Source organism: Genypterus blacodes, unplaced genomic scaffold (genome assembly GCF_046128005.1).
Source record: "Genypterus blacodes isolate CSIRO-AG114 ecotype Tasmania unplaced genomic scaffold, CSIRO-AGI_Gbla_v1 ptg000076l_1, whole genome shotgun sequence".
Classification (NCBI taxonomy): Eukaryota; Metazoa; Chordata; class Actinopteri; order Ophidiiformes; family Ophidiidae; genus Genypterus; species Genypterus blacodes.
In genome coordinates, this window is record NW_027466885.1 from 2,189,721 (window position 1) to 2,478,078 (window position 288,358).

Sequence of the window (288,358 nt, forward strand, 5' to 3'; positions counted from 1 at the left end):
AAAGGCACAGCAAGAGGCCTGCCTGCCTGCCTGCCTCTCTCTCTCTCTCTCTCTATCTTTCTCTCTTTGTGTATGTGTCAGATAAGTTCAGTTGGTTTCCATTAACAATGCAAGTTACACAAAAATGAAACTTGATAATGAGTATGAATGAATGCTGCTTTTATTATGCAATGCAATGAAATTAAAATTAGAATAGATCAATCATATTAGTTTTCATCATAAAAGATCATCAGAAGAGATGATTAGGATGTTAATAATTAAACACAACACATGATTCTCCACAATTGTATCACTGCTGGCTGTCATTTCATTGATTTAAAATCAGATTCTTTGGTCGATCGCAGTCACAGTTACTGGAGTATTTTGTCCATGGAAACATACCTATACATTGCATTTCCTCTGGAACTAAAAGTCTGATTTGTTGTATGTTAAAAAGTGATGTCATATAAAATTAAACCCCCAAATCAGAAGTTATGAATGTTCCTGACGGCTATTTAAAGTGAAGAATGGTTTTTTAAAAGATTCAGGCACTTCACTTTAAATTTAGTTTTTAAAAACATTCCTTTAGCATTTGTTATACTGTCTTTGGCTAGTGTCAAAAAAAAATCACAAATTCAATAAATGTAATACTCTCAGGACATTGTGACCCTTGACCCCTGAAACTGTCTGTCCTTTCATATGATAGGCACAAGTTTAACTATGTGATTAAAAGTTCGATTGTAGATTAAGAAATGGAAAACAATAAAAGAAGATGCGATTTAGCACGTTTGGCCCCGCCCACTCAGTCTGAAGCTGTGGTGATTGGTGGAGGCATACCGAGGAAGAGTTAGGGCTGGATGACAATATCAGTGGTCCCGTCCACCTGAAAGGTCAGAGGGAAAGAATGAGATGTGACTTTAAACACACACTGGGGAGTAACGTGAGTGTAGGAGAGAGATGCTTGTCTCTAAACAGTACGGATGTGTTTATCTCAGAAGATATGCTTAGGTTTTCTTGTGTCATGCATAACTTCCATCTTTGTGCTGTTGAGGAAATAGCAACGTCGATCCATAAGGGTCCAAACAAAGGACTACAGATCTGATAAGTGAAACCCCAATAGCTCAGGATTGCTACACACACATTCCCAAAAAACTAGACTAGCATCAGTGACCTTGTTCCGGAATACATTATCGGAAAATCATGAAGTTTCATAAAGTCACCCGCAGATCTCTTTTAGGTCCTGACTTTGGCTACCATGGCCTGATGTGTGTGGACCTTACCTGTGGCAGGTTGTGGCAGACCATGGCGGCCATGAGACGTCGAGTGCCCTGCAGTCTGGGGATGAAGGTCTCGAGCCAGGTGATAGAGGCGAGTGCTTCAATGACACTGAAACACAAACACATCACTCACATGAAATATCTTACACTTAGATATTTGAGAAAGAGACAATTAATCATTATGTTTACGCGCAAGCAATATATATAATAAAGTTGTGTGTGTGGACCTGTAGCCGTGAGTCCTGAAGCTCATGAGTCCAGGACCCTCCATGGCCAGAAAGACATTGTACAAAGGGTAGTTGAAGGGGTTGGTGAACGAAACGGTCAAAACCATCTCCTGACTGACCTGAGGCTGACCGCTCACCTGTACACAGACACACAAACACACACACACGATCATTGCTGCAAACTGACAGAACAGAAACTTGCTACATCTTTGAACCTTGAAGATTTTCTCATAAATAAAGAAATGTCTCCTTTTATCTGCATTTGATTTCTAGTCAGAAACGTTTGTCCTTGCTAAAGTGCAACACACCTACATGTATATCAAACATCGTTCTTGTTGCATTGTGGGTCACGACTTACCAATCAATGCTTTGGGAATTAATTTGATTGGCCTAACAACATAAATCAGCTTTACATGGTTCCATTAAATAAAAGAGACTTGAACTCAGATCGCTACCCAAAGACCACAGTGCTTCACTAGAATATGACATGTGTCAGGCTCAGAATTTATCAGTCGACCCTGGTATGATGCTTCTGATATGGGTGGAGGAGTATGGGTGGTCTTACCGTGAGGGTGAGGGCCGGGGGCTGCAGGTTGATGGACTTCATGACGCTCACTGATTGGTCTGGAGTCTGACCCGTCACAGTAAAGTGCAGGCAGAGCTGTCTGCCCATGTGAGGCAGGTACTCTGCAGCCTTGGTCGTCAAGTAGACGTGCTCAGCTGTATGCATACACACACACACACACACACACAGCATGTTCTTAAACTATAACTGTGACAAAATCAAGAAACACAAACAATTTCTAAAATCCCTCACTCTGGAAGGGCTGCACGGTGACAGTGAAGTCCTCATTTTTGACATCGACGGAAGAAATTCCGGTGTAGAAGACCACTGAGGCGGTCAGGTGGGAATGCATGGTGATGGTTTGATCTCCCAGGTTCTGGCACACCAGCACCAGGTTAATGTCTTGCCCCAACAGGACCTGGAGAGAGAGAGAGATGGAGGGACGGATGGATTATGAATGAACAGGATAAAAAGGATAACATGGATAAAACGTTGCAGATGAATGGATAGATGGATGTATGGATGTCTTACCTTGTCAGTGTGGCTCATGATAGTAACATTGAGCTGTTTATCAGGAATCTCAGGGTTGTCCCCTCTACAGCCGTATTCCTCTGCCCGCTGCATTGTCCTGTCATTCTCAGCAGAACCTGGACAGAGAGAGAGAGAGAGAGAGAGAGAGAGAGAAAGAGAGAGAGGCAGGGAGAGAGACAATTTCGCAAAATGTCAAAGCATCCTAAAGAAGAAGAAACTAAAATGTATACATGCATTCCACTGTGCATGTGTGTGTGTGTGCGCACGCATCCTTTTTTTGTGCGTGTGTGTGTGTTACCTTCCTGGTGCTTGTACTCGTGTGTGATGTCAATGCGTTGGTTGCTGCCCACAGCCTTGGTGCAGAGGAGCTTTCCAACATGGAGCTTGTCTACTCTAAATGGAGTCATGGTGCCGTATCTGTCCCGCTTCAGGAAGATCACATTGCTGTTGACCTGGACGGACAGATGGATGAGTGGATGGACAGATGAGGGTCAACAGATAGATGGCCGATGGACATTTTTTGGCCAACAGCTTCAAGTTGGTGTACCTCGGCAAAACAGAATCCAGCATCAAATGGGTGGCAGAGCAGACCGTCCTTGATGGCAGCAACAGAGGCGGGGCCACAGCGGAAAGAGCCTGCAAAGAAAGACCTTCATCATCTGTCTGTCCACTCCTCTGCCTCCCTGTATACTGCATATACTGTATACTGTATACGCCATCCTACCATCGCTGGTCTCTTGGGGTGTGGCATCCACCACCTGCCACCCCCACAGATTGGTTGGCAGATCTGGACGAGTGATGAAGATTTCATTCCAGCAGTGGTAGTTCCTACAGAGGGAGGAAGAGAGAGAGAGAGAGAGAGAGGGTTATCAGAATTGTAAGGGCTCAGAATTGTAATTGAACTTGACTTGAGGTTTCTAGCCCAGGTCTAACAGGTCTAACAGGTCTAACAGGTCTAACCGTCTAGGAACAGACATGAGTGACAGGTGTTTGGACCAACCAGATGGAGTCCCTGGTGTTGCGTCTGTCGGGCGTGCCATCAGTTCTGAAGATGAGCTCTGTCTTCAGGTTGCCCGTGTTGTCATGGGCAGAATTAAAGTTGGTGATGACCCTGGCCGGGATGCCAAGGCAACGCAGGACTGCAGTTGAGATGAAGACAGATCAATAAATGAAGAATATTTGAACGGAAGGAAATGTCAGTGGCCAGGTTCAGACATAAATGAAAGAATCGTGACTTCTTGTATCACTTTAAGGAGAAAGTGTTCATACAGGTGTTGAAGACTCCTGCGAAGACCCAGCACTGGGCGTAGCAGATGGGGTTGCCGGTCTTGGCGTACTCCAGCAGGATCTTCACGCTGCCGGTCCAAAGTGTCGGTGGGGTGCCCAGGGAGAAATCGTCGCTCCAGTTCCCCACCAGCACACCGTTATCATCCTGAGAGTTCACCTAGAGAAGTGGTTTCAAAACCAGAGTTTATGCTTTATTATCCAGACAGAGAAGTGTTTGATGACGGATTCAACGTTTGATTAGTTCGGATTCTCACCAGGGCTGAGGCCATCCTGACTAGCTTGATGACATCACCCCGGTTGAAGATTGGCATGCGACATACATCCAGGATGTAAATACAGGCCTCCAAAACCCCTGCTTCAAACTAGAGCGCGAGAGAGAGGGGGAGAGAGAGAGAGAGAGAGAGAGAGAGGCACCAACAAAAGGCAAAAATGTTTGAATTGAATGTAAGTTATAGTAGTAAGATGTCTCCATGTGCACTTATTGTATATAACTATATGTTTTTGTGAAGCTATGTGATTGTGGAGAGATGATGCATGTGTGTGTGCGTGTGTATGTACCTGTCCAAACATCCAGGGGCGACGTGTTACGTATTCATGTGACCCCTGGTAGATTTCACCAGAATCATTGAGGATGTACTCACTCCTCTGCTGTTCATCAGGCAGAAACACAGAGTCCTCTGAAATGACACACACAGACACACACACACACACTGAATCACTGCAATGAAATACTCCAGTAATAAACATTCAAGTTTCATCAAACACTAAATACTGATATATTGAAATATAATTAGAAAGAAGTTATTTTAAATCTGCTTTTTTTCTTTTGAACTCAGAGCATTAAGTGAGGCTGCAGCTGATTGGCTGACCTGGGCACCAGGCGTTGAAGAGCATGTACAGGTCAGTGCTGGGGTCCCTCTTGGTGCGCTGCATCCCCCCTGTAGCCACCACGGCCACGTAGGTGCGGAACCTCCCCACGATGGCCTCAGCAGTGGGAGTGACGCCCAGGAGCAGAGACGCGCCCTCGCTCTTCACCAGCCGCCCGGCCCAGGCGCAGCCCTGCCGGGAGTTGAACGTCACCACAACCATGGATCCCTTATTGGCGGTCGGGTTTTGGCCTGGAGAAGGGGAGAGGAAGAGGAGGAAGAGGGGCCAGAGAAGGGAGGAGACATAAGAAGTAAAAGTGTTGGTGAAGCTCAGATCAGCAAGTCATATTTTTGGTGTTTCTCAAAAAAAAAAGTTGTTATTTGAATAGAAACGACATCAGGCAGGTTCAAGCAAAATGCAACCACTGATGACATCAACTAGACTGTTGGTGGTGAAGCTACCGTACATTTACTGTAACATCTACATATTTTCTCTGACTAATTATTAGAAGTGTTTACTGAGTCAAGGCCAATACTCTGTGAACATCTGTCTGTGCAGCTTCTCATGTAACCATCTGTGTGTGTGTGTGTGTGTGTGTGTGTGTGTCTGTGTGTGAGCATGTACTAATTAGGCGGGGAAATGAATGTGTGGTAGCCTAATGAACTGACAGTTGTCTAATTGTTCAGTGGGCGACTCTTAACGACATATCTTCATCAGCTAATTTGTTAATTACGACAGATTTAAGTGTCTCAAGAGGGCCAAACTGTGACTACTGAGCACACGCTTTGATAGAGGCTCCGCCCCCCCGTATACATTTTTCAAGAGGCAATCATCATCAAACCAATCACCTGAGGTAAAAGCAAAGAAAAATGGATTATGATGTTTTGCTGACATCAAGTTACTGACTGTGACTTCAAGTTACAAGCCAAGATCCAACTTAGAACAGTCTTGGAGGTCTGAGGTGTGAATTTAAACTGACCAATCATGAACTCCAGCTGGTAGTCGTCAGTTTGGGTCAGCTCGCGATTGAAAGTGACACGGATGAAGAACTCCAGGCCCCGACGGATCACCAGGTTCTGGATGTCGTAGTCAGACGTGTAATGATTCAGTTTGTTTGTCTGCTGGAGCATGTCGACGCTCACAACATACAACTCCGCTGAGAGGGAGAGGGAGAGGCAGAGAGAGAGAGAGAGAGAGAGGGAGAGAGAGAGGGAGAGAGAAGGAAAAGAGATTATCAAGGTGATGTCTCTCTCAAAAATGTCTCCTTGTTGTCACTCTTGCTTAATGGAGATAAGTGTAAATCCAAACAAACACACATATTCATACACCTACACACAAACACAAGCATACACACACACTTACCATAGCCACTTGCAGGTCCTCTGGGTTGTATCTCAGAGCCCTCTGCATCTTCAAAAGGCTCGAACTCTGGAACATCGTCATCCTCAACCAGGTTAGTGGTGGGAATCTGAGGGAAAAAAGCAAGAAAAAAAGAAACAAGGGAAAACGTTTGACCTGAAGAACCAAAGAGATGACGTCATCATGTTTGTGAGGCTTTACAGTGTCAGTACCGGCTGAGGGTAGCGGCCCGTGCTGATCGGCCCCTGGGAGGGTTTGTATGGAAGAGACATGCTGGCCAAAGGTCAGAGTTCACACTGGTAGCTGCGGAAAGAAATATGTATGCATTTGTTCAAAAACTCTCTTGAATGTTGGAAAAATGCTTTAAATGTGAAATAAACATACAGGAAATAAAGCTCCAGTTCATACATTCCTCACCTTAACATGTTGGTATAATTACACACAGAATCACAACACGTTCACATATTTGCTTGATATGCAAAAAGAAAAATAAATAATAAAATGAACTTTGTTAAATATGTGCTCATGTATTTTAGTCTTTCCTCATTAATAACATAGCAAGTAAATAAACACATAATGTGTGAGTCTCACCTCAGATAGACGTGAAGGTCGTCTGTCACTGCAGGCGATGATCAGCTCCACTTCAGCATCACTTTATATACACACACAGCTTCCTCTTTTACCCACACACACACATGTAACACACACACACACACACACACACACACTGAGAGGGCTTAAGTAGGGGTGGGGCATCATCTCAGTAATGACGCACATCTTCACTTATAAAATAAAATAAAATAAAATTGTAAATTTGATGGGATTCATTTTGTTCGATGAAAACATCAGTTGTCAGATTTGTTTATTAAAAGAAAACAGGTATTCAGATATTTTGCTGCTGATGCTGAATTCAGTCAGTTACATCAATTAAACAATGAGTTGATGCAGGCAGCCTGACAGTTTTAGGCAAACCGTAAAAAAGAGGAATAAAAGACGATAAACTGTGTGTGCGTGTGTGTGACAGAGTGAAGGTGACCTTGACCCAAACACTTTCCTGTTAGTTTGCTGATTTGATCACGGTGACCTCTGACCTAATCCAAACATCTCCTTAAATGCAGGATATTGTTTTGGTCAGTACACACAGCAATTGACCAGGGTTGATTGATAAGTTGTCAGCCTAACATAGCTTGGCATCATTTTTATCTTGTCTCATCTCAGCGTGTCACTTTTGTCCACCAAGGTGTTGAAATCAGATATAATGTTTGGCCTCTCATCAATCAGCTATTCATTCTTAGAGGTTCATTGCTTGCTTTACAACACTTTATATTTGTATAACTCTTTATAAGGAGCCTGGAATCGAACTAACTACATTTTAAGTCCTAGGCCCCTCCACCATCCTGAGCCATGGCGCTCTCTCATGTATCCATCTTGTCTCACCTTATCTTATCCCATCTTTTGTTGCATCACATTGTCTCCTCTCGTCTCGTCACATTATCTCATGTTGTCTAACATCAAATCAAATCTTGTGGTATTGCACAGTGTCTCATCTCTTCTATCCAACAGCGTCTCATTATTGTGAGGAGGTTTCATTTGCAGCACTTTTATTCACCAAGGTGTTGAAATCTGATTTAATGTTTGTCATGGAAAGCTGTTTCCCTTATAGGAAGTTCTGCTGACCTTGACCCTCTGTCTGTGAGGTCGTCCTGACATACTGCTGCTGATCGGTCAGATTACGGCTGTCTGACTTCCTGTTTACTCACCGCTTCCTCTGGTCTGTTCTGATTTCAGCAACAGAGGCAGAATAGAATAGAATAGAAAAGGCATGAGAGGAAAAAGATTAAGAACTGAGAAGATATAGGACAAGATGGCAGCGTGAATAAGGTTAAGGGAGGACTGAGAGGATGAACTATGAAAACAAGACGGAAGACAAAAGGACGACACTGGATGTAATGGGGCAAGACATAAACAAAGGGCAGAGAAGTAGAGGAGAGAGGAGGAATATGGACCATGAGCATTCAGTTATGTGACATTTTGGCTGTTTGACTGTTTTGGGAAGAGAGGGGAAAAGAAAAAGAAAAGAAAAACAAACAAAACAATGAGAACATGAATATGTTACACATGTTAAAAGGGTGAGAATCAACAAACAAAGCTCAGCCAGTTATGATGACATGACATGACAATTTAACCCTGGAGTCAGGTGACCTCAACGCTGCTCTTCTTCTTGTTCTCTACTTCTCCTTCTCTACTTTATTTACAACATGAGCTCAAACCTTCATGTTCTCAATCCCAACACAGGATGCTATTATACATTTCTTTAAAGCAGTGGTTCTCAACTGGTCAGGCTTCGGGAGCCACCATCAGCCCTCAATGACAAGCCGTGACCCAAAACGAGGAAAATTGTCAAAACTTCTCAAATTTATTGAATGAAAAAACAGTGCAGTTTGAACCTGAGATAGTAGAATAGAACATTACAGGATGCCAACACAAAAAACGTTTCATGATGAACCCTAACCCTGCATTTGAATTAAAATCAAAACTCTTCACTTCGGTAACTTTTTTGACTCAACAGTGCTTTCATTTATGCACACAAATCCAATAAAGTCCAACTTACTAAGTAGTTTCAAAGACTATATAGCTTTAGATGAGTACCCACTTGATTGAATTTATAACTAACAATGTCCTATCAAAACTATTCACTTATTCAAGCATTAGTCATAATGCAGACATAACAATCAGAACATTTCAGTATCTGCCATTTTTAACAGACTCAGTTGGTGTTTTCATGTAAAACACGTGAAATAAAAAATTCCAGCTACTGAGAAGTATTTAAAAAAAATGGAACAATGGAAATAAATGTAATCAAAATCAATGAAACAAAAAGTGCAATAAAAAAGGATTCAAGTATACAAAATTAACTTTTCTCTTGATTACCATATCAGTAGGTAAATACTATTTTTTGGGGAGTTTGGTGGGATTAATGGGAGAACTGGGCATGTTTTTTGCTCCTGACAAGAGTCTCAAAGTCTGGAGTTATAGTAGACAAAGGAACTCTGAGGTCATGCTCAATGTCCAGTCTGTTTCTGTGATTTGTCTTCTGCTGAACTAGAGCGGAGACGACACACTCGCAGAGATAGGTAGTGTTGAATGGGCAGGATACTCTCTCATTACAGTGCTGCACCTGAACTGGGAGAGGCTTACCTCCGGCCATTTGTTTTTCAGCGTGCGGCCACAGGACAACTCCTCCTCCTTTATCCTCAATGAAAGTAAATCCATATCTCAAATAGTCTGCGTCGTACATGCTAATTAGCATATGTAATCAAACTTTGCGGATCTTCTTCTATGGTGTTAAATGGCGGGTGTCAACTCGCATTACAGGGCACTATCGCCCCCTAAGGAGTATGGATAGACGACACTCCGTTTATTTATTTTTTCTTAACTTTTTTCAGGCCCGCGACCCACTTGCGACCCACTTTTTGAGTTACATTTACACAACTGAAACTAACTAACTACATTTACTGCACTACTGTATTGACTCAACAATATTCTACTTACTACTTTTTATACTACTTTTTACTACTTCTTTCTTTCTTTCTTTCTTTCTTTCTTTCTTTCTTTCTTTCTTTCTTTCTTTCTTTCTTTCTTTCTTTCTTTCTTTCTTTCTCAAAGACAACACAATTATATACATTAATCACGGTATGTTTTTCTTTTTTGCCACTAGATGGCGACTCTGATTTTAAGAAACAAACTTGAATTACTGCTCCAGTTGATGCTGCAGTCTGCAGACACGCACGCGCACACACATGATTCTCAAACCTCACAGTCTGATTGTGTAAAATCTCGTGAGAATAATGTGGTTTTGCAGTGAGGTTATTATTAACACGTTTCTAATACAAACCAACAGGAATGTTCTTTAATCCAGCGGGATTTGGCAGCGATGTGCCTTCATCCTCACACCGACTCCACACAGCACACGGCCATCTCTAAAAATCAGTATAATCATATTCAAACCAAACATTTGGGTCAAACTCAAATGAATATTTCACAATCTTGTACTTGGAAGGAAGGAAGTATAAAAAAATCTGGGGAAATTACAGTTTTAAAAGTGCTTCTAAATGGAAATGACAGAATTACATGTCAGTAATGATCAATATTGATAGTATAAGTTTAAAAAAGTTCAAGAAAATAAAGTAATCCTGTTATTATGGATTTATATTGATTTTACAATATAAAAAACAATGCAATCAAAGTTTTCGTCATGTTGTGTTTGTGACATGTATACGTCACCGCTGCCGGAGAGGAGTTCCGACGTCCCGCCGGTTACTGCACTTCCTGCTGCTCACCACTAGAGATCAGCAATGGATCAAAGCCGCGTGGAGAGGATCCGTAATTGGGGCACGAGGTGAGAAAATGTGAATGTGGATTCCTCTCTGATTGGATGAGAGCAGGGGAGAGACAGAGGGAAGGTCAAACACAGAGAGAAACACACGCGCGCGCACGCGCACGCGCGCACACACACATACACTTGGTTTTTGAATTTCTTTGTCAAGATGTCTTAAAACTATTGGGGCACCCAGTTGCATTGCGTGTATTCGTGCGTGTGTGAGTGTGTGTGCATGTGTGTGTGTGTGCACGCGTGCATGTGTGTGTGCGTGAGTGTGGATTCTCCTACTGCAGCACTGCATCGCCTCAGGGAAACATCTGAGAGAGTGAGAGAGAGAGAAGAGAGAGAGAGGGGGGGGAGAGGGGTTGGTTTGTTTCAGATTTTGCTGACGTCAGCAGGGAAGAGAAGACGAGATCTCCCCATTCAGCAACACACACACACACACACACACACGCACACACACACACACACACACACACGTGTTCTGGGGTTTTGCAGTGTGTGTTTCTGATAACCGTCAGAGATGATGTTTCCTTGTACATTGTCCCCAGACTGGTCCATCACTGCTCGTGTTGGGTGTGTATCTGTCTACAGTCACAGAAATATGGTTCCTAAAGGATAGTGGGTTTAGTGAGTGTCTAATCTGATCGAGTGGCCTCATTGTATTTGATCTCCTTTGTATGCTGCTAATATTCCTATAATATTCCTATAGTTTCCTAAATGACGTACACTTTCAATTGGTCTCACTCCCTACACGTTCATTTGATCTTATTCCTCTTCGAATTATTTATGATCAGATTTTTATATACAAAAGATGTGTACAATTATTCTGATGTCAGTTTGATAAATTGTTTAGCCATGAAAAATAATAAGTAACTAACAAATTAAATAACATGTATATTTCCTATAAATACGTTTCTTTTAGTTTAGGACAGAGATAAAACGTAACGGATAATAAAAAAAATCCAAATTTACAGTTACAATAACAATCAATCAATCACAATCAATAAGCATGATATCTTACAATTATTATTAATTTTTACAAATTCCTTTTTTTATTTTTCTCCTCATTTCTCTCCTTTTAATTCTTTTTTGCATCTTTATTTCTTTTCTTCCTTCCTTTCCTTGTTAATTTTTCCTTTTCTCATTATTTCTTTATACGTCTTCATCATTATTCAAGGATAGAAAATACATGAATTATATAATAAAGTCATAAATCTACTCAATAAATGTGTAGAAACGGTGCGGACACATTGATAAAGACATTATGAATTACAAGGGAGAGAGAGAGAGAGAGAGAGAGAGAGAGAGGAAGCCCCTCCTCTCTTTTTTCTCTTTTTCTTTCTCTTTCTCTCTTTTTTCCGGCCCAGACGTAAAAGACGCAGGAGCGAGAGAGTAAGAGAGAGAGAGTGAGCGAGAGAGAGAGGAGCAGAGGAGGACACACACACTCTCACACACACTCTCTCACACACTCACAGACAGACAGGCGGAGCGGAGCAAACACACAGCCTCAGACGGAGAGGAGCGCGGCTGAGCGGCGGATGTAGCGGCGTGTTTCTCTGCATGTGTCCCTGGTGTGAGGAGGAGCGGAGGATGGGAGTGACCTGGTCCTCCAAATGCGTCTCACTCTTTCTGGCTTTACACATAGGTGAGCTATGATCACACCGCCGCGCGCTCTCCCACCACCACCACACGCTCACCAGCTAGTATACGCTCGCGCCTTTTGCTTTGATTTAAATAGTACACATCTCTATATTAAGTTTTTAAGAATGTCTTCAATTTGAATTTATGTGTTGGAAGAAATTGTAGGCCTCCTAATTGTTATCGTGATTCTTGATTTATATTGAGGAATGAATCCTTATAAAGTACGTTTCCGTTAAATATGTATTTTATTTAGGTACTTCTAAAAGTTTAAGAACCTTATTTGTACGTGTTGACCGCGCGTGCCGCCACGTGAACGTGTGCGGGCTGGTTTACACTCAGCGACACTTCACCTCCTGGACCGTGTGTGTGTGTGTGTCGTGTGTGTGGCGCGTGTGTGTACATGCGTGTGAGTGTGTGCGCGTTAACAAGGGGAATGCCCCCACCCCCACCCACACCCACTTGAACCTCCGTTCGTCCCAATTTGGGGGAGACGTTTGCTGCATTTTTTGGGGGGGGGATTTTCCAACAAATATTTAATGTTACAGTTTATACAAATAACATAAGATTAATTGATTGAAATTTTGACGTTGGAGATTTTGCTGTGATATTTTCCTTCTGGGCTGAGGAGGAACAAAAATCCCGTGTGTGCTGGGATGCGGATTCCCTATAAAAGTAAAAAGTAAAACGGAAAAAACAAAACAAAAGTCAGATCCGTTTTCTCTTCTTCGGACGTTTTGCAGATCCCCCCTAACCCACCGTCACCGCCGCGTGCACCGCCGCAGGAAAACACACGCACACACACACACACCGACACACCCCGAAATATAACCAAAAACTTATACACACGCGGATTAACAAGAAAGCGCAACGTGACACGTTGGTTCATCCTCTGGGGAACACTGACGATGCACAGACGCATAGGAACAAACATGTCACAAATGAGAGAGAGCGTGCAGGTGTGTGTGTGTGCTGTTGCGTTCATTGCATAACGACACTGTGAAAGGGGGGGATGTGTTCGTGTGTGTGGTGTGTGTGTCTCTGTGTGTGTGCGTGTATGCATTGGCTGGTAGCAGAGAGATGCTGAATTATTCACGACGCAGGATCCTCCGTGCTGCTATTGTTGGAGAGAGAGAGAGGGGGGGGGGGGGGGGGTCGAGACAGAAAAGACATAAATGATGAAATGTATGAAAAGTATGGAGGGAAAATTGCTCTTTTGTGTTCGTGATGCTTATTTGCAATTTTCGAGCAGCAACACCACGAAAAACAATTTTAAATAAATACAATATAATCCATAGCGAAGACATTATGTCACAGAGAAGAATGATTATGATCGAGCAAATCGAATTAAAATCGATGAATTGTTCTTTAATTCTCCTAAATTCTGCCGCTTGAGATCTATACGCTGGGTTTGATTTCAAAGGTTAAGACGCACTTACGCTCATTTCTTCGTACGGTGCGGTTGAATATTTTACTCTCCGTTGCTCTGCGTGGTCATTTCGTTAAGCTGCGGTTTGTCGTGACAGCTGAAGCCTCATTAAAAACACAAGGACACATCGAAATGGTGTGAAAATGAATTTACTGCATTTGAACGATTCGTTTTAATGTATTTTGCTGTATTATTCATCGGATTTCTGCTGTATTGAATAATAATATTGTAAAAGATGAAAATAGTTAATGTGTTTGTTTATTGTATCGTCGTGGATTGGTTGTATTTTTTTCTTTATGTACATGCGCGCGCTCGTGTGTGGTGGTGGGTGTGTCTCTGTGTGTCTGTGTGTGAGTGTAATCTCCAACACGCTGCTTTTGGCGCCTGATGCGGTGCAGGCAACAGTGTGCGCGCGCGCCACATGTGTGCGTGGAGCTGAGGTGAATGAGGGCGCGCGGGGAAGTGAAAGACACATTTAACGCAACGAACAAACTGCGAGAATTAAATAGTAACAAAAAGAGGGGAAAACGACATGTAATTTCATAAAAAACAAAAAAAATAAGAAGCGCGAGTAAATAGATAAAAAAACAAATCGCGGGTCTGTAGCTTAGAAAAGGTGACGTCATGTATTACAACTACAACTACAGTCCAGACAAGAGATTCAGATACACTGACATGTACCAGGAGGGTCTTTGCGTCAAAAAGAGACGATACATCAGAATCCATTAACAATTACATTCACAAAAAGCTTCAAACTGTAAGATTGATTTATATTCACGATATTATCTCCATTAAATTACTGATCGATTTATTTATGTTAAATTTCTGCTGCTGTGGTGTTACTCATCGACAATTACATTAACAAGATAAAACCTAATAATTTATCGTAGTAATCGATGTCGTGGATAATTAAAGCGGCTCAAAGTGAAAATTGGAAAATACAAAAAAACTATTTTTGGGATGTTAATAACTGAATGAACTGACTTCCTGAGGATGTGAGGCAAAAGGGAAACAGAATGCGGCTGCGCTCATTGACTATTCATTCATACATGAGAGAGAGAGGAAGGGAGGGAGAGAGAGAGAGAAGATGCAGGGATGGCACCTGTTATGAGAGATGATGTAATGCCTTCATACTAAGAGAGAGAGAGAGAGACAGAGAGAGAGAGATGATCATTGATTTGAACCGTAGATTAAAATGAAAGGATACCAGCACCATATAAACACAGTATACATATAAAAACATGACTGTAGCATTATAGGAATATATGGAATCAAAACAAGCAGGCAAAAGGAGCAGGAGCAGGATTACGCAACATGTAGGTGTGATACACAAACGCAACATAACATAGATTTGACTATAAAGACAATATTCAATTCAATTCAACTATGGCATCAAATCACAATAAAGCTATCTCAACGCACTTGGTGTTCAAATGAATAAAGATATACAATATAGGACTATAATAAGGTTTAATGTATTGCTATCATATCCATGAGTATGATATAATGTTTTGTATTTTATAATACAGTATTTTGTCTTTTAATATTATCAATATGTAGTCAGTAAATACATAATCATTATAAATGAGCTGGAAGTACCCAAGACAGTATACACCCCCCAGGGAATATTACAGGATTTTTACCTGGGGGCTAAAACACATTTAGGTCATTTGGAATACTATGGAAATAATCAGAATTATATAGGACAATTAATTATTAATTCTAAATCTTTGCATAATGTTATTATATTACATCATAAAAACATCATAAAATATAATGTATATATATATTTATGTATTAGACTGTACATATATATTTGATGGCTATATGAATATTATATGAACAGTAGGGAATCATATATATGTGATAAAACATGATTAAGATCCTCCATAAGATCACCTACTTATTTAACCTACTGAGCTCCACCACACACACACACAAACACACACACACACACACACACACACACACGCACGCACACACACACACACACACACACACACACACACAAAGAATCACCACTTAAACACAACAGAAAAATGAATTGAATATTTGATACTACTGTTTATAAATCCTGAGGAATATTCCTCAAAATAGAAATACTACGATGATGTAATGGTAATCTCTCTCTCCGTCTCTCGCTCTCTCTTGTTCTCTTAACACGCGTGTCTTGTCTTACACGTCATGCTGGATTAGTTCATGGTTTGATTGAGCGGAACCGGACGACCAGCGTGTTATTATCCAAACTAATCAATCAGCCTGATTCCCTGCTTAACCAACCATGGGCACACACACACAGACACACACTCACACACACACAGACACACTACAGAGGCTCCAAATTGAGTTCACAGAGGTCATGTAAAGAGGCGTGTGTGACTGGGTGATGGGCGGTGGAGGCGTGTCAGACTTGGCAATTTGAGAGTTTAGTTTTATGTATTTAAATGCATTGAGGAGGTGATTGACACACACACACACACACACACACACACACACACACACTCACACAAGATATCCTGAGCAATAATATCTTGCTTGTACAATGTGACATCTTGTGTGTAAAGTGAGATATCAGTGTCCAGATTACAGATTATACCAAATCACAGTTCCTGATTCACAGGAGGTTAAAGCAGCGTTCAGGCTCATGGGTCATGTCGGGATGTAATCTCATGAATGTGTCCCAGGTGTAGGGATTATATTTACACAGACAAGACAACATATCCAGGTACAGATCAGAGTGTTGGTGTTGCCGTTAATTCGGCCATAATGTTCTAGGCAGGAGAGAAATGTTTTAGTCCAAAGTCTGAGAAAAGGAAGTGATGAGTCAGAAGATGAAATGTGATGCTACTCACCAAGAAATCCTTTTCTGCGTTGTATTAGTCCCATAATGGCCTGGGAATGATCGGACAGCATTTCCCCTCAGCCGTGCTGCTGAGAGGCCCGTTCACGGGATCACTGCAGCACTACATGGACAGAGGGCGCTGTTCTTCCAGGAGAACTGCACCTGACAAAAGTAACAGTACAGTTACTCTGCTGCATCACATGGGAGAATCTGCTCTGGATGCTTGTGCTTAGGGAGCTTTGCCACACAGCTCACATCCTGAGTAAACAGGATGAGAGCCTGTGCTGTAGTGACAGCTCAGGTCTATCCCTATACAAGAGGGTCAAGGTAAAAGGCCTGGCTCCCCGCCCCTGCCTTGAGAGCCCGTGGGACATTTGAGTGGGTAGAGTCAAACAGGAGGGATGCTTATCTCCTCAGGCAGCTTCCTATGTTTGTGTAACCCCCTACAGTGATGTGGTGTTTTCACGTCTGTCAGCAATACGTCTCCAAAAGTAACTGGCACACTCCACTGAATGTGAGTGGAGCCATGAGGTTTAGGTCAAACTGATCGGATGTCCAAACATGTTTGACTCTTTGACATTGTAAAATAGGGAATATGTTCAAATGTTCATCGTGTTAATGTGAATTTTCCACCCTTGGTTTTCTCTCTGATACTCACTTGCCCTGTCATTCTCCATCCTTCCATTCCTGCTTCCTATCTCTCCTATCTTTCATCCTTCATTCCTTCTATCCTTCCTACCCTCTCATTCTTCGTCCCATTTCATTCCTTAACTGTCCCAAACTTGACCATCTGCGTCTTTCATTCTTTCTTTCCTCTCATCCTTCCCTCCCTCCTTCCTGTCCCCAGTCTCTCTCTTACAGACGGTGCTTGTCAGTGCAGGTCAATGTGACGCCGTGTTCAAAGGTTTCTCAGACTGTCTGCTTCAGTTGGGGGAGAACATGGCCAACTACCCCCAGGACCTGGATGACAGGGAGAACCTGCACAAGATCTGCTCGTAAGTCTACAACACAGAAACACACACACACACACTCACACACACACACACAGAGTGGAGTTTTCTATTGGAACGATAATATCCTTTCCTAAAGCTTTCCTGAGGGTTTCCCCATCTTAACAGATCTACGTCACTCGAACTCTGTCATAGGCTCAGAACTTATCAATCAGACCTCATATTTATTGTGATCCTGTGGTTTCAAGTCCTTTTCACGATTACATTTTATATTAATTTGATTATTTATTGTATAACATTTATTGTATATTGTTTCATAGATTGTATTATTTATTTTATAATTTTTTTATTTATTTATGTATGATTGTATTTTATTATCTTATTTATTTATTAATCTATTCCGTTTTCTCTATGTACAAACAGAATGTCATGACTTCATTGCACATCAACTGAGGCTCTGTGACTGTAGAGAACTTGCAGCAAATAATAATATGTGTGATTGAGCAATAAACTCCTGCAGGGATGAGAAATGATGTGTAAAGTGGGGGGATGCTCTCCAGCTGCCCCACCCTTTAACTCCCCCCACACTCACCCGTCTTCCCACCACCCAGACCGGGTGGGCACCAGATGGCACACTGCAGCAAGACACCCCTCCACACACACACACACACACACACACACACACACACACACACACACACACACACACACACACACACACAAAGACTTTTTAATTCAGCGACAGCTCCATCACAGCAGTGTTAAGGCGTGGCAGGGGGGGCGCGTTAATATGCCTCTCCGTGCACGCGCACGCGCACACACACACACACACACACACACACACACACACACACACACACACAAATGAACACGTAAATTGCTCAGAGATATACCATCTACACGAATGGGTTCAGGAGGTCAACATCAATAAGAGCAGATTGGAAGATTGGATTAGATGTGTGTATGTGTGTGTGTATGTGTGTGTATGTGTGTGTCCTTTACATTAAGTGAGAGCAAAGAGGGAAAAGAGCAAAGGAGGAATGGAAAAAGAGGACAAAAAGGAAGAACAAATACAGTCCGAAAAAATGAATAGATAATGAGAAGAATGAGGACGATGGAGGAGAAAAAATATGAAAAAAGAGATTAAAAGTGAGAAAGGATGTCAATGGAGTCCTGCATGAATAAAATATGAATGCAGCACAGTCATGAGGGAGGAAAGACAGAGGGGAAAGAGGGGGAGGAAGAATAATAAAGATGACTGGAGGTGAAGAATAGAGGGAAAGAGAAAAGAGAGGAAAAGAGAAGAGGGGAGAGAAGGAAGGGAACAGGGATAAGGGGAGGAAGGGTCAGGAAAGGTGGGATACAGAGGACAAGAAGAGGGTAGACAGGCGAGAGGACTAATGTTGGTGAAATTGGTGGTGGTGTGTGTGTGTGTGTGTTGGGTGGTAGCTGTACTATAGTATGGGATTGACCTCCACTCATGTAATTTTCTAAGTCTAGGCGTTCCTCTCATGAAGGATTTCCCCAAAGAGTTTCGTAATTAAAAGTGAAAGATGACTCCTGGACTGGATTCCATATTTCCATTTTCATTTGAAGCCAAAGTTTTGTTCATTTCTCCAAGCAGCTGAACGGGGTTAGTGATTGCTTTTGTAAACGGCCTCATTTTCCCAGGCTGTGTGTTGGTAAGCTGCTCACTTGTGTTTCCTCCTCTGCCAGACTGGGATGGTTTCCACTCTTGGCTTGGCCTCCTGAATAGATGATGTGCTGCTTTCAGGCTCTTGCTGCAGTTCTAATGCCCGCTGTCTTTTCTCCTGCCAGTTACTGGGATAACTTCCACTCCTGTGCCACCACCGCGCTGGCCGACTGCCAGGAGGGGGCAACGGACCTCTGGGAGAAACTGAAAAAGGAGTCACGCAACTTGGATTTCCGTGGGAGTTTGTTTGAACTGTGTGGCGGCAGCAACGAGGCCCCCAGATTGGCTGATGCCAGGAGCCTCACCGTGTTCCTCAGCACACTGCCCACCATACTGACTTGGCTGGCATTTTAACAAAAACAAGGAAATGGGCAAAAATTAAAGCACCAAGCCAAAAGAAGAAAAAAAGGAAAAGCCCATGAATAAAAATAAAAATAGAAAAAGAAAGATAGCTATTCTTCGATGCTGAAAATACGACTTCAAAACAAACAACTGAGTCTGAAATCATCACCACAAAATGACAAAACTACACCCAAAATGGATTTTTCTACATGACTCTACGTCCACCTTGTTTGCCATCATGGGATATGGGCAGGCTGTCCTCCGGCAGGCCGTCCTCCAGCAGGCCCGTCCTCCGAGAGGCCATTCTCCGAGAGGCCGCCCTCTGGCGCCGCAGCACTCATCCAATCACACGCTGGCCTGACCTGCAGGTCGATAACATGAAATATTCAACATGCTGTTGAGCTGAAATGATGGACATGATGAAAATTTGATGGATCCTCACCCGCTTACAATCGTGGAATTACACAGTATTAAAGTCAACCATGAATTATTGATGTTTAGTAGGCTAGGCCTAGACAGCACCATGTGACTGCTGGATGCTGACACAGTATCAGGCTATATATTAGGGTTCCCATAAAGCCTAAGGTATATATACGTATGTAACACCAGGCAGAGTCCAACTCCACGCAATCAATAAGCCAGGCACAGGCCTCGACTCCGGCCTGGGACAGAAATCCTTTTTTACTGCGCCAAGTTGACTCTGTTGAGCCTGGTAGGTTTGATAGATTGAATGCTTTGTGGTGATGTAATATTTGTATTCTAACTGGCTGTTTGTTGTGCTTAGGCCACGGTCACACCAGCTTTTATCAGAGCAGCATGTCACACCAAATTCACTTTCTTTCATTTGAATAGTCACCATTTGTGGATTTGTCAACGGGTGGAGTCCAAAACTTGGTGAACTTTGACAGGCTAAGACAGAGACATCCCTCAGTGTCATGTAGTGGAGGATGTCAGGCATCAAGATAGCCTGCTAGCATGCTAGTTTGCCTATTAGCAAAGGTACATTAGTACATTTAAGATTCACACAGTTCCACTATCTACTAGACCAAACAACCAAACAACATGACGGACTAGAAATCACCACATGCCCACATATGACAGTTTGCTGTAAAATTCTTGTGTCAAAGTTCACCAAACTTGTCCCGAATGATAGCTTCAAATATACTTTACATTTGTTTTCTAACTCTAGAGACAGCAGCAGTTGTGGTTTTTGAATGAACGAGCTGGCAAACTTACAGCCAACCTAGCTAGCATAGACCGCTAGGTGAAGAGATGTGCTAGTTTCTGGTGTGACCGCAGCCTTTTGTTCCCACTGAGGGGCAGGGATGTAGCAGAGTGTTCACACTACTTTACATGGAAAGAACAGTTTAGACTGATTTTAGACATTATTAATCTGCACGCCATCAGTTCAAACAGGCAATGAGCACAAAATCTGTTGTTGACTAATTACATCATGCGGGCAGGAACATTGTAAACTTTACACCCTTTTTGGCCGTATGATGTAATAATTTGACTGAAGTGAAATGGTTCAAGCTTGACAAGTTAGCTAAACGCTAAGCTAAGTAAGCAATATGTGCAATTTAGTACTCAGTAAAGATGATATAAAGCTTAAAGCAGTTGTTTTGGGTTAGCTAATGGTTCATTGTAACAACTGTATTTCATTCGGGTTGGTGAACATGCTAGCAAAATTTTATTAACACTCATACACTCAATTGTTGAAGAAAATAAACCTGTTAGGTTCAGGTTAGCATCTTCAGATATCGTGCTCATTGCCTGAAAACCCATGAGAACTTAAAAACAGTCTTCAGAGTCTTCAGTCAGTTTATATCACATCAGAAACTTGTTAGTATTTCAGATCGGTGGCTGATTTTTTTTCCTGACCTGCTCAGCAGAATTTTGTTTTAAAAATCCAGCTGTGTGAATCTGTGAATGTGGATGAAACTACTGAACGAAAAAAAAACAACATATTTTGAAACGACGACAGCAATATGAAGATGTGACTTTGCGGCCAGTGTAGCTAAAAAAAACAATCAATCCGTGGCTGAAGAGTGATATGACTGTTGCATTAAGCACATTCCCCAGCACCGAACAGACTCTAGAGGGCGCCTTTTCTGATGTGCTGTTGTGGACCAAACTTTCATTCGTACTCCTTAAACGTTTTGTGAAGCAAGAGCCAACGTCAAAGTTACAAAAGCAGATCGGTTTAGTGAGCTGAGTGCTAATGCTAAACACAGCACACTTGTGACCCGCAGAGAACAGATGCTCTCCAAATCCCCAGTTTAGCTAAATGTGAGGCGCAGAGGGGCCTGACTGTGCTGACTATGGATTTGGATGTTCCTCATCCTGAGAGATTTGATTCTACAGCTATTTTGCCCTTTCACATTAGCTCTGAGCTCACTAAACCACTGTGGCAAAACTTTGGCCTGGCTGTCTTTGGGGCGCTAGACTGGCACATCAGAAACAGCGCCATGCAGAGTCCGCCAACTCCCTCCCCCTGTTTCCATGAAGCTGTAATTCATACTTAGACAACCCTCAAGTCATATTTTAGGTCTGTATGTTAGATTAAAACGCTCAGTCCCAACAGAACAGTAGCATCGTAAACTACATGAATACAGTCAATGGACCAGAGGAGATGATGTTTAGTTCCTGAGGCACAGGCCACATTTCCACTGCCTTCTGATGAAACGTGTACTTCTGTTTGTTTGTTTGTTTGTGTTTGGTCTCTTTGTTTATGGGGGTGTTGCATAATGAAGAGTTTTAAAAAATGAAATTATTCTAAATAGTCTAAAGAAGAGAATATGTATATGAAAGGGTCTTCAGAGAAATAATAAATAAAAGCTCTATTATAGATACTCTATCCCAAAAAGTTTTAACACCAGACTGATACTTTACAGATTATAGGCAAATGAGATATTTAAAAAAACAGATTGCAAAAATGATAAAGAATAATAAATAAAATGGCTAATGTTTGAAATGAAGTGTGTGCTTTTATTTTGAAATGGACTTGTGCTCGCTCTCCCTCTCTCTCTCCCCCTCTCTGTCTCACACACACAAACGCACGCACACACACGCACACACAGGGATTTGGAGGTTATTTATTATTAATGAGGGAGAGTCCCTGAGCTGCCACATGTCTGCACTCAGTTTGTATTGATCGAGAGGAGAAGGATGAGGAGAAAGGCCAGGAGGGGGGAGGAAGGGGGGAGAAGGAGGAAGAGGGTGAAAAAGAGGAAGAGATGGAGGAGATACAGTGGATACAGTGGAGAAGCTCAGACAGGAATAAAGTGGAGGAAATAAAACCACATGAAAGGCCAGAGGTGTTTATTTTGGTGATGTGAAGTAAGAACATCCCCATCATGTACCGGTCACACGTCTGCAGCCTGTGAGCTCAACACAGAGTTCATATTGATGTCATTATATTATAAATTCAGGTTTGTATCATATTTGGTCATCTTCATTGATCTACAGTATTGATGAAGTACTAATCTGGACTGGTAATGTATCCTTACAATAAATCAATTCATAATCAGGTGGAAAAATGTGTAAAACAACATTTTTACAAAACATGAAACACGATCAACACTCAATCTACAAGTTTGGAGAACCCTCATTTGTATATATATATATATGTTCTGTTGTATCCCTGTAATGTTAACTCATATTTACATTGATTGTCATGTTTTCTCTGATAGTTTACTTTCATTTACATTCATCAGGGGGACGCTGGTGTCATTTCCCATCTTGTCCTTTCTTGCATGAACACCCTGGCTGTGTTTCTTCAGGAGGGCGTCGGTGTCATTTTGTTTTACGTTTCCGTATGTATCTTATGGTGTCAGCCATTACACATCTCCAGGCTTAATGAAGCTGATGCAGATCTTCATCAGAGCCAGGGTGTGCGTGCTGCAGCCTCTCAGGGGAAATCTGAGCTTTCTGCATGAATATGGATGTGATGAGAGAAGAGAAGAGAACACAGCTGACAACCTAAAAACGATATAAATCACAAACAATATATGTCGAAACATCATGTACAAATAAATATTTAAATGTAGATCCACAACATATATAATTTCATCTTTAAATAATAGTTATTATTCATAGTTACTTCATTCTCAACAACAACAATAATCATTTTACTATTTATTTGCCACGTTTAATAGAAATTCATAAAAAAAGAAGGATAAGTTGCATACCATTACTATATTATTCTAATTGGAATTTTTTGTAATGTCTCACATACACCACAAAACCAAGCAAAGGGAATCCAGGGCAGCTTGTTCTTTCATCAGTGTTTCCATTGAAGCCACACCTGAGCAGACAGAATAATTCCTGCAGTAATAAGACCATGTTGAGATGGCGTTGTGGTGTGTGTGTGTGAGGAAAGAGGGCTGAGGCCAGCCGCTCATTAAACATGGATGGTGGAGTTCCAGCGGGACCTGCAGAGTCTTTAAAGCTCCTTGATTCATTCAGCTCTCTGTCAGGATGGATCACTATGAACCCGCACACCAGCTGAGCACGTATTGGACTCCACAGGGTCACGCCACATATTACATTCAAATGTGCATCATACCTGGATCATTAACATTATATATAGTACATTTCATTGCCCGCCGTCGTTCAATCCGTGGCTCAACGACCATCACAACATCAAAACACAGGACACAAGAGGCACCAAGTGTTTGTTTGCCTTGTGATGTGTGTGTGTGGACGGGATTAATAGGATTCTGTCCTTCCTGCATTGCATAATCAGAATGTTACAGTCCACCATGTGTGGAAATTAAGGCAGAAGTGTGTGTGTGTGTGTTGATTTATGTTGATTTCAGACGGATGTTGATGAAAGTATAATGAGAGTGTTGACGTGTGTTTAAACATACAGACTGACCTGGTGCCACCAGTGCTGTGCTGTTTGCATGGGGTTCCAGTGTGTAAATAGGCTCTGCATCACTGTCTAGTAATGCATGCAGGCGCCTTCTTGTGTATTCTGCAATATAAGAGCACAGAGAAGACAACAACCTGTTGTATGGTGGGATGCAAAGCGCAAACAATGCTAAAAAACGGTTTCCTTTTCTTCCTGCTTGACGACTCATTGCTCAGATCCTCTTTTCTTGTTTTGCAGGTCAGGATTTCATGAAAAGTTCTGTGTTACTTGCCCTGTTTAGTGTGAATCCCACAACAACCCTCTGCATTCATCAGCTCTTAGCTAATCGACAGAAATTTGAACTTTTTTAAACTCAACAAACTGGAACAATAAAAAGAAGATAAAAAGGCAATAAAACACATTCAGCCCCAATTTCATATTAAGGAAATAATGAATGCATTTTTAACGATACAGTCTTTGCAGTGGCCAATTACAAGATCTTGAAGATTTTTTTTTATTTTTCTGCTTTTTTGTTTTTGATTAAAAAAGTTAAAGTTCTGCCATATTGTTTAAACTCATTCAACTCAACAGTGCAAAATTCAGCTTATCTTTCATCCTCCTTCTCTTCTCAATCTGAACTTTTTAGAAGTAATAAAAGAAGATCATGTTGCACAATTTGTATATCAATCCCCGACATTCTGGCAGGAAAGTTGGAGGCGTCAGTCAGATGGAAATGACAAGCAGACATCATTACGCAATACAAGCCAGTGTATGGATAGACAAGTAAAGGAATGGATGAAATAAGAAAGAAATTATCCCATTTGTTTTCTTCAATTGTCTGCCAACCAGGATCTGGATCCGATGCAAAGTGAGTAAGACAAACAGACTGAACCCAGAGGATGAAAAGATGCAGATCTGTACATCACATTACTAAACTAAAGCAAAGAAATACCAAACAACACAAAATCAAAGGTCATAGTCGTTTTAGTTCCATTCCTTTTTTCTATTTCCTAATTCCTTCTTACTCCTATTATAGTCCTATTACTTTCCAGACTTCAGTCAAATATAAACACAGTATTTCCCTGTGTATGTACAGTGTATTTCCCTGCGACATTCCATTTTTGAATATTAAAGCAGGCCGACAGCAGCTCATCGTGTGCAGAGGAAACCCTAAAATAACTCTGCCTTCTGTGGGATTTGAGCTCCTGGTGTAAATGGGGCGGATGTGAGCGAGTGCTGCCCCCAGAGGAACAGCAGAGGAACATCGGACTCCAGAACCGTTTAAATATGAAGCAGCTGGAATCGAGGTTGTGAGCTGTGACTGCCACGGTGCAAAGGTCAGCTGTGGTTGCTGATGAGTAAATAGGCCACGAGTTCTACAGTCAGCAGAAGGACATTCAGCTTCGTTTGCTTCGGAGAGTATAGCTTCCAGTAAAGTAACTAGTTATGCATGAAGATCCACGTGCAAGGAGGAAATGTAAACCACCAAATAAATTCACTTCCTGTCATCAGAAATCCACATGACCACGCTGGACAGTGACATAGCCGCCCCAGCACCGTCCTCACATGAACTCTTAGTCAGGTTGTATCAAACTTGGGTCAGTTTCCCCGCCTGGTACGGTTTGTTTGAGCAGGTCGGCCAACAGGAAACTCCCTTGGGTGAAGACCAGGTCTGAAGCAAGTAGGCCTATAAAGTTAACTACTGATCTCCACGTTGAGCTGGAACAAGTCAGGATCAGGTTCATATGAATATGTCTGAGCTCAGATGCTAATGCTAAGGCTAAGGCTATCAGCTTATTTGTCAGTGTCAGGATCTGGCAACCAGACAGAAAAAAGATGTTTCAGGAACATTGTTTCTGCTCTTGAACGTCACGTCAGCGATTTCTGACTCTGAATCCCTCCACTGAGGCGTCACGAGGTGTTTTTGTTTACAGGTTGATCCAGATTTGAGCGCTCATTAGCTGTCACGTCCGTTTAAAAGGATCGTTCCACTGCAGCTTTTTAAGTGGGCCATAAAAGCCACATTTAATGAGGAGTAAAACTGCAAAAAATGACTTTAGCCTGCAGAGCGTTCCGAGTTTTCCCAGCTGTTAAGAGTTTGAGAACTGAAATGAAAATCTGCCAAAGCGTCTGGCAGCATCAACTAACCTGCCCGCCCCGAGCAGAAACTTTGGCTTGTGTCTGCCTTCATTTCTCACCCGGGCTGCTGCTGTCAGCGGTGGGACGGCGTTCAGCAGTGAGGGACTGTTATTGATGACTTTGTAAGTGTGGAAATACGCTGTTAAATCAGCAGCAAGCAGGACTTTTATGTAAAAACACAGCCGTTTAATCAGCCTAAATCACAAAGCGGAGCTGTTAAAGACAACAGCTCCACATCGCTGCTAATCCACACGCAGTAAATCCACTCTGTCCAATCAAATGACGCCCTGAGCTGGTCTGGACACGCTCACGCAGACACAAAGGGACAAACCCAAATACAACACCTCTAAATTCAATTTAAATACATGGACTCATACTGGGAACATGCTGCGCCGGCTCATTCCCGCTCTTGATTTGTGAAAATAAGAGCCAGTAAAGAGAAAAAGGACCAGGGCTGATTGAGAAGTAGTGAGCTTCTCATTGATAGTTTTATCTTACAACATAAATGCCGTCCACCAACAAAAATGGCTTCCAGTTTAGCCTATTTTATATCTGGTTGTCTCCATTGATTTGTCTGGTGTGTCAGTCAGTCAGGCCATGAGTCTGTGTGTTGGATTTGATCACAGCTTGGTTACACTTGGCCGACACCGTCCTCAGTTTGACAGAGCGCAAACGGTATTTTAACGCTTGAGCAATGACAGGTGGAAGAAGAGAGGGAATACCTCTTCAAGCAGGAAGTCGTCCACACAGGCAATTGCTCTGCCCTCAAACCTGTCCAGTGTGTTTTGCTGTCTTGACCGCTGTATTGGAGGTCATGGAGTATATTGGAGGTAAACAGAGGCTTTTCAGTAGCACTGGATTCACACTGAGTGAGACAAAGACGTCACTGAAGCCTTCACTACATCCACAGTAATACAAACACACACATAGTTATTAAAACTCAAATCTATGGGATGTGGATGGTGGATAGTTTTGATAGTAAAACGAGATTAGATTTCCCTATTAAACCAGGACTCACTCTGTACTCTGCTCCTGTTATGTTCAAGTTCTTCCAAGTTTGGAAACCCCCCAGCAGAAACCAGAGGTAAACCCATCCAGCTCTGCCTGTAAGTGGGTCAGTACTAAATATATGAGTCCTGCTTCCTTTTGTCCCCACAGAGAGCACAAGTCAGAGTCAGAGGAAGTTGCAGCACTGTGGTAAACATGATTTAGGCTGTTTGAGCGTCTCAGTCCGGCATCCTCACATGAACGACACATGTGACGGCCGTGTGACGTGTTCTGTTGACGGCACCGTGGAGGAAATGTGTTCTGTGCTGGCAACGCAACTGACACAACGTCCACGTCCAAAAACGGTCAGCAGGGTGAAGAGGAAGAGAGACAGCCAGCTGGCAGGAAGCAGAAGAAACATTTTCCCTGAGAGGTAACAAATCCCCAGCTGAGGCGAGCAGCACAAACATAAACACGTCTCTATTGTTGATTTGAATGTGATGGGATTTCTGATTTATTACACACTGCAGGAAGAGCAGGAGCCCCGACGCAAAAATTACAATATTCTGACACACCAGTTTGATTCCAGTGCAGCTGCTTTCAATGAGCTCTTGTTGCTGCTGAGGCTGGATGCTGGTGAGGAATGTGGTTTTGTGGAGTCCCATGGTTTGGAATGCAGAGACAACAAGCTGCTTACTGTCTACGACATACAGTATATATGTGGACAAAACAGTGTTGAGCCAGTCTGACTGACAGGAAATTCGGAACTGTGTTTAAATGACAAAGGAGGAAGAATCGAGCTTTCAAAAGAAGGTTGCGCAATATTTTCTGCAGGGTGTTTGACATCATGTATGCATGCATGTGTAAAGTCGAGTATTTAATGTGTTGCTGTGTTTATTGTTAGTACACTCAGCCATGACAAGTTTAGCTAACGGGCCAATAAAGTAATCTTGTGTAAGTAAAAAAATAATAAAATAAAATAAAATGAAATAAAGTAAAATAAAGCAAAAATAAAATAAATAGAAAATAATAAATTAATTAATTAATTAAAAAAAAAAAATTAAGATATACGTTTGGATCTAAGTATTTTGGTTTGATTGTTTCCTCACTCCTTTAACCTTGCTTAAGTAGTTATTTTAACATACAAACCCCTGAGACACATTTCTTATAGTCACATACTTAAACCAATATACAAATGAATAACTTCAGATTCTGATGTGTGACATGTGAGAAAGATCAGCACCAGCTCACATGTACCTCATGGTGTAAACGTGGATTTAAAGTGGCTCTCATGTGGCTCTCACTCTTCTCCCCCTCTTCACTCCCCTATGAATGTCTCCCAGTCAGGTTGGTGTTTCTGTGCTTGCAGCAAACAGCCGCTGCGTCAGACTGTGATTCACATGCCGGCCTGGGTTTCATGTAAATATGGGATGTAGCCTTCAGCCTGGGATGGAGGACTGAAATGGGATGAGATCAATGTGGAGCAGCACACTGTGAGCGGGAGGGCACAGAGCCATAATGAGGAACACTGCTGAGGAAATTGATCCGCAGGGCTTTCAGGCCTTATTTGGGAAATTACAGCGGTCAATCACAGCTTTTCACACAGTATACATTGTAATTTGGTTCCTTATGTCTCCTCCTGTGCTGCACATCTATGGTTATAATTTATCAGTGGGGTCAGAGGTCAAAGTAGCCATGAATAAAGTAACAAAATGCTTGACTCAAGTAAAAGAGGAACCACAGTGGAAAATAACCCTACCTTCAAATACTTGTCCTATCCAATCCATCCATCCATCCAGCAAGGTTGTGCTTGATACCAATAATTCATAGATATAGACAACTTTAAAATTCTAAAACTACACAAACAAACGCGATAAGACAAGAAGAGTCAAGTCCAGATGTGTCAAAAGGACCGGACTATTTGATGAGTCGATATAGATGTCAAGATAAGTCTACAACCAAGAGTAGACAAATCAAGACAAGATGAGTCCAAATAAGTCAATGATATGAGTCAAGATCACAAGTCAAAGTACACAAAGTTTATTAAATTAGATCACTAAAGATGAAGCAAGCAGGTCAAACTATGCTGAGATCAATCAAGATGATTTAGGATTATTACAGGTAAATCAGGCTAAATTGAGCTAATGTGCCGTATTTATGTATTTATTAACGTATGTGCCATATGTGTGTGTGTGTGTATGTATATAAGTAAAATGATGAAATAATAATATTAATTTATTAAAGTAATTTGTTTGGCTCATTAATCTCTTGTGTCATCCTGCAATTATATTGATTGTAATGGATAGATCATTTGTTCAAATGTTATTAATGCTTTTTATTGATCAATTAAATATCAATTGCTTTTTAATTTTCTATTTACTCATCTATGAACTGTTTTCTGGCCAATGAAACATTTATTAATGATTACATGTATCGATTGATTCAAGTCATTAATTTTCTCATCTTACAATCCAGTTAAACAGCAGTTACAGATGTGCTTTATGACACGTTGCACTTATTCTCTATTAATTCTAATTGTATTCTTTTCTGATTGTAATTCATTGTTTTTTGTCTCCCAACTGGTTTTTGGTTTTGAGTTCTCAGATTTTGAACATTATATAATTTGTCAATCGAAACTAAAATCATCAACCCATTGAGGGCTGGATTCAAAATCAAAGCACAGAATTGAAATAACAGGCTGATCTAACTCATAATGTGACTCAGTGGTGTGCATGGCCCCGCCCCCTGGATCAGGGCATGGATGCGCCCCTGGACAGTCTGTGTCGGTACTTGGTGGCATCACATGCGCAGATACATCATGTCCCATAGGTGCTCAATTGGATTTAGGTCAGAGGAAGATGAGGGCGAGTCAATGACATCAATGCCTTCATCATCCAGGAACTGCCTACAGGTCCTGCACCAGGAGGAACCAAGGACCAGGAGATTTCATCCCGGTACCTAACAGCAGGCAGGGTACCGTTGTCTATGACATGGATATACAGTATATATATAGATATCTTTTTTTTTACAAGCGATCTGTGGCTGTCCCTGGTAGCAACACACACACACATACATTACCGAGGGAGTGCACTAATGAGTTTATTACATTCAGCCCTCAGACAATAAATGAAACAATCAATCAGTGGAACATCTGTGGAGGAAAGGCTTAATCACATAGCAGCTTCATCAGCACTTTAACAGGAGGATGAGGAGGAGGAGGAAAATGGGAAAGTGTAACAGGAGGAGGAAGATAAGAGGGAACAGGACCAAGGCCTTGAAGGAGGAGATGTAGAAGTTAGCTGAAGAGGACAGTAAGACACAAATGAGAAACCTCCAGGAACCCTCATCCTCATATACAGGACTTATTGGAACGCTTGGCCAGTCAGTCTATTTCTTCTAAAGTGGTTCAGTCCGGTGCTCCCACAGGGTGCATGAGCCTCAGGATGTCCCCAAGACTGACGTTATAAAGCCATTCGGGCTTTTTAAGTTCTTGCTGATGGAATTTGGCCTTAAAAATGCAGCCCAGACTTTCTTGCGGCTGAAGGACACTCTGTTGCGTGACATTTTGTTTTTGTTTATCTGGACGACATCCTGGTGACTAGCAGATCCAAGGCAGAGTGCCGGTCACACCTTCACCTCCTCTTCAGTCACCTCAGACAGCTTGGTTTAATCATCGATCCAGCTAAATGCCACTTTGGCCTGTCTGCCATGGACTTCCTAGGCCACCACATCACTAAGGCCAGGCAGATCCCACAGCGTCAAAGGTCCCTAAACACTCCATTTCCTCGTCTACTGACATGTCTGAGGCTATCACAGGCACTAAGACAGCCTTTGCCAGTGCAACGATGCTAGCTCACCCATTGCCTGCGCCAGCACCTCAGACTTTGCCATGACGGATGTGTTTAGAGCAGTTGGTTAACGGGATTGGGCAACCACTCGCTTTTCTTTCATTCGCAGCCTCGCCCTTTGCCAATGCGTTCGACTGTGAATTTCTGGCCAGGTGGAAACAACCATCAAGAACGTTTTGTTGCGGCCAAATCCGTCTGGCACGTCATGAAAAAAAGATGTTTGAGACCGAGCCAGAGCCTGTGTGTCAACATGCAAAGGTCCATCGTCATGTCAAGGCTCAGTGGAGCGTTTCACGGTCCCTCGACAACGCTTCGCCATGTCAATATGGACCTGGTGGGCTCCCTTCTTCCCCTCTGATCGTGGGCCTTACTATCAGCTCGACTTCAAACCGGTATGATCGCACCATTGTATATGCTCAAGGTTTCTCCTTTGTGTGTGTGAGAGGTGCGTTTAAAGCTGTGTGTGTGTGTGTAACATTGATTTAGTCCTAAACTAAGCTTCATAGCCTCCTGTGTCTTGTGGAACGCCTGCTGAGAGTTTGAAGTACTTCTCATGCATATATAAGACGAGTGGTTAAACTTTCACATGAATCATTAATACACACAATTCTGCACATGTAGTGAGGAAGACTGCAGAGTGGACCGAGACTTCTGAATGTGTCTGAGTGGACAGATGAGTCACAGAGAGGTTGAGGCTTTTCTTTGATTGAGTTATTGAGTTAAAACGCTGAAACAATCTCTGTCAGATTTCTCATGATTACAAATTCCCTTCAAAAGCTCCTAAAGCCCAAAGTGACTCACGATTCTTTCCCTGACACATTTGGTCTGAAGATACATTCCAACACACACACATGAATGGATCCAGCTTACAAAGACATGAATCTGTCACAGGAAGAAGAAGCAAATGTTTCAGATTGATAGTTTAAATGACGATTGATAATTTAAAGAGTTAATTATCTGTCAGCTGACTCGTTGATTTCTTCACAGTTTCATGATTGTGTCCCTAAATGATTAAATATGCCAAAGCTTAGTGTTATCTGGCAGATCTTAAGGAGGAGGAATGGTGGGGAGGAGGATGAAGAGGAGAAGGAGATGAAGAGGAGGAGCCAGAGCAGCAGCTTCATCAACAATTGATGAGGGGAGATTATAGAGGATGTGATAGAGTAGTGTCCCTCTACTCATTAGCTCTTTAACTCATCAGGAGGAGGAGGAGGAGGAGGAGGAGGAAGAGGAAGGTGACAACATCTGTGGCAAACCTCCTCAATCCTCCTGCAGCTTATTAGAAAAGACGACACAACATAAAACACACACACACACAAATGCACACACACACCTGATGTCAGCAGTCAGTTTGTCTCATGGTCTCCACTCTCAGACATACATGATATTTCCCTGAACACACACTTGCACACACACACACACGCACAGATATGCACACTCCTCGTCTTCATCAGGTGTTATTAGATCACAGCAGAGATAACTGATTTAGGGAGTGTCTATAAGCCTGAAGTCCCTCAGGCTGTGGTAAACTCTGTTAGGGAGCGTCTTGCTTTTTACAGCAGTGTTAACTCATTTATGGCTGCCTGCACTGACGCACGTTTAAATGGAACAAAAAAAACACTTAACACTTTTCTGTCATGCTTTCATGTTTTGCATAATCTTAATTGAGTTCAGGAGGAGAGTCCACTCCTATATGGTGCGTTCATGAAGAGGGAAGTGATTTAGGGAGCGTCCATAACATAATAATGAGGTCAGTCAAGTTTTTTGGGAGGGCAGGAAGAGAAGAAGGAGGCCGACAGAGTGACGGGGTTGAAAGGAAGGGAAAGTGTCCAGAGTGTCTGGATTTAAAGGTCCAGCAGGAGTTGTATAGTCCACAATCAAACTGAATGAATACTTATTTTTGACTATTATGCATATTTTTATACGTTTGTGCTTCCTATAACCTCTGCAGGGGCGGATGAGTCATCTCCTGTGTTGTCAGCCAGACTGGTAACAAGAGTGTGATGGGAGTCAATGAGTCAATGAGTCAATGAGTGAATGGGAAGAGGAACCCAACATCACAAACAGGAATGTATTTGTGGTCAGTAAGTGCATATATTTGCACACTACTACTTACGATACAACACCAATTAGGTAACTGCACAGAGCTGTACAGCATTAGCGTGTAGTATGATGCAGAAAAGAAAAAACACGAAAGATAAAGAGAACGAAAACAATGAAGAGAACAAGGAGACGTGATGTAAATGTGAATAAAGGTGCAGATATTACAAACGGACCAGCAGCTGTAAGACACAAGACACAAGACAGAAACTTGGTACTACTTGGTAGCAGACTGGGTTGATGAAGGGACTTGTAAACCTCCTGTGTAGCAGATGTTTGTCCTTTTGTAGGTATCAGGGAGATGATATTGAACTTTTAATTAGCAAAAAAGATGGTGTGACATTTGAAAGCATGTTGGATTTTGACTCAGACATGATTTTATTACGGTGTTACCATGGAGCAGCAGCAGCATTTAGACCTGAGCTCACAGCCTCCAGCTCCCACACTCTCACACACACATGCTGCCCAGAGCACAATGCAGCTGAGCTCAATATGACACGCAGCAAACAGACCAGGGGTCAAAGGTCACAGAGGTACACTGGCCTGAGCGGAGAGATGCTCGTTAGTGAGCTCAGAGTGATGGAACATGACTGTCGGTCTGTAAAATGTGGATGTTTCTGACAAACCTCTAGAAAATTTACAGCAAAAACTCCTGAAATGAGTCTCAATCCTAAATAAAGGTTAAAAAAATCTGCAGAATTAATCAAAAAAATAAATCCAGTATAGAAAAAAACATTAATTACAAAAGATAAAATAACAAAAACATCAAATAAAAAATGAAATTACTTCTTATTTACTTGATTCCTCCACACTTGATTGTCCTGGGATGATGTCATCTCTGTAAACAAGATTCATAGGAAAGAAAAATTAAATCTTGAATAAATAAAATAAAATAAAACCCTTCTGAAAAAATTTAAGGAAAAAAAGTGCAAAAGTCAGGAAAGCTAAAATAAAACTACAAACTGTAAGAATTCTTTGAAATAAAAAGTACAAACTGATTTGAATTGATTGACAGCAACACGATCAAGTTCTTCACACTCAAACACACACTTCACACACTTTAAACTACAACAAGTCAGACAGAGAAAAAGCCTAATCTGAATTTAAAGTCTATTTTTCACTGCAGGTAGTTAAGATGCAAATTAAAGCTCAGATCAATGAATACTAAATGTATGAATGCAGGCTCAAAGCAGGACGACTCGGAGGTTTAGTTTTATATTTCAGGTTTGTTGTGGTTGGCGGGTTGGCTGGTTACTGGCAGAGACAGAAACAGAGAGGTGAGTGTGTTAAAGTGCCGCGGCTGTGGGAGTGAAGGGAGCCAGAGGAGGTCAGGGCAGCACAAACCTCTGGACAGACGTGATTTATGTTACTGCTGCAACCTACCAGGGATGTTCAGCCTGCAGAGAAATAAAAACAGCATCCCATGTTTCCATGACAACCGACTGCTGGTGTGATAGTAGAAAGCTGATATTGCTTTGTTAGATTTTTTTCTCCAGTTTTTTATTTCCTACTTTCTGTTATTCTGCCAAATTTGTTCCAATTAGATTTCGCTTTCAAACTCCACAGTCACAGATCTCCATTTACACACAGATTTGATTTCCATTCAGATGTGTCGCTGACCTGGGAGAGCACTTGTGGAATATTCATCCAATTACAAAAAGTGCCGCTTCCTGTCACACACACTCACATTCAAGAGTTTTGTAGTATCGACTTTTGGATGTGAAAACAACAAGTCAGTCAATTTCTTCACTAAACATTGATAGATACAGTGAGAGCCCTTAGGACAGCTGCAGCACGTCTAAGGCAAGAGAGAGAGCGGCACTAATTATTGGAGCTCTGAAGTCTCAACGTGAAGATCTGACAGACACACACACACACACACATACACACACGTGTTATCAATGTACTTGTCTTGCTAACGTGAAATGGATCTTGGGAGCACTACTGCTGTCCCTCCCTCCCTCCCTCCCTCCCTCCCTCCCTCTCTTCATTTCCATGGTGATGGATCAGGGATTCCAGAGGTGTGCTGTTTCACTTCTACGGATGAAATGTCTTCATCACAGCCTGACAGTGCGTGTGTGTGTGTGTGTGAGAGTGTGAGAGTGTGTGTGGCTGGCTGAAGAAGCCGCACTGACACCAGCCTCATACTCCCATTTCTAAAAATACCTGCCCTGAATTCACACACACACACACACACACACACACACACGTACACACACGTACACACACACACACGTACACACACACATACGTACACAAACACACACACACACACACACACAATGGGGGATGCATATCGCTTGATTTAGCTTCTGAGACATTGGCTTGGCATTTCCAATATGCTGCTTAACTGAAAGCCATTACACCCTCTGTGTTTGTGTGTGTGTGTGTGTGTGTGTGTGTGCGTGTGTGTTTTGTGTTCTAGGCACTGAAATATGAACAGGTAGGCAGTATGCAGATCAGTCTGATAGTAAAACACCCTGATGAACAGAGGAAAGGGGGGAGAGAGAGAGAGAGAGTAAGAACATAACCCCTTTTCAATTTCCATGGCAACCACTTTTTTTTTATCCTCCCTCCTCCAGTGATGTGTGGGGCTGCCCCTTCCCAGAATTCCCCGCTGCTCATTTCCTGGGACAGAGGGGAGTGAGAGGAGTGAGACTAACATCCATGTTGTGTCCTGACGTGCCCAAAGTGTGTGTGCCAAGATAATTCAGCCACATTAAGACAGGATGTCTCAAGCTACTCCACACTAACTAACACCATTAACTTATGCCAAACATCCTGTAAAGGTTGATGTCTTCAGGCCTATAGGTGGCGCTACAGCAGCATGATCAATGTAAATGTCCACAGTCTGATTTTCTTTAATTTCTTCTCCTGGTGTTCACACAAAGGAGTTAGGAGATTTTGGTCCTTATTCTTGTTGCTAATTTAGAGGTGTGTGTGTGTGTGTGTGTGTGTGTGTGACTGTCGTTGGTGCAGGGAGGAAACAGATGTTGAACTTTGAATGAAAATCATTTGCAGTTACTGAAAAGGTGTTAGTAGTTTTTTAGCTGTTCTTCTTCTTCTTATCTCACATGGAGGCGACGAAGGAGACAGTGGGAGGCTGACAGATGTGTTGTTAGCTCGCCCCTTAGCCCCCCCTCAACACACACACACACACACACGCGGGAGACATCGTGTGGGTGTGTGCACGCATGCATTTCGTGGATTTGCAAGGATCAAGTCAAAACCGCGCAAACGCACGCACACACATGCATACACATAAGGGGGCATCGGGTTTGCTTCACAGGCGTCGTGACTCAAACTGGCTACAATTCATTCCATAGAGAGAAAGGGGGGGAGAGAGGGACAGAGAGAGGGACAGAGAGAGGGAGGGGGACACAGCGAGGGAGGGAGAGCAAGAGAGAGGGAGAGAGTAGGAGAGAGTGAAAGAGAGCGAGAAAGGGAGAGAGACAGGGACAGAGACAGGGAGGGAGAGAGTAAGAGAGAGCGAGAGAGGGACAGAGAGAGAGTGAGAGAGAGCGAGAGAGAGGGACAGAGACAGGGAGGGAGAGAGCAGGACAGAGAGGGAGAGAGAGGGAGAGAGAGCGAGAGAGGCATAGAGAGTCACAGTGAGTGAGAGAGAGAGTAGGAGAGAGAGGAAGAGAGAGAGAGAGAACAAGGGAGATAGGCAGGGAGAGGGGGACAGAAATAGAGAAGGAGAGGGAGAAAGAGGATGAGAGCGGGAGAGAGGGAGAGAGAGAGAGACAGAGAGAGAGGCAGGCATTTTTACAGGAAGAGACGCATTCATTTGATTTAAGGCAGAAACCTTCATCATTTCACACTCCTCTCACACTCTGTGTTTCTATTGTAATTACAGCCCAGAATAAAAAACGTTGCTACTGAAAACTTCACCAAACAGACAAAGGAGCCTCTCTAGAAACACAAACAACGCCTGAGTGTCTGAGCAGAGCGGCCATTTCCTCTCAACGTCGGGATTTAAAATGTAAATAAAAGCGTTGACAGCAATCAGACCATGTTAAACTCTCAAGTGGAGATCTACAACCTGCTTAGTTAACAGGGGTTTGACCTGCAGCCACACCCACACACTCCACACACTCCACACTGTGTCAGTCCGAAGAAGCCACTGAATTAATACTCAACCTCTATCCACAGAGCCTTGGACTCCGTCATACACACCCAGGTACTTGATCCCACCCGTCCTCCACATGAGACCACCAGATAGATTGATCCCACTCAGGCCCCTCCCACACACACCATCAGAGCCAAATCACTTTAGCAGAGCAGATCTCCCCAAAATCACCTTTAGAAACAACATCCCTCTAATTTGTGACAGCCACAATTATGTTATCAGCATTAGAAGATCATTTAAAAACAGGAGGACAGTTAAGGTGGTTGGTAGAGAGAGAGAGAGAGAGAGAGAGAGAAAGAGAGAGAGAGGGGAGAAGAGGTCAAAAACGCAGGAGATAAATGAGCAGGGTGTGTCTCAAATGTGTGTTGACAGTTTGCCCTTTGAGAACAGCAACAGGATGTTTGATGGATGGCATCTTCCTGTGTGTGTGTGTGTGTGTGTGTGTGTGTGTGTGTTGGGGTAGGTTACCCCTTGGCCAGTTCTGGTCCTGTGGCTCTTTGAAGCTGTCTGGACCCTATTGGATATGTGTGAGGGGGCTACAGAGAGCCCCAATTAGCACACACACACACACACACACACACACACACACAACCTTGATACAATTCTAAATGGCATCTGTTATTTTACAGAATTTGAGCGACTGTGACCTTATTTCAAAAACTTGTTTCTGATATTTTCATACACAAACACGTCTTATTCTACATTTCACACATTCTTTGCGCTGTGACACTGTGTCAGATTCTATATGATGGAATAAAAAAAGCACCAAGTCAACAACAAATCGTGTCAATGTGTCTCCATAGTAACGAAGAATCCGAGAAGCTGATTAGAGTGAAGGTATTAAAAGTTTGAAAGAACAAACAGAAGTTTCACGCTGCTAAAACGTTTCTACAGAAAAGACATCAGTTTGGTGATTAATCCTACTTTCATTTCGGTACTGCCACATGTGAGAGAAGACTAAGTGATTGCTTAGACAGATGCGCAATGGTAGTCTACCTGTGATGAGTCCACTGTAGCCCTTAACTAAAAATACCATCAAATGTCCTGAAAACCCTTTGAAATGGCACTGAAATGTCTTAAAATATCTTATAATTCAACTCTTACTGAAACATTCCTTTGAAATGTATTCAACTTCAAAGCCAGAGGCATCTGAGAAATGTCTTTGAAGTTTCAGACAATCTCTCTCCAAAACACATCTTTGAATCACTCATGAAAGTATTCTAATCTCCATCAAATGTCTCGGAAATAACCCGATACATTCTCAGATCTTCTTGTGATCACGTTGTCAGTTTGCAATGTGTGATTGTCTTCCTCATACTTCCTGTAAGTGACGAGACCGCGAGTGAGTGAGTGACTGAGTGAGTGATGAGAGAGTGAGTTAGTGAGTGATTGAGTCAGTGTATCAGATCTATTCCTAGCAGAGGTCACATTGTGTTTCTGTACAAGACCCAATCAATTCTGACCAGATACACTGAGGGATAAACCTCAGAGGACCTAAGAGAGAGAGAGAGAGAGAGAGAGAGAGAGAGAGAGAGAGAGAGAGAGAGAGAGAGAGAGCCAGCGGGAGCCAGCGGGAGAGGCAGAGGCATAGAGAGGGACGGACAGAGGGAGAGGGAGAGAGTGAGAGAGGCAGCAGAGAGAAAAATAAGAAAATATATGTGTGAAGGTGTGAATGTGTGTGTGTGTGAGTGTGTGTGTGTGTAGGTGTGAAGGTGTCTTTAACAGTAATGTGTCACTGTGCCTCTGGGTGAAGGACAGAGCTCCGTGTTCTCAGTGCAGTGGGACTTCATTGTGCTCTCAGTTGTGTTCCGTCATGTTTATGGTTCCATGTAGGAGGACGAAGTGTTGAACGTTCACTATGGGCGGAACTAAGAGGATTGCGTTGTTTGCTGTACACACACCAGACGCTGCTGCAGTAGTGGATTCTGGGAAATCCACCAGATGACGAAAAACGTGTGGCGGTGTCAGACTGTGATTATATAGCTTACATGCCCGCATTAATCAATTTACAATAACACAATCTAAGTCTGTTATCTGGAGTAAGTTAATGTTAATTTAAGATGATTTCAGACTAATTAAGGTCACTTTATTCAATAATAACAATCAAATATGAGAGGAGAGTAAAAGTGGATCTATGAAAATAAGATCATGGGCCTTTAATTTAATAAGAATAACTCTAATACATTTAATGCAATCTTGGTCCTAATATACCCTGACAAGCTTCAGGAATTTATTTATATATTTATGTTTATTATGAGATGAAACATTTTGAAATATTCTTGTGAATACAATGAATTTGATGGTGCAGATAAGTGTTCCCTTTATATGGGGAATTTAAAGGGAACAGTGTTGGAATAGTGTGGACAAGTACAAACACAACATCAGATATTCAAATGTGTATATGCTGTGTGCGTGTATGTGTGTGTGAGAGAGAGAGAGAAAGAGAGAGAGAGAGAGAGAGAGAGAGAGAGAGAGAGAGAGAGAGAGAGAGAGAGAGAGAGTCCAAAACGTAGGCATGTCCTCAAACTGTCAGAGCAAAGATTTAACTAGACTGGAGTGACAGGCTGAGCCATGGAAGGCAGACAGCCTCCTGCTGGATGATTGGCAGTGTGACATTTGACTGTGAATATGTGTGTGTGTGTGCGCATGTTAGGTGAGTGTAACATGGTAAGTCCTTCCAGAGTGCCAGTGCATGATAGTAGCAGCCTAAGCCAGCGTATCCTCTCTGCGTTGGCACACAGTCACCAACAGATCTGTGTGAGTGTGTGTTTGACGTTGTGTGTGTGTGTGTGTGTGTGCGTGTGTGTGTGTGTGTGTGAGAGTGTGTGTGTGTGTGTGTGTGTGTGGAATTTCCTAATGAGCTACATTCAAATGAGTGTGTGGATGTGTGCATGGAAAAAACTGCAAGTGAGAGCTCCCAGAATTCATTGCGCAGCTGACTGGCATGTCAGTCGAAGCCATTTAATGCCTCAACGTTGGCACAGAATAACTGACAGAGTGGCATTTGGACGTGTGTGTGTGTGTGTGCGTCTGACATTTGCGTCTCCTGTGTGGGGTACAAATGGGGAGTTGAGGCCCTTTGAAAGCTTCAATTTGAGTTTGTGTGTGTCACATCTCAGTGTGTAATTAATGAAAACTTAAACTCATCCAGATCTTAAATCATTCATTTGCCCTCCTTCCTTCCTTCTCCACTCAAACATTGGACAGTAATGACCTTATTTCCTTCTTATTTTACCTTGCATCCTCCCAATCTTAACATTTCCTTTACACTCCCCTCTTCTCCTCACATCTATCTGTCCTTCTTTTATCCCTCTCCTATCTTACCTGTAGTGTTTCTGTCTGTCCTTTCACCACTCTCCAAAATTGGACATAGACGACCCGATGTCCATCCTCGGGTCCATTCAGTGAAGCTTGATGGTTTGAGTCAGTAACACAGGCAGAAGCATGTAGGCAAACTCAGCCAGTCAACCTATTAAACAAATTATTTTTTAATCTGAAAATACATAACAAGGTTTATCGCCAAATCACGCTTCATTATGTGTTTGTTGATGTGTTCAGGAGCTTTTTGTAGTTCCCTAACAGAGACGTCCTGATTCTGCTCTGCTTCTCTTTCTCAGCAGCTGCATTAAGAAATTAAGTATGACACATAATATCTTTAGATTTTTATGGTCAAACAGAAGAGCCACAGTGGGTGACCTGTGTGTGTGTGTGTGTGTATGTGTGTGTGAACCGTTAGCCGCAGCATGAGAAGCAGGAGTGTGATGCCTGTATTAAAGTCAGCATTAAAGTCAACACGTTTCCCCTGCGGCAGGATATCACAGCCGTGAGGATGTGATGTGACTTCTTAACAGCTCTGTGTGTGTGTATGAGTGTGTGTGAGTCAGTATCGGCCCTGCACGCTCAGCTCAGTCTCAGCGGCGTGTTCGATTTGCTGGTGGACGAGCCGAACCTCCTGCTGGGTCAGAGTTCGCTCCATGTGGCGGTAGGTGATGCGATAACACTGACTCCGCCTCCCAGTCCTGATGGAAAGAGAGGGAGGGCGGGGGTTAGTGCTGCTTTTCCACAATAACACAACATAAAATAACAATTCTATTATCATTATTACATATAATATGAATAATCTAATAATAACAGTACAGTACAGTTTGACTTAGTGGTTAATGAGTGGCTAACAAGTTAAACTAGCACTTGTAAAAAAACAGCACTTAAGTTAATGTTAGCATTAACGTCCAAATGATAGAATATGTTACACACCATTAGCATATTTTGATGCTAACTGTAGGTATGTAGCATGGCTTCTCAGCACAGAGCCTCTGCTTTTCTAAAACCAGAGAGTTGTTTTCAGAAACAGCTTGGCCCTCACAGGACAGACTTTATGTTCGGCCCCACTAGAGGTAAAGATTTGCTGCTTTCATCTTCTCCCTTTCCTCTCCTTTCACTCCCTCTCCTCCTTTTGTTCTCCTTACTGACAGAATGAAGTGCAGCACAATGAAATTGAGAGCTACAATAACTGAATACAACACCAGACTGGTTTCCCCTCTCTCTCACTCTCCCTCCACTCCTCCTCTATGTCGATCACTCGCTCTCTCAGCACCTTGTGAATTATTGAACATCAGTACATTGGGTGGAAATGTCACCGAGAACCTCATCGAAAATGAACAAACTGACACAAACACAATTACACTTCATATATGTATACAAACAACACAAGCGCCCACACAGACACACACAGACACACACACACACACAGAATGGTATTTCATGTGATGGACTGTGTCGTTGTTGAATAATTGATGTCTCCATTATCCACACTGCTGTGGCGGTGGGGGGGAGGGGGTCGATACAGTGACACCTATAAACTCTGCACACATGGGCACACACACGCGCACACACACACAAAGCAAACAGGCAGGATATGCGCCATAAATATGCAAACAAATTATGGATGAAAAATGTGTGTAATTCTGTGTACAGTGGATGCAAAAACACACAATACGTGTAATGGAGTAAATACAAGCTCAGGCGTGATGAAGGGAGCATTAAGGAGGTAATAGGGATCATGAACAAGATGAAGGTGAAACAAATCATTTAGTACAAACTTTAACATGCTCTGAAGAGTCAAAGTTTGATTTAAGAACTGTTTTAAAAGTTAAGGAGCATAAATTAAAAGTGTGGCCGAACTAGTCATTTTTCTTTTTAAAATGAAACAGCTCTAATGTGTGCTTTACCTCAGGAAGAGACAAAAAAAAGTCTGGAGAACACACTGTATGCTGTGTGCATATGTGTGATTTTCATTTCAAGCAATTAGATTTCTATGAATAGCTTCCTGCTCCAATTAAAACTAAACTGAAATGGAAAAGCTTGACAACTTATTTTCTGTTTCCTCACCTTATCTTGCATTAAGCAACACTGTGCGCGCGTGTGCGTGTGTGTGTGTGGGTGTGGGTGTGGGTGTGTGTCTGTGGCTTTATATATCTCAGAGGAGAGCCTGGTGCGGTGGTATGTTTCAGATCTTGAATCACAGTCTGGGTTATTTCACCGTTTCTGCTACTACAGCTTCATGTTACTGTCACAGTCATGCACACACATGTATTTGTACAGCATGAATATTGCATGATCGCGCTGACAAAATGGCTGGCTGCCGTCAGCGCTGAAATGCTGGGGTTGAATTTTCATACTGCAGATGTGTTAAACTCATGTGTTAGACGTGCAGATGTGTTAAAGCTCATTATGTGTCAAAGTCTCCCTGTAGTGATGCAGATGTGAGGAAACACTTCCAAATGTCTCCTTGGTGATGCAGTCAGGAAGGGCGGGGTACCTGTAGCATGTGCTTGGTTACCATGGTAATACTATTACTTTTAGGAGTTCCTTGCCCAAGTACCACAGTAGAGATAACAGAGACACTGAGACTTCTCCAAAGCCACCTTAGTGACCTCTGGGACACAGGGAGGTTTTGAATATGGCTCCCAGAGGGATACTAGGACCACACTGTGGCTACCTGGCAACACCCGGGTTGGCCAGTGTGGACTTTTAGATAAGCATTGGGGTAACCTGGACAACAGAAACATAATCATAGTAGATCATGGATGAACTAAAACGGCACAGATCAGACACAGGCAACCAGAACACACTACATTGATGATGCAGATACACTAAACTAGAGGAGCAGTTTTGGAAGACTTGGGCTGGCTAGAGGGGCACTTTGGCAACATTTTGGCAAGCAGAGGGGCACCTAAGACCTAGAGCAAAACAAAAAAGGGGGACAACCAGAGACACACCTGCACATCCACAAGGGCAAGTAGACTAAACCCAACCTGATCCCCAAGACATTTTACAGAGGCACTCTCTCTAAGCTGAAGATGATGAGATGAAGGTGGGCATCTGAGAGCACTTGGGACAACTAGAGAGTCACTAGGGCACATTTGGATGCAGATTAGGAACCTAGAGGTGCACTTAAGACGACTACAAGGGCACTTGGGTAGCAGAGGGCTACTTTGACAACCAGAGATGCACTCAAACTCAGACTAACTAACAGTGCATTTGTCCCAGACAAGACTGTGGGCTCAGCAAAGTCAAACTTTGGCACCAGGGTCATCTAGAGGGGCAGATTTGGAACCAGAGAGACACACATGGTGAGGAGAGGAGCCTTTGGGCCATTCAGGGCCTATTAGGGTGAACTCAGTGCTCGGCTAGACCAGCTTTTGCTCCTTCAACGTACGGCAGGAGTTACGAGGCAAAATGTAAAATGCTTTTTAAGTGGTCACTAGAAACTAATCACTTATTCCTCAGCAGTCTACAGTCAACCAAATATCACTGACACCTGTTTAATAATGTATGAGACACGCTGTTAAAATCAAGCAAACACTCAGGTCCAAAAACAGAACCTCTATAGCGGAGGAGAGGGAGGAAGAGAGCGGCTAAGCTGCATGACAAACAAACACAGCTCCCGGGTCGACTGAGGCCAAAAACGTATCACAGACAAAAACTACAAAAAAGATTAAAATCGCGTGAAAAACATCATCATTGATTTGATGTCAGGTTTCAGCAGGTGGTGAGATGGAGGGAGCGAGCTAAAGACGGATAGGGCGGGTCGGTCGGCTCGGTGAAGGAGGGTAGAGTTTCATTCAGAAAGAGAGGAAGAGAAAAGTGGATGAAGATGGACAAGCCTGGAGGAGGAGTGTTAGGTTTCATTCTATGAGAAAATGGATCAGAGAGGGAGCGAGAGAGAGAGGGGGAGAGAGAGAGAGAGAGAGAGGGAGAGGGAGGGATCAATAGAGAGAGGGAGGTGAAGATGAGGGAATCTCCGCTAGTTACCAACGCCCTTGAGAAGCCTTCTGATGCCTTAACGCACGGAAGGGAAAAAGGAAATCTAATACAGTAAACCCCTGTGGGGCTGGAGGGAGGGGTGGAGAGGAGGTGAGGAAAGCCTTGCTCTCCTTATTCCATAGTTCTCTATCCCTCTCCTGCTTTAGTCTCACTCTGTGACCTTTAAACTTCTTATCAGTAGAGCCGATCACTGAGTGTGATGATGGTCATGGTCTAATGCTGGATTGTTGCTGATGGGTTGAAAGATGCTTAAGTGAAATTGTCAAACAAATGTGGGAGGCTGGTTAGCAAAGATCTGCCTCCATCTGAAGCCTTTGAGTCTTTGCCTCTGCACATGATGAGCGTCTCCGTCTCTGTTATTTATTTGTCCTTTTTTTCTTCTGGCAGCCTGCTGAGAGCTGCTTCAGATCTATTAATACATCTGCATAGATTAGTCAGCACGGCTCTGCAGCTCTGGCTCAGCCTCCTGCAAAGCCACCCAGGATTATGTCCAGTCTGCCGTCAAGATTAAACTCTTTAACCCCTCCGACGTGAGGTCAAAGGTCAGGGTCGGGGCTTTGGTGACATCAATATCCAACTATGTGATTTTGAAATTGAATTAGAAAAACAAAGATTCTTTCTCAGAAGTACCAACATCCTTGTATAAATGTCAATCCGTATATGAATGTGTGAAGAAGATGAGCATGCGGAAACTATTCCTTCCTCCAATTTCATTCCTAGTATGAAATGTACAGTCAGTATTGTTCAATAGCCCTTAGATCATTTTAATCTACAGAGAGCAGCGCAGCCGGAGCTGTAACTGAGTGTGGAATGGCTCTTTAAGCATGGGAGAGAGGGAGAGAGAGGGAGAGGGAGAGAGAGAGAGGGGGAACGAGAGAGATATTGAGAGAGAGAGGGAGAGAGAGAGGAAGAGAAGAAGGAGGGTTGTGAATTATTAAAAGTACTGTCGGTGTAATAGTGAAGTTTGTCTGTGAAAGTGGGTAATAACGCGCGCGCGCACACACACACACACTCACTCACACACGCACACAACAGAGACGCAAACACAAACTTTTAAGATGTCATTGATACGCCACAGTGAGTCCCCCCCACACACACACACAGGTTGAAGTCCGATCCCCTTATCAATGTTTCAATAAGTAGTGGAGCCAGTCTGACCTCATTAATTATTCGTGAGTTTAGGATCTGATTGGTCCATGAGGAGCATCACAGATTTACTTCCTCACTTCTTTCTTTTCCCCTGACTTTCTCTTCATCCTCTCACCTCTTTCCTTCCCTCTCTTTTGTCTCTCCATCCCTTCTTCCTTCTTTCATCCCATCGAACCTAAATGTCATTTTCACACTGATGAAAATTGTCTGTGAGCCTTTTGCTGCCTGTGTGTGTGTGTGTGTGTGTGTATGTGTGTGTGTGTGTGTCGCCTACTGTCCATCTGTTGGAGCACCAGGAGACATGACAAGTGTTTACCGTGACTCACTCTCTCTCCCTCTCTCACACACACACACACACACACACACATACCTCCTCATGCAAATGGTCTTTTAGCGAGATTTCGTGATCCACCAATCAATTTATTAGAGGGAGAGATACACAGAGATAAAGAGAGCGAGGGAGAGCGTGTGTGTAAGGAGGGGGTGTGCGTGTGGCGGGATGAACAGACGACATGAATCATAAGGACCTACATGTGCTTCATGACAGGCAGGAATACAGATGTCCACATGACTGACTGTGACTGTGTGAGTGATTCTCTCCAAAACCACCAGCAGGAAAAAAAGCACTTAGGATTATTTCCAACCAGTTTTCAACATAAATCAACTTGTTTCAGGAATGTTCTAGAACCCAGGGTCCTTCATCTGTATTTCCAGATGCCAAAACCCAAATAATAATAAAAATTCTGGTTCTGAGGACAAAATTATGCATTTACTCATTCATTCTTTAAACATTTGTTTGAATATCGACCTTCTTTAAGCAGAGATTAGTCCACTGTTCATCAGTGCACAAAAGTATAGCCAGAGGGAGCGACTATCCCGCTTCCCATGATTCCTTGCCCTCCCAATGCAAATCCACTTGACATTAACAGCGTGTGATTGGCTGCTCTGAACATCTGGGCCTCTCCCATTCCTGTCCCGTTGTCGCAGTGAATAATTCAGACGGCTGTTTAGCTGACGGACTCGCTGGCATTTCCTCTCTGCTAATTGCTCGTTAAGCGTTCCACTTGACCTTTAACGGCCGGGATGAATTTGGAGAGGTTTGGTTGTGTTGTCAGTGTTCACCTGTTAACACTAAGAATTAACTAGCGATCCCTCGTTTGACCTGAAATTAATTTGCCCTCCTCACCGATAATTACTGTGACTACTATATGACTATTTTACGAGTAAAAGCAAACCCCATATTTTGAATTATAGAAGAAAGATGAATAATTGCTGGTGCCACCTTTAGCAGCAACAACTGCAAACAAACTTTTGAGCCCGTATGTCTTTGCAGAATTGCTTTACTTTAACTGGCTTAAGGTCCTGCCACAGCATCGCAATGGAGTTCAGGTCAGAACTTTGATGAGGCCGCTCCGAAACCTTATGTTGTTTCTTTTAAGTCATGCAGAGGAGGACATGCTATTCTTTGGGACTTTGTCTTGCTGCATAACCCAACTGAGTTTCTGATCACATTCTCCTTCAGGATCTTCGAATAGAGAGCAGAATCAGTGTTTCTTCCTGGGTGTGTCTCGTCTAAATGAGCCCAGTTATCATTTATATTTGGTTAATGGTTGACAGAGTAATTAAGGGGGCAATTACTTTTTCCACACAGAGCAGTTAAGTCTTCCTTCATTCAATGAATGAAATGATTTAAAACTGCGTTTTGCGGGTACTGAGGTTATCTTTGTTAAATTTAGTTTGAAGATAAGCATGGAAAGGAAACATAGAGGAAACCAGGAAATGGGGCAAATACTTTTTCTGTTCTGTCAATCAAAGTGAGGAGCAGGGAGAATGTCATTATTTTCAAAGGTCAGAAAAATCAACCTTTCACGACTGACACATTATTTAATTTTCATTTGAGGCTGCCGAGGTCCAGCTGAAGCCAGAAAAGCACAGCTGACAATAGCTAATGTTGATAGCAGGTATGATAAATGAGACCCGGCTGAGCCCCGACAAAGTGCAGCAGAACAGCGCTACAGCTGACGCTCTCAAAAATTAAAGTGAAGTCCTTGTAAAATATATTTGAGTGCAGCTGAGCCTGACAAAACAAACATCAGCCTCCTGAGGCCCGCAAGTCTGAGAAAGTCCTGCTGCTGAGGCTGACAGGGCCAGTTTAGACTGGTAACTGACAGCAGAGAGCTCAGCCTGACAGATGGCCTCAAATGGTTATTGTGATTATTCCGGTGACACACTTTGGGTCAACATGGTGGCTATTCAGCTTTCCTGCTCAGGGTTGCTCTCATTCATTCCAACTCTTCCTCACATCTCTCTCTCTCTCTCTCTGATGGACTTGTTTTCCTCTCTGCCCCCTCCCTCTCCCACTAAACTCCATTCCACTGTTTACCCCTGTGATAAATATCCCTCACTTCAAGCCACTTCACTTTATTGGAAATGGCAATATGGAGGACCCACCTCTTTGTGTGTGTTTTTGCGTGAGCGCTGTAGGTTGATATAACTTTAAAGACAAACAGGAAGGCACTTGAGCGTGAATGAATCAATGTGTGTGTGTGCGTGTGTGTGCCAGAGAGAGTCAGTGTATATTAATTGTATTAAGATGGAGGGCAGGCCGGAAGAGAGCATCGTTATCAGGAAAATGGAGGCATGAGTGCTTTTCCACCACCACAGGAAAGAGTCTGCATGTGTGTGCGTGTGTGTGTGCGTGCGTGTGCACGTACACGCCTAGAATCCAATCAGATTCATTCTCAATGCATTTCCACAATCTCTTGGGTAACATGAGCTCCCCCTGATTCGAGCCTGCCTGTGTGTGTGTGCTTGTGTGTGTGTGTGTCCCCCTGTGTGTGTATGCAGAGGTGTTTCACGATGTTTGCTCTGCTCCTTTCCTCTCAGTAACTGAAGGCTGGAAAACTGATTTAATCTACCATATTTGTCTGATAAGTATGTGTCCTACCTCAGAGATGTTTTCACTTCTTCATTTTCAAACATGATCTCCGTCTAACGTTATTCACTCCAAAAGATCCTCCACAGCCGATATAGCATCTGGAGAGCAAAGGCTTGTCCCATGTTTATGAGGAGGTTGGCTGCAGCACTAGTTCAAAGCCATAGTCATGCTTAGCAGCCAGCAAGTGCATCATTACCTCATGTTGTATGTTGGGCTCACAACTTATCAATCAACCCAAATAAATGCAACTGCTGTATATTTAACCAAAGTCGATCCAAGTATTCTGGGTCAAGGTTGGTTACGTATAGTAAATACAAATCTCACGCATCTATTAGAGTTGATTGATATGTTCTGAGCCAGGCACACATTTATTTCCCTTATTTTCAGGCTCAGAACTTTTCAATCCACTGTTAAAATCAAAATCAACTTAAAACCAAAACTGTCTCTTGTCTTTATCTTGGGGCTAAACTGTCTATGTTCGCCCCTATGGGACTCTCTCAAATCATCTGGGACCTGTGGAGGCTCCTGGGTTGCCAGGTCGTGGCGCTCTCGGCTCGCTCGACGTGTCGCTGCAATTCTACATCTCCTCTCATTCTCATTCACTTTGCTCATTGTGTTTTCTCCACCGCGTCCGGCCCACTTCACTCAGCACTCCTATTAACACGCACAATGCCTCTGCTTTTCAATTACCAGCGGAAGCCCACTCACTCACTCACCCAGACACACACAGCACAAATACACACACACTTTTGTTGCTGAATTCCTAAACACAGTGAGTCATCCAAAACAATATTTGACAAGGACTTTGTGTATGTAAGTGTATGCATGCCTGTGTTTGTGTACACATATAACATAATAACTGTTGTTAATAATAATAGATGTTTAAAAGAGTCATTAAAAGGTAAAATCTAAATTAAACAAGATGATAATCTGAATATATACAGTGTGTGTCTTTGCCTGTGTGTGTTTTCAGCAGGCAGCACCTTTTAATAATTGATTATTTACTTCAGTTAATTTAGAAATGCCGGACCGATTAATAATTTGAACCAATCAGTGTTGAATAGCTCAGTGTTGAAGGATCGAAGAAGTTTCTCCGGCTGACGCTTTTGTTTTCTGATACAGCATTACAGGGATGCTAGAGTGGCCATAGTCTCACTGTACTGGTACACAAACAAACACACACACACACGGTCGATGGCAAGGTCATTGTGGACGTTAGAGTGGATATGACAGACTCTGGAGTGTCTGTCTGGATCTGGATTCTGTCTGTCTATCAGTTTCCTCAGTTTGTGTTTCTATTTATTTTATTCCCGCAGGAAAACACACACACATATACACACACACACACACACACACACACACACACACACACACACACACACACACTCACATATACACACAAACCCAGACTGAAAGCGACAGAGAGAGAGAGAGAGCTTCCTCCGTTGACCTCTCACTGCAGATCATCTCTGTCTGTCAAAGCTGAAATGACCACTGAGAGGAGGAGATGAGGAAGTGAGTAGGGAAGGGAGGAAAGGATTGCAAAATGTAAAGGAAGCGAGCGACTCATCACTATTCACCTCCTCTGCTGACTCCTGTGCGAAGGAGACGGAGTCATCATCTGTTTACATGAAGCACTCTGTGATATTGTTGTGCTAGCTGCTATAGGAATAACACTATTATCACAGCGCCCCCTAAAGGCCCACAGTGTCTCTCTTAGTCATCCCCAGAGACTTAAGAACTCTCTCTCACACGCACACACACTTCTGATTGAGGTCATCATAGAAGGACATTGAGGTAGAAGTTGTCGATAATTCCTTTTCCCTCCTTCTCTCATTCATTTCATCCTTTTTAGCTTCTATCTTTTTTCCTTTGTCTCTAGTTTCCTTCTCCCCTTCCCTCCCATGTTTAGTTTTAATTTCCTCCTCCTTTACTATGTTGTTTTTCCTCTCTCTTTTTTCTTGGAACCTCCCGTCTCTCCTCCCTTTCAGCTCTGCTCACTGTCCCATGAGCTTTGGTACGATTTGATTAGGAGCGGAAGGAAATGATACAGACAAATGAGTAAATGAACAGAAAGGAGAAAAACACTGGGAGAAAAACACAGAACTTAATTTCAGTCTCACCATCTCTCTCTCTCTGTCACTCTCTCTCTCTCTCTCTCTGCCTCTTCATCTTCCTCAAGCATCAGCCTCTCAGCTCCACATCTCACCCGCATCCTAAATATCATGTGGCAGGGCTCAAACACAGACACACACACCACTTAAAACCATGGAGCATTAGCAGATAATTAAATTTAATTTCAATTCCAAGTTCCTTTGACACCAGGGAAAACATTCAAGTTTCATAAACAGGCAGAAGCTAATGATGCCTTCCATTTGAACCTAGAAGTTAGAATTTCTGAGTTAACCATGGAAAAGTTCAACTGGGAAGGCCCCTGATGTAAGAATTCCGACTCAGAAAGAGGAAACAATGGCTAACAATGGCTAGCCTAACTACAAAGCTTTTCCTGGGGGAGTCTGTCTCGGTTTTCCGACTTGTTCTACTGGAATGCCGTCATTCCCAGGTAAATGGAACGCAGCACAATGACTGTGCCTTTTTTCTTTTATGAATAAGCCTCACCGACTTGCATTCCTTTGATATGAAACTGGATGGTATCAGCTTCTAAAGGGGACACAAAGATGCTCAAACTCACAAAAACAGAGCGATGAAACACAAAACTCTCCACGCTGGAGTAAAACTGCAACGGCATGGTTATCCTGTGACAGCAGAGACGTGCGCTCGCACACTTGAAGAAACCTGAGCAAACTGCTGACTGCATGATTCACACGCAGCCTTGAGTGTGTGTGTGTGTGTGTATCTGTGTTCTCCGTAGACTAAATGTGTGTCACCTGTGCCGGAATCAGTGACAAAAGTGAAATTAGTAAGTGTGATCTAAGCCAGTTCACAGCTGTTCTATTGTTTATTGTTACATTATTGATGTGTATATCTGTGATTTGTAATGAAATAGTTCAATTAAAGTCAAGTTTGCAATGATTGTGTTCTTTCTTGTGTGTTTTTATTCATCTTTGTTTATTTCTCATTTATTCACAGATACTTATGACGTTGCTGCATTTATAAGAGTGTGTATTCTGTCTCTGTGTGCTTGTGTTACTTTTTGTGCGTTTATTTGATTGTGTATTTGTGGAATTTCCCCTGTGTGTAGTTGTGTATCTGTGTTGTTATTCAATTGTGTTTAATTTGCTTTCTTTATACCTTTGAGTTTGTGTATGTGTTTGGCATAGATATTGTGTGTGTGTGTGTGTGCGTGCATGTTTGTGTGTTTATAACTCCCTGATGTGTTTATCATCTTTGTGAGTGCCAACATATGTTGATACTTAGGTGTGTATATTTTGTGTGTGTGTGTGTGTGTGTGTACCACTGTAACCTCTATGCTCAATTACACCCAGATTACCCAGAGGCCCTTGGGGCTGTGGCAGCCAGCGAGCCAGAGGATATAAATCTGGCCTGTTGTTGATACACAAGATCGGTAATACCCATAAACCATTACTGCTTTACACACACACACACACACACACACACACACACACACACACACGTTGCAACACTCCACGGAGCCGGTGCTGCAGTGAGCTAATATGCAAGCACAGTGGGGTAACCTAGATAGAGGGGAGGAGGAGGAAAGAGGAGAGAAGGAACTGAGGGGGGAGATATGATGGGGGCATGATAGGAGGATAGGAAACAGGGTGATGGGATGCGGGTGAGGAGAGACAGGAGGCAGGGAAAGGAGGAGGAGTAGGAGGAAAGAATCAGCGGGAATGAAAGAGGGACAGGCAAGAAGGAGGACTGATGTGAGAAAAGGACATAAGGACACCATGGAATGAGAATAGAAAAGGAAAGGAGAGGAAGGGAGGATTCAGGGTTGGAAATACAGTTATGTGAGGCAGGGGAAAGGGAGAGGACGAGGGGGGAAAGAGGAGAGGAGAGAAGGAGACAGAGAGGGGAGAGGTAGGTGAGGAGGAGAGGAGGTGACATTTCGAAAAGGTGAATGGGATGATGTTGACATTTAGAGAAAACTGAGATAAAGTGAAATGTAGATCCCCATTTAGAAAACAAGACGGTTCAAATACCCAGGAGACATGACAAAACTCTCTCTCCGTGTGTGTGTGTGGAGTGTGGAGTGTATTAACAGCAGAGAATCATTATGTGCTGAACATTGTCCAAGTGTCCAAGATTGAGGTTGATGCCTACAGATTATCTCCAGTAAGGTCCAGCACTAACCCCGAAAGCTTGATTTTGATTGGTCCTTATCTGTAACACATTGATGTCATCATGTAACACCTACACGCCCGCCCCAGTACTCCCTTAACTGGCCAATCAGAAGAAGGTATACTCTTCAAACGGCGGCATTACAGAAACAATACCTACACCTGTCTATTTCCACTCAGTGTGCACAACAGTGATGCAGTAGAAGTGGATCTGTGTGTTTGAATATTTAAGCACTGCACATCTCTCTCTCTCTCTCTCTCTCTTTTAAGTTGTGGCAACAGAAATCAAACATTCATTATTTAGCAGAATAACAAAAGCGGAAATGACAGCTCTCTCTCTCTTCCTCTTTTCTCACATGAACCTAGTCTCTCTATCAATCCCAACCTCAATGTCATCTGTTCCCGCAATCCTTCCTTTCTCCTTGTCACTGTTCTCTCTCCCTCCCTTTCCTTTTTGGAATAGGGGATTATTCTGTCCGTCTCCCCTTGTTCAGTCATTAATTCACGTGTGGTCTCCTGCTGAGCCAGCAGAGAGGGGGGGAGGGGGACAAAAGGGGGAGATGAGATGAAGTGATGACAGGATGACAAGTAGAGGAAGACAGGAGAGGATGGATAGAGAAGCAGAGTGAAGAAGTCAAATTGGCACCGGATTCTTGTGAAGTATGAGAACGTAGAACTGGATTAAAAGAGAAATCTGTCATTGTCCTTGGAATATATTTGTCCATTTTTATTCAAGTGTAGAGTTCGGCTAAATCACTCCCACATTATTCTCAGCATTATAGCCACTTTTCTAGCACAAATTCAGTCCATATAAAAACGTACATGCCGACAATATCTCAGAAAATACCAATAAAAAACACACAGAAAGTTTACTGGAGAAGTTCCTCACACACACACCTCACTATATCTAGCTCAACCATCATCTCTCTCCTGCCTCTCTCTCTCCCAAGGGGCTGTCGGCTTGACTGACAGCTTTGTCGGCTTATCAAATTAGTCCTGGCTCGCTCTCTGCTGACAGCGTTACCAGCCAATAAATGCAGATTTGTGAGGAATTATAGCGAGCGTTCAACTTTGATTTGCTACTACATGAGATGTTTATGTAGCGGGAGCGAGAGAGTGAGAGAGAGGGAGGGAGAGAGAGTGACTGAGTGAGAGAGAGGGAGAGGGAGAGTGAGAGAGTGTGAGGGAGATGATGAGAGTGAGAAAGTGTGGGGGAGAGTGAGGGAGATGGAGTGAGTTGGAGAGAGAGAGACACACACACACACAGGGATAGAGTGAGAGAGAGTGAGAGGGATAGAGTGAGTGAGAGAGTGCAAGAGAAGGGAGAGTGAGAGAGTGTGAGGGAGAGTGAGAGAGAGGGAGATAGAGTGAGTGGGAGAGTGAGACAGAGAGAGAGAGAGTGGAAAAAGAGGGAGAGTGGAAAAAGAGGGAGAGAGAGAGAGAGAGAGAGAGAGAGAGAGAGAGAGAGAGAGAGAGGAAGAAAGGGAGACAGAGGAAGAAAGGGAGAGAGAGAGAAAGAGATGAAGACAGGGTGAGGGAGAGAGAGAGGGAGACTGTGGGGTCATTCAATTAAGTTCAGAAGTACTTTAGAGGAGAAAACATATTTCAGGGCTTCCGGCAGCTTTAGTGGCTTTTGGATCCATTTGCAGTCATAATGGACATCATCATCATCATCATGGTTTGTTTGGAGAGACAGATACATTCACACTGTATTTCCTACTCATGGACTCTTAAGATTCAATCCCAATCCAGTCCTTTCACTCTCACCTCGTCCACTTCCTCTTCATTTAAGAATGTCTGTAGAGGATTTGCCATTTTAAGCTCCGCCCCAAACCAGTGACAGAAGAGTGGACCTGCTAATAACAGTGACAGCTTGTAAACGGCCCCTGACTTGACCTGTTTAAGATCAATCTTGATCTTGATAATGCTCCATCTTGAAAACCAGACTGGACCTGAACTCCTGTTACTTGTAGAAATGATCAGCAAAGTCATTAATCAATTTAAAGAAACTACAAGGATTTAATTATTTGGGCATTTCTGTCTTTTTGAAAGCTTTGCATTCGCAGAGAAGCAGCACTTTGTAAATGTGTTGAGACATTTCTACATAAAGCTTCATTTCATTTAGCAGAAGAAGATAAAGATCAAGTTTTTTTATGTTTTTCAAACATTCGGACTTTCACAAGGCCAAAATTGGTCACTGTATAGTAATTGCAAACGGGGGTGTTGTGTAATAGTGAATAGCTGTAGACGGGTTCATGTGTCACTGAGTCTGACTGATGCTTCACTTGTTTTATTGCTGTGGGGGGAAAAAAGTCCTCATCAGCCTTTTGATGCAGTAGTTAGCAAAATTTAATACGCTGAGAGGGAGAGATAGAGAGAGAGGGGGGGGGGGACAGACAGAGAGAGGGCGAGACAGAGAGAGAGAGCGAGAGGGGGGAAAGAGGACGAGAGAGGAGAGACAGAAAGAGAGAGAGAGATGAGGTAAGAGAGAGAGTTTGGGGTGAAAAAGGAAAAGGTGCAATGCAGGTATTTCTTCTGTCATTAATTTGAACTGATAAGTGTCATTAAGTATGTAGAAGTTTTTGTCATTATCATTAGGCTGTGATGTCCGTGATTATTATTATGTGTGTGTGTGTGTGAGAGAGATGGGATGGGGGCTATGGAAAAGGTGCATTGCAGGTATTCTGTGCACTGATTTAGGAGCTGTAATTGGAAAGATCTCTATCCCTCCATCCTAAGGTGTCCCTATTACTGTCTCTCTCACCATAACACACACACACACTCTTTATCTCCCTGTATCGTAGCACTCATCCCCCTCTCTTGTCTGATTGATTGATTGACTGTGTTACAAACACATTATCTAAAAGATAACACGGATGAGAGGAAACTTATTTCCAATGTTTTGCCATCTTTCTCCATCTCCCCCCCTCTCACTTCTCTTTCAACCCATTAGGTCTTAATACCAAAAGTCAGTCTATATTAATTTATACTGAGACAATGTGTGTGTGTGTGTGTGTGTGTGTGTGTGGTGGGGAAAAAGGTCGGCATTTAAAAGACATTAAGACACCGAAGATGAATAGTGTCGGACATTTTTACGCACTGCAGGGCCCTCGCTACGCTGCCACACACACACAAACACACACACACACGCACGCACGCACGCACGCACGCACGCACGCAAGGTCGGGCAAGAGTGTGAGTGTGTGCAGTAATGTGAAAAAGGAGTTCTCAGCCATAAGGTACTAACCTCCCACTGCTGCCCTTTATACACACACACACAGACACACACACATACACGCATGCGCAAACACACGAACGCCGACAGACACACATTCACACACACACCCCCACACACCCACAGACACAGACACACACACACACACACCTTAAAAAAATTAGATGTCAACACTAGGCACCACGGGCTCAGAGGTATACACCAAGGACAGCTGAGTGTGTGTGTGTGTGTGTTCATTAAAAGTATGTGATGAATATGCCTTCAGTTGTCACCCATTAGCAGGAAAATGGACAGATCAACCTTTACCCTCCTTTTCTTGCTTTCTTTCTTATACATGTGCGAATATCACTCTGTGTGTGTGTGTGTGTGTGTGTGTGTGTGTGTGTGTGTGTGTGTGTGTACCTGGGGTGTGTAAAGTTGTCCACCAGCGTGACTTTCTCCACCAGATCTCCTGCGATGGATCTCACCAGCTCGTAGAAGTCGTTCTCTGAGAAGCCATCCTGCCCTGACTCACTCTGTGTCTCCGGCAACCAGAAGGAGATGTCATTGTGGAGTGCAGGGTATTTGCTGAGGGGCTACAAACACACACCCACACACACACACAGTTAAACTTCTGTGGTCACAGTTCATTACCTGTGGATCCAGGGGCCAGGGAGGGTCAGGGGGAGAAGCGCTGTGTCTCTGCCACAGAGAGGAACACTGACCCTGGGCAGGAGATGAGCCGTGCCCCCCCCGGTCCCTCTGGAGGAAGCAGCTTCATCAATAAAACCAACAGGCCTGTTAAAGTGGGCGAGGGTCAGCGGACGTCTCCATCCCTCCCTCCACTGTCTATAATGGTTGAATTCTTGCCGTTCTAAGAGCTTTAATAGTTCTTTCTTTCTTGTTTACATATTGCTTTCACCCTTTCCCAGTTCCATTCTTTTAAAAACAAATCTCCCTATTCCTTCCTTCCTCTGATACATCTTCAAATGTCATATCCTTTTCCTGTTATCCATTATTTAGCTTGTTCTCCTTTTGAGTGCTTCTTCCACTCTTCCAGTCTCTGCTAATTGTGATAACTGTTCCATTTCCACTGCAAATGACGTGAAATATACTGTCCACACACACACACACACACACAGGATGTTTGTGGGTGGTTGATGGAGGGAGATAGAAGTGTTTGAAGTCAGAGGTTACCGAGTGTAAATGTTCAGGCTGATACTCAGTCAAGCAGAGAGACAAATGGGAGAGAGGACACACAGAATAATAATGAAACACACAAAGATGAATGCTTAATAGAGGAGTAAGACAGGAGAGGAGCTGAGTGTGTTTGCCAGTGTAGATGTACCTGAAAGCAGATGGGCTGCTGGATGTCCTGCACTCTGAACTGTTTGAGAAAGCGATCATCCTGACTCCAGAATAGTCGGATGTCTGGGATGTTGTACAGGACCATGGCCAGTCTTTCCAAACCCAGACCGAAGGCCCAGCCCAACTTGTTTCCAGCTCCGGCTGCAACAAAACACAACATAGTGTGTTACAAACACGGCATACTCTGCTCTGACAAGGTGTGTCGACAGAAAGACTTTATCAGATCAGTGCTTATCACATTGTGTCAAATACAGACGTGACTACAAGCGTTGGTACCTTTACAATAAAAAATAAGGTCAAAAAAGACATATCAAGTTTGACGCCCATCATATTGTGAGCTGAATGTTGGTGAACACTCTCTCTCTCTGTCTGTCTGTTTCTTTGTCTGAGTGTGTGTGCAGGAGGCAATCACAGGGTGAGGTGATGCGTGTAGTGCAGTGCAGTGTTTAGTTAGAGGAAAGGTGCATGAATACTTTTGGGTCAGGTTAAAGGGGGTCAGGCTAGGGGGCTAGGAGTATCGCAGCCTGAGGGAGACGCATTGTACGGGGGGAACGACAGACCGAGGACCCAGCAGCCTCCTGTAGCTATAAAAGGCCTGTGGTCGTCTTGCACCTCCCCCTTTTGTAATGATGTAACGCACAGAAGATGGAGAACTGAGGCAATATAACATTGACATTAGCAACATTGACATTTAAAAAGTAAATAACCAGAAGAAAATACAACAGTAACAAAGAATATGAAGACAAACTGCAGGCCTGAAGAGCATGACAAAAATATCACAGCCTCACAGGGGATTACATATTAAAAGTGAATTACATATTTAACATCACAAAATGAAAATCAAAGGCTGGCCATTGTGCCAGACAGGCATCTGGACGCACTTATAACCCAACAAACCGACTTGATACGAAAACAGAAGGAGCAAGTCTTTGGATTTCCCTGGCGAGGCATAATTATGTGGCCCATACTCACATACTTGCCAAAACCAGCTGCAAGAGTATAGAGGCCATGATCACTGTGCAGGCTTGGCCTTTTAATTAGAATGCCATCTGCGCAAATGCATAGAAAACGTTTAAATATCTAGATACATTGGCTGCTTATCTGCAGGAGGGCAGAATAAACTCTACAGGAAGCAGTTGAGAATGTCACTGAAGGGCTACATCTACCACAGCAGCTCGACAAGAAGCTGCCTCCGACTGCTGTGTGTGACGACAGCTCTGCCAAGCTGGTGGAGCAAGAAAGGAAGGGGAAGAGACAGCAAGGAGACACACAGATACGTGTAATCCAGATACCGGTAATCAGGGCTTCACCTATCCGAACGTGCTCCCCAGAGAACCAAGACTGTCCAATCCAGTCATCAAAGAATCCGCTGAGAAACAATCTACCTGTCTTTTTCTCTCTCTCTCATTTGTTTACAAGAACGCTCTACATCTTCTACAGCTTTCATCAAAAACCAATTTTTCCACATTCTGCCTGAACCACATTGAGTTGTAGTTCTCCATTGTCGTGTAGAAAGATATAACCTTCACTTTATGCCTTCATTCACACACTGAAGTTTCTCAAACATCAGTATTCTTATTTCAGAGAAACAAAACTCATCCGTTGCTCCAAGGTGGGTCGCGGCAAAGGGCAAACCCTGGGTGTAGGAAGTATTAAGGGTAATCCTGAGCTTTGAACCAACCAACCAGGTTCAGGCAGAGTCTCCAATATGAGAAGAGCTCACTCTGGGACAAAGACTAATTGAGACAAAAGCAGTCTGCTGTGATGTGTCAACCATCCAGAAATAAAGTGGGATCACTCACAAAATCAAATCAAAGAACACAAAAATTCAGCCCACGCATCACTCACTCTAATGTTCATAAGCTTCACATCTTAACAGTGTTTGCACGAACAACACACTTTGTACTCCACATAGCACTGTAGTTCTGAACTTTAGGTAACTCATGGGGAACAGAAAGAAGAGCAGCATGGAAACAAATCTCTGCAAACACCAAATAAAACGTCCTGTTATATTGCTGGATATTTGTTTGTCCAATATGAGTGGACATCTTTACTTACTCTACAACTGACTGCAGTTCCCTTTTGTGCCATCTGTGCCACATGTGAAAGTGTGAAAATCCTGTTTAAGCTGCTATTTCCCTCACGACTGAAGTGGATTTAATAAGGTGAAATCAATGAGGATCAGAGCAGAGATCTGGATTCAGCAGGTCAGTCTGTGATGAAGCGAGAACAGCTATTAGCCTGGGATCAGACAAAGCTACTGACTGATTGAAGCATATTACTTAAGTGGAGGGAAAGAAACTAATCAGCATGCCCTCAGTAGTGGTGAGTGTAGAAGGGGGGTAACCAGTGCCCCACTGCCACTCCTTGTCTAGTGGGTGGCCATGCGAAGACCGCTTGCCTCGTGTCTATCAGGGAGTCAATCAGTCGGGGTCCTTCTGACTCCTGAGCCCCAGGGTATGGGTTTCTCTGAGTTGGGTTGTTCGACAGTGTAGCGGGTTTGAAACTCCAGCTAAAGCAGAATATTTGGACAAGACCAATAGTCCGGAAAGTTGAAAAGAACTTCGAAGACAGAATTCAGACAATTGAGAGATAAATGGTTAGGTGTAGATTGCATGAATGCCCATGCAATCTACACCTGGGACTGGATTTGGCAGACAAGCGACGGGAGCTCAATGTAGGAGATACAACACAAGAAGTCAGTCAAGGAAAACATAACAGCTGTATTTCAGCTCCAGCTCCTAAATTGACCTGAGCTGAAGAAGCCTTTCAGATGAATGTTGAAATGCCTTGTGTGAGTTTTCAACCGCTCATCTTCAACGAACCCTCGAAGAAAATCTTAGGACAAACTATGAAACAATGACCGGACGTAGACGAATAATTACCTATGGCTACTTCATTCAGTTCTGTAATCCTGGTTCAGGTAATGCTGACATGATACATTTTTGACTGAATGGTCTTGGACTCTTTACGTACCTCACATTCACCCACTCACACACTGATAGCAGGTGCAAATCATACAGGGAGACAACCTGCACAGGAGCAATAAGGGGTTCAGTGTCTCGCCCAACAACACTTTGACAGGCTTGAAGTGCCTGGAATTGAACTAGCAAACTGGAGTCATGCCGAACCCCAATGGCCATTTCTCTCATAACAGCCCAATCATTTGGTTGTCACCTCCAGTCAGCAAGAACACATTCAATTAAAATTCGAATTTATGGAAACTGAGAACACACTAAGAACACAACACTGCAATGCCTTCATAGAGACCTTACATGGGTAATAACTTTCCTATATTATCGCTTTCACATAAAGACTTAAAGGAACAATTCGTTGTGAGCAGCAGCGTTGGTGCCACAGGCTGTTTTTGTCTTCACACACACATTCAGAGGTCAGCAGTGGGGGAGGAGTGGGCAGGCGGCTCCAATGTAATCGGGAAATTTTTCGAAACATTTGTGTGTGGGGGCATTGAAATGGCTCTTTATCATTACACACACACACACACGCACCCACAAACACACAAAGGAAGTGGGGCGGAGTGGGGGACGAATTACCTGCTTTGATTGGAATGCTGCAGCTTGTTATGATGAGATGCAACCTCCGTGCCCTGTCACACACACACACACACACACACACACACACACACACACACACACACACACACACACACACACACTTCCTCCTTTACATCCTGGTCTCGTCAGCTGTGGTCCAATCACCAGCCGGGGAATGTGGTTTCTATGCTAATGAGCACCAGGGTCACAGGGTCACACGATATGAGGGAACACAGCGGAATAAATCTCCACCTCATGATAACGCACAATCAATCAGCACTCTCACGTCGCTACAATCCTCCTCCATTTCTCTACGTTTGCTTCATCCTCACCCCCCTCTTCAAACTCTCCTCAGACTTTGTTAGTTGCTGTGACGGCAATGTTATTGGATGACGTTGGCTCACACATTCATAGTTCGTGCTTGAGTTGTGGGGAACCCCCTTCAAATGACAAAGTTAGAAACTGGATCCCCACCCTCCACATATATTAGGAATGGGTTTGAGTTCAGCTAGCTCATGTTATCGAGCAAGCTAGCGCCATAAGTAATCATTTAAATTATTTGTTTTAAATTGAAGCTCCAATTATCCCCACACTGTTCAAAGCTGCACTTTGGAGAAATGCTGATAAACATCCTTTCACCTGTGTTTGTGCAGCGCAGGCTGACAGTGGCCTTCAAAGAGGGGAAGTCTCTGATTGTTCAACATAGCGCCACGGTGCTACGCCTCAGGTGCAGAAGGATGAGAAAGAGAACGACCAGGAGGACAAACACTAAAAGTAGTGGCATCTTCAACCTAACATAATGTATTTATGTCTTTATATTGTTCTTAACTGTCCTATGTTGTTCTATATCTTTGTGTTGTTGGCTGTCAGCTGCTCACAGATCAGGTTTGGAGTTTCAAGTAGTTTCATCATAGAGGTCAATGAAAAGAATTGGCAGAACTGTCAGACTGTACTGTACCGTAACTGAGTCAGGATGAGTTCACCACTGTGAACTGTGACTTTTACAGATTAACAGTGAGATCTGAATAGTCGGTAAAACTGATTCATTTTTTGGAGAAGACAGGCGGTTTATGTATTTCTATCTGGAGTCTGGGACTCTGACAGAACCAGGTGTTGTTAGTTGTTGCAGTAATAAAATTGAGGTAATAAAAGTACTATTCATTAGGGGTCTAGTACTCCACTAGTGCCGGGCACGGTGACTCATTACAAGGCAGTAAAAGATTGGAATATGTGAAAGGCTGTGAAGAGTCACCAAGTGACCGTAGTGCACACAGAATAAAGGATTTACTACAGCATATCAGCATATGGGAAAGGACAAGTAAAAGATGTTTAAAAATGTTCTATCTATTATAAAATAGATCAAATCACATCGAAGTGCAAGAACGAATATGAGATAAGGGCAGAGCAGAATCCAGCAAATAATAGTATTTGTAGGAATAGTGTTAATAGTACATTGTCATGAAAGATAATTATGGCGAAGGTAGTATGAAACAAATTCAACACTGGGTTAGTGTTAGACAGAATGTGCCTTCCCTCCCACGGGGGCATTTCTAGTCTGAGGCACAATTAACAATTAAAGGGAAAAAAGGGTTGCAAAAGAATGGTCGACATTTAGTATGTGGACAGCTCAAGCACAGAAATGAGACAGAGCACAGAAGGAGCAGGTAAATCCTCATCTGTGTCTCAGTTTGTCAAACTGCTGGATCCTGACCTCGACTCAGCCCGGACGAAGGCAGCAACAGAGTCAAGCAGCAGCTCCCCCCCTGGTAAGAGTGAACAAGGGCTCACAGCCTCCACCTCCAACCGTAAATCCACCCGCTGGCTTGGCTGACTGAGGCACCCATAATGGACTGAACCCGCCTGCTGCCAATGATCAACAAAACCAAAGCATCGTTCCTCTGTGAGACTGCCTCCTAATGGTCATGAAACTCGAAATTGCAGCCATGATCATAAGATCCTGCATCACATGGGGCTGATGACAGACTCCATACCCTTCACACTGAAAACATCAGGGTCAACATCAAAGAAACTCAGCATAAGAAAGACAAATTGGCACAATTCACTGTGTTCCAGAGCCAGAACAGAGGCTGAGGACGCAGCAAAGGTCAAGGACAATGCCAGAGATGACCAGTGTGCAGAGATGAACATTATATCTGCAGTGGCATTGAACAATGGGCAAAAGACCGTCCTAAAAAGGTCAACACTGCTGCACCACTCTGAGAACCAATATCAGTGGGACAGAGGAAGGGGAGAGGCGACTGGAAAGAAGATACACATAGTCAGCCTACGAATAAAATGGGTAATTGCACAATACACACATAGAAGCAATAAAACCTTCAATGATAAAACCCATCACATATGAAGAATACAGCATTGCCTAGATGTTTTACACCATGTACAGGGATAAGTCTACTGCTGTTCTCACTGAATTCTGGATTTGAATTCTCCTTCAGACATATATATATACTTATTTGTAAGTAATGTTAAGCTGCAGAGCTGTTAGGACTCAGAAGACTTATTTGTACTGTGGTCCATGCTGTTAAAGATATGTGCCAGAATTTAAGATAATGGTTTTAATGCTGTAATATATTGTACTGTCTACGTCTTTTTGAAGGTCCTTCTCCGATTTTCACCTCAGTTCTTGTATCAGTTCAGTACCTGATAATAGAGGCCTGTTCAGGCACTGAAACAGAGCCTCATCCCACGAGGCTCCACCACCACAGCCTCCTGACCCGGCTGACTGCCTTCTGTATTCGATACAGTAAGAAATGAAGCGAAGACCTTCAACATGTTCTCCCAAAAGCCTCAGGAACTGCCCCTTTTAGTTCATCAAAATTGTTCTTATTTCAATCCAGATATTGTATGGTTCCAACTCTCAAACTGAAAAGCCAAAAGTCACACATTTTGGAGATTTGCGTCTTTGTATATGTGTACATGTAGAAGTTACAAGCTGATGTATGAACAATTTAACAGTGCAGTCAATTTGGCTTACTGGGACTTTTCTTGCAGTGTCTTTCCGTTGTCATTTACTTCGACTTCATGGACTTAAGTATCTTGCACCACTGTCAGCACACATTTTGCTTTATAATAGAAAATAGAGAAAGTGTAGCAGAACTGGAGGTAAACATATGGGATGTGATATAAAGACTATATACAGTACAGGGAAGTGTGTGATTTGCTGCACATTCATCTCCTGATCTGACCATTAACCAAGGGACCTTGGACAAAATTTGAACACTGTAAAGAATTATGTATTCATTAGAGAAACTGGAGACATCTTTCGATTAAAAAACCCTTGCTTAATACATAATTTAAATATATTATCATTAATTTCGTCAAATACAAATCTGGATGTTCTGTATATCACGAGTGGCCTAAAATCTGCAGGGTTGAGGTGTAGCACTGGTCTACAAACTGGACTCCTGGGGGGTAGGACTAGTCTATCAACTGGAGACTTTGGGCCTTTAGAGTTGGTGACTGAAGTGGGGCACGTAAGTGGGACAGCTTAAGTCAAAAGATCTGCGGGGGAAAATAACATATTTTCAGAGTTAAGATGTGCAGGGGCGTAACTTAGTTCAGCTCTCTGGGAATGAGACTTTTTAACATCCCAGTGTGAACGATGTGATCGATTGTGAGCCGTCAATAAATACCTGGTCAGGTAATCAATTTCTATCTATTTTGATAATTAATAATCATTTGCATTAATCAGACAGGTGTGTGTGTCAATTCAAGAGTTTCCCTGTTAGTTTTAGGTTCTGTGCCTGTCACGCAGGACTTACAACAGCTTCCGTCTGCAGAGGTCTAGACGAAGTGAAGAACCACATTAGCCCCAAGTCTGAATCGCAGAGAGCTGCAGACACTCCTCTGTCAGGGGAAACTCTGCTCCGTCTGCAGGGCGCTTAAGTCTTCAGGTAGGTCTGAGGTCGGAATACGGAAGAGCACAATTGTTCAGTTAAGTCCCGCATGTACCTCAAACCTAGCCCTTTGGATTTTAGGACTGGTCTACAAATTAGAGGTTTGGGGATGTGGGACTGGGTTAGGGTTAGGGTTAGCTTGAGGGTGTAAGACTGTTTGGTTTTTGGACCAAGATTGGTCTAAACCCCGGTTAATTGACCAATTAATTAACTGGGGGTTCGAGGGTGCAGAACTGGTGTATAATGTGAATGTGTGTGGTGCCGCATTTGTCTTCAAACTAAGGAGTTTAAAGAATCAGACAAGAGGTTTTGCACTTCTGGGATTTGTCTGTAACCTGGAGATTTGCATTTTTCTCAACGTCTATGTTTGCTGCAGGATGTTTGAACTCTGTGAATGTGTGTTCATCAGTATTCTTCATCCTGTCAGTGCATCTGAATACGCAAGGAACTCTGACGTACAACAGTGTGATGCACAAAAAGCAAAGATTAAAGGCGGAGAAGAGACCTGACAAACAAATCTGTGTGTGTATATGTGAGTGAGTGTGTGTGTGTAGCAGTGTGGCACAGGCGGCAGCCAAAACAGATTGGAGGCACAGTGAGACTAGATGGCCTCAGTGCAAACATCAGTGTGTGTGAATGTGTGTATTTGTGTGTGTGTGTGCGTGCGTGTGTGTGCGCGTGCATGTGTCCTCCCTATTTGCTCACACACAGCTCTGCAATGCCAGGCCCCCTCCATCAGCCAATCAGGAAAGCCTATAAAAGCAGAAGGGGGTTCACTCTGTGTGTGTGGGTGTGGGTGGTAGAGCCTGCTGTCGATGACGTCATCATGTATGTGATGCTGACTGATGTCACAGAACACAGCAGAGACAAATAAAAAAGAAATGTATCAATAATCAAACTAATTCCAACATAAAAAAGCCATGCATCTATCCATCTATACATTGAATCTTCATCTCTCCTCATCACTCTTTCCATCCCTTATCCCCTCCTCCATCCTTTTGGCTCATCCATCCATCTCACCTCATTTATTTCTCCTCTGCATTTCCACCATCACTCCTTTTGTCTCTTTTCATTTAACCTGAACTCCTTCATTTCAGCAACATCATTCCTTTCCCTTCCTCATCCTCCTCCTTTCCTCCCTCCTTTCTCTTCACCTGGTTAACACACTGTCCCACCTCCTATTACTGCTTTGTTAAAATTCTATTTACAACATTTCAATTACACGTTTTGTGTGTAATATTTAAATATAACATACTGTATGTTGTGTCTATGTTCTAATAATCTAAATACTAATTGAATCAATTAATCATTTATTTAAAAATCTAGGTCTCACAAATGTACTTTTTAAATTATTATGATGATTGTGATTGTGATTGGAACGCGTCTATTACCTGGACATTTGGTGGAATCAGACTGAAGGTTTTGGACAGGTCTACATCCTGAATGTGTCTGAACTCTATTTGAGTGTGTGCAAGTTTGAATAACTAAGCTTTTTAGGTTTTAATAAGAATTTGTTTTATTATGAATAATTGTCAATGGTTAATTTTCTGTTCCGACTGTAACAAAGCTGATTCATATTTCCATGTTATCTTTTGTGGAGGGTTTTACTGGCTGCCAGTTGTGCAGCCTACGTGTCGGAGCTTTTGAGGCATCTGCAGCAGAGTGTGTGCTGCGCTCTGAACGAGTCTGCAGTAATGAATATGGATTATGGAAACAATATGAGCTGAAACAGTCTGCTGCTGCCACCGCCCGTTATTGAGCCACACTGCTGAATTAGTAATGATAACGACATAAATTATGCAGAGTGATTAGTAACCAAGCAACAAGCAGCTTTACCTTGCTGTTTATAAATCAATAACACTAAGAAAACAATGTTTGTATTCAATTAAAAGGGACAAATTAGGCTGCACTGTAATCAAGTCATTTCATCTGTTATTGAGATTACAAATCAATACAAATCAACTAGTTTCAGGAAATTTTCTACAATCATGAAACAGCCTACTGAACAATGAAAACTTAATATTGATAATAGATAATACCTTTTCTATGTATCACACATTTTCCAAACTCCAGAGCAGAATCAAACTTTTCCATTACAGGAAAAAGTAAAAACCCACTCCATTCAATCGAGAGACTGTATAAACTACAGCAAACTAACTAGATCTAGTTTGCACGTGTGTGGGCACGAGTGTGTGCGAGCAGTGGAGCATGCTGGGAGAGCGTGAACATCAGACTGCAGGAGGATAAAAATGAGAGAGGAACAGCTGGTGAGATTTGTGAATCCAGCTCTGATTTAAAGGAATTGATTGACAGATTGTTGTTTTGAATGTGAAAAACCGCAGGAGCTCAGAGGGATCATGAGGATTGACTGAAAAATTCTCAGCCTAATACAAAAAGTGAACAAGGCTGAACAAATTCCCGGAGCTGTTGTTTTACACAGCTGCACCATTTCAAACTGAGCGGTTGTTAAGTCCATCCATCCATCCATGTTACACCACTTATCCAGGTCCAAGTTACAGAGACAGCATGCTAAGCAAAGTGGCTCACACTCCCTGGGCACGTTCTTCAGCTCTTCCCATTCCCAGATCAGGGAGATTGGGAATGGGAGATAAAAATCCCTCCAGCATATTCTAGGCCTAGTTCTGGCCCGTGCTCCTCTCCCATGTGGGCGTGCCGTGAACATCTCCCTTGGGTGTCACCCTGGAGGCATCCTGATTACATGCTTGAACCACCTGGGCTTACTCCTTTCAATGTGGTTCGACTCTGCGCTCCCTGCTGATTTCGAAACTCCTCACCCTGCCCCTGGGTGAGTCCCGTCATCCGGTGAAGGAAACTAATTTCAGCTGCTTGTACACGCATTCTTATTCCTTCAGGAGCTACTCAGAGCTCTTGATCATGGGTAAAAGTTGGAATGTACTGGAGACTGACTGGTTAATTGAGAGCTTTGCTTTAAGCTCTTTAAGCTCAGCTCTCTCACCCACCATGATAGTTAATTTGAGGCTTGAACATTGACATACAAAACCATGACAATGCATGAATCATGAATCATCTTTGGCAGAACTCTGTTGAGTTGGAATGAGGTAATGGTGGAAAATATTGAACTTTCTGTGCTAGGCTCACTACTCATCTAGTGTTTCCCTTACCATTCGAATAGAGAGAAAGAAAACTGTGATGGTGTAGGTGCCTGAGGATGTGTGGTTATGTGTGGCATGATTGATGAATAGCTTTGTCTAGCAATGTCTACTGACCCTTCCATGACAATCGATAAAAGGAATGAAGGCCTGGCTCTCACACGTATCTTGGTAGTGGTTGCTATCCATAGTCACTTCCACACTTAAGCCATCAGGCTAGACGCTAGACACATTTTTAAGTGTGTTGTCAACCGCCTCATTACAAAGAAGATGCGTGGACCACTGGGCAAGGAACACATTTCGAGTAGAGACTGTTCATTCAACCTACATAGGAACAAATGCTGGACTTCATTGACAGTGTTTTGTTTTCCCATAGTAATTAAGCATTTCATGTGGTAACTAGAACGTTTTCTATACTCAGCCATAGGGGGTGCTGGTGAGTCTACAGAGATTGAGTCGTTTCTTCTCTCTGTCTCTGCTGTCCGTCTGCATGAGATGGGTTTTATAGCCAGACTGTGTGTGTGTGTGTGTGTGTGTGTGTGTGTGTGTGTGTGTGTGAAACAAGTGTGTTAACCTCCACTAAACAGAGGATCAGCTTGTTAAGCTGTACGTCTCACCTTGCCTGAGCCTGACCGTAATCCACAAATAATTACAGCCTGATCTCTGCCACACAGCTGATTGGTGCAGGGACACTCGCACACCTGGGAGTGTGTCTGTGTGTGTGTGTGTGTGTAAGTACGTGTGTGAGCAAGTGTGTTGAATATTAGAGCGGATTTCTAAGATGTCGGTGGGTAGGTATTTGTGTATTTGTGGGTTTTCGAGTGATATGATATAGTAATAGTTGAAATCTGGTAGCTTTACTTGACAAAGAGAATTGTGACCATCTCTTTCATCATTCATTCATTTTTTCATCAGAACTGGAGTCTGGCACTAGGCAGCTAGCCATGCAGACCTCATCCAGATCCTTTCTGTGCTGAACTCCACATTATTTTTATTCCATAGCATATGTCAGACTCTGACCTTTAAGTTATCCTTAATACATTTAAATTATTCTCTTTACTTATATAGCCGTTGTATTAACTTTATTTATTAAACCTTATAAAACAGCCCACCCTGATGTCCACCAATATAAATTTAGCTTCCTTTCATTGTCACAATACTTTGCAACATGTTTGTGTCTGAATGTAGGACACTAACAACATTGGGCAAACTATGATTCATAAAGTTCCAGTTATATACAAATAAAATGCTTCCAAACTGTATAAATTAACTAAACTGGCTTTCCATAAATAAGAACACAACACAACAGTCAAGTCTGGCTCCAAAACCTGTGAATGAATTTCACACTAATACAAAGTAAAAACCAGGAATCTTGATAAGAAGACCCCTTGTTTTAACTTTATAAAGTAAATAAAATACAGGGTTTCCAGCAAATAGTGCAACCAACCAAGTGTTACTTTAATGCTTAAAGTAACATTAAAGCCTTATATTAAAATTGTATGGCCCTTTCGTAAGATTACACAGGAGCAGATTTCCAGGAAATAAAATTGTATTTACTTCGACAGTTCTAGCTCAACTTTCAAAGATTTCAATCTTTATTCAAATTTCCATGACTGTTTTCTCCTTAAAATAGGAGAACATACATTGTACCAATAGGCTGGCTTGTTATAGGATATCTAGTTCAAATATATACAGCAACATTTGAACAGATAGTGCCGGTGTTAAATGTGTTTCTGGTGAACATGCACAGGTTCAGCACTGTGTTCACCTTTTCAGCTCATTTGTGTTTCTCCTTGTAGGTAGGAGAGAGGAGGAAATGTGTCAGGTGATGAGGAGAGAAAGAAGGTCACAGATGTAGATTCTCCTTATATGACAGCGAAGCAGCGACTTAGGGAGAACCTAACGATGAATTTGCTTGCCCTTTACCCACCCACAGAGGGGGAATTGCAAGGTTTATACCTGACACTGACACTACTCTCTCCTCCACTGAGGATACCGCAGATCATCCTACTATTAATACTCATTTGCTTTGATTTGAGTAAGTGTCAAGATGTTTCATATCAAGTTCTCCATTGCAACCTTCACTGATTAACTCTTTTTTATTGTCCTATGTAGATACTTTATTGTGTTTTTTATGGAAGGAATCGTTTATAGAAACAATCCAATCGTCAATTATTACAATTCAATTAACATTGGGCCGTCCCTATGTGCACAGCCCTGATCGGAAGGCTGTCCCAATTACTAAGGAGACTAAGATGCCTTATTTTGATCGAATTTGAAGTCATCATATCATGGTGACTCACGGTGGAGCCTCTGGTGAATTTTTTTGAGACACTCGCGGACACAGGGGAGAGAGGAGCGACCGCCAAGTAATTTTCGAACGTAAATTATTCCAAGTTTTGGGGTTTTGGGATTTGTTTTGTCATAAACAGTCACACAAATGGGTATTTGTATAAATGCTCATTAACACATTTTTGCACATCAGTTTTTTTTTCGTGGATTTCGCATGAAAGCTTGTTGTGACGCCTCTACCCACTGTTTCTTAGGGGTTGCCCCAGCTAGCGGTAGCACTAGAGCTAAGTTAACGCTAACGGGGAAGTAGAACAATTTAATTAAAATCAACAGGCTTATTAAACTACTCTTCCACTGTGGTTACTGGTAGTTATTTGTCAGTAACTGAGAAGGCAGTATTGTTTTTTTCTTTGTCATGAAGGACATTTCTCTGGTGATCATACAGAGCCTGGAGCTGTACTGAGGGGAAGAGCACCAAGCATCTGGCTCACCTGGCGCCTTAAAGCAGATATGGCAGCCATCAATAGCCCCAACAACATACTGGAAAACAGGAAAAAAAGCGACAAGACAAAGGACTTGAATGGTTTGGTGCCAAAAACCCTGAGTCCAGCCTCTCACACACCCTGGTGTGAGAGCAGATAAAACAGCCAAGTCTCTCCTCTGGGCCCAGTTTTTTCATGTTCTTCCTCAGTTTTAGTTATATCTTAGTTCAGTCTTCTTTTTCAGTTAGTCTTTAGTTTCTCATTTTTAGTCTTTAAGCCTTTAAGTCTTCTTTTACATCTTCTAGCACTTCTACTATTTGGGCACATTTTACGATTTTCAGTTACTTATTTTTCTTTGCCTAGCTACGCACCATACTGAATATACTACTCTTAATAGTTGCTTAATTTAGTTCAACATTTAATAACTTGAAGTTAAGTTTCAGGCATGCGGTGAAATTAAGGTTATAGTTATTACGTTGAATAATTTCTTTAACTCAGCCTGAAATACCGACCTTAAAGACCTTCTGAGATCTCAAACTGCCTGCTTCTCTGGGATCCTGCCCCAGGGATTCCCAAATAAGCTCTCTCTACCAGCTCTGCTGGACCCAGATCAGTGATGAAAAGTCCACTGAAACCTGCCATCATTACCCTCGGCACTCATCAAGCTGGAACCATCCTCGCTGGGTACACCAGAGAGAGAGTGAGACCTACTGACCCCCTCACGAGCTATGCTGTGGTTCAAGATGCCAACATCCGGCAAAACAGGTTTTGAGATCAACTGCATGAATATATGATCTTAAGAGTTGCTGTCACTTAGCTCTGATTAATAGGAAATCCAGACTGCTTGATAATTCCATAACCACATTCAAGTATTTTTGTAATTGATCAATTAATCAATTAATTCCTTTCCATCATTCACCATTGCTCATTCATCATTACTAGCTGCCTTAAAGTCCATTACATTTCATGTGTTGATGTTACTTCACATTCAGAGAGCTCACTACTGACATGAGATTGATTTGAGTGAATTGTCTTCATTGAAAATAGTGTGAGTGCAAATGCAGAAGTACAACTTTCTTCCTCATACCAAACACAGCTTTAATGTAGTATTCCACTGGTATATTGATACCTGTGCGAGTACTTCTTCTGTCCCCTATCACTCTTTTCCTCTCCCCATCTTATTTCTCCATCTTCATCTTTGTCCTTTGACCAGGTAATTAACAAACTCTAATGACTTGCAGCTTGTTATTAAGCTTGTTAACATGTTTTCATTAAGGCCAAATAGAAAAGGCTGGAGTTTGAGGAATTTGAATCCTCAGTGTGGGTCATTTATCCGCTGCTTCCAGGCCCTCAGCAGCTCATTACAGACGGGTTATTAATCGAACGACTCAGCACTGCTGAGGAACGAGCGGAAAGATCCCCGCTGGCAGCTAAAAATCAGCTTGCTGTGATTTTTTGACATTTTTCTCCTCTGCGCTCAGATTAAAGGTTTTTATGGTCATTTGTATGTGGGGTGATTTTCGTGACCCTCGGCTGGATAAAACCTTTAAAAGGAACGTTTGTCTAATTTTACAAATTCATGGCTGTCAAACTGAGACATATTCCCCTTCATTCACAAATCGCTGACAGCAGAAAGTACTCAAAGCCTTAACTGATACCACAATGGGAAAATGCTGTATTCAAAACTGGGCTTCTGTAAAATGAGTATTGCTTGTAAAATGTACTGAAATATCTAAGAATCAAAAATCACAAATCCAGGGCAAGTTAACGTCAGTTAAGAAAATATACACATCTGTCATCTGATAGCATCAAAGTTGAGAGGTTGGAATGAAATAACACAAAAATATAGAAGCATAATCGTTAACTCAAACAGTTTTTAACAGGATAAAAAACTTTTATTATTTCACGGCTTCTGCAGCATCTCAGTTGAAGGATTACCTGCTCCTCTAAATTCATAGCTTAAGATAAAGTCATTGTGTCATCAAGCTCAAAAGTCAGTGTGGGTGTACCTATAAGTTAATTTTGAATTCATTAACATTTAAAAATTTGTTCTGCCCATCTACAGAAACAGGACAGTCACGACATTTTAGTTAATTCTTGAAGAATGTGGTCACTGTTTCTCTACATTAAGAGTAACATAACAGTCACTGAGCTACTTTGCAACTTTATCCATTTTGATAGTTTAGCATCTTTCCAAAATGTGTACAAAAATAGATAAACCCAACATTCCAATTGATTTGACTCATTTCATTCACAATAACTCCATATGTTCTTATGTGGATGTTTTCTGGTCAGTAGTGTAACAATATGATCTGACACACAAGTAACTCAATCCCATGTTTTTGTTTCATGGTCTGGTTCACTTGTAAAAATGAAATCTATGAAGATTTGAGTGGACTTTGTTAATCTTGTTGGATTATTTATCATTTAACTTTAATCTATTTGCACCATCTTTGAGCCAAACCAGCTTTGTATGGCTTGGTTTATTTTTGCACATCCAACATTCACAATACGGACAGATGGACACGTAACACAAAACTATTACAACCCCTGCTCATTTCATTACGTGTCATGTTAGGCTCATGATCTATGTTATTATGAACAGTTGTGGGAAAACAGAATTAAAATGGAAGCTTGGGCTTGGTCATGTTCATGTCCTTCATCATGTTATGACGCATTACACACTTGTTGGTCACTGCCAGTTGGCTAGGACAAAAACAGTAACAGCAGTGAGCATAGATAAATAAATAAATGTTAACTGTGAGTAATCTGTGAATCAGAATGTTATGAGGCATTCGCAGACTACTCAACTATTTTTTATCAGATGTTTTAATAGCCATATATCAGACTCTAGTTTATGATTTGAGAGACAGAACATAGACATTGCATAAGAACCAAAAGCTGCAGTCATAACAAATGGTACAATATCACCAATTTTTATAGAAATATCAGCTATTGCCATCTTTCTACCACAATTAATGGACATCATATATGGACAATCATTTAGGATAGGATAGGATTAAAGTTTATTATCCCGAGAGAAATTACTGTTACTATCAGGTAACACAATTAAGAAATAGAAGAAATCAGAAGCCATGCCAATTTAAGCATTTTGCCCTTCATATATGCTGGAGAAATAAGCTAACCTTTAATCCTTTGATGCAGAAGATAAAAATATATTTAGATAAGTTGGAAAAAAATAACCATATGCTTTATGCAATACAATTAGTATTATAAAAAGGGAAAGTAGCCCTACAGTTTAACTATATAGCCACAATGCTGCCAATTAAAATACCAAATACAATTTTTGTGTGTGGGAGGGCTGCCCAATCCTAGACTATATTGCTTATCATTTGAAAGAACCAAATTAGAAAAATAGAGAGGAAACTGGATGAGAGGTGGTTGTACATTTTGGCAGAGTGTGGAAAATATGTAAAGGAAGCGAAAGGAAAATTTACTCAGTATAAAGTACTGCATAGGTATTACCATATACGTTATACAGAATTAAACTAATGAATGATAATGTATTCTGGGAGTGTTAAACCTTTGTGTCCACATTGTGACTGGGAATGTTCACGGGTCAGAACATTCTGGGTTAAAATACTTGTGGCTGTTTGGTCGGATAACAAATTAAGTACAGTCCATTCATTCCTTTCAAAAAGAATAGATATAAGAAAGGACAGATGCTCGGGAAACAAGCAAGGAAGTAAAATAATTACTTCTACTTAAGTGGTGAACTGCAATACAGTTTAAAGTGGCCATTTATCTCAATAATGCCATTTTAGCTTTCTTTGTTTTTGAATTACTAAAGTACTTGTTTATTTACCTTCAATAAAAATTGCAGGAGTATTTTTCCTCTTTGGTATCTCTACCAGCTGTTAGTCTCATTTTCCTCTATCGTCAGCATTAAATGCACGTGCACACACGCGTGCACGCACACACACACTCGCAAAACATACACTGTCCACTCAGGCGTGCAGGTCTAATTACTGTGTGGACATCTTTATTAAGGTAACAGACAATCCCGCTCTGTTTTCATCAGCGAGTTCTCAGGGTGAAATCACTGTTTGCAGAAGGGATTCAACCCACCTCTGTGGAAGTGATTAATCATATCTGATGCCTTTAAGAACTCATTTATTTCTTGTTATACAGCATTCGAGGACAAGAAAATGAAGAAAGGTCAATGAGCGGCAAGGGGTCGCAGAGCTTTATGTAATGGGAGTAAATGACAAGGGAGGTCAGGAAGTCCTCCTGTCACAGGACAATCTTAGGGTCAGGGCTTCTATCTTTATCCAGCCAAACTGAGCAACCAAAAGGGCTTCAGTCGGGAGGAGGGGGACAGTCCCTGTGATTGAACTCCAGGAGTCTTCTGAAGCTAGAAGGTATTCTTAACATGGTTTGTCAAAAAATTAGCTGACAAACTCCCGAACTAAGAGACATTTGCACATATAATTTTTATTTATATAAGTTATACTGTATTTTTTAGCCTCACCAAATTCATAGTAGTGGGAGAGATGAATCCCACCACCCTAGCAACCTCCATAATGACATTGTGAATGATTTCAGTTGACATATTTAAGGGAAGGTCAATTTAAACGCAGGGAAAGTGACGTTCAGGTCTAGATTCCTCCAAATTACTTGGTGATGGTCTAGCAAGACTCTGATTTCTGAAACCTTCCTTGACCTCCAGAACAGATGTGATGACAGAGAACCTTCTCAAAGACACTGTGTACCCTTCTCTGAACAAGACAATTAGAGACATCAACAACATGTCCTTGGCTGTGTTCCCCAGAGAAGATAAAATCTACTTTTCAGCTGACTCAGTTGTGGAAGACAATCACAAGGACAAACTGCCTGTCGACTTCTTTAACTCACTGACACCATCTGGAATACCTGACCACCAAATGAAAATGAAAGTAGGAGTTCTAGTCAAGCTGCTAAGGAACCTGCAAGCAGGTCCTGATCAAACTCTCAAGAACGGCACCAGGATGTCAGTGGTGCAGATGATGGACAGGGTGATTGAGTGCGAGATTGCTGTGGGGACAAACGGGTCAAAGGACCTTCCTGCCAAAGATCCCTCACCATGACAGAAATGATGAACTTCCCTTCACCTTTGTCAGGCGGCAGTTCCCTGTCAGCCTGGCTTTTACAGTAACCATTAACAAAGGTTAGTGTCCAGAGAACGAGTGAGTTTGCTTCTACCTTCCTCAGCTTGTGTTCGTTCATGGCCAACTCTACACAGCCTTCTCCAGGGGAAAGAGAGCCAGCAGCATGAACGTTTTCTTTGAAGATGATGAGGAAAGCACCCAAAAATGCCAGAAGTCCTCATCAAGTAGTGTAGTCTTCTTAAAGTCGTTATGGGCAGGGGGACACACAATTATTTTGGTTTGCTTAACTAGAAACTCCGTTCTGGGAGGGCCTGAGGGGGAATAGCACAGGTACAGAAGGTATGAAGGGGACAGGGGGAGCAGTTACAACTTGGTCCCTGAATCCAACCATTATACAACAAACTTCTGCTTTACCACAACTCATCTTCCAAAAGTTTGCACCAGGCAATCTATAATCCTGTTTTGTGTTGCTCACACATCTACAGACAACCTACTTCAAAGGAAGATCATGACGAATTTTGACCAAAAACCTTGACTATAGACCTCATGGATAGACCTGATGTAGTGACCATGTCTGCGGGGTTCACAAACTCTCAAGCAGCACTGTACATAAAGGACTGATTCAAATGGACCCAATTAGAATCCTCCTGTGTAATGGGAATTGAGTGGAGTGCAGTAACCATAACACTGTCACTTACTAATTTACCAGTGTTAGCTATAGGAAATCACTAGTCAATATGATCTTTCTCAGATGATAGATGGACCAACAGGAATCACCTGCTGTTCAAAAATCCAAATTGGTCTTATAACAAACCAGAGAGGATCACAATATCATTCATTGATCTGATCTTAATGCCGATTACCAGAAAACTAACAAAAAAAGATGAACGCACAAACAAGACATAAACAGGTCACAGTCAGACTCCATGTTACAGCTTTCCTCACATATGTTATCACGCTGGAAAGGATGATGATCAACTTATTGTTCTGAAAGTGAGGAAACAGCACAAACCATTCCGTCAATAATTTACATCCTTCCTAAAGTTTCTAATTAAAAGTCACAAAGTAATTTTGCAGTTATACATACAATGAAAGATGGCATGCTGGTTTAATCAATTAACAGTTTAGTATGAACTCCCACAAACTGACTTCTTTCATTTCCTCTATGGCTGCTGTATCATGCTATCACAGAAATGCCAAAACTCAATTTTTTTTACAATATTATCAGTCTATTAAACTTCCTAATAAATGAGCAATTACACATAATCCCTGTTATTCAGCTCTATCATGACGACAGCAATACACCAATACTGAAAGAACAGACAGGTAAACCAACTGATAGTTGTAGTGTTGTGGTGCTTGAGGGTATGCTGTGGCTTATTATCATTTTCTCTGACTAAAGTGATTCTGCATCACCCAGCAGACTCAAAGAGACATCATGGCAGCTTTGCAGAGAGTAAACACAGACATCAAAGCTCTACTCATGACTCATCCTTCAAATTAACCTTTACCTCACCGCAAACGCAATGCTGCCGATCAGTGCTGGGGTTCTCTTAAGTCCACAGACTCTACAGTACAGTACAGCCGGGATTCTGTCAGGACGGGAATTGAACAAAAGGCCCAGAAAGAAAAACAGCCACAACCAGTAACTTCACAGTAACACACACACACATACACACAAACCTCTTTCCTTATTATCTCTCTCTGCGTTTCTCTTGGAATGTCAGGCCACATGTTCATAAAGGACTTGAAACCTCAAACACTTAGCTCATTAAGCACAACTGATGTCTTAACACAGACATAGTCATTAGGCAGCTCCTCAGCCACATGTGGCTCTGGAGGCTTTCGTTGTAGCTCATTCACATCCACTGAGTTTACAGCTACACAATTTAAATAGAACATTGGCTTTGCTTTTATCGCAGTCAGGTAGCTGCGAAATGAACAGTGGTGTAACACGCAGCATGTGCTTTTAGAGTACGGGCTTCTGTTTGTAGTGTCTGGCATACAATGCAGGTAATTAATGCTGTTTCATTGAGCTGTTTTTGTGTAGAACTTTTCCCTTCCAGCAGAATGGATAACTTCTCACAAAAGAAAGACATGCAAGCTGAAACTTTGCACACTGTGAAAATAACAAGCCTGACTTTCCACAATGCAACAACAGCTTGGTTTTCATGTAGTAGGCCGGCTAAGCCTCCACAGAGCACCAACATGTTCACATGAGCTGTGATCACAAGTGTTGATATATGTTGGTGACGTATATAGTAGCCAACACGCTGTACCTCCAACAAAATGTAAAGACAGAGTTCATTGGTTACTGTGTCAACACAATGAATGAACCTCTCTTTACCAACAAGAACTGTCCCAGGATAGTGTAACGCTTGTGAGTAAATAACCAGCTAGCTAAGCTAACTCCAGATGTGAAATCTTACGCTAACATAACAAAATGGCATGATGGCAGCACATTTACCTGCTATGATCTGTTCAGATCCTATTCTGAGTGAAGCTATCTCCCTGTTCAAACAAAAATGACACTTAATCTAGAAGATGAAGATGAAGGAAGCTAAACAAGCTAGGAAGATCTGCCGGGGTATTGGAGATGAAAGACTAAGATTCCTGAATGCCAGTGGCCTAAGGGAGGGTGAAAGAACGACTAATAGAGCTGATCATTGCAAGCACACCACATGAAGCTCTTAGAAATGATATAGCAAAGCCAAGGGCTACTCCTTTGTCGTGATTCTGATGGAGGGCCGGAAATATGAAGTTCGGTCTGCAGGCAACGAACCACTGCATAAGCTTGGGTTGTCACACACTGACAAAGCCCACATTGTCACGAGGGAAAGAGTGTGCCAAAGGTGTAACAAAAGGGCAAAATGGCATTGGGCTAAATACTGTCGAAAGAATAAAGAATGACAACAACAGAGCTGTGGCCTAGAAGTCAGAGAAGCAAATCCCAACCATCAGCAGACACAATAAACAACATTATGGGTCTCGTATTGACAGCAACGACACCAGTGGTGAGCATGAATATCAGAAACTATTCTACTCAGTGACCATTAATGAAAAATGCATGCACAGCATCAACACCAGACCAGTTAGAGAGGAAGCATACACCATCCTGAATGTTAAACCACCAGATCTTGAAGGTGATGTATACGCAATCCACCACAAGATTGATACAGGAGCATCTGAAGACACAATTCCATTATGCACATTCAGACAAATCTATGGCAAGAATTGTAGCAGTCTGAGAAAGCTGCACCCAGAGACACAAACAAAACTAACAGCATATAATGGTGATGAAATTGAATGCTTGGGTTATATTGGGATTCCATGTCAACACAGAGAGTAGGAGTAGATCAATGCACACATTTACATTTACACCTACCAACAAGTGTCCTCCTACATCTTGTGACATTGTGTTTAAACCCGCCGAAAAAGTGAAACTAAACTAAAACTAACAATCTAAAAAAGCGACATAAATCCACCTTGACGCATATCAAGCATCACAGATCTCAATGCAGCTTTCTCAGATCTGTTTGAGAAAATTGGCAACTTTACAGGGACTGCTAAACTCATCCCAAAAGAGACTGCAGAGCCATTTATTGATCCACCGTGAAAGTGTAGCATCCACATCAAAGACAAGCTACAAAACTAGATAAATAAACTGGTGTTCCAGTTGGCATTCAGCACAAAAAAGGAAGGATTTGTATTTGCCTTGGCCCACAAAGGCTCAATGCCAGCCTCAAGAGGTGTCCCAAGGTGTCCCAAGACCTATTTCGGGCCAAGATGGATCAGATCCTAGAAGGTCTAGACTCTACATGGTGTTAGATACTCCAAGTTTCCACTGGGGGAGGAATGCCCATGCCTGTATCCGGCTGAGCAGTTGCACAAAGAAAGCAAACATATACAGTGTGTCCATCTTTGGCCAGCCAGATGAAATCCATACAGACAATAGACCACAGTATACCAGGGAAGCCTTTTGGAGACTTATGGAGGACCAGGGAATAAAGTGTGACAAGCTCACCCCATTACCCCGAAAGCGATGGGCTCATTGAAAAGATATGTGAGACACACAAAAGCAATCATAAACAAAACACGAAAGCATGGAGGCACTGTACACATAGCCTTGCTCCAAATCAGAGCAACACCTATTGACATCACACTGCCCTCACCCACAGAACTGTGAAGAACCTCATCTACACCTTGAAATGAGGAACACCAATACGAAAAGCTGCTATGACCTTATGAGCCGCAAGGAATTACCCCCACTTCACCCAGGACAACATGTGATAGGGTTTGACAAGAACAATAAGACATGGTACCCAGGAATCGTACTTTAGAAATGTGATGAGCCCAGGAGTTACATCATAGAAACAGCGAATAGGTCTAAACTCAGACGTTATCGGAGCCACCTTCACCCGATGCACATGCCAAAGACTATGGAAATCCCAAGGAGAGTACAGATTACTGAGCCACAGACCCAGGACACACATCCAAGACGTCAAACTGTCCCTGCTGAAACACTACCTGGGGTAAACAATACAGAGAGACTGAGGAGTGCAAGCCAGGGCCGAACAAGATCCGGACCAATCATTAGAAAGCCAGAACAATACAGAGACTATGTGTAGCATCATCAGACTCGCATACTTGTGCTTTATAAGAACATTATTTCTGAATAGTTTTGATTTCTGTGTTTTTTCAAGATTTATAAAAGATTTATTCAAGTATATAAAGTATTCATAAAGTATAAAAGTAAAGAGACTTCTACCCTTTTCACTCCGTGTAAGAACTAGAAAGTAAGCAATGAGTACTATATTATCCTGCTTACATGTAGGCTACAACAGCAAATCAATTCAGTTCATCTCACCATGTAGAAGAACACCAAGAATTGCTCCTAACGCTTGGCCTGCATTCTTATTTCTTTCTAAAACTTTAATGAAATGTCTGCAATTCTGTCTTTGCCGCCATCCAAATAGTTCCCTGACATTTATCTCTGCAAATACCGAGAAGGAGAGTTGGGGTTTGTTTTTATTAATGTGGTAATAAAAATAACACATTGCCACAAGTTATTTATGCGTGGGAGTGAGAAAAATAAGTCGTAGGCCTATTATCCGATAATGAACAGGCTCTTCAGGACTTCATGGACATTAATGAAGCTTTTCTGATAAAAGTAGCATGGCTATGTGTTAGCCACCTCAAGAGTGGCTATGTGTTAGCCACCTCAAGAGCAAAGAAACAGGCTGTGCATTCAGACTGTGTGACTTATAACCACTGATTACAGGTTGATCCTCTTGCATGACTTGTGAGTATAAAATTTGAATCTCATCCAGTAAATGTGAAGGTTAAAGTAGTTGTTATGTGTGTCATGAGTGCAGGTTTTCTATGAAGTAAAAGGCAAATGAATAGATACGAGTATTGTGTGTGAAGGTTTTAAGACGTGAAAAGAAATACATTCTGCTACTCCTGCTGTGTTTTACTGCACAAACATAAACTGTCATTGTTGATAACCATAAAAACTATCTTGGTAATATTTGCAATCTCTGTGTCTCTTTGAGTGATGCTCTTGCTCATACGTGGCTTCTCTAAGAAAACTGCCACAGACTCTCTCTCTCTCTCTCTCTCTCTCCCTCTCTCATAAATGTGTGTAAGATCCTGCCAGAGACTCTGCAGGAAAATAATTGTACCAAGACACATATAATGTACACATATACAGTAGCATGAACATGGAGACATATATCTTAGACTAAACAGCTTTTTTGCACAGTGCTGCCCAATCAGAGCACATCCTCTGTGTGTGTGTGTGTGTGTGTGTGTCCTCAGTCATATCACGATAGCCCACCCTGGCAGAAAGTTGAGCAGACGACAGCTGTGCATCGTTTACCATGCAACACACACACACACACACACACACACACACACACACACACACACAATCTGCAGAGCTGAGTCAGTCAATGTAGTCTGATGAAGGCAGGGCAGTGAAGTGCACAGATGGTGATGCACACACACACACTCATACACACAGGCAAACAGGGATTGGCCTGCACACTTGTCCAACACAGACACAAAGAACAAAGAAAGAAAGACAGAAAGATGGAAAGACAGAAAAATGTAAATTAAGTTTACTGTTTGATTATATTGACAATGTTTTTCTCTATTCCAATGTTTTTTAATCTACATCATTGTGTTATTTATCATTTGGGTTAACAAAAGAATTTAAATGAAAAAATGATTAAAACAAATGCCAATGATGATGATGATGAAGGTGTATCATCATGAAGGATTGTATCATATACCGAGACAATAAAAATATCGTATCAGACTTTTGCTGCGGATGTATGATGAAGACTGTGACATGTGTGATTCTGACTAGGTGATGACGGCGATGATGACCGCGATGATGACTTGAACGATGACGCGGATGGTGTATGAAGATGTCATAGTTCAGCTGTCAGTCCGCACATACCAGCAGATGCGGTGAGATTCGTTTATCAAACTGCTCAGCGCTGAATATTGACCAGAGGACAGAGCCGCCCACGCAAAATCTGTGTGTGTGTGTGTGTGTGTGTTGCATAATCCCACTAACATGAGCAAGAAAAACAATCAGTCAGTTTGTCGCTGATGCCAAATGTTGAGTAAACATGATGGAAAAAAATGGACGATCATTAATCCGCCACACGATTGACGCATATACACCCGACAGATATAGAAACCATTGTCATCGATGGTGCTTCTTCACCTGCTTTCATCCCCATGACAACGTAATTAAAATAGATCTAGATTCTGCAACATTTCTTGGCTTTTTCCACAGCACATTCTGAGGATAAACACTGATCTGACGCTCATCCTACAGCTTCATGCAACAAAAACTAATCTCTTCACCACATGGCTAAGAGGCCTCTGGTGATGTCATCAACACGGGAGAAATCCTGAAAACGCTCACAAATGGAGGGCTCTGTAGGCCAACTTTGTGGATCTTTGTGAAGCTTGTCTCAGCTTTTTGCCTGAGAAGCTTGTCCTCCAGGAGCATCTGTGGGATTTGTCCGGTGGAGTTCAGTATCTGCTGTGTTCAAGTTCGTGTTTGTTAGATTGGCAAAACCTCAGCTTCTGTCTGTGCTCTGTAAAAAAATAGCCACTGCAAATCCACCGCATCTGCACAACGCAACAAGTTAAAGAAGACTGACAGCACGGAGACCGCAAGAACAACCAGCCAATTAGTCATTGCATTGTGGATTAATCTATGTATTACGGCACACGCAGTCTTTAATCACAGACAAAAACACATTTCCCCCCCAGCTGATGTTTTGTTAGAAGAAGATGAGGATAAATAGGAAATTGCGCGAGTTGTTTATTTTCCATCGGCGCTTCTCTTCGGTGTGTAATGACAGGATGTTCGCCAAACTACACACTGCAGACGTATTGAAACACACACAGCGGTGCATAGCTACTTGCTCTGTAAACAGCTGACAGTTCAATCCCTTGCTGCTCAGTGACCATGAATATTATTATACCGTTCATATTATCCAAAACGCACATTAATTCACATCCGTTCTCCCTTGCTGCAGCACCACTATGCACTCTGAATGAAAATAGCTTGCTTCAATCTCTTTAAGTCTCTTTAAAGGCAACAGTATGCTTTCATCCATCACATAAGTTGTGGGAGGTGGAAGTAGGCGGAAACAAAACAAGACTAACAAAATTCACAACTCTCAGACTTTGCTGCAACATTTCTCTCTCCCCTTTGTTTTCTTTTTGAACGCCGTCTGAGCACAGAACACACAGAATGACTGTCCGTGACCCAGGCGTTCTAGACACTTAGTTCTGACCTATCACTGTGATATCCTTGTATTCACATTAGAAGACAAGACACAAAGTTGAGCAATCTAAAATAACCCTGTGCGCTGAATCGTTTGCGCAATTTCCCGATCTCAGGGCAGTTACGAGAAATCTCTCTCTCTCTCTCTTGCGTAAGCTTTATTTCTCGGTACTACCTTCTTGTGTTAGCTCTACTTCTCGGGTTATTCTTTCCCAACATCCTCACACAGGATGCAGGTGTTATTACGCAATCATCAACATGTCTAGTTTCATAATCATTGTACATAAGCCTAGTTATCTTCTTAATATTCCTAACACCTTTTAACCCCTTTATGCTTGTCAAGTTGTGCTATATTACCAGTACAGATTCTTTTAGGTATTTTTCCATTAGTTGCTGTTTGAGTGAATCTCCATCAGACTTATTATGGGGTAATCGAGGGCTGAACTTCCTCTTTTCTCAAGGTACACAATATTCTAGCTTTTGGCTGTTTTAGCACTTCCTCCTTTCTCACGGTAGACAATCTTCTTTGTTTGTGGATCAAATTCTTATTGACATGTTTTTAACTTCCTATAAATGCTTTAGATTTCATAAGTACTTGACAACGTGTGGAGATGAAGAGTGTTATTTTTATCTGCAGAGTGTATTTATAGCCGTGGCAGACTGCACGGCTCGGTTACACTGCTTTAATATTTAACAGTGTTTGGGGGAAGACGCTTCACTCCCGACATTAAAACACGCTACATCATCCTGATAAACACAATCGATACGTCAGTGGAGGTTTTGTCCCGGTCGCGCAGGTAATCGCAAAGTTTGATTCTAATCGTGTACGCACAAGAGCGTTACGGTTGTTCTCTTCACACGGAGCAGCAATGTGATTCCACTGTGCATTGAAAAGATGGAGGAAGGCGTTTATTATCATGAAATCCGATTTTCCATCCCGTATTGACAGGTTTTATAAATGAATTTGTCTTTTCCACTGCTACAGAAGTTCCTCAATGTATGTACGACTCCAACAAACTCACTTAAGTACTCAACTGCCATACAACAGGCAACTTGCACAATGGCCTTGGTAGCCCAGTTTCAGAGTGGATGAGCTCCTTGGCGCTGCTGATGCTTGATGCTCTCTTCTCTCTGACAGATTTGGTGGACTTGACAGCATCCGGAAGGGATTGATTGTCTGTTACACAAACAATGGGTGAGGCTTACACATGCCGTTACCTGTGGCAAGCTCAGAGCGTAGCCAAGACAACTGCACTGTCAATGTCACCCGCAAATGCCAAAGTCTCTGGAGCTTCCAACGACTCTTCAGGTTCTCTTTGGCCGCAAGAATAAAAGGTGAGAACTCTCCTGTCTCTCTTCTTTTCCCCCCGAAGTACTGACGTTTCAAAGTGACGCCTTCCTTCCGTATTCTGATTGATTAATTTGTACTAAGTAGTGTTTGAACATCATCTGCTACCATTGTTTGCTCAATAACCTCAAATACACACCTGCTCATTTACTCACTCCAGTATTCAAGAGTCAACAAGCAGCTTCACGTTTAGCCAGAGACAATGTCTGTCGTCCTCTCCCTTTGTCTGTCTCTCTTTCATGAGTGAGTCTATCTGTCTGTCTGTTTGTCTCTCTCTCCATTTGATTAATAGATGTATTATTTTTCTCAGTAATACTGTGTGTGTGAATGTCCAAGAGGGTAGTCTTACTGAGCATCAATGAACATTCAGACTGTGTGTGTCTGTGTGTGTGTGTGTGTGTGTGTGTGTGTGTGTGTTAACAGGGTACCAGCTGGTCTTCCACCAGTTATTGCCCCCACAGGGAGTACAAGGGGTGAGGATAGGTGAACGAATGGAGGGATGATAGGGGACAAATAAAGAAGGGAGGGAGGGGGGGAGGTCAAATATGGAGGGATGTAAAGAAAGAGCTGTCAGTCAATCAGCGCCATGGGGTCAGAGGTCAGGAGGAAGAGGGCGGAGTTGAACAAGCGCGACAACAGTAGACATAGACAAAGGTCGTCACGCCGCTGATATCCATCGTTCCTCTCTTTCTCTTTTTCATCCTTTCATCCTTCGTCAAGTGGAAAGAAAAAGAAAGAAAGAAAGAAACACTCAAAGAATGATTACATTTAAACTTGAGGACTTGAGGATAGGTAGTGTACCAAGTCCTATGTGGGGATGGATGGAGGTAAAGGGTCACATGACTTATTTAGAGGTGGAGGAGAGAGGAGGATTAAGACTCAAATCTGCCACCTGAGCCCTACACACACACACACACACACACACACACACACACACACACACACACACTCCCCAGAGGGCCAGGGGCGGCAGGTTGAAGGGCTGTTAATTGTCGCCAACACGACTTTAATCAGATTTGGGCTACAGACACGCGCGTGCCCCTGTCCCACGGGGTGTGTGTGTGTGTGTGTGTGTGTGTGTGTGTGTGTGTGTGTATGTGTAAATCAGGATTTGGCGCAGCAGTGTGGTCATTAGCGCCAAGTCCCATATGCTGCTTGCAACAGAGGAGGGAAAACCCATGGGACACACACACACAGCTAAGAGAGGAGAGGAGGGGGGGGGGGGGGTGGCACCAAGAAAAACTATGCATACAAATGCACAAAAAGAAAAAAAACACACTCACACACAAACATGAATGCATACAGTACACATACCTTCACAAACAAGCACACACAAAGAAACAATACATGAGGAGATGAAGTCACACACACGCACACACACACTCTCAATATCAAAAATGCAACAAAACAGGCCAACGCACAAACACACAAATATGCGTGTAGAGGGACTCCATCTCCAGGGGACCCTAATGAATAAATAAGTAGTAATGAAAAAATAGCAGACACACACCTCCTTTTCTCTCTCTCTCTCTCTCTCTCTCTCTCGACCGCCTTCCTCCTTAATAATGGATTAATAAAGACATTCATCTCTCTTTCTAGCCCTCGTCTTCATTAAAACCTAATTTCGTCCTCTCAATCTATCCATCACTCCTCTCTCTCCCCTGTTACCTTTGCTCCACCACTCTTCCACACCCCTCTCTTCTTTATCCCCCATTGCGTTTCCTCTCCTGCTCACTCATTCCCCTACTCCTCCTCCTCTTGTCCCCGTTTCCCTCTCTTCCCTTATCCCTGTCCAATATATGCTTACATCCCCTCTCCTGTTACCCCTGTCTTTCTGTTCCTCCTTGCTCCATTTTCCACTCCTTTTTTCATACATTCTGTTCTCTCATCCCTGGTTCCCCTTTTTCCTCCCACCCCCCCGCCCCCTTTTTCTGCTTCCTTATTCCCCTTTCCCCTCCCCCTGTCCTTTGTTCTTCCCTTCTTCCCCCCCCCTTCTTTTTGCTCTCCTCCTTCCATCCCCTCTTTCCTTCTTCTCTCCTCTCATTAATTCTGTCTGTACCTCATCACATTAGGCCTCAGGCTACACATATGGCAGTCACGGTCTACACCATTAAATAACACACACACACACACACACACACACACACACACCAACTGGTGTCCCCTGTTGCCACCTCATCGCAGAGAGAGAGGCGAGGTCCTAACACACATTTAATCTCCCCTCCATTCTTGTAGTCCGCACCGTTAGTGCCAACTCCTCTCTCTCCCCTCTCTCTCCATTTATTCTTCCACATCCCTCCCTTTTCCCTCTGAATGGCCCTCTCCTTGCTGTCCATCATCTTCCAATTTTCTCCTTTGCTCCCTCAGCCATCGTTTCCTCCTCCCATCCCTTCATTTCTGCCTCCCTCTCATCATCAGATTCCATTATTTGCTTTCCTCCCATTCCATTCTCAAAACTCTCTCTGTCTCTTTCCTCTCATCCTCTCTTTCTCTCACCTCTTGTCCTTTCGCATTTATTCTCTCACACCCTCTCCACTCTTTCCATTTCTCCCCCTTCCTGTCGTCTCACAACCAACTTCTCCTCCATCTTTCATCTTCTCACCATCGCTCTCACTCTCTCCCATTCACTCCTCGGAACATCTTTCGCTTCTCCCTCTATTCTGCAGCTCTTCCTCATTGTCTCTCACTTACTCTGCTCCAGAAAAAAAGTGTGTTTGTGTGTGTGTGTGTAGGGGATGGGGGTGGTGGTTTGAATGAGTGGTTTCCAAGGCAACGGAGCCACACTGCCGCAGTGGAGATGTAGGGGAGGTGGAGAGGGTGAAGAGAGTTGAGAGAGTGAGAATGAGAATGAAGGATGCTTGCACGTGTGTGTGTGTGTGTGTGTGTGTGTGTGTGTGTGTGTGTGTGTGTGTGTGTGTGTGAGAGAGGTTGACTCTGACAAACTTGAATCTTGCAGTCAAGATAGTGACAGAAAGAAAGAAAGTATGAACGATACTCGAAAAAGAGAATGAAAAGAGTCCTGGTGTGTGTAGCAGAGTGGATCAGTGTGCATTTGTGCATCTCTTGTTTCCAAAATGGATGTGTGAGTTTGTGTGACTGTCTGACTGTGACTTTGTGCATGTGTGTGCTTGAATGTACACTCCAAAGCTGCTGTTGCTGGTGTGTAGAGTGCCAGAGTGCTAAGGGCTGTGTGTGAACAAGTGTGTATTTATGTGTGTGTCTGTGTGTGTGTGTGTGTGTGTGTGTGGCACCAGCTGAAATGCTTTCTCGCTACAGCATGAATGTTACTGCAGTGCCAAGGGCAGAGCTACACTGCCAATGTTATCACACAGACAGTCATACACACACTTCAGATGTCTGTTGGTGGCAACTGTCACCGACATGACTTTAATTCGATTTAAGGGTCTGAATTCTCTCACTGACACACACTTTCCATGGACAAACACAAATGCACACACACACACACACACACACACACAAACACTGGAGTATATTCTGAATGAAGCGCAGGGCGACATCATGTGTTGGGCTACATTTGCTGATGTGCACAAGTTTGAACAGAGAGAGAGAGAGAGAGAGAAAGTGAGAGCAAGAGAGATTGATGGGGAAAGAGAGAGAGAAAGAAGGACACACAGAGAGAGAGAGAGAGAGAGGGAGAGAGAGAGAGGGAAAGAGAGAGTGAGAGGGAGAGAGAGAGTGAGAGAAAGTGATAGCAAGAGAGAGTGATGGGGAAAGAGAGAGAGACAGAAAGACACAGAGAGAGAGAGAGAGAGAGAGAGAGAGGGAGAGAGGGAAAGAGAGAGTGAGAGGGAGAGAGGGAAAGAGAGAGTGAGAGGGAGAGAGAGAGAGAGAAAGTTATAGCAAGAGAGAGTGATGGGAAAGAGAGAGAAAGAAAGACACAGAGAGAGCCAGAGAGAGAGAGAGAGAGAAAGAGACAGAGAGAGAGAGAGAGAGAGAAGAGAGAGAGAGAGAGAGAGAAAGAAAGAGAGAGAGAGAGAGAGAGAGAGAGAGAGAGAGAGAGAGAGAGAGAGAATAGAGAATAGCAAGGCAGGGCCAACCCAATCAAATAGCCTAATATATTTATGCTAAAGGTGGATTATGAACCTTTGTGGATGGATGTGTGTGGTGTGTGTGTGTGAAACAGGGTGGAGTTATTTTGGGGTTCCTGCAGTAATACTCCTCTTCACTTCATGCATAGGCAGTGTGCACAGTGACTTTCTGCTGTGAGTGTGTTAGAAGTCTGATTGATAGGTTCTGAGCCTGACATGTAAACGAGCGAGAAGGACCAGGATATTTTTATGGGACCAATTCCTGAGGCCATTTTTGCAGAATACACGATGTACAAGGTTATTTGTAAGTTCTAAGCCAAGTATGACACCATCCAAGTTATAATACACTACAATGAGAGGCTCACAACTTCTCAACAAACCTATCTACAACCTATAACTAGTTTGTTTTGCACCATTCAGTTAAGAGTCAAGAGAGCGTAGATTGATCACTTCTGAACAAGCCACGTGCTGACATGTGCACATCTGGAATATGTTGTTTGAACAAGCATCTGGTTGAACCAAAGGGCTCTCTCACTGCCAAAAAGCAAATCTTATCAAACACTCAGATCCCTACAGCGACATTGAAAGGAGTGTGTGTGGAGTTGGAAAGTGCATTTGTTGGGAAGTCTATAGATTTAACGGGTGGGACTGAGGGTGAGCTTTCTATAACGGGCTCATAACTTTTCAATCAACCCAAATATCACACTGTTCCGTTTGACTGAGAGAGTTACTGAATAGATCTACAGACACCGAGAGCTTCAGCGAGCTCTCTGTTTAAAGACTAACTGGGAGAGAGAGAGGGAGAGAGAGAGAGCGAGAGAGAGGGAGAGCGAGAGGGAGAGAGAGAGAGAGAGAGAGAGAGAGAGAGAGAGGGAGGGGGTGCACTTTGATGGAGTTTCTCCTTCCCCTGCCTCTGTTTGGACCTCAGCATCAATTTAACCTCCCACAGACTGTACTGTCACACACACACACACACACACACACACACACACACACACACACATAAAGCCAAAGTGTAAAATGGCCAAAGGCATTTCCATCTCACTGTGTGTGTCCTGAAACAATCTATTTCAGTTATGGTGCACTGCTGGAAATGGATTTAGACCTGAGCATGCACATATGCACGTACACAGACTCACACACACACACACACACACACACACACACACACATGCAGACTTGGCTCTACACACAAATGACAGAGAGGGGGAATAAATGGCCAAATAATCTCCAAACTAATAATTACTCATTTTGTCTGAAATTCCAATCTTCTTGTGTAAAATAGAAAATTGTGGAAGCGCTATTACATCATTTTAGGCTGTTTCCAACAAATTCACCTGTTTTGGGAATCTTATAGAATCCAGAGATCAATAACAACCCTGCAGTGGTGATTTGACCTGTTTGACTAAAATCAGACTCAGTAATCTGCAGCTCCCTCCTCTGGCAGGGCTGGAAACTACAGCTGACGTCCCCGTCTACACGTTTTTCATTCATGAAACCACCAACTTCCGATCTTCACTTGAATCAATTCCTCTCACATGTAGATAAACCTCAACGGAAGAAATTCACATGTTTTTATATAAGGGTTGGACCGGCTGCCTCATTCTCGTGTGTGTGACCTACATAACATTGCACATTAGATACCATAGACGCGTCAGCTTTGTAAGATCCTGTAGATACATGATGTCATTTGGCATAGGCGGGGGCGCTGCAACAACAATATGAATACTAATGTCTCCAACTCAGTTTGGATTTGGCATACAACTTCCTCGTACAAAGTCCTAATGTCCCTGGACCGGGCCAAGAGATCATGCATCAACCATTAGGAAGGAAATTCATTCTAAATTATTAAAATAGAGATTGTGAACCATGGTAAAAAAATGAAGCTCTGCAAGTAAATAAATAATCATAAAAGTATATTTTTGTTATAAATGTGACATACACGTACCGAAGGGTGACAATATTAATAGATAGTTTCTTACGTAAGCTGTCTGACAGACAGACAGACAGACACACACACACACACACACAAACGCTTGCACACATTGACTGGCCGCTCTTGTGTTTTAAAGCATGTATTATTGATTGGAACAAGCAGCAGTGAAGTGTAGTGCAGTGATACAGCTTTGTTCAAGGGCAAAGCTGCAAGCCAGACACACAGCGATGGCAGGGAGGGAGAGGTAGAGAGGGAGAGAGAGAGGGAGAGGGAGAGAAGGATAGAAGGAGAGAGAGACAGAGTGAGGGAAACAAAGAGAGAGAGAGGGACGGAGCGAAGGAGAGAGGGAGACAAAGGGAGAGAGAGTGAGGGGGAGACAAAGAGAGAGAGAGAACAAAAGGAGAGAGGGAGACAAAGGGGGAGAGGGGGGGAGAGAGAGAGAGAGAGAGAGAGAGAGAGAGAGGGGGGAGAGAGAGATAGGGAAAAGTAGACATATTTTGTGTACATTGTACAGTATGAGTGTGTGTGTGTGTGTGTGTGTGTGTGTGTGTGTGTGTGTGCGTGTGTGCGTGTGTGTGTGTGTGTGTGCGTGCGTGCGGGTGTGTGTGTGTGTACTGATGCACTGTGTCAAGGGTAAAGAGGGGATTCAGCACTTGTTTGACAAGCTCACCGACTCACTGTAAGTCAACTATACCTGTGTGTATTTGAGTGAGTGAGTGTGTGTGTCTGTGTCCAAAGCAATTTCTGTACACAATCATTGAAGTCCTGTAGGTTTATCAGTAAAGTAAAGTAAGGCACTGGAGATACAATAAACCTTCTGTACATTTTTTCCCCCAGCACTTTTTCATTATGTCTTGTTCCTTGTCTGGTCTTTAGGCTGTGTGGATGTGGAGAACAATCGTTTGGTTCTCTTTTTTTGGCGTGTGTACTGGAGAATGACAATAAAAATGGGTGTGAATCTGAAATATTGATTATTGCTGTAGCTCTTAATGTTTCACATTTGCACTCACGACACAAGACCAATATGAAAACTATTCATCATTCAGCTGTGAGTTCATCTGAACCTGCAGAATGCTGGTGAATCACAACCCATCATCGACTCGACGGGCCACAGCGTTTGCCCAAAGGCGAGAGGCAGAGAAACAGTGAAATCCCAAATACTGCAAGTTTAAATGCTACAGTGAGTGTGAGACCATAACCTCCTTCCATAGACAGTGACATTTGGTGTGTGTGGGTATGTGTGTGAGTGTGCAGTTATTCTGACCAGAGTTCAGCAGCTCCTGCTCCATCACTCCACAGCCCAGCACCTCCATCCAGTCACCTTGGAAACGCACCTCCATCTCGAAGGAGGGATGGGTGAAAGGAAAGTAGCAGTCCACCCATCTGACCTCCACATCTGAGGGAGGAGACCAACAAAATGAGCAACAGATTAAAGTGAATAAAATGGTCAATAAAGGACAATTTTCATCTAATGTCTGCTGACCTGGCACAAGCAATTATTCAACTATTTTACTTCATTTGTAGATTTGACAACAATGTAGATTGAACTGGCATCACTACAGCTTGGTGTTGTGTCTGTCTCAGTTAGGGACCGTGGTGAAAGTGCAGGCCATAACCTTAATCTATTTACTTATTCAGACATGTTTTTAATACTTTAATATTAAAAACCTGTGTAACTAACAACAACAACATTTTCCTGTTGTAGTTGAAATCACTATTGCAAAATTTGTTGTAATAATCCCAATTTTTCGGACAAGTTGTTCAACTTCAATACACACTGTCACATGCTATCCAATCAATTAGAAGCTAACATTGTTGTTATCAGTGCTACACCAGAGTGTGAGGTGGCCACAGCAACAGCCAACACCTGGGTTTACAATAAGATGAATGGCATGAGTGTTGCTCAAAGGTACCCCTGCAATATTTTGTACCGACAATGACTCAGACAAAAAGTTTGAATGCAAACTAAGCAGCAAAGTCCCATTGCTGGCTGCTAATAAAGAGTGCAAACTAACCTGGTCAAACAATCATTGAAAGGACCATCTCCTTACCTTCTCCAAACAAGTGAGTGATGAGACGCGTCAGTGTGTGTTTTAGGTCGAACTCCAGCAGCTTGACAGCCTCTAGAGTGTGCGTTTGCTGTTTCTGAGGTGTCCGCAGCTGACCGCTTTCAAACAGAGACAGATCCTCTCCGTTCTCCACGTTTGCGAACAGCTGGAGGACAATGTGAGTTGCACGTGAATGCTTTTAATATAAAACATAAACAGGAAGTCTTGAGTTTCCTTTAATACCTCGTGGTTGGAGAAGAGACGAACTCCCTCCATCTGATGAAAAACTGGGTAATGACTGGCATCGATCTCGTCCCGCCTGTAGACATCTCCGGCCAATAGGAACGCGTCGAGACCCGACCTCACCAGCTCCTTCTGGTGGGCCGACGTGTGAGCACGCAGCATTGTTGTTCTGGAAATTAAACACATTCAAATCCACAGTATTACTCAGTTTTAAGAGATTCATTGGATCTGAATTTGTTTTTTCCGCATTGGTGCATTCAAGGGTTGGTTTGAGAATTCCATATGAAAGCGTTGTCAGCTGCGAAAAATTGCTGAATTCACATCCTATGCTGATCGAAAATCACAACTGGAAGAGAAATAATCTTTTCTTCATTCCTTCCCTTTGCTCTCTTACCTTCTTCTCCCTTTCTTCCTTTCCTCATTTCCTTCCAGCTTTGTGTCTCTCTTCTTCCTACGTTTTGTGAATCCATCACTCACCTGTTCAAGTAGTAATTATCCCCTCGTTTCCTGCTCGGATGGTCGGGCGGGATCAGCAAGCTGTCATATCAAACACACCAATCAAGAGTCAAATCCTCCCAATTAATTGATTACAGTGAAAAATCAATCAGTAGAACAATCAATGAGCAAGTGAAGCTAACCTGTCGAAATTCTGTTCCACAGTCACCACTGGACTCAGGTTGTCATGGACAGAAAACAGGGGGTTTCCATAGCGACCAATGTAGGCACTGCAAGACATAAAACAGGATAAAGTACTTTTATTAGAGCCAAGTGTTACTGCATTTTCAGCTATAACTCCTACCACCTCTGCAAATACTGTGCTTACTTGTATCACAACAGGCAGTCCCCGGTTTGGGCACGAGTTTTGTTTTTAAGATGTCTGTGAGGTGAATTTGTATTAAGGTCGGAGCAGTTATGTATGTAAGTTGGGCGTTTGTAACTCGGGGTTTGTCTCTACTTTGACTACTATTACAAGAACTACTACTACTATTATTCTGACTTTTTTAATATCTGTCTGTATTTAAATGAGTTCCAGAGAAAAAAAGGCAAATATTGAAATGCAGCAGGCAGATAAAGTTCAATGTAATAAACCAACCTCATACAACACACACACTGACTGCTTAACGAGGTATTAATGCAATGTGTGTGTGTGTGTCTGTGCATGTGTGTGTTTGTGCGAGAGAGAGAGAGACGGAGAGAGAGGGAGAGGAAAAAATCAGTTAGCACTTTGAGAGCTGTAAATACACAGGAATAAAAAAGAACGAAGAGGAGGTGATGAAGATTTTGGCGGTGGTAAAGGACACACCATGACTCCTCGGTGTGTATTACAGGCCTCTAGATGTGAGTCTCTGACATACAGAGGAGGAGTGGGGGAGTCTTGACAACTTTCACAGCTTAAGTGTGAACATGCACTTTTATTCTGAGTAATATTTTCACAATAAAAAAAATTAATTATAATTTATTATTTTATCAGATTCTGCTCATAATTCACAGGAAATTATTTCCTCTGGTGGTTTGTGTGCTTGTGTGCTTAGTGTGTGTGCATGTCTGTTGAGACCATTGACCAGTGAAGACTTGAATTGATTAGAGATTTAGAGAAACTGTATACAAATTACTCTTGTATATAACACTAACTAACACTAAGTTATTCATCAGCCAAAAAAAAATCTAAATCAAATTTTGAAACGAACCAAAAGCTGCAGTGTGATATTTCACCGGGACCCTGTTGCTGTGGGTGTGGCAACGGCAACTGACGGATTGTGAAGCAAACTTTTTTACTTATTTGTATGCAAATTGTTATGCATCAAAAATGGCTGATGGAAGCAGAAAATCTCAAACACAAATCTTTTAAAGTGCAGCACAGAAGTGTGTATGCTCGCATGAGGTGGATACATTTCAGCTCTATAGATTGAAAGACGGTCAGAGTCTAATGGAAACATGTTAACATACGTATGAAACAGTCATCAGTGATAATAATAATATATTAAGGAATAAGGAACAAAAGGAACTAAGGGAGAATATTTTGAGCAAAGGGTTAATAAAGGGTTTTAGGGGTAACAAAGATTATTTTAAGGAATAAATTGAGTCTTAAGCTGCTTCGTGTGGCAAATAATACATTGTCTTCCAACATGAAGTCAGGTATGTGTGTTGTGTTTTGTACACTAACAAATCTTGTTGAGTGTGTTGGGTGGGTTGATGTTGGCTCTTGGAGCGTAGCAAGATGAGTATAACAGTGATAGTGTGAAGTTATAACGGCCACAGCTCCTCAAGAAGAAAGAAGAGTCCATCTATTTGTTTGTTTTCTTATTTATACCGTCTTGTGCCGGCAGCTTACCATAGAAGGGGGTTAACCCTGATAATAATACTAATAATAATAACTGGCAGCTTACGATAGAAGGGGGTTAACCCTGATAATAATACTAATAATAATAACTGCTCCTCTGCTGTGGCGCATTAAGAGCTCCCCTGTGATCCCTATGATTTTCTTCTACACATTGGATGGAAACCCAGTTTAATTCTCAATTTCTTTCAGCAAGACTTTTTAAAGGCATGTGATGCATACCTGTAGATGTGAGCTTTGATTCGCTCTTTGATCAGCCGCAGGGGATGATGGGATTGATTGTGGAGGTTGCGGCCGACCTTGGCCAAGATCTTTGCGGTGACATTGGTGAAGTCGTCTCGAGGGTAGGACTGACCTAAGACCTCCGCTGGATCCTGACCAATGGCCACGGGCTGAGGGACAGGGCTGTCTGTGCATAGGCGTCTGTGCGATGCAGTGGTGCCATTGGTGGAGAAGCTCGACAGGCATCGGAGATGAAGGGAACGCCGGGGCAGGGAATGAAGGAAGGGGAGGAGCATGGGGAGGAGCCTGCGGTGGAGTCTCATGATGATCGGTCCATGGAACTGAAACAAGAGGAGAGGGACAAAAAATCACTTCACTGGCAAGCTGTTTTTGGAAGATCTGGACTCCATAACAAACAAAGCAGGTCAGATGAGGTGACGTACACACACAGACACACAACAGACACAACAGAAAGAGAGAGAGGAGGGGAATTTATTGCCCCAAAATGACTAAAACTAAATAAATGAGGGTGAAAACAAGGAGGACATCATAAAACACACACACACACACACACACACACACACACACAGGAAGCATCCCTGAATGAGACAAGGGTGTTGCATTGCAGTGGCATTGCAGCAAAATGGATTATTGTACCAAAATCCTGGAAAATTTAGCTCTGCTGCTGGTGTCAAATTACATCGGCCATGCATGCATCCACAAGGTAAAGACCACTACTAAAGGCTAATATGATCCTGAGAAACCTGAGGGGATGTAAATGCACATTATAACCATAAAAACTGCACACAGCTCTCTTGTTCTATATCAATCTATAGATCAAGAGATCGTCTTGCATTTGGTCTAGAACTACTTTTGACCATGTTCATCACAAATAACTTCAGAGTTTGTTTGTGAGCAGAGGAGACCATCTCCTAATAAAGGGTCACAGTTGAGTTCTTTTAGTCTACACATTCAACATACAAATTGGATGAAGGGGAAAATGTATAACTATTTAGTCACATTCGGATGTATACCAAAGAACTGAAACCTGGTCTGCCAAAAATGGGTGTGACATGGTCTTGGTCAGCCTGGTACAAGTCCCAGCAGGTGAGAACACGCCCTATGTCCAGTCCAAAGTGACACCTGGGCCAACCAAAGGAGGCACAGTATGGATCACGGGTATAGTAACCAGGACATCAGGAAATTAATGTCTATAAAATATAATTAGTGTGCTTGTAGCCCTATCAGCGAACACTCCTCGAGTGCAGAGGCCAGGTCTTTAAATAAGGTCCTTCTGGCTTTGTGGTTCCAGTTTGGGGATAGATGGACTCATGGATGGTTGGTTTCAACAAACATGTACAATATGGGTGTACACCAATTGTTTAGTGGCACAAAAAGTTATGACTAATCAGTGTGGCTTCTGCCAACAGGGAATGTGTAATGAACAATTCTGGCGCTGCCAGCTGAGCAAAGGCAGAAACGCAGACGCCACCATGGATGAGCAGCAGCTCCCTGTCGGAAAAACAACCCACCCACTGCATATCAAAGCGAGAATAAATAAATGATTCTCTCCGGCACGGTTTCAGTCTCAGCACGGTAATGTCTGAATCTGACAAAAAACTGAAACACACACACACACACACACACACACACACACACACACACACACACACACACACACACACACAGACACACACACACACACACACACACACACACACACACACACACACACACACACACACACACACACACACACACACAGGATCATGACTGTGGTACTTACCCATCTACCTACTGTTTGAGGGCCTTGTACTTCACATGTGTATTATAACACTGTGCCCCCTACCAGCTCCACCTCCCTCCCTGACGAGCTCAACCACTTCTACGCTCGCTTTGACCGGGAAAACAGGGAGGTGATGTCCAAGGCAGATCTACCTCTCAATGATCTGCCTCTCACAATCTCCACCTCAGAGGTCTGTTCCATCCTGAGCAAGGTGAACGCCCGGAAGGCAGCTGGCCCCGATGGAATACCTGGGCGCGTGTTCAAAGCGTGTGCAGAGCAGCTGGCCGGGGTCTTTGCGGACATTTTCAACCTGTCCCTGGCCCAAGCAGTTGTTCCCACTACCTTCAAGACCGCCACCATCGTGCCAGTGCCGAAGCACTCCACCGCTACGGCCCTGAATGACTTCCGTCCTGTTGCCCTCACCCCCATCATCGCCAAGTGCTTTGAGAGGCTGGTCCTCTCACACTTAAAATCCTGCCTGCCTGCTACTTTGGACCCTCACCAGTTTGCCTACCGCCACAATAGGTCAACTGAGGACGCCATCTCCACGGCACTTCACTCCACACTGACTCACTTGGACACCCCGAACTGTTATGCCAGAATGCTGTTCATTGACTTCAGCTCAGCATTCAACACTGTGATCCCCTCCAAGTTGATATCCAAGCTCAGCCAGCTTGGTATCAACTCATCCCTCTGCAATTGGACTCTGGACTTTCTATCTAACAGACCCCAGTCTGTTAAGATAGACAACCTCTCCTCCTCCACTATCACCCTGAACACCAGCGTGCCACAAGGTTGCGTGCTGAGCCCTCTCCTTTACTCCCTATTCACCCATGACTGCGCTCCCATCTATGGTTCCAATTCCATAATTAAGTTCGCAGATGACACCACGGTGATAGGCCTGATCAGAGGTGACGATGAGACCGCCTACAGGGAGGAAGTACGGCACCTGACCACGTGGTGTGCTGACAACAACCTGGCACTCAACACCAAGAAAACCAAGGAGATCATCGTGGACTTCAGGCGGGCCGGGAGCCATGCACACACCCCCATCTCCATCAAAGGAGCTGCAGTGGAGCGTGTGCCCAGCTTCAAGTTCCTTGGCATCCACATCTCCGATGATCTCCCCTGGTCCATAAACTCCTCCACCCTGGTTAAAAAGGCGCAACAGCGCCTCTACTTTCTTCGGAGCCTTAAGAAAGCTCACCTTTGTCCCAGGATCCTGGTGAACTTCTACCGCTGTACCATTGAGAGCATTCTCACTAACTGTATCACACTATGGTATGGCAACTGCTCCGCATCAGACCGGAAAGCACTCCATCCTCCCTCTAGCATCATCTTGCACTCCACTGCAATTTGCACAACTTTCTGTTTGCACTGATCATTTCCATTTCACTTCCGTTTTGCACTAAGACTCCTTGCACTATTTATTTACATATTTATTAATTTATATTTATAGTTAGTATATATAGTATATATAATGTATATAGTTTATTCTGTATATATTCTGTATATATTCTGTATTCTGTATATATAATAGTACACTTTTGCACTTTTTTTTGTGCTTGCTCACTGACAATAAAGTTGAATCTAATCTAATCTAATCTAATTAATCTATTAATTTATTTATTATTTCCTTTTCCTATTACGTTTCCAAAAGGAATATCTGTACTTTGCGCACCACTACATTGATGCAATGGTTGGCATTACTGATTTATAAGTGAGCAATTTATGTGTGCAGCTTCCAAGATGGAACCTGGCCTGGCACAAAGATAACAACAACACCTTTTCGTGTTGCACATATAACTCTATTTCATTTGTCAACTTTATTCTCTCTTTATTGTCTATTTTTTCTGAATAAGGATTAATCTCCAGATTATATTCACGCTCTCTCTTTCTGCACTTCTAGATTATAATATAATCAGTAGATGAATTGATTTTGAAAACTATCCATAGTGATGGCCTCACACTACAATGGAAAGAAGCAAAGATTATGCAGGCAAAGCGAAAGGCCTCGCACATCAGAGCACACACAGTAAGAACAAGCTATTTTCGTGGTGCCAAGCTGTCGCGGCTCCCACAGAGAAGGAACGCCGTGATGATCACGACGTATGTGTGCACTGCAGTGAAGCGCACACCATGTGTATGAGCATGTCACGCTGTCAGAGGAAAACGATTTTCTCTCTCTCGGCTAGAGTTGGTGACACCCCCCTCCATCAGAGGGAGTCCCTCCCTGGCACCATGACCGCTTCCCTGAGCTAACTCCTCTCCTCCCCCTCACCATGCTGCATGTTTGCCAAACATACAGCATGTTTGGCAAGTAACAGGGGAGTGGAATGAGCAATGATAATAACTTTTTCCAAAGGTTTATGCACAATATCGATTCATCTGTACTTGTACGTGTTTATTGTGCCCATCATACAAGTGTTGACTGATAAATTCTGAGCCATAATGCAGTAGCAGGTGTGTAACCTTTTATTGAAGTATTTTATTGAATTCCTGACAGCTTTTAGTACTCAGTGATTCCACCTTACAAGGCACAGCGGTACCCAAGACTCACTCCCTCCCAAACATGAAAAAGGCTTTAGCTGGAAACTGTTGGATCTGAAATGATGACACCACAGGAACTTTTTCAGGAAATTATTTTTATCTTAATACTATAGAACCTTCTCCTACTCCACGAAAATACTCTGTTAGTTCAGAAACTGCTGGGTGGAGTCCTGGTCCCCAGGAAGAGCCACCTGTTTACCCATGTTTAGCTTATTACTGTACACTGCAACATAAAAAGACCTCAATTTCTTTTTAAAATACATCAGAATTGCTTACAGCTATGTTACTACGTGGTTACTAGTCTGAATAGTCCCAAATTTAGCATAGCCAGAGGTGTGAAAATATTGGAAAATAAATACCCACAGCAGCTCAGAGTTTGAGCCTTCTGAAATAGGCTCAGGACTTATCAGTCAACCCTCTCATATGGCACAGCTGCAGTGTAAATGCAGGTGGTGGTTGTGTGTAAGGGCTCTTGCTATGAGTGAGCAGGCGGCAGCAGCAGGGATTTATGGGAGCTGTAGGCGAGCCGATACCACCGTATGTATTTAAAGACAGCATGTCCTAGAACGACCCCACATCCATCTCCCTCCTCCCCCATGGCCCTGTTAAAAAGCCATAAACTAAGAGTCCTCTTCCCTAAATCTGCCTCCAGGCTCTGCAGTCCTCCCTCTGCCCCAAAATCCTCGTCTTCTCCTCATCAGCAAGCGCCCCTCATCTTCCACCCATCTTTGCCTGCTACCACTTTTCTTCTACTTTCCGCAACTCTCCTCTCCTCACCTCCTTCTCTCCCCTCTGCTCTTATTTCTCTCCCTTCGCTTCTCTTCTCTCCAAATATTCACCGTTATCTCCCGTCCCGTCTCATTCTTACCTCTTCTGTCCACACAGGCTCACCTTTCTCTTCCATACAGTCACTCTCAATGTATCCTCATCCTTCTACTACCTACTATAGCCTACTGTTGACTGCAAGAAGGTCCTGGGTTCAAGTCCTGGCTGAGTTTGAAAACTCTAAATTGCCGGCTGATGTAAATGGGAGTGTGACTGAGTGGTCTGTCTCTGTGTTCTCTGTGTGTAGCCCTGCCACAGACCGGCGCCTGAAGTTGTATGTACCACTCGTCTAATGAGCACCGAAAAACACTCAAAGAGAATTCAGCAAAACATACAATTCTCGAATATTGGTGAAAACTTGCTTGAAGGCTACAATGCTACATTCCATTTAGTCATTTAGCAGACGCTTTTACCCAAAGTGACCTATATATGAGGTTTCGATACAACACAAGCAAGGATCTAGTCTGGAGAAAACAAGTGCTAAGTGCCAAGAAGCTAAGTTCCAATCAAACAACACAACACACTGTAGGTGCCAAGAGGAAGAGCCTGGAGGAGGTATAGATAGTTCTTCTTTTAAGTAGGTAGACATGAGTTGTGAAGGTTTTCATGAGAGAGAGTGAAGGAGCACAAACCTGAATGAGAGAGCATTAATAGCCTAAGCTACTAAACAGTACATGTTAAAAATGTGTCCTAGCTTTAATATTAATCTATGACTGTTAGCCTCACCTTTATTTTGAGCTTAATGCTAACCTGACACCAAACTGACATGCAAATGGAACATTCATTCAGCTCAATGCCCTGTAGAGAATGACAAGTGAAAATTGAGTATGACATGACCTTAAATGTACTTTTTAGGCCCTAATTTATTCATGTCATCACTTCATTTTCACCCATCCAACGTATTTGATTACTGGCGAGTGGTGTCAATTATAGCGTATAGAGTGTTGAACTACATATAGACTTCTGTTCTTGTTCACTCTCCCTCCTCCTTCCCTTCCCTTATATTCTCTATTTTGTCCCCCTTTATTCCATCCTTCCAGCTTCTGTGTGTCCTGTTCCTCCTGTCTGTCTCCTCCTCCTCCTCCTCCCTCTGTGATAAAACCATAGTTGGACCTCCTGCTTAGGGAGGCAGGCAGTCTTTTTTCAAACGCAGCTTTATATTAAACCTACACAGGCAGCACAGTAAGACTATAATAAAAGGAGATTTTTATTTCTACAGATACAGGAGGCCCGGAAAAAACCATTACAGGAGAGGAGAGGAGAGGAGAGGAATCTGACATGATATAGGAGAATTTAATGGTTGAAAGAGAAAAGTGCCGAGGCAGCTCTGTGCCAGCTGGGGGGGGGGGGGGGGGGGGGGACGCACTCATACATCCAATTTGTTTGCTTTCACTGTGTGTCATCCTCATACAAACACACACACACACAGGCAAACACGCAAAAGAGAATATTTACACAAATGTTTACCAGGAAAAGTGTGATTAGAACTCAATGTCGTGTAAGATATTCGCCTCACGCTTATATGCTGCCGTACACATACATTGTTACATATTGTTTGAGTGTGTGAATGTTGCTGCTACTTCTGCTGTTAGCCTTCATGTCTCGCAAAACTTCGATTAGACTGTGAATATGGCAATGGTGCAAAGGTCATGTGTACGCCATAATGCCATTGAAATTGGCACGGATCGAAGTTTGTTTACCCTGAGTATACGTAGACCGACACTATGCTATTGATTCACTCAGGCGTGTAAACATCTTAAACACCGGCACATGAATTAACATCAGTTTAAACTCGGTTATAAGTGACATTTCTTACAGCCTCGGTCTGATCTACATTACTTTTTCCTATAACTGTTGGCTCTGTATTTTCCAAAGTGTCGGTGAGCAAGGGGCCATTAGGCTGCGAGTCCGATGCTCTTTTATGAAAACGAGTGAATCGATCGGTGGCAAGTCGTGGTCCTGAGGGACTGAAGCTGATCTGAATCAATCCTCCTCTGCAGTGGCCAACACAGCAGCTTGTCAGCACTCGGTTTTACTTCTCATCATCTGTCAGAGGCACACACACCTACAGCAGATTTATGGAGGCCACAAAAAAAATGCCTGAACTGGAGAAAAATAAAGAGAACTTCTGCTGCTCTTCGCTGTTGCTGTCACACGTGTTCAACATCAAGAACAAGTTTTTGGTTGGTGTGTTGAACCGTGATATTCCTCGAAGTATTGAACCGTCGTGGTGAAAAAAAGGCAAAGCTTTCATCTTACTAGTTGATTTATGTTCCAACTCTTACCTTCACCTAGCGATTTATTAGGAACACCACATTTATACTGGGCCTGTGTCCACTCTGGGCTCGTATCTCTGTGCTTTGCTGACAGAAGCTTGGATTTCCCACTGGTTAAATTGAGTTATTATGCAAGTAAGTGATAAACCCAATTTCAATATCATCTGTTGTTAAATCTACAAATGTGTTTCAATACAATACCGGTAGTACCAAGCCGAACTTACGAATATCCCGTACTTATGTACCTCAGTAAAGCCTGTTATGATGAAAAAAGTTACATACAATGGTTCAGAACTCATTTGTAATCTTGAGAGTGCTTACATCATTAAGTTCCTTTTTATTCCATAGTGTATTGGATCCACTGTAAGCCATGATGTGACTGTGAAAAAGTATAATATGCACAGAAAAATCGTATGCGACATACAGTGGGTTTAATAAAAGTCTTCTTATTTCACAAACGTGGTAAAGCTGATGGTCCAAAACGATGTGAAAATGCAGAGTGTTCAGTTAAATAACCTGCTGTTGTCCCAGAGCCCTGCGGCCAAAATGTGTTCCCTCCACATGGTGTCTGGACTCAGCCTGAGGGACAGGGTGAGAGGCTCAGACATCAAGAGGGAGCTCAAACTGAAAACCGCTGCTCCTCAGTGTTGAAAGGAGCCAGCAAAATGCCTCCTGGACTCATCCCAGGGGAAGCGTTCAAGGGAAAGTCCAACCAACAAAACTCAAACCACAAGGTTCCAAGGATTGAAGCTGCTGTCACCTCCAAATTGGCTGAATGCACCTTTTCTACACAAACACCAGCTATCAACAAAATCCAACATATTCCTGTTTTCTGGTGCTGTTTGTTTACATTACAACACACTCTACTTGAGCATGTGTGTCTATGTGTGTGTGTGTAGGTGTGTGGGAGTGTGTAGGCGTGGCGGCAACAGAGCAAACATATGTTCCACACAGACATCCAGAAGAACGCAATCTGGGTATTGAATACCCATGAACATACACACACATGCATGCATGCACAGACACACACGCACACACACACTCCCCCTCACTCACACACATGCACACACTATCTCTCTCACTCACTCACACACAGGAACACACATGCACACACACGCTCTTTCTCACACTCACACACACACACACACACACGCTCTCTCACACACACACACACACACACACACACACACACACACACACACACACGCACAAGGAAGAGACACACACACACACACACACACACACACACACACACACACACACACACACACACACACACACACACACACACACACACACACCTTGCTTTACAGTGTGAGCAGGTTTCAGAATATTCATGTGTCACCCTCACGGATCTGCTTGACAAATGTTTGCGCTGGAATCACTTTGTCCCACAAGTCAAGCAAGTGCTCCATTACCCATGCACATCCTAGGCATGTGCCATAACTCATCAGCAAGTTGCCGATCTTTACTACAGAGGGAATTGGGAGGAAGTCACACATGTGCAAGTCGCAAGTAAATCGAGTCTCAGCCTTCAAGTCTCAAGCGAGTCAAGTCGAGTCCCTGCCATAAGTCAAACAAGTCGCAAGTCAAGTCATACAAAGTTCTGAGGATCTACCCCAGTTTCCACATTTAAGACAGTGGCCGTGAAAAGTTTTATTTTCAACATTAACTAAAACTGTTACTATTACCTTGCCAACAATGTGCCAACAATGGAGAGTGTGTTTCGGAAATAGCCCTGTAGCTATAAAGGGCTCTAAAGTGAAAACAGAAGTACGACAGTAAAAATCCAAAGGGTGACATAATTTCTCATTATTGGCCAACTAACGCATCTGTCTAAGGTGCTTCTTTATTGAAACTGTATCATTGTTGTCCCATTTAATGGTTTCTGTGCACAAAAAAGTATTGGTAACCAAACCCCTGCTGAAGCCTAAAGTGTTGCCTGGCCCCCAACTCCCATACGTCTTGCTCAGCCATGACCAGAAGCCGTCTTTCTCTGCCTTTCTCTGCAAGCTCTCTCATGGCTCTGCGTTCTGCTCCCGTGACTCCCATCTTGCGCAGCAAACGCATGGTGGAGGAGCCAACAAAGCCGCGGCATCCAACCTCCACAGGGCATGTGACTGCCTTCCAGCCAGCTTCCCTGCAATCTGCAATCTGCGACCATGTCAGAGTACTTGGCCTTTTTCGGCTCATAGGCAGCCTTCAGCCCGTCTTCCCACGGAACTTTCGTTGAAGGGTTTTGCTTGCCACAGACCACATCACAATGTGGGACCTAAGGAATGTCACCGCAATCTCACATGGGAACTGGAGCTGCCTCTCGATATCAGTTCTTATAGACCACCCCCTGCCTGGTAATAGGTGTCTGGCTGCTTCTCTTGGGAGGGGGGCGTTAATGTTCTCTCCTGGCCTGGCAAATCAGATGAGCTCCTCTGCCAGCTTCCACAGTACCTAATCGTGCCGCCATCTAAAGCGTCTTTGGGCCAACGCTGTACTGCTTCCTGACAGGACGTGCTGGAGGTTGGCATTGGATGTGTTGCACAGGGCACAAGACTCCTCGCTGCCAAACCATATCATCTCAAACCAAACCAGTCATCTGCTTCAAGTCTAAGTCTAAGTCTCAAGACATGAATACTAAGTCAAAGTCGGGTCTTTTATCAATGTTAGTAAAGCAAGTCTCAAGTCATCAAATCTGCAAACACATGTGACTCCAGCCCACACCTCTGCTTGACCATATGCCGCTATCCATCCCAAATACTATAGTTTGGTAAAGACAGAGACCCAACTGGTCCCAAAACACCACAGAAAATGCCAACACAAGTTTCTGAGCGTGACTTTGCTCTATGAAGAACTCTTGTCTGATGATAAAAGTTTTCTGAAGAATCGCATTAGCAGGAGGTGCGCCACCAGCAAGTTTGATTTGTTAACATGTAGCCGTCTAATGAAATCTAAAGCCGCTTTCCAATCCTGCTGCTTCGGAATGTTCTGCAAGTATGGGTGAAGTATAGTCTCCGAAATCTGCCTCGCTTTGGTTTATCAGATCAGGGTTTTTCATAAGGAGGCGTGTTTTTGTTGGAATGAGGGCTTACAGAGTTATCCTTTCAAACTATGCCAGGTGACTAAAAAGAGAATAGAACAACTTTTTTGCTGAATACTGTTGCCACTGTGGGAAAATGACAGCACGGAAGAAATCATCTGCACACGGCACAAACTAAAATTGGTTTTCTTAACTAAAAGTAAATCGTCTTCTCATGTGGCTCGTGCGACTAGAGATTTGTGGAAAGGAAGAAAATATTGCATAACTTGGCCTCGGTTAATGTATAAGTTACTGCCACACGTCCACACTGTGTAGAATCGGAACATGGTGGGTGGAATTCTGGAGTTCAATGAAGCGCTAACACAGAAAGATGATGCGTTCGAGGAAATCGTGTTGTGGTAGCGCTTTGGACCGGCAGATACTAAGATGGGATAAAACTAAATTATAAGTTGGGATATGTGTGTACATTTACTTTAAGGGTTTGGAGGTACAAATGATTGATATTTTGAAGCTTTTATAAGGATGTTTGCCTGCTTGTGATTGGATTTTGCTGTAATTCCGTTTTTATCACACGAACGCACCTCTACGCATTTTCCTATCTCGCACCGCGGCAGGAGTCTCTGCCTCGACCCGCTGCCTAAATCCACATTTTATGAGTTGCGAGGCCGTGTTGATTCTCTGAGACTCAGCAGCCCTGAACGTCTCTTGTCTCCGTCTGAGCCACGAGCCTCAGTGACAAACGCTGAGCCGTTAATAAGGAGGCAGTACGGTGTGCGCGCGACTCTCCTGTGCAACTCGCCTTCTGACTAAAGATGAGAGAAAATAGAAAACAATGCAGAGACTCTCACGCTTCCATGATACTGAATTTTTCATGGCATGGACGTGACCATTTAGTGTGTGTGTGTCCATACTACTATAAGTGCAAAACAACAGTGTAAAGCCATGATGGAGCAAATTTGCTTTGAAATCAGAGAAAATCTCGCTTTTTTCCCCTTCTGTTAACCTTTTGGAGAATTACACAAATTCCAACAAAACATTTTAGTAATTTTTTGCACAGTCTGGGATGTTACATCATACAGCAGCTCACTATGGACTGTGAGGTAAAGTCTGGTGAGCTCAGCAGGTTCAGGAAGGGCTTTCTAGAACAGATGGAGGACACTCTCACCCACACACACACACACACACACATAGAGCAAGAGCAGAAAGGTTGTGTACACCAACTCACACGCCTGTGAAATCAATTTGACATCCTGGCTGATATTTGGACAATAAAGGACTCCCCCACCCATCTCCCTGTGTGCGTGTGTTCATGCGTGTGTGTCTTACGATCGTTCGCACGGAAAATAAGTACTGCAGGCCATTTCTCGCTAGCGCCCCATGTCATTAACACAATATCCATGATATACTGGACTAAACTCTGCCGGTGAGGGGTCAAACTCTGGCGAACCTACTAGATTTGTAAGTCTGAAAATATGAATATGTGCCCAAGCGATTAGGATAGATAGAGCTGGTAAACACAGAGGAGTTTTAGGTTAAAGGAAAAGACACTTAAACACAAATCAAGAAAGAAAACAACACACAAGCATTCACATGAGCATTCACACGTCTACCTACCTTATTCAGTCAATCATAGGATGTGGAGGAGTGAAAGAGGGAAGATGGATGGACAGATGGACGGCCCAATGGATTGGAAAGCATCAAGTTCGGGTCACAGGCTGATCTGGCCCCAGACAGATTCTTCTGCAGGTCTGAACACAGGAGGAAGCAGTCAATGTTGGAGGCCTTGATCCATCAGGCAGAAAGTATAGAGGGGGAGATGTAGAGAAGAGAAGAGAAGAGAAGAGAAGAGAAGAGAAGAGAAGAGAAGAGAAGAGAAGAGAAGAGAAGAGAAGAGAAGAGAAGAATCATGAGCAAGATGAGTCTGACATTTTAGTGTTTGTCTTATTTCACTGTCTAATTATTCACAAGAGCCTGCAGGGATTAGAGCAGAAAACAGCAGCTTTGACCCTGGATTCAGACTGAATACAGCGCCGCTCCAGCCTACAGAGAGACATGAAGCATCTGTCCATCAACATGAGCGATGAGCGACACGGAGCCTCGGAGAAAGCTCCAGTAAGACAGTCAGAGTCCGTCCAGTTGGTCAGGACTGAAGGAAATCCTCCTTTATCGATCTGCCGCTTCAGCAGAGCCATCTATCAGTCAGCTGGCTCTTCTGGGATTTAACACACACACACACAAACACACACACACTGCCACCAAGGCCTGGTCGAACTTCACAAACGTAGCAATCAATGTTCAATTGAATTATCACTGACACGCACAATCGCGCGCACACACACACAGGCTGACATAAGTGCACAGCAATAGTCATACACACAACAGAAAAAATAAACTACAACACACACAGCAGTGCCATTGACCTTTACACTCAAAGACAGCAGGACATCAACAAACAGGATGTGTCTCTGACCTTTCGCACATCCATTACTAAAGAGCACACTACTACATTAGAGTACACACACACAGACACACACACACAATTAATGAGTCTAGGTCAATGTCATTTTGGTTCGGTCAATTCAGGAAGTGATGTTTTTTTTTTTAAATGACTGTGTGTGTGTGTGTGTGTTCCTCTGTAACAAGACAAATCTCTGCTTGGATCAGAAAGCAGTTCCACTCAGCTCCAGCCAGACTCAGCCAGTCAGGCTCATTATTGTTGATTATGATTACCAGTTTTCAATCATCTTTGATGTTCGAGAAAGCTGCTTTAAAAAAAATTCTTCTACAATGTGAATCAATTCTTCATTCTACAGCTCTGATTTCTCAAGGCTCAACCAAAGGCTTAACCCTCGCCTAACAGACTCTAGATGGCGCTGTTTCTAACAATCAATTTCAGAGTCCCAATGGGGTACACACAGGACCCCAATGCTCGGTGCTTTGGTTCACTACTCTACTCTGCGGACAGCAAAGCCAACAACAGAATAAATAATATTACGTAGCAGTGTGAACTCTGTCAAAGACGAACAAATTCCCGCAGCAGCAGTCAAGCAGAGAAGCAGAAAAGTTGACTTGAATCTATGCAACAAGTATGAAATGGTCACTCTCTTTGGAACAAGCATCCTAATGTGTACATCTGTGCTCACAACTTTTGAGGAAACTATTAGCTTTCTTTAAGCACTTGGTGCAATGGTGATGAATCCAACAGCACCATCAGTGTTGTGTGATTTTAAGAAGGATCACATCAAAAACAGAGAGAGACAATTTGGGAAAATTCAACTGTACTAAGCAGCAAAATTCAACAATCAGTGACTCAACCAAAAGAATAAATAATAAATAAAAAGTTTTTTTTACAGTTCACATGACTTATACCCGTAATTACATCATTCAAACATGTTTTGCTCAACATTTGCAACATTACCTACTACAACAGACCGACCTACTTGGAAATGCATTAAAACTGATGTCTTACAAAATTATTACTTGCAAGTTATAACATTGAAATAGATGTATAAGCCTATTAGTTTTCAATACATTATTTTAAATCTTACTCTGAAATGTCAATGTGGAATTCACATAGTGTGTATCCAACATTGAAGCTACATAAGGAGAATTTAAGGGCAAATATGTGGAAAATCTGGTTTGAATTTGAAATATTTCATCAAAGAACAGTAAAATAGTGATAGAAAACCAGATTAGCTGGTTGGATATTCTGTCAAAACGACGGATTATAGCTTATAATCATTGTTGAGGCTTTCTTTTGTGTCATATTGGTTGGATATCTGTGTAATGATCCTTCAAAATTCAAACGACGCTAATCTCACGCATGTAGCTCAGTTTGGTGTTTGTAGCATAGCAGCTAACATGCAGCTCCATAACAAGGACACTTAGGGGGGAAATAAAGCAATGTGAGAGCCGACATGCGGCTGTCTGTGTTTCGAGGTCTGTCGCGATATCATGGCAACTCTGTCTATTTAATAAAACGATGCATTTGGGTTTTAATATAGATATTTAAGAAGGAAAATCGACACAAGTAACTCACCTTCTGTCAGAGAGTAGAACCGAGTACTGGCGTGAGGGGACGTCATCCGTGCCTGGATGATTATTCAATTTATAACCTCCTTAAAATCTCATCTACTATTTTTTTTACACCTTTCGTTGCAAAGTAATTGATACTTGTCAACTATACGACGAAAAGATATTTGCGCGAGGATATATTTCCGCGTGGAAATTTTTAATTTTGCACAGGCGCTCTGAAGGCACATATACTTTAGGGTCCTGTGTCTGAACTATCGCGGGTCAGTTTTGTTGGTAACACGATGGCGGCGTCCTCAAGCTCACAGGTGATTTCTCTGTACCGAATGCTTCTGAGAGAGAGTAAAAAATTCCCTTCATACAACTACCGGTAAGTAACGTCTTTTACACGGTCTGAACGTTTCTACTGAATGAGTGTCAGAGGCGGAGTAGTGGCGAAGCATGAAGCTAATGACGTGAGCAAATGTCAGTGTTATAACTGACAGTTACAGAATACCATGATGCGATATCAAGCAAAACAGAGGATTCTAAGTAAAGACTCAAACTGAAGTATGTTTGAGGTTATCAGGCTATACATGACGATTTACGTGCTGGAGACTCCTTACTTTGACTACTTTTTAATGGGAAACATTGAAGCTTATCCTCCCTTCAGCTATAGGACGCCTGGAGCTGGTCGTTACTTTGTTTACGATTTTCTTTACATTCAATTTTAGATAACGTAAACATTGCCAATTCGATTTGTGCGTCTTTCCAGGTTCGTGTTCTTCGTGTCGTTTGTTCTTTGTTGGGAGATCCCTGAAATTGTCGTTATGAAATAGTGGAGAAACTTGCATAACAAGCAATAAGCTAAGACTTGGCTGCCAAGCAAGATGATGAGAACAACAGTATATGGAGAGCTATACATTTGGAACAGTAAACTGAAAGTAGTAGTAGTAAAGTAAATGTTCCAAGTCACTGGGAATTCTAAAAAGTAGCTGTTTCACCCTTCCCATGGTCTGATAATATATATGGCATTGCTTAACTGTGCATATTACCAACAAATGAATTAGAAAATCCATGAGGTCCTTTAACTATATGATGTCTGGTGTCTGATGTGACCCTGGGCATGAGCCACATGGGCTCAGAGTCCATCAGTGGCCTAGAGGTCATTGAGGTCCCAATGATAACCAGGGAGTGCTGTGTTGTTTGTTTGAATTGTCCTGGTTTGTCACAGATCTGTGAGCTGTTTGTGCAGGACTGAAATGTTCTGACTGTGAGTCCAGGGGCCTGTTCCACAAATCATGACTAACGGCTCAGTCCGCTGTGTTGAGGTTCAGGTCTGATTTTTCAATGTCACAAAGCTGCAACTAAAATAATAATGATGAGAATAATGCTGAAGACGAGATGTATTTTGCAAATGAAATCAAATCTAGTCTTATTTTAAATGCACACAACACACATACACATGCTCCTCTGACGTGAATTGTGTATCTGCATGTGACCGTTCCATCTTGTTCCATCTCGTTCCATCTAGTTCCATCTAGTTCCATTTTTGCAGACAAGCTCCCTTTTATGAGAGCACGCGCATCTTCGCATTAAGATGGCAGACATAAACAAATCTTGTTAATAAGTGGTGTCGTGATACCGATTAAGCCTGAGTGCAGGGTTTGACTTTGTCAAGACGGCTTACGCAAACAAGGCCGAGATCAGTTGAGCTTCCTTCGTAGTACAGGTCAGACTCCACTCAGACACTCTCACACAATTTACATTTACTGTGAAGATCAGTTCAGCCTTCTGATTGTTACACAGTCTGAAAAAGCATCAGATTGATATTGAATTAATATTGGACTGAATGTGCTGAAGCTGTGCCTGTTTTGAAATGATGTCTGTAAAACTATTTTGTATTGAGCTGTTCTGTCTTATTGGCATTGGTATTACCACACTCAGCATGTTTAAGATTCCCTTTCACTAAAGCTTCTTATTGCTCTTTTGTCTTTCCTAATCCCCATACACACACTTTCATTTTACTCTCAGACAGTTGGCACTTTCAGTATAAGAAGCAGTTATTGCTCGAGAGGAGGATAAATATAATTTTAGGGACAGCTTTCAAAATGGAGATGAGTTGATTAGAATATCGGACTACAATTGAGGATAATCCGCAAGGCTAGTGAAGCAAACGTGTAACTGAAGGATAATCCTTTGGGTTGGACATCAGTCTGGTCTCATTGGACTCACTCTGAATTCTCAAATTCAAGTTTATGCTCCCCCACGCCCGCTCCGTCAACAAACAGGGCCTGGTGCCACCACCACAATGACGCCCTAAATCTCTGGCCAGACATTTCTCCTTTGTGTCCCTTGGTGTTAGAATGAGATACCAAACTTCATGTTATCTGTCTTTTAAAAACGGTTAAAGACCCTACTGTTCCGTGAACATCTTCACACCTAATGTCTACCTACATAACAACAAATCTATCTATACCTCCCCAGGCTCTGCCTCTCGGAAACTACAGTACATCCTGTTGACCGACTAGAACTTCAAGCTTCTTGGCACATCTGTGAGGTGTAGGTGATTGATTGGGCACTTGTCCCTCACTTATTGCCATCACTGATGTGCCTGCCAGCAGGGTACCTATCTAAGGTACCTCAACTGCTTCAGGAGATCTGGCCAATAGAACAAAACCTGTGGTTGTACTCCAGGTGTGAAAAGTGACCTTTTCAGGAATTCGGAAGGTTTGTGAGAAATAAGCTTTTTAGGTGACAATTGAAGTAAAATGATAAAACTATGACTTTAGACTCCTTAGGGTTGATGAGCTGTGTGTATTTGTGTTTTCGGGTGAGTTTGGGACACAGTCTTTAGCTGTCATAACACACCCGGCTCTAGATTGACTTCAGAGAGGCGCTGCTGTCTGCTGGCCTTCACACGGACATCACTGTGTTGAATTATTGAGCATTGAGATGAGAGGCCGTCTCCTAAATTCAGCCTCCTGCACGTGTAGGTTGTCGGTGCATTTGTGTGTTTTTCCGTGTGAGGATTCGGTCACAGTACAGTAAGAATACACACAGACACACACTGTCCTTGAATCTGAGGTAAAATCCAGTCCGTAGGTCCAGGGCTTGACAGTGTTTCACTCGCCTTCGAGACTAATAATAGATAGTAATAGTATTGAGGAGCACATGTCAAATAAAAAGTATAACAAAATTCTGCCCAAGCAGCCTCTGGTTAAGAACACAACAATGAACAATGACATGGTCACAGTAGCTAACCAAAGTCCATTGATAAAAACACATGATCTTCTCGTCAGCGTAAAGGGCCTCAAGACAACACTTTGTCTGCAAAATCTACATTAGACTGAACACGCAGTGAGCTAAAGACAGCTTAATTATCTAGCAACATGAAGCCTGCTGTCCGTTAAAGTAGCCTGCAGCACCTTAACGCTTTTGCCCGAAGCACAATAACTGAAAATTAGGTTTTTTTTTTTAGATTAGCATCAGACCCTGTAGGTCTTTGTAGTCTATGGGAACTCAGGTGGAGCTTCTTCACGCGGAAAGTCTTCTTGTGGTTACCAAGCTTAAAGAATTAATTTGTTTGGCAGGTTTGATATTTGTGAAAAACCTTCCAAGTTCAGACAACACTGGAATGTTAGTTATCGCTCTAAAATTGGCTGAAACATTTTCTCTTCAGAGAAAATATGAGGTTGTTGTTGAGGTTGTTGTGACTTCCATTTATCCTCTAATTTGATAATGATGATAAGAGAAACTGAGATTGACCATAGAAAATGTTGTTGAGTGTTGTTCTGTTTCAGGAGTTGCATTTGGTGGTATATTTGTGTGTTAGGATGACCTGAACATGGCAGACATTGCTGTAGGCTGTATTTTGTTGCCTGTTATTCCTTGTTTCAGCTCTCTCTCCTCTCTCTCTCTCTCTCTCTCTCTCTCTCGCCTCCTTTTTTCCCTCTGACTTATTGTCCTGTTAACACGATGATAGACAGCAGCTGATGCAGCTGCACAGCACCTCCTGGCAGGAGGAGCAGAAAAGATTGGCTGAGTTTGGAGAGCGCAGTGAGAGATGGAGGATGGAAAACACAGATGATTAGATCCCTGCAGGAGTACTTGCACATGAACACCATTCCCATTATTTTATAATCTGTGGTAATAACTTTTCCAAACAAATGTGTGATAATTATAACACCATCAACATTTGTTAGTAGCCTGTTTGTGGTATGTCAGCCAATGTTGTTATTTTAGATCAACACTTAATAAACTGGCAGAGGTGCTTGGTACTGGCACCAGGACCAGGCAGTTAATAACTATGGTAGTCTGCAGTGGTAAGCAATGTTTCCTCCGGGTGCTTTGGTTTCCTCCACCATCCAAAATGTTTATTACTCCTACTTCAAAATACAACTACTTCAATCGTAACCTAACATTAAATTGTAAGAAATATTGTTACACAGAAAGAACGTTCAGCATATTTTCATATAATTTCATTAACAATGATTTAATAGTATACACCGGGCAGAACATTGATTTTTACTGTAAATTCACAATGTTTTGCTGGAGATTAAATATTCTTAACAATGCAATGACCTTTATCTGGCCAATCAGGTTAAGGAAGGCGCTTGCGTACTTCTCAGCTATTCTCAACTCACTGCAGTGTTGCCAGTGATCTCTAAGCTCATCTGCATAGTCTCATGAGGCCAGGCGAGAGAGAGAGCAGGTGAAATGTGCTCCAGTCCCACAAATCAAACTCGTAGGAAGACTAGAGGGGACAGAGGAGGAAAGAGACTTTCTTTCATCATGATTGGTTACTGGAGAACATGTTTCCATCTTAACCTTTTAGGGCGTACATGTGTACAGCTTATCTGCAGCCCTGCTCATGGAGATGCTTAACTAGATGTAGAAGTTTGGGGTTGTACTTTGTGTGTGTCCATGTGAGAGTGTGTGTGTGATCACAATCTTCAGAGGGAATTCTGTCTGTGATCTTGGGGAGATGAGACGAGTCGAGGTGATATGATTGGTAGGAAGTGGAGAGGAAAAGGGGACGGAAGGAAAGGAAGCAGAGGGTGATGAGGAGGCGAGAATGACGGCGAGAGAAAGAGAAGAGAGGGAGAGAAACCGTCAGAGATGATCATGTTCACTTATTCATCTGAAGCTTTTTTTCAGCTGCTAGCACCACACACACACACGAGCGCGCACACACACAGTGATGATGACTTCATTTTTGGCTTGAAGCCATAGGGGAAAGAGAAACAGAAAGACCTAACTAAAGGGAGAGAGTGAAGAGATGAGGAAGATGAGTGAGAAAGAGCCATTGAAGCAGGGGAGGGAAGAGGAAAGGAGCTAATATGAGGAGGAAAAGTGAACTTGTTGTTGTTTTGTTGTTCATCTCCTCAGCGATGACCTACTTCTGTCAGTCTGCTTCCTCCTCCTGCCTCCGCACATTCCTCTCCTCTTCCTCTCTGTTTTCTATAGGAGAGTTTACGAACAAGACTGATGTCTGCATTCAGATCATCCATTATTGGTATATGCCAAATTAAATTGTAGTATGTATTTTACCGGTTGAATTGGTTAAATGTTTGATGTATATACATGTATTTATTCATGTATATATGTAAAAGTGAGATCACAACTATTATAATAAGGTCCCCCTCCCTTTTGTTTCCTCTCTCGACATTTTTTGAGTGCTCAATTGGTTTTGCTTGATGCTGCGTAACAGAATTGACACTACAGGACAAATGCCTTGTTTGTGCCATGGGAGTAATATGTTGCGTGGTTTGATTTGTCCTTTCCAAACCAGACCTAGAAAACCAGCCTCCATCAAAATGGGACATGATGTTAAATCCTAAAATCGGACTAAATGGATCTTTGACACCTGAGGGAAAAAAACAGGCCTCGACATTCACTTTCATTTTTGCTCATTTTGTTGCAAACGGAATTAGTTTAAAGTCCTGCAACTAATGGACTATGGATGAGGAAGTAAATGAAAACGGACAAATTAGAAAACTGAAGCTTGCAGCAATGAAAATGATTATTGGTTTCATTTTCAGCTCCTCTGCTGGATGTAGTCGGCCTCATTATAGCCAGCGCCTCCTCTGATGTGAGGAAAACTACACGACATCGACCTTCAGACGTTACTGCTCTCTCTCTCTCTCTCTCTTCTTTCGTTCCCTCTGTCCTACGCTCATTCAAGTTTTAAGACCAAACCTGTAAAAACCGTTGATGGATCCGATTTACATGCGGCGGTGAAATATTGAGACAGACGTTACGAGGAAGGGCGATTAATGGCACAGAAATGAAGCTGAGGAGAGTGTGAAGGTTAGACAAAAGGAGGAAGGGCAAAGGAACAAACTAAAGAAGGGAGGAATAGAGAGCAAAGAGAAGCTGGGGATTGAAAGGATGAAGAAAACAATGAAGGGAGCCGGCAGGGGAAATGATTAAGGAAGGACAGAAGTAGCAGGGGAGGAGGGAGCTGAATAGAAAGATGAAGGTGGGACGGAAGAATTGACAGTAGTGTAAAATTTAAGAAATGGAAAGGGATTTCAGATAAAAAGGTAGAAGATAGAAGAAAGGAATCAATCAAATATAGATGAAGGTAACAAGGTGACTGCATTAAAGGACACAAAATGAAGGGAACAGGGAGGGAAGAGAGGATAAGCTGAGAGCGTCTACTCAGGCACTTTGGAGAATAAAGTCAATCTGAAGAGCAATGATAATGTCTCACCCGCTGGACTCTCACGCCGAGCACCTGGAGGAGACCAACCAGCCGAGAGTTTGTCACTGAAACCTCCAGCTTCGTTTTTTTCCCCCTCCTCTAAAGTGAGCACAGCGGGGACAGAAACAGGGCCGGAGCCTTCCAGCCTCGTTTATCACTCTGATTCATACAAAGCCTTCTTTTAATGGATTCAGCTCCTGTCCGGCTTAATGAGCCCCGCCGCTAATGAGCAAAAACAAAAGGCGAGGGGGGGAGAGGAAAAGAACAACGGCATTAGGAAAAGGCTGAGAGTTATTAACCATCAGGGAGGGAAATTACTGCCGGCTGCCAGACGAGTGGCAGTAAATTTCACAGGTGATGATGGACCGAGGGCAGTGTTTGCATGAGTGTGACTCAAGGTGCAAAGTTAAACAGTTACACAAAGTCAAAGTTAACATCGAAGCTCCATGTAATGACATTTCATCAAAAAATGAATAGCTTCATGGTTATTTGTGTTTATTAGCATCTGTAGTAGGGCTGGAAAGGGACTGGAAGTATTTGGACCCTACGTCTAACACAAGAGTTCTGTCCTGGGGTGGGAATTGCGGAAGATGTCCCGATTCGATATTCCAACGATATGGGCACAAAAGATCAACTGTTGTTCTCCCAAGTATTATTAAACTGTGAGAACTATGACGAGCTGTTTGTGCATGTTACTGGTTTACTGTTGTATGGAAGAAGTTACTTTTGAGTATTCATCGCTGGCACGGCACCAGAACCCTTCTGTCTTTGCCGGTACCGTGTTTCAGAGACCTTTTGCTGATTCTTTCTGCAAAACGTTGCCTGAAAATCTGATTTGATCAATTCCAGCAAGTCCGGCTACGCATGCTGTGCCAATATTGATTGGAGCATCAAATGATCTGATCCACCGGAATATTTAGAGAGAAGGCGACCGCCAGGCGTCCGTCCCTCTGCCAGTCTGTGTGTCAGTCTGTCTGTGCCAGAGGTGTGTGAGTTTCCCCCCTAACTGTTTGTCATGACTGATGCCATGTACCCGCACTCACTGATAGATGGAGGAGCAGCTGATCGCATATCAAACATACTTACCTTAATCAAGTTGCGATCAAATGCTATTTCAAGTAATGTAACCGACTTTGTAAGCATTTGTACAGATGTACGGAAAGGCTTTGATAGACCCTCTACCTACACACACAATTACATTAGCCATAAATCACCAAGCTGTAAACATACACACTCTCTGAGGGAACAGTGAAATTCTACATCACATATACAGCCAACTCCACTTTATTGATCCTTGGCTTGCTTTGTTTCTTTTTACTGGTGAAAAGCTGCAGGAAATCAGAGGAGCGCTGGTCAAAGCAGCAGTGTGGCTCCCCACTGAGCACCGCTTAACCACAAAAACAGCACAACCGGCTTATTTGTTTTGTTTTCTTACTCGTCTGCAGGCTTCCAGATGGGAATCTAGAGAGTTTTAAACTTGCAGACAAGTATGCAGTGCGTGTCAGCCCGGGGTATTGATGGCAAAGTGTCCCATCCCCACACAGAGAGAACAAACCACCGCAACAAGAGGAAAACAAGAACATTTTGTGATACTCAGGAATCTTGACCTGTATTTTGATCACAGAAACATTTGTTTAATTACATTTTCTCTGTAAATCTTCTCCTGACACCCTGCCCTCTGATACTGTAGCTCTCATATTGCCTTTCACACCTCGGAAAGCTTTTGAGAACGTTCCGTCATTGCACATCAGGAACCACGACCCATTTTGGTACTAGAACGGAAAGTCTCTGAACCATTTGAGCTCTCCTATGGTGTCGGTGCTGCTGTGTGGAGCTTGCATGGCTCTTTGAAGATGGCAAACGAAAGCTGTGGACTAATGAGGAGGTTCATATCCTATGTATTTATATGTAAGATGAGATCCTGAGAGCCTGAGTCGTCCACTCAATGAAAAGTATTTCAAAATGTCTATCATATCTCTGAAATACTCATTACAGGCGGATTGATGCACATTCAGATGATTAAAATCCATTTAAAACGAAAGAAGTAACGTGATTACATAATTGAAAACCTGTACCGCGTTAACATTTCTTCTAATTTTTAGTAAGTCCCGGGTTGTGTGTGTGTAAACTTCTCAGTCCATTGTGGTCTGCCTACTTTTGCAAGAGTTTCCCTGTTGTTTCTGTGCCTTAGTCGTCCCGTGGATGGATTCCAGGTATCGAGTTTCGGCAGTAGAAAAGATAAAATTCTCCTTGGGGCCGCTGCGCAAGGAATACTGAAATAGCCGTAAACGCCACATCTTGCAAGATGTCTTTTTGCCCTTAAAGTTCTAAATCTTACAAGATGGTGAGAGAATGGGTGGGCGAGAGAAAAGCAAGTGAGAGAAGCGTAACTAATGTACAGCTGTGATACTTTTTCACGCCTGTGTTTTTGTTGCGTTTCGACTTTTTCTTTGGCCGTCCTGTTGTTTTTTTTTTGTTTCCATATGCTGTTTTGCTTTGTTCTTTGTTTCCAAAGGACATATTCATTTGTTATCTTGTTCTTTATACCGCTGGTTCTTCACCCTGTCTCTTGTGTTTTGCAGGATGTACGCGTTACGGCGGGTACGTGATGCCTTCAGGGACAACCAGAATGTAAGTGACCCTAAAGCTGTGGAGGGGCTGATAAAAGAGGGACAACAGACACTGGCAGTCATACAGAGACAGGTAACGTGGGCACACACACACACACACACACACACACACACACACACACACACACACACACACACACACACACACACACACACACACACACACTGTCCCTTGGGTTAACCAGTGTGACTAGTATGCAGATGAACACCTGCTAACCGACTGCCCACCTGTCTACACACAAACACTGAGAAAACAACACCCGCCACACACTTTTACTTACATTCGCGCACACATTCACTCATTACCGTGGCAACACCAGGCTAATCACTTTGATGTTGGTCACCTTGTTCCCATAATCAGAGCTGCAGATTTCCGCTTCTGCTCCTGCTGCTGTCTGAAGTTGAGCTGGAACATTTTTTGACATATAGGCACATGTAGGCACTTTCCCAATTTTACAAAGGAAATTCCTGTTGTATATGTAAGTAGATGTTATTCAGGTGTTCTGAAGGATCTTCTAGTTCAACTGTTTGATGGAAAGACCGTAAAAATTAATTAATCTATAATTGTGTCTGTCTCCATCTCCTGCATAACTGTCTTTGCGTACGATTATAATTCAAGTGCATTATTCTGTGTGTGTGTGTGTGTGTGTGTGTGTGTGTGTGTGTGTGTGTGTGTGTGTGTGTGTGTGTGTGTGTGTGTGTGTGTGTGTGTGTGTGTGTGTGTGTGTGTGTGTGTGTGTGTGTGTGTGTGTGTGTGTGTGTGTGTGTGTGTGTGTGTGTGTGTGTGTGTGTGTGTGTGTGTGTGTGTGTGTCCCTTTGTAAGTTAGTTAGGGAGTAAAGATGATGGATTGCAGCTGCAGTGCTGCCGGGTTTGTAGGGGGGAAACGAAACCTGTTCTATTTAATGAGAAAGGGGGGCGTGGATGTGTTTGTGTGTCTGTGTGTGTGAGAACCCAGGGTTTAAGGAAGAGGAATGAGTGGGGAAATGGAGGCGGAAAGAAGGAGACCCAAGTGGAAGAAGGAATAAAGGTCAAAGAAAACGAGCGGGAGGGAAAGGATTGGACAGGGGGAAGCACGATGAAAAAAAAGATGGAAGGAGGAGAAAAGGGAAGAAGTGACAGATGGAGGGAGAAGAGAGTTGGATTGCGTACGAGAATTGTGTTTGATAAACGCAAAGGCAACCTGTTTCACCATTTTCTGTATTTAGATTGTGTCCCACGCAAGCTGGTTTTACTCTATACATGCACACACGCGCGCACACGCACACGCACACGCACACACACAGGGAACAATGCCACAAATGCGCTACAACAAGATTTAGCCACTTTTAGCTCTGATTCTTCCTGTTTGGTACGTGTAGAGTGTTTGTTACTACTTCAACAGATTTGAGAACTAATGTTGCATTTGCGGTGTTGCATTAGACATTAGAGAAATTGATCGTCTGCAGTCTGAGCCCATCTAAATCTACCAAACGGCAATGGCTTCCCGTCTGGACATCCCTTACAACCCAGGTTTAGAACTCCATTGTACGTTAACAGTTTATTTCCAGTGTTTTCCCAGGGATTAGCTATGAATTCTCCAGTTCTTTGAAACACCTCTGTTGTCAATTCCCTTGTCATTTGTCATGGTGCGATGTTTGAGTAAACCGCTGTGCCACTACATCATCACAGCCCCCAACTGGGATGCAGGGCCAGAGAAATGTGGTTTCACCTCAGGTCAGCTTTGAGGTCAGGGAGGGGGGGAAGGAAGCAGGCCAGATCCAGCCGCATAGTGAGGTTCGTTAGTGTGTGTGGGTGTGGGTGTGTGTGTATTGCGCTGTCCACACATCACATGACATTTATTATAATGTGGTTACGTGGGCTCTCTCATATTTTATACAGAGGGGGGAGAGAGGGAAGAGAGGGAGAGAGAGAGAGGGATTACTGCTGTTTAATGTCACTGCAATGTCACTCTGCCGTGGGCCGTTTTGCTTGGATAGAGATTAAATGCCACATCAGAAGGTGAGTTATACCTGCCAGCTCACTGAAGCTGGCCCCCATTACCGCTCAGGGGGTTGGACGGAATTTCAATCACTTCAATCTCGCGGGACAACAAACGCACGTTGAGTTCATTCAACGTTCCGGCACAATGAATATGAAACAGGTTAGTTGATTGTTTTGAGTTTACCTGCCAGTTTTGGGAACCTGCTGCATTTTTCTCTCGCATATTTATGACAGTCTGCGATTACAAGGAAACGGCTGAAGTGTTGCTCAGGAGTTTTGGAAGTGAAACCTATTCTGGACCATCTGGAGAGACCAAGCGAGCTAAAATATGTTAACAGAAGTTACACGAGACGTCTCCTCATTGGCCGGAGAGAGACGATCTAAACAGGAAGAAGTAAACTGAGCTGAGAGAACTAAATGAACATGGAACATAGATGGAATTGTCATAACCTTCCTCGTGGTAGTGCTTCTTGAGCAATCAATAGATCACCCCGTAGTAGCACTTGGCAGAATATCGATTATGTGCCCTATATTTGCATTGATTTTGCTAGGCAATTACATTTTGTAAACACAGCACTAGTCTCAGCTGTTCCTAACTCTTTTAACCATGGCGTTGCTTGTGAACTCAAAGATACTCTACAGTGATTGCAAGGTGTAGCCTCAGCACAAAAGACTACTTCTTGCAAGATGGCGACTGCAAGTGAAGAAGAGTATGAGGCTTCATCCACAGCAGTTTAGATGTGAAAACCCACGCTCGCGTTTTTACAGTGTAACGGAGAAGCCTGCCATCCACATGACTGAAACGCCTGAAAAGGCAAAATGTCCCTGCTGCTCGTGCGCATCAGTCTGGTACCAACGCACTGGTCCACCAGGACCTGGTCTTCAGTCGCAGTATGGCTGGTAAAGCCACTGAGCATGTCGCAATCCGCAGCACAGCAGCTGGGATTGAAAAGTATTTTGTTTTTTGTGCCTGCGTGGTACGTAAAGCTAAATTTAACACCAACCAAGCGATCAAAATAGAGAGTAAAGAGAACAGCAGCCCAACATGCTCATCCGCCTCTGTTTGTTTGTGTGACAGCCAGAGCGTGAATCACTTGGCTGTCTTACAGCATGTTTGGAAAGACAACAAGCTGGCGATTTCAGAACATTTGAACCACCGACCAAACCGTGTAGACGGTAAAGGTTAGATTAACTGAATTTTCAGTTCTTATAACGGCATTTTCTGCATACATTCAGTGAGAATTTGGTCTTGTGTTAAACAGCTGTTGCATTTCTCACACAGATTGTTTTTTGTTCATATTTTGGCTTTTGTCATGAAGGTTAACCCCATTGAGCTACCAGAAGATCTTAGCCCGAACGCCAGCTATGAATTAGTATTCCTATGAAACTTATTTAGTTGTCATTTGTCATATTTCTTCCTCTCAGTGGAGAATGTTGCCTCTGGTAAGACAGCAGACACACAAGTAAGTGGAAAATGACTATTCCTCTGGTGGGGTTTGACAACCGCCCACCAACACTTAAGATGTCTTTCATTTTCTTTTCCTTTTTTTAGATCATTTTAATGGAACTGTGAGGTTGTGAACAAATACGCTGTGTGTGTGTGTGTGTGTGTGTGTCTTTGTAGCTAAAAGCGAGAAGCAGCACCGGGGAAGTCAGTGTACAAGACTCTACAAGATCTTTGAACCTTTATCTCATCCTCATCACCATTGAATTTTTTTTTTCTTGCAATTTGTTTTTATTGAAGCAGATATTGTACATGACATTGTGCATACAGGTGTAGGCTATATCCCTACTATTGTTGTTGAACTTTATACATAGACCCTGAGGTAGAGAACAAGTGGGCTGGAGTTGCAATGATGTCATAGGGTTCATACAGAACTTACAGGATGATGTCAAACAGCAATGTAGGCTAGTACAAATCGCATCATAGGTTGTGATAGAGAGAGAGAGAGAGAGAAAGAGAGATAGGGGAGAAACAAACAGTAAAGGAAAGAGCCAGAGAGATGGCATCCCACCCAACCCCACAGTCATACAACCCCGCATTCACACACCCCCGTCCTGGACTGCCTGAAATGCAAAATAAAATGATAAAATAAAATAAAAAGGAACTGATCTGTGTTCTGGTATTCAGTCACTGGTCTGGCAGTCATCACCATTGGAAAAAAAAAAAAAAAGAACACAGAGCCAACTAAATAAATAAATAAAGGCAATAATGATAAAGTCAAATATGAAAAGTGCCTGCACGGATAAAATTCACACCCGACATTGGACGCATGCTGCTTAGAGCTCAATGTCAGGGTAGATTAAAGGAAGGCAGCCGCAGCACAGATACGGGACAGAAAAGAAAAGGGAAGAATAGAATGGTGCCTTCAGGTGCCAAGTTTGTCCAGGGCGATACTGACTTTAGATGGCTTGGAAAAGGAAGTTTGGAAGCTTCTGGAAATTATGTTTTGTCAGTAATCAGCATGGCCAGTATGCAGAGAGCTGAAAGACTTGCATCATAACCTGCAATTTGCTTATGAAGGCTCCACTCTGACTCTTAAATTACTTGAAATCAGCTCACAAATTGTAAACATGAAAAAACTAAACCGTCTCCTGAACAGAAAAAAGTATTTTTGTTTCTGTGTGTAATATTCTCTCCCCCTGCGCCTCCAACGCTCCTTCTTTCTTCTCATCCTCCACTTTTCTGCCCTCTCCTTCCCCACCTCTTCCTTCCTTCTCATTTAATTCCATCATCTCCCAATCTTCCTCCTCCTCCTCGTCTCATTTCTGCCTGCTGTCCTTACATCACATTGCCCTCTCCAGTCAATTGATTACATCATGCGGCACGTTAGGTGGGGCGATGATTGAGGAGGAAGTTATAAAGGTTGCATCAGATCCAGACTTCCAAGAATAGAGGGAAAACAAATACGGACAAAATGAAAAATAGAAAAAAAAGAAGAACCACCAAGAATATGGCCACACGTCAACTCGTCCTTTTTTTTACATTTTGGGTAGAAGAATTTGAGAGGATGATGTTCAGCAGTCCACCTGTGCAGAGTCTGTCATTTCAACAGGTTGCAACAGCGACCAGCAGTGTTTCAGTGCAGCTGTGTTCTAGTTAGAGACAAGAGATTTGATCAACACTATTGATGGCGGATTCATTCCATTCCTCCGTAACCTAAGGCTCAGTCTGTGCCTCGTTTTTGGTGGTTCTGTCGGCTCTATCCAGGTCATTTCTGAAAGTAGGGCTGTAGACTCCTTGTCCGTTTAAGATGAATAGAATAGGGCCAAAAAAAAACATCTTGACTCTTAAAATTCAGTGATTCAGGTTGTGTCTGTGCTTGTGCTGCACCCCATGGAGAACCTGACACCTCCTGGGTAACATCTTAGACACCCAGGAGTCTCAAGTTATCCACAGAAATCACTTCAGCAGCATGATCCAGTGTGTTCAAATGAGGGAGTTTGGCCAAAAATATTGCATGAATTATAGATATTTTGTATACGGATGTGTGTTTAATGGCTTGGACACTGAAGGGAAATTGCAGAAAAAGCTTTAGTTCTTAAACCATCAACATAACAAATGACTAACAGTGAGAATGTCAAGGACCCAAACCACCACAACATTACAACAGATTGACTAAACATTGCAGCGCCCTCAGGATGATCATTTATCTTAAAGTGAAATAAGATCAAGTAGACAGGTTCTTGATTCCCTTTTTCTCCTAAATGGAGCTGTAGGTGATTAATGGCAGTGGGGGAAAAAAATAGCCACTATATCCATTTTCAGAAAAGCAAGGCGCTGGCAATTCTTATGTCAATACTTACAAACCACAGGAGACTCGATCCTCAGACACACAGCTGCAGATGACTTGATACTGAAACACAACTCCATAATGTATCGGCAGTCAGAAAGACGGCGACATCGGCTTATTTTAACCCTGCAAAGTGCGTATCTCATTTCTCGTTATCTATTTTTATATCCACAGTTAGAAACCATGGTATTGTTGGGATTAGCATGATTGAGGTACGTGGTTCTAGGGTTCTAGGGTTCTAGGTTTGGTTTGCCAGGGTCCAACGTAGCGTGGAGAGGGAAGCAAAGGATACAAGCTGGAGATGAAGTGGAGCTGCTGCACCACCACACACGGATCAATGTGGGCCTCTCCTCCATTACCGTGAAGTGGACCGTGGCTTCGGCCCCTCTTACTTAGAGAACTCTCTCTGTTTATGAGTCACTCTCCTTCTGCTGCTCTCATTCCTTCACTTTATTCTCCTCGTCATCCTCTGCACTCTCTCCCGCCGCATCTAATATGTTGTCTCCTGTCATTCCTCTCTCTCTCTCTCATATTCCTTCACTGTGTCCATCTACTGTTCATCTCTCTAGCTCCCTTCTGTCTTTCTTTCCCTCTCTACCCCCATTGCTTCCATTTTCTCTCTTTCTCCCCTCTCTCTCTGTCTTCCCTCACTCTTCCTCTCTACCTCTCAATTTTCCTTCCACATCACTCTTCCTACTGTTTTACTCCCTGTCTTTCAACGGATTACCAGCAGCCAGACTATCGATCTGCTCGTCTCAATATTGCTATCTCCTATCATTTTCTTCTGCCAGGCCGTATAGATTGCGTTTGTTTGTTTGTGTGTGTGTGTGTGTGCCCCATCCACTCTAAGAGTTAATGAGGGAAGCTGGAGCTCGTAAAGTGTGAGCAGGCTGTTAAAAGCTTGCAGCATCTCCACCATAAAGCGTTAAAGGCAGAGTGGCTGTGACTTTGTGACTCTGTGACAAAAGTGAGAAGGACTTTATTGGATGTTTCCAACAACAGCTATGTAATCATGATGATCACATGATGGACTGAGACGACTGCACTCTGTCCCTAACTACAGCTGATGTGAGAAAAGCTTTTAAAAGACCCCACGAAGTCTCCAGGGCCAGAGTCCAGGCCGTGTCCTCAGTGTGCGCAAACCAGCTAGCATAGGTATTTACCTTTATTGTTCATTCTCTTCCTGAACCAGTCTCCAAGTCCCCACCTGCTTCAAACAGACAATTGAAACCATTGTTGCCGTATCTAAGAAACCTTCCATCTCCTGCCTGAATGACTACTGCCCTGTTGTGTGTGTGTGGCACCATGCGATTGGTTGATTGCCGTTTTTAGGAGGCACAACTAATTGGTAAGAAATGTGATGAGTGGGCGGGGCTTTAAACTCCTTGCAGCCAATTAACAAGATTTTTTTGTCTTTAAACTAGCACACACGCTTGTTAAAGACCGGTGCTACAGTGCTCCAGTAAAAGGGAATTCCTAGGTGACACACAAAACGCTATCAGGGTGTGTAGTGTTAAAGCTCCTATTGGTCCCTTGTGGCGTCTATCTCACACACACAGACACAGACATAGACACACACAAACACATTATCAAGATAAGGACTGTACTCTTCTCCTTTTTTCTTTTTGTCATCCTCAGCCAACCTTTTTTTTCCTTTATTCTGTCTTTCCCTGTCCTAACAAACAGAGCAGAAGTGTGTGTGTGTGGTTTTCAGACACTAAGATTTTTTTATTTTAATACATGTAATTGTCTCATGCTACCAGTAGAGATGAGGACACTAGCAGAAGACAAAACTAGAGAAGAATCAGTCAGGAAGGATAAGGAGAGACATTGTCTGTGGCCACTAAATGCTAACCCCTTCCCTTTTTGGGGGTCGTCTTGCTTTGCCTCCGTTGCTCCTCTTGTCACTTTCATTTGCACCAAAGCCGGTGAAATTGATTCACAAGCACTTGTGCTTCCTGCATGGACAGATTGATCCCTGAAGTTTAGCTGACTTGGTGTTATACCGGGATGATTAAGCGTTCCCTTAATACTTTTGAACAGTGTGTATGATCCCTCTCTATTCCGGGTCTGCTCCGTGGCCTCCTAGCAGGACGTGCCTGGAATACCTGGAATACCCGAGCGCGACTGAACCACCTCAGCTAGTTCCTTGATTGATTGACTGCATGAATGTTTACTGTGTTTGACTCTCAGACTTAATCCAGCATTAGGAAGAAAATGACTAAATTATAATATTGAGAAAAGGAAACAATGAGAGAAAGATTGATTCTTTGTATTGTCCTGGTTTGATTAATGCAGACTTACACTTTGCTTTGGCAGTAGTTTCTCTGGACAGGAATGCCAATAGAAATTCAGCTGATTTGACAGAGAGATGAAGAGTGAAATAAGAGAGTGGCGTGAGGAGCATGAGGAAGCCAAAAATTAAATATGGGAAGGGAGACACAGTGAGAGAGAGGGATGGGGAAACAGAAGAGACGTGTCATCAAGATGGAGTGAGACAAGAGAATAAAGAGGGAGGGCAAGTGTCCTGTAAATGCCAAGAGGAAGAAAGAGGAGCGGTTGTAAAACAGGCCTCCAGCACTCCTGAACATGTATGAATAATAAATGTGGTGATGAAGCCAGAGGAGGGGACGCCACTTTGGAAAAAAACACAGGACACTTCTGAAGGACAGTCAAATACACACACACGGGGACAATGACTAGCTAGAGGACGTAGAATAAAAAGATTGAAAGGAGGAAGGACTGAGAATAAAATGATATGTGATAATTTGACAGCACAGGCCGCCATCACACACACACACATTCACACGCACATACCGCAGGTGACCACAGGACAAATTAATGGAGACGGCGACAAATAAAAGGAAGGAAGGAGGGAGAGAGGAAAAATGAATTATGGGGACGAACGCAAACGGGGCGATGTAATTAGCTGGATTTACTGTAAATGAAGCTGCAGGATGTGTGAGATGCAGAATTGTCGTCCTTCATCTCCGTCCTGCTGAAGTGCACTTTAGCGTGAAAGTGATGACACTGAGCTGGAGGGGGGTATGACCAGAATAGTTCTCACCACTGCATGGACCTCGGTACGATTCCTGAGACCTGTTGTTGTTGTTGTTGTTGTTGTTGTTTGGCAGTGTTTGTGTTCAGCTGGTGAGGTGTCTCTTTAGTGATTGCTGTATTAGTGATTGCTTTATGTTTGTTTGAGCACCCACATGGACGGTGGGGGGGCAGGATGCGAAGGTGGCAGGTGTGATCTGTCTATGTGCTGTACGTGGGACAGGGCTGTCTACCACAGCCTCTACAGGATAACAGTGGTGTCATAGTAACAAGGACTTCAAGAACACAGGAAATTGGCTTTCCGTAGTGGGAGGTCATGTGAAGGAGCAGTGGATCCTGATGTCCAAACTTCTCGCTCTTACTATGAGTACATTTCTTCTCTCATGACTCATTTCCATTATTTAATCGCAAATATTTATTATGTTTTGAACCCAGCTTTGATTACATCACGTAATTGTCTTCTTCTCTTCCTTTTACAGGCCCATTAGTGCCTTTCACTCCATTTTACTGCCAACAATTGTCTGTACATTAGACTTTGACATACAATTCCCTCTACAGACGTAAACACCAGTTCAATTTAGCAATTTAATTTAGCAACACAGCGGCTAATGTGTCCTGCATGCTGGAGTAAGTATTGATTATCTGTATCCGTCTCCAACAATGTGCATCTCAATCAGACTCACGCTTGTGTTCTCCAGCTGTGGAGTTACAGCGTATAGAAAGTTCTATGAAAGTGATATGAGCCCCGGAATATTAGCAGAAAGGTTGTTAGGGGCAACAGTCGCATCACTCCAGGGTTTAGTTTGTTCCTACTGGCAGACAGACGGAGCTCTAAACCCACCGCCATCAAAAATCACTTGTCAACTTTACTGAGGAAATACTGCAAATAGATGAACAGAAATGTCAAGACTTCCTGTGATTATGACCTATCAATCTGAGAGATGGGAAGTCATTCTGACAACAGTTAAACTCAGAATCTGACAAGATCGATACATTTATGATCTGCCGCATGCACGGAACGCAAGACGGTAGGCTGGGAAATGTCTCCCTGTCTCTGTCTCTCCCCAGCTCTGTCTGATCAAACAGTCTACTGCCGCTGTCTCTGCCCCAACTTTACTCCAACGGCTACAGCTTCAGTTCTCACAGACGAGTTACTGCTTCAGCTTCAGCCACGTTAGTTGGGTGTCATTCCGGAAGCAGATTTTGTCCCGCTTACGTTCCCGCACACGCCGCCGTCCCCCCGATGTGTGCCGGCACATTATCATAAAGAAATCTCTGTGGGGAAAGAGGTTGTTGATGATGAAAGAGCAGTTGACTGTCAGTTGTGTTTGCATGACTCGAGAAAACTTTCCTTGGAGAAACGTAGCAAACTATACATCTCTGCTTTTCTACTTCAAGCAACAGACTTGGTGCAATGTGATAAAACTTTTTACAATTTTTCTCTCTCTCGCTCTCTCTCTCTCTGCCCCCCCTAGTCACCCCCCCCCCACACACACTCTGTCTCCCTCTTTGCCCCCTTTCTCTCTCTCTCCTGCCAGTGGAGTTGTGCCTCAGTTTGCATCATCAGTTTCACACACACACACACACACACACATCGACTCTCATACTTTTCCATTTTCTCAAGTTTTATTTTTGGTAACATTGTTGCCACAGAAACCCCTTTTTGTGTGTGTGTGTGTGTGTGTGTGTGTGTGTGTGTGTGTGTGTGTGTGTGTGTGTGTGTGTGTGTGTGTGTGTGTGTGTGTGTGTGTGTGTGTGTGTGTGTGTGTGTGTGTGTGTGTGTGTGTGTGTGTGTGTGTGTGTGTGTGTGTGTGTGTGTGTGTGTGAATAATTTGTTTTCACTGTTGTTACAAAATGATGAAGGTGAAGCTCACATACTAAACTACCTTAACAAACAAACCTTAACTTAAATTTGTGACGTGTACGTATATATACACTTAACTATACCACTACAGTTTCTATATACAGTATATTACTACCATAGGGTTCCAGAGTGTTGGGGTAATGGAGTGGCTGCAGTGGCGGTTAAAGGCATTTCTCCCTCTGCTTCTTTCCTCTCATCCGCTGACAAATGGAGGAGCGAAGCTGTGTGGATTGCTGCTTATCTTCACTTTATCTGCCCAAGCACCCCTCGTCTCCCGGCTTTCCCCTCTCCTCCGTCTCCGTCCTCCTCTTCTTTTATACACTCCATAAATTTTCCGTGCGACGGGCCTCCTCGACCACGTTTGAGGACTTCATCTTCGCAAATGAGAAAAACCTCATTTTCCTTTTCTGCAGGCCACCTCCACATTTCCCTCCATCACTTTATCACTTCCCTCCCACCTGTAACAGCTATTTAACTCCGATTCCTCTCAGTCGGCAGCTGCACAGCATGGGATTGTTTCTCTTATATCATATTAGAACTCCAAAACTGCAGCCGCTCGTCTCCATGCTAACACACCCATGTAGACAATGTGTGCAGATCCCCAAACTGATGTTGTGTAATTAGTTAAGTAAGTCTAGTGACATAGAGGCACTGCCCATGTTTGGCTACATGAGGCTGATGCTCAACACAGTTTAGTCACCGATCCAGAATTAGATCATGTCCATTGTAGATCATCTTCACCTGCGTCATGTGATGTACGCAGTCTGGCTGATTCTGCTGTTGTATTGGATTTTGCTTCCCACGGTGAGGTCTCGTGTTGCCGTGGACGCCATCACTCTAAATAAGTCTGATGGCGGCCTTGCTGTTGGTCCTCATGTGGATACTTCAGAGTTCACCAATGCGATAGTGTTTTCCAAAGGGATGAGTTCAAGTCCACTACACTGAATAACAAAGAGCCTCACTCCGGTTATCTGACAGTTGAAGGCACAAGGTTTCAGTTTTGTCTCACTTACTTCTTCCTCCTTCCTTACTGTAACTTAGACAGCTGCAACTTGCATCGGGCAATGGGAGACAGGGCAGCGCTCAACCACAAACATGCTGCTGGAACTAGATAAAAAGCAGACGAAGAAGAAGAAACTTTATTGGGTGAAATTACATGCCAACCCGTCGCCATGCAAACACGTCAATCTGAAATTTGTCTTGCGACACACACACACACACACACACACAGGGGTCAGCACAGGGCAGCCATGATACGCCTCCCCTGAAGCAGTTTTGGGGGTTCGGTGCCTTGCTCAAGGGCACCTCAGCAGTGCCCTGAAGGCAAACTGGCATCTCTCAAGCTGCCAGTCCACTTTCTCGGTCCATACAGGACTCAAAGTGGCTCCCAAGCTGGGTCCCTATAGACTCCAGCTACTGCCGCCCCAGATAACACGTGATCGACGTGATGTCATGTGGAAATTACCTTTCAGTGAGACGCAGCACAAAGAATGAACATGATGAATGTAGAGTAAATGTCTCAGGTGTGAGGTAACGATAGCGAAAGTCTGGATTTGCAAAAGCAGCCAAGTCAGAGGAGAGTTGTGCGTTGAGGGAGATGAGAGAGTGACCTCTAATTTGACTCGTTTATCATGTTTGCTGTGGTACTGATTCAGAAATGTGCTGGCCCGGCTGTAAGATGATCTCCACTGAAGTGAAATGAGTGGAAATAAGGTGAATCACTTTCACGATGAAGACGGCGACAAATGTGGCTCGATAGAATCTTAATGGAGGGATGGGAGAGAGAGAGGCATCCCTTTTGTTATGAGCCCTCCTGCCACAGCCGCAACGATTTACATCCACAGCCACACACCCCTATGAGCTCATTGGTCCACAGAGCCGTCCGCTCCGGCACCGCCCACGCTCACTCCTATGCCACAGTCTGACCAATCAGGACACGGGACAGGGGACTCTCCAACAGAGGGAGAGAGAGAAAGAGAGAGAGGGGGAGAGAGAGATTTGTAGGCTGGTTCTGCCCTCTGGTGGCACTGCAGTGATACCACACACTCACACACATGCAGACAAACAGAGTAAAGGAAGTGGTCCAATCTTTAACGGAAAATGTGGAAAGATACTTCTTTGTTTCCTGACTTCTTTCCTCCCTCCTCCTTTCTGACTTTCTAACTTCCTCCCTTCCTTAAATCTCTCTCTCTGGTCCAGATGTTGTGTTGTCATTTTCCTTAATATACAGTCAACCATCTCACTGTGCTGATGTCAGCTGTGTGTGAGTGTGAGTGTGAGTGTGAGTGTGAGAGTGAGAGTGAGTGAGAGTGAGTGTGTGTGAGTGAGAGATATTTGGTAATGTTCAAAAGACTGTGTTGTGTCTCAGCAGCTCAGGAAAGAAAATCAATGTTGAACTGTGGCCAGAGATTTCACATGCAGAGATACACACACACACACTCTGTTCTGAACATCCAGTACCACACTCTGCCATAATTGGCTCATCCACCTGACATCAGAGTTCATCTTCAGCATGGCCATAACATACGGACGTGTTGGAATGCAGTCATTATGTTTGAGGAGTGATGTCATGAACTAAAGGTTTAGAGGTCGAGAGATTTCACAAAATATTGAACAAACAAAGCGACATTGTCAGTGTTTGCTTTGCTGAATATGTGGCATGGAAGTATTTTGGTAAATCATCACAGGATTTCTGTTTTTGCTGATGTTTGTTTGACTAAATGGAGCTGGCAGCATCATTTCAATGCAGACAAACAGCTTTAATAATGATTATCTTGTGAAAATATCTGAATTATGGAAACAACGGTAGAGACGCAGGGCTGTAGGTTTCATCATTTTGTTGTCCTTTACAGGCGGCGATTGGGAAGATGTACGGGTCGCAGAAGGTGGTAGTGGAGCAGTAAAGCTTCTGATGGACACACAGATTTGGGGGGAAGCGTCGACAGAAGCAGCGGACTGTTCAACACAACAGGGAGTGACATCCCCAAAGACATCACTGCCTCCAATTCTCCACCCATGACCTGCTTTGAGCCCAGTCGATGTTTTTTTTTCTCAACTATGCGGAGCCTTGAAATGCATTGTGGGAGATGTAGGACTGGGTAAAAAGTGTTGAGCGCTGCCGGAAAACTGTGGCTTTGTTTTTTTGGTTTGTTTATTCATTGATTTTTTTTTTTATTGGTATGATCAGCTGCTCACCATCCAATCAAAAACGGAAAGAAGTTTGTTTTCAGTTTTTGACATAAATTAATAGTTAATAGTAAAGAATTAGTAACTGGGATGGTGAATCAGGAATGTCTCATGAAGTCAGGAATAACCATGGCGATATGGTAATAAACCTTAAAAAAATAAAATAAGTAATATATATTAGATAATAGATCTCTCAACAAAATTCTGGAATAGTATTTGAAAGTCTGTAGGTCTGGAATATAAATGCCAGTCAACGTTCTTAAACAACTATGAACATTAGGGAATAACTTGAATAAATCAGGAATATTTAGTGGAAAGATGGGAGTAACTATAATAACCTGGGGGAAAAAAGAATAACCCAGAAATTTGATCATTACTTTTATCACGACTAGTACTATTTATCTGACTGGCTGAGGCTCAAACCGTGGCTCTGGGGAAGCAGACGGGTCCTCTCAGGCCCCACGTGACCCCAGCAGCCATGTGTTTATTATTCAGAGTTCAAGGACAGTTTATATTGACTTAAATCCCAGATTGGAAGAAGATGAAGAACCTGTAATCTGAGTCTAAATATGTGTTTTTAAGGACACAGACCTGCTGCTGTCAAAGGGTCAATGGGTCGTTCACTGGCCTACCAAAACCTTGTCCAAGTCCTGTTTGTAACAGTCTCCTACAGATATGTTTATTGAACTGCCAGACATTTTAGAATGAATCCATTTGCATTATATTGTCATCATAGGAATCAAATAAAGACTTTGTATGTCTGTCCAGAGATTTGAGTGTTTGAACTGTCATGGTCCTGAAGGCAGCGTCCTCGGCAAAGTGTCCTACATGTCCCTCTCCTTAGCCACCTTCCTCCTTACTCTTCTCCTTCAAGGGTGTGATAGATGTGTGTGGGTCAGCAGTAACACACACATACACTCTCTCACACACAGACACTGTGATCTGAGAGATGCATTTGGGTTTGAAGGTGAAGCAGGTGACTGACCAGCAAAGGGAGCAGCAGCTGCTAATAATAGACCATCTGTTAGTTTAAGGATGAGCGCACTGACCCACTAGCACGCGCACGCACAGGCACACACGCACACACACACACACACACACACACGGGTGGAAAGATCACATTACTCAACCTGTGATTAACATTTCATCAGTTAAACACACAGTTTCTGCAGCGTGGCGCACGTGATCATACGAGTCCAGAATTCACACGGCAGCTGTTCCAACTTCAGACCTGCTTCACTTCGGACACGTGAACACCTGTTTCATCCCTTTTTTGCTATTTCATCAGCTGAATTTCGATCGCGTCACTGTTACTTTTATTCTGTCTGTCTCCATGTCTCCCTGTGTCAGACTGACCGAGGGCACCGTGTCTCACACCCAGGGGATGCTGGGACGCCGGCCCCTTTGCACAGGGTAAAGATGGCTGGCTGGCAGGGCAGAGGACTCTCACTCACTCAGCCTCAGGTTCCCTCAAATGAAAAACTCAAAGTGTTGACGTTAGACAGATAAACAATTATTATGCACTACAGTCTAGTCTAGTCTGACATACTCCATTGTCGGCGCACTTAATTGAAATATGAGATCAGGTAATAATGAATGATGTCTGGAAGCACTGCACTACACCATGGAGAATAATATACAGTAGACTATAACATTTAAAGATCCATTCAGTACATTTACATTGTACTTTAATGTACAAAAGGGTCAGGCAAGACTAACAACCACTTACATTGTTACATTTACTTTATTGTCTCCTTTTGATCATGTTATTTTGAAAATATTACAAAGGTTTCTCAAATTTTTATGTGTGACTGTACACTTCAGTCTTGTTGAAAGTTGTCACATGTATTTCATATCATAGATCTATAGAAATCACAATATTTTTTCAGAATCACAATTTGATGTTTTGGCAAATTCATTGAGTCCTAAATGACAACAACATGCTGTGAAATACAGATTGAAATTAACATTAAACTGATCAGTTGATGATGTCAGACTGAAATGTGTACCTCAGTTTTGGTTGTGAAACTTGTTTTCTTTCAACTTCTCAACTCCTTTTTCCAGAACAAATTCCCTAGTAAAGGCCTTGGACAGAGTGACAGCCTATCCCGGTTAGACGCCGCCTCCTGCCCTGTGACCCTGCAGGACAAGCAGGTGTGGACGATGGATGGATTGAAACAGTTAAGGCACAATTAATAATTCCGTACCATAAAATATTAATATACCAGTGCAAACGATCAAAGTTGTCGTCACCTGCTGGACGTAATACAAATCCGGTACAATAGATAAAATGAAATTGATTCAAAAACAGCTTTGGCTGCCAAAACTTCACTTTATAATATTGTGGCAACAAGCAGAAAATGCTCATCAGAAACTTTTTATTAATAAAATTCTTCTGATATTCTCATGAAAAATCCAAAGCATTAATCAAAACTATTTATTGCAGCATGGATCCAACCATATTCACACAATTAACATAGTTGAATTCTTTACATTACAAAATTAAATATAGTGTTATTTTAGCTTGTGGAATTACATCATCTCACTTTAATGAATCATCAAAGCTCTCTTTATAACAATTTGTTTCATAGATTCTCCACTACTTAGGCTTTTTTTTTTTTCATAAATTGTCCTAAACTTCATCCAAATGTGTCTCTGGCGCTTGTCGACATGCATGTTCCTCCTGAGTAGATGTGAAATTTCTGGAGCTGAAGAAGAAGAAGAAGAAGAGCTGAAAAATCTCAATGGTGTCCTTCAGCCAAAACAACAGCTTGAGTTTCCACTTTTAAGTTTTTGGTTGTGGATGTTAGATATTCAGCTCGGAATCAATTAAAGCAAAAAAAAGAAAGCTGTTCGTTAATCTCCAAACTTCTTGGTGAACTCAGAAATAATAAGCACAGAGGACAGAAGAGTGTGGTAGAGAGCTTTTACGCACTGATGGAGACGGTAGAGCCCGGATGGAAAACTTTTACGCACTGATGGAGACTTGAGAGCCCGTATGGAGAGCTCAGGTGGCGTGGAAAGTGGAGCTGGTGAAGCTCTCGGTACCGGGCAGGCAGTGGTACTGGAGGCTGTAGTCCTGGCCCCCGTTGTTGTCCCAGAACTCCCCGTCCTCGCTCCTCAGATAGACGGCGAAGTGTACGGAGGAGCTGGGGTCCATGAAGGGCGGTGTGTACATGGTGAAGCTGTACCGCTCTCCGACAAAACCCGGCTCCTTTGGATCCGCGTCCACGCGCAGGGCCTGCGTGTCCACGTGGGAGAGCCAGTCGTTGAAAGTGTAACGGACTCCGACCTCTTTGCCGCTGCTGCGACCGGTGCAGACGCGGATCAGGCCCCTTACGTCAAACTGGGTGATGGCGATCTTCTCCAGGCAGACTCGGAGCAGCCTGGTCCTGCGCTCCGCCTCGCAGGGCTCAGGGAAGCAGGCCACCAGCCGGTCGAGGGTCAGGGCCGACCTGAACCCCGCGCACAGGCCGCCTAGGAAGTCCTGCTGCTGCGGGGGGAAGCTCCTGTGCCTGGACAGCACTTTGCTCGGGATCTGAGGATCCTCCTGGGAGCTGAAGTGCTTGATGCTGGCCAGGTCGAGACCCATGGAGTCTGCAAACTTGACCCTCTTCCTCTCGTTATTCCCGGAGACGCCCTCCAGGAGCGCCACCTGCTCCGGGTAGGCGGGCAGAGACTTGGCTCTCCTTCTGTCTCTCATAAACTTCTCCAGGCGAGACGCGTACACTTCATCGTCCAGGTCCTCATCTTCATCATCCTCCTCCTCCTCCTCCTCCTCGTTCTGGCCGTTCTCAACAATCAACGCCACCGAGGAGGTCCGCTTCCCTCCCGCGTCACACTGGAGCAGTAAGTCGGACATTTCTGCGGTTGTGGCTCGGAGCTGCCCGGCGGCCTGCAGGCCTGTGTGCTGTGGCACCGCACCGGTCAGGAGTCCGCGGGAGTCCCAGTGCGGGAGAGGGGGGAGGGGGAGGGGGAGGGGAAACGCCCCCCGAGCACAGACACATGCAGATCAACACGTCAATTAATGTGTCACAACTCAACTTTCACCTGTTTCATTGCAATTCCGTCACTCAGGTACAAACTGCAACTCATACAACACAATGTTCACATAAAAGTCCAGAAATACAGGAATCAAACTAATTGGTTTTATTTTGAAAATTCAAAATTCAATGTTGTTTACTAAGCAGACTGAAGGGTTTTCAGCAATTAAGGTCCAATTACCTGCGATGGTGGAACCCTCCACTTATAATAATAATTATTATTATAATGGATGAATCTTCACATCTACACACTCCAAAATATACACAAGTTATTGCTTTAATCACTCCTAACAATCAGAATGAAGCCTCTGAAAAAAGGGGAATTATTATTATTATCGATGTTGTTATTTCATTCACTTTTTGTATTTCCGTCCATAAATACATTTTATTTCTAAATGCTCCATATGAGCCCCCTCCAGTCCTCCGTCATGACGTTATGTAACTACATACACTTGGCCTCACTAAGTGCGTCATTGTATGGACAACAAACGCACAAACCTGCTCAGCAATATCACTGTTTTCCCCGAAGACTCTTTTTTTTTAAATTAGGTCTATTACGTCATGTATTTTCAGCTATAATTTAGCTTCACAGGTGGAAATGTTTTGGAAAAGTTATGTCAAAACACCTTCATGTGAATGAAAATCCAAATTAATATTTTGTTATATACTGTTAATATATTATACATAGTTTTTGTTTAACACTTAATTTTGGTTGGATGAAATTGAATAAATCTGCACCCAAACACCCATAATGACGAAGTGAAAACACATTTTTTGAACATTTTGCTTATTTATTAAAAAACAAAAACTGAAATCTTGCATTTAGTATTCAGACCCTTTACTGAGTTGAAGCATCTTTGGCAGCAGTTACAGGCGGGAGTCTTCTTGGGAATGATCTGACCACGTTTGCAGACCTGAATTTGGGGTTTTTCTCTGTGTGCCTGGAGTCATTGCCCTGTTGGGACGTAAAACCTTTGGGTCCTGAGTGCTCTTGAGCAAGTTTTTATCGAGATACATATAAACATGGATACATAAAGGCATATGTACGTATATAACATACATAGCACACATAGACACGTCACTGTGGCACTTTGTTCTGTTCAGTTCACATTAGCAGAGGGGACCAAGCTTTTTTTTCAAGCAGGCCTGTTTCAGGTCAGAGTCCTGTACCTGTGACCAGATGGGAGGAGTGAGTGAGTGAGCTGGGGGTGTGTGAGGGATCAGTGACCATACTGAAAATGATCACAACAAAAACACATCTGATCACTCTCACACACTAAAAGCACAGCCATCACACACACATACACACACACACACACACACAAAAAAGTCCTCTATCTCACATTTGAATCTCTCTACAATAGCTTTTCCAATGCATGTTTGTCAAATTCCCAGTATTTAACAGTATTTTGAAATTATGCATTTAGAGGTTTTCAAGTAAATTAGATTAAATACAACTTTATGTATCCCAAATTAGTTTGGAGCAGCTCCCACATACGCAACACCCATCGGATGGTTAAAGGACTGAGAAACAGTTACTAACTTAAAAGGACCACCTGAATAGACTCATATCCAAACTGATCCAATGGGAAGTTCTGTAAGGAAATCAACAGGGATAGCAGGGGAATAACAACGGTGTTGTCATGCCCTCTGCTCCCTAGCCTCTATGTTTGTCTGTGTGTGTGTGTGTGTGTGTGTGTGTGTGTGTGTGTGTGCTTGCAGGATTGGAGTCAGGAGAGGGAGTCCAGTCACCCGCATGACCTAAGAAGTATTTCTAGTATGTTTGCCTGAATTCTAACCTGTGCTTGTGTCCAGATCTCAACCTGACTCCTGCTCCAGCCCTGCTTACCTGTTCTCTGTCCTTTACAACTCAAAATTCTAAAACTAAACGTGAACAGAGAATGCAATAGTGAATTTTCATGGACAGGAGTGTGTAGTTCTGCTGTCATCACAACACACCATTAAGCTTCTCCCAACTTCTGGGGATCACAACAACTGAGCACTCTGGTGTGGACTTGATTGACCTTGCAGCGACCACAGAGGTCAAGTTTGGACAGATCCGTCCAAGCATTATGGGAGGCGGGTAAAGGGTTAAATTCAAGGTAAATATTTGTTTTTATTTTCTGTGCAGACTGAGCTATTTGATGTTTGTGTACATGTCTACGTTAAATCTAAAGGATTCAATAGTTAAAACGTACATTATGGGATTTTGTCAGTTAGCAACCTTGGCCTTGTTTGTCAATCTTGTTTAACTCATACAGCCTTGACTGCCTCAAACTAATACTTTACTAAAATATTACACAACTGCCCACTTTAGCGTGTCTCAAAACGTTCCCAACCGATAGAAATATTTACTTTTCACCACTAGATGTCAGCAGTCCTGTAGTTTTTGGATGACAGTGTGATCCAGAAAGCTTTCAAAGTGGCAAGCAAACTCCAAATTCAAGGAAAATCTCACAACAAAAAATAGCTGTAGTTTCTGAGTCGACAAATTTTGATTTTTGATTTTATAATTTTCTGCTTTTCCTCCTTTTAAGTAATAAATGTAAAATAATGTCATGTCATAGTCCAGAATGTGTTGGTAAAGCATCCAACCCAACGGAGAGAAGAGGAGATGATTTGGTCTTCGATTAGAATTCCGAGGTTTAACGGTTTGGAACTGACGGAGAAGTGAATTAGTTAATAGTTAATAGCTAAGACCAATTAACAGAAAGCATCAGAACAGAGCTGAGTTTAACTTGGAAATGTTGTTTTATTGAACCCGCCCCCTCTCGGTGAACAAGATTTGAATGGGGTGTTGGCCTGCCCCTTATATGGGATTTGGGCCTTTGTCTGCTGTCTGATCTCGGGGGTCTGTGCCTCACGTCTTTGCACTTGAACCTTAATGCAGGCACCAACCATTGGGCCTCCTATCACCGCACCCACAATCACATAAACACACACATTGTCTCTCCTTTTATCCTCTCTTTCATATCTCTCTCATATCTATAGCACTCCACCAATGCAACACACAAAATGGTGGTATTATCATTCATCAGCTTTGATAATTAGATTAAAAGTAATCCAAGCAGGAGGGGCCACCCCTGATTTGTTAAGCATATGGATGGCATTCAGACCCCTTCTACTGTACGTCACACCTGCTAAGAACAAGACACAATAAGTTTTTTCAAACTGAAAGAAAAGAAAAGGACATCTCCACATTAATGATTTTTTGTAAACGTCTTATACTTCATTCATATTCAGATTGTCAGCCAAAATCTATACAAATGTTCATGAAATCTTGCCTTTCACTGTTGCATATAGTTGTCATCTTCTGTTCAAATTCAACATGAGAAGTCAACAAGAAAAAGTCCAAAACAATAAAAGAATCAGAAAGTACATTGAGGCTTTACAGTTATATTGTTAAGTATTTCTAATAACTGACATTTCTTGGTGCTGAATAGTTAGATCCCTGGATATTGTGGACTAATCTAAGAAATGTGTTCATAAATGCAGAGTTTATTTTACTTGTTAGGGTTAATAAAGGTCATATGGTCATCCTGAGATAGCAAAGGAACAGCAACCTCTGCTTCAGACACAAAGATATTAAATGCACATGAAAGGAAATTATATATTATACATCCATCATCATATATTCATCATTGAGGAATCCATAAAGCATCATTATAGTTATCGGAATATAAATGTAATGATCATTCACATGTGACTTCAACAGTGTAATTGACAAAAGAGAATATCATCACATGATTGGTTGATTGATAAAGCGTGAATTGCATGTTGGGAAACAGTCAGTGGTCAGAGCAGCATAGAATCTGTTATCCTGGAATTTGCATTTTTCCAGAGATCATTGTTTTCTTCTGATAGGACTTGACCACCATGGGGAGGAGCTATAGTATCCCAACACACCCATTGGTTGCAGCTGTGGCCAATCAGAAAAAGAGGAATTTGCCTGCAGTGCTTTTAACCTCACAGCGGCCCCTCCGATGGTCGTTCATGTCACTAACTATCTCCGGTGTAGATGCGGTACATCAGCGTGACGATGATAGCGGCCACGACAGGAATTAACCAGTTACACAACCAGCTGCAGGGAAGGTAGACCAGTGGTTAGTTATTAGACCAGCTAACAAATCACTTTCACCTAACTGACTAGCTGACTAACTAGGCAACTAACTAAGTGACAGTAACTAACAAGCTAACTACACAACTAACTAGACATCTGGTTTCCCAACTAACTAACTGACCAATAAACTATTTAAAGCTAAGTATCCAATTAACAAGTAACATTCCATAAATAAATTGCTAATTGATTAACCAAACAACTAGCTAGTCACCTTTCTAGCGTACAAACTGGTCAACTAACTAGCCAGCACACTAACAAACTAACCAACTAGGTAACTTGCGAACTAACTCCTAAATGAAAATTAAAAACGTTTTACTTATTTATATATTGTAAATGACCTTTGGTGGTCCACCTGCAGTACCATCGCGGCCCACCAGGGGACCGCGGCCCACAGGTTGGTAAACACTGGAGTAGGCCATTATCGAGCAACAGAAAAATACCTGACTAACCAACTAGAGCACTAAGTCATCAGACATTTGGAGACAGAGAAACAAATGAATAGACACTTTTCATTTTAAAGTCAACATATTGTTTTAAATTATAAAACAAATGACAACTTCCTGGACAAAATTATTGATTGTAGTGATTTTTCAAGCAGACTATTTGCGTTAGTTAAGGTCAGTCAGCCTATTGAAGTTGCTGTGCTGTCTGGTATCACTGTGTGCACACTGAGCACAGACAAGAGAAAGAAACTTATTTTTATTGGAAAGGTTTTAGCCATTACTGTAAATGATTATGTTCATACTGATCAGGCATACTGGCTAACCAAGTGTGTGTGCATGTGTGTAGGTGTGTGTGTGTATACCTTGGTTCATCTTTAATGTTGGTCACCAATGTTTCCTGCATGACAAATCACACACATTAGACTTTATATCACACATAGCATCATATCAGCTTGAGATTCTTGTTTGTCTCAGCAACCAGATCATTGTTTGTTACAGTTTTCCTGTGACCGGTAGCGGAATTTGTGTGTGTTGTATCCAATTTGTATGTTCCAGTGGTTTGACTGTTTATGCAAATAGGCAGTTAAAGACTCAACAACTTCTGCAGTAGGTAGATGATAAATAAATAAATAGAAGGTTCTTGATTTTATGCATGATTATAGAAATTCAGCAGCCTAAAAAATGAGGGGGAAAAAAATATTCTTGATTTTTTCCCCCCAATATTTGATTGTTAACTTGATTGTAGGAATGACTTCAGGCTCAAGAGAACTAAGAAACTCAATTAATATCTGTGTGTCTTACCTCAGGTTTAGCAATCTTTGCTCTGTCCTCCTGCAAAGAGAGAGAAACTTAGTATATGTCTTGACGTGACAGCATATACTCACACAACACACACACACACACAAGCACACACTGACCGGGTGTAGCTCTCCTATCACCATGCTGCTGGCCATCTCCCTGGCATCAGTGGAATGTCCGACGTCCTCGAAGCTCTCTGTGGCATCTCCTCCCGCCTGCTCCCTCAGCACCTCCTCTCCTCCTGGATGCTACACACCACAGGACACACACTCACTTTAATACCCATCAGCAGATCAGGGAGTATGGTGTCAATCCAATCTCCACATGTCAGATAAGAGGTGGTTTAGTGTTCCAAAGGAGTCTGGGTGTGTTGATTGAAAGGGGATTGAACTGAACTGAAGCAAAATGTTCCATTTTAAACACAATTCTTGATCACTGAAAAACTTCTCAGTTTAATCTGACCTCTGAAACCAACTTGGTTAACTATTGTAGCGCCATGCTGAGGATCTTGCAAAATAACTGCAACTAATTATGTTTGTTACCAATAAACCAGGAAAAACGACTACCTCCTTTGATCAAATACTTCAATGTACAACACAAAACTAACATATGCAGTCACATTTTTCGTCATAAAGCTCGATTAACAGAAACGTGTGGCATTAAAGTAATTTTAGCTGATTACTCACCTCTTCCAGGAACTTGGTGACGTCGTAAACATGATTATTGATGATGATCCACGCAGATTTGAACGTGTTTTGCTCTTCGATTTCTGACAGTCTGAAATACTTCACATCATCCTGCCCGCTCTCCGAATCTCCTTCACTCATTTTCCCGGATAGACAAACGACAATGCGTCTAACAAGCGCTACGTGTCCGGTGGTTGAATCCTGGGAAGTGAATTGCTACCGTGACTTTGCACAAACACAGCGACATTTAACCCAGTTTCTATCAACAAGTGTCCCAAGTTTCAACCCGCGACTTTCCTGAAGTCAAAACAGATACCGAAAACAACACAATAGCATCCGGTCACTGCTTTCAGACTAAAAGCCCTTGATTCGAGCATTCGCTCTCAAAGCAATGACAACGTGAAATAATTGTGTATTTCCGTGTGAGATGGTTGAATGTTGAAGCGTTTTCAATAGCTGTATTCCAAGGACATGACACATGTTGAATTTTAGCTATTGAAATGCTGTTGAATCGATGTTTTTATATAACAAACATAAATACTGTCCAAACTAATTTGGCCTTGTTTGAATTGGGCTTAATTTGTTTATTGGGTCTATTTTCAAGTATTAGGGTCGGCCTTTATAAAAAACAATTCCACTTGACAATCACGATCGTATCTATGTAACAATGTATAGACTAAGTGCATTTAAGCTGGAACACATTTTCACGTAATGACATGTCAGAAATTAAACCGTTTTCTGTTTGCATAGTTGATTCCTTGTGTGATGTTTGATTTTTAATCAACTTAAAACTGTCATTTTGCGAACAGTATCAAAATTGGCAATTTTAGGACTTTATTTTCTGAGACAATAGACTGATTTCTGGTGCCGTTTTATGTATTTGTGTCTGCTTGACGAAGCTACACAGGTTTTGGGATTTAACACCGCCCCTTATTATCTTTCCCGCACTGTCATTGGTTGTGACACAACGAATTCTGGACTTTCTGATTGGTCGGACGCTCTGTTAGTCTTCCGTGGATCGGACAAGGCCGAGGCCAAGGTTCACTCCAGAGCTCAAGGAAACCCACTTCTCACGCGAGGAGAGAAAGACTAAAAGTACGATAATAAACGATTTACTTTAATACTCCTTGATAATTAGCACAAAGTATTGGTAATTTTTTGTGAGAAAGGTACATCTTATAGATACATTGTTATATTGAGACATTATTGTATTGATTTAGGTAAATATCAGCTTTTATCTTCTCTAAACAAACAATAAGTGTTTTATGACCTAAGCTGACATGACATGAACTCCCTGTGTACTAGAAATGGATGCTATACTTTTAAAAGCTTCAGTTATTCTTGATTAACTACTGTCCTGCACAGCCAAAGATAATGGTAACAAATGAATTAAATACAAACCAGCTTTCCTCACAATCTACACATTAAAATTATACCTCTGGACGTCAGTAAGTGAGAATTTAAACTTGAAAGAAACATTTTTTCGTATTAAGAACACAGGTTTGATGTAGCTCGGGTCTCCCGTAAGGCTAATTCAGCTAATTGTATTTAGCTATTTTAATAAGGTCAAACTAATTTATTTCTCCTCATTCATTTGTTATATACTAAAATGTATCACTGCTCAGCACAATTTATATCTGAGGACCGGTATAGCATTATAGATTCATAATAAAAAATTAAAATCAGAAGCTAAGGATATAATTTAGCCTTTATAGCTTTAGCCGCTACTAGCACGCTCTTAGCTAGTGAAGTAGCGCAGGTGAGTGGGACAACATCAGCAGTTCAGCTAGCTTTTATTTTGATTATTGATTACAGACGCCCACATAGGTCAAATATCATGTGTTGTTATCAATTGATTAACATTATACAAATGAATAATGTGACAAATCCTTATATTTAATGTAACTAGTTAATATTTCCATAGGGTTGATTGATAAGTTCCAAGTTTGACTCGTAAGCAAGCCGGCAGTGTTGTAATATTTGTGAATGACAATGTGTGTGTTTGTGTGTGTGTTTTGATGCAGGATGAGCAGAGCGGAGCAGTCATTGTTTTTTCTCAGCCTACCTGAGCTGAAGACGCTGTGCTGTGTCAGTCTGTCACTGGAGGAAGATGAAGACGGAATGAGGAGCAGACAAATAAAAATGTGCAGGTGAACAATGACCAACACATTTCAGTTTGCTTAGTCATATAATACCTAATAATATACTGTATAAAGCAGTTAAAACAACAGCAGTCTGTGTTCTTACCAGTTCCCAACCAAAACCTGATGTGTGAGGTAAAATAGATAAGTATATTGATACTTTATTGGGTTTATACATTCTTCATTTGTTCTTCAGAGGAGCTGCATGTCACAAAGCAAATAAATATACACCTGAAAAAAGAATTATGGCTCAATCTTGAAGATACAGGACATGCTCAGTGTTTACTGAACTCATAGATTTATTTATTTTTTCAAGCTGCACCACATAATTGTGTGCATGTGCATCTGTAGCAAGACAGTGAACCTGAACTATTCATCGCCGTACTTTTGCTTTGGTTACTTGAGCTTCCTCTCATACTCAATGTTTGTGTTTGTGTGTGTTTCAGAGAGCTGGTGTTGTTGTACTCTGACATCCTGGCATCCCCCGCACTGGACTCCCTCTCTGAGATCACAGTGGTCATGGCTGTAAGATGCGCACACACACACACACACACACATGCACACGCACACACACACACACACGCAGCACATTTCTATTTTTAAACATAAACATGTCACAAAGCCGCTCTGCTAACATCTCTTCCTCTTTCATCACTGTCTAATAAATGAGCCAAATAAACTTTGTCTTTTGGTATTTTTGATAGATTTTGTGTTCGGCAGTCATCTTTTTCTTTTTCCTTCGCCTTCCTTCAGATCTCCTTTTTCCGGATTGGGGTCTTGCAGGCTTATGGACAGCGACGCAGCCTGCAGGTGGGAATGACAAACAGAATAATCGAGTATAGAGAAGAGCAGATTCTGTCTCGCTCTATGAAACCCTGTGTGTGAATATTGTTTTCTATTTTACATGAAGTTTATCTCCTGTTTACCTGTTTACATGAGCTGTTGGAAACGTGTGTGTGTGTGTGTGTGTGTGTGTGTGTGTGTGTGTGTGTGTGTGTGTGTGTGTGTGTGTGTGTGTGTGTGTGTGTGTCTAGATGGCCCCTCCTCAGCATGTGTTGCCAGGTGTCCTCCAGTATTGCCTGTCTTACTCTCTGATCACCAGATTGGCTCCAAACTGGAATAAAGCGGGACTCTATCTCATATCAGGTCTACACACACGAACACACACGTACACAGGCTTTTGTTAATATCAGACTGGTTCAAAGGTTAACGATAGATTAGATGGTGCAACACCTGGCTGCCAGTGTGATCACACACACTGATAGATAGAATTTACGGCTGTCTCAATTCAGTTGGGGCTAATACATTCCTTAGAGTTTCTACGGTCATGAACATCCGGGAAAAGTCATGGAGCGTTTCAGTTGTTTGTGTTTTCATTCACGTCACTGTGTTAATGTTTGATGAGACGGTAGAGATGACTGCTTTATTCCTCAGGCTGCTGGCCAAAGGGATCAAAGCCATGGCTTCTTCCTATTAAACAAACAGTGAAGTCAAATGAAAGGTGCACCCACCCGCCCTCAGATTTCAACCCAGAAATCTCTTATTATTGAAGCCTTTGTTGCACACTTGTGAAATAAGGACACTCACAAGCTGAAGCACTATTCTGTGTCATAATCAATCATCAAACACCAATTGAGAGGAAGATTTAGAAGCCAGGCCAAGTCTTATCTGTGTTGATTCAGTGGAGCTAATGGAATACATTGGTTTTACATGGACTGTCTGTCTGTCTGTCTGGAAGAGAAGGCACTACATCTGTCAGAAAGTGTGTGTGTTAGTTACAGATTCCATCGACCTTTCGATTTTAATTCATTCATTCCCTTTCTTGAGCATGTATCTATGGTATCTTCTGTTTTCCTGTTGTCATGGTAATAAAACCACCATGGTACTGGGCCCACCTGACTGTGACATCACCCAACATGACTGAACTTTTTCACCATCATCCCCCACTGGTTTTGATGTTGCTGTTTAGCTACAGGAATGGGTTAATAATATCCAAAAGTACAAGTTATATATCAGAACTATGAAGTCCCAGGGCTGCATGTCACCATGTTTTTATGTTTGATGGTTTTCTTTGTGCATCTCTTCAGGAAAAGACTTTCTCTCAGAGGGAGGAAAACTCAACGCTGTCAGTACGTTTTGCAAAAACTCATTTATTTCAAATGCACTTCTCATAGCTTTTACCAGCCCTGTAGATCACGTATTAACATATTCACACCTTTTGTGAACAAGCCAAATACATGACTCTATGCTAATATGCTTACAGTGGGCTCCAGAAATTCTGTGACAGCAAATGGAAATACATCTATTTTGCGTTATTTTCAAATATAATACAAAGTCGATGAGAAATGGAGGAAAACTCATGACAGTCAGCACTTGTTGCTTGCATTTGGTCTTCAAACAGTTCTTGCAAATTGTGCTTTGGATTTAACAAAGGTCACATTTGATTTGTGACCTAGAAAATCCTAAATGTTTGCTAATTCCCTGGTTTACATGGTCTTAGTCCACGCAAATGAAATTCAGGTTTGTGAATCTGGCCGAAAAGTCCAAATTGTTGGACTGAAACAACTGGAGTACAAATTCAAAGGAATAAAACTGAGTGAAGTAAACCGCTCATGTGATTGTGATTAGTGGATGAGGAGGCTACTTTGTTCCCTCTGGAAGTGAGAGCTATTATCCAACTGTTGTCCAATGAAAGCCAAACGGTTTATACGCTGGTCCAAGTTGTCAAAACTGCACAACCACAATCCGGAGAGTTTATGTAGAGCTTGCCACAACAAATAGCGTCCTTTCATTTTAAATTGATACAAGCTGTGTGTGTGTGTGTGTGTGTGTGTGTGTGTGTGTGTGTGTGTGTGTGTGTGTGTGTGTGTGTGTGTGTGTGTGTGTGTGTGTGTGTGTTGTGTGTGTGTGTGTGTGTGTGTGTGTGTGTGTTTGTGTTTGTGTCTTTGTCTTTTTATTAGGTATGGAGTTGAGTACCAGAGAGTTCCAGATGTGCATCAGTGTTGAAGTTCACACTGTCAGACTGCCTCCAACCACAGTAAAGCAACGCAACAACAATGATTCATTTTGGCACGTCTCATAAGTAGATACTTGCTGGTGTCGTGTTGTGACATACAGCACAGAAAATAAGACAATGAAGTAAAGTAAAACATTACAGGAAACATTTCATTGCAGTCAAGTATTACAAGATTAAAACTGTGTGTGTGTGTGTGTGTGTGTGTGTGTGTGTGTGTGTGTGTGTGTGTGTGTGTGTGTGTGTGTGTGTGTGTGTGTGTGTGTGTGTGTGTGTGTGTGTGTGTTGCAGCTGGTAGACTTTGATCTTCCTCCATTGCAGCTGAGGAATTTTTGCAGTCAGCCTGACTCTGTGCTCTACACCTCCTCCTCCACAGGAGGAGCCATCTGGTGCTATGTCCTGCCCAGGTAAGACACCTCCACCTGCTGGACACACCACAGAACTACAGCCATCCACGCCTTATTGTTGTGATGAGGCGGGGAGAAAACTATTTTCTCACTGTGAAACAGAGCTAACATCCCATCATCTGAGTTTAATGGGAGGGTTTATTGTGATATATTTAATCTATTATTATTATTCTATTAAGTTAGGGTTAGATTGTTGCACCATATCAATTACTCTTCAATGCATGTATTTCATAATTTTCTTATTTATTCAATCTACAAGTTCAGTGTGTAATATTGATCACGACCAGCAGGAGGCGCAGCGGTCTTATTCTCTGTAACCCACAAATATAATGTGTGTGTGTGTGTGTGTGTGTGTGTGTGTGTGTGTGTGTGTGTGTGTGTGTGTGTGTCCAGCATGAAAAAAGGCCAAATTACCAGTATCAGACGTCAGCTGCCCAAAGACACACCCTTCAGGAGCTACACTGACTTGAAGAATCATTGGAACAGCCTGGTACACACACACACACACGCACACACAAAGCTATATTCTGGCGAGTGATTATGTATTCCAGAGGAGCACAGCCCACCTGGAGGGCAGAGTTAAATTTATACTTTACCCAGCACACTCACTCTTCCTGGCTCCTGTTACCTCCCATTCATCCATCCAGCTGTCTGTCCACATCTATCCATTCCTCCCTCTCCCTCTTTCTCTCCAACACACAAACACACAACATACACAGGATTTAATAGGTGCTGTTGCTTCTCATTGTGTTATCTAGATATCTGTCTCACAAACCTCCATCAGCATTAACTTACCTGTCTGTCCCTGTTGTGTGCTGATTCCATCAATAGTATCATGTCTAACTCCCCAATACATCTCCCTCATGAGACACGTAAGCTAGTCTGTCCTCCAGTAGAATCAGGGCTGGCAGGTATCAAGCGTAGGTGTGTCTCGTCTAATTCAACCCAATTAGCTATTAAATGTGGTTAAGTGGAGTTCCTGGGATATATTTGTTATCAAAACTCATTTCTAACCAACTTTGAAGGGTTCTAGTCGAGCTCTAGTCATTAGGGAATGGTTTCACTGTCCTTACACTTACAGAATAATTAAAGTGTCATTATTTGTCAAGCTAATATCAGCAGATTGTTCACATCCTTCATTCTGACACACTGCCTGCTGTTTTCTGTTAAACACACGTCTGGCCTTTGAGAGACTAACCTGACACACAGCACAATTATTCTCTTAGAGGCTCAATTCACACAGCTGGGTTCATTTAAACCGTGTGTGTGTCTGTGTGTGTGTGTGTGTGTGTGTGTGTGTGTGTGTGTGTGTGTGTGTTAGTATGGTTACAGACTCCCTGAGCTTGCAGAGGAAGAAGTCGTCTACTGCAGCGTCTACTTCAAACTAGTGGGGGAGAGACACTTCACGTACTTTAACATTCTAATACCTTTGCATTTTATTGTTAAAACGGTTTTGTATCGTGGTCAGGAAATTCACAAAGACATGTTTTGAGAATAATGGTGATCTGGACAGCTTAAGGCAGAACTTGAGAAGTAAAAACAATTGTATTTCCCTCCATATTACAGTGAAATGAAGGAAATAAAAAGTTTACAGGGTCGCTAATCACAGTTCTGATTTAACGCTGTGTCTCTCTCACCTGTGTCTTGTCCAGTTACCCTCTGAGCTGCATCAGGCTGAAAGCAGTGCAGCGCTGGTCCCGTGTTGACCTGCAGGGGGCGCTGGGTCCCTTCATTTCTGATGTTAGAGACCAATTGCGGAGTGTTTGTGGCTTCCCTGCTCGACTGACCAGGAAACCCTGTTACCACACAGCTAGTCTGACCTGTGCTGCATCGGTACAGGTCAGTCCACCCACACACATACTGGTGTTCATTCATAAGTTGTGAGTCTGGGTCATAGAGTCATTTGCAGGTGTGTCATATTTAAGTGAAACCCTTATAACCCTTATACACACCGTGCATCAACTTGTTCTCCATTTGAATTATGAATGGTTCTCTGTAGGCCGGCGTTACGTTATTCAAGCCCAGCCTTCCTCTTTTCTGCATGGACCGTCATCATCCATGTATAACACGACACATTTAATACCTGACTGAATACTGTTACGTTGTGTTACTGTTTCTCGGTTAAGATTTTTATCTGAATTGTACTACATGTGTTGTGTACTGTAATCACATACACAACACATGTAGTTCATTTTGCCATATGCGTCCAAACTGATGTTTTGGATGTAATGCTGCCACTCGCTGGACGTCTGCGGAATTGCAGTGACAATGCCTTACGTTACGTTACTGGTCATAAATCAAACCGCTATTTTTTCTATCCCCGCCTCCAACTCTGTCTTCTATCTTCTCTCACTTGAATTATTTAACATTTCTGCGCGGAGGTCAAGCTGGGGGGAAGAAAAGCGATTAGCGGAGCACTTCTCTTCCTGTTAAGACTTTGAGGACAGTTTTATGAGCAAAGAGCTGCGACGGCGGAGCGAAAGCAGTTGAAGAAACGTTCCCTCTGTGTCCTAACAGTTCATCAAACGGGTGTTACCGGATTGATTCTCCTGAGAAGAAGGAGAAGGTGTTTCTCATTTGCAGATACACATTCCTTCGTCGGGTTGAATGAAACGGTTCATCAGATAGAACGTTTTGATGAAACTCCTCAGCTGGAGAATTCTCAGTGTGGCTGAGAGGATAAATTATTATAGCACTTTAATGAAACAGATGGAATTAAAGTTATTTTTCATCTGGAGAATTCATTTTTCACCCAAGCGGGAGGAAGAATTACTTTCTTCACGGGAATAAATCTACTCTGCACAGTGAATTATCTGTAAGAGATGCTGCACTTTGCTCTCAAGATGGACATAAAAAGTATATCCTGTTTCCATCCGCAAAGGTGAAAGAAATACCTTTTATTCTACTTAAGTTGAGAGTTTCTCCACATGAACTAAGAAGCCTGCTGAAGTCGTTCCCTAGCACATAAAACCTCTTTTATGTTTCAAAACCTGTGTTGTTTACAAAGAGTTGAGGTCTACTTCTGCTCTTTAATTTATGCTTTTTTTTTTTATCTCTTGGGTGCAATTAATTGACAGCTTCTGGCAAACAGACACCGCAGAGGACTAAATCACAAGCCAAGACACGAGTAAAAAGAAAAATCCATCGCTAAGATTCATTTGGGAAGGAGAGAAGCAAAATAAAACACATCGTTGGCAATAAATACATCATCGCCAAAACAGAATTCTTCCACTAGTAGTATATAACAGAATTGATTCACTGGCAATAAAGCAGCATAACAACAGATCATGGTCTTTAGTTTGTTAATAATCTGTTGCATACCATTAAATCTAAATCCAATCCTCTTGGCTAGCACAATGAAACTGATCGAATGAGCTGCCGTTCCCCATCTTCCTCAGGTGCTGAGAGGTGAACGAGTCAACCTGAGCACCGTCTCCTCCGCCCGGCCCGTCCTCACACAGCTCCCCGCTCCCCGACCAGCGAAACCTCATTACGGCTCACAGCCTCCAGCCTGGCCTCCTATCTCCCAACAGGCCGCACCTCAGGGGGTTCTGGGTAGTGGATATGGATTGCTGAACTGTCATAGGGATACAGGGAAGGAAGAGCAGGGTTTTTCATCATCATCTTCCTTCCCCCTTTCCTCCTCTTTCCCGTCGACTTACCAGGCAACTCCAGTTGTTTTCTCGTCTTCCTCCTTCTCCTCTTCCTCTTACCTCACAGGTGTGTCTGTCCCATCCTCCTCCTTTGTCCCTCTCTTCCAGACAGCCACATCCCTTGCTGCCGCACCCTGCATCTCGCTCTCCTCCTCCTCTTCCTCTGTCCTCTGCCCTCTTCCTCCCCCACGTCAACTGAAGGGGAATTCCGAGCCTAAATTTGTTCCCATCTTCAAGAACAAGTGTCAGACCCGCCATGTCAACATTGCTCTACTCCGGGCCCAGAAGAAGAAGAAGCTGATCGGGGAAGAGATGGAGAATGTGTCACTACTTGCTATTGGGAGAAAGAAACCTGCTGATATGCCATTGTCTTCTTCTTCTTCATCAGTGAGGCCACAGTGGCCTCACATGCCTCCGCCGCCCACCATCCCTCCATTCAACCGTCAACCCGAACCTCACAACTCCACTCAAACTTGCCTGAAACTGAACCACGTCCCCAGATTCGGTCCTGCACAGAGGCCTAAACCTCCTCTGATCCTCAATCCAAAGCCAGAAATCGATCCCAGATCCGAGCGGGATCCCAAGGCCAGCTCCCGCCAGAATAAGGCTTCACACTCTACGGGTGCAGTGCAGAACAAAGCATCAATGCAGCAATCAATTCCTGCACCTGAGCCTCCTCCTCCTCCTCCTCTGGCACCTCCTGACATTCCCAGCAGCAGAGGGGTGAGCCTGGACTCTGGTTTGTCAAAACATAATGAAATGTTCAATATTCACACAATTCTAACAGTTTCCAACCCTTCTTTCCAATGTTTTGTGCTGTTCAGCGAGACGTGTTTGAGTTCAAGCCGAAGACGTCTCGCTCTGCGATACAAGATGTGGATGTGGAGAAAATGGCGAGGAGCAACCAGGTCTGGAGTCACAATGATGATACACCGCTAAACCACTACACACACCTCCTGTCTGCTTCTTCCTCTTCTGTCACTGACTGATTTGTTTGTGCTTTCCCTCGATCAATTAATCAAGCAATACTTCTAAAACATCAACTCTCTTAATGGCACTTTTAATAACGTATGAAGACGACAACATTACTACACAAACACCTTCCCTCACAGCCCATCCTAACACGAGAAGACATTGCAACTTAAAGGAAAATAAACACAGGAAAAATTAAATTTGGAAGCATATTTGTTAATATTTCCCACATTTGTGCTGTTTTTAATTTAAGAGTCCCATTTCTGACATTAATGAAAACATCATCTTGCCGGAGGTAATACTCAAGTCTCCACTGTTGCACACACTTTATCCTGGTTTCCAATAGTAACATCTGGATTTTTAAAACAGTTAATAGGATTCAGATTTAACTGTTAAACAAATCCCAGCTGAAGTCACAGTTTTACTTCCAGTAAGGTTCTGTTTGTGCCAACATTCGTTGCTTTGTTTTTCGGCCAGATTTCCCCAAAAAAGCCCAAACAAAACTGATCTTGATTAATGGAAACGTGGGAACATGGGAAGAGCTCATTTGTGTTTGTGTTGCTCTAAATCCAAAGGTAGATAGAGGAATGTTTAAAATGATCCATCAACACTGGGATATAAGACAACTTTCCATATTTGTGACATCCAAGCCTCATCTTCTCATTCTGTACATCCAGTCCTGGTATTACTGTGATGTATTTATGTGTGTGATGAACGGCGTAAACAGACGTGCTCCGGGACAAGGGTGACGCCTGTTGGTGTGATGAATAGTGAGGAAGAGCCGGAGCCCACAGGGAGCCGCTCTCATTAACAACAACATCCATCACGTTTACTGCTCTAGCTCCAAACTTTACGTGCATGCTTTCTCTCTCTCCACCGGCGATACACACTGTTCTGACGCGGACGCTCGTGACTTTTGTTCTCGTTAAAACCGCACTGATAGGCCCAAAGGGGGGCGCTGTACTGTCACAGATTAATGTGCGGTTAGTCTCTCTTGTCTCTCGCCGTCTGTCACTGTTTCTCTGTCTCATCACTGCTCGTCTATCTCTGTATCTCTCTCACTCTCCCCTCTCTGACTCACTCTCCCTCTCCCCTCTCTCACCATCTCTCCTTTTGTGCTTCTCCCCCCATTCCCCCTCCCCAGTTGTCCAAGGTGAACTCTGCGACCTTACTGGCTTGGCTGAAAGGAAGAGGCGTTACCGTTCGTGCCAAACACAGGAAGGACGAGCTGATGCTGAAGGTCATGGGCTGCCTGGCTGAGGTGTGAGACACACACACACACCCGCACAAACAACTTCATAGATGAACTATAGAGTATTAAAGCTGTTCCAAGCTTCTAAGTTATCAGTTTTATGTAAAATCCTGCAGCCTTATCTCTCTAATTAACAAAGTGGATTTGGAACAGGTGCAGATGATTAATCAGCTCTAATTGAGATTCTGTATTTTTGCCAAAATGAACATTTGGTGGCTCTCATGGACTCACAGCAGGTGAGAAATGGAAGTTAACTGAAATATTTCTCTCCTCTTCGGTTTCCTTTGCTATAAACAAGAGCCCAAGCTATTTGAGACTTTAAAAACAGTAATAATTGGCTAAATGAAGATGAGAGTTTGAGCACAAGAATAGATGTATTCACTGGAATTGCATCTATACAATGAATGAGTCAATAATTTACAGTAAAAGTAAAAAATTCAGTAAATTGGACTCTTTAATCTTGAAACTTGAGTCAAGATAACAAACTGATGGCCGATATGCTGATCTGTGCTGTGTGCTGCTTCCTGTCAGGACGTGCAGTTTTCTCTCTTTGCCATTTGAGAGCGCCAATGTGCAAAATATCCAGGTGCAGCTATACATGTTTATTTATTTAACAACACGTTTTGTTGTGTTCATATCTACTAAAACACTTGAAAAAAATGAGACTGAGTTTGATTCAAAAGTTAGAAAACACTGAGGACACATAGAAGAACACTACTACAAGGTTGTTTCATTCTAAGACCTCTGCTGTTAATTTAGTTAATAAAGAGTGATTGTGGGGAAAATAGGTCTTTTCTTCATACTTTTTTTTCTGTATTAAGTATTATATTGTAGTTATTTGTTGCTTCTTCAGAGGTGTACATTTTATTTTTCTATTGTAGTTTTGTATTGGTATTACAAAAAAAAAAAAAATGTTTCGCAAGGTTGAATTTGTGTTTTTTTTTTTTTTTCGGGGGGGGGGGAGGGGGGGAGGAGCATGGACTGCATTCTTGAAAATTCCTTATTCCTTTAACTTAAACTTTAACAATGCTGCCAAAAAAAAAAAAAAAGTCGGCTTCATATTCAGATAATTGATCCAATTTCATTTCAATTGTAGATCAATTCTAGTCCGACTTTACTGCAGCTCTGTAAGTGTAACCTACAGAGTTATTGCAGTTTCAGTGAGTGTGAGCAGCATCTGCGGAATCTCTGCTCCTGTTTCTCAGTAAAAATCACTAGCAATTAAAAAGACTTACTAAATTATTCATCAATCTGAACTAAGTCACATCAGAGCACTACAGAGTGATTCTCACCACCAAAAACTTGAAAGACCAAACAGTGGAACGTTTCACACGGTGGCAGCTCCTCAAGTCTGCAAACTTTATTAGTATTCACAGTTTAACAAATAGGGCCATTACCAACACGCCTCAGGCCTCAGAGCTGTTTTTTATTGGACTGACTGCATGTGTGAGTGCTGGGGGGGAGGAAGGCAGGAGAAAGAAGGAGAAAAAAGAAGGGAGGAATGAAAGAAAGAGTCAGACAGAGATCGAGGAGGAAGATAAACAGAGGAGAGGGAGGAGGAAGAAGATTCAGTAAAGACTGAGAAGAAGAAGATAGAGACAGATTGAAAAGAAGAGAGAAAGACAAAAAGATGGGTAAAAGACAAACCGCGAGCGTGAGAAAATGAGAGGCAGCGTGAAAGAAGAGGGAATAAGAGAGGAGGGGATAGAGAGAGAGAGATAGAAATGAGAGAGGAGGGGGCAAGTAACCAAGGAAGGAAAGGAAATAACTAAGGGACAAGCCTTTAATTTGGCGAGGCTCTGTGCAGCTGCATGAGGACTGAACCTTAGCGAAGACTGGCTGCCGTGGTAACGGGGTAAAGAGGGCTGTCCCAGAAACACAGAGAGAGAGAGAGAGAGAGAGAGAGAGGGAGAGAGAGAGAGAGAGAGAGAGATACGGTAGCATGTAAATATAAGACAGAGGTAAAGAGAGGGTGAAGGGGAGGAGAGAGAAAATGCACAGGGTGTCTCTCCAGTTTGATAGGAGAGAGAGGTGAGAGGAGGGACGCTGGAGGAGCCGCCTCTAATCTCCCTGAAGACGTGCATGCAGGCGCACGCACACATACACACACACACATACACACACACACACACACACACACACACAAGCAAGCAAGAGAGACTTGCATACACTGAGAGGGAACGGAAAGAAAAAAGAAAGGGTAGACTGGAAAAAGGAAGGAAGAGGAATGAGGCTATTCAAGCAAACCTAAGCCTGACACACATACACACAACTAACACACATACACACACACACACAACCACAGACACACTCAAGCAGACAGATACAAACACACAAAAATATAATTTGAAAGCGAAGTAAAAAAAAACAATATCCCAGACTGGAGCTGAAAGAACAAGCCTGTGTGTGAGACACAGTCACACACACACACACAACTCTGTAACTCCAGTCAGCATGGAGCGTCAGGCGGAGAAGGCAGGATGCAGCAGCAGCAGCAGCGGCAGCAGCGGTGTGGAGGAAACCAGAGCCGGCTGCCGAGCGGAGAAACGCAGAGCAGCAATGCCAACCACTGACAACTAACAAGACAAACCTGCTCCAGATGCTGGATTAGGATTTATAGAGTTTCTGTCCCCGTCTGATCCAGGGGATTTACTGCAGAGACTGCCACAACTTCTCTCTCCTGGTGGACAAAACTGAGGCTGGAGTTTTTCTTGTAAAGCATCAGACTCCCACCCTGGCTGAGTGTGTCTGGGTTGCATTGTGGACTTCCAGAAGCTAAACCAGACAACTAAAGGAGCTACAAGTAACAGGATCTCCATCTGCTTTTGTTTTAGTCATTTGGATTTCTGCATCTACCAACAATGAGTCCTCCTGCATTGTTTCGTTGGCATTGTTTTGTTGCAGGTGTGAAAGAGCTCAGGATCTGAAGAATTCATTTAGATTTTGGAATTTTGTCTGCCAAAGACCTAGAGGAAGCGTGGAGAACAGGATTACAGCCGTCTGATTTCTATTCTACTCAGTGAGAAAAAAAACTTGAGTACAGAAGTATTTGTTTAATGGCCATTTAAAGTCTCTAAATTGATTCAAGAGTTCTTATTCAGATTGAAACCAGACAATTGAACCGACAAGGAAAAGGATTACAAATGTTCATCTGATTTTCATTTGCAAGTCGTTTTGTTATTTGGATCTCGGCAGCAACTCCAGCCGCTGTCACTGACCGATGAGATAGGGTTTTGTGTAATCGAATAAAGAATCTAAAAGCAACTTAACAGGGATTCACTGAGTTGCCCAAAGTGAGACGGATTCTGGCTCGTCTAGCATCTGAGAGGGAAGAATCTGCTGACCACTGAAGAGACAAACCCGAACTACAATCTACAGGAATATTACAGATAATTGGTAGATTTGAGCAGAATTAAAAGTCCCTGTCCGTCCAGAGTTGTTTCATCTTGACAGCTATAGGTCTTCGTTCTGTCTCTAGAAACACACCATTGAGAGATAAGACCACGGAAGGTCTTTGGAGAGATTTTTCAAGACTTTCGCTTTGTCGTTAGAGGGACAAAGTCTTGGGTTCTGGCTGTTGTATCATCCGGTCTGTCTCCTGTATCGTTTCTTAATACAGTAAGGAGATAACAGTGACTGCCAAGACTCAAGGGCTTCCCGGACTCTGTGCCGTACCTTTGCTGAGGGCATAAACGCTGTAATTGAAGAATTTGGCTCCCGTTGCCTCATCGCCTCATAGACAAACTGCACACTCACTGACATTAGGAACCCGCAACAAGGACTCCAGTTATTAAAACCAGACCACCAAAAGGACAAAGACGCAGCTGCATCACAAATTGCATGCTGTTTTTCTCAGTCTGAGGAGAATTCACAGAATTTCATGGGGACTTAGCGGTTTTCCAGTTTGGCACCTGTTACATAAGAGTCACCGGGTTTCAACTGGATGCCAGATAATTTGCTCAGGCTTCTACTGTTACAGGAAAGAAGACTATCTCAGCTGCTGTCTATGTAGTACACTGAGATTTCAGGCTGGCAGTGAAGGTTTTATTGAGTTTGACAGGAGTGACAGAGGCAAATACTATAGTCGAGACGCAATCGAATGAACTACAAACTAAACTGAAAACTACAAAACAATATGATATATGATATTCTTCATGCTGTCTTTCCCCGAAAACATTTGGACATGTGAGCATGAAACTCACAGGTAGTGGCTATTAATAATCAATAATCCAACCAACCAGCAACTATCGATTCGCTGCTAACCCACATTCCTTCAAGAACAAGAAGGTTGGACCCAAAAAGTGCAATTTGAGAAATTCTTTTATTAAGGTGAGTGAATCTTTGTTTTTTTCTGGCATGATGTTCTGTTACGCAATGTTTTTTATAGTGGATTGAATGATTGATGCATTTATATCATCAATAACAAGAACGAGAACAGGGATTATAGATTGGCTAATTTTGCGTTTTGAATTAATGGGAACAATTATTCTTAATTTGAGATCATTAATTATTTTCTTCCTAGATTTGAGGAAATTATAAAGTCTCAAATCTGAAGGCACAATACTAGAATCATTCATTAGATCACCAAGTAGTTTGTTTCTACTTTTTACTGTGAGAAAGGAAGAATGTACTCACGGATCAGTTGTTATTTTTAAGGGATATGGTGCTGGCGCTTCATCATCTTCATCCCCCCAGTAGTGGAAAGGCACTCTGTATCTAAATCTTTATCTGAGTTTCTATCGTTGAGGTTTTCTCAGTTCATGATTTTGGCTTCTTTAGTTAGACAAACCACAACCACATAAGGAAAGTGCAGGAGAGACTTAATAACTAGATGGAACATTTTTTGAATGCATCAGCGAAATGGAAGAGCTTGAACGACACCAAGTGAACTCAATTCAAACAACTTTTATCCCAATTGAATAGCAGCTCGTGGCATATACACATATCACATTGTACAGCCAGTGCACTACACAAAGTGAAACACCAGTTAAGTGCAGTACACACACTTAGCGAGTTAAAGCTGTATATTATAAAGAATTTGGCACAATCCAGCCACTTGAGACCACGAATAAGATGCCCCTGATAAAAAGCTGTAAGCCTACACAGACATGAGTTATGTATATTATACCTATAGATTGAAACGCAACACAACATTCTTCTTTTTCTTAAGAAACAATTCAAACAAGAAACCTTTCACTGACTGATTCTCTGTTTTACTTTTCTCTTTAGGGAAGGATTTTCTCGAAGCAGCATCACAAGTAGTCCCGCTTTCCTCCAAATCACCGTAGATTATTTTATTATATTTCTAGGAATTTTTTCTCACACAAACTCAATCTCCTGCTGGATCTTTTGGCGGGCGATTCCCTGCGAAATTCTTTTTCAGGACGAGCGCCGACGAAGAGTTGACAAGAAGAACAAACTCGGCGGTGAAAGGAAGCAGAGGTTACTGGTGTGTGTGTGTGTGTGTGTGTGTGTGTGTGTGTGTGTGTGTGTGTGTGTGTGTGTGTGTGTGTGTGTGTGTGTGTGTGTGTGTGTGTGTGTGTGTGTGTGTGTGTGTGTGTGTGTGTGTGTGTGTGTGAGAGACTACAACTGTGTGCGTATGTTTTGCGCGGGACAGATTGTGTGTGTTTCTGAGTGTATGGAGGACAGAAAGAACAGACTGTTGGAAAGACTCGGAACGTTGACGTCACTTTTCCCCTCAGAATCTCCAATCTCTCAGTTCCGCAACTTTTATTGATTTGATGTGGTGAAGTGAAGTCAAACTTAAAGGAACAAAAATACTCAGCATGGACAGAATAAACAAACCAATCAAAACAAACATCCAAACATCACAGATCCTTGCTGGAGGCCAGACCAGTGAACCTCGAATGGTTGGAATGTATTGCTCCAAATGTACTTTTGTGGATTCCGCCCTGAATGTTTAATTTTTCTGGACTTCCTCCTAAACTCTTTGACATCTATTTTTTCGAAGGACACAGTATCGAGCCATCTCTCTGAGCTTAGTCGGCTTCATTGAGACATCATTCGTTTGTTAGGTGCAGAGAAGCAGAGTTGAGGAGAAGCAGAAAGGATTCAATGAGTCAAACAATGTAATGGATTTTGAAGTGAAGACGTTTGAATTATAACAACCAGTGACTCATCCACAGTTCCCTCCTTCACAGTTTGCAGGGCATCATGGGAAAAACTGAAACTGAGAAATCTGGTGGTCTACTGGTATAACATGGTACACTGACTCAACCACCCATGGTATAGTACAGGTGGTGTAGTGCTGTTTACCACATGTAGCAGCTATGATCAAATTACTTTTTTTATGTGAATATAAAAATGATCTCTTCTTTTTTTTCCTACAAATGAACCACATTTTTGAGAGTAATCCATAAATTTACTGCAACACCAAACTTAAACAATTTTTGAGGGTGCAAGCCTAAAACTTTTGGGAATATTTTTGGCAATGTGATTTTCACATTTTTTGAAGACTATCATGAGATTTTTTATTCTTTAGAATCAGAATCATTCCCTGTATCCCCCCACCTGGACAAAAAAAAAATAAGGGTTGGACTTCCATCTTCGGCATTCACAGGAAAGAAAACTGCCCCGGTTCATTTCTGACACAACCTGCAAGCCTCATTATGGTCCCTGGAGGCGTGGCGGTGGGCAGAGGGGGCCGCGGTGGAGGTCTGTGCCTGCTCAGGTGGCTCGGTCTCAGGCTGTGGTCTCGGCGGGGGACCCTGGTCTTCGCTCTGCTCTGGTTTGGATCCTGGTTAATCCTGAACGGGCTGGTGTTCGTCCACAGGAGCATCCTGTCTGATTACTGCACTGATGACAAGAGCAAGAGGATCCTGCAGAGACTGGTGAGTCAAAGGCTTGTTTTTATAATGTGGAATCAAGCTGTGTGTCATGACCCAAGACTGTTACCACTGGTATAAACATACAGAGCTTAGGAATATATGAGAAGATCTTAAATAGACAAGAAAAGACTGTTTAAGATCTTCTTTTCTTGGAAAAATCCAAAAATTGGAAGGATTTCCAGAGTATTCTTGGTACGTTGCAATATGACATCGATTGTTTTCTTATGTTATGCTGAATCTCCTAATTGTGCTAACAAACTGCCGGAAATTTCTGTTCTTCAACCGTTTGTGAGAGAAGCAGGATTCCATTATAAAGGATAATGGTTTGCTCCCTATTTCATTGAAAAGGGAATCTATATAGACTGTCTGAACCGTGATCAGTAAGTGGCTGATTGGTGGAGCAAGAGATCGTCATGGAGACTGTGGCTATGAAGAATTATAAGCATTTAAAGGCAAAACTGTCAAAACAGAAAGCAGAAATGAGAAAATAATGTTGGCAATAGCTTTTGGACAAATTAAGTTTGTTTCCCTCATTAAAGAAATTTTTGGAAAATTCCTGAAGCCAGTTGATTTGTATTGGAAACAGCCTGGAACACTGTCACTGCACTGACTGATTGGAGTTTTCCAGGACTCAATGACAGACAAATTGTATGGAAGAACCCTGACAGTGAGACAGAGTCGGTCAGATTGTCTCTTGCTTGCCGTGTTGTGGAGTCTGGCAGGCTGACGTGTTGGATGAGACGTTTATGGACTGATGTGCTGTGAGCAGAACAGACCTCCTTTATATCAGCTCCTCTGTCATTAGCATGTGTCACATATGATTGATGGAGGCTCACACACACGCCCTGACCTGCGCATTTTACAGCATACTACACTGATCTATGCTGCTGCCAGGAAGTGTGTGTGTGGTACTGTGTCCTTTTCAACAGTTCGGTTTGTCCTTCAGAATGATTGCAGCATTGTTTGTTCTTACACTTGATCTTTCATTTGACTCCTTCCAAAATCTCATTAACATTTTCAGTATTTCCACCCCAGTATTGTATTTCTGTTGTGTCTTTGCAAAGGTTCTAAAATCCTTAACTACTTTGTGTCAGGGGTTGAATTTTTATAGAACACATAATAAATGGCTAAATGAACAAATTAAATGATGAAAATACCAGATGTGGGGCAGGGACTCATGACTGTAGTACTCTAATGGCCTTGGCTATTGATAGGCAGGTTATTTGTACTTTACCCCAAATGGATAGACTAAAGATAGCGTTGTTTCCGTTAACACATTCCAGAATCCCAAAGACAGCAACTTTGAATTCCTCTAAGTAGGATTTAGAGTTGGTGAATCTGTGTATGAGTGAATCCAGAGCAAAGACTAAAGACTAAAGCTCACTGCTGATATAATGGACCCTATGCTTCCTCACCCTGGAAGGCAACGAGGGTCAGGAAACTAATTCAGATCAACAGATCAACACCCTACATGAGGCTCTCTTTCTGCTCGGCTTATTGTTGTTTTGGTGTGCTCCTTTAGAGGATAGAGGGGAGTACACAAAAAACCCAATAGTGTCTCATCACTCTTCAGTTCCCTCTTTACGTCTTCCCTTCATATTGTTTCGTCTCCCATTCTTCTATTTTCTCCTTCCTGCTTTCTTTCTATCACTCTGTCCTTCATTTCCTCTGAGCTGATCACATGAAAATTCCTCAAACTGGCAATTTAAAGTTTCAGTACTTTTATGTCGTGTGAATAGATTAGTAGAACTGCAACCTGCATATTTGAAAACTTTGGGATTTCTGCTGGAATCTAAAAGAAAGCTCTTCGGTTTGAACCATGAGTTTATTAAGACCTATTTGTTGGTGTCATAGTTGAACTCTTCTTCATGAGATGGCCATTGTTATGTTTTCATCCTTGAATACATTCATTTACAACAACATAATCTAGGTCTGTTTACGCCTATCTTGATTTATGCTGATTTCAATCTGATGATGGTCTTTACATGACTATTGAAAAATGCACTACTGCCTTAGTTGTGGGTTAGTCACAATTTTCATGTACAAGTATACATACAGAGTGTCCTCGACGACGAAGCTCCAACCCTGGTTGGAACCTGTTTGTCCTCAGATGATGATGTCATATGAGCCGTGGAAGGATAAAATCCCTCCGGCATATCTGGCAGAAGTGTGTTGAATACGAAGGTGATTAGGTCGGTAATTTAAGAAATTGAACATCACTGACTTAAAACTTTCTATGATGGGCTCAGAACTTTTCAGTCAGTTCTGGCCCCTTGTTGTGATCGAGAGTCTCTCTAATGTCCCTGGGAAGGAATAAACATGCTGTAAAATTCAGTAAGTTGGGCCATAAATAGGCAGAGGAATGCCAGAGACATGCAGGGACAGGGTTCGGCCGTACACACAGAGGTAGACCATAAATAGTCAGAGCAATAGCAGAAACATACTGACTATGATTTGTGCTTCAGCAGAGCACACAAGTGCAGTGTTCACATGCAGAAACATGAACACACGCAGAGACAGACTTCATTGTTTTTTCAGTGGAAGGGATTTGATTTGTCAGATATCAATAAATCAGTGAGAAGTGATTAAGCACATTTACCAGAACTTGTACTTCCCCCAGGTAGTGAGGACAATGCACAGTTCATCGTGTACCAAGTCCTGATATTACCAGACAGGATGTCGATATACTCCATAAATCATGGATACACATGTGCAACCTGCCAGATGTTTGCTTTGGTTGAGTGGATGTTCCAGTGTCACGGTCTCTGTGGTCATGAAATCTGAGAAGGGAAAGTCATGAAGATACTTTTATTTCCTGGAAATGCGCCTTTGTATCAGCCCTGGGTAGCCCTGCAAAGGGGAATATGGACAATGAAAAGGTTGCCGTAGAAATGAACCTACAGTAATCAACACCTTTTTCTCTTCACCTTCAGGTAGTGTTACCACCTATGTCACTTCAAAGCAAAATCACATATCCAACAACAACGTACTGTAGCTGAGCAGAACTCTTATTCGTATGTAAGTCCACCTACCGTGTCTGAAGTGGCATGTTGTGCCAGGCCTCTGCCAACATAACATTAATATACTGGCAGGTAGCTATGAGGTATACATGGTATACACAGGTATATATATATATATGACTGCTTAGGAACATGGCATGATGAACATTTGCAGAGAATGGTAATAGTTTCGAAGTGGAGGCATGCCTTTATTTGTGTGTCATATAAAGTGAGTTAGTTATGTAAGAGAAAATGGTTTTAGTGTAATTAAGATTGATATTTTTAATATGAGTTCAGGCTGTTTTCCTTCCTTAAAGGGTTGGGATCCTACTCTTCGTGGCTCTGGGTGCTAGGTGTCATCGTACTATCAAAGGTCTAATGTGGGTCCTTTAATTCCTTTACTCTTTACACAATGAATATGTGTTATGGTATTGGCATTGGTGTGTAGAAAGAGTTAGAGTAGATCTCTAGTCCATGTTTCCAGGTTTGTGGTTGAATGAGCACAAAGGAAATCAGAGATGAAAAGGGAGAGAAACAAGTGAACAAAAAGGTTTTAAGGAATGAAATGATACTCCTTTCACTTAAGCTTTATGCATCTACAGCCCACACAACCTCAAGCACTGAGCTGAGGGCTCAGAAACAAAATCGTTGTAATCTGCTGCCTCAGAGGGAGAGATAAGTGTCTGAGGGTGGATGGATAAGCCTGCAGGAAGGATAAAGAAGGGGAGGATTGAGGGACTTCCCTTCAAGTTACTACACCTGAAGCAGTTGAGACAAGCCTGAACAGTGGCCGCAGGTTCCTTTTTTTTTGTTGTTGCAGTAATCCACTAACTTGCAGCACTGACAGACCGCATCAGTACAACAGGAGAAATGTTACGTCAACAGATTCTACTGCAGTACTTTTATTTTGAGAGAAATTCATAAAAACAATTAAGAACATCTGGTATGGGTAAAACTTAAATTGAAGTTTGACTCCCTGTCCTCCCAAACTGATGCCCATAAATGGAAGCAGGTTTTCTGTCCAAACCTGAATGTTTGACTATTTTCCTTCTCAACGTCAGATATTTCCATCCATCCACGCTCCATAGCCAGCCATCCTGTGCAGGGTCACAGATGGCTGGAGGCCAATCTCAGCCTGGACACATTCCCAGGACATCAGGACTATGTGTTAACAGGGCTGACACAGAGAAAGACAAACTCATTCACACCTATGGGCAGTCTGCCTATGTGTTTAGAGGTGTGAACACCTGGAGGAAACCTGTGCAGACAGGGAGAACATGCATCTCCACAAAGAAAGACATCAGTACCAATCCACCATGACACATCAGATATTTGATCAGAGTGAATCAAAACTAACAAACAAATATATATTCATCTTCAATTTAATTCTTCAACTTCTTCTTCCGTCTGCCAATAAATGCTGCACTGGATACTTTTAGTCTTCTGTAAGCCAGTAAACATCAAATGGTGAAAAGGGTGACACACCTTCAAGAAGTACAGCTCTGATGGGGTCCTCCAGATCAAGACTAACTTCAGATTTTTCCATGATACTCCTACTACCATGAGGACTTTATATGATTTTGGAATAACTCTCCTTCCCCCTCACTGCTCCATACACAATCAAGGGACCTGGAAGATCCTCAGACCAGATCGATTTCCGGTTCATGCAAGCATCAAGGAGCAAGAAAGGATGAAATAAGAGCTTTGGAATGTGTCCACAGAGCCAGTGAGGATTGTTATCTGTGTCTTCCTCCGCTGCTCCAGCAGATGCTAGAGTGGATAAATTGACAGCCCATTATAGCTGTTGACCTCTGGCTCTTTATCTTCTCCTGGCCACCTAACAAACAGGCTTACTGTAACTGTCTGGCTGCTGGGAGCTGAACAGGCGCCAACTACTGGCAGCACTGACGGACACTGTCGATGGGAGCAGTGGGTTTGTCCTCGGGATAATAAATAGGCTGAGGGAAGAGTTTTAGAGCCTTCACAGTTGCAGACAGACAAGCAGAGGCAGCAATTAAACCTCAGCTACACACAGTCTACTGTTGGCAAAGAACATCACAATTAACTCCTGAAAGTCTCACAGTCGGCCAGTGCAGTAAGATTATTTCAACCCATTTCCAAAACAAATCGAACCCATTGAATTAAAATGTAATTTCAGTGGTATGATAATGAGATGTGATGACTGCATCAACATGTGTTCTTATCACCCAATCAGCCCAAATCAGACATTTTTGGACAACATTCAAAAAGCATTAGGATATATTATGTCAGAAATTATCCCAAACTTTGAGAGTACCTAATTAAAATCCCCCAATAATCTTGATATGATGAATTGGGAAAGCAAAGTTTGACGTGACTAAAACTAGCAACAAAATAAATGAGGAAGTGCAAAATTGAGGAAAGAATTGGATATAAAAGGGAAAATAAAAGGAAGAAGGAATGTCAGAGAAAAACTCAATGGAGGGAAGAATGTTTCTGAGCTGTATGGAAAAATGGCAGTTGCCAGAACAAGATGGACAATTTACCCTGAAACAAAAACCATTAACACGGGACACGTGTGTGTGTTCACAATGTTTAATACTTCATTAAGTCAGCAGCAGTATAGAAACAGACATCACCTGCTTGTTTGCTCTCAAAAGTGCTGCCAAATATTGCATGAACTGTGGATGTAAGCTTGTGTGTGTGTGTGTGTGTGTGTGTGTGTGTGTGTGTGTGTGTGTGTGTGTGTGTGTGTGTGTGTGAGATCATTAGCAGCGGTGCAGGCTATGTTGTGGCCTGCGGCTGTGGACTCAGCAGCTGTGGGATGAGCCTATACTTCCAGCGAACTGACTCGAAGGTCAACCAGTCCCCCCACCCTATGCGTGCGTGTGTATGTGTGCTTGTGTGTGTGTGTGTGTGTGTGTGTGTGTGTGAATTCATGCATTTATGCAGCCCACACATTGTTGTCCCCACTGAATGAGAGAAAAATCACCCCATTGTTCTGTTAGTGGGCGAAGTCGTCTCAATGAGAGCATTTCTGGAGTGTTGATTTACGCTGAAGGATTGTGGGAATACTGTACATTACTGCGCCATGGCCTTTGACTTCCTGCCACCACTCATAAATCACACACTGACATCTGGAGGCAGAGCTTGGATGCCTTTTTTTATTTAAAGTGATGCTTTACTGATCGTCTCGGGCGGGGGTCACCAAGAGGCAGAGCGCGGTTGAAATCCAGACCGCAAGAAGCCCAAATAACTTCCTACCATTCACGTTGCCAAGCTACCCCCCACCCCCCCCTTGACCAATCGCGTGAGCACCACACAGCAGACGGGAAAAACAAAAGCAGAGACGTGTCTTGTTCCAAACAAGTGGAGTTGACTCACAGACCGTTGAAAGATGAATGGAGACACAAATATGCGTTCATTCACCCTGAAACAACCACAGGACAGACTGTCTTGTAAGTTCAGAGTTTGTGGCCATTGTAAAAACAATAGAAAAACACCATTACAGAGGAAACATATCCACAGCAGTCTTGAGGCAAAGACACAAAAATGTAATGAACTGAAAGGCCAGTATGAACAAAAGGAGGAGGATACGGCTTGTACAACACGAAAAGCAATTTACTGATGGGGAGAGAGTGAAGGAGTGCATGATTGCAGCTGTAGAGAGGTTCCTCACTCCGTCAGCTACAACAGCTTGTAGGAGATGTGAAGTATTTGCAGAGGATGTGCAGACACAGCTTGATGATGTCATTAAGAGTGCACCATGCATAAGGCTCAGCAGTGGATGAAGCAACTGAGGCAATGCACACAAGAGGAGAGGACATATATCTGTGTCTCTATTACCACAGAGGGGCTCCATGATGGGAAGGAAGGAAGGAGCTGTGAGATGAAAGAGGATAATCCAGACCTTTGCACTTATTGCTGTGTTATCCAGCAGCCTGTTCGGTGCTCCACTCAGGCAGAGGAATATGATGAAAGTATGATTACAGTGATGAAACTTGACACAATTTTGACACATAAGCGCATCCTCATCCCAACAACACGGTCTGCTCAGAGAATTCCTGAAAGACATTGATGCAAATGCAAAGGACTTACTGCTCCACTGCAGTCTGAGATGGCTGAGAAAAGGCAGAGTGCTGGTGTCATGATCTTGTGTTTGTTAGTTGTGTCAGTTGGCCTCTTTTACTGCTTTATTTTGGAATCGTCTCCCATTATGTTTGTTTTTTACTTCCTGCCCTTGTGTGTCCTGATTGATTCCACCTGTGTGATTGTCCTCATCAACCCTGTGAGCATTTAGTCTACGTCTTTCTTTCACCTCTTGGCAACTTAGTCCTGCTTGTTTCCTGCTCATGTCCCTGCGTTTGCTCCTGGTTACTCCTTGTCTCTTGTTCCCTGAATCTTGGCTGGTTGTGTTCCCTGTGTCATTTCAGGTTTTCTCTTGTACCCTGGTTTTCTTCATGTAATCTGTCTAAGTCTGGTCGTGTCTCTCTGGTTCCTGTCCGTCTTGTCTTCGTGTTCCATGTACCCCTGTGTCACTCCGTGTTTGGTGTTCCTTGTGTTCGGATAAAGTCTTGTCTTCGCTCTGTTGTTCCTTAGGTTCCCCTGTACTCTCTGAGCCTATTGCTCCTGTATTTCCATTTCCTCTGTCAGTAGACTTGCACTTGTATTTTAGTTCTCCCCTCTTTTGGTCCCATTTGTAGGTTGTCTAGGTTTGTCTGTTATCTGTTTTCTCTTCTGTCACACTGTCTTGTAAAACTCTTACAGTTGTCCTTTCTATCCAGTCCTCCACCCCTTCATATCCTTCCCGAACGGAATGGATATAATTGCTTTCTTGGTTGATATCACATCACACCTCAATGAGCTTACTTTAAAGCTGAAGACGGACCATTGAGGACCAGTATGCCTGTTTGAGAACTGCACTGACTCCCCCCAAGGTTCAAAGGGCTATCAGGAAAATCAAGAGCTAATTTATCTCATTGAGAGAAGGAATGTGAGGGGGGGGGGGGATGTGAGATGGGTCATGTTGAGTAGTTAGTTTAAAGATGTTCTTTATTCTAGAATAAAGGTTTCGTCCATAAATGTTCAAATCAGTTACACATAGTACTTGTACTTGGTAAAGACACATTGTTTGGACTGAAGTGAAGTTTACAAACCGCCTTTGTTACCCAGTATTTGCTGAGAAGAAACACTTTAATCTTCTGCTCTGTTGTTAATCAGACTGCTTTTCCACAGGGGCTCTTCTGACATACACAAACTTACATGACTTCTTTTATCATTCCTAAGCTGACATCATGCACAGATATCAGCATGCCTCACTCATAGTTCAGACTGGATGAAGGACTGGCACCTTCAGCAAAGTTCTTCTCTACGTTTAAGAAAAAAGACCAACAAACTCTTTTGTAAACACCTTCATATAGTTCTACCTTTAAGAAAACAACCCCTTGGCACCAATGTCCTGTTTGACTAGAACTTCTTGGCACTTGTTCTTGTTGTTCTCTCCCGACTAGATCTTTGCTTGTGTTCCTTTCAAATCTCATATGTAGAAATGTACAACAGTGATCCGATGACTGTCAAACATAAAACAAACTTTTACCGCAGTGGGTTTAGCTCACACAACTGGCATGTTTTTGTGGTTATTCCACACAACACATCTACAGTCACTTCAGGCAAAACATGCTTTGTTTTGTAGAAGCTCGCCTCCTAACAGGATCCAGGGGGAACCTGTAGGATTACCATAATTACCTCAGTATGCTGCAGGCATGGGACCATAATTTGGAGCGCTCCTCACACTCTTAGATATTAATTACATCACTGCTTCTTTCATTTTGTTAATCGAATGTGGCCAAATTGTGATTTCAATTTGATAAATTGTGCAGCCCTGTTTGGGAAACTGTGAAACACTGTGTAATCAAGAGAATCTAATTAAAAGCCACAATTATGGATAGAAGCCTGCAAGTATCACTGCATGTCCCAGTTTGCCCACCTTCTACGACAGAGCACTGTGCCTCATGGATCAGAAGCAGTGAGCCAATCTTTAAGTGGCACAATCCACACCAAAGGCTAACCGGTTTCCCTTGGCTCATAACTGAACTTTCCACCAAATTTATATCTGTTTAGTGGTTTTTGATATGCTTAAAACAGAGGAACAACAATGAAAACAAAACCTCCTTTGTGAATGTGTCTTAGCATTCCTGTCATTCCAGTTCACTGTGTGTGTGTGTGTGTGTGTGTGTGTGTGTGTGTCTCTGCAGTGTTTCAGGAGTAAAACAGGGGCAACAAATCGATGTTGGCTATGTGTGTGTTTGGATCACACTGCAGCAACCGATGCCAAACCTCAATTTCATCTCTCATTTTCCTCTTCTAAGCATGTTGTTTTTTTTCCATTCCTGCTTTCAATCACATAGTAAACACGTGCCTAAACCTGCCAGTGACGGTTCCCATGAGAAATCATACAACTCCCTATTCTCACAAGTTGAATTACTAATATTGTCAGCGCTGGCTAGACTTTAGCACAATGACAGACAAGTCATGACAGAGTTGTGGAATTTCATTGGCAAGGTTGCGCAGAAACCCTGGAGAACAAGAACTAAGGAGATCACTCAGTTTGTGTCAGATAGTGATGCTACAAACATTGTTTCCATTTCAGTTGACCTCCTTTGTCCCTGTGCCTCATGTTCTTCTGCCCCCAGGTCATCATTTGACTTTTACGTTGATGCTTACATTCCAGTTACGGATTCAAAAGGTAGTAACCTTGTTGTGAGTAGGAAGCCTAGAATATGTGATTGTAAAGAGTGAGACACCTCCACATGCATTTCCTCACTATGTCAACTTTATTCTGTCGTGTTTGTTCTATCTTAATCGTAGAACAAACAAAACACGTATAGAGCACTTGCAGGCATATGAGTGATACAAGGAGACAGACAGAGGGAGAGAGAGTGAGTGTGTGAGGGAGAGAGAGGGAGAGAGAGAGAGAGTTCACATGCTCTCAAATTACGCTAAAAGTAAGCTCTGGTTTTGCAACAACACTGATATATGTAAAAAGCAGCTGCACCATTGAGGTCACAGTAAGGCTAATGTGGAATGTGTGTGTTCAGATTGACTGGGTTGCAAAATAAGTTAAGCAGTTGTTTGTATTATTACTACTTGGAATGGACTACTATCAGACTATGTTACGATTCAGAACAAAGTACATAGTTGTTCCTCCTTCAGTTGCCAAGATGATGCTGATTCAACTGCATAAAAAAATGGTGACATATTTTTAGTAGTTCTGGTTCGAAACTGATGAAAACGGCTGCACCACATTACAACAGGGTACAGAAAACATACATATACTGTACATGCATACATTCTGATTAGTTAATGTCTGAATTTAAATTGAAGGATTGGGACTTAAGGGAGTAAAGGAATTATCAAATGCCTTTAATTTGAAAAGGGCCTTCTCTTAAAACAGTGATTCTGGGAGAATACCCTGTAATGTGCCCCAGTAAAACCCCTCAGGCAATCAATTCCTCAGAAACCATCTTTGGCAAGTTCAGACAAAATGTTTTCTGTCATTTTACGTAAACCTGCTTGACCTTCAGCTCAGCCCTGTCCTCTTCCTCTTCATCGCTCGGCTCAATTAGGTTGGTTAGCCTGTGGGTTGACTGTGTTGATTGACACTACGCTTCCACGCACAGAAAGATCCATGTGGGATGTCCACACAGGCTGTTGTGTAACAACTCCCATAGTTCTGTGCGATTAAATAATATACCATCCAAATGGGTAATCTGCTCACATCATGTCGATTTGTTGTTTTCTCTACTCTTTGTCCATCAGGCGAGGGAGGACGGGGCGTTTATCCTGATTACGGCATGTCCATGGAAGCTTTCTTTACGTATCTTGATGCGTTCTTCTGAACGATGCAGTTTCTTTTAGTTGTGTTCCAATGTTTTAAGTTTGTTCACCCAAAAAATGCTGCAACCCACTGGACTGGAGTTTCACTTTCCCAGGAATGTCAGGCTGGCATTTCTGGGAAATATTATATGGAGTGAAAACTAAACGGATGAATGACTAAATAAAAAATACACACACACACACACACACACACACACACACAGCTGTGGATTTCATTCATTGTGATGATAGACAGCAGGAACTGGTCGGAGCTAAGAAGTGGGTAATTGCAGGTTCTCTTTTGACTCTCAACACCTCCTCCCATTCCTGGTTAGTCCATCAACACACACACACACACACACACACACACACACACACACACACACACACACACACACACACACACACACACACACACACACACACACACACACCTTAGGATGAGAAACACTTCCAGATTTAATCTGAGGGAGGAGACCGATTCAATGAGGAGACAGACTACACAATAGAAAGCTGTACAAACTGTAGGACACTAATACTTTACAAAACACAACAGGACATAAACACTGTAAGACAACTTACAAATACGACTATGAAGCGTCGTTTTGGACAAAATCCAGGTTATAATCGCACACGCACTAGTGAAACCACACACAAGCACGTATAAACACACATCTCTCACACACACAAATGAGAAAGCTCACAATGTCATCGTGGTGTGAATGCGAGGTGGTAGTAGCATGTGTTCATGATAATACTCTATGTTAGAGTTTGTACCTGTGTGAATAAGCACTCATTGTTCTGTGTGCGAGCTTGTACCTGTCTGTGTGAGAGATAATTTTGTCACGGAAGAGGAGCGGCTGGAGACAAACAAAAGTGCTATAGGACACAAACACTATAGACAGAAAGAGCTATAGGAAATAAACACTATAGAAAGAAAGTGCTATAGGACACAAACACTGGAGGACACAAGTGTTATAGGATAGAAATACTGGAGGACAAGCTACAATGTTGGACAATACACAAACACTGTCGGGTACTTAACAATATACTGTACATTGGGACAATACATAATCAGTACAGGACACAAACGTCATAGGACACTATACAAAATCTATACGACACCAAGGATATAGAACACCATTCAAACAGTATAAGAGACAAATGTTATAGGATACTACACAAACACCACAGGACACGAACACTTTAGGACACACACTATAGGACACCGAACAAACATGACAGGACACCATAAACATATGATGCAGCTAAAGAAAAGCATTGAAGGAAAGCTCTGGTGCACTGGTTTGGTACTTGAACTATGCACTGTGTAGCTGTATTCATATGTAGAGTTGCAGATGTTTCATATCAAGTGATCAGGATCCAGTACAAAAAGCTTGATATGGCATTCTTAAATAAGCACAAATGCCATCAGTGATGATCTCCACAATCAGTCCTTGTAATATGAGTCCTGTGCACACTGGCTAAGGAGGCAGGAAGTGTGACGGACAGACAGATAAGCGATGGGAGGACAGACAGGTATGCAGACAGGTCAATTGGCCTAAGACAGAGAGAGTCTGTTAGCACCTGTTGAGGAAAAAGCCAGATGCAAAGTTTAGACAAGCCAGCTTCTATAAGAGAAAGATCCTCTGTCTCCCCTGCCAGACTGTTAATATGTGAAAATAAGAGCTTAGACTGCGTGGATTGTTCGCTCCTCATCTGTCACCCCAACCATAAACATTGCCAATGGTCTATAAATCTGAACAAGAGTGAACGTTAACATTGCAAAGTGTTTCATCATTCAAAGTCACACTGTTGCCAGCTGGATCCACTCTAGGACCTGTCCTTTCACACATTCACTTCAGATGACACCATGTAGCAAACGTCCAGCTCAGACCTATAAAAATATGAAAAGTTTAATAGTTTCTAGAGACAGATGTTCCTGGATATCACAATGTTTCTATAATCACATAGATTACAAACAGTCTATAATTAATTCCTACGTTTGGGAATTAATTGGAAGTTTCTAGAATCAAGAAGAATTTAGGTATTAGGAAATTACATGCAAGACATAGACGAGAGACAGAGACAGAGGGAGATAGAGAGAATGATATAAGCACAATACAGTGCAGTCCTGTTTGTGAGAGTCTCTCTCCTGGAGCAGCAGTTCATGCAGGTAGTTCGGGGAGCAGTCCTGGTAAACTGCTAAGCTGACGATGTAGCAGTGCAGTTGCTGTTGACTGGTGTTTGTGTTGGCGTTTGGGTAGACAGGAGATTATCCAGGTAATCTAGGACGAGGCTTATCTTCCACCTCATCTCCTCACTTCTGTAGACTGCGCTGCACAGTGTTTGTCATGTGCATTCACTGAGGTGGATAATCATCTCAGCTATGCCAGACACGAATTTCACTGACAAAGAAAAACAAACAGGCAGAGATGGAGAGAAGGATAACATCAGGATGAAGTGGTAGAAGTTGGCGTGAAGATCTTTGCCTGATAATGATTATTCTCCGAGGTTAAGAGTGTCTTCTGAGGCTCTATTTAGACACCAGGCTCTCAATCACAGTGTTTCCTTGCTCCTCCTGACTTGCTTGATTAGATGTCTACACCAGGTCAACAATTAATGCCTCTCAGTGCTTGAGTGGCTAAACACATGTCTGATTGAGCTAATTCACTTTGAATTCTGCACTGTTGTGAGTCCAAGGACCAGGATTGAGAACGTAGGATTTAGATTACAGATATCTGGTTCTGTCGTTAACTTCCTAATGTGCACTTCATCCAGCCGACACTTGTTAACTTTGTCTCTCAGTCATGTTGGACAGTCATCTAGTTTCTCACTCATACAATGTACATATTTGTGGTCCAGCATTTTGGGCATTTGGTCTAAAACCCCCAGAATCAGACAAAGTCCTCAGTCTTGAACTGAAAGGTCTGTGATGGTGCAGAACCTAAACGCTCCGTCTCCTCTCTGTGTCCCTCTTGGTGTCCTTTACAGTGTCTGGAGTTTGAGGAAGGGACGGTGACAGGGGACATGTGTGAGGACCTGTGCGTACTCGGCCTGGTGGAGTACAAACGCTGCCTGTACTATGAGAACGGGAAGAAGGTGATCGAGGCAAGCTGGAGAGGAAACCCCATCATCCTCAAATCCAAACTGGAGAACTTCTCCTCCTATGAATCCCTGGGAATATTTGACTACCAGGTCAGTCCACACATAAGAATTCCTCCGTCTGATCCTCGTTGTTTCCACTTATTGAATCCTAAAGGTCTGATCTTACAGGACCCATCAGAGGATCTCTCTCCACTGGATGTGGTTTTCTATGCCACTCTGGAAGTAAGTGAATTCTATTCAAATATATGGGAAAAGCTGCAACAATTACAAAAATAACTAGTATTGAAGTTGTTTAACGCACATCAACACACAGGCTGTTTTTCCATCTGTTTCCAGGTGAGAAACTCCCTGGGGTTAGCTGATGAGGACGAGGAGGAGGAAGGAGGAGAAGGAGGAGGAGGAGGAGGAGGAGCGAACAGTTCTCTCGCCAAACTTTGGGGCAATAAACTGAAGAACAAAGACAAGACCTACTCCAGAGCCGAGCTGGCCTCCTTCTGGTCTCTGCTGCAGCAGGAGGAGTACACCTTCCTCAAGTAAAGTCGACATGACAAACAACCAAAGGGGGGCAGTAGAGAGCAGGTTTCATACTTATAGTACTGCAATTTTACTGAAGTTTAAGATTGTACCTGTGGCTTAATTCAACTGTGATTTTTAAAGTATGTATGGAAGCTAGGACATTTTACAAACGCACATTTAAATGCTGGATTTATGGCTAGTCACAGGAATCGTCAATTCTGATTGGTTGGTAGGTTGCAGTTGAGGTGTTTTGCCTGGTAATCTGAGCTTTCTCGTTCTCTCCTCTGTTCTTCAGAGTGCTTCAGGATCTCAGCACTCATGTTGCTAAGGTGTTGGGCTCCTGTGGTCACTTCTATGCAGTGGAGTACCTGTCTGCTGGACACGCCTGGGACCAGAACCTCTTCTCACTGGACGAAGTGGCCGTTTCTGGGTTGCAAGGTGGATCCGGAGCTCACAGTAGGTGGACCACCAGGGAGATGGTGCATCGTATCGCACTGAGCTTTCTGGACATGGTGTGGCACTTTGAAAACGACTTCACCCACAGACTGCACCTCTGTGATATCAAACCAGAGAACTTTGCCATCAGGAAGGACCTGACGGTGAGTTGTCTTTTTGGAATAATTTACTAAAGTGATGCCATTCCTGTTTTTACATTTGAGCCTTTTGAGAAAATGGGCTGAGTTGAAAGGAAGGTTATGTTTGAAAATAATGGAATAGGACCGACATACCTTGATGATTGGCTCACTAGTTATCGGTCAGCCCCTGTATTGAACTTCATCAGGATAAGATACAAGTATAGTGGAGAGTTAAAAGTTTTTTTTTTTTTTTTTAAAGAAAGCCATTAGAGTGAGCAGAGATAGAAATCAGTGAGTGGACAGAGGGAAACGTGAGGCTTTTCTTGAAGAGATAATTTATCAGTCAACAGCAGATGTGACCCTGCTGCTGGAAGTGAAGGTCACTCTATATCTGCAGTGAAGGCACACACACAGACACACACACACACACACACACACACACACACACACACACACACACACACACACACACACACACACAGACACAAACACACACACAATCTAAATGGTATTAAAACTAAATAATACTGAAGTAAATTAGGAATAAAATGAAACAACAACAGTTTCACTTCCAGGTTCTCCATATGTTTCTGCTGCCGGCCAAACCCTCAGTGTTTCAGAAGAGGGCATTAGGGATTACTTGTTTATGTTCAACATTTTACAATGCTGGCGTTCACAAATGGGGAGCTGTTAAATCAGCAATGTCAGCACTTTAACAGCCCAAACTCTAATCTCACTAATACCATAAGAGCAATAATGAGGCTCTGCTTTCTTGACAAACACATTCTGCCCTTTAGGCCTGTGATTACCGCCTTCTCTGTGTAAACTGCTCATTCTCCTGTAATCAGCAGCGCTGGCTGGGTCTCTGAGATGCCAGAAATAAAATAATTTGTACTTTGAGCTGTGTGAGTTTTGGCTGCAGGCCATCTGCAGCTTGACAAGCTGCTGAATTAATGACAGCACTGCGGCTTTAAATAAACCAGAAAACCATCTGATAATGCTGTGAAAACAAGAGCAGCTGTCCCACATCTAAATGCTGCTACAACATAATGTAAACACAGAAGGGAGGGCCTGTTTTCATTTGCTTTGGCTTCTTTATTTAGACCTAAAATATCCGAAATTGAGGTTTAATGGACAGGACAGAACTAGGACATCTCCGGCAAATACGTCCAGCCCCAGTCCATGCAGGCACCTGTGCATGGGAGGGGAGGATCTAGGGGGGAGGGGTAGTGCATCCTTTCATATTTAAAGAGATGACAAGAAGTTCGAAAGCACGGAGCATTCTGCAATAGAAATTGTGACTGGCATAGTGTTTCTGTTGGACTGTGTATTGTTTCTGCAATATTGTTTCCAACACACATTGTGCTTCTGTGGAAACGCCTTTATAGTAATCTACACAGTGTTTCTGTAGAAACAGCCATAGTGTTACTGTGTTTCTGTAGCAACACGCATAGTTTCTGTTGTAACCTGTGTAGTATTTCTGAAGTAACCTTGGTAGTATTTCTGTAGCAATATAGCAACCCGCATAGTGTTTCTGTGGCAACCCATGTAGTGTTTCTGTTGTAATCTATGTAGTGTTTTTGTGTTTCTGTAGTAACCTGACTCCCAGGTTTCTGTAGTAACCTGGGAGTGTTTCCTTGTTTCTATAGTAACCTGCATAGTCTTTCTGTAGTAACCTTGGTAGTTTTTCTGGGATTCTATATTAACCTGCAGAGTGTTTCCGTAGTAACCTGTGTGGTATTTGTGACAGGTAGTAGCCATCGATGTGGACATGGCGTTCTTTGAGCCGAAGATGAGGGACATCCTGGACCAGAACTGCACTGAAGATGACGACTGTAACTTCTTTGACTGTTCATCCAGGTGTAACACACGCAAACACAGGTGCAGCCCCCAGCGCAGGAACAGCAACCTGCAGGTACATACACACACACACACACACACACACACACACACACACACCCACACCCACACACACACACACACACACACACACACGCACACACACACTGTCTACACACGGCTGGCCTCAGGCTCAGCAAGCCCCCAATATAAGGTCACATACTTGACAATGTTCAATCAAGTTGTTTTTTTACCTTTTAAAATTTAAAATTTACCATTTAAATGTTGTGATATTTGCAGTTGTCTAAATTTATAAACCAAACACAGAGTGATATAGGATTTTGCTCTTATGTTATAATTTTGTATTTCAGGTGAAAAAGTAGGAAAGTGTTGCTGTTTGACATTGAGTTTGGCTTTCATCCTTCCTGTTTGTAATGAGCTCAGTGAAATAACGGAATTCTGGGTAATCAGTCTTTCAGAAGATTTAATCATGTTAGTGCAGCAAAGCGGCGTGTGGAATGATAATTTCTGAGGCTGAAACTCAGCGCCGCTCAAGATAATTTACTTGTGCTTACGGCCATTTTGTTATCATTAAATACTTCTTTCTGTTTTGTTCTTTCATCAAATAAAAATCCAACGACCCAGAGAAAATAAATACCAAACCAGCCAAATAGATATTGAGATATGTATATAGGAAATGATGTAGATATTCGTTTTGCATTCAATAATTATGGAGAGAACATACAACTTCATGAAATGGAAGAAGAGAATTTGGGGAGAAGACAAATTATACTTTATTATTTGTGTATAATATGTGTATGATATATGATAATTTACATTATTAATAGTGTTTTGTTTAATTCTGTATGTCTTCCATACTGTTTAGGATTAAATGACACAGCAAACCAAACCTACAAAATAAAGTGAAAGTAATAACTCAAACACAGAAGTACTGAACATTTTATTATTATTATTATTATTATTATTATTATCATTATTATTTTATTTCTGTTGTTTTATTTATACATATTTTATTTATATATATTAGTTCTCAAAAATCTTTTGTCACATCATTATTAATTGCGATTTTTTCTTTTCCCTCCGGCAATATAAAAATGTAATTATTTTATGTGGTCATTGTAAACATTCATCACCACTGTCATCGGCATGATAATGCTCAGGGAGACGCTCGTCGCCCTGCTGCCTCTTGTATCCCAGAACGTATGAAATATGAGATATTGTCTCTTATATGAGAGAGGAAAAAATTAATTAAGGGAAAGAAGAGATTGAGTGAAATTCACAGATCAAATAGAAAAAAGGGGAATAAATTAGGAGCAGAAAGACAGATTAATAAGAAACATAAATCAACATAACAAATCCAGAAATGTTATAAAAACAAACAAATATTAAATGAAAGTGTGAAGGAGGGACTAAGAATCATTATTATTGGAGAATAAATATGGAAAAAAAATGGGATTAATTAAATGTTGTGAAAAGGATAAAGGTAAGTGAAGAGAGTGAAAGATTATAGAATGTTAAAAAGAATATTGAAATTAGGGAGAGAAAATTAATAATAATAATAATTCAATAAATATTGAATAATAATAATAAAAAATATTAAAACCTTCAATAAAAGGAGGAAATATAGGAGGACGGGCAGAAGAATGGTTGATCAAAAGAACAGAGAAGAAGAGAAAAGAATGGAAGATGAATAAAGGTGATGATGACATGTTGATGACATGCTGCTCTCTGATTGGTTAGTCCGAGGCTCCACAGGTGTCCCCTCATCAGGTATCACGACCTGTGATGACCCCGAACTCTACGTCTGTCACTCATCCCTTCATCTACACAGAAAGGAGGCTTTGTCTGTGTGTCTGTGCGTCTGTATGAGATTACAATACAATCAACTCCACTCTGTTGTTTTCCGTCCTCTTCCTCTTCTTCTCTCTTCTTCTGTTACCTCTCCTCCTCCTCCTCAGGTGATTTGTGAGAAGATCTTCAGGCCCTGGTTCTCTCCCACTTTGCTTGGAGCCAAAGCAGGACTTCCTCTTCAGGTCAGTTTTGGTTTCATGTTTGTGTAGGTGGGATTGTTTTGACATTTACATTTTTCAAGTTGCTGTAGCGCCACCTATAGTTCAAATGATATCACATTAAGCATTTATCTATGAATTTGGTTGCACTACACCACACTATGTGATTAAGAATTCTGGTCTATGAAGTTTACACATCCAACACGTCTATATGAATTCGGTTACCAAACCCGAAAAAAAGTATTATATTAAATAAAGATTGTATTGACATTTTTGTGGGCCGTTGTGAGCTGTATGTGTTCTGACCACATGGTGGTGCTGTTGCATCCAACGATCAACGTCAATTTGCTGTTCAAGAAAAGTGCGCCACCTACAGAAACCAGCCACTTTAAGGGAGGAGACATGTTAGCTCTGCCCACCATCTTTGATTGATGTCAGAAACAAGATCAGCAATGAGAGCCGAGAGTTCTGTTGTGCAATTTACACGCAATCAATGTGTGTGTGCAGGTGGAGTTGCAGAGAGCCGTGCAGGAGTGTTCAGAAACAGACAGAGGGGCGGAGCAAGAGGAGAAAGGAGGAGGGACAGGGCGGGACAGGGACATCCACCAGCGTCTACTCAGCGTCCTCACCCGGCTCCTCCAAGAAGGCGGGCCTGCAAGTGAAGGAGGAGGGGCCTGGGAAGGAAAAGGCCACTCGCATACTGCACTGAACTTTTGAGGGGTGAACCTTTAGGTCAGATCACCTTACTGCCCCCTTCAGGCTGTTGTGCTCATTGCATACCTAAAAACAAAGCTGTGGGGTGCTAAGCTAACATGCCATTAGCTTTTGGCATTACGATGTGAACATGCTCACATGCTTACAGGTAGCATGCTGATATGCTAATATTTAGCGACTTTGAGCATGTCACGATCCAGCACCCTCTTTTGTCGGAATATGGGTGGGAAAATCCAGAATCATGAAGATATGGAACATTTAAGAACTTATTCAGGAAAATATCTCATCAGTTTACATCTTTGGGACGCAGCGTTCTGTATCCTAATGACTGAGGATGTGATTGGACCTCATCCCTTTGGATTTCATCAAAAAAAACATCCTCATCACATCTCAATTCTTATTCCCTGACTGGAATACACAAATGAAATCAGAAACACATTCACAAGTGTGTTTGTCTCTTCAGCAGAGATCAACACAGACTTATATGAATCCTGTTTCAAACCTGGTTTTCTCTAATGAAACGTTTAGTCTCAGTGAGATTTAAAGAGCATCTCTCTGTCATAGAGAGACCATGGGAGGACCGGTTGGCGAACATAAAGCATAAATATACTCTAACGACGTGAATATGAGATCAATGTTACCATCACAAGCATCATTTAACGGTTTATTGTTGTGAAATCCCTTTCCTGTTCATTTCTAAGCATTGTCTAATATCGTTTCTTTTGAAGGATCATACTAATATTTGTGAATTTAAACATTTTAATTCTCCAGTAATTGCACAGATCTCCACAACCGCAGACTCCCTAGGATCATACTGATATTTGTGAATTTAAACATTTTAATTCTCCAGTAATTGCACAGATCTCTACAACTGGCAGTTATTCAATAATTCTATCAAAGTGTCCATGCCATGACGCACAGCTTTACATTTTCCTGTTGTATATTGTTTGTTTTTGGTCAAAATAGAGACGGACGTAGAAAGCAACAATACAGATTTCAGCGAATTAGAAATGAATGGAAATAGTAAATTAATAAAATGATAAATTAAACAAAAGGCAGATAGTTGCTTTAATGATCGTCAGCAAAATGGATGATCAAACACTAAACAAGGATTGGAGAAAATCTGGAAACATGAATGTGTGTGTTCGTGTGGATGTTGGCGTTTGTTTTGAGTTGTTTAATCCAGTTGTTCCCAAACTTTTTCTGCATCACCTTTACAGTGGAATTATTATTAGTCTAACGGTGTAATACTGTGTAACAGCATTTCTGCTTTCAACAGTTTTCTCTCTCTTGTCGCGCCCCCCCCTGCAATACCTCTGCGATCCTTTCTAGGGGACGCACCTCCCACTTTTGGAACCACTGGTTTAACAGTATATATATTTGCCTGAATTACAATTATTTTCCATTGTGAGATCAGTAGAAGTTAATTTATGGAGCTGTGAGATTAGATGTTAACTCAAACTCAAAACTTTCAGCCATTTTATGAGTTTGTGTCTTTGTCAGTGACGTCATCCATTGTGATGTATGTGAATGAATTTCATTATAAATCCAGATTACAGATATTTCTCAGTGTTTTTCTGTTTTGACACAGCTTGACGTGTCCATGTGGGAATGGAACTACAAACCCCATGCACAGTGAGCCCTGCAGCACAACAATGGATCCTGATTAATCTTCTCTGTGTCCCTCCTCACAGTCAGAGTCTTTTCAAGTTACGCTGCATTCATCTGTCTTGTGTAACTATACTAAACTGATGTAATGTTTGTTTAAAGGTAAGTGTCTGCCAACATTGGCCTCTTAGGGATGATGAACGTCAGCAGTATTGGCTATTCCGGTGGCAGCTGCACATATTACACGTCAAGATCAACAAATGAAATGCAGATGACTGAGAAAAAACTGCAACGCTACTGCCAAACCAGGAAAAGCTAAGCAGGCTAAGTGAAACCTTCAAACAGCTCAGTTACATTGTCTTTGCACAACAATCTACATGTCAATTCATTTCTGCCATAATTAGCTCAGTTAACTTGCAGAACTCGGCCTGAGCCTCAATTTAGGCTTTATGAATATCTGCTCTCTAGCACGCAATTAGCTACTAATCAATGACCTGATCCAAGAACATAACCAGGATCTGCTCAATGGCTTAAAGTTGATGACGTAATGCCACTAAGTGAAGCTGCTCCTCCAAATAATACTTGCGCGCCTTCTGACTAGTTTTATTTGCGACTCAACCTTACCACCAAAACATGCAGCAATACAGACTTCTTATCTTTTCAGTTATTAATTCTAAACCCGGCACTTCCTACTAGTTCATGGTCTCTAAATTAAGCAAACAACTTCTAAATTCCTGTTATCCACTGCCTTCCTTTCCCTCTACACTTTAATCGCCGAAACATTTACTCATGCCAGCAACATCAGAGTGATTAGTTGGCCTAAGCTTAGTTTAGGTTTAGCCTCAGCTTAGCCTAGAGGATGTGGTTTAGCAGCTGATTCTCTGGTCTAAGGCTGTAATCATACCTGTGGTTTGTTTGCTCTGTTCCGAATCAGGGAATAATGTTAACAAACAAACCTTGATAGGATTTGTGTTCATACCATAACATTTACAGGCCATCCAGAGTTGTTGTTATGAATCTCTTTTTTCATAACGTATGCAGTACAGCAAGAGAGTTGTAATGGTTTAATGAGACAGTAGCTTTCTCTCTGCAAACACCGCCATTGCTCCACTGAGCAGCGGAACGACTGCAGTAGTCTCAGACCGGTCGATTTGGTCCGGACCCAAGTGTGATTGCAGTGTTCACACATGCCCAAACAAACCAATCTAGGGAGGTAAACGCTCCAGATTTGAGTCCAGCTTTGAGTCCAGCTTTACATTTTCGTGTCTGCATGCTTTCTCCTGTGCTCCTACTAACCATCCCTCTGGCATGCCAGGCCCCTGCACCCTGAGTGTTCCAAGGAAAAGTAAATCTTAGACAACTGGATTTGCTGGTAAAGGCTTGAAGACGTTTCACCTCACCCACAAGGCTTCTTCAGTTCTGATGATCGGATGAGAGGTGAAAACGCCTTCAAGCGTTTACCAGCAAGTCTGGTAGTTGGCAGTTGTCTAAGATCTTTTTTTCCTTGGATTCCATGACCTGGATGACTGAGAACCTTCGCAGACTCCCTAGGTGTTGTATCCCAGATCCCCTGGCTGCTGTGCTGTCTCCACACTAACCCTTACCCTAACTCTAACCCTAACCCTAACCCTATCATCTGAACACACCTCCACACATGTTCTTCATTAGATGCTCTGTCACATATGCATGCTTGGTCAATGGCCATGCCTTGAGCTGGATCCTAGATCACATAGTGTACGTGTAGACCCCCACATATGTAAATGCAGTCCTGTCTCACTGAGCCCCACCCCCACCCTGAAGACCACTCTAATGTCTGCTGCTCTCACACAGATGAGAGGCAGGCAGCAACAACTGCAGCCAGATGTTTGGTCACTGGTCACACTGAGACAGGGAAAGGTAATCTGTCACACACACACCTGTGACCCTGACCCATGCACAGGTTAACTGATACAGAGACTGGAGGGATGGTGGTGGTCCGATCAGGTAACAATACTCCTGTAAAATGTTCACTAGGCTTTGGTTTGGCTTTGGTCTGTCTAATGTGTCAGACCACTCGGGGCTCCATGCAGAGATTTCTGGAAGTTATTAGAGGTGAAAGAGTGTGTGGTTTTATGTTACATTACACTTATTATCAGACCCTCAACATGAACCCAAGGACACAGCAGTTATGTATGTGTGGATGGACGTGTGAGTGTATGTAATCCAGAGCTCAGTAAACAGTTTCATATGTGCCAGGCCCCTGACAGGACTGCACACACACACACACACACACACACACACACACACACACACACACACACACACACACACACACACACACACACACACACACACACACACACACGTTCTCCCCACATCACTTCAGTCTAATCATCCAGCGTGTGTGTGAATATTTAACAGTCTGCTCTTGGTGTAATTTCACATCTGAAGAGGCGGTGATGAAGATGTGCAGTGGCTCAGGGAGACAAATTTAATGTTCATAAAATAGATCAGTTTGGATAATCACTGACTTAGAATGAGAGAATTTAAGCTCTCACAACAAACATTCTGTTACTTTCCAAAAGAAGGAAATTGCTTGTGTAAAATTGAATGTGGAAGGATAAAGGAAAGGAAATGGAAAGAGGAAGAAAATCTACATAGGTACTTGTGTAAAGGTGATTGTTTCCAGTGCACACAACAAACCCAATGACCTGAGCTACGTACACGCAAGGACTTATTGCATTATTTTATACACACACGCACACACGCACGCATGTACTGTACAGTGGAAACATGTGTCCGTTACAAATTGATTTTCCTGCAGCTGAGTCAAAGCAGCAGCTGAGGCCAGAACCACCATCACTTAATCTACATATCAAACTCATCAATTCCAAAATCACTCTGATGCATCACACAAAATCTGCCCTAGCTGCTTTTCTCATTTCATATCACAATAATGATGCATGTGAATGTTTGCGATTGCTACTCATTTAAAAACCAGAAACCCTGATACAGTCCACAACAAACTCTGCAAACGATTTGTGTCTGGGCCTCACTTTTCCCGATGAAACAGGACAAAGCTCCTCCCTAAACCATGGTGGAAAACTGGAAAACCATTTTTTTTCTAAAATATGATCTCCCTCTGGTCCCCCTCACATGATCTAATGGTCAGGGTGAACAGGACTATAAAAGTGCTATAGTATTATTCTGGATATTCATTTCAAGCCCAGTTTTTAGATAAGTAGAGTGTCAATAAAAGTCCACGCTTATTTGTAAGTATTACATGACGACGCTGTGCCACTCTTTCTTGCAGTGATTCTGGTGAAAATGGAGAAAAGGTGTTTGTCCTCAGGGGTAAAGGTCAGGAAATGTGACTCTGTGGTGTGAGCAGAGGGGTTACAGCCTGCAGCCTCGGGCCCATGTAATGTTACACCAACAGTTAGTTTGACCTTTTGACCTGTCTGGGTCAGGGGTCGTATGGGTGAACATTCCCTTCTTTTACTCTCCATCTTTCCAAAGGGCTGTTCATATTGGTCTTTGAATCTGCCCTGCATGCGATACCGGTATGAGCAGATCACACTCCTGAAGTGACCTAGAGACCTGAACCATGGAGCTCATGAGGCTTCACTTAGGTTTTGCAACTGTGACAGTAAAGCCTCACCTCTACAAATGGTTTAGATTGATCTGTTGTTTAATGACATTACAGTGTGGAATCACAATATAAACAGAAATTCATACAAAAGGGCTGGAAGGTTTGCACTTGAAACCGAAACAACAACAAAACTTGACTGAATAAGTTCTATGTAACGTAAAATAAAGTAAATGTTGTCAGGTTTCAGGCGTTTAGAGACAGATGAGTTTTATCTGAGGAGCCTGGAGGCCAATTCTTTCATCTTCAGCTCTTTTTAATTAATCTCTCCACCAGCATACCAAGCAGCCGCCAGCTCCGACTCCCGCAGGCTCTTTCATTTATCACTCCTGCCCCGAAAAAAAACAACCTTCATTACAGCCTGGAAGACGACAAGAGCATAGAAACACTGAGGACATTTGTCACGCTGCTGGACCGCAGCTCGTTTCCATGGCCGCAGCCTTTACTGCCATCTTTAATTTCACTTCTAATGGGTTTTAGAGTGGAAAAACAAAAAACATAGATAAAATTGTGTATTTCCGAAAATAATGGAAATTTTTACTCACTTGTGATATGATCCATTTTTTTTTCATTTGTCATTTCTCTATGTAAACAACAAAACAATGCCTCACTGACAGAATGAGGATTCTAGAAAGATCTCACTGCTAGCAAATGTGTCTAGTATATTAAACTATCCACGGCTGGGAGAATACAGAAGAACAAAACAATCTTTGTTCCAAAAAGCAATTTGCAAGTTCAAATAGTTACGGATAAAATAGAAAAAATTCCAACAAGTCCTCCAAAGTGCATTTCCTTCTCATATTTAGTATTCAGGTGAAGGTTGTTATAAAAAATACAGAATACAGCTAGATGGTCTAAGTCAAAGCCAAACTGCGGACTCAGGACCAATATTTACGGTTAATGAACCTGTGTGTGTGTGTGTGTGCTGTCTTTCTTGGTCACACTCCAGAGAATTCAATATCTAAGACAATGTTGAGGATTTGCGCAACATGTGACACAACAATGCAAACACAATATATAAATATGTGTGTGTGATCAGTCCCTGTGTCATTGGTGTTGAGATTAGATTTCTTATATTCTGGGGCAAATTTTTGTAAAGTATTGACCTTGACGTGATTTGAACACGCAGCCTTCTGATCTGGAGTCAGACGCGCTACCGTTGCGCCACAAGGTCACACAGAAGACAGTATGATGTATATTTACTGTATACTGTAAGTGGAATACAGCTATATGAAGCATCACAGTAAATAAACAGTATTACAGTACAGTGCGCACACACACACACACACACACACACACACGCACAAACTGCGGTTTAAAATGTAATTCTAGGTGCAACATGTTAGACATTCATGTTAAAGGTCTGGAATCCTTTCACATTTCTCCTCTGATAGAAGGCCTCTGACTTTGCTAAGATTGTTTTGTGAGCATTTGATATCTGTATCTAGTACCTTCCTCATCTCTGTAGTGTCTAAATCCACTGCACAGCTTCTTTCTCTCTGCCCAGTCTGGGAGATGCAATAAGAGAATCTTACGAGACTGCGAGCCGCTTCAATCTCCCCGAGTTATTTTCTAACAGACTGCCTCCACACCTTTTATTTGCTTTCATTCAGTTTCATCATGGTTTTATTCCCAGAGAGAGAGAAATCCCTCCATCTTTATGATTTGTTTAGATTTGTTCCATCATCGTGTGTGTGTGAGTCCTCAGGTGAATGCTGGAATGCTGCCAGGCGGTTGCTATGGCGTTATAGGTGATGTTATATTCTTTGGGTGGTTGCCAGTGTGTTCTTTGTGGTCTTTGTGGTCTTGTTCTAGTTGGTTTCTAGCGTGGTTGCTGTGGCGACTGGGTAGTTGTTTGGGTGTATGTACAGTATGTGGCGTGAGTTCCTATCTAATCCTACACAATCACAATCAAGCATTTTGTTTCAATGTATGAGGAAACTTGGAATGGGACACAATTTGTCCAGAAGATGGAAGAAGAACTGTGGATTATTTTAAATTCGTCTCATTTGTGTGACTGATTGCTGGAAAAATCCTGAAACTGGTTCATTTGCACTGGCAACCTCCCTCGGGTTGTTTTTCACTTCTTTCCCGGCTTTGAGACCTGATTTTTATTTGAACGCTGGCTTTTATTTCAGCATTTCTGGTCTTTATCTTACACTACAACTCAATCCCCAACTAACAAGAGCATTTCTCCAATATGTCTGCTTCTTTTCTGATGAAAAGAAATTGCCCCAAGAAAGAAAAAAACCTTCAAAGTGGAGCAGAGTGGAGTTCAAATCACAGCAGATCACAGAGCAGACGGAGAAAAATAAAAGAGAACCATGAAATATTCAAACACTGAGTCCGGCTGAGGCGCAGATCTCTTTATCTGCACAGTCTATCATCGTTATGCACACAACATGTTATCTGCTGGCACCATCTCACATACATCCATCACTTCACCTGATCTCTCCACACCATCTGCTATCCCACAGCTTCCCACCGTCTACAAGCCTCCAATCAGATTGATGATTGAAGATGATGTAGAGGTCACATAACTCTTGGTTTAAAGAGCCAATCGGAACAAATCTCTTGTATTGTTTTTGCCTTTCTAACTAAGGGCAAATTCTGTGGAAAACATGTACATATATATGTTTTTCGTGTATTATTCCTCCTACACGTGTGATGTAATCCATTTTAAACAGCTTAGTTATCTCACATCCTCAGGCCAGATTTTCTCGGTGCTTTGGTACATTTCTCTAATCATCCTTAACTTCTGCAAAACTTTTAAGGACTAAGTGCATTTCTGAAAACATATATACAGAGATTGATTGCAAGAGACTGGACAGGATTCACATTTACCAATAGAGTTAAGAATAGTTTATCCTAGGGCAAATTTTTGTAAAGTATTGACCTTGACGTGATTTGAACACGCAGCCTTCTGATCTGGAGTCAGACGCGCTACCGTTGCGCCACAAGGTCACACAGAAGGCAAGACTAAGATCTGAGTAAGATTTCAAAGAATATGTGCATACGTGTGTGTGTGTGCATTATAGTAATTAAACAGTATTACAGTAGACTGCACATTGTTGGGTTACAGACCTGTTCTGTCTACGAGACGTTGAATGTTTGAGGCTTCTCCCAGTTGTTGACCCAGTTGTTGTTCTGCCATTGTCAGACCTGTAACACTGTGTAGTTCTCTCTCTGTATGTGCTTGAAGGTTCACTATTAACACTATTCAGATTATTGCACTATGTAGTATGTGCGTGTAGTGTGTCTTTAGGTCTTAGTCTAAGATATCATTCATGATGGAAACTTGAATGATAGGCTGAGAGGGTTTGGTTTAGTTTTACAGCAGGGCGGAGCTGAAGTACGTTCACAGCCTGTGTGAGAAGAGACATCTGATAAAATAAAACAACAACACAGAGATTTCAGTCTTTGTCCCCTGCTGTCACAAACTCTTTTTGTTCTCTTGTTTGGCCTTTTACACGTCCGCATAAACACGAGCAAAAGGACAGAAAGGAAGAAAAGGAGAGCATGAATCCGTTTCGGTCCCGAGGTGACGGCTTGATTGTCCCCGACCCAAAAAGAAAAAGTGCTAAATAAAAGCAGTAATGTCCTCGCCTGGAGGAAACAGTGACAAGGCCTCAGAGTGTGATGGCAGGGGGACAAAAGCTCAGAGCAGCTCAGACCTGGAGACAGAACAGGACGTCCTCTCTGTAATCTGAATACTGATGGGCCTCATTTTCAAACAAACACAACCCGTTTCCAATAAGAATCTATTTGTCAGAGGAGTAGAAAGATTCTCATGCAGGACGACATCAAAGACAAACTGCACAGATCAACAGTTTCTTCCTCTTCTTCATCTACTGGCACTCTTACGCGATCGGTCATTTAACCATTTAATCATGTCGTTGAACATCTTTGCTCATTGTTTGATCTTCTTTTGTGTGGTTTTGACATCGAGCAAGTACATAGATGAAGTCTAAATAGTTAAGATCGGAGAATTGGAGTAAGCGATCAACAAAATGGTGGAAATCAGATTGTTTTCTCTTCCTGTCCAGAAGTTCAGACTTGCATTAATCAAATCACCGAGTAAGTAATAGTTCAGATGGTGTTGTTTCTTTAAGCACTTCTTTCTGCTCTAGGACATTAGGAGCTGGAAGTCCAGTAAAAAGCCAGAAAAGTCCTCACACACTATAAAACAGTTATTTTTGGTGTGTATCCATCACACTGACTCGAAGAAACAAAAGATCTTTGTTGCCGAATGTGACCTGGGCTCGCGCGGGCACTCACACACACACACACACACACACACACACACACACACACACACACACACACACACACACACACACACACACACACACACACACACACACACGCACACACACATTTAAGATTTAGCCTGTAAAAAAAAAGAAAAGAAGGAGGCAGTCAGGATCAGATCTCAGTCCAAAGCCGGAGGAAGCCATGAACTGTGACGTGTGTGTGTGTGTGTGTGTGTGTGTGTGTGTGTGTGTGTGTGTGTGTGTGTGTGTGTGTGTGTGTGTGTGTGTGTGTGTGTGTGTGTCAGCAGTGTGTTAATGCTCTACAGCCACAGTAAAAGGTCACAAGCAGTTAAGCAGCAGGTTTTCTGGTTTTCACTTCAGCACATTTACATACTGAAGTGCAAGTTTAAGCTACTATTTGCGTAATTTTTCATTATTTGTTTCACTATTTCTCTCCTCTCTTTCTTTGTCTGTCGCTCTCTCTCTCTTCCTCTCTCATACACAGTCGCAAACATACACTTTGTCGTTGTGTGAATGATCGTTTTAGGCCGGACAAAGTGTTTTTGCTGTGAGGCTTTTGCAGTATTGCGCCCGCACACACACACACACACACACACACACACACACACACACACACACACAGACACACACACACACACACACACACACACACACACACACACACACACACACACACACGAAACCTGAGCTTGTGTAAAATAATCCATGGATGAATTGGCACACATAGCTGGTGTGTGTTATGGTTCCTCCTCTTACACACTCTTCTACTCTGTCATCCTCTGAACTGTGACTTCATGCTCACTGGCAGACGAGCGTTGGCCTGAAAGTACAAATGAGTAACGAGAAACCAACAAATCCATCAACTTCTACAGATGTTTCAGCCAAACTGTAGTTTCCATAGAGACCTGCTTCTTTCTAACAGACCTGCACACGTGACCTCATCATGCTCAGCTTAGAGTGACGTTTATGATCTTAGCGTGCAGCTTTAATCTACAACAAGAGGGTCCTAAACCTTTGGAGACACTCAGGCTCAGCCCAAACTCTCTGTATGCTTCTTTCTTCGTCGCCATTTTGGGCTTTTGTTTGGTTTCACCCATCACCTGGACTCATGTGCTGACAGATGCAGTCTGAGGGCTCCACCCCCTGGTCAAAAGGTGTTACTGCAATTGAATTCATAAGCAGGGGCAGGGGCTTCATTCTACTTATTGATTACTCAGATATACAGATGAAATATCATCAGCAAATTAAGTTATATGTTATTTTATCCTGCTGCAGTTCAGATAAATGAAGATTTGCAATTTAAAATGTTTGTTTTAAATGTGCAGGAGGCCATTTTCACACTGACATGGGTTTGAATCCCACACCGACCCTGGCAATACCTCTGTGTAGTTTACATTCTCTCTCTGTGTCTGTGTGACTTAACCACGGGTGCTCAGTTTCCCCCCGTTCAACAAAAACGTGAACCCGCTGCATTTCAGAGTCATTTTTAATAGAATCCAAGAAATATGTTCAATCAGCTTTTTCCAACCTCCTTATGGACACTGACTGAGGCCGGATGCGACACAAGGGACTGAACCAGATGCAGAATACTGTTAAAATACTGATGATGCTGCTGATGAAATGTCTGACAGCAGTGATTTCACGCACACACACACACACACACACATGCAGAGAGAGAGAGAGATGGTTTATAATAATGGAATTCCACGCTCTCCCCTGCCTCTCATAGCTCAGCCTTGAGTTTCCTGTGAGGGAAATATCAAACCGCAGCGTGAAATAGATGAGACAGAGAGGCGGAGCTGTGGGTGATAGGAGCTCCAATTCACAATCTCAAGCCTCAGGATGTCACATTTTGGTATAGATGGTGTGAGTCTATGTTTGGTATCCTGGAGCACAATAACAGGCTGACAGGGTTTATAACTGCATGAATCATTAATGAATGAGTTTGAGTGAACTCTTTACAAGCCTGTGGAACATCTGAGGTTATTTCAACCCGTTTCAGATACAAATAGATACCTAAAGGTGGGGCTATTCCATCCAGCGCCATTCCTTCTTCCTTTCTGATGGCTCAATCTCACTGGTTCAGCTCATCACAGCACTGACTCAAAGGTGACTGTTTCCTACACAAGGAGAGCGGTTACATCCCTCATCCCTCATCCCGCAAATAATTTGTAGCCGTGCATTATTTTCCTTAGCATGCCCCCCCCCCCCCCTCCTCTCCCCTTATTTCCTGCTGCAAGAAGATGATTTTCACATGCGTACAGCCTCAGTGGACAGAAACGTTCCAAAAAACACGTGCTGCAAAAATAGTAAAAACTTACATCTGTACGCCAAATTACCTGAAATTTCTTCTCCGAATTATTTTTGAGACATTTTACTGTGCAAGTTGACAATTTTCTGAAACTAGTTGATTTGTATAGAAGGTTTAAATGTTTTCCAGTGCATTCTGGAGCTGCGTCACTCGTCATTACGCACACGTGCTGGCTGAGTTCCTGCTTAGACAGCGGGACCACCGATCCCATGACCTTCCCAGATGGAGATTTATTTGGAAAATCCTCCTTTTTGCTGCGCATTTGGAAGCTGATATCATAACACAAACACATGGGTCACATTCCCGTCTGTGCTGCAGCCACATGTTTCACAACTGCACTTAGGTTTTGTTCACATAAGTGTTATTATAATTACATATATCATCAGAAAACAGGCGGCTTCCTCCTGAAGTGGAGTTTTGAGATGTTTACAGTCGGCGTCTTTGAGCAAATAAATACAGCAGCAGCACAGAGAAGACTTTGTATATTTTCATATGGATTAACATGTTCAGCCTCATTTCCCTGGACACACACACTACACACACGCTAACATATGATCACTGTTTAACATGGCTCATTACCTGTGTTATGACTGTCATTGTTTACTCCAGACTATAAACTTTTTAACAGTAACACATCCTGCCTCAGTGCTGAAGCTGTCTAAAGTCTGGAATGAGCTGATTCGGTGGATCCATTTGTCTATATGACGTCATCAAAACACACACACACACATACACACATGCACAGACAGACACGTTTTGTTCTGTTTTGGCAGTCGGAGCAAGACGGAGCTCGCCTGACGGAATGCGACACCATGGAGGCACATACACACACACACACACACACACACACACACACGCACAAATCCATACGTTAGATTAGATACCCAGGTCTCAGTTCTTTCGTGTGTGTGTGTGTGTGTGTATGTGTGTGTGTGTGTGTGTGTGTGTGTGTGTGTGTGTGTGTGTGTGTGTGTGTGTGTGTGTGTGTGTGCCTGACAAGCAAAAGCTGTTACACCCAAAGAAAAAGTAGAAAAAGGGGCAAAGCAGAGAGGCTAAAGGCATAAACGAAGAAGGGAAAGGGTTAAAGAAAGCAGCAAAGAGAAGCAGCGACATAAGCAGTGAAATGTAGAATCTCACCTTCTGACCTGCAGAGGAGGGACAGAGTGTAACACCTCCTGCTGTGCTGAGTTCAATAAAGTTACAGCGAGTGACTCAGGCGGAGTTTGGAGGAAATTGAAAAAGGATTCAAGCGATTAAATGATGCTGTTGACTTCTCAGATAATCAAACGTGTGTGTGTGCGTGTGCATGTGCGTATGTGTGTCTGCACTGTAATTGCTGATGATTTGATATGCTCCTTTACCTCTATCCTTGCTTTTTATCTTTTTTCTTTATTTAAATATTCTTATTTCCTCTAAACTCTTCTTCACCATGAGTATTGTGTCTTTGGATACATTTTGTGTGTATTTTTTACTGCCGGTGTGTATTTACTTGTACTTGTGAGGGGTGCAGAGTTTCAGTTTCCCTTTCAAGTTATTTTTTCTTTTCAGAGGAAAATAATCACATAGAACTGTCAATGTGTTTTTCTCTGAACTTAGTTGAATATGTATGAATTATTCATTTGAATAAATCCATGAATTTGCATTGAATATACTTTGTTGAGACATGTGCGCACACACACAAAATATGCTTCCAAAGAAACCCTGCAACCCTCTCAAAACGCCAGAAAAGGTGTTTTATTAGGAATATATTTTGGGCTTCATGCTCGAGATAAGTGGTGGTGCAGCAGCAGCCCCTTGTGGTTATTTAAGCAAATCACAGGCAAGGTACTAGGAAGGAATTAAGTCGAAAAGGTACAATTTGAAATGGAATTGGTGAGGATACATGGAACGGAGAGGAGACGAGAGGAGAGGAGAGGAAAAAGCAGTACTAAGTTATAGTTCAGCTCCATTTCCATTTCTCATATATTTGTATAATATATTAATTATTTCATTATAATTGATTGATTAATAAATGCGCAATAAAATATAAATAAAATGGTGAGGTGGTTTTGGTTAAATGCTTACTTATGCAGAAACACACACGCACGCACGCACGCACGCGCACACACACACACACACACACACACACACACACACACACACACACAGGCCTGAGCGAAGCATTCGGCTTTGACAGTGACTGGCAGAAGCTAATCCTCGTCCAAATACAACTTCTGCTAAATCAGCTCTGACACACAATGAAACCACACACAGATTAACTAAATGTTGACGGGGGGGGAATTCTGCCCTCCGCCCTTGTCTTTCATGAGGCGGTTTGGGGGACGAGTCAGGTTCAGATCCCAGTACTGACAGGATGATTCACTCACTACAAACAAATGTGGACAGAGATGGAGTCCTTTTGTGGACTGAAGCTGTAAACAATTCTAGATTAGTTTCTTACAGACTACCGGATTAATTTGACCCAAACATTGAGTCTAAGCTGCTACTTTGCTGCTTTGTTTTAGAATTAGGACTGACACACTCAGAATTCCAGGTGTGAGGACGCACCGCAACTCCCTCCCTGTTCATTTCAGTGAAGATGGGCGTGTTGCTCGTGTTTATAGTCACAAATTGATCCCCTTTGTTTTGCCTCACACAGCATTCAGTCTGTTCTAATCTGCAGCCAGTTAGGTGAGATTGACTTCTCATTCAGGAAGTGTTAAGGATTGTAACTACACTTGCATGGTTTGAAAGATCAACATCACTTAGAGGTCAGAGGTCACCAAAGCTGTGGTGAATGATCGGGTGTGAGGTGTAAACAGAGAAGGCAGACTGTTGGCTGACACACATGTGAGTGTCTGCAGCCTGTGAGGTGATTGTGTTATAATTTGTGGACTTTCCTCACTCCAGTGTTTTATATATTTACTACATATACTGTGTCACCTGTATGTTCTGCAGACAAACATACAACACAACTCACTGATACACTTTGGAATACATCTTTATTCTAATCGCTCAGGTCCGGCTCACATATTAGAAAATAAACACACAAAAAACACCAAACTCACTCAAACACAATACAGTACAAAAAGTGTTTAGTGTAAGTTTAATGTCTCTGTATGTCACTACTAACACTCTTTAGTCAAATGTAGTGAAAATCCTGCAAATAGAATAAATGAAATGACAGAATGTTGTATGAATATTTCTACACTGCATCGTCTAAAGTATCTTTATCTTAATCTTAATCTGTGAGGGTTTGGAATGAATCTTTTGGTTCTGTACAGTTAGAATGTCTTGTCCGATATTTGAACAAAATGTAAAATGGTCAAAAAAAATACTGACAAATTCTTCAGATTTCTTTCTTGGTCTGAACACCCAAACGTTTCATTTTAATCGTTTCAGTTCAGCAGCAGCAAATTATTACAACAATGAAATGATGCAATACCCTGAAATACAGACGATAACCCAGACTGTCCACTGAGTGGCGCCGTAAAGGAAACATGATCCGATCAGTCCCTTAGGTCCTTTGTGTCCTCATTCTCCCAGTTTCCAGCGGTGGTTCATGTTCTTGCTCTCTCTACTCAATGATCTCGTCCTCCTCGTCCTCAAAGTCCTCTTCGTCGTCGTTGGCCGTGGCTTCCTGGTACTGCTGGTACTCTGACACCAGGTCGTTCATGTTGCTCTCTGCCTCTGTGAACTCCATCTCGTCCATCCCTTCGCCCGTGAACCAGTGCAGGAAGGCTTTGCGACGGAACATGGCGGAGAACTGCTCCGAGATCCGCTTAAAGATCTCCTGGATGGCGGTGGTGTTGCCAATGAAGGTAGCGGCCATCTTGAGCCCCTTGGGTGCGATGTCACAAACGGCTACCTTCACGTTGTTGGGGATCCACTCCACAAAGTAGCTGCTGTTCTTGTTCTGGATGTTCAGCATCTGCTCGTCCACCTCCTTCATGGACATGGGCCCTCGGAACACAGTAGCAACGGTCAGGTAGCGTCCGTGTCGTGGATCGCAGGCGGCCATCATGTTCCTTGCATCAAACATCTGCTGTGTGAGCTCGGGGACTGTGAGCGCTCTGTACTGCTGGCTGCCTCGCGCTGTCAGAGGAGCGAAGCCCGGCATGAAGAAGTGCAGTCTGGGAAACGGCACCATGTTGACGGCCAACTTGCGGAGATCTGCATTGAGCTGACCAGGGAAGCGTAGGGAGGTTGTGACCCCACTCATGGTGGCTGAAACCAGGTGGTTAAGGTCACCGTAGGTGGGTGTGGTCAGTTTGAGCGTGCGGAAGCAGATATCATAAAGAGCCTCATTGTCTATGCAGTAGGTCTCATCAGTGTTCTCCACCAGCTGGTGAACAGACAATGTGGCGTTATAGGGCTCCACCACTGTATCTGAAACCTGAATGGAGGGAAAGAAGGAGCCAGAGGAGAGAAGAGGGAGGGATGGAGAGGATAAGCAAGCAGCTAAACAAACACCAGCCTCCACTATAAGACCATGTACTCATCAAGAAACCACAAAACCCTAGAAAGTGTTGCTTTCGCTCCTCATGTGTGTAGCATCACCAGGGTCTTAGATTATGCAACAACCCTGATCTCTTTCAACCATGGCCTTTGGAAGACTACCAGCAGAGGAACACTTAAAGATTCTGGCATGTCACAAACACTTCCATATATGACTGATGGGTACCTTGGGTGAGGGCATGACGCTGAAGGTGTTCATGATGCGGTCTGGGTACTCCTCCCGGATCTTGCTGATGAGCAGGGTGCCCATACCTGAGCCGGTACCTCCTCCAAGAGAGTGAGTCATCTGGAAACCCTGCAGAGACACAGCTAAGCTTTTACTTGCACCAAGGAACCGCTAGTTAGTTTAAGTCAATCTACTTCATTGAAATTGGACACAGATTGAGATAAGTACAGATAATCATTTACATCAATTGTGGTTATTTGGCTCCTCCCACTGTTTTTTTTTTTTTAATCAACCAATGAGATCATGTCTGCTTCCAGAGCTTCACGTCTTGTTATTTACCTGGAGACAGTCGCAGTGCTCACACTCCTTCCTCACTATATCCAGGACTGAGTCAACAAGCTCCGCCCCCTCTGTGTAGTGACCTTTGGCCCAGTTATTACCGGCACCAGTCTGGCCTGTAGACAATTAATCAGAACATTAGGGAGAATATTTCTGTGTCTCTGTTTCTTGTTATTGTACTGAATGGATATGCGGCAGAAAATATGTCAACAATACGATGAAAAGCACACAAAGTCAAATGTAAGGTGAACTTTACCAAAGATGAAGTTGTCTGGTCTGAAGAGTTGTCCAAAAGCCCCTGAGCGAACGCTATCCATGGTTCCTGGTTCCAGATCGACCAACACCGCCCGGGGGACATATTTATGTGCTGCACACACAACAGGACTGTTACATTCTGGTTAAACATACAAAGATCAGTTCACAAGTATATTCTAGAGGTTCAAGCTGTGTGGGCCTGTAAAGTCCTTTGAGACATTGTATGTATATCATTTATAACAAGGATCCTCATGCTGATGCTATGGGAGAATGAAATGCACAACAACAATCAAACAAACTACCAAACTGAGCAAACACACACACACGCGCGCACACACACACACACACACACACACGCACGCACGCACACGCACACGCACACGCACACGCACACGCACACGCACACGCACACGCACACACACACACACATTCACACACACTATCTGCATGTACTTACAGGATGCTTCGTTGAAGTAAACATTGATACGGTCCAACTGAAGAATGGAGTCTCCCACATAGTTTCCTGCAGGGTTGATGCCGTGCTCGTCACTAATCACTTCCCAAAACTGAGCCAATCAGAAACAGCAAAGGAAAACAAAATGATAAGACGAAGACAGTTACAGCATCCCATGTGTGTGAGGGAGAGTCAACTATTAGTGAATTATCTTATTATATACTTTAACTGTACATTTCACAGCTAACTTTTGGGAATCAATACTTTTCATTATCATTCATTGTCAACTTGAATTTTGGAGCCATCCCCAAATTTCAAGGTTATTCCAGAATTTGTCTCTGTGTGACATTTTGGAGTTATTCTCAGTTTTGCCGAGTCAGACTCTTCACTACAACTCCTTGACTTTGAACTTATTCATTCTAGTTTATTTATCAGGTTTTTAGGTTTACCCATGATATTTCTGGGCAAATCCACTATTCCACAATTTCCTCAATTTCCTCAAGCAAACCTTCACCCAAGTCCCATCTGCTAAATTTGACACAACTCCATGAAGACATCCTGCTGGCACACAGACCCTGCTGGAAACAGAACCTCCTTGGCAGAGGTATCAATCCAAGAAAATATCTCTTTTCATTTAACAGGCTTGGATTTCTGTCTTACCCTGTTTTCAGACACTTATCTACATTTTCACTATAATACTGAGACAGTTGTGTGGTTAGTCAGGGCCTGTGTGTGGGGGGTGGGGCGGGGGTGCAGCGCTCAGTGGCCTAGATTCCTTGAATAGTCTCACAGTGGTACTGAGTTCACTTCACTCCTTCATGTTACAGTGAGAGTCAGTTCAGCTCATTCATTCTCTCTGATTCTAGAACTCTTGTACTCTAGAAAAGTACCCAAAATTACGCAAATGATGTCGTAGAAATATTACATATGATACCAATATGAGAAAACTTCTAACTTCTAAGTACCACAAGTTTGGAAGTTACATCTACGTTACAGATATGCTGCAGCAGATACATGTCAAACAAATATGAGAGCACGCCAAAGAAGATACAATCCCTTAAAGTCTTTTCGAATATTACTGAAACTTATGAGAATACTTAATGGTGTTACTGTGGCCTTACTGGAGAAAAAGCACTGTAAATAATCACTAATTCTGTTGTAGTAATTGGCCAATTCATGATCAAATTGAAGGAACAAATTACATTTACCTGATCTTAAGCTTAAGTGGAGCCATAGGAGGAAAATACCTTGAAATACTACATATTATACTACCACAGTTATAGGAATAATGAAGTGGTGATATAGGGGTGGGACCACAAAATACATCAGAATTAAATATCGTCAATATAATAGGATACTATAGGAACATACATAAATACTATAAATAATACAATAACTGCATTTACTTGTAAGTACTTGTAAGAACCCTTTATTTGTTAAGTGTTACTTGCAACTTTTCTGTTTACAGTTATTTCTGTAGTTTCAAGATTACACACATTTACATCTGCTAGGTAGTTGAACTAAACCCTGGACTGACCTTAGTCCCAATCTGGTTCCCACACTGTCCAGCCTGGATGTGAACGATCTCTCTCATCTTGTCTTTTCTTTTCTTTCCCTGGTTGCAGAAGATGTGTGTGTGTGTGTATGAGAGAGAGATCCACTGCTGAACTGATCTGACTACACACCACAGAAATGCACCAGCTTCATCTTCCCCTCCTGCAGCAGCACGTGTTCACAGGGCCACGCCCAGTCAGATCCTATTTCCATTCTCCAAACGTTTGGACCATTCAACCCCTCCACAAATACACATCCACTTTGTTTTAACTGTCACACAACTTTGCTTCAGTAATGAAAACAGCAACAATAAGAAAAATTAAGGTAACAAGTATAGTACATTATGCTGCGGTTCAATCATCTATAAAATTTAAATCATTCTTACATATAGAGGTTGTTTGGTACTTTTAATGGGGTAAATCTTCATAGTGAGTGTAGTTACATTTAGTAACATTTTGCTGGTATTGCTTTTGTGGTATTCCTTAATTAATATGCTTTCTTTCTTGTACGTGTTTCCTTTAATATTAGGGTTGTGTTCTTTCATCCTGGCATTGCTTCTATGGGAATGTAAGGATCAGAATCCTGCAGCAATGCATGAGTCAAATATTAAAAGAAAAGGACACATTCAAGTACATAAAGTAATACCAAAACGTAAAAGGTTATTCTGTTATAAGCTAATGTCTTTCACAACAGCAGTAATATAAGACAACACTTTAATGCTGTAGCTGGTCCAGGTGGTATGAAGTCGTGTACAATCTGTGACATTCTTTTTGGTTTTGATTGGAAAATGGAAGAACCTTGAATCAACAGTTTTCATCCTAAACATGTTAACATGCTTAACATGTGAATGAGAACATATGAGATTGTTCTTAGTTTTAGAAGTTATAAAAGGTTTGGATATTGTCTGAACATGCAGTCTATACTTTGATGCAGCATGAGTCAGCAGCTGCTGAGATCAAGAGACGTGTCAGTTTACAGCAGGAATTTATCATGGACATGTGTGTGTGTGTGTGTGTGTGTGTGTGTGTGTGTGTGTGTGTGTGTGTGTGTGTGTGTGACAGTTTGCTTTACATCTTATTAGGTCTCTGTCTGTTAGTAGTCCTCTTTAGCTTAAAACAGTCCAGCAAGATTTCTTCAACCACTTCAAATACAAATCAATTTATTCCGCAAATTTTCTAGAGGAGAATAAATTTCCGGCTTCCGTTTCACTGATCTAACTGATTGTGTACTTTTATGTTTTTATTTATAGTATGCATACATTCATTTTTCTTCCTGAGTTAAGCAAGTTATCATTCAAATGGGTGGTAGGTGAAGAATACACTTTATGAATGTGTTAGAGCACCTTTGCCGTCCTGTGCTTCCAAATGTGTCTGGAAGCAGAACCTTATGTGTACTGTGTTTACTGTGACCACATAGACATGAAGGTCTGCTAGGGGCCGTGTGACGTCAATACCCTCTGCTGGTCGCGTCAGTCCGTGCCCGTGTGGACAGACAGATTTTTTTTTTATGAACACTATGTGGAGAGTTGTGTCTTATTACATTACAGTACTACAGTATTACAGTACTGAAGTATGTTTTGGGAGGATTCATACTTCTACATTCTACATGCTACTGTAAAGTATTATTACAGTAAGTACTATAAGTATATGTATGAATTCCGAACAAATTACTCTAAACCTTTCAAATGACTTTTTTTAAGGGGTCCCTGATATTGTCTCTGATTAAAACACCACAAACTGTTTCAATAAATATTCTGTCAGGTTGCAAGATTGTTATTTCATTTCATATTTCATAATGTCAGTTAACCATTATGCCACATTTAATCTTTTCTGGACTCACACACACACACACACACACACACACACACACACACACACACACACACACACAGAAAAAGCGTTTCATAAACAACACGTTTGTTATTTCAGTCTGGTTTTATTTATTGTACATGAATACAGCAGTGGTAAAAGGTAGGGATGCTGAAGGAGGATGTTTGGTGTAAGAGGTCACAGTATTTAGAAGTAGTTGGCGACCCTGCGGATGGACTGGATGTTGGGGTTCTGGGCCTGCCACTCATTATGGCTGGAGTAGTTTCCACGCTCCACGATGTACATGCGACCACGGAAGTTGGGCTCCTCGTACATCACCCAGCTGAGCATGAAGAAAATACAGCAGGTAAGTGAACAGTTTGGAGAAGATGTAAATGTGGACATGAGTGTGTGTGTGTGTGTGTGGACACTCACGCTCCGTCTCCGTAGACCTTCACAGAGTTGATGCAGCTCTTGGAGAAGCCACGGCTCTGCAGGAAGGGACAGTCATCGCAGATGTCCACACACTGGCCGGAGAAGTTACAGGCATCGAACAGCTCAATGCGGTAATGCTCTCCGTGCTGAAACACAAACACACAAGCATACATGTTTAATTATGACAGACAAAGTTGGTCATGTTGCTGCTATTAGGGTCCTGAACAGGATTTTAGATCAAACTGAAATCATTAACCCAAGCCCTGCATTAGAAAAGCAGCTCCCTAGGTAATTGGTATCTTGTGAAACCCTTTGGAACTTCCTCATTCTTTGCTGGCCACCTCTGAGACACGTTTCACTTCCACTTTGAGGTTTGTATGACTATATTTCGTAATTATTTCCCACCTGAGATTGGACAACAAGGATGGGATTGTGCAATACCTAGCACAGAGATGTTGTTCTTCTTTGTTTCTTCTACTTTTTCATAACAAAGCAATAACTTTATACAGATACACGCTTCACAAGTCTTTTGGTGGTCTTTACCATGCGGATGGGCTTGCAGGATCCCATGTGGTCATTGTGGGAGTTCCACCTCTGGAACTCAGGGTACTCTCCATGCTCCAGGATGTACTGCTGGCCCTTGAAGTCGGGATGGTCGTAGCAGATCCAGGCTCCACTCTCCACACGAATGGAGTTCACCCTGAAAACACAAAGAGTTTGGGTGTGTAATGATGATCATGTTTCGATAACTAGTTCACTAATACCAGTCAGTCACAAAGTTGTAGTCAGTATGTTGATTAAGAACCTAATAGAATAGATCGAACAGAACAGAACCAATATGAAGGTGATTCTTAGAAAGGTGCCCATGTCTTTGTGTTTTTCTTTCTTACCTGTTCATGAAGCCACGGTCCTGGAAGTTATCACAGTCACCTCTGACCTCCAGCTTCCTGCCAGTGAAGCACTTGCCCTCATAGAAGCAGATCTGGAGGATAGGAAGAGCAACAGAATTAGTCAGTGATCTCCCAAATCATTTTTTTCAGTTTTTCTTGCTGTTGCGTTTTGGGCCAAAAAATGAAGAAAGAATTATAAAAGAGAATGTGTTTGTCAAAGTTACAATATGATAGAAATTAACAACCTTTAACTAAGGTGTTAGTAAATAATGCCATTGACGTTGGCAGTGCCGATTTTGCCTTTGAACTCTGCTGATCCAAAAAGTGTCCAAATTTTGTGGTATTTTCATTTTATCAACGATTCACCATTAGCAGCAGAAATTCAGAGATTTTGGAACATTTTCTTTTCAGTGACCAGCTGGTTGTTACTGCATCTTACTCACCTTTCCTGAGTACTGCGACATTTTTACCCACTGGTTGCTATCAAACCCCACACACAGTGTAGAAGAGAAAAAGTTGGAAGCCCATATATATACAGGTGCTGGGTGAGTGAGGGGAGACGTCCAGGCCGCACGGACAAAAGACCAGGCTGCTGACCTCCACACTTTCCCTTCATACCGAGCGCTCTGCTGATTCTGCTGTGTGTGTGTGTGTGAGTGTGTGTGTGACAATAGAATGTGCTTGGTAGTGCTTCTATACAGAGGGACAGTGAAAGGACCTATGTGCAGCCTTACTTAGTGTTTGTGGTATTTCTACTCATGTACACCAACTGTCTGACCGTCCTAAACCACAAAGTGCAAATCCAAATTGCAAGTCCAAAGTCATTTCCATTATTCTTTCCTATATTCTTTTGTATATATTACTTTCCCCTTCTGTCTTTCTCTCTGGCTTCTTTTAGGGGTTGATAGATTGAAGCCACTTCTCCTGTCACACCTGAGCAAGTCCCGCTCAGGTGTGACAGGAGAAGTGGCGCAAATAGTGTGAAACAGTATAACGAGTTAATGTAGTGCTAATTCAGTAAAAGGAGTATAAAGCAGGCAAAGGTCACAGCAAGATGTCTTTGTGTAATAAAAATTAAATGGACAAAAAACTAAAACACTACCGGAACATTCTAAAGGACATGCCATGGTGCCGGAGGTGGTTCCAATTAAGTGCTGTGGTTGCCGAGGTGTGTAAGTTGTTTTGTATTAGGATTATTATGTTTTACTACTGGTAGCAACAGAAGTAGTTTATTATTATCATTAGCAGAGGCCATAGACAGCTGTGTATAGTATTAAGTAATATGCAGTAGTAGTAGTATTTGTCCTACTACATTCTATGTGCAACTCCTGTTTTAGGTTGTTGTCAGGTACAACATACGTACAGTGTTCCATAGCAACCACAGTATGCACCATGGTAACTGTAACTACTTGAAACCACTACAGTAATACCTGAAAATATTAATTAAATTTTTAGTACATTACAAAGCACCAAGTACACACAGTGAAAGTCTGTATTTAGTGTTGATCCACTATCCACTAAACCAATATTCACTTTTTTTAGTGAGTACTCACTGTTGCTATAACCCACATTGAACACACTGTGGAGTCAATGCTTCTGCTGTAGAAGACCAACCGTTCCAGCAGGAGCAGTCATGCAGCCAGTGTGACGCTGTGTGAAGTGCAGATTTGCTGTAGCGAGCACAGCTACCCAGTGATGCAAATACAGTTCATATTTCCATGCAATATTATTTTTTCCACTTAGCTTTGCTTTCTGCAGTAGGAGTATTGAACTGAAGCAACTACCTGCATAGAATGTATTCTGAGGCCTTCATTGAGGGGTACTGGTGTACTGATGTGTGTGGTAAAATGCTCAGTCAGTCTGAATATACTTTGAAATGGTATCATTGCACCAATATGTTAATATAAGACAAACCCGACAAGGCCTTTCCCCCCCAAGTTCAGCATATAGCAGCCAGGCAGAACGCAGATAGAGAAGCTCATGCTACACTGCAGTGTTCACGTTTGTAGGAGCAAACAGCACACATTTATGCGCTGCCTCATAGCTGTGCATGTACAAGAGGAAGCAGAATTAAATGAGGAAAACTCATACGCCTTAGATGAGTTTGACTCTACAAAATGATTTATCAGAGGGAAGGATTTAGTTGCCAGGCAAAATCAAAACATGAGAGCATCTGAGGCTTTATTGTCATCAACTTCAATAAAGACATTTAGCCAAACAATAGAACACAATTTTATAGAACACAATTTTAATGAGACAATATTAAAAACAAATATTTCTCTTTGTCATATAAAAAGAATTTTTAAATAAATATAAGGGGGTAGCAGCAGTTATCTTCTGTTTTACACACCAGCTTCAGCTGAACATAATTCAGGATCTGAGCCTGACTGATGTTACTGAGTGATATTTGCTTATAAATGTCATCAGTAAACAGTATATGAGAGAAGATATGAAAAACAAACTCAAGCAATAAATCCCAGAAAGCTGGTTTCAGTGATTTACAGAGGAAAAGTCATCTAGATTAAAACTGCTGGATAGAAATTAAAAAAACAACTTATTTTAGATGTATAGCATAGTGGTTATTTTATAATATACTGTTAAAGTAACGTTTATATGTAAACATACATTAGGAAGAACTAACTTCAACCACTCCTTACTAAGATGATTTGCAGGCTGTAATTTTACACCTCTTTAACCCTTATTGTCCTCATTTCATCTTCTTATAAACATGACACTCTGCATATGTTCCCACATTAAACCTAGACGTGTTGTTTCTGACATGCGACTCCAACAGCAATAGTACATTTCTATCAATCATAATGTAGTTTCAGTATAAAGGGTTTTGAGTTATTTGTGGTACTTTTACTTAAGTGAAGGAATCATTTCACAATTCACAATGGTGTTATAAAACATCGATTGTGAGCTGTGAAGACATTGAGGCATGCAGTTGATCAGGGATTTCACATTCTTACATGTAAATGTAACATGTAAATCAATAAAATCGGCTTTTGCATGATCGCAGAACAGAGAAGTGAACGTATGAAGGCAACATTGTAGCTACGAGTTAAATAGACTTAAATGTTTGTGTGCTCGCTGTTTGCTCGGTCAATCAGCCGCCACATTGGAAGGTGAAGGTCAAGCGGTTACATCATTGAGCAGGATGTACGATCCTGTGGTTGACCTGCCTCCATTTTTTCCAACTCCAGGATCATCCTCCGGAACACCTCCACCACTGTCTGAACACAGGAAGCAGGAAGTTACACTACATGAAGTCTTATAAAAGTCTGACGTCTTTTTACTGCACAGCTTTTGCGGTGGTAAATGAAAAACACATTCAATGACATTAAGATTACATTACAAAATGACTTCAGGCTCCAGAGGGATAATAATGACAATGAACATAAATGATGGTTATGTTTTCAGCATTTCCATTGTTTTCTCCTAGTTCCTGGTTCTCCTGCTCACCTGGTTTTCTTTGGCTGACGACTCCAGGAAGGCGGCGTTCCAGGACTCAGCCAGAGCCTTTCCCGCCTCAAAACTGATGACTCTGACGTCACAACAACAAACAACAACAGGTCTGTGATGTTCAATACCTGAGGATGTCCACCTCTGATCAATCCCTCCAGCTTTACGTGATACAGCAATCTTTACGCAAATACGGCAGTATTCAATGCAAATCAACAAAGCGCAACTTTTTGTTGCAATGCTGCCTTATTTCAGACCATTTTACTTCCTCATGGAGCAGACAAGTGGACACTGCCACAAAGAACAAACTGTTGCTGTGTGTGTGTGTGTGTGTGTGTGTGTGTGTGTGTTTGTGTGTGTACTGAAATGACATACCTCTCCATGTGCAAGTCTTTCTTGTTCCCTACAAGAATAATTGGTACTCTAGAGAGAAAGAGAGAGAGACAGAGGGGGGGGGGACAGAGAGAGAGAGAGAGAGAGAGAGAGAGAGAGAGAGAGAGAGAGAGAGAGAGAGAGAGGTATTTCAGATTATCGCATTTTAAGACAGTATATAGTAGTTGTGAGATGTTTGGAAAGTTCATGATGTTAGAATGTTTGTATGTTTGCTTGTGTGTACATGTGTGTGTTGGAGGGTACATACTGGACGTTTCCCACCATGTCCAGCAGCTTCTCATGGATCACTCTGACCACCCCGAAACTACAAACAAGGAACACCTGTTACACTGTGTTTGGTCTGTATGATAGGTCTATCTATCTATCTATCTATCTATCTATCTATCTATCTATCTATCTATCTATCTATCTATCTATCTATCTATCTATCTATCTATCTATCATACAGACCAAACACATAATGAGCCCCCAGTTAATCACCATGGAAACAGGTCAACAGTCTTAATGAGATTTGCTGACAGAAAGAAACCCACACTTCATATAGCTAGTTGACACTGTAAACTGGTTACTGTGTAACCATAGAAACAAGTTAATCAGGTTAATAACAAACCAGCAGTGTTTACATGTGTCACAGTTTCCTCAGGCCCACAAACGGATGACATAACTCTTTTTTTTTGTGTAATTCACACTAGTTAGGGTTACTAGGGTGAGGTTTAAAGCTGAGCAAAACACAATAGTGAACATAAAGGTTAATAGTCATGAGTTCAGTAGTCAGAGTTGGACAGTGGAAAAGTGAGATAGGACCTTTTATTAGACGTGACAGAATACAGGAGGATGTAGCCGTCTACGTCAATGGTATAGCTCTGAGGGAAGATGGAGTATTCATCCTAAAACACACACACACACACACACACACACACACACACACACACACACACACACGTTTTGTTTAGTTTTAGTTTATTGTAAATTTGTAAAGTTGTCAAACTGCAGCAATGAGAGGCGGTGTTACTGTGACCTCACCTGACCAGCAGTGTCCACCAGCTGTAGGTTATATTCCTGACCATTTACTGTTATCGTCTTAGTAAATGCTAGCAAAGAGAGAGAGAGAGAGAGAGAGAGAGTGAGAGAGAGAGAGAGAGAGAGAGAGAGAGAGAGAGAGAGAGAGAGTGAGAGAGAGAGAGAGAGAGAACATAACACATCTCCAAATATGTATAATAAATAGATTTCACATCATTAAAAATAAAAGCATTATAATTCAATAAATATTTCAACGTTATTTCATTTAAATAAAATTAATCAAGATATGTTAAATTAAATGAATCATAAACACACCACACACACACACATCACATATGAGTGATTGACTGGTGCAAATGATTTAGTTCAAATCCAATAGTAAAATAACATGTGCATTTCAAAATAATGTATAGATGTGTATATAAGAAATATTAACCTAAAGCAGTGGTTCTCAAAGTGGGGGGCGACAATGGACGTTCCCGGTTCCCGATTTTGCGCGCCGGCGCCCCCCTGTGGGACGATATTAAACCCGGCACCAGTTTTGCGCGCCCGGGAACGTGACGGACACCACGTTTCTGCTTTTATATTATTTCCGGCCACCGGGACTAACGTCCGGTACCACCAGAGGGTCTGGCGCCCCCTGTAACCCCTCTGTAACCAGAGGTTTCAGGGGGAGTTACAGGGGGCGCCAGACGATACGATCTATAAAAGGGGGGCGCGAAAGAAAAAGTTTGAGAACCACTGACCTAAAGTGTTTAACTGAAATATAACATATTCAAAAATTAAAAGTATATTCCAAAATAGAAAAATGTTATGATGCAATCCTGTGTGGAATACAATAATTGATAATGATAATGCGCCATTAGAGTCAGGTGGACAGTCATAATCTGTATTGATTGGCTGATTACACACACACACACACACACACACACACACACACACACACACACACACACACACACACACACACACACACACACACAAGTACATATACACACACACAAGTACATATACACACGCACACAAAACTTACTGTTTTCTATGGTAGGATCATAGGAGTCAACAAACTGCCCTTCCACAAACTGGATGGTGAGGGAAGACTTCCCTGGAAACAAACAAACACGCACACACGTTAATTCAGTTAGTTCCTTCCTGTCTCTTGCACGCTGCCATGATGCTCTGAGATGCAACATCAGGACCTCAGGCTTGTCATGCCACACCTGCTGCACATGGCGATTGGCTGGTCACTAACCAATCACAACATTCAAACGACTATGGTTGTAATATGTACGTAGGCTTTGACTTTAACTTTACTATAAACATCAATAACATGAAATACACACCCCAACAAGTTGACGGGTTGGTTTAGCTCGTGGTTTCATATAAATGGTAGTGAATGTCAATTCACGTGGAGGACGAGCCACAAAGCGAGTCATGGCTCTAAGTTGATATGGAGCAGTTCTCCGATGTTATGTCGAGCCACTTACCCACTGACCTGTATCCCAGCACACAGAGTTTTCGGGATTTTGGCTGCGGCATGGTCTTATTTCAAGCATCGACATGGATAGATGGAGCAGCAGAGCCCCTGCATCATCATCACTCCCTGAAGGAGCACAAGCAAGGCAGGCTGCATGATGCATAAGTGCTCCGCGCTGATTGGTCACGTATACGACAAGAGGTGGGGTTTGGCGGGGTTTTGTGGTAAACGCGTGCTTTGATTGGGTAGAGTTGCGGCGCCGTGTCGCGTGCCTCAGCCAGTCCTTGTCGGAGCTCGCGCTGCTTGGGCAAATCAGATCCTGAGGAGCTGTCGACCCCTGACCAAGCAACACAAATACCGGAAGTCCTTCATTCCCTCTGACATAATCGCATATTAACAAACGGCGAATAATTAATAAATGATGCAACAATGGACAATGAACTCTGTCACATATGCAACCCTGCAACCTGTATTTTATTGTGTTTCATTATGTTTACATGTACTGTATCGCGTAGTCGCGTCTAAGATGTATTTCTGTCAATAAAGTTTTCTGAATCTGAATCTGCTAACTTTCATGCTAGTACAAACACACACACAAACTCATTCTCTGTACTTTGAGCCCAGTACGCGTTTTTTAAATGGCCGGAGTCGCCTTGAAAAGCTGCGGTCCGTGGCGTTTTGTCAAATTAGCAAGGTAAGAAAAGAAAACATTGAGTATGGTTGGTGGTAATGTTGTTACTGAAGCACTTGACGCGTGTGTCGATGATTTGACATTAAAGAGGTCAGTAAAAAGAACAACTTGTTTGTGTAGTTGCTAATTAGCTTTGGAAAGTTAGCACCCACATAAATTTGCTTTAAACTTGAAAGAGTTTGTATAAATCTCAAACGCGACCTCAAACCGTGTTTAGACATTGAACGATACCCCAGTCCAGGAATGACTAGCCTTATGGGGAAGCATATCTGGACTCATAATTTGGATAAATCTTATAATTAGAAGTTTTCACAGATATGAAATAGGGTGCAGTCAATTGTCTGGATTGTAAATTCAGTCAACATTTAACTTGCTTGCAGGCTAAACAATAGACACAACGAAGAGAATAATTGATAAAAAGGTATTCTTTTATGGAAAATTTGGAAAGCAAGTGATCATTTCAAATTGCCCATAACGCTGATAATGTTTTAATCTGTCAGTGGTTGTCATGTCAACAGCACCACAGTGGTATGGAGTAGCAGGGGTAGCAGAGTTAGCTGTGTGACCTTTGCTCTAGATTCTCAGCAGTGAGGTGACCTGACAGACACAGACCATAGGAGGCCTACTGAGACCACCAAGTGGAAATATAGACTAGATAGAGGTGACAGAAAAGCTATGGTTACAATGTCACACATCAAGTCATATTTATTTCTATTCAGATTATAATTCCCTGCTGTTTAAAAATATCAAAGTGTGCAGATATTGCATGACTTTAAGGCATAAAACAAGCTGTGTGATGACAAATATCAAGACAAATGATAAATGAAGGGTCATAGCAATTGACCACAGCAGAAGTTGCATGTCTGTTTCATAGTTTGTCTCTAATAGTCGTGTTTTTTTTTTGTGTGTCCCTATCATCTCTTCCTCCACCAGATCTGTCAGATTCTCCAGCATTCCCAGTCTAGGGTTTCACACCGCAGCCTCTCCAATGATGGGTGAGTCTGCGTTCAGTCACAACAAGAACAAATACAGTCTGTGGTTGTTGGGGGGGGTTTGGGGTTTGGAGGTTTTCCTTGCCTTGACTCAATGATTAAATCTGTAGGATTGGAGTCAAATAAGTCTTCTTGTGAGCAATATCTCTATAATATTTAAAATTCAGGTCGGACTGTAGCCGAGTTTGACCAGGCGAAGAACATGATGTCCACTCTAAAAAACGATCCAGGAAATGAGGCGAAACTGAAGATCTACGGTCTCTTCAAACAGGTACCAATACAGATTTTCTTCTGCTCGACCACAAAACTCTTTGCTCAAGCAGGGATCTGACTGCTCACACAAATTGCCTCCAAATGATCATTTCATTAGTCAAAATGAAAGCCTGTTGCTATTGGTGGAGGTGTTTTGGCAGGGTTGTAAAAATGCATGCTCTGTGTGCCAGCAGAGCTTTGAGCAGGCAGAGGCAAATGGTGTGAACAGACAGGTTCAAAAATCTTCCTCCAGTAGTCGACCCTAACCCTTAACCCTACCTCCCTCTTGCAGGCTACTCAGGGTCCCTGTAACACGCCCAAACCAGGAATGCTGGACTTTATCAACAAGGCCAAATGGGACGCATGGAAATCTCTTGGAACCATATCACAGGTAAACCTACCCTTAAATCCAGGACTGTACTTGAGTTGGGTCTGATACAATTAAGAATGTAAAAGAAAATCACACGTAAATTCCCTTAGAATGATATCAATATAAAACACTTAAATACGATTAAAGCCCCATAAAGTAATAAATGATACAAATCTAAATCTAAAAAGATGTAATAATTCAACGAGTGTTTGTGACAACCAGGATGAAGCCAGAGAGCGCTACTGTGACGTGATTGGCTCCCTGCTGGCAGCCGAAGGTGGAGGTTCTGCCCAGGTGGCTGCAGAGCCTGCTCGGAGCGGAGCCAGCTACGACTCACTACTGGTCACCACTGAGAATAATATCACCACCATCACACTGAACCGACCCGCCAAGAAAAACGCCATCACCACCCAGGTAAGAAGAACTCAAGTTCTGGGTAAAACTGTCAGTACCACGGGGAGGAAATACTCCATTACATTGAACTTGTAAGGAAATAGGACTTAAGTTCCAAGTCTGAAGCTGAGACACTATAGCTGCAGTTACTCTACTGTCAGGGGAAACTCTCCCTTGTATACGACTCACCTGAGAGGAGCTCAAGGCCTCAGGTAAGTCTGAGGCCTGAATACATGGATGTGCAATTTTGGTGTTAACGCCAAGTTATAGTTTAGAGCTATCTGGCCAAAGATGATGATGTCATATCAGCTGTGGCTTCCGCCCTTTATAACCTTCATGTGTTTTTCTGTATTAAATCTTTTTTAGATGTACAGAGACATAATAAGCGCACTGGGTGATGCGGCTAAAGACAACTCGGTCATCACTGTGATTACAGGTACACACACACACACACACACACACACACACAGGTTCACACACGCACACACACAATCCAGTTGTTATGAGTTAACTGCCCCGCAAAGGCTTTACTCTTGATATAGGATTAGATTTTCATTAGGAGTTTGCTTTTACTGTTTTTCACACACACCCTGTGATTGCAGGTGCTGGTGATTTTTACTGCAGCGGAAACGACCTGTCCAACTTCACAAAGATTCCAGAGGCAGGAATCCAACAGATGGCAAAAGATGCTGGAGAACTGCTCAGGTGATCACTAGTTGGGGATTGTGAGCGATTGGGAATCAACCACTTTAATTTCTCCTTGTCAATTTGACAGAAAATACAGACTCTGATGGACACATAATAGAATATACACACACAAATACTAGTTACTTGATTAGGTGGATTCAAACCTTCCAATCCTGTTCTAACTCTTATAAACTCTTATACAGTTTTCATGTCCTGTTTTATAACCTGTGCTCTATTTGAAGGTCTGTGTTGGCAGATTAACTAACTGACTTTTTTCTTCAGGGATTATGTGAAGGCCTACATTGACTTCCCAAAGCCACTGGTTGCTGTGGTGAATGGACCAGCTGTAGGAATCTCGGTCACAGTGTTAGGACTCTTTGACCTGGTCTACTCTACAGACAGAGTAAACACTCACTCACTCACTCACTCACTCACTCACTCACTCACTCACTCACTCGTAAATCGGCATAAAATGCAGCTGGACATTGATCGCTGCCCCTCTTCTGAGTCTAAACAAATACGGGTACAATAAGTTTCAAAGGTTATTAGCAGCCCATCTGTGTGTGCATGGGACATATTTAGGTAAATTGCTGCCATTTTCATATATTAATTTTCTCTCTCTCTCTCCTCTCCTCTAGGCGACCTTTCACACTCCCTTCAGTCAGTTAGGTCAAAGTGCTGAAGGCTGCTCCTCCTACACCTTCCCCAAAATAATGGGCAACGTTAAGGTAAACAGTAGACCAATCCAATCTTTTCATCTGTTTATTTACACATCTATTACCACTCAAATAGAAAATGGTGCATTCATCTTTTTTAATGCCTCCCCTCCACTCCCTGTCCACCTCTTCCTGTCTCTAGGCCAGCGAGATGCTGTTGTTTAACAAGAAGCTCACAGCTGTTCAGGCCTGTGAACTCGGTTTGGTCACTGAGGTTTTTCCAGAGAGCAGCTTCCAGTCCGAGGTCTGGCCCAGACTAAAGGCGTACGCCAAGCTACCTCCCAATGTAAATACACACAGCACACACATTCTTCTAACTTTTGTCAAGCACACATACGAGTCATTTGTATTTGTATTCATTAGGGAACCTCTGACCTGAGCTCTTCAGTGGCTCCTTTTGAGTTCAGTCAGTGGGCATCTGGGTGTTTCTATGCTGATGGAAATCCTGGAGAAGTCATTGAATGCGTTTCCCTTAATATGTCTAGAAAAGGTTGTTATAGTGAAATATTCCAAAGGGTTTGTAAAAGGTTGCTTTGATATTGTCCTTCAGTATTCTTGCACAATAATGGATTTTCCTAACATTCGCTCGAGTTATCATCACACATCAACAGCTGGTTATCTGCTGAATAATAAAAACAAAGGCTAAGAAGTTGAAGTTGATTTTTAGTGTTTCATTCCACACAAGTTTAGTTTGGAATGTGACTTTTACAGCCACTATGACGTTACTCACTACATCAGGAAAGTAATTGAACAATTCTGGAATTTCTTTTGATAATAAGCACAGAAACCCTGCTGTTTATCACCAGATTAACTTTTAAAATTTTTCTAGGGCTCATAATTGCACAGCTGTGTCCAAACACACCTGCAGCCTGTTTTCATTCCTTGCATTTTTTCCTCCTGCTTTATTTAATAACATTGATTGATTTATATTCAATGATGCGTAACTAACAAAATAGCAGTCCCGTACAATACCACATGTAGTTGAAAATTGACACTGGAATGTTGGAATGTGGAATGCACCCTATGTGCTACAGCTTGGGAATATACCACCTTGTTGCAGCAACTCAAGGGAATCTTACAAACACTGCCACCTAGTGGAAATGAAAGTAAGCACATTTGCATCTCTTCCAGGATAAAGTGCACTTAACTGAAAAACTGCAAATAAGTTGATTCCCTCATCATTAATCTCTTTCTTTCTCACTCTCTCTCACCCTTCTTCTTTCAGTCCCTCACTTTGTCCAAGCAGCTGATCTGGTCCACAGAGAAGGAACGCCTTCATGCCGTGAACGACGCTGAGGTTGAGCTGCTGGTCGAACGATGGACGTCAGACGAGTGTATCAACGCCATCATGAACTTCTTCTCGTCCAAGTCTAAACTCTGAACACGTGTGAGTGTTTGTGTGTGTGTGTGAGACAGAGAGACCATCAAAGAGGGAGCAGTTTAGGATACATATAAAACATGTAAAAATGGAAATGTGTTACTTTCCTTCCAGTAATGTTTATGACTGCACCAGGTAAACATTTCACATCAGCTGACTTTTTTTCTAATTATCAGGACAAATTCTAATAATTTCTGTAATTTTAGAATTTGAATATTTATAGATGTTGAACATATTGACATTGGCATTTTGATTAGATTTCTAGTAAAACATGAAATGATGTTGGTTCTATAAACTTAAGTTTTATATTGAAGGGGGAAATTCAGCCACTAGAGAAGAAAGAAAAATTCAAAATATATTCTGAATATTTTGAGGCAAAAAAGGTTTGCAATCATGACATTAAACCCTAAACTAGAAAAGCAATGCATAAAAAGCCTTCAGTGATTGTTACTCAGTGAAGCTATAGTCTCTTAAGAGCCAAACTGTATCACGTATCAGGAAGGACTGAGAATACAGTCAACCCTTGTATTCAACCCTTCATCTGAATGACTGAAGGATTGAAGGACATAAAGGACTGAGACATGACCTGTGCAGACTTTGTTTCTGTGAGTGCATGTGTGCAGGAAACATACACCTCAAACAAATGGCCATAGTTCAAAAACCACAACTACAGCAAAGCCTCTGCTGTCTTTTACAGGAAACTGCTCCAACATACTGACAAATGTTTAACATCTTCAGATTATTAACAGCACATTTATATTAATGGACAATTAAAATCAGCTTAAATATGCCTGGGGTTAAGTAAAAGAACACTGATTAAAAGGTTTAATGCTGAGAGAATAAAGTTGTTATGAACTGTGACTTTGTAGAATTCAATGGATCTTAAATTGTGGTTTGAACCCTAATTCCTTTTGAAACTAAAACAGATTGTATAGTCTGAAACTATTGTATAGTCCGAACACAAGTTCACACAACTAGTTGTTTGTTCACACAACAAGAATTCTCAATTCATCTCTATGTTGGAATATTTAGAATGACTTTATTGGTAAGTGACTCTCCTTTTCTCGAATTCAAATTTGTGCCATTGCTATGAGTTTTTTCTGTTATCGTAGGTCTTTATGTCAAAACAGTGACTTGACTGGTTCTGATTTGTTTTTCAATTAACTCCCTGTTTGTTTAAGGAATATGTACTTTGGCTCACATCAATTGTTTTAGTGTGAACAATGTCTGTGCCTTTAACTCTAATGTCTTGGCTCTGATTTCACCCTGTCATTGATCTTTGTTCTTCTCTACGTTCAAATTAATAAATCAGATTTTCTAAAACTGTAATAGGACCAAATTATTTGTTTTGTGTCTCAGATGAAATATCAAACAACTGCTTTTGTCTTCTTCAAACAACCGATTAAGGAGCCCTAAATAATATTTAAGGATGTTTTAAAAACGATTTTGTACTTTTGTCACACTATTGGTAAAATTGTTTTTCTAATTACTTTTCTAAAATAATCATCACATAAATAAGATTGGGCAGGAATTAGACCAAATGTACCAAGAATACTTGTTGCTCCATCCACAGTTCCACTTTGCTCCACCAGATGGCCATCTACACCGAAGCACTCATGAAACCTCTCAATAATATTTCCCTTATCCATTTTTTCACAAGTTATTGTGAAAGTCTGAGTTGTTTTATTTGAGCAAACTTAGTTATTTTTCTTTCATTCCTGGTTTTTAGTTTATTCTTTTTTCCTTGCCCTGTATTTGAACTCTTTCCTGTTTACACATTATCATTGACATATTTCCTTGAATGTATTGTGTGTTTGTTACTTGTGGTTATTCAGTCTCATATTTTTCATCTTGTATAAAACAGTTAGACCAACTTCTCACATCATTCAGCTTCAGAAAGCCCTCATGCCTCTGCACTCTGCTCTTGACTTGCAGAAGAGGGAAAATTGAACTGCTGTACTTCCAGAAAACCACAATCATTTCAGTTTATTTATGATGTGCATACATTTGACCTGAAATATTTCAGATCCTCAAGCTCCTCAGAGGATGGAACACTGAAACCAAATGTTTAACTGAGCCGAATCCCTGCAGGCACCTGAATCCACCATGAAACCAGATCCAGCGCGACCAAGGTACCTGTCAGCGAACAAAACAAGCTTTGTGTGTTACTGTAATAACGGACACATTCCTGCAAGCAAGGCTTTCACACTTTCATACTGTGCCAAACAAAACCCAGCACATGTTAATGTGGTCCTTCACTCTTGAGGGTAAAGAAAATTGAATTAATAAATCGTTTAAAATGAATATTAAGTACAGTAAATAAGCAGATTAAATACAAAAAAGAAACAAGGTCATTCAAATATTAAGATAATTACCATGGGGATAATGAGAGTGACCAAATTTAAGTGTAAAGGTCTGTGTATGTGTCCTAAAATAACATTAAATACACTTTTTGAGTGGCTCACACTAAAAACAAGTGGTACATACTGTTCAGATGAAACTTATCGCTATATTTTTTGCTAAATTTTGATTGAAGAGGAACATTTACTGAGATCATAGTTTATGAATAATTATGCTTTTGGACATGGATCATGCTTGCCTTTTTGTGGATCTGCTCCAGCTTTTATTGGTCTCACAGTCAGTGTGTGGCCTGTTCAGGCTTCACGTGTTTGGACTTGAACTGAAATAATATAAAACCCACTGCCAAGACTGCACTTTTACCATCGACTCATCCCCTTCCTTCTTCTTTTTCCTCTCAACTCACCACCCTGTTTATTTATTTTTTCTCTCTTTCAATCCACCCACTTTCTTCCAGTTTCCCCTACTGGAACTTACTTATTTTGTCACACCTCAAACTCATGAAATGACTATTGAGGAAATGCGTTCTATAGATTATTTATTGCCCATAAACACACATTTATCTCGTAACATTCGGCTTCTAAAATTCAGCAAATTATCTCAGAACTAGCTTTTCGGGTTTCTCTTCCATCCACCACAGGATGACTTCTAACTCTGTAAATTTCTTCCTAGATCACTTCTGAAACTAATAAAGTGTTCACACAATGCCAGTGAATATTTCAAGAGAATTTTACCAGGACTCACAGGAAGTTGGTCTGTATTAAAGAGGCCAGGAAATACAGAGCTGATGTGTAATTTAGGCCACCTGGCAGAGCAGAACTTTGCCAGCACAAAACCGATGGCTTCTCCAACATCAACTGATGTTGTGGTTATTACGAGAAACGAGACAATTATGTACTATATATAGTATATTAACTAAATATATACAACTCAGACTGTACCTTTAAATGTTGATGAGTTTTCCATGTGTTTGATATTTCAGTTTTGTAAAACCTTTGTAGTCCTGGAGTACACATTAAATTCTAGAAAGTTTCCAAAACATCAGTGAATAATGAGAATTATCGGTAATTATTATCGGTATTATTAGTTTTTGAAATGGAACTTTAATTTTCTTTCTGTCTGTCTCTCCTGTGGTTTTGGTGTAACAGTAGATGGGAGTTGCAGTGAGATTTTCCTAAAACTTTTGACGAGTCAATCATGAGCTGGATGATGGACAGATGCTCCCTGAAGGGACCAGTCATCAATCAGCTGCTGTGACAGTGACCTAATAACCAGAGAGAGAGAGGCGGTAAGGAGTTTGGTGTTCTTTCTTTTCAGAAGAAGTTTGTGTGGGATCCAAATGTGACAAACATAAAATTAATACATCTATTGATAAATTAATGCACGGTGCATACACAGAGATATTTACACGAGTTGTTTCAGGTCTAAACACACATATCAGATATGGAAGACTGACAAAAGCAGATATTAGTCTTCACCAAATCTAAACCAGATTGCGCATTGTTTGAAATTTGTGAAATCATCTTTTCCAAACACATCCAAATGGCAGTCTTTATGGGACCTAATCTGATCAATCCACCCTGAACCATAAACTAAGAGACCAAACGGTGTCTCAGCTGAGTTATGAGCAAAGTGTGCACATGGTGAAGAAATTCGCTCTTCATCCTCCATTAGCTGAGCTCTCCATTAGCGGTTGATGGATGGATGTCAGGACGCTAGCACGCCCTCCTGCAGTGGTCCAAGGTCAACAAGTACAAAAAGACGCCCTCACCTGGAAATATTTCAGTGCTCTACCGGATGTTTCCTGTCTTTTGTCTGCTTTGACCATGTCTTCTCATTACCCTCATTACTCTGTCGGTCTGCCTGTCCTTTTTCTTTTCTCGTATCTTCCCCCAGTTTCATCTTCAGTTCATTTCTCTTTCGGAATTCCTTCCTCTTCACCATCTTTTGGGCCCCTTTTTCCTATTTATGGTCATTCACTTTACATCTGTTTATTTTCCTCCAAAAGTCTTCCAGGTAGAAGAACGTTCCTAAATTTGACCACCTGTCACTCCTTCTCACATATATCAAACTAATTTAGAGCCGTTGTTTTAAGTCCATGTAAAATCAAATCAAATCAATCAAGTTGCTTTTATTGAAAACACACACAGTACAACTTAGGTATTTCTCCCATGAGGTGGTTTTCTTCTCTTGAAATCAGGGCGAAGCGTTTCTTAATGCATCGTCATCGAGGTTAGAACTGGACCCATAAGTGGTTTACTGGTCCAAGGGGTTTGGATTTATTGTTTTTGTTGCAGAGTGTGAAGAACTGGTGATCAATGAAGTGAAGACAAATGTTCTTTTCAAATCCTGACATTTATTTATTTTCAATTCAACTTTATTTATATAGTGCTAAATCACCTCAACTTTACATATAGAGTATTTAAGAAACCCAACATTCCCCCACGAGTCAGAAAGGAGAGAGAGAGAGACACACAGAGATAACAACAATAACAGTGATGGAAATATGACTAATGATATTAATGTAAATAGAATGTTTGGGTTTCTAGCAGGACAGGGTCTTCATCTCTACAGGTCAGACGTCCACAAGAACCTGTGAGACGAGAGAGCACAGAAAAGTGCTCAGTGCATGATGGGAAGTCCCCCAGCAGTCTAGGCCTATAGCAGCATAACTAGGGGCTGGTCCAAGCCTGGCTGGCCTGGCCTAATGATAAGCTTTATCAAAAAGGAAAGTTTTCTTAAACATATAGAGGGTGTCTGCCCCCCCAACTGAATCCTGGAGATGGTCCCACAAGAGAGGAGCCTCATAACTGAAGGCTCTGCTTCCCTTTGTACTTTTGGAGATACTTCTTGGAGTGCAGCGTTCTCGTGGGGTATTAGGGTACTATGAGCTCTACAAGGTAGAATGGAGCCTGACCATTAAGGGCTTTGAAAGTGAGGAGAAGGATTTTAGATCTAGATTTGTAGACATTTCCTGAAACTAGTTGAATTGTATTAGAGACAGGTTGAAATAAATGTTTTATTATACCAGATGGCGTTTGGTTTCCATACTAAACTGAGATCTGTCGACTTTAGAAGTCGTGCTTGTGCAGCCTGCAGGAAACCGGCAGTTGAGGAAATGGGGTTCACGCGAGTTCATATATGTTACAGACTCTCATAAAAAAGAGAAAGCTGCAGTATTACACTTCAGACGAGCTCCAGTCAAACATAAACGTGTTTCCGAGCTGCGACTTTTACCCACCAGAGCTGTTCTGACGGTTATTCCCCGTGGACCCAAACGTAGCATTGTCTGGCTTCCTTTGAACATCTTCACCTAGCAGCATCTCGTCTCTCGCTTTGAGGACAAAAAGGGTGTTCATCCTTTATTAACCCTACTTCGCAACTCTCACATCTTACTTCTTACTTCATCATCTGTCATAACAAAATACAATTTGATGAAAAATTCTGGTCTGTGCATCACTTTTTTTGTCATAAAAAATGAAAGCTAGAATTTTGTCTTCTGCTGTTTTGGTTTTCTCTTCCAAATTGAGTTTTTAGAAGGTTAAGAGAAGTACATGAAGGTCTCATAGAGCATTTGAGTAGCTTTGTTTTTGATAATTTGTATGACACAGCACACAGAGTACAGTACATTAGTGCAGTAATTATATACATTGTTTTTCTTTTCTGTTACACTTTATTGTGCTCATGTCTCCCGCTCGGAAAAATGCTGGAATCTTTGGATCTGTAGGGGTCTTGTTGAAGGTGGTTTAAGGTAGCCTGTCCTTATCCTGAGCTGACTTCAGGGATCTGTAAAGGAATATACGCTGAGCTGTGTAAAGTCAATCCACACCCCAGCCCAGGATAATACAGGGGATCATCCAGGGACAGACAGAGAGAGAGAGCACCCAATTTCCCCTAAATCTCAAAGTCTCATCAAACATCAGCATTGGGGACAAAGCGCTGAAGCATCTGACCAATCACGTCTTTGCATTTCCAGGTTGCGTTCCTCCAGGTTTAATGGGGCACAGGATAAAACTTCATAAGAGGGAAAGAAAAAGAAAAGCGGACCCAGACTGACCTGAGCCTGGGAAAGAGAGAGGGAGGAGGAGGATAGAACATAATAGGAAGTCATCAATTCATCCATGAAGGAGAAAAGGTGCGAGAAGAGAGGAACAGAGCAAAGTGATGTGAGAGGAAGACATAATGGTAATATGAATATTATCGTAAATCTTGTGGAAAGAAAGAAAAGAACAGAACAAAGGAAGAGGGAAGGAAGTCAGTATCGGTTTTTCAAGTTAAAGTAAGATTAAGTTTTAGCTTCATGCTGTCCAGCAGAAATATATCTGCAGACTCAACAGGAAATTAATTAACGTCTCAATAATTAATTAGTTTTTATTCAGCACTTAAATAAAGTTAAGAAGAAATCTGTTTTCTCGTGTGGTGTTTTTCAACCGGGGGTGCAGCTTACCTGAGTCATGGAGCAAACCAGCTCACCATACGGCTCATGTTCTGCTTCCATTGAAGGGGAACAACGGGGCAGGCATGGGTTCAAGTCAGTGACGTGTAACGGCAAGTCCATCAGACAGATATAAGTTTATTAAGCATCAAATTTTTACTTACTGAATGTGATATGATTGTATCCTGATTTTTGGGAGTGCTTCTAAATCAGGATGTTTCCCTCTGCAGTACAGCAAACACATTTCTTCTCAATTCAATGTATGTTTTGGCCCTGACACTGCCCCCTGGTGGAGATAGTGTTTAAAACTTTGCGTTTGCGTGCAGGAGTATCTTAAATCAGGAATAATGTGAATAGAACATTTATATTGTGCACTGAATAGCTTCAGATGTACATCTTTGGGTTTTCCCTCAGTTAATCTGTAAAAATTCTTGATTTCCAGATGTCAACCAATCACACCATTTTCTGATTCAAGTTGTATAGTACTTCTGTAATTTTCTAATATTGTCCATCTTTGTATGACCGCACTCACCTGAGGGCACACTTTCCATATTCTCACATCATACTCCAGTCACCACACAGTTCATGCAGCCATCAGATATTCACCTCAGTGCGCCTTGGTATGCAATATGCATGACCGACCTTTACATCCAGTCGACTCTCAGCTCTCAGCTTCTGGAATGGAAATGTACCCTTAGACCAACGAGCGAGTGATGCAGAAAGAAGGCGGGGTGGTATAAGGTGATGTCCCGGCCTGCCGCTTGTCCTCAAATGACGTTTTAGTCAGTGTTAGAAGGACTCAAACATAACACTATACCACTAATCAGGAGGCGTTCTGTGGAGTATCTGGTACCTTTCAGCTTACAGAATGAAAACAGGCCCATCTGTAAAGGTGTTCTGGTTAGAAGTTTTAGGGAACAGCGTGGCCGTAGGTATGGCTGAGTCACATGCTGCAAACAAGGCGGAAAAGTTTCGTATCAGTGTCTACGAACAGGAGATTTTTGCCTCGTCTCTAGAATCAAGAAAAGAAACACTGTGGATGGAGATAATGTTACATGTCATTATCACACCAACATAAGAACATTGAGACTGCTGTTTCATAATAGATTTTTAAAGATGTGATTTGTACACTTCACAAAACAGACACAGCCCATATCCATGTCTGTGTGTATAGCTTATACACCTTGTAAGCAATGATACTGCCAGTGTAAAAGCGGCTGGTCAATTTCAGCAGCTCAATTATAATGATTATATGTCACATCATTACCAAAGGCTGCTAGCAAATAAACTGATGTACTGTCTTTAAAACGAATAGAGGAGTCTTGAAAGGAAATCTCAGGAGGACCTTTCCTATATTCATTCAGACATTTGTGTGTGAGGTCTTGCCCACCTGTGTACAGGCCAGCTCGCTCTCTGTTCCCACCTGCCATGAAATGTGGTCTGGGCATTCATGGTCCTCTGAATGCTTTTGTTTGCGGGATTTCAAAATTAGTCAAGTTTGAGTTTTGGCTGGTTTATGTTTGGGTTAGGTTTGACAGGTTTGGCACGTATAAAATTGCTGAAAATGTCTGAACTCTGGAACACCTTATGTAATCACAAGCAGTTTGATGATACACACTTACCAACACTGAGTGATACTGATGAGGATGTGATGCCCTTTGGCCTCTGGGAGTTGTTACACCAGCACCTTCATAACTTAGTTTTCACGTTTTCTGACTTAATATAAATTCATCAGATTTCCTCCATGTTAGTGCAGGTCTCACTGAGTGATTTATACTTAACATGCATAGCTAAAGCTCATGTTAATATTTCTGTAATGGTCACAGTAGAGGAAAGGGCGGCCTGAGTTGGCCGGTCATTTCGGGTCATACGCGCTACATAAAAAACACTTATTGAAATTCAGAGAAGAGAGACTCGACTCACCCCGGTGTGACTCCTCACTGCAGGCGAAAACCCACTGACCCGGCCGACGAGGAAAATCACTCTTCAGACTGCAGATTGTGCCTTCCTCCTCAGGCATACAGAGGAGGAGTGACTCACTGCAATCACACACATATGCACACAGCTCTTTCAGTCCACTCAGCTTCTGGGTCGCTGATTTTATTGCAGTGTGTTTCCTTTCGGGACAAGGATAAAAGTGTTTTCTGGTATAGATGAACCCGTGATGAAGGAGGAACTCAGATCCTCTAAAACTTTAAATTACTCATTGTTTTCATAATGATTCACAATGAAAGCAACAATTTAATTTAAATCACGTTAAGAACCATAAGAAGCAGGCACTACTTGGTACGTTTATACTAGCACCGTTCTTCTGTTCATTTTGAATATTCACCACTCCTGCTATAAACTTCACACAGTTTTTGGTATAATTTTAATATATGTCTATTTACATTTTGGCTTACAATGCCTGAATCATGAAGAAGAGAATTAATTTCTTTGTTGATGCCACACCCAATTCCGCCTTAGCAGATTCCCCAAATTGTTCTTATCTGGTCTATAGGTGGCGCTACAGCAGCATGATTATTTGCCACTCACGAGTTTGACTCACTTTTTGCACATTTCATCCTTACTGTAATATTCCCAGAACTGATTTAAGTTTTCTCCAAAAATCATGGCCACTATCAACCAATCGGGACGATCGTCTGTCACTGTGTGGATTAAACCTTTTGAAACTTTTGCTGTTATTAAAATGACAAAAGTTTGAAGGCTTGGTGGTGATATTGGATCTCTGAAATCTTTGTGTTTTTTTCCCCCATGACACCTGTGTTGAGTTGGACCTGGGCCGCTGACAGATTACAGTATGAAGCTGATTCTTTCATTAAAGCCAGTGAACCACCTCACCCTGTTTATATTGACTTTCCACTAGTGGCTCTGTCCTCAGCGGGTTCACACCAGGACAAACCTACACACACACACAGTCACACGCGTGCACACGCACACACACACACACACGGCTGCTGTTTGAAGTGGCTGGCGGTGTATGATTTCATTTGTCATTCAGCCTCTGTATTTCTAAGCGAGGCTGCTGCACTATGCATGAGGGACATTTACATTTAACAAAGCTGTTCGACCTACATAGCAAAAATGAGAGTGAGCGAGAGAGGATCGTCTAAAAAAGAGAGAGAGAGTATCTTAGATAAAGAGGGGTAGAAGAGAAAGAAAGAGCAGGGGAGCGGATGAGGGATTTGAGGCTTTCAGTAAGTAGCTGTAGGCTGACTATGAATGTGAAGCGTTTTTTAAGGTACAGAGTTTAAAGAAGTTCACACTGTGAACTGAGATGAACTTCAGCAATGAAAAACATTGTCCTTGTAGATGTAATGTTTACTGAAATAATTAAAATTTCAATCTATCTTTGCTCTGTGGATGGACGGATGTTGGGTTGTTGAACTGCATCAACAGTACATCAAGTGTATAAAAATCAAATCTTAAAGGAAAATATTAACCAGAGGTAATGACGGTGTGAATGGAGCACTGTGCAGACAAAATGGGTTGAGAAATAGATAAACACAAGTTTCCCTCATACAAACACACAGCGGGAATGAATGAAACACACAAGTGCACAGGCTGCCTGTTGACGTCTGATTGGCTGAGGAAAGAACAGGCGTGTTCTGGATAATATATCATTTCAATTGGCTGGTAGCTCTGCGGCTCTCTGTGATTGGTCTTTTATAAATCAGTAAGAAATCAAAACTTTCAACAAGTCCTGCCTCCAAATAAGTCCTCAACCATGCCTGGGGAATCAACACAGATACACACACATACACACTCCTAACTTCCATCTTGAGTAGTAGATGCATCAAACACATTAACCAGAACGTTCACTGCTACCTCTCCAGCTTTGTAGAAGGAAGTAAGGTTTTTGAACCCTCTGACAACAAAAATAATAACAAGATTTGCAAGCAAGTATAAAGGGGTCCAGCATGATCTTGGGCCATGAGGTCCAGAGGGACAGCAGTGTTGCCTGCTGGCTGCACATTGACAGACAGATCAGAAAGCGCATAGGTTGTTCCTGTGTAACCTAGGTAGCACCATTGATGTCTCATGTAGTATGTACAAGAAGTCTGGCATGTGCCCTTGCACTGAGGACATGTCTGTGTTTCGTGCCTATACCTCCAGTGTTATTGAATCTCCTACATGGCCCGGATATCCTGGTCTCATTCCATGTGCCAAGACTACCAGAGTGCTGACTGATTCGACCTTGGTGTCTTACTCTTAGCCTTTATCAAACGACTGAACCCTATAATTGTTGAGTGACTCGTGACATGAATGACTTCTGGTTCGATTGCATGAATGATGTGGACTATAGCCTTGATTGTGTCTTGTGTGGAGTTATGCAAGACAAGAGGTCTTCACAGATCCAAGGCTTTAGGGGAAGCACCAACACTGCCAGCTGCATGTACTTCCACCAATTAACAAGCAGCTTTTCTTCCTCATGAGAACAAACAAGGCCTCCATTTTTCCTGCACTTGAAAAAGCACATTTTCTCCTCTAGTAATTATGACTTACTGTGTAAGTTACCTGAGGCATGTGTTACAAAATAACTTCTTTGTCCTAAATGTGGACACAATGGCGCCAGGTGGAGTGTGGAGCTGCTATACAGAGATATTTTATGGACACAAAACAGAGAAACAAAGTCTCAGGAGTGATAAGGTTGGAATGGAACGGAGCAGAGCCAGGAGGACAATGTAGTGCTGGGGGCAGGAGCTGGAGCTGCTGTCAGGCACATGGAAGCTGACAGAAAACTAGAGCTGACGCGACAATGTTGGCTGGACGGAGCAGAAACTGCAGGGTTGAACCTGGTGACTCAAAATGCAAGACAAGGTGAGATAAAGTCACAAATCAAAACAAATACTACAAATGCTTTCTCTTGAAAGGCCTTTACACCAGAAATCCACGAGTAGATGGAACAATCTGGCAGAGAACGACTGGATGAAGTGATGTTTAATACAGGCAGCTGATGATTGATGAAGGGTTGATGACTGACAGGTGTGTAGGAGAGACAGCGGGAAAAATGACCAGGTAAGCACGCCCAGCCAGGAACAGACAGTCAGCCAAGAAAGGGAAACACACACTCTCACAAGGTGACAACAAACCCTGACAGCATGAGCTTAAGCTCAGAACATATTTATCACCCCTCATAATCTGAGATCTATCAAGGAGACGGAGCTAACATGGCACACAGGTCTGTTATAATATGTGTATGTGTGAATTTTTGTTTGATGTGTGGAATGATCAAAGCACAGCTCTGATGTGTGTGTGTGTTTGTGTGTGTGTTTTCTATGACCGCATGACCTTGTGTATAGGTTCTCAACATCTGTGTTAAACCTGTGATCAGAGGACTTCAAAGCCGTGTGAGTGGCTGTGCTGTCACTTGGGTTAATCATATGTTGTTGTAATGTCTGAAACAATATTAGAATACTGATAGTATTGGCAGTGTGACCACCTGCTGTGGTTGAATATGTGGTGTAATTGTGTGTCTGAACACTTTGAAATCGAAAATATTTCCGTACACCAATCCCCCTGTAACACACACACGCTCCCCCACAATGCATCTTCAGTGTGAGTAAAAGTGTGATCCATGTTGTTGGTGGTGAGTCTGACTCTGTCCTGTTTGATCTTTACAGAGTCATGTAAGGATAGGATCAAAGCCTCACCTTGTTGTGGTCAGGGGGGCTGGCTGACACACACACACGCACACATACACACATGTGCTGGCAAAAGGAAATTGAGGAAAGTGTGTGTCAACGGTGACCACAAAGTCAGATGAAAGAGATCTGAAGTAGAATATTCAGGTGCAGATTCATTTTAAGGCTTCATCTGATATGCATGTCAGAGAGTTAGAAGGTGGTTGTGTGCAGCCTTTCCACGGCTCAATGTGGGGGTTGTGAATAGTGTGTGTGTGTGTGTGTGTGTGTGTGTGTGTGTGTGTGTGTGTGTGTGTGTGTGTGTGTGTGTGTGTGTGTTGGGGAGTTATGAGGAGGTATAGTTGTTGGATTATGCTTTAGATTGAGGCACATTGGCTTTGTATTTGTTGGGGAAAGGGAACAATTTACTGTACACTTTAATGATCTCCAATGCTTTATTGAGAATTTATATTTATTGAGACACATTACAGTACATTACAGTATGTTGCATTCTTTATCCTCTCTTTTCCATGATTCCTGAACATTTTTGTTCTGAAACAGTGAAAGAGAGACAGAAATTCTACAACACATACAAAAGAAAGTGAGTAGAAACTGTGGAACGGCAATGGTGGAGACATGGTAAAGAAGAACAAGGAGGCACCCACACAGTTACAGATAAGTGAGGGGAAAGGCCAAAACTGAAAATCAAAATGCTGGTGATTTGACAGAGGAAAGGGACAAACATATTCGGGACGACAATAAGAAAACAGCACAAGCCCATATGTCATTTTCTTCTAATAGAAAATATGAAAGACTGGAAGGAACACTGACTCACACGTCACAATAGGAGAATGCTAGAGGCAGCACAGTGTTCTCATGTATCCAAAGTACAAGGACTTGGATTTTCACTAGTAGTTTTGCTGTTTCACATTGTTTTCTTCAAAGTAGTTCAAGAAAGAAACGAAGAAAGGGAACAGGAGTCAAAGTTGGAAAGAAACAGGGAATGAAAGCAGGAATAACCTGACAGATTACAAGTTCTCTTAAAAAGATTCACTCTGATACTGATGTAAAGCAACAACTGCAGGGTTCCCCCCCCCGACAAGATCAGATAAGTAGAAATGAAAGAGACGAGGGTGAAGTAGGAGGAGAGAAGGAAAAAATAAAGAAATAAATAGGATATATTAAAGGAGACAAAGGAAGAAAAAGAGGAGAAAATATGAAAAAGAAAGGCAGATCACAGTGAATCTGAAACTGCAAAGTAGATGTACTTTTACACTTCGACAAAGGGTACAAAGAGATGATGAAAAGTACGTTTTCCTGTAAAGCACATCCAGTTTTGTCAGGGTGTTTTGTTCCAGACCAGGCGTGTTTGCTGCATGTACAGACTGAAGTGTTTGGAATATAAATAGGATGATAAATTAAACAGAAAGAGACCAACTTTAGCTGGTTTATGAAAAGCAGCAATTAGAGGTAAAGAAGAAGAATCAGGTTCCACCACGTTACACAAACTGTGGGAATACAACAATAACTCCATCAGAGCGTCACGCAGCCTGTCTGTGAGCGTGCACACACACACATGCACACACGCACACACATATACGAGAGCGTTCACACGTAGAGGTAGGAAGCTTGTCAGTGCATATTACAGTGATCAATGGATCAGTAGTTTCAGGCTTAGAACGTCTTTTTTTCCTACAGAAATCAAGTGGAAATGTTGAAGAAAACATTGAAATGCTATCGTACAAAACTTCCCGGCGCCTTCTCACATCACTTCTCTGTCTCGACCCAGACGCCAGTGGACGACATGTCGCTGAGAGAATGTTGTGTACGCACGCAGAGCATTGTAAGGAACAATAGTGCCCAAAGAAAAAAGATTTCACAAGCTGTAACTGTCATTATAACACAGTTCTATTTGGAAATGCACAATCTGTGGATATTTTTAGCTTGTATTGTTGTGTGCACGTCTTTGCCCTGTTGAAATGGAACACAGGCTTCCAGGTCTATTGAAAGGCCTACGGATCTGGTGAGGTGAACGGTAAATCACCAAAAGTTTGGTTGTAATTTCCCTGAAACTCTTTAGATTTTGTCAAATAGCCCACGTATCACGATAAGTAGACCAGATGTCCCTCTCCTCCGAGCCACATTCCTCAAGCCAGTGCCGGTGTGGTGAGGGTCAGCACCTCACGCTGACAGAAGCCAGCTGAGGCGGTGCAGGGATCTAATCAGGATGCCTCCGGTACACCTCTCTGCAAAAGTATTCCAGGCACGTTCTACTGGGAGGAGACCACGGAGCAGACCCAGAACACACTGCAAGATTATGCATCCCATCTGGCCTGGAGATGCCTTGGTTCCCCCCAGGAGGAGCTGAGGGATTTGGCTAGGGAGAGAAAAGTGTGGGCTACTTTGCTTAGCATGCTGCCGCCACGACCCAGACCCAGATAAGCAGCGGGAAATGGATATATGTGTGTGTGTGTGTGTGTGTTTGACATCTCTCTCTGAAGAGTTTTGAGTGCTTTATGTAACCGCTCTACCCTGACACACGCTGTCATAACCCAGAACCAACCAGCCAACTTAAAGCAACACACACTCACACACACAAATATGCATGATCTGCACGCTCACAAGATTTTCAGTTGTCAGATAGTTGCTACTTACTTAAGGAGCAGTCTGATATTTTAAGTAAATGCTCTTCTTCACTCTAAGTGAGCTGAGAAGGTTCAGGGGGATTTGACATTTGAAACATTGGGTTACTGTTAGCCTGTTTCACCAAGAATGATTTTTATAAATTTGACGTGTACTACTCCCTCACTTAGTAGAATATTTACTTGTGATCTCTCTGCTGTGGGCTTAGAGATCTCTGTGTTCTGTGATAGATTTTATGATTATTTAATATTGGTGTGAAAATGTTGCCCTTATTGTGTAATAGGGACGTGACAAGCTTTTGATTTCCTCCATCGTACTATCCTGACAACATGAAGACACAAAGGTCATGTGTTACAGCAACCTGACAAAACAGCAGCTGGGAAAGAAAAACAATCCAAACTGGACCTGAGGAGATAGAAGGAATTTTTTCGAAAACAAGATGTAGTTGTGACCTGAGCTGACTGCAGGTGTTTGTGTGTGTATGTGTGCTTAAGTGAGTGTGTGCGTATCCAAACATCTGTTCAGTCCTCTCGGTTTAAGATCCTAATCCTACCTAATGGTTTAAACGCCTGCCCTCTGGGTTTATGTACGTAGTTTCTTAAACACTTTCTGTTGAAGATGAAAGGGAAATGAGCCTGGTTGCTCTCAATAAATGAATGCAGCTTGTTTCTTCTCAAAGAAAACCTGTACAAGGATTAATTTTTGAGCCATCAGGTGCCTGTAGTGCCACCTATAGATATGGAGGCAGACAGCAGTAGTGTGAGAGCGGCGCTCATCCAAAAGCAGCGCTCAGTGTTTGACAGTGAGCTTTAAGGCTGTGCGAGATGGTGTCAAGAGTTGCCGCTCAGTCTTGACCTTTCTTGACCTTTCTTGTGCCCGTGGATATGTTTCTAATTAATCAGTCATGTGTTTGGACCATGCCTGTGCTCTGATGGCTGTAAAGGTTGGAACATTTTCTCTACCATTTTCTCTACAAACTGAAACGTTGCGACTTTCAAAATCATCCTGCAACATCAAGTTCATCAATGAAGTGTTAAAGCCAAACGAATATTTCTTTTGTCTCTGTTTTCACCAACATTTAACATGCAGGTGTTGTGTTAAAGCTTTTATTCTATTTTATTTTTAGGGGATTTATAGTATGGGATACATTTAGTCATTTAAGGCCTTGTGCCTTTAAGGTAATGTTAAGGTGATGTGTCTATTTTTGCCATTCTGAGAAATTCTGTGGCTTCATTTGAAACAGGACAGAGGGATTTTCCACAATGAGAAAAGAGCCAGTGTGAGCTGTGAAACCACACAGTATGCCCCAGTTTGTCTTTGTTTCTCCACCCTATTTTCATTGGTTTTCTCTTCCTCGCTTCCATAATTCGCTCTGTTACTTGTCATGTTTAGATAGATAGCACACAGTGGTTTGGCTTTGTCTCACTCTGTGGGCAGAACATTTCAGCAGGACGTTTTTCAACAGCTCACGGCAGCTTTTCTCAGAACTGCCCCAGTCCACTGAGTAAACTGAAGATCTAAATGTCCCTAGTTCAATCCCAGGTTTCAGCAGAAATCACCCTTGTCACAAAAATGTCAGTGTAACCATGGACCAAATGGGTCATTTTTGTGAAAGGCCCATATCTTGGACAAGGTAAGAGCAAGACCTCTAGAAATTCACAGAAATCCTCTTTATGGCACCGTGATCATTTGCTGCAAGTTTGGGACAAATTTAAATTTTGGTCTAATTCGGGAAAGATGTCAGTATAACCCTGGACCAAATGGGTAATTTTTGTAAAAGGCCCATAACTTGAACAAGGTAAGAGCGAGACAAACGATCAAACTGGGCCTAGTGCCATGTATAAACACATCTACCCTGTTATTGTGCATTCAATTCTGAGCTATTCAGTGTAGTGCGGTGAGGTTGGTGGCTGGGGAGGCATTGACTCCTACAAAGTCAGATATACAAATATATGAATTCAGCAAAGAGAAATGCGCTCTCAAATGCGATAAATTCAACCACGTCTAGATAGATCGGGCATTTGAAAAAAAAAATAACGATTTGCCCCAAACTTACAGAATATGCTTCTCTTGTCATGGAAATGCTGTTTTTATGAATTTAAGAGCTCTAAATCTTAAATTCACCAAGATATGGGCATTTGAAAAAAACTAACGATTTGGTCCATGTATACACTGTCATTTTGGAAAGTTGAACCAAAAATGACATTTGCCCCAAACTTACAGAATATGATCCTCTTGTGGTGTACATGCTGTTTATGTTAATTTAAGAGCTCTAAATCTAAAATTCACCAAGATATGGGCATTTGAAAAAAACAAATGATTTCGTCCATGTATACACTGTCGTTTTGGGAAGTTGGACCAAAAATTAAATTTGCCCCAAACTTACAGAATATGATCCTCTTGTCATGTAGATGCTGCTTTTATGAATTTAAGAGCTCAAAATCTTAAATTCACCAAGATATGGGCATTTGAAAAAAACTAACGATTTGGTCCATGTATACACTGTCGTTTTGGGAAGTTGGACCAAAAATGACATTTGCCCTAAACTTACAGAATATGATCCTCTTGTGGTGTATATGCTGTTTATGTTAATTTAAGAGCTTTTAATCTTAAAATCACCGATATATGGGCATTTGAAAAAAACTAACGATTTGGTCCATGTATACACTGTCGTTTTGGGAAATTGGACCAAAAATTAAATTTGCCCCAAACTTACAGAATATGATCCTCTTGTGGTGTATATGCTGTTTATGTTAATTTAAGAGCTTTTAATCTTAAAATCACCAAGATATGGGCATTTGAAAAAAACTAACGATTTGGTCCATGTATACACTGTCATTTTGGGAAGTTGGACCAAAAATGACATTTGCCCCAAACTTACAGAAAATGATCCTCTTGTCATGCAGATGCTGGTTTTATAAATTTAAGAGCTCTAAATCTTAAATTCACCAAGATATGGGCATTTGAAAAAAACTAACGATTTGGTCCATGTAACCACTGTCGTTTTGGGAAGTTGGACCAAAAATGACATTTGCCCCAAACTTACAGAATATGATCTTCTTGTCACGTAGATGCTGGTTTTATATATTTAAGAGCTCTAAATCTTAAATTCGCCAAGATATGGGCATTTGAAAAAAACTAAAGATTTGGTCCATGTATACACTGTCATTTTGGGAAGTTGGACCAAAAATTTAATTTGCCCCACACTTACAGAATATGATCCTCTTGTCATGGAGATGCTGTTTTGATAAATTGAAGAGCTCTAAATCTTAAATACACCAAGATATGGGCATTTGAAAAAAACTAACGATTTGGTCCATGTATACACTGTCGTTATGGGAAGTTGGACCAAAAATGACATTTGCCCCAAACTTACAGAATATGATCCCCTTGTCATGGAGATGCTGTTTTTATAAATTTAAGAGCCTTGAATCTTAAATTCACCAAGATATGGACATTTGAAAAAAACAAATGATTTGGTCCATGTATACACTGTCGTTTTGTGAAATTGGACCAAAAATGACATTTGCCCCAAACTTACAGAATATGATCCTCTTGTGGTGTATATGCTGTTTATGTTAATTTAAGAGCTTTTAATCTTAAAATCACCAAGATATGGGCATTTGAAAAAAACTAACGATTTGGTCCATGTATACACTGTCGTTTTGGGAAGTTGGACCAAAAATGACATTTGCCCCAAACTTACAGAATATGATCCTCTTGTTGTGTAGATAATGTTTTTATAAATTTAAGAGCTCTAAATCTTAAATTCACCAAGATATGGGCAGTTGAAAAAAACTAACGATTTGGTCCATGTATACACTGTCGTTTTGGGAAGTTGGACCAAAAATGACATTTGCCCCAAACTTACAGAATATGATCCTCTTGTCACGTAGATGCTGGTTTTATAAATTTAATAGCTTTAAATCTTAAATTCACCAAGATATGGGCATTTGAAAAAAACTAACGATTTGGTCCATGTATACACTGTCATTTTGGGAAGTTGGACCAAAAATTTAATTTGCCCCAAACTTACAGAATATGATCCTTTTGTCATGGAGATGCTGTTTTGATAAATTGAAGAGCCTTGAATCTTAAATTCACAAAGATATGGACATTTGAAAAAAACAAATGATTTGGTCCATGTATACACTGTCGTTTTGGGAAATTAGACCAAAAATTTAATTTGCCCCAAACTTACAGAATATGACCCTCTTGTGGTGTATATGCTGTTTATGTTAATTTAAGAGCTTTTAATCGTGAAATCACCAAGATATGGGCATTTGAAAAAAACTAACGATTTTGTCCATGTATACACTGTCGTTTTGGGAAGTTGGACCAAAAATGACATTTGCCCCAAACTTACAGAATATGATCTTCTTGTCACGTAGATGCTGGTTTTATATATTTAAGAGCTCTAAATCTTAAATTCACCAAGATATGGGCATTTGAAAAAAACTAACGATTTGGTCCATGTATACACTGTCATTTTGGGAAGTTGGACCAAAAATTTAATTTGCCCCACACTTACAGAATATGATCCTCTTGTCATGGAGATGCTGTTTTGATAAATTGAAGAGCTCTGAATCTTAAATACACCAAGATATGGGCATTTGAAAAAAACTAACGATTTCGTCCATGTATACACTGTCGTTATGGGAAGTTGGACCAAAAATGACATTTGCCCCAAACTTACAGAATATGATCCCCTTGTCATGGAGATGCTGTTTTTATAAATTTAAGAGCCTTGAATCTTAAATTCACCAAGATATGGACATTTGAAAAAAACAAATCATTTGGTCCATGTATACACTGTCGTTTTGTGAAATTGGACCAAAAATGACATTTGCCCCAAACTTACAGAATATGATCCTCTTGTGGTGTATATGCTGTTTATGTTAATTTAAGAGCTTTTAATCTTAAAATCACCAAGATATGGGCATTTGAAAAAGAACTAACGATTTGGTCCATGTATACACTGTCGTTTTGGGAAGTTGGACCAAAAATGACATTTGCCCCAAACTTACAGAATATGATCCTCTTGTGGTGTAGATGCTGTTTTGATAAATTGAAGAGCCTTGAATCTTAAATTCACAAAGATATGGGCATTTGAAAAAACAAATGATTTGGTCCATGTATACACTGTCGTTTTGGGAAATTAGACCAAAAAATTTAATTTGCCCCAAACTTACAGAATATGACCCTCTTGTGGTGTATATGCTGTTTATGTTAATTTAAGAGCTTTTAATCGTGAAATCACCAAGATATGGGCATTTGAAAAAAACTAACGATTTTGTCCATGTTTACACTGTCGTTTTGGGAAGTTGGACCAAAAATGACATTTGCCCCAAACTTACAGAATATGATCTTCTTGTCACGTAGATGCTGGTTTTATATATTTAAGAGCTCTAAATCTTAAATTCGCCAAGATATGGGCATTTGAAAAAAACTAACGATTTGGTCCATGTATACACTGTCATTTTGGGAAGTTGGACCAAAAATTTAATTTGCCCCACACTTACAGAATATGATCCTCTTGTCATGGAGATGCTGTTTTGATAAATTGAAGAGCTCTAAATCTTAAATACACCAAGATATGGGCATTTGAAAAAAACTAACGATTTGGTCCATGTATACACTGTCGTTTTGGGAAGTTGGACCAAAAATGACATTTGCCCCAAACTTACAGAATATGATCCCCTTGTCATGGAGATGCTGTTTTTATAAATTTAAGAGCCTTGAATCTTAAATTCACCAAGATATGGACATTTGAAAAAAACAAATCATTTGGTCCATGTATACACTGTCGTTTTGTGAAATTGGACCAAAAATGACATTTGCCCCAAACTTACAGAATATGATCCTCTTGTGGTGTATATGCTGTTTATGTTAATTTAAGAGCTTTTAATCCTAAAATCACCAAGATATGGGCATTTGAAAAAAACTAACGATTTGGTCCATGTATACACTGTCGTTTTGGGAAGTTGGACCAAAAATTTAATTTGCCCCAAACATACAGAATATGATCCTCTTGTCATGCAGATGCTGTTTTTATAAATTTAAGAACTCTAAATCTTAAATTCACCAAGATATGGGCATTTGAAAAAAACTAACGATTTGGCTCATGTATACACTGTCGTTTTGGGAAGTTGGACCAAAAATGACATTTGCCCCAAACTTACAGAATATGATCCTCTTGTGGTGTATATGCTGTTTATGTTAATTTAAGAGCTTTTAATCTTAAAATCACCAAGATATGGGCATTTGAAAAAAACGAACGATTTGGTCCATGTATACACTGTCATTTTGGGAAGTTGGACCAAAAATGACATTTGCCCCAAACTTACAGAATATGATCCTTTTGTCATGGAGATGCTGTTTTTATAAATTTAAGAACCTTGAATCTTAAATTCACCAAGATATGGACATTTGAAAAAAACAAATGATTTGGTCCATGTATACACTGTCGTTTTGGGAAGTTGGACCAAAAATGACATTTGCCCCAAACTTACAGAATATGATCCTCTTGTCATGTAGATGCTGTTTTGAAAAATTTAAGAGCTCCAAAACTTAAATTGACCAAGATATGGGCATTTGAAAAAAACTAATGATTTGGTCCAAAGCACGTCATGTTTCCCGAATTGGATCAAAATTTAAATGTGTCCCAAACTTACAGCAAATGATCCTAGTGCCATGTAGATGATGTGTTTGACTTTCTAGATCTCTTGCTCTTTCCTTGTCCAAGTTATAGGTCTTTTACAAATGACCATTGACCAAATGGGTATGATTTCAACAGATAGTTATAGCTCAGTTGGGAGAGCTGTAGACTGAAGACCAAAATGTCCCCGGTTCAATCCCAGGTTTCAGATCTTTTGCTGCAAGTTTGCCCCTTGACATTTTTGTGAAAAGGGTGGATTCTGCCAAAACCTGGAATTGAACCAGGGATATGTGGCTCTTCAGTCTGATGCTCTCCTAACTGAGCTATTTCTGCTATGCCAATAACAGCGCTCAGGCGTTTTCCACTGCCAAATATACGGGCTCTTGAATTCACTCTCTTACATTTGCCAAGATATGGGCTTTTTAGAAAAACAAACAATTTGGTCCATGTATACACTGTCATTTTGGGAAGTTGGACCAAAAAATTTAATTTGCCCCACACTTCCAGAAAATAATCCCCCTGTCCTGTAGATGCTGTGTTTTTAAATTTTGGAGCTCTAGCTTTTAAATTCATCAAGATATGGGCTTTTTAGAAAAACAAACAATTTGGTCCATGTATACACTGTCATTTTGGGAAGTTGGACCAAAAATTACATTTGCCCCAAACTTACAGAATATGATCCTCTTGTCATGTAGATGTTGTTTTGATAAATTTAAGAGCTCTAAATCTTAAATTCACCAAGATATGGGCATTTGAAAAAAACAAACAATTTGGTCCATGTATACACTGTCGTTTTGGGAAGTAGGACCAAATTATTTAATTTGCCCCACACTTCCAGAAAATAATCCCCCTGTCCTGTAGATCCTGTGTTTTTAAATTTTGGAGCTCTAGCTTTTAAATTCATCAAGATATGGGCTTTTTAGAAAAACAAACAATTTGGTCCATGTATACACTGTCGTTTTGTGAAATTGGACCAAAAATGACATTTGCCCCAAACTTACAGAATATGATCCTCTTGTGGTGTATATGCTGTTTATGTTAATTTAAGAGCTTTTAATCTTAAAATCACCGATATATGGGCATTTGAAAAAAACTAACGATTTGGTCCATGTATACACTGTCGTTTTGGGAAGTTGGACCAAAAATGACATTTGCCCCAAACTTACAGAATATGATCCTCTTGTGGTGTAGATGCTGTTTTGATAAATTGAAGAGCCTTGAATCTTAAATTCACAAAGATATGGGCATTTGAAAAAAACAAATGATTTGGTCCATGTATACACTGTCGTTTTGGGAAATTAGACCAAAAATTTAATTTGCCCCAAACTTACAGAATATGACCCTCTTGTGGTGTATATGCTGTTTATGTTAATTTAAGAGCTTTTAATCGTAAAATCACCAAGATATGGGCATTTGAAAAAAACTAACGATTTTGTCCATGTATACACTGTCGTTTTGGGAAGTTGGACCAAAAATGACATTTGCCCCAAACTTACAGAATATGATCCTCTTGTGGTGTAGATAATGTTTTTATAAATTTAAGAGCTCTAAATCTTAAATTCACCAAGATATGGGCATTTGAAAAAAACTAACGATTTGGTCCATGTATACACTGTCGTTTTGGGAAGTTGGACCAAAAATGACATTTGCCCCAAACTTACAGAATATGATCCTCTTGTCACGTAGATGCTGGTTTTATAAATTTAAGAGCTCTAAATCTTAAATTCACCAAGATATGGACATTTGAAAAAAACAAATGATTTGGTCCATGTATACACTGTCGTTTTGTGAAATTGGACCAAAAATGACATTTGCCCCAAACTTACAGAATATGATCCTCTTGTGGTGTATATGCTGTTTATGTTAATTTAAGAGCTTTTAATCTTAAAATCACCGATATATGGGCATTTGAAAAAAACTAACGATTTGGTCCATGTATACACTGTCGTTTTGGGAAGTTGGACCAAAAATGACATTTGCCCCAAACTTACAGAATATGATCCTCTTGTGGTGTAGATGCTGTTTTGATAAATTGAAGAGCCTTGAATCTTAAATTCACAAAGATATGGGCATTTGAAAAAAACAAATGATTTGGTCCATGTATACACTGTCGTTTTGGGAAATTAGACCAAAAATTTAATTTGCACCAAACTTACAGAATATGACCCTCTTGTGGGTTATATGCTGTTTATGTTAATTTAAGAGCTTTTAATCGTAAAATCACCAAGATATGGGCATTTGAAAAAAAACTAACGATTTGGTCCATGTATACACTGTCGTTTTGGGAAATTAGACCAAAAATTTAATTTGCCCCAAACTTACAGAATATGACCCTCTTGTGGTGTATATGCTGTTTATGTTAATTTAAGAGCTTTTAATCGTAAAATCACCAAGATATGGGCATTTGAAAAAAAACTAACGATTTTGTCCATGTATACACTGTCATTTTGGGAAGTTGGACCAAAAATGACATTTGCCCCAACCTTACAGAATATGATCCTCTTGTGGTGTAGATTATGTTTTTATAAATTTAAGAGCTCTAAATCTTAAATTCACCAAGATATGGGCATTTGAAAAAAACTAACGATTTGGTCCATGTATACACTGTCGTTTTGGGAAGTTGGACCAAAAATGACATTTGCCCCAAACTTACAGAATATGATCCTCTTGTCACGTAGATGCTGGTTTTATAAATTTAATAGCTCTAAATCTTAAATTCACCAAGATATGGGCATTTGAAAAAAACAAATGATTTGGTCCATGTATACACTGTCATTTTGGGAAGTTGGACCAAAAATTTAATTTGCCCCAAACTTACAGAATATGATCCTTTTGTCATGGAGATGCTGTTTTGATAAATTGAAGAGCCTTGAATCTTAAATTCACCAAGATATGGGCATTTGAAAAAATGTAACGATTTGGTCCATGTATACACTGTCGTTTTGGAAAATTGGACCAAAAATTTAATTTGCCCCAAACTTACAGAATATGACCCTCTTGTGGTGTAGATGCTGTTCATGTCAATTTAAGAGCTCTAAATCTTAAATTGACCAAGATATGGGCATTTGAAAAAAACTAACGATTTGGTCCATGTATACACTGTCGTTTTGGGAAGTTGGACCAAAAAATTTAATTTGCCCCACACTTCCAGAAAATAATCCCCCTGTCCTGTAGATGCTGTGTTTTTAAATTTTGGAGCTCTAGCTTTTAAAATCACCAAGATATGGGCATTTGAAAAAAACTAACGATTTGGTCCATGTATACACTGTCGTTTTGGGAAATTGGACCAAAAATGACATTTGCCCCAAACTTACAGAATATGATCCTCTTGTGGTGTACATGCTGTTTTTATAAATTTAAGAGCTCTAAATCTTAAATTCACCAAGATATGGGCATTTGAAAAAAACTAACGATTTGGTCCATGTATACACTGTCGTTTTGGGAAGTTGGATTAAAAATGACATTTGCCCCAAATTTACAGAATATGATCCTCTTATGCTGTATATGCTGTTCATGTTAATTTAAGAGCTCCAAATCTTAAATTTACCAAGATATGGGCATTTGAAAAAAAGGAACGATTTGGTCCATGTATACACTGTCGTTTTGGGAAATTTGTCCAATAATTTAATTTGCCCTAAACTTACAGAATATGATCCTCTTGTGGTGTACATGCTGTTTTGATAAATTTAAGAGCTCTAAATCTTAAATTGACCAAGATATGGGCATTTGAAAAAAACTAAGGATTTGGTCCAAAGCACGTCATGTTTCCCGAATTGGATCAAAATTTAAATGTGTCCCAAACTTACAGCAAATGATCCTAGTGCCATGTAGATGATGTGTTTGACTTTCTAGATCTCTTGCTCTTTCCTTGTCCAAGTTATAGGTCTTTTACAAATGACCATTGACCAAATGGGTATGATTTCAACAGATAGTTATAGCTCAGTTGGGAGAGCTGTAGACTGAAGACCAAAATGTCCCCGGTTCAATCCCAGGTTTCAGATCTTTTGCTGCAAGTTTGCCCCTTGACATTTTTGTGAAAAGGGTGGATTCTGCCAAAACCTGGAATTGAACCAGGGATATATGGCTCTTCAGTCTGATGCTCTCCTAACTGAGCTATTTCTGCTATGCCAATAACAGCGCTCAGGCGTTTTCCACTGCCAAATATACGGGCTCTTGAATTCACTCTCTTACATTTGCCAAGATATGGGCTTTTTAGAAAAACAAACAATTTGGTCCATGTATACACTGTCATTTTGGGAAGTTGGACCAAAAAATTTAATTTGCCCCACACTTCCAGAAAATAATCCCCCTGTCCTGTAGATGCTGTGTTTTTAAATTTTGGAGCTCTAGCTTTTAAATTCATCAAGATATGGGCTTTTTAGAAAAACAAACAATTTGGTCCATGTATACACTGTCATTTTGGGAAGTTGGACCAAAAATTACATTTGCCCCAAACTTACAGAATATGATCCTCTTGTCATGTAGATGTTGTTTTGATAAATTTAAGAGCTCTAAATCTTAAATTCACCAAGATATGGGCATTTGAAAAAAACAAACAATTTGGTCCATGTATACACTGTCGTTTTGGGAAGTAGGACCAAATTATTTAATTTGCCCCACACTTCCAGAAAATAATCCCCCTGTCCTGTAGATCCTGTGTTTTTAAATTTTGGAGCTCTAGCTTTTAAATTCATCAAGATATGGGCTTTTTAGAAAAACAAACAATTTGGTCCATGTATACACTGTCGTTTTGTGAAATTGGACCAAAAATGACATTTGCCCCAAACTTACAGAATATGATCCTCTTGTGGTGTATATGCTGTTTATGTTAATTTAAGAGCTTTTAATCTTAAAATCACCGATATATGGGCATTTGAAAAAAACTAACGATTTGGTCCATGTATACACTGTCGTTTTGGGAAGTTGGACCAAAAATGACATTTGCCCCAAACTTACAGAATATGATCCTCTTGTGGTGTAGATGCTGTTTTGATAAATTGAAGAGCCTTGAATCTTAAATTCACAAAGATATGGGCATTTGAAAAAAACAAATGATTTGGTCCATGTATACACTGTCGTTTTGGGAAATTAGACCAAAAATTTAATTTGCCCCAAACTTACAGAATATGACCCTCTTGTGGTGTATATGCTGTTTATGTTAATTTAAGAGCTTTTAATCGTAAAATCACCAAGATATGGGCATTTGAAAAAAACTAACGATTTTGTCCATGTATACACTGTCGTTTTGGGAAGTTGGACCAAAAATGACATTTGCCCCAAACTTACAGAATATGATCCTCTTGTGGTGTAGATAATGTTTTTATAAATTTAAGAGCTCTAAATCTTAAATTCACCAAGATATGGGCATTTGAAAAAAACTAACGATTTGGTCCATGTATACACTGTCGTTTTGGGAAGTTGGACCAAAAATGACATTTGCCCCAAACTTACAGAATATGATCCTCTTGTCACGTAGATGCTGGTTTTATAAATTTAAGAGCTCTAAATCTTAAATTCACCAAGATATGGACATTTGAAAAAAACAAATGATTTGGTCCATGTATACACTGTCGTTTTGTGAAATTGGACCAAAAATGACATTTGCCCCAAACTTACAGAATATGATCCTCTTGTGGTGTATATGCTGTTTATGTTAATTTAAGAGCTTTTAATCTTTAAATCACCAAGATATGGGCATTTGAAAAAAACTAACGATTTGGTCCATGTATACACTGTCGTTTTGGGAAGTTGGACCAAAAATGACATTTGCCCCAAACTTACAGAATATGATCCTCTTGTGGTGTAGATGCTGTTTTGATAAATTGAAGAGCCTTGAATCTTAAATTCACAAAGATATGGGCATTTGAAAAAAACAAATGATTTGGTCCATGTATACACTGTCGTTTTGGGAAATTAGACCAAAAATTTAATGTGCACCAAACTTACAGAATATGACCCTCTTGTGGGTTATATGCTGTTTATGTTAATTTAAGAGCTTTTAATCGTAAAATCACCTAGATATGGGCATTTGAAAAAAAACTAACGATTTGGTCCATGTATACACTGTCGTTTTGGGAAATTAGACCAAAAATTTAATTTGCCCCAAACTTACAGAATATGACCCTCTTGTGGTGTATATGCTGTTTATGTTAATTTAAGAGCTTTTAATCGTAAAATCACCAAGATATGGGCATTTGAAAAAAAACTAACGATTTTGTCCATGTATACACTGTCATTTTGGGAAGTTGGACCAAAAATGACATTTGCCCCAACCTTACAGAATATGACCCTCTTGTGGTGTAGATTATGTTTTTATAAATTTAAGAGCTCTAAATCTTAAATTCACCAAGATATGGGCATTTGAAAAAAACTAACGATTTGGTCCATGTATACACTGTCGTTTTGGGAAGTTGGACCAAAAATGACATTTGCCCCAAACTTACAGAATATGATCCTCTTGTCACGTAGATGCTGGTTTTATAAATTTAATAGCTCTAAATCTTAAATTCACCAAGATATGGGCATTTGAAAAAAACTAACGATTTGGTCCATGTATACACTGTCGTTTTGGGAAGTTGGACCAAAAAATTTAATTTGCCCCACACTTCCAGAAAATAATCCCCCTGTCCTGTAGATGCTGTGTTTTTAAATTTTGGAGCTCTAGCTTTTAAATTCATCAAGATATGGGCTTTTTAGAAAAACAAACAATTTGGTCCATGTATACACTGTCGTTTTGGAAAGTTGGCCCAAAAATTAAATTCGCCCCAAACTTACAGAATATCATCCTCTTGTCATGTAGATGCTGCTTTTATAAATGTAAGAGCTCTAAATCTAAAAGTCACCAAGATATGGGCATTTGAAACGATTTGGAGTTATAGCTCAGTTGGGAGAGCTGTAGACTGAAGACCAAAATGTCCCCGGTTCAATCCCAGGTTTCAGATCTTTTGCTGCAAGTTTGCCCCTTGACATTTTTGTGAAAAGGGTGGATTCTGCCAAAACCTGGAATTGAACCAGGGATATGTGGCTCTTCAGTATGATGCTCTCCTAACTGAGCTATTCCTGCTATGCCAATAACAGCGCAGCTCAGGCATTTTCCACTGCCAAATATATGGGCTCTTGAATTCACTCTCTTAAATTTGCCAAGATATGGGCTTTTTAGAAAAACAAACAATTTGGTCCATGTATACACTGTCGTTTTAGGAAGTTGGACCAAAAATTTAATTTACCCCACACTTCCAGAAAATAATCCCCCTGTCCTGTAGATGCTGTGTTTTTAAATTTTAGAGCTCTAGCTTTTAAATTCACCAAGATATGGGCTTTTTAGAAAAACAAACAATTTGGTCCATGTTTACACTGTCGTTTTGGGAAGTTGGACCAAAAATTAAATTTGCCCCAAACTTACAGAATATGATTCTCTTGTGGTGTACATGCTGTTTATATTAATTTAAGAGCTTTGAATCTTAAAATCACCAAGATATGGGCATTTGAAAAAAAACTAAGGATTTGGTCCATGTATACACTGTCGTTTTGGGAAATTGGACCAAAAATTTATTTTGCCCCACACTTCCAGAAAATAATCACCCTGTCCTGTAGATGCTGTGTTTTTAAATTTTAGAGCTCTAGCTTTTATATTCACCAAGATATGGGCATTTGAAAAAAACTAACGATTTGGTCCATGTATACACTGTCGTTTTGGGAAGTTGGACTAAAAATTCAATTCGCCCCAAACTTACAGAATATGATCCTCTTGTGGTGTACCTGCTGTTTATGTAAATGTAAGAGCTCTAAATCTAAAAGTCACCAAGATATGGGCATTAGAAACGATTTGGAGTTATAGCTCAGTTGGGAGAGCTGTAGACTGAAGACCAAAATGTCCCCGGTTCAATCCCAGGTTTCAGATCTTTTGCTGCAAGTTTGCCCCTTGACATTTTTGTGAAAAGGGTGGATTCTGCCAAAACCTGGAATTGAACCAGGGATATATGGCTCTTCAGTCTGATGCTCTCCTAACTGAGCTATTTCTGCTATGCCAATAACAGCGCTCAGGCGTTTTCCACTGCCAAATATACGGGCTCTTGAATTCACTCTCTTACATTTGCCAAGATATGGGCTTTTTAGAAAAACAAACAATTTGGTCCATGTATACACTGTCATTTTGGGAAGTTGGACCAAAAAATTTAATTTGCCCCACACTTCCAGAAAATAATCCCCCTGTCCTGTAGATGCTGTGTTTTTAAATTTTGGAGCTCTAGCTTTTAAATTCATCAAGATATGGGCTTTTTAGAAAAACAAACAATTTGGTCCATGTATACACTGTCATTTTGGGAAGTTGGACCAAAAATTACATTTGCCCCAAACTTACAGAATATGATCCTCTTGTCATGTAGATGTTGTTTTGATAAATTTAAGAGCTCTAAATCTTAAATTCACCAAGATATGGGCATTTGAAAAAAACAAACAATTTGGTCCATGTATACACTGTCGTTTTGGGAAGTAGGACCAAATTATTTAATTTGCCCCACACTTCCAGAAAATAATCCCCCTGTCCTGTAGATCCTGTGTTTTTAAATTTTGGAGCTCTAGCTTTTAAATTCATCAAGATATGGGCTTTTTAGAAAAACAAACAATTTGGTCCATGTATACACTGTCGTTTTGTGAAATTGGACCAAAAATGACATTTGCCCCAAACTTACAGAATATGATCCTCTTGTGGTGTATATGCTGTTTATGTTAATTTAAGAGCTTTTAATCTTAAAATCACCGATATATGGGCATTTGAAAAAAACTAACGATTTGGTCCATGTATACACTGTCGTTTTGGGAAGTTGGACCAAAAATGACATTTGCCCCAAACTTACAGAATATGATCCTCTTGTGGTGTAGATGCTGTTTTGATAAATTGAAGAGCCTTGAATCTTAAATTCACAAAGATATGGGCATTTGAAAAAAACAAATGATTTGGTCCATGTATACACTGTCGTTTTGGGAAATTAGACCAAAAATTTAATTTGCCCCAAACTTACAGAATATGACCCTCTTGTGGTGTATATGCTGTTTATGTTAATTTAAGAGCTTTTAATCGTAAAATCACCAAGATATGGGCATTTGAAAAAAACTAACGATTTTGTCCATGTATACACTGTCATTTTGGGAAGTTGGACCAAAAATGACATTTGCCCCAACCTTACAGAATATGACCCTCTTGTGGTGTAGATTATGTTTTTATAAATTTAAGAGCTCTAAATCTTAAATTCACCAAGATATGGGCATTTGAAAAAAACTAACGATTTGGTCCATGTATACACTGTCGTTTTGGGAAGTTGGACCAAAAATGACATTTGCCCCAAACTTACAGAATATGATCCTCTTGTCACGTAGATGCTGGTTTTATAAATTTAATAGCTCTAAATCTTAAATTCACCAAGATATGGGCATTTGAAAAAAACTAACGATTTGGTCCATGTATACACTGTCGTTTTGGGAAGTTGGACCAAAAAATTTAATTTGCCCCACACTTCCAGAAAATAATCCCCCTGTCCTGTAGATGCTGTGTTTTTAAATTTTGGAGCTCTAGCTTTTAAATTCATCAAGATATGGGCTTTTTAGAAAAACAAACAATTTGGTCCATGTATACACTGTCGTTTTGGAAAGTTGGCCCAAAAATTAAATTCGCCCCAAACTTACAGAATATCATCCTCTTGTCATGTAGATGCTGCTTTTATAAATGTAAGAGCTCTAAATCTAAAAGTCACCAAGATATGGGCATTTGAAACGATTTGGAGTTATAGCTCAGTTGGGAGAGCTGTAGACTGAAGACCAAAATGTCCCCGGTTCAATCCCAGGTTTCAGATCTTTTGCTGCAAGTTTGCCCCTTGACATTTTTGTGAAAAGGGTGGATTCTGCCAAAACCTGGAATTGAACCAGGGATATGTGGCTCTTCAGTATGATGCTCTCCTAACTGAGCTATTCCTGCTATGCCAATAACAGCGCAGCTCAGGCATTTTCCACTGCCAAATATATGGGCTCTTGAATTCACTCTCTTAAATTTGCCAAGATATGGGCTTTTTAGAAAAACAAACAATTTGGTCCATGTATACACTGTCGTTTTAGGAAGTTGGACCAAAAATTTAATTTACCCCACACTTCCAGAAAATAATCCCCCTGTCCTGTAGATGCTGTGTTTTTAAATTTTAGAGCTCTAGATCTTAAATTCACCAAGATATGGGCTTTTTAGAAAAACAAACAATTTGGTCCATGTTTACACTGTCGTTTTGGGAAGTTGGACCAAAAATTAAATTCGCCCCAAACTTACAGAATATGATTCTCTTGTGGTGTACCTGCTGCTTTTATAAATTTAAGAGCTCAAAATCTTAAATTCACCAAGATATGGGCAGTTGAAAAAAAACTAACAATTTGGTCCATGTATACACTGTCGTTTTGGGAAGTTGGACCAAAAATTACATTTGACCCAAACTTACAGAATATGATCCTCTTGTCATGGAGATGCTGTTTTGATAAATTTAAGAGCTCTAAATCTTCACTTGACCAAGATATGGGCATTTGAAAAAAACTAACAATTTGGTCCATGTATACACTGTCGTTTTGGGAAGTTGGACCAAAAATGACATTTGCCCCAATCTTACAGAATATGATCCTCTTGTCACGTAGATGCTGTTTTGATAAATTTAAGAGCTCTAAGAGGTCCTGCAGTTAGTTTTTACACACAAGAATATCAACAGTATTTAATTGTAAAATGTCTTTAAGTAGCCAAAGTCAAATCAATTTATAGTGAAAAACAATTGAGCCGAGAGAAAGAATCACAAAGAGGATGAGAATGATAATGAATTAAAGAATTAGTGAATATAAAATGGAACTGTTTTATTCTCATAACATAAGTGGACGCACTCAAGTAACACGCCAGTCCGCCTGAATGTCCTTAGTTACTGTCCACAGTTGGAGATGTACACATGTTGTGTTGCAGACTGCAGAGTCATGGTGTGTTTGCAGGTTTCTGGAACTTTAATTGAACCACTGCTGTCATACCAAAGCACTTTATGACCAGGACAGAGAAATTCTGTCCCAAATATTTACTGAAATGAGCTGAATCATGATGAAAACTACATGCTGCTGTACATCATCGTTTATGTAATATAGCTCCCAGCCACCACCAGCAGCACTAAGCACATATTTCTGCTTACTGTAGTCATATTATGAAGTTTTCTTTCAGTTCAGTGTTTTCCCACACAGAAAGAGAGAAAGTCTCCTGAATAATTGCATCATATTATAAAGTTGACTGATAACGCCTGAGCCTTACCCACAATGCAAATGAACAGGAGTGTAATATTCTATTGAAGTAATATAATTCTTTGATGTCTTTTTCAAGTTCCAGAGGTTTCAAGTCTCTGTGAGTGGAACAAGATGGACAAACTAGGCCAATATACAGAGGTTATGTATTTCCTGGCTGCTCTTTATGATGAACTCATTACTAAATTACAAGTGCCTAACATGTATTAGTGATTAATACATTTAATATATAAGCGTATTCAGTTGATTAGTCAGTTTATTTAAGTGGGAACTTTTGACATGATCTCAAACTAATTCTTCTGACACTGAGCCTCTTCCTCAAGTCTCAACCTCTACATGCTGCATCTCACCCCACACACTGCTTGCGCTCCAGGCACATAGTGGGTTTGTGTGTGTGTGTAATTTCTGTACCTACTCGCTTAAAATGGGAGCTCCTCACCAGTTTAGGTCTCCTTTGCTTTCTTTGACAGCCCAGAAGTGATATAAACTGTTGTCCCTCACATGATCTTAATTGGCAATGGTGCAGTCATTAATGTAAAGAAAGCTTTACGAATATGGATGGAATGACCATTTGGGACTGACAAAGGATTTCATAAATACACTGCTGGTTAATAGTGTGGTATCATTTCTGTTGGTAGTGATATTCCTCTCAGCCACATTTTGTTTAGACAAACAAGGCCTGTTTAGTAAGATGAGTTGTGGCATTTTCGTTATATACACATGGTGATTAACAGCAATGAATCTGATTTATTTCTATACACAAATCTATCACAGATTCCAGTGCATGAAGCAACATCCTCTGAAGCTGAAGTTTGTGTCTTTTTAAGGCCATGACAAGTCAGAAAATAACTTATAACTCTAATGAATTTCTTGAGTTTATCAAAGAGTATTTACAGTTCATTCCTCACATTCTCCTCAGTACCAGTAAGGTTGGCAATTTACTGTAATGTTGGGGGTCACTGTCCTGTTAGTCATCTGTAAAGTGGGTGACTAAGCAAATTTCAACACTGGATCTAAATAATTTGAAAGCATAGACGGAGAAAGAGTCATATTGGGGAAAATGATGCGTCTCTAAATGGATGTTTCTCAGGGATTTAGGGGAACAGTCCTTTCCAGCTCATGTTCATGTAAAGGGATGCTGACATTTGTTTACAGTTTCTTCACATCAAGTTGCATTTACTCCCTTATATATTGAGCGAAACTTGAAATGTCTCGTGTCTGTCGAACTTGTCATAGTCCTAAGTGGCTGATAGGAAATCACTGCAGAACTTTGAACCTCATTTAATTCTAGTTTAAACTAAAGTTATCTTCCGTCAGATACTTTACATATAAACAAGATGAACTCAACAAAAACAATAGAGCCTGCCAGGAAGACAAGACACACACACACAAATTCTCATTGACATTGGTCCAGCATTGAGTCTTAGGGCTGACACACAAACACATAAACATGTTGTTCGTGCATTGCAGGTGTGTGTGTGTGTGTGTGTGGCCCCTGGATCACCCCACATCCTTTGCGGTGTCATAGATCTGAGTCTGGAGAATGTTTGGATGGAAGGATGCTTTTAAAGACATGCATACGCTGAGCTCCTCTGTTATCACACTGTGTGTTTGTGTGTCAGAAAGTGTGTTTGTATGTGAGACATATACTTATATAATATCATATATTCAAGTGGATCTTGGTGCTAAAACAAAACTTGAGTTAAAGTTGATGCTCACTATACCCACAACATGAAAACTGGTGCTCTTAAGAAGAAGCTGGGCTAAAATGAGCTTTGAAATTGTAATCAGTGTGTTGCTTTGTGTATGTGTGCGTGCGTGTTCGTTGCATGTCAGGTGGTTTGTTTTGTTGTGGTCAGTAATGAGGCACACAGCTGCAGGTCTTGGCCATGGGCAGATGAGCTGAGTCATGTTTCTGAGACAATAAAGCACCTATTCTATGAGACTTATCCTGTGAGGAAACATCTGACACGTCTCTCTTCCTGGTTTCCAGAGCTCACTTATACGACAAAGGTACAATTTGAGGTTGTAGCTGTAGCAGGCTCAGGATTTGATGTTCCAACCCTTGTGTGTGGACCCATCACTTCCCATTAAAATGTATACCAGCAGTCATTTTTTACATCACTGCTCATTTCATGTCAATTAGCCAAGTTAACCAGATATCATAATCATGACCACATGTGCCACAAGCCAAACCTCCACCACTAACATGAACCAGGGCAACATGAAAAACAAGTCAGATGAATAGATAATCTGGAGGGAGTTTTACCCTCAGAGTGGAAGTCCCCACGACATGATACACCAACGCACACACAGACACACACATGTCTCATACACACGTAGACTTCTAACTAACTACTGAGTCAAAGTTTTCTGACCAGTACTGTTCCTGTGTGTGTGTCATGTATGTATGTGTGTGTGTGTGTGTGTGAGAGTGTGAGAGTGAGAGAGGGAGGGAGAGGAGGAGGAATGTAGCTTGTAAATAAACGTTAACCCACACAGTTTCATAAAGATGTTTTCATATTTCCAAAGGGCGGCGGCCTTGGTGTGCTGTGAAGCAGGCCAGACACACACACACACAAACGCACACACGCACACACGCACAAAGTGATTGTGAATAACAATTGCAAACTTAATACACAGTGTAGTTATACAGTGCATGCTGTCAGTTTTAGTGTTTTGACGTTAAAAAAATGAATTTTTCTGTGCAATAAAACAATGTCTTCATGGCAGAGAGTCAAGATGCATTAAACATCCCCATGCAAAACAAATCTTTAAGATTCCTGGCTGAAGCGAGGAATGATCTTTGCATCTTTTGGATTTATGGACTTTGTGTAGATTTGTCATGTTTTCTAGTGCCACCAAGATAGTGAAATGCTATCAAATGTCAGTGAATGTTTGTGATACTGTATGGGCCTTTGTTGCCACCGCACAAAGTGTCCATGAATCCTGACTCAGTCTCTGTGAAACATACTACGCACACAAGAACTTGACAACCTATCACTAAGAAATCTGTGTAGATATCAATAAAGACTCGCTGTGTGCTGATTGAAATATGCAATATATCAAATTTAACTGAGGATTAGATGAATGAGTGATGAGTGATGGAATAACTGGCAATTAAAAATGGCAGCTCTATTAATGTAGAAGTGGGGGTTGCCTGTGACTGACAATCCTCTCAGAGAGATTTACACCCACACTACAACTAAAGTGGGTTTATTGTGAATTTTGAGTTCACTTAAAATGAATGCGCAGCCACAGTGGGGGGGTGAGCACTATGTGTCTCACTGGTGGGAACACCAGTACACCACCCACACCGACGCCACTCATACTGACAACACGCATACACACGTCAGAGCATGAACAACAGCTGTACCAATCACACAGTGGATACACACGTACTTTACAGCCGGTAAACAATAGCAGCTGTGGAAACCTACACACCAAACGAATCATCAATTTCTTAGCTATGGATCGTGGTCATGTCTGTTTGTCGTGTTGTGTGATTATGATGTTGTGTAAAAGTGACAACATTCTTTCTAACTAGAACCAGACATTCTACATGTAAATGTGTGTTTCAGACAAAATCTTCTAGTTGCAAACAGGTGTGGACTCCATGGACAGAAATACACAGGTTCAAAGGTTATTGAGGTTTTTTGCAAAAGAAGTGACACATTTGGTGGCAAATTGTAGTGATGAACATAATTAACGATAACGATTATATGACATATGATTCCAATTTTTAATAATGTAAAGTTAAAAGTCAAAAGGGTTATTATTATTCATTTAATTTTTTCATCCTGTCCTCTCTTTCTTTCCTTGCCCCCTTGCGCTCCCTCCCTCTTTCTAAATCCTTTCTTCATTCTCTCCCACCAGTTTTTAACTTCCTTCTTCCATGTATTTGTAATCATTTGCTCACTCTTCATCCTTTTCCTCCTTCCCACCTTTGTGTCCTCATCTTTCTGTCCACTCTACCTCCCTCTTCTCCTTCCTCACCCATAACTTTCTTCATTCTCGTCTTATCTCTCCTTCCTCTCTCTCTGCCTCTTCACTCTTCCCCTCCTCTTCACCTCTTTCCCTCCTCCCTCCTTATCTTCTCGTTCTTCGTCATTTCTCCTTTGTCCTTTCGCCTTCCATCCTTCTTTCATCTCTCCTTCATCTCCTGGTTTTCCTTAGATCCTCACCTCCTCCTCCACCCCACCTTTTCCTTCCCTTCCCTCCATCCTTCTTTCATCTTTGTTGTCTCATCGTCTTCTTTATTGATATTTTATCTCTCTCACCTCTCCCACTGTGATCAGTAAAAGCAGAACTATCCATCACACACACACACACACACACACACACACACCTATTAAAGTGTCATATTGGTTGTGAAGGCACCTGGTGTGACCGAGGTCGTCCAGCTGTGTGTGTGTTTGTATGTGCATGTGTGTCCTGGTGCAGCAGGGCAGTAAATTAGTCTGCACCTCCACGGAGCTGTTTCATAAAGTGAGAGAGCGAGAGAGAGGAAGAGAGAGTGAGAGAGAGAGATGGAGAAAGAGAGACTATAGCCGCCCTTGGGTCTTCCTTCCTCTGTCCTTTCTCCGTTTTCCCTCCCTCCCTCAAGAGAGAAAGGAGGGAGGAAAAGACAGTTAAGAATAAAGACAAGATGAGGGGTAACATGAGGGCTGATACAGAGTGAGAGAGGGCGAAAGTATAGAGGAAATTCAGGAATGTGAGGTAACACGGTTAGTTACCTACTTACTTATTTACTTGCATAGATCCTTACATAATTACAAAGGTACTTTCAGGTCACATAGGCGACATTACAGCAAATGTCCACTAGATGGAGCAGTGAAACTCTTCATTCTGCACTTTAAGTGTGTGAAGTGATAAAATTATTATCTTATTGGCATCAGCTCATCCATTTAAGAAATAAAATTATATAAATAATGTAAATATTGATAAGCAGCGAGGTGTTAATGAGACATCTGGGGTCAAACACACACCTGAGGGGGATTTTTACACTTTTTACACGAATTTAGTTATTTCCTCTCATGTTCAGTTTAACGCCAACCAGTGTGTGGCATAAACTTTTCTGTAAAGCTTCAGATGCTTCCTCAAGTTTTTGTATCAAGGATTTCACTCTCATACCCCCAAATATTCAGGAGCTTTGGGAACTTTGGGATGAAAAGTTCCCAAAAAAAATGAGCTGAGTTTGTGGAGATGGTGCTGGTGGATGTGAAGAGGTTAAAAGCCTTCGAAATTTTCCCTCCCCTTAAAACGTATTTGGATTGGAACTTTTCTCCCTTGAGGCGACATTTATGAAAACACGCTGCATGAGCCGTGCTGTCGATGTTGCAACAGGTACATGACTCACAGGTAGTGAGTTATTTAAGGAAGAGATTGGTGCAGACAAGTTAATTTCCATACATACAGTGACGGCTTTATAAGGCTACCCAGAAAGCCATGACCTCACACATCGTCTTTTTTTTGGGACAGGCAGACAGCTGGTCCAGTCACACACACACACATCAAAAGAAACGGACAAAAAGAAAAACACTCATACGCACACTTTCTCTGGTAGTGATGATGTCATAACAGAAAAGGGAGAATCCCAGACGTGTGATTAAAGCAGGAAGATTGGACAGTTGGTGTGTAACTTTGTGGCCTGACCGCTTCCTATACACTCACGTGTGACTGTTTGGGACTGTAATTTTTATGGACCACATGGTTTAAACCCCACAAAACTCATTTGGAGTCCTATTAGAACCTTTGATAGAATCCAAGAATCTGTTGGAACCTTCCTTCCTGGCATTCCTGTGAGCCATATTTAACTCAAACCACTTTTAAATCCCCTTTCAGATCCAATATAAACCAATCTTGTTGCTTTCCAACTCCATTAGAAGTTATTTGTCTGGAGTAAGAAATGTCTTAACACTGTCATCATTCCAAGTAAGAACAACCTCCTTAATACTAGATTAAAGCCCTATCACAGAATTTCAAACTATCTATTGCTATTCACTCCGAAACTTAGTAGAGAACATTTTAACACCATTTTCACTTTGAACCATCCAAAGGTACCATTTAGGTCCTTAGGGATCCTTACAGAACTTTACAGATATGTCATTTAGAAGCTTCATGAGTATCCATGTATGTAGAGTTTGGGTAGTTTAAGGAGAACCTGTTTGAACCAGAGGACAATTCTAAAATAAACCAAACCACCGCAATCCAACCATGATGTCAATGGTTTGTAACTGGAAGGAAACAGTGGGCTGCTTGGAGAGGCTGTAGCTCATAGAGGTGCCTGCTATGACTGTATGGGAAACAAAGAGTAGGAGGTGAATGAAGGGGGATCGTATGATGAAGACACTAGTACTGACAAAGATGGTGGTGACGAAGAAAGGAAAGTGCTACTTGAAAAGATATTCCACTTATCTCTTAATTTTGACACCTTGTATCAGCAGCCAACAGTGTGCATAATGTTCTGAAGAGGTTAGAGAGGTTTCTGGGTGGGAATTGAGGCTGAAATTCTCAGGAAATTCTGCTTGGGTGGGTGATTCACTGGTTCTGTCATTCTGAAAGGACTGTGACATATTCTGAGGGTGTAGAAGGTTCTAGTGTGGTATCTGATGTGTTTGTCTCATGAGCTAATTCAAGGTTTCTAAGATTCTAAAGGGCATTTTAGAATCTGAAGGAGTATTTTAGAGTTGTGAGGAGTATCTGACACGTTTATCTGTGGTGTCCGAAGTGGTTTTTGATGTTCTGGTGTCAGCTGTAGTTAGTTCTGCGGGGGTTCTATTGAGGGTTTTACAAGGATATCTATCTAAAAGGACGTCAGTGGGAGAAAGCATTTAATGATAAATTAGATTCAGAATCATTGACCTGCAGGAATCTCCCATTCATACAAGACTGGACTCCAGTGCAATGGGGCGAGACCGAGCCACCGACCACACAGTCATTAAAGCATGAGGTCATGTTGACTGGGAAGTGTACGCACACAGCAACCAGACTAAACTAAGACAGACACACAGACAGACAGACAGACAGGTAGATGAGAGAGTCAAGTCCGTCATCTAAATGTGTAACTCACAGCCGGCTGAGGGAGGGCGGGAGGGGGAGAATAAAGGAATCCCGGCTTTGCTGCGTTGACAGCCGAACGGAGGGAGGGAAGCGCTGATGGAGAAATAAAGAAAGAGAGGGAGGGAGAAGGTAAAAGTTGGAAGTGGAAGTGCTATGAGTCACAGAGAGATGGGAGGAGACTGGAGGAGAGAGAGGGATGGAGGGAGGAGGGAGGAGGGAGGAAGGTATAATTATGGCTTCAGCCTGCCAGCAAGAGAGAGAAGAGAGAGACGGAGAAGGGAGGAAAAGAAAGAACAGAGAGAGAGAGAGTGAGAGAGTGAGAGAGAGAGAGAGAGAGAGCGAGGGAGAGTCCAGCCCACTGAGGCAAAACCATTCAACTGTTGAGCGAGGGAACACATTCAACACACTGAGAGATAGAGAGAGAGGTAAAGAGAGAGAGGAACTCCCTTCATCTGGGAGAACTTAGTCAAACTGCCTCACACACACGCGCGCACACAGACTCTCCTCACACACACATGCTGCAGCGAAGAATTCACCCCAGGAACAAGGATTCTTCTGCCACACCAGATTTTTTCCTTCTCAGCCTTTACATCCATTCATCACATTTTCATTTTTTCCTTCTTCTTGTTTTTTCTTTTTCGTTGCTCGTGACGCCTCCATGTTTTACAGCCATCTGTCCCTGACAAAAAGATAAGGATTACTCATTTTTTTCTCAACATTTTTTTTCCAATTCTCGCTTTTTTCCCCTCCGTTTTTCACAGGTGGACTGTGTGAGCTGAGCTGAACTTTGCAGTGTCCAAGCCTCTCCTGTGGAAAGAAAAGACAGAAGAAGAGACAGAGAAGGACAGAGAGAGAACTGAGAGAGAAAAGAGGTAGAGGTAAATATCCGAAAGAGAGAAAGACACTTGTGGAGGACACCCCTGTCCAAACTCTTTCACTCCTGCTCATCTTCTCTTGTCAGTTTTCTGGAGCGTCTTTTCCACCAGCATCACCTAAAGCAGCCAATCAGCAGTCAGCCCATCACCATGTCCATCTTACCTCTGCTCAGCTGGACTTTGTTGATCCTGGTTGCGAAGTCCTCCTCAGATCCGGCTTCCAAACCGCAGCCGGGTTTCACGGGCATCCATCAGCAGGCACTGGATGCCGCCTCCAACCCCCTCTGTCCGTCCTGTGCTTTGGCCAGGATGCGTAGAAATGAAGGAGGCACAGAGGAGGACGTGGGGGTGGGACACGAGGAGGATGCAGCGGCGCAGCAGGACGTGGTGGAGGCGGTGAAGCGGCACATCCTCAACATGCTGCACCTCCAGGCTCGGCCCAACATCACCAGACCTGTCCCGCGCGCTGCACTTCTGAACGCCCTGCGAAAGCTTCACGTGGGGCGCGTTGCAGAGGACGGCAGTGTGCAGATTGAGGGGGAGGAGGAGCTGCCACGAGGAGCAGGAGGGCGGGGAGGAAGAGGAGGAGGTGTGGCGGCAAAGGGGGAAGACGGCAGCGAAGCACAAGAGACGACGGAGATCATCACGTTCGCTGAGGCTGGTGAGTGTGCCTGTCACACCTGGACCGCTGTGCGTGTGTGTGTGTGTGTGTGTGTGTGTGTGTGTGTGTGTGTGTGTGTGTGTGTGTGTGTGTGTGTGAGTGTGTGTGTGTTTTGCATGTGTCATGTGTAAATGGATGGAATTTACCATCCAGAGTACCTTGTGTACTTGTGTGTAGCTTGTGTGTATAAATTAGTGTAAGTGTGGAATAATGATGTGAGTGTGTGTGTCTGTGTGTGTGTGTGTGTGTGTGTGTGTGTGTGTGCGCGCTCACGTGTGTGTTTAAGTAAGCGTATACACCTGCACATCAAGTACAATGAAGGAATGTGCGGTGGCTGTGAGTGCGTGCGTGCGTGCGTGCACATTATGCAAAAAGTGTTTGCGCACGTGTGTGTGTGTGTGTGAGAGAGAGAGAGAGAGAGGGAGAGAGCGCGAGAGAGAGCAATAGTGAGAGAGAGAGAGCGCGAAAGAGAGAGAGAGAGAGAGAGAAATGCAATTGTGTGGAAAATTGGTGACCACTTGCTCCGTACATGGTGTGTGCGCGTGTGTGTGTTCACCTACTTAATTCCACCTGCGCAATCACTCACTCTATCCATTGTATATCCCTTCAAACACACACACACACACACACACACACACACACACACAGACTGCTGTAATAGCCTCCTGCTGTTTTCAAAGAATGCCTCATTATCTTCTTAAAGTCAGAGGGCTTTACCCTGTCATTGTAGTGTGTGTTTGTGTGTGTGTGTGTGTGTGTGTGTGTGTGTGTGTGTGTGTGCGTGCGCGTGTGTGCTCAAAGATGCTCGTTAAGTGGTCAGAGAGCTGAAACACTTCTGACAGACGGTTGCGAGAGCGAGTTGGAGAGACGGGAAGAGGCTGAAAGACAGACAGGCATACAGACAGGCAGACAGACAGGCAGACAAACCTTAACCATCTCTGCTCATGAGGTCTTTGATTGGCTGTCAGGTGTTCGTGGGATTTCCTGTAGAACATCATGGTCCATAAACGATTTTGCTCTGTAGCGCCACCTTCAGAGATGTGAATGTGAATCTAACTGATGGTAATGAGCCATGTGTGCTGCAGGGGGGTGCAGATGTGGGCGTGGCTCTCAGGGTGGCTCATACATTCTTAGGACCATCTAGTCTTCTCGTGTTCTTAATAGTGTAGGAACAAGTGCTTAATCTTCCATACAGCGCCCCCCACAGGCTTGTCAAGATATGTCAAAATTCATTGAATTATTTAAATTATGATAATGCTTCTCAGAGGATGGTCCAAGTCGTTTTGCATTCTTCTATCGTACCTTGAGCGCCACCTTCAGGCCAAATGGTAAGTTATTCCTCAAGATTAATTAGAGCAAATCGTGCTATTCTGTCATAATTTTGATTGTGAAGCTGAAACTGCAGGGATTTCAAACTTTGTTGTTTGTTTTTAGGTGACAAAAAAGCCACAAATGTAATGAAAAGAAAAGATGCAACGATGGCTTTTATGCTTCAGGGGGTCAGAGGTAATAATCATAAGTCAGGGAGTGTCACGTCTCATCCGGATGGACCAAAAAAATTTTACTTTGTCAGATTTGATTCAATCAGCCGTGAGAACACTTTGCACCCAGACAGTCTTGTGCTTTGTTAGGAGTTAGTGATGCATTCAGGGACCCATCGGAGTGTGGTAATTATTTTGGGCGACAGAGAAAGGAGAGGATGATGAAGTGTCGGCCTCAAAAACTTTCTATTCCTCTGTTTCACTTTTTGTCTAAATTTCTCCCTCCTCCCATTTGTCTTCCCCTTTCCTCCCTCTGTCTCTCCACACACACACACACACACACACACATGCAGAGGACAATTAGGCTAATTGATCTTAACTGAACACATCATTAGCGACATTCCACAATCCACTTTCATCTCTCTCTCATCTCTTTTTAACCTCAATCTAATCTTCCTCTCCTGGCAGACAGAATATAACAGTCATTGTTTTAGGATCCATTCTGGGACATTCTGGCACAATTGATTGATGTCATTCATGTCTGTCTGGGGAATCAAACGAGCAACCCTCAGATCTTATTCAGCAATATACCAAAATAGAAAGTAGAGTAAGACAGAAAATATGTGTTATTCAGGTCAAAAACTACAAAAGAGGTTTTAATAGGCCATATAACAAGAAAGGAATATTAGGTTTTTGGAATGGTTAGCGCCACCATGTGGGCTGCTATAATATTGCATTTTGATTAAAAACTCCAGAACAGTGAGGTGTAAAATAATTCAATATGTGTTTTTCTTTGGTTCAACATGAATTCATCAGTATGAGTCACAATCCTTCAAATCAAGCAAAAGACAAAGTAACTTTCTCTTTTCTCTCAAGTCCTTTTTTTCTCACCCTCCTTTTCTTCCTCTCTCATCTTTCCTCCCTCTGTGTTTTGTATCCTGGTTTTATCACGTGTTTATGGTTATGTCCATGTAATCCTAATGTAGCGGGCTTGATTCCCTGCCTGCTCATCCCGCCACATCACTTTGATGTGTAACCAAAGCTCCTCTTCGCTTGTAATGATGAATCACACAACAGACAACAACTGGGACCAATCAGGAGTTCCTGCATTGCAATGTGGAAATAACAATTTAGTTTTTAATCTGCGAAAACTGAAAACATGAAGCCATGGCCATACATCAGACGTATCAGAGTCAGAACGAGACATCTCTTCTTTCTGTGACTCTCTGGACAAATAATGGAGGACAGGAAGTGAGTAAGAGATGACTTTGCAAAGTATAGATAGGTTCAAGTTAGTGTGGGGGTAAGTGAAGGGAAAAAAGAGGGGACATGACAGATCTAGGGGTCATCGAAGAAGTTTTAACTTAGAAAAAAGTGTTACAGAATTTGGACAGAAGTGGTCAAGTCTAGGTTATAGGATACACTGTGAAGGTCCTTGATTGATTCTTGATTCATCTTGTTCCTGTAAACAGTGATAAGTAGTAATACACTGATCCTCGGTCATGGTTGATGTGATGGTTGTTTTTTGGACCTGTTCTGATCTCTGTTGGTCAGACAGAAGGGAAGAGAACGCTGTCGGCCTGACAACCTTCAGAAACCTCAACCAGGTCTTAGCTTCCCAGTCTGCTAAGCAACCCCATATTTGGAAAAATGAATATTTGACTCTCAAACTGGCCATTTTAGGTGCTGTTATTATAAATAAACCGCACAGAGAGAGAGAGAGAGAGAGAGAGAGAGAGAGAGAAGCCAGCATTTCATCTTCAATGTAGCTCCAAAATTTATTGTCCCATGAGAGAAAATTGATTTGTAGATGAGGTCTGAAATCAAAAACACGCCATAAAGTATGCCATTAAATCAATGAAAACACAATAACCGCAATAAACACATGACAGATTACAGGGAGCAGGAACAGCTCAGCATAAACCAACACACATGTGCAGGTTTGGTGTGTTAGGGGCCCACAGGAACCAAAATATGTCTGATGAGTCAAAAACTAATTAACTAACTAATTAAGTTAGAGAAGAACTAATAGCATGTTTCAGTAAATGTTGGCAGATAGTTACTATGCCGTCATATAATAAAATTATAGTGTCCTAAAACAGAAACTAATTGAATATTTGGTTTCACTTTGTAGTATTTTGTTTAGTGTTTCAGCGCTTCTTTCCCTGAGTAATGAATCTTATTTAGTTACAATTACAACCGGCAGCAAAGTATTTAAGTCAACCACACCTGCAAGAGTTTTACGACCAATTAAACACGTTTAATGAAGAACGTGCTATCAGAATCATCCTACATTATATGAAATTTGCCAGAGGGCTCAAACAATTCATAAAAGGCTGCTAATCCAAGTCAATATGAATCAATATGAGCTGCTTACCTATGCTAACACTGTTTCTTAATAAATGCCAGCTAATAACATATGCCAACAATGTTTCCTAAGTGGTAGCTGTTAACCTATGCTAGTGGCGCCTCCCTACTAGCTGCTAACCTTAGCTAACAGTGTTTCCTAAATGGTAGCTGTTAACCTATGCTAACAGTGGCCCCCTAATGCTAGCTGTAACCTATGCTGACAGTGTAAGAGGTAGCTGCTAACCCGCCCCGTTACTGCTAACTGCAATAATTTACGAATTAGCCAGATTTGGTTGGTATGAACATTTGTGAGTAATAACTAAAGGGAGGACGGTGTGATTGAGGCCACAGCAGCATCAACATGCAGCATGTAGCCTCACATACATAAAAAGCTTTGGTCTGTAGGGTGAGAAGAGGAGCACAGGGATGATGAAGAGTGAGTTTGACGTTCAGGATGTTCCACATGTCACTCAGCCACGATGAGTTCAATGCCTCCTCACCGCTTTGTTTACCGGCCCTCTGACAGCACCATGCATATCTGCTTTCACATGTTATACTGGCCAGATCCTGTGACTGTGTATGTGTGTGTGTGTGTGTGTGTGTGTGTGTGTGTGTGTTTACTAACACAGCCACACTGACTCACATGTGGTGCCAATCAGGCCGTGCAGGGCGTCAACTCCCAGAATCTGGAGCAGATTTTGGTCCCACACAGCCTCAGGAAGCTAAAGGAGCCTCAAAGTCCCTCAGTGTTTACATTCACAATTTAAAGGTTTCTCTAAACAACTCGCTGTCACCACTGACATCTGTGTTAACAGGGTTGATTGATAAGTCCTGAGCCCAACCATCAAGGCCATACAGTAGCGGTATCGTTTTGCAGAAGTATCATCATCTATCCCTCAGTCGTTCATATACCTACATATATGATTTTGATTTGCAGGTGAATGGATGGCTGGCATAGAATGCTCCAACTCATAGGTGCTTCAGTTACCAATTTAATATTGACTCAGCTGTGGAGGATTTTTAAAGAACATTCCTTCAGGAAATCCTCCACAGCTGATGTGTTCTTACCTAAAGACTTACAGTATTTGTGCCAGATTGATGACGATTTGGAATGTCCTTGTTTAGTTTGTTTACTTTGTAGTGGTTTAATATCCAAACTTCCTTATGGTACCATGGTGCTGCATGTCACAATTACATTTCCCACCAATGCAGAGTTAATTAATTTCTGTGCCACTGGAAAATACAACAACATACAAGTGAGTGTGTTTGTGTGTGTGACAGATGACCAAAACCAATGATCCCCAACTCCAATTTGGAGAAGGACGGAGAGAGGGAGATTAGTGTCTCTCTCTCTCTCCCTCTGTCTTTCTTTCTGTGTCTTGCCCACTATTTTACAAACAAGAAACAAGCAAAAACCAAGAGAAAAACCCACAGCCTCACCCAAATACAAACATACACATTCACACACAAACACACACACACACACACACACCCTGCAGAGGTTTGCTCAGCTTTGCCCCGTCCATCGCAGCTCATCTATCCAAGCATTTAAGCAGGGATTACAAGAGGACAATAGAGCAAACACACACACACACAAACAGACACACAGACTCACACAAAGATACAGTTTGTCATGAGTAGCGGCTGTGTTTGGACAGATGGGTGAAGTGTGTGTGATTGCTGTGTTCTCCATCTTCAGTAAACAGTTTGAACAGTGAGGTTGGAGGGTGTGGTCAGTCTAAATGTAGCTGCTGTTTCTACGTGTCTCAACCTGTGGCTCTTGACCCCATGTAGAGCAGTGAAGTGGACAAGGATGAACTGCTTTTGCCTGTTGTGAAGTTCTGTTTCAAACTTTTCCTTTGATGATGACATCATAACCACAAAGAGTCAGGAGACTCCTCTCCTAGACCGACACACAGTGATTACGTGCTGGCTGCTAGCCGTGTCTGTGGCTTTGAACTAGCACAGCGGCCATTCTACTGACCTGATTTGCCCCTCAGACTTTCACCTCGCCCCAAATATGAAAAAGGCTTTAGCTGGAAACTCTTTGGGCTCCAATGATGACACGATATCAACTGAAGAGGGAAATAAAATTCCCCCAGCATCATTGCCAGAGAGGGACGATGCTGGAAAACAAACTGAGAAAATCTGTGAGTTCGAGCTTCAGATGGGTGAATCCAGGCAAGATACAGAGATTGAATCAGATTTGCTAATTTTTCAGCAGGATGTGGTATTCAAACGTTCACACATTTTCTCTCAGAGACTCCAATCAGTCCATGTTTGAGTCAGAGGTTTAGACACGTCCTCTTCCACTTCAAATGATCTCCCAAACAGACTCTTGCCGCAATCTGAAGGCCGTGATAAGGCTTACACAGTGTTTGTGTCAGGTGTGTCAGCGGTCAGGTTGTTTAGCTTCGTTAGCCTCCATCTGATATATAAAAGTCAAAATATGTTGGAGTTATGAAACTGTCTGGAAGCTGCTGACAGTGTGTTCTTCAGAGTCGAGCTCATGTTGTGAACAGATGATGGGTGTGTTTCTGTAGGTGACTTTGAAGAGACGCTGCATTCAACAGCTACACCATATTGGAAAAACACTCAGTTACAATGTCAAACCTTCAATTCTTAAGACTTGAAGTTATGTTGTGAAGTAATGACATCATAAATGAGTCCTTTTCATTCAAATACTTTTCTGTGGAGAACCCTTAAAGTCAGAGATTTATAGGAAATACAAAAGCACATTTTCATTCTGTGTGTGTGAATTGGGTGTGTGTAAAGACCAGGAAACAGTTTGATGTCTGTTGAGACGTTGGTTTGTAAAGATCTGTCTTCTGTAAATGGAAGGGGATTAGATAGAGAGAAAGAAATGACGTGTTAGGAGAAAACTTCCAGAGGCCGGGAGAGACGCCAAAGGAAGAGAAACCGTCGCTCAGTGTAAACGCTCTCTGCTGTGATACGGGGAAGGGTTGATGAGAAAATTGCCGGATGAAAATGTGTCACAGGCTAAGGGAAAGTTTGACTCTGACCCATCAGTGATGTTTGGTCTTTGGGTGTTTCGCAGTACCTGATCAACCAGAGAGAAACTACCTGACAGAAGCAACAGAACATGGCCCAGAACTTCTCTTTCTTCTGTTCTGGTTGGGACTCAGATGATGATGTCAGTGCAGTTGTTAGTTTAACAGCCTTTTGCTTTGAATACTTGTGTACATTTTACTTCTGACACTTGTTGGCTTTCACTTCGGTTACATTCTTACTGTTTGTACTGGAGTTTGTTTCAGTTTGGTGTTGATACTTTGTAATCATAAAGTTCCAACAGTCTGCAGACTTGATAACAAACAGCAGGAATTCTATTCTAGGAAACCGTGAATGAACAGAGCGTTTAGTGTTTAATTATTTTAAAGTGATGATGATGTAAGTGAGATCACTGCCTCCTGATTGTCAGTTAAACAGTGTTAATGGACTAAAGTAGCGACCGCCTACGCACACACACATACACACCATTCAGATCTTTTAACAGAACATCACTGCTGCTGACATTTATACCCTGAAAAAATCGTGACTTTGATTTTTTGTATGGACGCCTACGAGAGAGAGACAGAGAGAGAGTGAGTGAGAGAGCGAGAAAGTGAGATAGAGAGAGTAACAGACACACACACACTCGGAGAGAGAGATCGAGAGATGATGCAAAGTGCTTATGTAAGTGCACAGGTTGGTAATTAGGTGGTCAAAGTGGTGATTAGACTACTGACTGGAGGTTTACAAACCTGGAAAATATCCTGATACACATGCGTGTGTTTGCTGTTTGTACAGATCCACCATGTGTTTATGTGCTGAGATGATGTCTGTCTGTCTGACACACTTAAGACCTGAAACATCCAACAAATTCACCTACAAACTACTCCACAAGACTTGAGAAGAAGAGAGATTATACATAAATAATGCAATAATACTCAAGATAGCAGTATGAGTACGCACATGATGTTACTTTATTCAATTATTTTACATTCTTCGTCAGTAGGTCAGGAAATCTCAGCACCCGTTTATATTTACTTTACAAACTTTTTATTCCCACTATTGTTAATAATACATTATCATTTTAGATGATCCATTTTTAATCTAGTTTATTGGCACTGAGCTGCAGTTTGTGGCTCATTTAACTGCAAATCCTCCAACCACTGCTGAGTCAGCAGGAAAGCTGCTCTGTGTGTGTGTGTGGTCATGTCACAGTGGGTAATGATGAATGTTTGCTGTGTGTGCATATGACTCAATAGCTCTGATGTGGCTCACACAAGTCTGTGTGTGCGTGTGTGTGTGTGACAGACTATTGATTTCATGTAAGTAAAGACTTTGGGACACACACTTATCTCATGTTTCCATGTGTGTGCTGAGGCATTCAGGGTCATATAATCCTGAAATGAAAGTGGCTTTTTTACTGAAGATGAAAATAAATGTACTTAAACTCACTGTGTTCACTGTTTAACACTCATTTGAACACACACTTGCCATTCACTAAACTGCAATATGAAAATTCTTTGCTGTCCAGTACAATGAAGTTAAGCTTGAAAAATCTTTTCGACGAATCAAAAAATGTTGAGATGTGTGTGTGGTCCCGGTTCTGTAGTGAAACATTGTGTCATGGTGACCTTTGCTGCAGAGTTTGTGTGGAGCCACAGTGAGCTGAGACATCGTTTCTTCTTCTTCTCCTCTCTACAGGTGAATCACAGGGCCTGGTGAACTTCGTGCTGTCAAAGGAAGGTGGTGACCTATCGCTGGTGGAACAGGCCAACGTCTGGCTCTTCCTCCGCTTGGCCAAAACCAACCGCAGCCGAGCCAAAGTCACCATCCGCCTATTCCAGCAGCGGCGACCCCCCAGTGGTCACTCAACACCACCTCAGGACGACATCCTGCTGGCGGAGAAAACCGTGGACACCCGCCGCAGTGGCTGGCACACCTTCCCGGTGTCCAAGGCAGTCCAACAACTGCTGGAGAGCACTGATAGCTCGACACTGAGCCTGAGGGTGTCCTGCCCACTGTGTGCTGATGCTGGCGCCACACTCGTCCTGGTCTCCGGCGGATCAGAGACCTCGCAGAGAGCCAATCAGAGAGAGCAATCACATCGGCCTTTCCTCATGGCCGTGGTGCGGCAGGGAGATGGCACCGAGTCTCGGCGCCGCAGAAAGCGAGGGCTTGAGTGTGATGGGAAGGTCCGCGTCTGCTGCAAGCGGCAGTTCTACGTCAACTTCAAAGACATCGGCTGGAATGACTGGATAATAGCGCCACCTGGTTACCACGCCAACTACTGCGAGGGCGAGTGCCCATCGCACGTGGCGAGCATCACCGGGTCCACATTGTCCTTCCATTCCACCGTTATCAGCCACTACCGCATGCGGGGCTACAGTCCCTTCCAGAACCTGAGGTCGTGCTGTGTGCCAACCCGGCTACGCGCCATGTCCATGCTCTACTACAACGAGGAGCAGAAGATCATCAAGAAGGACATCCAGAACATGATCGTGGAGGAGTGCGGCTGCTCGTAAGAATGGAAACCCAAACTGAAGCAGTCCAAGCACCATGAACTGGACTGGAGAGGGCCAGAGACAGAAAAGGCTCAGATGTGTTTTGTAACGTGAAGGACACGACTTTTCTCTGGCCTCATCCAGCAGAACTCAGTCTTAATGGCACTTTCAAAAAAAAAAAAGAAAAAGAGAGAAAAAAAGAATATCTAATATATTTTTGTTATAAAACGGAGGTGAGACGATTATTTATGTTGCTGAGACGTTCAAGCACCGTTTGACCCTTCAGACCTTGGAGAGACGAGGTGCCTGAAAAACTACAAAAAAATCTCAAAACTATGCAACTTGATTCAAGTATTACTATATTATTGATTTTTTTGTTTCCTGTTCCGCTCTTGTTTACTTTCTAAAAACTGTAAGAGGAAGAACGAAGAAGACTCTTTTGTATTATTTTTTGGAAGCATAATTTTGATGTTTGTGTGGCTGTGTTTATGTTTTGTCCATTCATGCATATGTGTGTATGTGCATACACACACATTAGCATGTTTGCACTGTAAAGAAAAAAGAAAAGTCAAAATTTCAAGGCAACTTAGTTCACTATTTGTGTTGATGTTTTGCTGACAAATGATGGTTATTTCACAAAACCTTTTTGTAATAACTTCAAAGTTTTTTAATGGGCTGAAAAACTAAAAACTAAATTTACTCAAGTTGCATTGACAGTTGGACTTTGTGTGTATGTGTGTGTGTGTGCGCGTGTGTGGAGAGATACTTGAAAGAAACAAGTTGGCTCAGCTGCTGGAACCAAACCCTTCTTTATGTTGCCATGGTTACCATGATAATTTTATAATTGTCAGTAAGTATCTTAATAATAATATAATTATTATTGTTGTTAATAATATTTAGTGTTTTTTTTTAATAAGCGTTACAAACGTATTTATTTTTGCACTATAGCGACACTCTTGTAAAGACAGAACAGGCACTCGACAGACGTGGAGCAGACAGACCAGGCCGTCCTGTGGACACACACCAGGACACATTGTGACAAAGAGAGGCTCCAACTTAAATGTAAAGCCATGACCTCCAAACAATGGCCAGAATAAATGAAACTATTTTCCATATCCACCACTTTTATGACTTTTACAACATAAACCTGAAAGATAAACTTAGATGCAGTCTGAAGATTCTAAACATCTAGAAAATTAGTTAAAAATTCCCAAATTCCCCAAATTATATTGTGGTATCAGTGACCATCACCATGACGACACCTCAGATAGGTCCCTGTTGTTTCAGTCTGACTCTACAAGGACTTTTGCTTTTGCAGAGAACGTAAAACAAAGCACTTAGATGGAAGAAAAGGCTCAATTTGTCTTCAATTTGTCAATTTGTTTTCATGTGGAACAATAGCTGAAGAAAACTCACCAAAACGTCAACAACAAACCCAGATTATGGTTGTTTGTTGATGATTTGAGGCTGGCACCTAACTTAGTAAGCAAAGGCTGAAATATGTTTTAAGTAAAATAATGAAAACACAGTGTTATATATTATCAGCTATCTTTATATCTATCTATTATATATTGTGGCTTTGAATTTAGCAGTCACTCTACCACCTGACCAGGTCCCTCAGTCTCCAAACAGGGAGAAAAGGCGTTGTGTTTTGTCCTCAGATAATGAGGAGTCGTGGAGGATTTTCAAAATGAATAACAGCATTAAGGAGATTGCGATCAACTCTCTTAGTTACATGATTATCCAGCTGTTCAGACTGAGGTAACGTTGGCCGATTCAGATCAATGATTAGCAAAAGAGAGATCAGAGAGATTGACCCCTTAGAGAGATGTTTTATTTTGTTAAGATTATAACATTCATAGTCTGGTTTTAGTTGAGGACACCAAAGAGTTGAGTTTGTGTTCCCGTGAAATTCATCTTACAATCAATGGTTTGAAAAACTGAAGAATTATCCATGGTTTACACCTATTGTGGGGGAAATACTTAATGATGCATTATCTCTCAAATCTGAAGAAATGTGTTTCCGTTTGATAGCTGACTTTGAAATTTATGCTTTATCATTTTTATTATCACACTAGTTTAGTATTTTGGCACAAAATTCTTCAGTTTTTCTCTGAATTGTGATGTAAATGTCTGTCGTTCACATCCCCCGTACAGACGCCCCGCCCCTCTGTCTCTGCACACAAACTACATTTCAAAAAATAGCCTCACAGTCCAGGCCTGGCATGTTCAGCTTATTTGTTAGTGTTGTTTTTAATCAGTATTTGTGTTTTGTATGGAGTCACACATATTCTGATTTTTTGCTGTTTTTCTCTTCATTTAGTAGAGTGGATGCTCTTATTTTGAACTTTCTGTGTTCATGGATGCAAACAAAATGTCACCACAAAAAAAAGTGTCAAAAAAGAAGTAAAAACTACAAAAAAAAGAAAATGAAGTTACTTGTTCAGATATGTTTTGATTTTAGAGATAAAAAATATGAACACTGAAAGAAGTGGACAAAGAATAAAAAATCTATTTTTTATTCTGTATATATGGAAATCAGCATACAGTATGTTGCATTGCTTTGTTGTACAAATGAAATGTGCTTGTGGCATTTTTTAACTAATTTATTTTACAGTATTTTGTTTTTGTTTTCTGTATCACCATTAAAGTTTAAAGGATGTACACAATGAATAAGACTCAGTGTGTTTTTGCTGCTTTTGATCTTTGAGTGAGAGGGGAACTTTGTAGATTAAAGTTCCTCCTCTTGTGTTTGTCTTTGACTTTTGAAAAACAAGTAGGAACTTTCTTGAAATGTTGAAGAATTTAGTGTCGTTTCCTCTATCAACAGTGACCCAAGTGGTTTAAAGAATCTTTGTCTGAAAGGTTTGTCGCTGGACCCAAATGGTTCTCATGAGCATTGTTGAAGATACTAATTCAGCTACTTTTATCAGGAGCATGTAGCTGCAGCTGTTTTCACAACAATGTAGCATTTCACAGTTAGTTGCTTGAAAATGTTTCGTTTCCCCAACACTTGTGTGGGATCTTTCTGTTGTGTTTTTCTGTGTGTTGAGTTCCTATTTAAACTTAAACATGGTTATGCTGAAACATGAAACAATTTGTCGCCACCCTTCCATCACCTTGTAAAGCTTTGCAAGGTTTTGGACGATGTGGCTTATGTTTCCATTCGTAACAAAATTAAAATGAGTCTATTTAAAAACATCACACTGCAGCATTAAACTCCAGAAACTGAAGCTGAAGAAGCTGAAACGTGTGAACACGAAGAGGCGGCAGGAGTAGACGCAGCGGGAGCTCGTTTCCTCGCAACAAGCGGAAAAATGCTGCCACTGGTACAGCTGTGATACACGAGGACAGAGGTCAAAGGTCACCCGAAGCCCAGCAGGTTCACTTCTCCGCCTGTTAAACTTTAAAGCTGCTGAAAGGTGGAACAGTCCACATGTTTGAGGTTGACTACTGAACCGGGAACTAAACACTTAAACTCACAAAGTTCACAGAGAATCAAGCCCTACAAAAACAATATCTGAAGTAAGACTTTGTTACTTTGTGTGTGTGTGTGGGTGTGTGTGCACTGTTGTATGTGTGTACACCACTACACTCTCTTGCACACCCTCGTAGCCCCAAACATACATTACTATACTATACATATTGTGTGAGAGGGTATGATAGTGAATGTGGCAGAGAACGGTGTGATGATAATAAACTGATAGATATTCTTCTCTCCTGACACACACTGCACATGTTTTGAATTCATTTACTGGCAAACGTCGCTTAAAATTGTTATGATTGCACTTTATCGGTGAAACATAACACAGTAACTTGGTTATGGCTGACACGGTGCCTTGTAATGGCAATGAGGCATTCCTGTCTGCCTGCAGCCCTCAACACTGGCACAGATAATGGATCAGAGGATGAGGATGTTCAAGTCCTGTAAATGTTGACAGTACAGTTTTGCAGTACGTGCCAAGAAATGCTGTGTAGATGCCCTATTTTTATTTTTATGTTTGTGTGTGTGTGGTTTGGTTCTTCTCTCCATCCACCATCCTGTCACAACCCTCATCTGGTGTCGTACATGGGAGTGGCACACACACACACACACACACACACACACAACGTGCGATAATAAATAACAGTTAAACTTTCAATTAAATCAAATCATGCTAAATGTAGGGAAAGGTGCTCATGGCAACTCTCTGTGCACTCTGTAGTGTGTAGTACAATTCAATTCAGCTTTATTGATATAGCGCCAAATCACAACAAGGTTATCTCCAGACACTTTTCACATGAAGCATTTACAAAGACCCAACATTCTCCCATGAGCAAGTACTTGGCGACAGCAGCAAGGGAAAGGAAATTAGTGCTGCTGATGACAAGGAGGACAGATAAATAACTAGCAGATGAATTTGTCATACCTCAGTAATGGGAGATCAAAAGATCAGCTCATTCTCGCGGGTGAGGACCGCTGCAGCTTTGCAGACTGTAAACACTGTGAGGACATTCAGGCCGAGTGGGGACACTTTGGTCTGGACTCAGCAGAAAAGAGTTTCAAGTGAGGCAGCTGATGTAGTTGTGCTTGTTGGTGGGTGAATTGAGTGTGTGTGTTTGTGTGTGTGTGTGTGTGTGTGTGTCTCACCAGACCACAGCAAGGTGTTTCCCTGCCAGCAAAGCAACATTTGATGTCTGTTGATGACTGTTGAGGACGCTTACATGTGCCAGGAGAGACACCACCAGTGTTGCATGTGTGTATGTGAGTGTGTATGTGTATGGGAATAAGCATGAAGCATGAAGTCCCCCTGAACTTCTCTCTGGCTCTGTGAACAGCATGTTGTTTTAGACTATTTCTTTGTAAAAAATGCTCCATTCTGCTGAAATGCACATCAACAACATCAACAACAGTCAACAGATTAATCAAGAATTGTTTTAGAATTCAGTGTGATCTCTCTTAAGGGGAGTGCACAGGTTTGGTGGACTGAGGGATTTCCCAATCAGATCTGGCTTAGCAAACCCCAGCATTCTGGGTCATTTGACATGGAAGTTTTTCTTGACAAATTACAGACATGGGCGATTTGCTCGGGAATAAAATCACTGAGGACTGCAGGCCAATTATCACAAATGACTGCAGATCTGTGCTGTGTGATAGCAGTACTGTGAAAATAAGGCCGGTGAGATTTCGCTTCATTACAGTGGGTGTGACGCTTGATCATTTCCCCTCCAACATCCACTAAATGGGAACACATCAGAGTCCTGGATGGGAAACCACCACAGCATGACCAAGTTCAAGGATAATACCAGTGTGTTTATGGATGATTTCTCTTCAGATGTTTCTTTTCCTTGAGCACCGTGTTTCCCTAAGATGCTTCATGTGGCAGGTCTCTGGTCTTTGCTCAGTTTGAGAGTGGAAGTGAAAACATTTCCCCATGAATTGAAGAAAAAAGAATGAAATCTCTCAATAGGATGAATCCAAAACGGCTCAGTCTTCTGTTCGTTATTTCAACAATCAGAAATATTCAGAAATGTTGCATCTGCATCTTAATACAGTTACTGGCATTGATTCTGATTGTCTGACCAAGTTTATGATTGTATACCTGAATCCTCTTTGAGGGTATTAGGACCACGAGAATGAATTGTGTGAAGTTGATAGTGAGCCGGACTGATGAGCACTGAGTTAAGGACTATCTACACTTTCCGTGTTCGTGAGGCTCTGCATAACGGAAGTTTCATCATGGTGACGTCGGTCAATGTGGTTGACTGCTACCAATGTGGTTGTCATCTACCCCTACTGGTCTACCAGTAGGGGTAGACGACCTTAAGGCCACAGTTTAGGCCACATGGTGGAGCAATTTGCACCAAATAACTAATCAGTTTCCATAGTCCATGGTTTCCGCCAGATTGAGTTGAAATCTGTTCAGCCATGTGATGCCTGGAAACCGGACGCAAATTAGCTGGTCTCGGAACAGAAAATGGCCAAAAGCCTTTTGTGACCTCTGTGATTCCATACTAACACGTCAGCCAGCAAATCCAATGAGAAAACAGATTTATCTTTAGCTGTAAAAGCTTAATAACATAATGACTGTCTGTTTCACAGGACAGTGTGTATGTCCAAGCATGTGTGTATGCATATCAACTCAATATGTTCATTCACACACTGTTCTGCAGTCTGTTCCCCAGACAGAATTACAGAATATTTCGCTGAATTTGAACCCTGATGTTAAACATGCACACAGTGATAATTCTGTACATCCTCTGACGTTTTGTTTTGAATCTGTCATCACGGGGCAGCGGCGTGTGTGAACCGACTCAAACTCACATGTTTCAACCACGTGGCATCGGAGTTCTCTGAGGACAGATCAGTATTTCAAACAGTGGTGCTCTTTCACTACTGCCAGTCTTATAACCTGAATAAAAACTAAAAACCATACAAAGTGAAAATGTTTTATACCCTTACACCCATTTACACACACAACAATCAAAGCATGAATACGTTCCACTTTAAAACTTCTACACTGCATGATATTTCACCTTAACCTGACTTTACTACTTTGTTTACTAGTTTGTTTTATCTCACAGTAAAATGGAAACTAAGTTAAACCTGCATTTGGGTTTTAACCACAGAACGCCATCAAGGCCTTCGACCACAGGTCAGACAGATCATAAGTGAGGTCGGTGGTTTGGCTCAGCGCAGGCCAAGGCCACCAAACCTCAAGAAGCTGATTAACTGGCCTTCATGGAAAACACATTGTGGTTGAACGGTTGGCTGCAGCATAATGATTCCTGGGCTCAAGCTCTTATCTTGAGTTTACATTTTACAGGCCAGTATTTTCCGCTGAGTCACCCATTCAGCCTCATGCTGTGATCAGAGCAAAGCTGCTTCTTCATCGTATGTTTGATGTAATGATGCTTTCACTGTTTAGGCTCCAGCTGGGTCACATCTCTCTTCTGACATCTAATGTTTAGTTAAAGTTTGGTTACTAATATGAAGCTAAGCAGGCTTAAATCTAATTCTTTGGCGTGAGTCTACAACAGCAGGGAAATTGTGGTGTGATGAGAAACGATGAGAAACGTCCTCCTCACTCATGCTACTGTGAATTGATTGAATTGACTAAAATACTGCAGGACTACCATTTAGACAAGGTTGCAGAGGATGAAGGGAGTTATTGGTTCTAAGTTAAACATGGAGGAAAGCATGTAAAGAGCATGATACACCTTTTCAGTTTGAGCTTAAAGGTATAAAGGTATCATTGCCCAGCATTGCCCACCTTGAGCCCAGCATCATTTGTCAGCCTTCCAATACACCACAGTTTCATTGGATTGAGTTGATGAAGGTTTGGACCAATAATGTTAAGTCTCACTGAAATCAGTACACAGCCAAGCCACTGAAATGAGCTCCCTAACCATGTATAGTAGTGGGGGACGGGATGGGACCCCCCTCCAACCCCACTACCATTTAAATCTTCACCATTGCAAGATAAGAAAAACACACCACATGGAAATTTAGAGTGTTTGTTTTACAATGATACCATGGACGTGCATTCATTATTCGGGAACTCCAAATTGTAAACCTTTAAATGGCAATGTATACATTAGAGAAAATCAATGATCGCTAAGAGGTTTTAAGTAAAAGAGCAATCAAAACAAAGCTTGGTTCAGGACCTATAGGTTTGTCTTACTCGAAGCATTTCTACAGACATCAACCTCAAGTTTGCCAAGACAAACTTCTGCTCTGTACCACCATAAACATGACACATCACAACTGAAAGTAGACTATGAACTCACGGACTTAATTATGTATAAATGAACAAGATGATCTCAGAGGGAGATGCCTGATTCTGGCCAGGGGAGCAGAATGAGATGATTTGAAAAGTACAAACATGCTCCTCCTCATCTTTCTCCTCTCATCCCCCTCCTCCTCCTCCTCCTCCTCCTCCTCACTGCACAGTGATGCGGAGAAGCCACAGAATGAGCAAGGAAACTTTCCAATGGTGAGGCGTAATGAAGCATAATAATGTCCTAATTGGCCAATTACAGTTCGTCTCCCACACCACTGAAAGGTTATGCACGTTGCATTAGTCACAATCATTAAACTGAAGAGATCGGAAGGACAAATATACCCACACCATTATCTCCACACACAGTGGATGTGCCTGGCTTCACCGTGGAAAGGTTAAGGACAGTATTAGTCATCAGGAGGGTCATTATGGTTGAATCTGCATTCATACAGCAACACGAGAACTCCGCTGACTTCATTATGGAAAGGTTGTTGGGTTTTTGGATCCGAAGGGAAATGATCAGAGTGTTTATTCCTATTGAAAACCTCCAGCGACCATTTTTGATTGCTAGAGGTGGAGCTTCATTATAAAAAAGGCAGTAGAGGGCGCTGTGCACGGAAACTGACATCAAAGGGGTTAATTCCTGTTGATTATGATGAAAATAGTGTGACAACAAAAGGGGTTCCTAGAAGTTGGGGGGGATTGAATTCACTGGAAAACATTTATAACAGTATAATCTCAAACTTAAGCACAACAGGACCAGGTTGTACTTGAACTCTGGTCCGGTCTTCATTGTGATTGTGTTCTGAATGTGTCCGAAAAAGAGTCCAGATTACAAAACTGGATTTGCTGGCCCATGTTTCCTGTGCCGGGGTCCTGAGGGAATGGTGCCGTCATACCCGTGTATTTACTGCTGTTACTCCCCAGCTGTTGCAGTGGATTGAAAACTCATCTCCCTCCCTGGCTCTAATCCTTAAATCATCCCAAACTTTCCTCTTCCATCTGTACCCACCTTCCACTTCTACACTAAATCATTATTAAAACTATAAATATCACGACCCGGGAAGATGTTTCTGTAAGAATATAGTGCTGCTTGGATTTCTCCACTTAAGATGCTTTCAGCTACAACCAGGACATCTGAAAGTTATCATTAACATTTTGATCATTCATCACCTATAAATACAATCTGTCTGACTGTAGAGTGAGATGATGCCCTGTTAGAGGCTGTTTATAGAGCAAATCAAAGGGACTGAATAAATCTAGCAGAGCAAGATTTGCATCAATTCACATACAGGATTCACAAATATTTAGAGAAATAACCCTTAGCCTAAGTAAGAAACTCATTGACTGACATTCAGCTCCAGTGTAATTGGTGCATTTGATCCAAATCTCAAAGCCTCAAAACAAAAACAACAAAACAACAAGGCCACCTGCACAGACAGATGAACTCACCCATTAATACATGCAGACTCAGTGCATGTAGATGTGAGGGAGAAGGAGGAATGTCTGTAAAACTTGACTTTAACGAAAAGTCAAGGTCCGACACATGCGCGCGCACGCACACGCACACACACACACACACACACACACACACACACACACACACACACACACACACCATATCTATCAGTGACATACTGGAGCTCTGTACTGTCCTCGATGTTCAAGACTCAACAATGATAAAGCCTACCTGACCCTGGACTCTGTGTGTGTGTGTGTGTGTGTGTGTGTGTGTGTGTGTGTGTGTGTGTCTGAGAGCAAGAGAGGAAAAGAGGAAGAAGGCAGGATTGTACTATTTCAGTCCCTTTTACAAATGATAATATAAAAACCTGCATCACAGTGTAAAAGTGTCAGAGAGAGAGAGAGAGGGGAGGGGGGGGAGAGAGAGAGAGAGAGAGAGAGAGAGAGAGAGAGAGAGAGGGGCTGGGGTGGAGGTCTTCAATGAAACACAAACTCCTATCTGTGAACATTTATCGTTTCTGTGTTTCAAGGATGTGTGTGTGTGTGTGTGTGTGTGTGTGTGTGTGTGTGTGTGTGTGTGTGTGTGAGATCCAGTCCCCCTACGGCAGTAATGCATTTTGCACAGCCAAAAAATGTTGAAATGGTTGAAGCACCACTAATGGGGCAAAGGTTTTATATCAGCCCAGAGACAACACGCTGCTCAAACTCACACACACTCCTTCCAACATAAATACATACAAACACCAAAATATTAAAATAAACTCTTTACCAGAAGCATAAGAACACACAAATATGCACAAGAATGCAGTGACCATACACAGAGAGAGCAAGAGAGAGAGAGAGAGAGAGAGAACAAGAGAGAGACATTTGCACTTAAAATTGATCAACCTTATTTACCAGATTTTGAAAGACAATATTTTATTGATACTATTTTATCTCGTTTCAATGCTAGTGAAAAGCAGCTGTAAACACACACACGCAGTCTCTCTCTCTCTCTGTCGCTCGCTCGTCCCCTCTCTTTTAATTTCCTGGTCTGCTATCGTTTTACAGCCTTGAGTCGTCAAAATAGGATTAGAGCCTTAATAAAGAATGATTTCAATCATACGGAAATGACTCCTCTCAATGGGGCACACACACACACACACACACACACACACACACACACACACAGATGTGAGTGCTGATACACCATGAGAGCCTGTGGTCTGATTGTTCAGCTTTCCTTAGTTTCCATTGGATTAATAAACACATGTAATCTGACTGTTTCACTTACACAAAAACACATTTCCTTAAACTCAACATGTGATCACAGACTTAATCGTCATTGTCCTAAACTGGGGATTAAATGATTCAGTCTTGGTGGTAGTTCGAAATGGACCTGTATGGTCTACATCTGGTCCCCAAGGGGGAACTCTCTTGGTCTAAGGGGGTTCATTGTTCATGATCTAAACTGGGAGTTTGATGGTAGGTGGTCCTAAGTCTAAACTGGCTGGTCATTGGTCTAAACGGGGCTGTCACTGGTCTAAATGTGGTATTCAATTTTCTAAAGGAATCTGATTTGTTTTCCAATGTTCAATTGATGTCTGACATGTTTAAACAGTTTCAGTTCAAACATGTTTCTTTAGACTCAGACAATCCAAGGCTGTAATTCCGAACTGGCCCGTTTTAAGGCCCTTATTCCAAGACCAGGAGCGTTTACCTGTGATTATCATATGTTCTTAATTAAACAATATTCTAGTGCTCTTTCTTATAATCAACCCGAAGTAGTAACAATCCAAGTCCTGTTAAGAACATTAAAGGTCAATGGTTAGAGGTCACGGTCACAGCAACCTGTCGTGACGCTGTCTGAGGGAAATACAAGTATGGAGGGGAACAATAACTTATGTGTTCATGGTCCTATTCAATTTAAAATCCATCTTCCGTAAGCAGTCACTCTCTCTCACACACACACATAAACAATGCAGGGTTTCCCTTCCGCTGCAGGGGAGCCTCAGTTCTGTCTGTGAACCAGGTGGCCAAACGCTAAAAGACTGTAAATTTCACCTGAAATTCCAAAACACACTCACACGTACGTGCGCACACACACACACACACACACACACACACACACACACACACACACGCACAGACACATACACACAGAACCTTGACCCTACAAAACCCAAGAGTCTTATATAAGGATTAGCGGACTGAAGCCTTTCTGTGTGTGTGTGTGTGCGCGAGTGTGTGTGTGAGTAAGTTTTGGCAGATGTTTTATGGCTCTACATGCTGACATTTATAAGGAGACAGACACTGAAAACCCTCTCTGCAGGATGGACGGATGAGGAACGAGGGAGGAAGAGGAGGAGGCGGGGAAGGAAGTATTCCCACCATAAATCAAAAACACAGACAGTTCACCTGAAAATGAAAACTCAACTTCAGCAAAAGGGAAGCAGAGATACAGTAGAGAAAATGTGAAAGTGTGTGTCTCAGTGGTGGGCTGAACAGGTCGCAGGTGGTCTGCATTGGGTTTTGGATGAGCTCAGATTAGTGTCGGGTAGTTTGTATTGGCAGTTTGATGATGTAAGATCTGTGTTTGATGGTCTCACCTAGACCTTCGATGGTCAATCTTAGTGTGCATTCAGTGATCAACCCCAGCATGTGATAGTGTATGATGGACCAAATCTAAGCTTCTACTGGTCCAAGCTGGACACGATCAAGGACTAAACTAAAGGACTGAATGCCCTATGATGGATCAATACAATGTCTATGTTTAGTAGTCTTAGTTGGATGTACATTTTTAGCATTTTAGATGGTCTAAACTTCATATGGGTTCATATTATTTATTTTTATTTATTACTATTGGGTTATGCAGCATATAAATGATGGATTATGAACCCACTCTGAGATGCAGCAGCAGAACAAAACACAGATCAAATCAATGTCTGTCACAAATGATTGACTGGTTTGTGTTTCTCCGTTCCCATGGTTACAAGAAGCCCTTCCGGATGAAACTAAAAACGCCTTGTGTCTTTTTATGGTGTGAATCGCCAAGTGTGCACCTGCGCTCCTGCACACACACACACACACACACACAGACACACAGCTAAAACAACATGATAACTAGGTGTGAAGCCTTCAACTCTTTAGCCTTCATCATAAATCAGAAGATGACCATCAGCATGAACTTCACATTAAGTGTGAACACGGTTCATGCTAATGCTTGTCTCTCATGTGAAATGTGGCTCTACTGCTTCTTCCTGTGCGCTTCACTCACTTGTTCTGTGAGCGATTCATAAAAGCGTACTTTAACAAGACCTGCTTTAGCTTTAGGGTGATGGTAAATGGTCTTGTTCTCTCCCAGTGCTCTGACACTCCCATGGCTGTTTCATTAATTTTTGATCAAAATCAATCAGATAAGTCCTCATTTCAAGTTTCCTCAGACATCAAGTGGCGTTCCATTGTGGTTTGTTCAAGTTTGAAGTTTTTCGATAAGTTATAAGTCTAAAGTAAAGTCTATAAATTTAAGGAGTGACTTTTTCTGATTCACCACCACAAAACTGTTCAAAAGACTATTTATATCAAATGTAAAGCTGACAAAAGTAGAAATGCTGACAATGCTAGACAGGCAAAACATAACAAATAAGAAGCAACAGCAGATTGATCCATATTCCGTTCAGAAACACTCTCCTGCTAAGAATGACAACAGCTGCCATGCCTACAATCTAGGGCTGCAATGAGATTAACAAGACAGTAAATCATAAACACACACACACACATCATAAATTACCTTTGCCTCAACGGTGACCCGCCATGATGAAACAGTGATAGTGAGCTACATGCACACATTCTCATTCTCTCCTCCCAGTTTTGTGACTCAAGATCATAATGCCTTAAAATGCAAATGCATTCATTCAAACATGAACATTTTTACCAGTGCAAACCGGGGAGCATCATGTTAGTGAACATGGACCAAGTAAGACCAGTATTTGTCTCATTACGGTCCGTAGAAGACCCACAAAACATTTAGTTAATCTGGCCCTTAGTGAGTAGTCAACTTCCTGCCAACAAGTTGTGTTGTCTTTGGTTTATTCATCAGAAATAACACATTAGCATGGATTATCTTTGGATTTAACTTCACACATGTGTAAAATGATGGCTACATCTCATCCATGCCTATCCTGTTCATGCATGTAAAGCTGTAGGCACGTGGATTAATGACAAAGTAAAATTGTACTGTGACATCATACATAGATGTGCACATGTATGGACCAATGAATACACTGTAACACAGTGTGAACACAACATATATAACACAGCTCAGACAGTTCCTCTGTGTGTGTGCGTGTGCGTATGCGTGTGCGTGCCTGCATGTGTGTGTGCATGCATATTTGTGTGTACGGCAGCAGGTGTGTGTTTCTAAGTCTAATGACACTTCCTGCTTCCTTTGTGTTATCACCATCACCTCAGAGAGTGTAATGACTAAAGCAGACACACACACACACAGACACACACACATACATACACACATACACCCAGCACATATGGACACTTGAACAGGGCAGACAAATTTCCACTGGATGACACATAAACATTTCTGCTTCTTTTCAACATTTACAATCTTCCCACATTTATCCTTCCCTAAATTCTTTAAAAGGTATTTTCTTTCATTTTTCTTTTTTGTTGAAATAGGGAATAACAATTTTCTGAATTTCTTTATTCAGATATTCCATATGGTAACTGAAAAACATGTATTTCTTATACCAGACCAATGCTAAATTCATTATGTTTTTAGTTTTTATTTGGCCAAACTTAGGAGGGAGAAACATTGGAACTGGAAATTGATTACTGAAGGTAAAAGCACAGAAAACTTTTGAATACCATTTGTTCCTTTGTCAATGCCTCAACATCCTTACAAATGTGTGTAAAAAAAAATTGAATTGACAGAAAAGGCACCACCTAGTGGTTTTGTTACTATAATATCAGTCAAGTCAAATTTGTAGTCAGCGAAACTATCTCATGTCAAAAACCTGTCTTATTTGAAAAATTCGGTTTTGACAGCTTTGGGCACGCACACGAACACACACACACACACGCACGCACACGAACATACACACACAAACGCGCGCGCGCGCACACACACACACACACACACACACACACACACACACACACACACACACACACACACACACACACACACACACACACACACACACACACACACACACACACACACACACACACACACACACACACACACACACGCAGAGGAACACTGTGTTCCCAGGCAGGAGATGTCAGATGTGATCAGTCTGACTGGCCGAGAGCGAACATTCAGCTTCCCATGAGGCTGTGTGGCCGGTGGTCGTCCCAGACAGAGAGGAAGTGGTGAGAAAGAGAAAGAAAGAGAATAAAAAAGATACAGACATCAGATGAAGACAGTAGAGAAAATTAAGAAAGAAAAAAATTATAAGAGATTCAATATTCAATACTTTGACATTGACACTTCTGCTTGGGAAAATGTGCAGCAAACAACCAAACAGTAGCAAATCCTCAAGATTTACACGTTGACACCAATCAGTGACTGCTGGTCACAGCAAGTGTGGTATCATACAACTGTAAAATGTAGAAATCTGGATGGTGAATTCTCCCTTCTACAGAGACAGGAACTTTGCCAATCTGGGTGACAGAGCACCACCATGTGGCCTTTGGAAACCATATAATATTTTGGTATTTTGTCAGGTGTAGTGCAACATTCCCTTTCTCCTTCCTTAGAAATAAATCAATGTAAGCCCCGCCCATTTCTGCCAAAATACTTTTTCCAATCCACCAGTCGCTCCCACTCCATGCACAGATTGGCCAGGTGCTGGGCCGCAAATCCTCTTTACTCCACAGTGATTGGCTGATTTTGTTCAAAACCTAATCCCAGGTTGGGTTGGACGTCCACTTATTTTTCCCAACATCAGTCAATCAGAATTATTGTCACTGTGCAGGTTTTGGTTCAAAGTGACTCTTTGTTTCTGCTTTGTCTTTGTCATCATTTTCCAAAAGAGACAGAGACACACAGTTCTTTCCTTGTAGAAACTTGAAAGTGACTGCAGATAAATTGTCACATTGAACTTTAAAGTTAGAGCACGACTTTATCTCGTTTTTTCCAATCAATATTATGTGGTCACCAATATTTTTAGGTGTTTGTGCAGAGGACCAGATGCTCTGTCTGGCCATCTGTGTGTGTTTTCGTGTGTGTATATGTGTGCTGATCAGATGGTCCGTCTAGACGTGTCTATTTGTGTGTTTTATAGGTACTGTCCTCGCTATGTTTCTGTGTCATATGTAGCCACGGTGACCTGTCTCTCTCTCTCTCTCTCTCTCTCTCTCTCACAAACACACACACACACACAGCAGTGGCTATCTACCCACGCATTAAATCATCATGCACAAACACAGACAGCTAGATAAACTGCATGATCCAATAGTACACGCACACACACACACAAACACACACACACAAACATGCGCGCGCACACACACACACACGTGTGAACCATGAGTAATTGTCTGAATCACACACCGAAAGTCACAGAAAGTGAGTAAGTGTACTTGTTCTGTCTGTGTTCCAGTCAAGCAGTGAAGCTCATCAAACTTATAGTCAAAATAAAAAAATTTACTTAAAGTTAAAAGTTCTAACTTATGGTGCTTCTATTTGTAACTTTTGAGACACAGGACATGGAGTGTTTAATATGAGGCATGGCTGATTGAAGTTGTGAGCCAAGCAACTCAGAGGCCTTTCAATTTTATATTTTACAACATAATCTCCTTCCAACTAGACACACTTCTTCCAATGATGCAGAAGGATTGTTTTTTAAATCCTCCAAAGTTAATATGTTCATGATGGCCTCATAATCTGAGGCCATTTTAAATGTTGGGAATGGGGTGGAGGTTTGTGGGGTCAAATGAGGTTGAACTAATCCAAAGCCACAATCTTCTGTACATCTGTGTCAGACTAAGAATTTCTCAATTAAACTCAGTATGCTCAATACTCACTGAAATGTACTTTTCTGCTCTGCAAGACATTGTTCCTGGCATTCCAGAATGCCATCAAACTTAAATTAAACCTTTGGTGTTTGTCTTCCAGGCTGTGGTGCTATTCTGCTTTTACTCTTCCTCCATTGTTTGAAGTTGAGTGATAACCTCAAAGTTCCATAAAACCCCAAACAAAACCCAGTGTGTACACAGCACAGCACACTAAAGCGGGAACACTTGTTAGCTTTGACATGGAATCCATCAATGCAGAGTAGCCTTTCAGAATAAATCATTATTAATGTTGTATGAGATGAATGAGTGTGTTTGCGTGTGTGTGCCTGTGTGTGCATGTGTCTGACTTTGACGGCCGGTATTTCTGTGACAAAAAGGGCTGATAGAGTTTGTTTATATGTAGACAGAATCCTGACAATGCATTGTGGGTGATAAGCATACAGCTAATTTGGGTGGTAGTTCAAATAAAGCTGCCATATGATGATTGACAGCAGTCATGTTGCTTATGTCTTTTTCTCTTTCTGTCTTTCTTATCTCACATCTCCACACTGTCACCAAACACATTTCATCTGCAGTCAGGCTGAGTAAAGCTGAGGTTTCACATGCTCATTTTTGGAATAGGTACACAAACACCTTAGTGACATCAAATCACACTTTAGTACACAGGATATTGGAAGAAAGATGCCAACTGCATCCCACCTGGGGACACAGGCGAGATGACACTGACCAATGCTCTTCACAGGCTTCTCAGACGCTGTTGGTATAGTCTGATCGCTAATGTAGAAGGTCTGGCAGCTTTCCCTTGATGATGGGGATGCTTCTGGCCTTGCTCGGCTTGATCTCTACCCAAGCTAGCTCGATGTTCTCTTGAAGCTTTCCCAAAAGCAATAGAGTACATGCCTTACTTGTGGTCAGTGTTGTGAGGTCAACTAGGCATCAGCCTCAGGCCAGGTTTTATCTGCTGTACTCCCACCCACAGAGATCACCTCTATGGCCATAGTGAAGGCCAGAAGGGAGGTGGTACAGCCAGCCATGATTCCCACTTCTAGATGTTGCCAAGCTGTGTAGTGAAGCCTGCTGTTGTTACACATAGCTGCACATCCTTGAAGTAATCATTGATAAGACTTGTGAGGGCCGGTGGGACCCTGAAGAAGTCAAAAGCAGACCAGAGGAGCTTCTGAGGAACTGAGCCAAAGGCGTTGGCGAGGTCCAGAAATATCACATTGAGATCTGCCAGATGGTACTAGCGTCTTGCAGACAGCCTGAGAAGCCTGGGATCCCTGGTTTTGTCAATCAGATTGCTGTGTCAAGCGGATGGGTCCTTTCCAGGTATTCTGACAGCCTGTGACAACAGTTAAGGAGATTTTTCTCAACATTTTGAAGGCTGATCTATTACATTGCCAAATTTTAGATGAGTCCTTTTCCTTTAGGATCAGGATGCCCCCTGTTTTCTGCCAAGGCGTTGGTATCTCCTGCTTACACCATACCACTTTCATGAGCCTCCAGAGGAAACAAAGGATGTCTGGTAAATTTTTGTATGAAACTCTGTGCACAGCTTTCTCATCTTCGCTTTATCCTGGCCGACTGACGTCTAGGAGTCTCTGGTATTTGGATTGGTAGCATGTCAGGTGGGAGGGTGATCTCTTCATGAAGTCAGTTATCCGTACAAGAAAACTCCAGGTGTTTTTCGAGCTCTGCCTTTGACACTGCAAGACTGCTAAAATAGCAGTCGTGTTTGTCTCAACAGACTCTGTCTCTGTATGCTCAGTCTGAATATTTTGAATGTTTTTCATTTCTTAATTGTCCATTACAATATTTACGACTGTTATGGACCCCTCATTCTGTGGAGTCAGCTAGGTCAGCAGTTTATCTCAGACACCATTGCACCATACTGTCCAAGGGAACTGTCATATAACTGCGACTGTTCCAGCGTAACAGTAAGCATGCAAGGAACCAGCAGTGGAATTAGGACGAACTATCATGGACCTGCTGACTTTGCATTCTGTGCAGGGTCTGCTGTACTTAATGCATCAGCTGTATTCACTGAACATATACACCTCTTTCTGAGATCCTGTAATTGTCTGGATCCAGCACAAAGGGACCACTTTAAACCATCTAAACTTCACAACTTTCTGAATTAATCTGTCAAAACATTGTAACTTTCCACTTTAAACCATTAAAATCTTACAACCTTCCAGCTTATTTGTCAATATATAAGACAAGTGTGTGTTGCAGGTTTGCTGTATTATGAACACATTTATATAAACCACCTGCTGTTTTTTGGCTCTACATTAATGTGGAAACAATGACTGTGGTTAACGAGCAGGGTGGCTCATTAATGGTGCAATCCTATAAAAAGTGAAAGAAACACTGTCTGACTTTTCATTGTACTGCTCCAAGCTATGAAGTAGGTAAATTATCAGCTTTTATCTGCCAAATTAAAAGTTATGTTTTACATAAACAGATTGTAAACAGATGTGGTGATTGGTAAATACGCAGAGAATAATTTGGGAATTTAACTTAGTTGTTCTATTTAAAGCTCTGTGAATTTCAGAGTAACAGCTGTATCCACTCCTTTACTTGAGCAATGGCCATACTGGCTGGCAGCTTTGCTTGCTGCCCCTGAAAGTGCCCAGAATCTGATTTGTGTTAACTCATTAAACAGCACTACTACAAGGAGGACCCATTTCGGTGTTGGACATGCTTCAAAACAGATTTCCAGATTATTATATTTATATATTCTTTCATTTTAGCCTAATTAATTTTAATCCACTTTTATGTTGTATGTTAAGGAGCATTCCATACAAGAGAGGCTCCATTGTGTGTAGATAAATGCATTGAGCAACTGCATGTACCAACACTGCACATTTCACAGTGTTCAACATGTCTATAAACATGGTGGTGGTAAACAGCAAGTTAAAAGGACTGTGGCTACAACAAATGACTAACTTTATGAGGAAATGCAACTTTTAATGTTGAAAAGGTTTATTAAAAGCACCTCAGAGACCACAGGACCCCTACGGTTTAATGTTTTAATTACTTTCTCATTATGGCTCCTTCCCTCCCTAAAAGCCTGCGATGTTCTGATTGGTCAGCTCCACCACGGTTGATAACAACAAAGGACTGTGAAGTATGAACCATCACTGGCATTGCCACACTGGCTTTTAAGTTAACTGATTTTAAGGTCTCAATTCTAACATATAAGATAGATGGCCTGGCTCCAGTGTGTCTTTCTGGCCTTATTGCCACTTACGTTCCTGCGCAAAATACACAGCAGGCAGGCCTACTTGCTACTCCAAAGGTCAAGACAAAGACTTTCGGAAATTAAGAGGAAGAGCATTTTTGTACCGCGCTCCTTTTCTCTGGAACACACTTCCCGCATTCGTCAAAGAGGCAGACTCCCTTGAACTTTTTAATCCCGTCTAAAGACGCACTTCTTCTCAGTATATTTTGATAATTGCTAACGCACCAATGAACAGGAGTGATTATCCAACCCAGGTTTAGTTCAGGGCTAAGACAGACTCTGTCCACTCTTGGTCAGTGATAGTGAGAGTGCAGTTTTACAGTGTTCTCTCTTTTCTCTCTCTATCCTTCTTTAACAGCTCAATATTATATTATATCCTGTGACTCGACTGACCACTTGTCTGGCCTATGGGCTCCACACCCTTGAGTGTTGAGTTCACAGGTCAGCTATTTTCCAGCTCCTGAGCTTTCTCAACAGTTGACAGCTTCTCGCCCCGATGGACGTTGGGTGTGTCCATTTACAGGGCTCTGTTGATTCCATTGGGCTTTAGAAATTAAATTGACTTCACTTGAATTGAGGCACACACTCACAGGCACACACAGGGTCTGATTGTTGGAATGAGGTATATTGTTTTCCCCGTTTGTTTACTGCAGTAGCTTCTGACTTCCAGACCACAGCAGCTTTGGCAAGCACACGCGGCTTACTCCTACTGAGATCAAATGTTTAAACATTCACAGAGCAACAGACTTAACCCTGAGAGGACGTCAGCAGCCTCCACCAGACCGCTGCATCACTGTTTGTTTCTGCTGGGACACATTAGAGGTCTGCACAGGCATGAAATCGAGAGCCAAACCCTAGAGGTACCCTTGTCTTTCAGAACAGACCAGAATTGAGCTTGACAGTACCACCAACAATGAATCCCAGAGCCTGAGGTCATCTTTGCTTTGTATTTTGATTAAAAGACTATACTGTGCTTAAGGAGAAAAAGACACGACACCCTGGAACAAAACAAAATTAGCTTACAATAGACAATAAGTCATTCATCTGTTGAATGGGAATAACACTTAACAAACTGCAGCCAACTACTAGCATATGACACTGAAGCCTGGGCTGGGCCGCAGAATCTAAAAACAGACATATTCAGATGTTTGAGCGGGGACGAGGTGAACACTCAAATCTAATCTAATCTAATATACAGGCAAAATGCTATGGAATGAGCTGAACTGGCAAATGCTGTAAATGGAAAACCAGCAAATGTTTATTCCATCACTTACTGCACTGCAGTGTGAACAGAGATTAAATCAGGACGGGATAGCATTTCTTGCATTGACTGCATTTACAGTACCAATGGACCTCAGCTGTGATATCTCTGCATTTTAAGGCAACTTTTCCGCTCCTTGCCACGTTCCCTGTTGGCCAGCAGTGGCATTTGAATCGTAGGGCAAGCAGGGTAAACCTTATGTAAGATAAACAAGAAATAACATAACATTTGACAAAAAACTTTTTAGAGACAAGTAATAGTCTGAATACCAAATGTACCCAAATGTTCTCTGGTTGTTTGGTTTAGCATGGTTGAAAATATAACCTTCCTTAGGATCACTCAAATGATTCATTCACTGGATATTTAAATAATCCTGTTTGTAATGTACCGGATGAGGTTTACTCAAATAATAATAATAGATTTTTTTTTTTTTTTTTTTACAACTAAGCTACTCATGTTGTGTTTGTATGTGTCATGTCTATAATTGGATACCACGTATCAGTGTGTGTTTCTTGTGGGTGACATTGGTGGTAGTTTTGAATCACGTCTCTAGAAGTGATCATCTGTTTGCATGGAATATTTCACGTACTGTGTGTGTGTGTGTGTGGGTGTGTGCACACACTTTATTCACCCAAAATCCACAATAGAGCATGCAGCAAATACCCGCTGTGAGTCATCTCTCTCTTTCCCTCTCTCACCCTCTCTCTCTCTGGTGG

General features: G+C 41.9%; 13 protein-coding genes and 2 non-coding genes across 21 annotated transcripts; 6 read left to right on the forward strand and 9 right to left on the reverse strand.

Moving 5' to 3' along the window:
• Positions 1–261: 261 nt before the first annotated feature.
• Positions 262–6,364, reverse strand: LOC143006978 (coagulation factor XIII A chain-like). The gene is made up of 17 exons (XM_076158357.1): positions 6,305–6,364; positions 6,096–6,201; positions 5,713–5,889; positions 4,736–4,984; positions 4,425–4,543; positions 4,121–4,228; positions 3,849–4,023; positions 3,580–3,718; positions 3,304–3,407; positions 3,127–3,215; positions 2,878–3,031; positions 2,580–2,695; positions 2,301–2,466; positions 2,049–2,203; positions 1,484–1,620; positions 1,260–1,365; positions 262–862 (listed from the first exon to the last, which is right to left on the reverse strand). The coding sequence occupies exons 1-17, from the start codon at positions 6,362–6,364 to the stop codon at positions 827–829; spliced, it is 2,196 nt and encodes a 731-aa protein (XP_076014472.1). The 3' UTR covers positions 262–826.
• Positions 6,365–11,859: 5,495 nt separating this feature from the next.
• nrn1a (neuritin 1a) lies at positions 11,860–22,326 on the forward strand. The gene is made up of 3 exons (XM_076157943.1): positions 11,860–12,121; positions 17,233–17,380; positions 19,154–22,326. Exons 1-3 carry the CDS (start codon positions 12,037–12,039, stop codon positions 19,380–19,382), a joined length of 462 nt encoding a protein of 153 aa, XP_076014058.1. The 5' UTR covers positions 11,860–12,036; the 3' UTR covers positions 19,383–22,326.
• An 18,575-nt stretch (positions 22,327–40,901) lies between these two features.
• On the reverse strand, positions 40,902–110,726 carry fars2 (phenylalanyl-tRNA synthetase 2, mitochondrial). Its single transcript, XM_076158399.1, has 11 exons — positions 110,683–110,726; positions 108,258–108,391; positions 96,173–96,513; positions 94,251–94,337; positions 94,090–94,149; positions 93,613–93,781; positions 93,373–93,535; positions 92,586–92,717; positions 57,672–57,832; positions 56,747–56,919; positions 40,902–41,450 (listed from the first exon to the last, which is right to left on the reverse strand). Exons 3-11 carry the CDS (start codon positions 96,493–96,495, stop codon positions 41,312–41,314), a joined length of 1,407 nt encoding a protein of 468 aa, XP_076014514.1. The 5' UTR covers positions 96,496–96,513; positions 108,258–108,391; positions 110,683–110,726; the 3' UTR covers positions 40,902–41,311.
• Positions 110,727–110,918: 192 nt separating this feature from the next.
• Positions 110,919–135,883, forward strand: lyrm4b (LYR motif containing 4). Its single transcript, XM_076158208.1, has 3 exons — positions 110,919–111,045; positions 119,946–120,066; positions 133,542–135,883. The coding sequence occupies exons 1-3, from the start codon at positions 110,960–110,962 to the stop codon at positions 133,590–133,592; spliced, it is 258 nt and encodes an 85-aa protein (XP_076014323.1). The 5' UTR covers positions 110,919–110,959; the 3' UTR covers positions 133,593–135,883.
• Positions 135,884–136,454: 571 nt separating this feature from the next.
• On the reverse strand, positions 136,455–137,827 carry ppp1r3g (protein phosphatase 1 regulatory subunit 3G). Its single transcript, XM_076158207.1, has one exon. The coding sequence runs from the start codon at positions 137,735–137,737 to the stop codon at positions 136,883–136,885; it is 855 nt and encodes a 284-aa protein (XP_076014322.1). The 5' UTR covers positions 137,738–137,827; the 3' UTR covers positions 136,455–136,882.
• Positions 137,828–140,650: 2,823 nt separating this feature from the next.
• cyb5a (cytochrome b5 type A (microsomal)) lies at positions 140,651–144,269 on the reverse strand. Its single transcript, XM_076158270.1, has 5 exons — positions 143,966–144,269; positions 143,399–143,527; positions 143,283–143,312; positions 142,844–142,878; positions 140,651–141,999 (listed from the first exon to the last, which is right to left on the reverse strand). Exons 1-5 carry the CDS (start codon positions 144,104–144,106, stop codon positions 141,918–141,920), a joined length of 417 nt encoding a protein of 138 aa, XP_076014385.1. The 5' UTR covers positions 144,107–144,269; the 3' UTR covers positions 140,651–141,917.
• Positions 144,270–145,024: 755 nt separating this feature from the next.
• Positions 145,025–156,176, forward strand: cunh18orf63 (chromosome unknown C18orf63 homolog). Of its 7 annotated transcripts, XM_076158332.1 has the most exons (14): positions 145,025–145,185; positions 145,990–146,115; positions 146,553–146,631; positions 146,860–146,916; positions 147,141–147,252; positions 148,194–148,235; positions 149,067–149,143; positions 149,411–149,526; positions 149,920–150,016; positions 150,848–150,933; positions 151,179–151,365; positions 152,925–153,902; positions 154,004–154,087; positions 155,296–156,176. In XM_076158332.1, the coding sequence occupies exons 2-14, from the start codon at positions 145,991–145,993 to the stop codon at positions 155,416–155,418; spliced, it is 2,163 nt and encodes a 720-aa protein (XP_076014447.1). In that variant the 5' UTR covers positions 145,025–145,185; position 145,990; the 3' UTR covers positions 155,419–156,176. The 7 variants fall into 7 exon arrangements, with proteins under 7 accessions (XP_076014447.1, XP_076014448.1, XP_076014449.1 ...); XM_076158333.1 differs by lacking the exon at positions 148,194–148,235; XM_076158337.1 differs by lacking the exons at positions 145,025–145,185; positions 145,990–146,115; positions 146,553–146,631; positions 146,860–146,916 and adding an exon at positions 148,076–148,104 and having other exon boundaries at positions 147,166–147,252.
• A 4,665-nt stretch (positions 156,177–160,841) lies between these two features.
• On the forward strand, positions 160,842–183,448 carry dipk1c (divergent protein kinase domain 1C). Its single transcript, XM_076158213.1, has 8 exons — positions 160,842–162,254; positions 176,099–176,302; positions 176,381–176,434; positions 176,549–176,745; positions 177,024–177,327; positions 179,054–179,218; positions 181,122–181,196; positions 181,680–183,448. Exons 1-8 carry the CDS (start codon positions 162,033–162,035, stop codon positions 181,887–181,889), a joined length of 1,431 nt encoding a protein of 476 aa, XP_076014328.1. The 5' UTR covers positions 160,842–162,032; the 3' UTR covers positions 181,890–183,448.
• Positions 183,449–188,224: 4,776 nt separating this feature from the next.
• On the reverse strand, positions 188,225–188,296 carry trnaw-cca (transfer RNA tryptophan (anticodon CCA)). Its single transcript has one exon. It is a non-coding gene; the product is annotated as a tRNA-Trp (tRNA).
• Positions 188,297–190,014: 1,718 nt separating this feature from the next.
• Positions 190,015–190,086, reverse strand: trnaw-cca (transfer RNA tryptophan (anticodon CCA)). Its single transcript has one exon. It is a non-coding gene; the product is annotated as a tRNA-Trp (tRNA).
• A 6,620-nt stretch (positions 190,087–196,706) lies between these two features.
• tubb6 (tubulin, beta 6 class V) lies at positions 196,707–201,071 on the reverse strand. Its single transcript, XM_076157910.1, has 6 exons — positions 200,956–201,071; positions 199,422–199,530; positions 198,966–199,076; positions 198,710–198,825; positions 198,371–198,499; positions 196,707–198,082 (listed from the first exon to the last, which is right to left on the reverse strand). The coding sequence occupies exons 1-6, from the start codon at positions 201,010–201,012 to the stop codon at positions 197,264–197,266; spliced, it is 1,341 nt and encodes a 446-aa protein (XP_076014025.1). The 5' UTR covers positions 201,013–201,071; the 3' UTR covers positions 196,707–197,263.
• A 1,916-nt stretch (positions 201,072–202,987) lies between these two features.
• Positions 202,988–204,569, reverse strand: crygn2 (crystallin, gamma N2). The gene is made up of 5 exons (XM_076158316.1): positions 204,549–204,569; positions 204,106–204,197; positions 203,759–203,915; positions 203,216–203,361; positions 202,988–203,123 (listed from the first exon to the last, which is right to left on the reverse strand). The coding sequence occupies exons 1-5, from the start codon at positions 204,567–204,569 to the stop codon at positions 202,988–202,990; spliced, it is 552 nt and encodes a 183-aa protein (XP_076014431.1).
• Positions 204,570–206,349: 1,780 nt separating this feature from the next.
• Positions 206,350–210,579, reverse strand: LOC143006889 (GTP-binding protein Rheb-like). The gene is made up of 8 exons (XM_076158231.1): positions 210,471–210,579; positions 210,017–210,088; positions 208,987–209,054; positions 208,768–208,850; positions 208,211–208,267; positions 207,946–207,993; positions 207,571–207,652; positions 206,350–207,341 (listed from the first exon to the last, which is right to left on the reverse strand). The coding sequence occupies exons 1-8, from the start codon at positions 210,520–210,522 to the stop codon at positions 207,249–207,251; spliced, it is 555 nt and encodes a 184-aa protein (XP_076014346.1). The 5' UTR covers positions 210,523–210,579; the 3' UTR covers positions 206,350–207,248.
• A 420-nt stretch (positions 210,580–210,999) lies between these two features.
• On the forward strand, positions 211,000–217,268 carry eci2 (enoyl-CoA delta isomerase 2). The gene is made up of 11 exons (XM_076158269.1): positions 211,000–211,154; positions 212,085–212,146; positions 212,311–212,414; positions 212,688–212,786; positions 212,988–213,179; positions 213,525–213,594; positions 213,761–213,863; positions 214,128–214,248; positions 214,484–214,573; positions 214,704–214,847; positions 215,787–217,268. The coding sequence occupies exons 1-11, from the start codon at positions 211,099–211,101 to the stop codon at positions 215,940–215,942; spliced, it is 1,197 nt and encodes a 398-aa protein (XP_076014384.1). The 5' UTR covers positions 211,000–211,098; the 3' UTR covers positions 215,943–217,268.
• A 39,040-nt stretch (positions 217,269–256,308) lies between these two features.
• inhbaa (inhibin subunit beta Aa) lies at positions 256,309–268,440 on the forward strand. Its single transcript, XM_076157935.1, has 2 exons — positions 256,309–257,556; positions 266,097–268,440. Exons 1-2 carry the CDS (start codon positions 257,046–257,048, stop codon positions 266,915–266,917), a joined length of 1,332 nt encoding a protein of 443 aa, XP_076014050.1. The 5' UTR covers positions 256,309–257,045; the 3' UTR covers positions 266,918–268,440.
• The last annotated feature ends 19,918 nt before the right edge of the window (positions 268,441–288,358 follow it).

Bases quoted from the DNA above. Each gene is read 5' to 3' on its own strand.
- lyrm4b (XM_076158208.1), top strand. From the start codon at position 110,960: ATGGCGGCGTCCTCAAGCTCACAGGTGATTTCTCTGTACCGAATGCTT. The intron at 111,046-119,945 runs GTAAGTAACGTC...TGTGTTTTGCAG, and splicing joins TTCCCTTCATACAACTACCG to GATGTACGCGTTACGGCGGG. The intron at 120,067-133,541 runs GTAACGTGGGCA...TGTCCTTTACAG, and splicing joins TGGCAGTCATACAGAGACAG to GCGGCGATTGGGAAGATGTA.
- cunh18orf63 (XM_076158332.1), top strand. From the start codon at position 145,991: ATGAGCAGAGCGGAGCAGTCATTGTTTTTTCTCAGCCTACCTGAGCTG. The intron at 146,917-147,140 runs GTGGGAATGACA...GTGTGTGTCTAG, and splicing joins GACAGCGACGCAGCCTGCAG to ATGGCCCCTCCTCAGCATGT. The intron at 153,903-154,003 runs GTGAGCCTGGAC...TGTGCTGTTCAG, and splicing joins ACATTCCCAGCAGCAGAGGG to CGAGACGTGTTTGAGTTCAA.
- cyb5a (XM_076158270.1), bottom strand. From the start codon at position 144,106: ATGAGTGAAGGAGATTCGGAGAGCGGGCAGGATGATGTGAAGTATTTC. The intron at 143,313-143,398 runs GTCAGTGTGTGC...CTCTCTTTGCAG, and splicing joins TGATAGGAGAGCTACACCCG to GAGGACAGAGCAAAGATTGC. The intron at 142,000-142,843 runs GTATACACACAC...CCTTCCCTGCAG, and splicing joins AACATTAAAGATGAACCAAG to CTGGTTGTGTAACTGGTTAA.
- tubb6 (XM_076157910.1), bottom strand. From the start codon at position 201,012: ATGAGAGAGATCGTTCACATCCAGGCTGGACAGTGTGGGAACCAGATT. The intron at 198,826-198,965 runs GTAAAGTTCACC...AATTGTCTACAG, and splicing joins ACCAGACAACTTCATCTTTG to GCCAGACTGGTGCCGGTAAT. The intron at 198,083-198,370 runs GTACCCATCAGT...CCCTCCATTCAG, and splicing joins GCGTCATGCCCTCACCCAAG to GTTTCAGATACAGTGGTGGA.
- fars2 (XM_076158399.1), bottom strand. From the start codon at position 96,495: ATGAGACTCCACCGCAGGCTCCTCCCCATGCTCCTCCCCTTCCTTCAT. The intron at 57,833-92,585 runs GTCAGAATAACT...GTTTTGTTGCAG, and splicing joins GCAGGAGCTGCTGAACTCTG to CCGGAGCTGGAAACAAGTTG. The intron at 41,451-56,746 runs GTACACACACAC...TCTTTCCATCAG, and splicing joins GACAACTTTACACACCCCAG to GACTGGGAGGCGGAGTCAGT.
- crygn2 (XM_076158316.1), bottom strand. From the start codon at position 204,569: ATGTCGCAGTACTCAGGAAAG. The intron at 204,198-204,548 runs GTGAGTAAGATG...CCTATCCTCCAG, and splicing joins TGTCGCAGTACTCAGGAAAG to ATCTGCTTCTATGAGGGCAA. The intron at 203,124-203,215 runs GTGAGTGTCCAC...CTTCATGCTCAG, and splicing joins AAGGTCTACGGAGACGGAGC to CTGGGTGATGTACGAGGAGC.
- LOC143006889 (XM_076158231.1), bottom strand. From the start codon at position 210,522: ATGCCGCAGCCAAAATCCCGAAAACTCTGTGTGCTGGGATACAGGTCA. The intron at 209,055-210,016 runs GTAAGTTTTGTG...TCTCTTTGCTAG, and splicing joins TGATCCTACCATAGAAAACA to CATTTACTAAGACGATAACA. The intron at 207,653-207,945 runs GTATGTCATTTC...TTGTGACGTCAG, and splicing joins AAAGACTTGCACATGGAGAG to AGTCATCAGTTTTGAGGCGG.
- LOC143006978 (XM_076158357.1), bottom strand. From the start codon at position 6,364: ATGTCTCTTCCATACAAACCCTCCCAGGGGCCGATCAGCACGGGCCGC. The intron at 4,985-5,712 runs GTCAGTTTAAAT...CCCCTTCTCCAG, and splicing joins CCAGCTGGAGTTCATGATTG to GCCAAAACCCGACCGCCAAT. The intron at 2,204-2,300 runs GTGAGGGATTTT...GTATGCATACAG, and splicing joins CACCGTGCAGCCCTTCCAGA to CTGAGCACGTCTACTTGACG.
- dipk1c (XM_076158213.1), top strand. From the start codon at position 162,033: ATGGTCCCTGGAGGCGTGGCGGTGGGCAGAGGGGGCCGCGGTGGAGGT. The intron at 176,746-177,023 runs GTAAAGTCGACA...TCTGTTCTTCAG, and splicing joins GAGGAGTACACCTTCCTCAA to AGTGCTTCAGGATCTCAGCA. The intron at 179,219-181,121 runs GTACATACACAC...CCTCCTCCTCAG, and splicing joins GCAGGAACAGCAACCTGCAG to GTGATTTGTGAGAAGATCTT.
- nrn1a (XM_076157943.1), top strand. From the start codon at position 12,037: ATGTGTCCCTGGTGTGAGGAGGAGCGGAGGATGGGAGTGACCTGGTCC. The intron at 12,122-17,232 runs GTGAGCTATGAT...TCCTGTCCCCAG, and splicing joins CTTTCTGGCTTTACACATAG to TCTCTCTCTTACAGACGGTG. The intron at 17,381-19,153 runs GTAAGTCTACAA...TTCTCCTGCCAG, and splicing joins AACCTGCACAAGATCTGCTC to TTACTGGGATAACTTCCACT.
- eci2 (XM_076158269.1), top strand. From the start codon at position 211,099: ATGGCCGGAGTCGCCTTGAAAAGCTGCGGTCCGTGGCGTTTTGTCAAA. The intron at 213,864-214,127 runs GTGATCACTAGT...TTTTTTCTTCAG, and splicing joins GATGCTGGAGAACTGCTCAG to GGATTATGTGAAGGCCTACA. The intron at 214,574-214,703 runs GTAAACAGTAGA...TCCTGTCTCTAG, and splicing joins AAATAATGGGCAACGTTAAG to GCCAGCGAGATGCTGTTGTT.
- inhbaa (XM_076157935.1), top strand. From the start codon at position 257,046: ATGTCCATCTTACCTCTGCTCAGCTGGACTTTGTTGATCCTGGTTGCG. The intron at 257,557-266,096 runs GTGAGTGTGCCT...TCCTCTCTACAG, and splicing joins CATCACGTTCGCTGAGGCTG to GTGAATCACAGGGCCTGGTG.
- ppp1r3g (XM_076158207.1), bottom strand. From the start codon at position 137,737: ATGTCCGACTTACTGCTCCAGTGTGACGCGGGAGGGAAGCGGACCTCC.